The sequence below is a fragment of the Pocillopora verrucosa genome, chromosome 2 (assembly GCF_036669915.1).
Source record: "Pocillopora verrucosa isolate sample1 chromosome 2, ASM3666991v2, whole genome shotgun sequence".
NCBI lineage: Eukaryota > Metazoa > Cnidaria > Anthozoa > Scleractinia > Pocilloporidae > Pocillopora > Pocillopora verrucosa.
The window spans coordinates 4,037,569-4,321,029 of NC_089313.1; the positions used below are offsets into that span (position 1 = coordinate 4,037,569).

The 283,461-nt window shown below is 38.3% G+C and overlaps 23 protein-coding genes, 2 long non-coding RNA genes and 1 pseudogene across 36 annotated transcripts in view; 15 read left to right on the forward strand and 11 right to left on the reverse strand.

The window, feature by feature from the left end:
- LOC131792705 (voltage-dependent calcium channel subunit alpha-2/delta-1) overlaps positions 1-5,220 on the reverse strand; it is a 19,614-nt gene extending 14,394 nt beyond the window's left edge. The window contains exons 1-5 of the mRNA XM_059110122.2: positions 4,539-5,220; positions 3,342-3,499; positions 2,360-2,512; positions 1,478-1,771; positions 1,058-1,186 (exon numbers count right to left, since the gene is read on the reverse strand). Coding sequence (XP_058966105.2) covers positions 1,058-1,186; positions 1,478-1,771; positions 2,360-2,512; positions 3,342-3,499; positions 4,539-4,826 — 1,022 coding nt within the window. The 5' untranslated portion in view covers positions 4,827-5,220. The remainder of the gene's footprint in view (positions 1-1,057; positions 1,187-1,477; positions 1,772-2,359; positions 2,513-3,341; positions 3,500-4,538) is intronic.
- A 1,227-nt stretch (positions 5,221-6,447) lies between these two features.
- On the reverse strand, positions 6,448-12,855 carry LOC131792703 (uncharacterized). The gene is made up of 5 exons (XM_059110120.2): positions 12,702-12,855; positions 10,764-11,681; positions 9,682-9,814; positions 8,510-8,664; positions 6,448-7,835 (listed from the first exon to the last, which is right to left on the reverse strand). The coding sequence occupies exons 1-5, from the start codon at positions 12,820-12,822 to the stop codon at positions 6,757-6,759; spliced, it is 2,406 nt and encodes an 801-aa protein (XP_058966103.2). The 5' UTR covers positions 12,823-12,855; the 3' UTR covers positions 6,448-6,756.
- A 189-nt stretch (positions 12,856-13,044) lies between these two features.
- On the forward strand, positions 13,045-18,060 carry LOC131792685 (syntenin-1). The gene is made up of 8 exons (XM_059110095.2): positions 13,045-13,182; positions 13,632-13,673; positions 14,048-14,170; positions 14,758-15,128; positions 15,238-15,345; positions 15,734-15,797; positions 16,392-16,483; positions 17,252-18,060. Exons 1-8 carry the CDS (start codon positions 13,126-13,128, stop codon positions 17,304-17,306), a joined length of 912 nt encoding a protein of 303 aa, XP_058966078.1. The 5' UTR covers positions 13,045-13,125; the 3' UTR covers positions 17,307-18,060.
- A 10,281-nt stretch (positions 18,061-28,341) lies between these two features.
- On the reverse strand, positions 28,342-38,720 carry LOC131792688 (eukaryotic translation initiation factor 3 subunit E). Its single transcript, XM_059110099.2, has 13 exons — positions 38,620-38,720; positions 38,380-38,439; positions 37,660-37,717; positions 37,035-37,152; positions 36,458-36,500; positions 35,992-36,096; positions 35,114-35,242; positions 34,217-34,341; positions 33,623-33,842; positions 30,874-30,983; positions 30,113-30,215; positions 29,339-29,479; positions 28,342-28,995 (listed from the first exon to the last, which is right to left on the reverse strand). The coding sequence occupies exons 1-13, from the start codon at positions 38,707-38,709 to the stop codon at positions 28,951-28,953; spliced, it is 1,347 nt and encodes a 448-aa protein (XP_058966082.1). The 5' UTR covers positions 38,710-38,720; the 3' UTR covers positions 28,342-28,950.
- A 5,694-nt stretch (positions 38,721-44,414) lies between these two features.
- Positions 44,415-66,026, reverse strand: LOC131792671 (peroxidasin). Its single transcript, XM_059110080.2, has 18 exons — positions 65,734-66,026; positions 58,126-58,197; positions 57,937-58,008; positions 57,757-57,828; positions 57,152-57,223; positions 56,961-57,032; positions 56,193-56,353; positions 55,358-55,639; positions 54,778-55,050; positions 54,204-54,479; positions 53,439-53,708; positions 51,155-52,819; positions 50,516-50,753; positions 49,272-49,480; positions 48,504-48,829; positions 47,518-47,640; positions 46,821-46,914; positions 44,415-46,518 (listed from the first exon to the last, which is right to left on the reverse strand). The coding sequence occupies exons 1-18, from the start codon at positions 65,940-65,942 to the stop codon at positions 46,514-46,516; spliced, it is 4,491 nt and encodes a 1,496-aa protein (XP_058966063.2). The 5' UTR covers positions 65,943-66,026; the 3' UTR covers positions 44,415-46,513.
- A 2,306-nt stretch (positions 66,027-68,332) lies between these two features.
- On the forward strand, positions 68,333-77,242 carry LOC131792725 (uncharacterized). Its single transcript, XM_059110140.2, has 10 exons — positions 68,333-68,398; positions 69,843-69,952; positions 70,604-71,035; positions 71,377-71,403; positions 71,524-71,684; positions 72,354-72,573; positions 73,268-73,380; positions 73,707-73,765; positions 74,422-74,609; positions 75,148-77,242. The coding sequence occupies exons 2-10, from the start codon at positions 69,856-69,858 to the stop codon at positions 76,512-76,514; spliced, it is 2,664 nt and encodes an 887-aa protein (XP_058966123.2). The 5' UTR covers positions 68,333-68,398; positions 69,843-69,855; the 3' UTR covers positions 76,515-77,242.
- A 491-nt stretch (positions 77,243-77,733) lies between these two features.
- On the forward strand, positions 77,734-78,546 carry LOC131792728 (uncharacterized). The gene has a single exon (XM_059110142.2). It carries the CDS (start codon positions 77,839-77,841, stop codon positions 78,505-78,507), a length of 669 nt encoding a protein of 222 aa, XP_058966125.2. The 5' UTR covers positions 77,734-77,838; the 3' UTR covers positions 78,508-78,546.
- A 2,206-nt stretch (positions 78,547-80,752) lies between these two features.
- LOC131792710 (inositol monophosphatase 3-like) lies at positions 80,753-84,473 on the reverse strand. Its single transcript, XM_059110126.2, has 2 exons — positions 84,182-84,473; positions 80,753-82,499 (listed from the first exon to the last, which is right to left on the reverse strand). The coding sequence occupies exons 1-2, from the start codon at positions 84,455-84,457 to the stop codon at positions 81,678-81,680; spliced, it is 1,098 nt and encodes a 365-aa protein (XP_058966109.2). The 5' UTR covers positions 84,458-84,473; the 3' UTR covers positions 80,753-81,677.
- A 170-nt stretch (positions 84,474-84,643) lies between these two features.
- LOC131792689 (disks large-associated protein 5) lies at positions 84,644-94,850 on the forward strand. The gene is made up of 14 exons (XM_059110100.2): positions 84,644-85,009; positions 85,527-85,897; positions 86,679-86,784; positions 86,898-87,683; positions 87,994-88,085; positions 88,813-88,881; positions 88,976-89,083; positions 89,838-89,978; positions 90,346-90,397; positions 90,941-91,677; positions 92,252-92,323; positions 92,971-93,067; positions 93,286-93,825; positions 94,139-94,850. The coding sequence occupies exons 1-14, from the start codon at positions 84,790-84,792 to the stop codon at positions 94,141-94,143; spliced, it is 3,396 nt and encodes a 1,131-aa protein (XP_058966083.2). The 5' UTR covers positions 84,644-84,789; the 3' UTR covers positions 94,144-94,850.
- Positions 94,851-95,332: 482 nt separating this feature from the next.
- LOC131792673 (E3 ubiquitin-protein ligase MIB1) lies at positions 95,333-111,037 on the reverse strand. 2 transcript variants are annotated; one of them, XM_059110083.2, is made up of 23 exons: positions 110,747-111,037; positions 109,000-109,171; positions 108,361-108,467; positions 107,546-107,673; positions 107,346-107,412; positions 106,554-106,687; positions 106,246-106,322; positions 105,403-105,664; positions 104,690-104,743; positions 104,511-104,607; positions 103,560-103,696; positions 102,986-103,093; positions 102,088-102,285; positions 101,549-101,700; positions 100,791-100,923; positions 100,063-100,149; positions 99,324-99,452; positions 98,567-98,748; positions 98,209-98,407; positions 97,713-97,791; positions 97,309-97,395; positions 96,720-96,817; positions 95,333-96,281 (listed from the first exon to the last, which is right to left on the reverse strand). In XM_059110083.2, exons 1-23 carry the CDS (start codon positions 110,943-110,945, stop codon positions 96,141-96,143), a joined length of 3,027 nt encoding a protein of 1,008 aa, XP_058966066.1. In that variant the 5' UTR covers positions 110,946-111,037; the 3' UTR covers positions 95,333-96,140. The 2 variants fall into 2 exon arrangements, with proteins under 2 accessions (XP_058966066.1, XP_058966065.1); XM_059110082.2 differs by having other exon boundaries at positions 98,209-98,410; positions 110,747-111,036.
- Positions 111,038-111,337: 300 nt separating this feature from the next.
- Positions 111,338-120,805, forward strand: LOC131792677 (ankyrin repeat domain-containing protein 66-like). 2 transcript variants are annotated; one of them, XM_059110087.2, is made up of 4 exons: positions 111,338-111,549; positions 113,075-113,247; positions 116,619-116,847; positions 117,716-120,805. In XM_059110087.2, the coding sequence occupies exons 2-4, from the start codon at positions 113,103-113,105 to the stop codon at positions 117,849-117,851; spliced, it is 510 nt and encodes a 169-aa protein (XP_058966070.2). In that variant the 5' UTR covers positions 111,338-111,549; positions 113,075-113,102; the 3' UTR covers positions 117,852-120,805. The 2 variants fall into 2 exon arrangements, with proteins under 2 accessions (XP_058966070.2, XP_066018287.1); XM_066162190.1 differs by lacking the exon at positions 111,338-111,549 and adding an exon at positions 115,067-115,271 and having other exon boundaries at positions 113,123-113,247.
- A 1,106-nt stretch (positions 120,806-121,911) lies between these two features.
- On the forward strand, positions 121,912-124,824 carry LOC131792676 (cytochrome P450 1A1-like). Its single transcript, XM_059110085.2, has one exon. The coding sequence runs from the start codon at positions 122,386-122,388 to the stop codon at positions 123,943-123,945; it is 1,560 nt and encodes a 519-aa protein (XP_058966068.2). The 5' UTR covers positions 121,912-122,385; the 3' UTR covers positions 123,946-124,824.
- Positions 124,825-130,052: 5,228 nt separating this feature from the next.
- LOC131792678 (uncharacterized) lies at positions 130,053-131,518 on the reverse strand. The gene is made up of 2 exons (XR_009340866.2): positions 130,987-131,518; positions 130,053-130,851 (listed from the first exon to the last, which is right to left on the reverse strand). It is a non-coding gene; the product is annotated as an uncharacterized lncRNA (long non-coding RNA).
- A 2,274-nt stretch (positions 131,519-133,792) lies between these two features.
- LOC131792674 (probable ATP-dependent RNA helicase DDX43) lies at positions 133,793-150,758 on the forward strand. Its single transcript, XM_059110084.2, has 24 exons — positions 133,793-133,871; positions 135,589-136,213; positions 137,538-137,593; positions 138,414-138,546; positions 139,621-139,654; positions 140,247-140,329; positions 141,018-141,099; positions 141,680-141,783; positions 142,434-142,489; positions 142,951-143,004; positions 143,647-143,711; positions 143,898-144,008; positions 144,603-144,676; positions 145,470-145,537; positions 145,725-145,825; positions 146,286-146,373; positions 147,029-147,088; positions 147,469-147,536; positions 147,866-147,934; positions 148,291-148,398; positions 148,791-148,865; positions 149,273-149,360; positions 149,679-149,778; positions 150,200-150,758. The coding sequence occupies exons 2-24, from the start codon at positions 135,793-135,795 to the stop codon at positions 150,397-150,399; spliced, it is 2,298 nt and encodes a 765-aa protein (XP_058966067.2). The 5' UTR covers positions 133,793-133,871; positions 135,589-135,792; the 3' UTR covers positions 150,400-150,758.
- A 1,560-nt stretch (positions 150,759-152,318) lies between these two features.
- LOC131792734 (tropomyosin-2-like) lies at positions 152,319-155,474 on the reverse strand. The gene is made up of 2 exons (XM_066162189.1): positions 154,896-155,474; positions 152,319-153,533 (listed from the first exon to the last, which is right to left on the reverse strand). Exons 1-2 carry the CDS (start codon positions 155,319-155,321, stop codon positions 153,213-153,215), a joined length of 747 nt encoding a protein of 248 aa, XP_066018286.1. The 5' UTR covers positions 155,322-155,474; the 3' UTR covers positions 152,319-153,212.
- A 2,101-nt stretch (positions 155,475-157,575) lies between these two features.
- LOC131792724 (tropomyosin-2-like) lies at positions 157,576-161,000 on the reverse strand. The gene is made up of 2 exons (XM_059110139.2): positions 160,447-161,000; positions 157,576-158,198 (listed from the first exon to the last, which is right to left on the reverse strand). Exons 1-2 carry the CDS (start codon positions 160,867-160,869, stop codon positions 157,689-157,691), a joined length of 933 nt encoding a protein of 310 aa, XP_058966122.2. The 5' UTR covers positions 160,870-161,000; the 3' UTR covers positions 157,576-157,688.
- A 3,173-nt stretch (positions 161,001-164,173) lies between these two features.
- Positions 164,174-170,218, forward strand: LOC131792720 (zinc metalloproteinase nas-4-like). Its single transcript, XM_059110135.2, has 10 exons — positions 164,174-164,270; positions 164,437-164,559; positions 164,941-165,058; positions 166,480-166,655; positions 167,151-167,372; positions 167,494-167,538; positions 168,098-168,244; positions 168,868-169,130; positions 169,553-169,640; positions 170,214-170,218. The coding sequence occupies exons 1-10, from the start codon at positions 164,174-164,176 to the stop codon at positions 170,216-170,218; spliced, it is 1,284 nt and encodes a 427-aa protein (XP_058966118.2).
- A 337-nt stretch (positions 170,219-170,555) lies between these two features.
- LOC131792698 (serine protease 33) lies at positions 170,556-189,205 on the reverse strand. Of its 4 annotated transcripts, XM_066162706.1 has the most exons (11): positions 189,062-189,205; positions 188,262-188,334; positions 186,095-186,241; positions 185,192-185,228; positions 176,872-176,988; positions 176,017-176,292; positions 175,384-175,620; positions 174,654-174,839; positions 173,928-174,089; positions 173,155-173,356; positions 170,556-173,067 (listed from the first exon to the last, which is right to left on the reverse strand). In XM_066162706.1, exons 3-11 carry the CDS (start codon positions 186,146-186,148, stop codon positions 172,821-172,823), a joined length of 1,518 nt encoding a protein of 505 aa, XP_066018803.1. In that variant the 5' UTR covers positions 186,149-186,241; positions 188,262-188,334; positions 189,062-189,205; the 3' UTR covers positions 170,556-172,820. The 4 variants fall into 4 exon arrangements, with proteins under 4 accessions (XP_066018803.1, XP_058966096.2, XP_058966095.2 ...); XM_059110113.2 differs by lacking the exons at positions 185,192-185,228; positions 186,095-186,241; XM_059110112.2 differs by lacking the exons at positions 186,095-186,241; positions 188,262-188,334; positions 189,062-189,205 and adding an exon at positions 185,329-185,513.
- A 42-nt stretch (positions 189,206-189,247) lies between these two features.
- On the forward strand, positions 189,248-195,524 carry LOC131792700 (GDP-D-glucose phosphorylase 1). 2 transcript variants are annotated; one of them, XM_059110117.2, is made up of 11 exons: positions 189,248-189,287; positions 189,620-189,806; positions 189,910-190,026; positions 190,558-190,665; positions 191,109-191,249; positions 191,740-191,798; positions 192,936-193,038; positions 193,728-193,831; positions 194,405-194,577; positions 194,925-195,005; positions 195,310-195,524. In XM_059110117.2, exons 2-11 carry the CDS (start codon positions 189,660-189,662, stop codon positions 195,429-195,431), a joined length of 1,155 nt encoding a protein of 384 aa, XP_058966100.2. In that variant the 5' UTR covers positions 189,248-189,287; positions 189,620-189,659; the 3' UTR covers positions 195,432-195,524. The 2 variants fall into 2 exon arrangements, with proteins under 2 accessions (XP_058966100.2, XP_058966098.2); XM_059110115.2 differs by lacking the exon at positions 189,248-189,287 and adding an exon at positions 189,325-189,491.
- Positions 195,525-196,254: 730 nt separating this feature from the next.
- On the forward strand, positions 196,255-204,326 carry LOC131792699 (GDP-D-glucose phosphorylase 1-like). Its single transcript, XM_059110114.2, has 11 exons — positions 196,255-196,453; positions 197,614-197,779; positions 197,925-198,041; positions 199,108-199,215; positions 199,773-199,904; positions 200,750-200,808; positions 201,527-201,629; positions 201,760-201,863; positions 202,579-202,748; positions 203,414-203,494; positions 204,080-204,326. Exons 1-11 carry the CDS (start codon positions 196,410-196,412, stop codon positions 204,199-204,201), a joined length of 1,206 nt encoding a protein of 401 aa, XP_058966097.2. The 5' UTR covers positions 196,255-196,409; the 3' UTR covers positions 204,202-204,326.
- A 4,686-nt stretch (positions 204,327-209,012) lies between these two features.
- LOC131792695 (MAM and LDL-receptor class A domain-containing protein 1) lies at positions 209,013-229,209 on the forward strand. 3 transcript variants are annotated; one of them, XM_066162705.1, is made up of 17 exons: positions 209,013-209,109; positions 214,741-214,956; positions 218,044-218,178; positions 218,723-218,967; positions 219,434-219,584; positions 219,957-220,091; positions 220,215-220,462; positions 220,956-221,076; positions 221,561-221,689; positions 222,501-222,754; positions 223,673-223,838; positions 224,172-224,300; positions 225,377-225,624; positions 226,207-226,339; positions 226,656-226,787; positions 227,448-227,704; positions 228,012-229,209. In XM_066162705.1, the coding sequence occupies exons 2-17, from the start codon at positions 214,794-214,796 to the stop codon at positions 228,144-228,146; spliced, it is 2,781 nt and encodes a 926-aa protein (XP_066018802.1). In that variant the 5' UTR covers positions 209,013-209,109; positions 214,741-214,793; the 3' UTR covers positions 228,147-229,209. The 3 variants fall into 3 exon arrangements, with proteins under 3 accessions (XP_066018802.1, XP_058966092.2, XP_066018801.1); XM_059110109.2 differs by lacking the exon at positions 209,013-209,109 and adding an exon at positions 209,192-209,251; XM_066162704.1 differs by lacking the exon at positions 209,013-209,109 and adding an exon at positions 214,236-214,272.
- An 831-nt stretch (positions 229,210-230,040) lies between these two features.
- LOC131792696 (MAM and LDL-receptor class A domain-containing protein 1) lies at positions 230,041-255,104 on the forward strand. Of its 4 annotated transcripts, none has more exons than XM_059110111.2 (17): positions 230,041-230,497; positions 244,562-244,696; positions 245,212-245,459; positions 246,074-246,200; positions 246,807-246,935; positions 247,339-247,595; positions 247,780-247,894; positions 248,299-248,445; positions 249,174-249,412; positions 249,706-249,868; positions 250,168-250,296; positions 251,068-251,315; positions 251,781-251,913; positions 252,052-252,177; positions 252,811-253,145; positions 254,055-254,199; positions 254,312-255,104. In XM_059110111.2, the coding sequence occupies exons 1-16, from the start codon at positions 230,401-230,403 to the stop codon at positions 254,157-254,159; spliced, it is 2,733 nt and encodes a 910-aa protein (XP_058966094.2). In that variant the 5' UTR covers positions 230,041-230,400; the 3' UTR covers positions 254,160-254,199; positions 254,312-255,104. The 4 variants fall into 4 exon arrangements, with proteins under 4 accessions (XP_058966094.2, XP_066018826.1, XP_066018825.1 ...); XM_066162729.1 differs by lacking the exon at positions 230,041-230,497 and adding an exon at positions 232,683-232,805; XM_066162728.1 differs by lacking the exon at positions 230,041-230,497 and adding an exon at positions 239,094-239,231.
- Positions 255,105-256,988: 1,884 nt separating this feature from the next.
- Positions 256,989-266,341, forward strand: LOC136279118 (uncharacterized). The gene is made up of 3 exons (XR_010716731.1): positions 256,989-257,134; positions 264,522-264,644; positions 265,933-266,341. It is a non-coding gene; the product is annotated as an uncharacterized lncRNA (long non-coding RNA).
- A 342-nt stretch (positions 266,342-266,683) lies between these two features.
- On the reverse strand, positions 266,684-267,370 carry LOC131792719 (uncharacterized; annotated as a pseudogene).
- A 2,453-nt stretch (positions 267,371-269,823) lies between these two features.
- Positions 269,824-272,663, forward strand: LOC131792735 (vitrin-like). The gene is made up of 7 exons (XM_059110146.2): positions 269,824-270,073; positions 270,360-270,383; positions 270,475-270,670; positions 271,134-271,304; positions 271,568-271,767; positions 272,235-272,303; positions 272,570-272,663. Exons 1-7 carry the CDS (start codon positions 269,824-269,826, stop codon positions 272,572-272,574), a joined length of 915 nt encoding a protein of 304 aa, XP_058966129.2. The 3' UTR covers positions 272,575-272,663.
- Positions 272,664-275,408: 2,745 nt separating this feature from the next.
- LOC131792717 (uncharacterized) overlaps positions 275,409-283,461 on the forward strand; it is a 93,015-nt gene continuing 84,962 nt past the window's right edge. The window contains exons 1-11 of the mRNA XM_066162338.1: positions 275,409-275,541; positions 276,034-276,111; positions 276,581-276,850; positions 277,365-277,607; positions 278,534-278,573; positions 278,738-279,210; positions 280,717-280,743; positions 281,119-281,682; positions 282,223-282,291; positions 282,760-282,789; positions 283,288-283,461. The exon at positions 283,288-283,461 is cut by the window's right edge and continues 450 nt beyond it. Coding sequence (XP_066018435.1) covers positions 275,409-275,541; positions 276,034-276,111; positions 276,581-276,850; positions 277,365-277,607; positions 278,534-278,573; positions 278,738-279,210; positions 280,717-280,743; positions 281,119-281,682; positions 282,223-282,291; positions 282,760-282,789; positions 283,288-283,461 — 2,101 coding nt within the window. The remainder of the gene's footprint in view (positions 275,542-276,033; positions 276,112-276,580; positions 276,851-277,364; positions 277,608-278,533; positions 278,574-278,737; positions 279,211-280,716; positions 280,744-281,118; positions 281,683-282,222; positions 282,292-282,759; positions 282,790-283,287) is intronic.

Genomic DNA, 283,461 nt, shown 5'->3' on the forward strand with positions numbered 1-283,461 from the left:
TTCAACTATGCGTCTGGCAAACTACCCATCGTTCCAAATCTGCGCGCAACGTAAAATCACATGCCATGCAAAAGTGTCCATGGAGCTGTGTTAAATTAAACACTGACCGTCGCTAACATGACAGTCGCTTGAAAATCATGGCGCGGAAGGCCTACGAATATCCGTATTTGTCTCAAAAAGCAAATAAAAAAAAAAACAAATAATACACATATTATTTACCAGGCAGGAGCTCCGTACAGGAAAAACCTGTGCACGAGGTCTTAACCCTTTATACCCTAACATCAACATGCACATTCTCCATACTGTTCTCTATATGTTTCCTCTGGTGCTGACAAGGAGAATTTGGTTAGCAATGTAGAGCTTCTTTAGTTGGTGATCAGTTCATTTATTCTCATGACCTTCATATTTGATTCAGGGGTGACATTGTAAGGAGAAATTAGACGCTAGTCACTTTTAGGAGTTAAAAGGTTAAGGACCGAACGGCTTTCTTCGCGGGACACGCTTACGCCAACATGTTCGAAACTAAATATTCCGAGACCGATTCCGAGAGCACCTTAGCGACGTGGAAAGAAATGACAAGGACGCATCCAAACCAGTCGCTAGACACATTAATCTCTCTATGGCATATGGCAGTTTGCAGCCTTTCCCTGCATCTAGGCAGTTCGGAAAGCCGCAAAACTCTAGAGCAAAAATTTATCTTCCAAATTGGCACTCTTAATCGACACGGTATCAACAAGCGCTTCTCATCCAACTTATTTATTCTTGTTTTCCCGTCACCATATTCCAACCAATAGCGTAGCTCCATTTTCTGTTCCATGTTAAACTCTTTACGGTGGCCAATTTCCGTTATCAACTCAGTTGATAACACTAAATTACCCTGCTATACTCTCCCACCCACGAAGCGCCACAGTTTCTTTAGAAACTTACCCCTTTTATTCGAAACTAAACAGGTTAGCTTTCACTACGGTTTTCTATGGACTTGTGCATGGGTCATTTGGAAAGTAAATACTTTGACTGCTTCATTAGTTCTGAAGATCTGAAGCGCCGGCTATCTTACTTGAGTTCACTTGTTCCACCAGCCCTCAGGTTATCAATCTTTTCAATTAAGTCCTTCCGGTGAGAAGTGGACGCCGGTACCAGTCGATTTTGTTGGCAGCTAAGTACTTCTGTCTTGTACTCAAACCACCTGAAAAGACATTGACCTTGAGTGCCTATGCTTCTACAGGCATGTAGGTATTACTCCTTCCTCTTTCAGTATCTTATATTAGTTTACTTCATCTCTCTTCTGGTTGCTATGAATTTTCCTCAAACCAGCCAGGACCAAGATATGCAGAATGCTACTTTAAGATATGCAAAAATTTGTAAAGGGTCTCATGCATAAAAGAGATGCAATCAATACTTCCTCCATCTCACCTACCTCTGCCACCTAATTTTCCACATTTATCAGTTCAGAGAGTTGTTTGAAAAATCTACTCACTTTCCTACTTCATCCCAGTGACTCTCGTGTCCACAGATAACATTGACATAATCTTGTTTAGTCAGGGTGTTCAATACTGTCTTTGCTACTTGTTTGGCCATGTGAAATTTCTTTCCTGCCATGGACAAGCTGCAATCCAGGATAATGACGATGTCCTTAGGGCCTGACGTGGCACCAATATACCACGGCCTCAATCTGGGGTCATAATCTATGTGGAACCCAGCAAAGTTTAAGGACCATTCTCGAGTTGGGTACGTTCTGACGAAGCCCTCTATTGAACCAAAATTCTGCCACCTGCCAAACACAATGCCAGGATATTTTCAAATTTACATGTGGGTTGCAGTAAAAGTAAAAATAACAATAAAATAATTTTAACAAAGAAGTAGATATTTAATAAAATAAGTTGCTGGCAGCTCTGCACAGATTTGAGGGAAGAACCCAAACATCTTTCTTAGACAAATGATATGATAAGATATTTATCACTGAGGGTAACACTAAACTTGTGGCCCTCAATTTCAAACAAATTGGAAACAAACATTATAAATAAACATAAACAAAGCATCTTTCCCTTTACAAAAAAAATAAAACTCTCACAGATTTGGATGTATTGGACCTTTAACCCTTTAACTCCCAAGATCTGATTGTAAATTCTCCCCTCTAGCTGCTTCTCCTTTCCTAGTGAATTAGTCATGGGAATTTGGTGTAGATCAAGACAACAAGTTCTTCCTAATAGGTTTAAGTATTCTTATTACCTGTTTGCTGAATAATTTATTTGCATGGAGGTACATGTCTATCTCTTCTGGTAGTTAAAGGGTTAAGATAGCCTTTTACTGACTTAAATAGCTGTATAGCTAATAGTATAAAACCACACAACAAACACACCTTAATTCTGGATCACTTTTTGAATTTTCCTTAAACACATTATCCAGAAGTGATGACCAAAACACAGCTTCAATCAGCTTGGGGTTCCTTCTGGCAACCTGATCAGATATCTTCACAGAGCTCCTGCTTTTACTCACTTTCTGCTTAAATAACCTACGAGTTAAATGGTTGGTTTAAGATTTAGTTACCAGTAGTAATCTATACTTGAGATTCAATGTTTGAAAAGGATAGGTGACAAATTTATATCCTATTAACCCTTGCCAGTTCTCCAGATTCTTGGTAAAAAGAGGCATCATTTTTAGGGAAGTTTAAGCCACAAAGAAGCAGAGGACTTTCTTCCATTTGGAGTGAAGAAACTTAAGGGGTAAATGTTTGTAAAGAAATGGAATTGGCAGTGCCTTTGAAAAACTATCTACCACTTTCCCTCCCAAGGTTGATCAAATAGGAATTTTTCCTTACAATATCAACAAATTTTAAAATTAATTGGGTGATAAGAAAAAAGAAAAATGTCAAATAGAAATTATGGTTTGATTTAACACCAAACTCTCCAGGCTGAATCACAATTTTTAATTGACAGCTTATGATATGGAAAATTCATATGTACATCTTGGGATTGACAGGGTCAATACAGGTTTCACTGTTCATAAATTTGGGACAAGGAAGCAATGGAATTGAGGAGTGTACTTTGCAGCCTCTATCATAATTTGAATCCTTCAATATCAGCATAAGTACCCAGAAGCTATATTCCTCACAACCTTTGTTTACCATAAAATTAACTTCATTTCAATACTGGCTAACTAACAATAAGTAAATTTCAAGAAATATTAGACCATCCCAAAATAAATTGTGTTGAACAATGCATCTAAAGCTTAGAATGAGCTTTTGAGAGGGAGTACCTAACACTTGATGTGCTTCGCTTCCCAAATATTAAGGGCTTTGCCACTATTGAGGACACACTGGTCAGATTGCAGTAGTTACTTACGTATTGAATTCCAGATCTTTAGGCAGAGTATCTACAAGATCTGAGTCAGAGTAGAATTTGTCACCAAGCTCTTGTAGAGTTGACACCTTTGCCATTTTTTGTAGAGTTTCATTGGTGTAAAATTCATCATGAAGTCTAGCAACTTCTTCTGCAACTTTCTACCATAGTTGAAAATAATTGCAAAGGGAAATTGTTACATTTATAAATTGTTAAGGTTTACAACTTTCTGTTAAGTACATGTTGGTCCATTAAAAACAATTTTGCTTTTTTTTTCCTCAATTTGCATTCTTCCCACAACTAGCCTTTACTCATCAATTTTGTTCCAACATAATGAATGTGCATGTTGAAATACATTTGTTACTAGTAATTTGTTTTGCTGACAATTTGGATTTTTTGATCTTGATCCATCATCTGAAGGATGATCCTCCAAACCAAAAAATATAGATTTTCCAAGCAGGGTTATGCAGGGAATCTACTTTCATATGACAAATGCTGCCCTGTTTGCGCTTTGATTCAAAAACAAAAAACAAAGAGACCCATACATGGGCTGTACTCAGTGGCTTTACTCACTGTACAGCCCCACAAGCTGAAAGCTAAAATAGAAAAGAGGGTCCTACATGAATAATAAAATGCTTAGTGACTAAATTGGTCCAGCTGGGAGAATAAATATTTGGTTCTCACTCATGGAGCATGGACCTTGCTGTACTCTGTCTGTATGTTATGATCTCAAGATGAATAATTTCCTTGTGGGACAACATTTTTTTAAAAGCAGTATTTGTATGTTAAAACTCCTAGACATCAGCCATATTTTTTTTTTTAAGAAAAAAAGAATCCCAAAATTGCCTCAGGCAGCTGTCCGGAGATTTCTATCAATGTACTCAAAATAGCCAGATAAGATAGGTGACCTTTGCATAATTTAAATTAATTAAATTCAGCTAAAAATGGAACAGAAGAGAATTAGCGACGAAAAAATAACAACAGTACGAAAAAATAACGAACCTAACATCAACGCAACGGTAGTCCAAACAAATGTGAAGAACAAAAACAACAATTGTGACAGATTTCAGCATTTTTTGCTGAATATTTCATAATCATAACAGTTGGTTTTGGGAGAGAGCTTCATATGAGCAATTCACTGATCAAGTTTAAATTTTAATCGCGGCCTCAATGCCGCAATAAAAAATTATTCTTACATACCCTGGCCGCATTTTCCTTTTTAACGAAGTAGTTTCCTAGCCGTGATTTCACAGAGTTCACAGTATCGAATCCACTTTTTTCTTCCACTGTGTAATTTGCGTTGTCGTACAACTTCTGTAGCTCACGCGTTTTTAGGCCTTCCTCGGCAAGTTTTAGGAGATAGCTCTCCACTAGCGCAGACCAGTTCTTCACAATATCATTATTTAGACGTTCTCCGACAACAAGCAAAGGTAGTTCGTAGGTAACCGCGAAAAATAATACCAAAACGCTGGTGTAATTGATCCTCATGGTTCTTGAGTTAAAACGCGCGGCATCCGAGATTGGAGGGAGTCCACTTCACCACCGGAAGAATTTCTAAAATGCCCTCATAAAAGGAATTGTTAAAATAAAGCAAGGGTAAAATCCAAAATAAATCCAACGCGATCCTTTTTCGTCAACACAGATGTTCCAAGATTTAAATAATACTGCTCCCAATCGAGCGTAACAGTGAACTGTTGATGTTGCGGGTGATTAACTGTAGAAATAATCTGATTTTGAGACAAAATCTCCCCAGTGATTCTCTTTCAAGACGTGAACTGCGAGAATAATACCACGGAGCGCAGAGGCCAAGGTTAATCAACTCCGCAAGTCCAAAGGAAGGCACAAACACAACCGCCTGAATGTGCAAATATACAAATGTAGATTACTGCGTGACACCTGAAACCAGGGAAGGTCACGAGACCGAAGATAAGCCTCAGAGGTCCCCAGCTGGGAACGAAGGTGGGCAAAGCGAGAGGCCACCTTGATTTTTAAGATGCAGAAATGTTGATCTCGCAAAAATTCTTAACTTTCCTTTATTGTTTTTCAAATTTGATGCCTTGCAAGATAAGTACTGCAATATATAGTTGAAAAACAAATGCAACTGAAATTTTATAACCTCTTGACAAACATCATTTATGAGATACGTTTTCGTTCGTGCCATAAATTCTGCCTTCTGCTCATATGGTCAGTGGCGTAATTCATGCTCATACTACCGAGATAATTCAACTTGGTCACCGAGGTGGACAAAGCAGATATTCTCATTAAAATCCTTGCCTGCAGAACAAGCTTTCCCATTTTTTTCTTTTGTTTGTTTTCAGGGGACCGTGAAATGCAAAGGCGAGAAAGGCATGAGAAGCAGGACACCCGCTCGCCTCACCCTTGCAACCTTTCGCTTGAAAAGTACAAACTCACCAAAAAACATTCGGGAGCCATGATCTTAGGCTCATAACCGAGTTTATGTCGGCAACGAGGGCAGAAAACCTTCTCCTTTCAACACATGGAAGTTTTACGAAGAAAAGAGAGGCGGGAACAGTCGACTTGGTTCTTGGGGACCCCTTCCGTTTCCAGCCCCCGTTGAACGAGAGCGAGAGAGAAAGAGAGGTAGGGAGGGTGGGGAAAGGAGAGCCCCAAGAACGAGAATATGGGGGGGAGAGACATAGGAAACCACCCGTTCGATCAACCAACAGTCTTTGCAATAGGTGAAAAGAAATGACTCGCACACTTTCTGGGCAACGGGTAATTCCACGCTTTGCTCCCGCAATGGGTCACTCGTATGCATGCAGTTATCTAAGAAGCTAAGTTGACCTCAAGCTAGCATATCTATGTAGACACACCAAGGGGAGATGTAGCGACAACAGAAAAAATAGTTATTTATACAGTTGAGTGTTGAGAAAAAAGCAACAGGAGCGAAAATTATATGAGTTTGGGAGAAATTTTGCTAGAACATTCAATTAGTTTTACTTAACGCCTGAGAGGAGCACAAGACACCTCTTCCCCCCACCCGCCCACCCTTTCCACTCGAACATTATGCGGGTCTGGAGGGGTTCAACATGATTGTGCTGGTTCAACTGAAAATCGCTACCGGATATTGCCCCCTCCCCCTCCACCCTGTCCGAAGGATGACGTTCCAAACAAAGACTAAAGTGGATAATTTCAATGCCCTTAATGTCGTTAAATTTGACGAAGCCTAATACAAGAAAATACTCTTTCATGTTACGTGTAACATACATCAATAGTTTTAAGTTACCATTTTACGGGTTGCCATTATTGTTTGTTAGGTACACGAGACGACGTTTGAACTCAAAGAGAGTAAAAAGGGAGTATTTACACAAGGAGAAACAGCAAAAAAAAAACTTTCAGCGATAAAAGCCATAGGAAGAAAAGAAACACTGTTGAATTGTTGAAAAGTCGTGTCAAATTAGACACCTAGTCGTTTCTTAATTCCTATGACTTCTGGCGAATCAGCGGACAGAAGAGTAAGACCACGCCCATAACAGGTGCCCCTATGGATGCACAATTCGACATAGGGCCTCACAACGTCCACCACACTGCAAACAGACCCGCCTTGCTTCAGGATCTGGGAATGCAAGTTATGAAGGATGACATAGTTCCCCTTTCTTGCAAGAAGCCGGGCAACTTCGGCGTAAGCGCCGTAAAGGAACACAGAGATGACATCGCCGTCCTTCGCCGAGCGGTGGTTATCAGGAGGCTCTACCGCGTTGTACTCATCGCCAGTGCACTCTCGGATGTCACAATTAGGATGGGTACCGTCAGTGACAAAGAGTACCACACAGTCCAGGGTACGATGTAATGCAACACCAAGGACCTGGCCGACCAAGTCGAAGTAACAGTCTGGGTTAATTTCCGCAACAGGAATGAAGTTAGTTAGCGGAAAGATGGCCGGATTGCAGTCACACCATTCTATTAGGCACTGGATGGTGTCCGTATCCTCTTTTGATAGCGAGAAGGTAGAGCTTGAGACCCTCGCCATTTCTGCTGTCACTGGTACCTCGCTATCCCGGTCAAAGACAATCGCCGCAAATCCACGGGATGACATCGCTTGAAGCTTTTCCTGGTACTGCGAGATCTTGATGCGGTGCAATCGCACGATATCTCCCACCTTGTGAACGGCAGGCAGGCGACTGATGGTCTGCTGGAAGAAGACACATTCGAGGCCAAAGGTGGAATCAACTACCGTAGGATCCGTTATCATAAGAACAGAGCACATGTCGGTGCCTCGGCACTTCCAGGCCGGTTTGAAAGATTTCACCACTCCATAGATGTTCACAACAGTTTCAGGCTTTAGATTAGCCAAGGTAGTATAACCTTGAGGAACAGTGTAGTCAGCGGCCTCTCTAGAGGACTTCTCCTTGGCACGCTCGCCCTCACGTGGACTGCCAAGTTGGTCACGGGAAGACAACTGGCTGGAAGGTCCAGGAGAAGCTCTCAGTCGCTTGACATCAAGGACTGGGTTAGGAGAAGATCTCTTCACTCCACCTTTGGGTAAGGAAAGAACTCAATTTAAAACCCTTCAACTCCAAAGGGTGACCACAACAGAATCTCTCCTAACAATACCAATACAGTATCAAACAGACAAGTGATGAAATAAAGAAAAGTATCAATTAGGGGATTACTAGTTGGTCCACCACCAAATTCTCCAGACTAACAGCATAAGAATTGTACGGCAGAAAGTAAGGGGAATGACAAATGAGATCTTGAGAGTGAAAGGGTTAAAACCTTTGCTTCTCTTCATAGTTATTATGATTGAGTAACTTTGTAGTCAACATTAGCTACATTAGCTCTTATTTTTCATTTTTAGGGCTGTGTTCCATCACAGCTGTATGCCACAAAAGGCAAAGAGGGAAACTTCTAGAAAAAAGTGAAATGGTTTAATCATTCTGCTTATGAACTTGGAATGAGTCTTGATTCATCAGAGAAGTTTCTTTTGACCCCTAAGAGTGACCAGCATCTAATTTCTCCTTACAATATCACCCCTGAATCACACATTGAGGGCATGAGAATGAAGGAAATGATCACCAACTGAAGAAGCTCTTGATCATCAAACAAATTCTCCTTGTCAGCACCTTAGGAAATGTACAGAGAAGAGTATGGAGAATATGCATACTGATCTTAGGGAGTAAAAGCCACTTCAGTAGGTGTGAGCCACTAACCTTGATCATTAGATCCCTGGTCAGCCAACAGACTTGCCACTGGGGTGTAGTCTTCAGGAATCAAACTCCTTGTACTGGTAGAGAATGTCTCATCTTCATTGATTGCAGCAACATGGTGCAGAATCTCACCAGGAATGCCAGGTCTTCTGTTCAGCCTATAGATAAAAGCTGGCATTAATGGTCATTGTAGATTAAGGCAGTCATCCAAAGAAGTTTACATGGTCAGCATGGAATTTGAATCAGAAAAATAAAGCAAACAATTAAAAAGATCATTTAGGGGATGTACAAGATTATTGGTTTGCTTTGTGAGCCATCATTGCAAAAAGGTGAAACAGGAGTATTACTTTTTTTCCTAAACAAAACACAAGTCCATAGAAGAAACAAGTGACCCCCCCCTCCCCCTCTGTTGCTAATCATAAATTTGTCTCATCACTCTAATGCAGATAGCACTGTTCATTTTCTTTATATGTACAGCTCTATAGTCATTTTTGTTGGGGCATTCTGTTTGTGTATTTTACTTTCATATAGATCCATGTACATTGACATATTCAGAATGTTTATACAAGCCCTCATTTAAACCAACTTTAAGCTGAACTGGTCCTGCCTGTTGAAATTTTTTTCACACTGAATAGATATATAAATAAACACATAGACAATTTGCTGGTACTCATTTGTAGTCTAAACCATTTGTGGTAGCCACTTTTCTCTGCTAAGAGATCATGGGATTTAAGTATCTTTCCAAAGACCAAGATGACCAAAGCTTCAATCATGACTCCTTCAATCAGAGTCCTGCACACTAGCCAAACACCTGTGACATCTCCCATATGAGAGAGAAGGTTAACAAAACTTCCCTAAATTTCATTTAACACATGGCAAGTATTGACTCTTCAAGAATTAACCAAGGTCCAGCCCTCTCAAGACAATTATCTGACTCAACTGAAACAAAATCAATAAGACTGTTAATGAGAACTTAACAAAACACAATGCGCAGTGAGCCTCAATTTGGGGAAAAGTTGGAGGCAGACCATTACCACCAGTTTAGAGAGGGACATTTTCTAAACAAATCATGGTGCATGTCGCAGCAAAATCAATCTGTGGAATCTAACATCAAAAAATTTTTCTTTTTAAGAAACTTTGAAATCCAATTTTAACTAAAAAATCAAACATCTAACCCTTTTGCAGGACTTCTTTGGTTGGCAACAGAATAAGTTGAAGATGATCTTCTACGGGCTGATAAAAAAACCTGATCCTCTTGTTCAAAGTCAGGCATAAGCATATCTTCGTTGGACATTTGCTGTGCCTCATCTATAAAACAAGAGTTACTTCTTTTGTCTAAGTGGAACAAATAATGATCTTTCCATGAATAAGTAATAGAGGAGGTACTTGGTCAAAAGTTTGGCTAAATGGGGGGGGGGAGGGGGGAGTGGGCAGCTACAGTATTTGTAATGACCAATTGTAACTACAACTGTAGAAGTTTGCTGATCAAATCTTCATACACATGTAAATATATAACAATTAAACTATATGTCAGATCCAAAGAGAAACTGTTCACTACATTTTAAAGAGCAATGCTAGGTTGGTTACCTCTTGAACGATTAAAACTATGGTGACAAAGTAGGTGAAACAATGTCATTTGCATTGTTCTTTCTTAGCAGTCTCATATTAAAGGCCTTGTTTTCATTTATCCCTTCTGTGCATTTGAGAATCATTATGTAATAATTATCACACACACTGCTATCAGAGCATTTGTACACAAGGTTAACCCTTTAACTCCCATATCAAATTTGTTATTCTACTTACCATCAACCATACAATTATTATAACGTTAGTTCTGAGAATTCAGTATTGAATCAACTAATTATCCCCAAATTGATATTTTTCTTTATTCTCATCGCTTATCTGGTTGATATTGTATTGATATTGTAAGGAGAAATTCTGTCTTGGTCACTCGTGGAAGTTAAAGGGTTAGTACTCTTTAAAAAGCACAAAGAAAATTCCCTGACCTCTGCAAGGACCTACTTGAAGTTTTCCATGAAAAAGATGCTTCAGGTGTAATGTGAAAATGATCAGTGGAATGAAATTTTTTGCATCTTTCTCAAAATATCAATTTCATTCATTTTTCTATCTTCTGTGACCTTTTTCTCATCTATATACCCCCACTGATCTATTGACCACCAGATAAATGCCTTGCATTGTGCAGGATACCAAGCTACACTGTACAGCTTACAAAAGCAGAGATGCTCAGAGCTGTTACCTGTTTTCTGCTGTGCATTAACCTTATCATTAATCTGGTAGTTCCCTTCAGCAGTGACATCGCTCTCAACAATTGATAGAGCACTAGCTTCTGGAGCCTTCAGTTGCAGCAAATCACTTGGCACTGTGCTTGTTTGAGACTGATCTCTCATTTGCCCAGCCTTCATATCACCCTCACAAATTCTTGTTGATACTCCTGCTGGTGACAACTCAGTGTGAGTACACTGCACATTGGATGGTTGATTTGGACTGCCATTTTGTATGCTGAGGCTTAAATATTCAACACCACCCATCTCATCTTTCTGACTTAAACGTTTTGTCACTTCAGATTTGTCTATTACAACGACAGCATCACTAACTTTCCCCATTACATGTGATTTTGAAGGTGTGACTCCCTTGGGGCCAAGATGAAATTTCCCTTTCCTCTTTTCAAATATCTTTGGTTTGCTTCTCCTTCTACCCTCTTCACCAGTGGATGTCTTCTTTACAATGTAAAACCCTGGCTCTGATGTTTCCTGCACAACAGTTTCTTCTTCATCAGTGTCAGCACTACATGTAAGATTTTTTCCATCTCCTGCATTGTTCACTTGAGTTTTTTCATTACCACTTGCATTATTAACTCTCACATTTCCCTTGTTATTTATCACCCAAATTGATGCCTGAGATTTTTCTCGCCAGGCAATGAGCTGATATAGGTGTTCATCGGTGGGAGAACATTCTACAACAACCTCTGACAAGACCACGCGATCACCCTCTTTAATTCTATCACCTTCATCAGCCAGATCTCCTAACAGGAAAGCATTAATTGTGGCACAAGTTGACCTTAGAGTTCGCTTTTCCAAATCTTCCCGCAAAACAATCTTACACAGCTTGCCATACCTCTCTGAATTTTTTATAGGGAAAACTTGTCCTACAATTCCTGCAAGAAAAAGAAATGATTGTATGATAAGCTGAATTGCATAGTATACACACATTTTGATAGGTTCTTATTAACCTTTTAACTTCCAGATCAAATTTGTAACTCTCTTTACTGTCAACCATACAATTCTCATAACTTTAGTTCAGAGAATTTAGTAATGGATCAATCAATTATCCACAAGTAGATACTTTCTTTATTCTCATCACTTTTCTGGTTGATATTGTATTGATATTGTAAGGAGAAATTCTGTCTTGGTAACTCATGGGAGTTAAAAGGTTAATGATCTATGGGAAGACAGCTACATAGAAGATGTTTCCATTAAAAACATTAATTTTTTTTATTTAGTATACACGAAATAAATTCCATATTTCCACGAGTCAGGATAGAAATAGATTACAAATGATAAGATCATCAGTGACACACTCAGCTCAGTGTGCTTATGTGCCACTTTTTTGTTCTTACCAAATTTTGATGGCGTCTTTGGCTTATAACTGAACAGACACGCAGCAACAAGGAATCTATTTATCAAATAGAGAAATCTTGACTGTGTTCTCGACGGTTGTAAAGCACGCAGGAAGCAGCTGGTGCACGAAAGAAGTGTAGGGAGAAACACTCGACTACGTCTCATGTTTCTCCCACTTCCTATCCGGCTTGCTAGCTCAGTTGGTAAAGCGCTGTACCAGTATCGTAGAGGTCATGGGTTCAAATCCCGTACGGACCTGAATTTTTTACCAAGTAAGTAGTGTTCATAACTACGAGGATCGCTTCCGTATTCAAATTGTTTTGCCTTTTAATTTCGAGTTGGTATTTTTCATAAAGAGAATCTCGAAAATTGCAGTTGCGCGATATGCATTTCATGGGATATGATTGTAGTGTACTGTTTTCCAAAGGCTACTGCACTGATAATAGTTGTTTCCTTTAAGTTTAAAGACGGTCGTTTTCAAAGAAAACCCATCGAGGAAGAAAAAGTAGCAAATTAACATATGATAATAAAACTCGACATCGAAAACTTGCACAAACCTTGGATAAATGAACTTGACAGCAATCCTGGCTCGTTCAGTTCTCCAATGAGCAAGCGTTTTGGCGCGGAATTGCCACGAAAAAGTTTGTAATATCTTCCATTTCCGATTGCGACGGCCATGTTAGTTCACATCGCACATCAAATCAAAAATGGCTTCCTTTTCCCGCCAAATGACGCTATCGAGTCGAAACATCTTCGGAGATGACGAAAGAAGTCGATAATTTAGTGACGTAGCGAAAAATGCCTTATTGAGAAATACGAACGTAAATGTCATGTGATTAAGGATGACGTCAGGGTTCCAAACATAGTCTTGGCTCGTCTTATATGTAGCTAAGTCCGAAAGCCGCCACATTTCAGCTGGAGCGTGGAGCGAACTTCTTTTTATCATCGTAAATTCCCTATTACAAATAAGAATCTTTCAAGATGTCTCTGTATCCGTCTCTAGAAGATATGAAGGTTGATCAGATGGCTCAAGCACAGGTAATTTTAGTTTTAGACGTAAATTCCCGACAAAATTGTACCGGTATGATTTCTGAAATTTGCAAGGCTCTCGAAGGTATTTTAAAGCGATCGACAGTCGTTGGTTTCCTTGATGTGTGGAAGCTTTATTTTGACATTTATACGAATGAACGATAAACCTCAGCCTTCTTAGATGTTATATTACTTCAACAGTCCATCAATCCTATCAAAACTGGCAATTGCTTTGTAACTTTTAGAATCAGTTTTCCTTTCTGAATTTCGACTTCAGAAGGTTTCTTCCCTAGCTCATTGCAAAATAATTTGTCACGTAAAAGACTGCAGGGTAGTCAGCTCCAGTATTTCAGGAGATCTGATGTATTTTCTCGTGCTAGCTTTAAATGAACGATCAGGCAAGTAATATACCTAAGAAACCATGTAATCTTTTTTTTTTCCGTCTTGTTCTCGCACAGGCTCAGCAAGCTCGCCCACAACAGCCTGCGCTTGGTTACCAAGTAAGTGATAACCGATTTTCTTGACATCATCCACAAATTTTTTCACCCATTAGTATATTTAAAGTGCTTATTAAATTCTATAGGTGTAAAAACTCAGCCATACTTGTTTGTATTTTGAAGCTATTCTACATTGAGGTCGCGACACTCGATACTTGATTCAGTGACATCATTGTGAAAAAATTAACACCTTTACATTTTCTTCCTGATTTCTCAAGCTCTCTCTGAGCAATTGATTACTTTTTGAGGGTAGGAGGGGGGTAGGACAAAATACATGGAAAATTACCACAAGAAAGAACCCCTTAGTTATTTATAATTAAAATTATAACAGTTCATAAATACCACTGTTCTTAGGTGTTTTTTTTTTCAATTTACAGGTTCCTGCTTCTGTCCCAGGGGCCAGGCCGGTTGCCCCAACCAGTAGTCTCTATCCCTCTCTTAATGACTACATGGGTCTTGCTGTTTCTGAGGATGCTGTCAGGCAACATGTGCCAGGATATGTAAGTAGAGTGAAATCATACTGTATGCTGGTTGACAAAGGTTTCAATTACAGATAGCTCAGGGCCTGGAGGAGAAGCCCACCACCTGACCCATTCCTTGAAGGCAAAGGTTTCACCCATTTTTTAATCTCTGTCTTTCAACATTTTTGTGATGGGTAACCCTGTCAGGACTTCAGGAGTTAAGCTGATGTGGCCTTAAACCCCTTAAAGTGACTGGCTTCTAATTCCTCTTTACATCATCACACTTGAGTCAAGTACAAAGATGATAAGAATAAAGGAAATGATCACCAATTTTAGAAGATCCTGATTGTCCAACAAATTCTCCCTGTTATTACCTTGAGAAATGTAGAGAGATTAGTATGGAGAATATGAGTACACCAAATTACTTGACCACAGTAAAATAGTGACCCCACTCAAAGCTGAGAGATAAGACGCCCCTCTCCCCCCATAAATTTATTACTGACATAAAGAGAAGAAACAAGATTACATTTGTGTAATAAGTAAAGAGGAGTTACCCATAGTTTCTCACAGTACAAGTTGAAAGGGGAGTTATTGCAGCATTAATTTTGTTTTGTTTTTGTATACAGAGCACAGCTGGTCCACTAGTTCCTAGACCACAAGCAGCTGTTGCCATTCCGCAGACCAGTGGGATGGTTGCCCCAGTAAGTGGAGACAACAATCTGGGCATCCGGCGTGCAGAAATCAAGCAAGGCATCCGTGAGGTGATTCTCTGCAAGGATGGAAGTGGAAAGGTTGGCCTTCGTGTGCGGGCTATCAACAAGGGTGTGTTTGTACAGTATGTACATGCAAACTCTCCTGCTTCCCTGGGAGGGTTAAGATTTGGCGATCAGATTTTACAGATTGATGGTGAAACTTTGGCAGGCTATAGTGGTGACAAGGTGATGAAGATTTTGAAGAATGCATCTGCACAGAGAATTGTGTTTGCTCTTAGAGACAGGTGAGAAGTTCTCTATGATTTTAAAGCCTCCATTTTACACTCTTCTTTATCCTCTTGTGAAATAGAAAAAAACAATGTAATAAAATTGCTTGATATCGTTTTTCCTCAGGCCATTTGAGCGAACAATTGTTATGCAGAAGGATAGTAGTGGCCATGTTGGATTTGTGTTTAAAAATGGTAAAATCACTCAGATTGCCAAGGATACATCTGCAGCAAGGTAAACAACTTGAAATTAAAATTATGGAGCAGTAGTTTGCTACTTTCATGTACTGCAGTAGTCTTTCATTCTCAAATATTGACTTTCACAAATTTCTTCCTGCTTTGGCCTGTTATCACAAGGACATTTAAAATATTTCAGTATTAGGAAAAAGGTGTATTTTTGAAAACAGAGGCTTGTCTATAACTATTCACAACAAAAAAATTTGCTCAAAATGTATTAAGGGTTATTCTTTGAACTGATCATATTCTGGAGAAAATGTTTGGTTACTGGCATTTTGTATTGGGATGCAAGACCTTCTTTCATTCAGAAGTTGAAAATATTTTCATGTATTTGTAATATTCTTTGCTGCTGTATTTCTTTAATGGAAACCCTTATTGTTGTGTAGGAATGGACTGTTGACAGAACACAACCTTGTTGAAGTAAATGGACAAAATGTGGTTGGACTTAAGGTAGGAAAATTTTGTCTTCTAAAGATGCTTTCCTCTGCTAAAAGTGAGGGCACAAGGGTAGTGGCATTGCAACTGCAGTAGTTTAATGCAGGTAGATTGTTGGTGCTTTTGTTGAGATATCTACCCTAGCAGGGACTGAAATCTGGCAGGAGCAATTTCAAACTTGTTCAGAGTAATGCTTGTTCCTTTGTCTGAACTGTAGTAACTTTGCAAGAAACTCAAATATTGTTTCTAACACTTTTGTCTTATTTTTTAAAGAAAGTTTTTGCTTAGTTAGAAATTTTAACTTACATGTATGACCGACCACAGACAAGGATATATGTTGGGTAGATGTTTAAAAAATGGAAACAAACAACCTCATTTCTATCTACATTGTACAATGAAAGCATGAATTTGTTTGAATCATCTGCACTTTTATTGTTGTCAAGCTTTGAAAAAAAAAGTGTAAGTTAGACCTAGTACAACACTTGCTATGCATATAGCTAACAACTACAACAAGTTTCACAAAATGCCCATTATGTGTTTAATAATTCTGTGGTAGTGCACATCCCTAAAATTGTAAGTTAAAATTATTCTCTTTTCTTTATTTTACAGGATAGTGACATCAAAGCAATCCTTGAGAAGGCAGGCCAGACTATCACACTGACAATCATACCAACTTTCATTTTTGAGCATATGGTGAAATGGTAAGATTTTATTTTTTCAAAATTTGACTTTTGTAGGGCAATTCTTAAAGTAAATGTTCCACAGACACAAGCACACAAGCCTTGAGAAAAAGATTATTGCTGTAAATCCAATAAACAATATGTAAAGGCCCACATCAATAGTTTTGAATGCTGCATGTGCTGTATTCCAAAACAACAAAGAATGTACAATGAAAACAATTGTTTGAGGCTGGAGAGTGTTACATTTGCAATCAACAGATGTTGCATGTGATCCTTGTGAAACTTAACATTGTTCCAACATTTATTATTGAATTTTGTCTTCTCCCTTCCCCTACATCTGATTTTCCTTGACAAAATATACTCTCAGTCATGTTGTTAATAGAATTCTTTCAATTTGCTCTCATTTTGGTTGAGCAATTGAAATCCTCGAGTGGTGTTTTTCCTGTGCTCCAGGGAAATTGCCCAATGCAGTGTTGATCTTTGTATGATGAAATTTAACCCTTTCACCCCCAGTAAAGACCAAAACAGAGTTTCTCCTTACAATATCAATACAATCTCAAGTAGACAAGCAATGAGAATATAGAAAAATATCAATTAGAGATTATCATTTGACTCAATACCAAATTCTCCAAACTGAAATTATAAGCAATGTATGGCAGACAGTATGGAGAATTACTATTGAATTACTATTGGATTGTGGGAGTAAAAGGGTCAAAATAAGTGTTCCACAGGCTCCACTGCATGGACAAGATAGTAACACTTACAAATCATTTATTTTCATTTCCACAGTATGGGCGAAGGACTGATGAAGAAAACCATGGACCACAGTATTCCTGACTTGTAAGAAACTTGCACCACATTCCATGAAGGCCTTAAAGCATCTACAAAGTATATAGAGTGGATATATGGGCATTAGTTTTAAGTTAGCTACAGATTAAAAATTTTTAAAAATTAAAAAAAAAAAAAGAGAGAGAAATCTTGTAATGATAGATATTCTTTCATTTGATTGTTACTATTAAAAGTAAAACTGGTTAGAAAAGAGCAAGATTCTTAGTGCAGCAGTTACCATATCTCAAGTGCTAGTGTCATGTGTTGATACACTTGAAGATCTTTGTTTTCATAATTGTTTACATAATATTTTCTCTTCCCTGCCAATCAGTTTGTGGAAATTGATGAAAAACAGTGGCAAGCAAGATGGGAAAAAAAAGGGGGGGATTGAAAAGTTCATTTATTTTTCTCCACTGTCAGTATGTCTTGCACAAACTTAGTGTTTTTTTTTTTGTTTTTTTTTGGGTTTTTTTTTTTTTAAAGTAGATAGCAGAGTTGCATATCAAAGGATCTTACAAATTTACTTAAACATGTAAGCTCCTTGGAACTCTTTTTGTACAACAGAAATAATAAGAAAAGAAGTTTTGATTATGTTCCTCTGGTTGGTAATTCAAGATAGCTTGAGCTCTTGATGTTGCCAGAAGTATTTTAATTAAAAGTATTTGTTATGTCTTTATAACAGTTACCGTCCAATAGTAATTTTGCAAGTCGGTGGTCTCATTCCTATAGAATGTAAATAAAGGTGAACCACAATAATCATGTGATTTGAATTTTGTTGCATATTTTTATAATGTGAATACTTGATTTAGCAGTTATAGTATTTATCCCACCCGGGCTTTTTATTTCACTTTTTGTCCTTCACAAATTTTCGTCAATTAGTGCACTGACAGCTGAAAAACTGAAGGGATGGGTAGGTGGAGTAATATTTGCATTTACAGAATTACTCGCATGAATACCTTATGTGTCCCACCCCCTTTTTATTTCACTTTTTAATCCACAAAGTTTTTTCAATTTATGTGCCAACTGCAGAAAAACTGAAGGGATGGGTAGGTGGAGGGGTGACTGCATTTATGGAATAACTCATGCAAACACTTGACTTATCCCCCACCCTCTTGATTTTGCTTTTTCCACTCCTCAAATCTATGTCAAATGGTTTGTTGATAGTAAAAATACCAAAGGGACGGGAAGGTGGGGAAATAATAGCATCTGCATCATCACTGACTTACTTAAGTGAATACTTGACTCAGTGGCGCGGATAGCAAAAGAACTGAAGGGATGGGTAGGTTGCGGGGTTACTGACGTGAATACTTGAATCAGTGGCCTTCTAGTACCTCCACCCCAACCTATTGATTTCACTTTTCTCTATTCGACAAATTCTTATCAAGTGGTCCGCAGAGAGCGAAAAATGAAGGGACGAGTAGGTGGTAAGATAATTAGCTTCGTAGTTGCTAACTTACTGACTTGAAGACTTGACACAGCGGTCTTCGGGTATCCCCACCCCACACCGCTCTCTTGATTTTTCTCTATGATCCTCCGCAAATTCTTGTCAATTAGTGCGCGGAGAACAAAAAAACTGAAGGGATGGGTAGGTAGGGAGATAACTTCAATCGATCAAACTATACTATTTCAATTACCTTATTCCTAGCATCCCTTTTCCAATCCTTTTTTCATTGAATTAATTTCTTTTTCTTTCTCATTGTATGATAACACCTTCATTCTGTCATAAAAACATTCGAGTTTCCTTTAAATGCCCGTTCATCCAATTTATGAAAATTTATTACAATCTTTTGCCCTATTTAAACTTTTCTCTGGTGGTCTATTGTTAAGGTACACATTGCTCTTGGCACTTGAACCTCAGTTTCCGCATAAATTGGCATCTAAGAGTGAAATTTAGTGGAAGCCACCCCTGGATTGAGCTACATGTAACTCTACTTGTGAGTACCAGAGGCTAGTATCAAAGTTATATAATTACTCCAACTGAGTGAACGTTTTCAACAAAGTTTGCGGGAGAAAATAGTACCTCGTACTTTGGCGCAAGGCTGAATTTAGCAGAGGTAATTTGACGACAACAGCATGGTTTTATGCGAGATATTTTTCGTAGGAACCTTGGCGGCCTTCACGTTACTTCAGGTCTATCTATACAAGAAATTTTGCGTTGGATCTGACCGTACTCTCGGGAACAGCGAGACCACATACCGTGTTCCTGGAGGATACTACTTGGTGAAATTTTATCCGGAGCAAAAGATGTATTAGAGAAGAAAAACGTCGAGTGCTTGTGTTTGCATGAAACTGAAAGGAACTGAACCTGTTGCTTCCTCTGAATCTCAGGAACTCGAAACTGAACAATTGTAAATTTTACTATGGTGTGTTTTAGATATAGAGTATATTTCGCTGGGTTTTAAGAAAGGGAACCTTTCGCATGAGACACTTAGCATAGAGATGGGTTGTAGCCAAACTGGAGTGATTTGCCAAAATCGTCTTTAAGAAACATGTTTTTTTCTAGAAACGGGACTGAAGTGTTTTACATAATCTTGGTTCGTACCCAAGGGCAGTATCTAATGTAAATAAGCCCCTCTATCAGTAACAATATTATTGCACGGTATGTTTAGAGTTTGAAGAGGTGCTGGTTGTTTAAAATAAACATATTGCATAATTGAAGTCGGAGAGACGTAATTTATCTGCTGTATTATACGGAATTAATCATAATTTTTGCTTCCAAATTCTGTTTGTAAAATTGGATTTTCCTTATTTACTTGTACTGCACACCATTTAATAAGAAGAAAATGATAACACCATGTCACGAATATGTTGTTTATTAAAATTGTCACAGCATTTACATCTTGCAAATTTTAAAAAATTGAATTACATTTACTTGCACAAAAAAGAGATTTCTTTATCTTTTTGGAAGTAAGAACGATTGAATTAATTAGAGATAAAGAACCGTCCGACTGGCAAGGTCATTTTTTCATTTTTTGTTATTTCTGAAGGAATTTCAAGTGTTTTGAGATTTACTTGCATGAATGTTAGATAGTTATTGACAGTTTTACGCTGAACACACCCTTTGCCACCTGTTAATCAACAAAATTTTTTTTCTCTCTCTTTGGCAACAATTGAAATTAAAATAAGGTCTATCCTAAGTCTTAGGGCCTTTTTTTTCTCTCTCAAGAAACCATCGACATCTTTGTATCGTTTCAGAAAATCCTGAAAATTAGAATTCCCGAAAATCCCTCATCATTATACATGCATGTCGCAATTTGAAGTGATAAATTGTTATAGAAATAGAACTGCGCTCGTCAATTCGTTTTATTTATCTCGATGCGACCTGAGTTGATATACATGTTGGATCGACACCACAATAAAATCAGCAAGCTGAATAATTCTATGCCGCTAAATTCTCGATCGAGTCGAGTCCTTTGTGAGCCGTAAAGAAAGCTTTTAGCCACTTCAGAAATCAATTATTGATGATTTGTCGAGTGCGACGCACAATTGACACCAGAATTGACGCGGAATGAAAGGGCTAGGAAGATGACAACCAGCCTTGAAAATAAACATTGGAAAACAGAACAATATCGCTTAGTATGAGTGGGACAGAGCAAAGTTAAGTGATGACCGGAACATTGACGATCTTTCTCGCTGCAGTAGCAGTTGGTTTAATTGGAGCATTGGCACTTTTGCAAGCTTATTTCATCGGGCAGTGTTTTCTAGCTGGACAGCCGCAGGAGAATGGATATATAAACGATTGCCTTTAGACGAAAATCTGACGATTTTGCCACCTCGTTTTCAACCTATTTGGACTCAGCCTTCAGAAGTTGCAAGGTGCTCTATGTTGTGCAAGAAAATTTTGGATCTTCAAACTATCACATTAGGAAGAAAATCGCCGTTTATACTTTATTTCAACGGCTCTGAGATGAACAGGGGACTCGCAGTTCATTAAACTATTGGTTCATTTGATATTAAAGACAAGGCAGAAACAAGTATACGAAGTTAGAATTCGTCAGATTTAGGGCAATTCCAACAAAGGAACAGAAACCAAGCCAAGAATCTTAATATTTTGTTGTTCTTCGTACTGACACATTTTCTACGGGAAATATCTCTCTCGGTCTATAGAAACACGTAGAATGCAACTTTCTTTTCTCGATCAGTTTTCTTCTGAATTATTTTATTTTCTACTTTCAACTTTTGGCTTTTATTAAGACGCTTTGTAATGTATTTTATCATACAAGGATTAGTATTTGTAGCATCAGTTAAAAAGCTATGTAACCTTTGATCGGCGAGTAAAAATTGCTAATTAATTCTTCGCGTCGAATGCCTGTTACGGAACACTTTGCTATTAACGCTGCCTGTTCCGGCGCTTTGCCGTCTGTTTCTGGTTTCATTATTAGCATGCTCATCGTGGACTTGAGATGATAGATTACTCTTGCAATCGACTGAATGAAAAATCCCTTAATTCGCTTCCTTGCAGCATTATTGCTAGCCTTATCTTCAAGGATCTGACCCCGAATGATACCGGTCAACAACTGGGAAACTGCAGTATATTCTCCATATTAAAGAAAACAAACATGATCTTGTGACAAATAAGTTCATTTTTTTCATATTTTCTCTGCTATTTCAGTACTATACCGGAAATCTTGTCAGCTGGCTAATAACAAATTCAGAAATAAATGAGTCTCATCGTTTTTCGGATTGGAAAGTTTCTGGATTACCTCTCTGTGGCCCGTCTATAGGTTAAATCAATTAACGAGTACTCAATCAATTCATCATTTTCATCCATAAGTCGGACAGTCTATTGGTCATGTAATCAGTCTGTCATTTAGTTATTGATAGGTAACTAGGTAGGCTAGTAATTCAGTTAGCCAGTCATTTAGTAAATCATTCAGGTAGTCAATAAGTCAGTCTGTCAAAAAGTCAATCAGTCAGCCAATCAGTCAGCCAATCAGTCAGCCAATCAGTCAGCCAATCAGTGAGTTAATCAGTCAAACAATCAGTCAGCCAATCAGTGAGTCAATCAGTCAGCCAATCAGTCAGCCAATCAGTGAGTCAATCAGTCAGCCAATCAGTCAGCCAATCAGTCAGTCAATCAGTGAGTCAATCAGTCAGCCAATCAGTCAGCCAATCAGTCAGCCAATCAGTGAGTCAATCAGTCAGCCAATCAGTGAGTCAATCAGTCAGCCAATCAGTCAAACAATCAGTCAGCCAATCAGTCAGCCAATCAGTGAGTCAATCAGTCAAACAATCAGTCAGCCAATCAGTCAGCCAATCGGTCAGCCAATCAGTGAGTCAATCAGTCAGCCAATCAGTCAAACAATCAGTCAGCCAATCAGTCAGCCAATCAGTGAGTCAATCAGTCAAACAATCAGTCAGCCAATCGGTCAGCCAATCAGTCAGCCAATCAGTCAGCCAATCAGTCAGCCAATCAGTCAGCCAATCAGTGAGTCAATCAGTCAGCCAATCAGTCAGCCAATCAGTCAGCCAATCAGTCAGCCAATCAGTCAGCCAATCAGTCAGTCAATCAGTCAGCCAATCAGTCAGCCAATCAGTCAGCCAATCAGTCAGCCAATCAGTCAGCCAATCAGTCAGCCAATCAGTCAGCCAATCAGTCAGCCAATCAGTCAGCCAATCAGTCAGCCAATCAGTCAAACAATCAGTCAGCCAATCGGTCAGCCAATCAGTCAGCCAATCAGTCAGCCAATCAGTCAGCCAATCAGTGAGTCAATCAGTCAGCCAATCAGTCAAACAATCAGTCAGCCAATCAGTCAGCCAATCAGTCAGCCAATCAGTGAGTCAATCAGTCAAACAATCAGTCAGCCAATCGGTCAGCCAATCAGTCAGCCAATCAGTCAGCCAATCAGTCAGCCAATCAGTCAGCCAATCAGTGAGTCAATCAGTCAGCCAATCAGTCAGCCAATCAGTCAGCCAATCAGTCAGCCAATCAGTCAGCCAATCAGTCAGTCAATCAGTCAGCCAATCAGTCAGCCAATAAGTCAATCAATCAGTCTGTTAGTCAGTCAGTCAGTCAATCAGGAAGTCAATCAATCAGTCGATCAGTCAGTCATGCAGTCAATCGGTCGGTCAATCAGTCAGGAAGTCAATCAATCAGTCTGTTAGTCAGTCAGTCAATCAGGAAGTCAATCAATCAGTCTGTTAGTCAGTCAGTCAGTCAGTCAGTCAGTCAGTCAGGCAGTCAGTCAGGAAGTCAATCAATCAGTCTGTCAGTCAGTCAGTCAGTCAGTCAGGCAGTCAATCAGGAAGTCAATCAATCATTCAGTCAGTCAGTCAGTCAGTCAGTCTATCAGACAGTCAATTGGTCAGTCAATCAGTCAGTCAGTCCGTCTATCTGTCTGTCTGTCAGTCTGTCACTCAGTAAATCAGTTAGTCACTTAGTCTCTCAATCTGTCTGTCTATCTGTCCGCCTGTCTGTCTGTCAGTCAGTAAATTAGCCAGTCAGTCTGTCAGTCAGCCAGTCGGTCAGTCAATCAATCAGTCTGTTTGTCAGTCAGTCAGGCAGTCAGGCAGTCAATCGATCAGCCAGTCGATCAGTCAGTTAATCAGTCAGTCTGTCAGTCAATAAGTCAATACTCAGTCAGTTAGTCAGTACGCCAGTCAGTCTGTCGGTCAGTTGGTCAATTCCTGCCTCCTTAGAGTCTTTTTGCACTTTTAGTTGAAGTAAACCAAGCGTGCCCGTCTTTGGTTGAATGAAATGAATTAACCGTTATGATTTTTAAGGAAAGGAAAACAAACGGGAAATTATATTCAGTTGTTCGTTTGGTTTCGAGTCAATACTACCCTCGATCGGCCATTAAATTGTGCACCGGTAATTAGGTAGGTTAGTAATTCTGTCAGCCAGTCATTTAGCAAATCATTCAGGCAGTCAATCAGTCAGTCAGTCAGTCTGTAAGTCTGTCAGTCAATAAGTCAATACTCAGTCAGTTAGTCAGTACGCCAGTCAGTCAGTTAGTCAGTACGCCAGTCAGTCTGTCGGTCAGTTGGTCAATCAATCAGTCAGTCAGTCCGTCAGTTGGTCAATCAATCAATCAGTCAATCGGTCGGTCAGTCAGCTAGTCAGTAAATTAGTCTTTGTCAGAGCGAATGGAGGAATTATGGCTTGTGAGTGTGTTGATATGCACACACACACACAACCCAAAAATCGTCTAATCGCTCTGACAAAGGACTAACGCTCAAAACAGCTTTGAAACTCTTTACGATAGCCAATTTCCATTTTCAACTCAGGTTGCAAAACCAAAATTATCTTGTTATTACTCCCCGCTGACGCAGCGTCACAGTTTCTTTAGAAACTTACCCCCTTTATTCAGCATGCTAATCAATCGGTCAGTTTGACACACTGTCAGTCAGTCTATCGGTAAGTCATAAAGTCATAAGAGCAACAAACAGCCAAGCTATTGCAAACAGAACATCAAAATTCAAGTCGTTGTTCATTTTATCGTGGTTTTTACCGTTACTTTTAGCTACTATTAAACGGTCTTTGAAATTGAGGATATTTTTCGTAATACCATGTAACATTGAGTTGTACAATCTTGTATTTCGTTTCATTCTTTTAGCACAAACATGAAATACAGAGTTGCTTTACTTTACACGTTTAAAAATTCGTGAGTTTGAGGAACCAGGTTGATTGACATGTGCGAATGCAACTCAGAGCGAATTCAAATGAATTAAACCTTATATCACCGGCTGGCTTTGAGAACTTTCAGCGTGACTGGCTGCTTTGTATTTTAAAGTAAGGACATCTCATCTGATTTCTTGAACAGTATTCCTGAATGATGGCTCGAGTTTTAAGCAGTTGCAAAACATTGATCAAAAATAACCTTGCCGAGGAATATTCCACATTCCAGCCACGAGATAAATGATGAGCACTATGACAGCGAGGGAGGCTTGTTCTAACATGGACTCCAGTTTCACGTATTCCAGATGATCAAAGATTCCAGAACTTTACATCACTTCATTTCTAGCCACGAACCACGGGATCATTGTCTGCTCTAAAGTTTGCCGTTGAAGATAGTCCTGAATACTGAAAATAAATGCAGAGATGGATATACGTCGGGCTGTATGGTAATCATCGTAAGTGCCAAGAAAACTTCTCAAAATACATTATTAAAAATTAATAAGCTTGGTTTTTAATTGATAAGATTTGGCTCGCTTCCTTCGTGAAATTCAATGTGAAAAAATTCAAATAAGTTGAACACAAAGTTAAAATTTAAGCAGATGGCCTAGGAGAACACGGACATTATAAAAATTTCTAAAGAATAAAACGCGGCGATTATGAAATTACCGGTGCACAATTTAATGGCCGATCGAGGGTAGTATTGACTCGAAACCAAACGAACAACTGAATATAATTTCCCGTTTGTTTTCCTTTCCTTAAAAATCATAACGGTTAATTCATTTCATTCAACCAAAGACGGGCACGCTTGGTTCACTTCAACTAAAAGTGCAAAAAGACTCTAAGGAGGCAGGAATAAACTGGAAATGAAAAGGAATAGAGAAGCAGTGGCAGATCTAACCCCGCCCCGCCCCCCCCCCCTCCTTTTTAGGTAAAATAAAAAGAATCGCAAAAGGTAGAAAAGCCGGCAGGGTAAGCGGCAAAAAACCGCCCCCCCCCTTCCTTAGCTCAAGGTCTGGATCCGCCACAGCGAAGGATGCGAAAGATTAACACTGATCACAATATTATGACGAAGTTGAGAGATGTAGCCTAAATGCTCCAAGTTGAATCTACCATCACGTATAGCAGATGAGGCATGAAAGATTTTCCACAAAACTGATGGAAATATCACCTTTAACATCACATGCCCCCAAACAACTAATTAAAAAAGAGTTACACGTTCGTTTCATGCATTCGAGCCAATAAAATTACAAAACTGATGCTAATTCATAAACAAGAAAGATTTGACATTATAATAGTTTTTCATAAATAGATAGCAATCATCTCTCTCCACTTTTACTCGGTTCGCATCATGGTTCAAGAATTGTTTTTTCTTCTTCAAACTGCCTTCATGGTCTGTATGTATTTTTTATGGATGTGCTGTTGTCCCTTCATCACAACGTTTGCTTCATAATGGCAGAGATTCGCCGGCCTCTACGTGCAAGTTTGCGACCAACATCATTGCTTGCCGTCCTACCTTTTACTTGCTTGCAGTTCAGTTAAACTGAATGTATGGGAAACCCATGAAATCATGAGAGTCGTACTTTGGCAAGATTAGATGGGATGGAGTTTACAAAGTACATCCTTACAGATGAACATTTGACTGTATTGAGGAGGGCTTAATTCCAGCAGGTTTTATGAAGAGAAAAAATTGATAAGACTTTTATTAGCAGACTGAAAGCTGAAGGCTTTTATTATTCGAGCAGGAATGCATGTCTAATCGGAGGGAAGCAAATGGCTGTATATTTTTCGCTACATGAGTGAGTTTAACTCTTCTTCGCAAACAGTTTTCAGGATCTTTAGACTGATGCGCGTTACTTGAGGGTAAACAGTTTGTTAAAGGTGAAAAATCTTCGGCTCTCAAGACCTACTGATCATGAAATATTTACCAGAAGAAAACAGGTTTATCTCGCTTTCAACGTCCAAAATATGGCACCTTTCCTAAAAACTGACTTTGACAGCCGCGAGCGTCATGTTAACCATGCAACGATTCTTTGAGTACTGTTCTGACACTCGCGTCACAAACTGACAGCATTTTCCACCCAAAAATAAAGATGGAATCACTGGCTGATGCTTATGGAAAAAAAAAAGACATGAAAAACTAATGGAATGATACCAAAAATTAATAAATAAATAAATAAACGCCGCAACTTTTTCATAAATTACAATACTCGTCGAAACCCAGGCAACGCCACAACCTTGCGCTGCCAAAAATTTGGTTCATAACTTGTCTACAGAGCTTAAAACCTTGATAGTCTGGAAACCAAGAATTTTGCCTTGCTGAGCGGACATTGGGGAAGTTCGACAAGAAGTCTCCGTTCTAATAATGAGTGAAGGAGGAACGAAGACTAAATTCTGAATGGCGCGAGAATGAAAATAAACAGAAGCTACGAGTCGTTCATGGAAGTTTGGGGAACAGTTAAATTCACAGACCACTATTTGCGGGTTGTTTACAAAGTCAATATATTTTATGCGATGAAACAAGAAGCATTTTGTCGGATTATTTGATGCCTCCAGTATTTAAATCATAAACAATGGAGCGCTTTTCAAGCGAGTGCGGCAAAACCACAAAGAAAGTAATCATAAAAGCCAATAAAAAGAAAAATACCCCATACACAAGAACTCTAAGTAAAAGCAAGGAAACTGCCGAAAGCGCGGGAAAGCGCTGGACACCAAGTCGTGCTTGGGTTTTACTTTTGCATCTGATTGGTTGAGAGAGTGGCGCGTGCTTTCTGCATCAATCACAAAACGGAGTAAAGCACCGCATCACAGAACCCTTCAACTCCCATGAGTGACCAAGACAGAATTTCTCCTTAAAATATCAATACCATATCAATCAGATAAGTGATGAGAATAAAGAAAAATGTCAATTTAGGGATAATTAGTTGATCCAATACTAAATTCTCTGAACTAAAATTATAAAAATTGTATGGTTGACAGTAAGGAGAATTACAAATTTGATCAGGGAGTTAAAGGGTTAACGGTGCCAGATCCCTTGCAGATCTCTCGTTGGCTCGCTTTTCTCGAGGCCTAAACCCTTTAACCCCCAGAAATGATTAACATGTAACTTCTCCCTAAAATATCCATACATTTATCCAACAAACAATTAATAAGAATACACAAATTAATCAGGTAATGTTTAGTAGCAAGAGGGGAGAATTTACGATCAGATCTCGGGAGTTAAAGGTTTAACCTTACTCACGGGCAAAAAGAAAGGTAGGTACGTCATGTATGGGCGCATATTATGTCCTAAATACATATTATGTCCTATACTTTACAAAAGAAATGCTAGTGCCGCTGCCCTGGTAAAGAAGGCCTGCTCGCGGGCTCATACTTCAGGCCGTCGGTATCTTTTCGCGTTATTATAATCGGAGCACTTGAAATAAAAGTTACTGCATTTTGGAGCGGAGTCTTTACGTTTATTTCTCTATTTTTCGCTATTATTTCGTTGTGCACCTTGAAAGTGCAAACCAAGATTTACGTTTAGTTCAAGCAGGCTAACCTGTTACTACTTAGAACTGGGTATCTTCTGATACATGTACACCTTGGAAAAGGGGAAGGGAAAATCTCATTGTAAAAGGAAGGGGATGATCTTTTTCTGTCGAGTAAGAGAGCAACCCCTCCCATCCCCTTCCTCACAGCCATTTTTCACAGTTGTTCTTTAGGATATTACCTCCCGATGGGGAGGGGGTGTTGTGTCAAGTAAGTGCTAGGCCCAGACTGCTCTTTTTTAAGGGTCTGCTCAAAAATAGCCCTTGGGCATCCCTGTCCCTCTATCTTCCCTGCCCTCTTCCTTCCCCTCCCCAACCCTTTCCTTTCCCTTAACCCCCCCCGTTTCCCCTGCCCCTTCCCAAGATATACTTTTCAGTTCAGAAGAGCAAGTTAAGTTTTTTGTGCCTGATTGAGATCAGTAAATAATGCTTTGTAATACACTGTATTAAGAGATTACAGTTTGCATGTGATGTACACGTAAACTTGGCACTAAAAAGTGTAAGTGTTAGATTGTTTAGGGCTTGAAGAATCCAGAAGGATCGTATGCATCCCATGGACCCTGAAGAGACAAAAATAAGGAAGAGATTAAGAAGACAAGGAGTGATATCAAAGACATTATCTAATGATTGTATCGACGGAGTAAATTGGATGCGCAGCTGTTTATATTGCAGACAGAGTACATTTAAAACAGAATGGGAGCAGTGGAGCTTTCCTTGTTCACATAAAATTCGTCAGGTTGCACAGAAAAGTAAGGAAAACTGAACAAAAAAAAGAACTGGACAATCATTTGAATGTTGACAAGCGTTCAACCCATGATGAAAAAGAAGCCCCAAACAAACAAAGCTTGTAATACACGCACAGTCAAACAGAAAATATAAATATTTTTTGTACGTGGTTCTTACCCCATCATATCCCGTCTTGTCTACATTGAGTTTCTTTTCAATGTTACGAGCCAGTTCTTGAGTGCGGGACATAATGCCTTTAGTTTTCTCTATTACTTGCTGGTAAACAGAGGGAGCCTGGGTACCCATAACCACATGACCCTGAAATAGAGAAGAAGCTTGTTAAATTGGAGTCCCAATCCACGAGGGGAACTCCAGATCATGAAGATGGCATTAAAGAGTTACATTTCACACCAAATACAGCCTACAGCCTGCGCAAGTGTTTCTTCGCCTGTGGGAAAGTACGAGGCCTTACTCAACATAAACCAGCAAGAGGTCTGCAAAGGGTCTAGCATTGATAATTGATGCCAGACCCCTAGAAACCTCTCCCTGATGCATCTCAAATTTTCCACGAGCAGAGAAACGTGCATCCTGAAGCGCTTATAACAAGTGCCTACCCACACGCTATACAGCCCAGTTTAAAACAGCTTTTTACCCAATATTTTTCATCTGGCACACAAGCTCTGTAGCCCACATTATCAGACTTTATCTCCCATGAAGCAATTAAGGCAATATTTTCTTCGTCTGGGTAACAAACTACTTCTCCAAAGGCTCTGACTCTTTCAACCTACAGTCCACGGTGCTACCAATTAATTGGTCATCACATCTGTCTTGTGAAATATAATTACAACTGAAAACATTGCATACTGGCCTGTCATTCCTTCACACCCCAACATCAGTATGCATAAACTCCATTGCAAATGTACTATGTATGTTAACAGGCCTTAGACATACCAACTTGGAATCAATTTTAGCATCCAATCTTGCATTTCTGATCAGATTAACTATCCACCTTTCTGCTTCTTCTGGAGTCATATTCAACTTTTCAGCAAGCATGCTGTTAGGAGAGGAAAGCAACATGAAATTGTACTATTTGAAAAAATTGCTTTAGCGCAATCACTTGAAGAATATTACAGCAATGCAATCCATTTTGCTGCTTTAAAATCACTGCTTCAAAGGGTGCTTCACGATCATCTCATGGAGTGGTTAATATGATGCAGAAAGATGCTCCTAATTGGAATATAGTAATCACGAAAAAAAGGAAAAAAAAATTCTGATTGCAAGGAAAATTTAACTATCTTGGGGACAATGCTAACCCCCCCATCACTGATGTGACTCTTCATTTCCAAATAGGAAAACTGGAAACAAGATATTCCAAAAATTAAACTTCAAATGGTTTTATTGCACATCTTTTTTTTAGCCCTATTAGGGTGGTGCACGAAAGTTGGAAATCAAAAGTTAATTTGAGAAGTTTGAAAGTACAACTTGCAACTCATCGGCAAATTAATTCCAACCTTGCCTTTTGCATTTTTCAACTTTTGCTTTTTGGATTCTTCTGTGACAGCAATATTGCAATTAGGTTCACATAGATCAGTCTGATAGGGTTATATGAAACTTGATTCACACCTAACCTGCTTTAACAGTTCCATTCACTACTAAATTTGGTCAAACCATAACAGATCAAGAAGATAATCAAGTTTTTCTTTGCTCCAAACCTTATACTGATGCACTGGTGTATTCTGCAAAATGTCTCAAATATAAACAGTCTGGCATTCTCAATGAAGTCATCTAAACAGGCCACAAGGAAGAAGTCATTTAGCAGTACCTGCAGAGCAATCAGAACAGGCAAACCTTGTTTAAGCAGGGATTTAATAATGGCCAGTTACTGGCCATCTTCTGACCTCTCACTACCATCTGTTTAGCCTGCAAACATACTCTTATGTTTGGTTTTGCCCTAAGGCCCCTTTTGGGCACGGCTGTGTATTTCACTGTTGGCAGTTACTTATGAAAAAGAATGTTAACACCTGAGAACTGGCACCAGGCAAACTTCTCCATTACAGTAGCATTATAATACAGCTGTTGAACACAGTACTCTGTGCTGTAACCATTTTAGTTGCCATGACAAATTGAAAACATTTTGGTGGCTCACTTGCAGCAAAAATCACCCATTTGGCAATTAGTAGTTTGTAACAAGCTAAGCAATATTAATTACTTTGTATTGTCTTGTGTGGTCCTGGGTTGAGGAAACACATAGTAACTTCTAGATTTTTATAATAAATATTTGCCACCTTATCCTTGGTTGTCCAAGTACATGTATTGAACCTTAACACTGTTTCGAACTACCCAAACCATCGGCTATAAGCCAAACCATGTTTCTCCTGAAAAAATCTCCCAAAATTTTGTGTCAAATACTGAAAAGATCACTCAGCTTATGGGTGAAGAAATACGGTACATTGTACACAACTCCAAAAACAAATTGCAAGTCATACTGCTCATTTCCAAGACAAACATCATGATCAATGCTATAGATCAGTTGCAAGATCCAGGGGTACAAATGCGTAACATTAGGGAAAAACTAGCAACTTCATAAAATTACCAAAAAATCATCAAAACATAGATTATTCATAAACTTTTATTGTAAGAACTACTTTTTGAGAAAATATTTGATGTTATCTGCGGGGGTTTGAGGTAAGGCAGGGGACACCTTGTCCTTTGCACGTTTTTTTGCCATCCTTGAACTAAAAGCTGGTGTGGTGATGTTGACTTCCGGTTTCGGTTGCGCAAATGATGACTCTTTTCTATTCTGACGAAGTTTTCGAACCCTTTCTCGAGTTTGCTGTCGCTTTTTCTCTTCCCTCTCTTTTTCTCTTTGCTTCAAAACCTTCTTCTTGGTAGCTGATGCAGCATTCCGCTCACGGTTGGCTCTTTTGTCATCAGCCTTTTGTGCAGATGTGCGTGTTTTCACTGCGGCGACTGTCGCGTTTTTTTTCTTGCTTCGAAGCAAGCGCATTCTTTCTCTTGCTTTTTGTGCAAGAACTTCTTTGTTTCTTTCATAGTATTCCCTTTGTTGTTTAAGCTTTTTTTCTTCTTTTTCTTTTCTCCATTGATCAGCAGAATATTTTTTGTTTTCCATTGAATATTTCGCAAGCGAAGCGTGTAAATTCTCGACGGAAGAAGTCACGCTAGGGAAGTCACGTTCTCTAGTAATTTCCAGTCTCAAACGATCGTTTGTTCATGGGTGTATATCAATTAATTGTTGTATACCCCCTCTAGATGTAATGTACAAGGTTGTTGTAAGCGAGGAAGAAGCGAAGTTTAGATGCGAAGATTTCTAAAACTGCCACTATTTTGCGCGTGTAAACTGATACACCAATGCAAACAATACTGTTCCAAGATCGAATATGTTCGCGATTCAAAAAAGACATAAATTTAGATGTTAAATTGAGTTAGATTCGTGAACATTTGGTACCGATAGAAAGTTTAGAATTTGAGAATGACAGATCTGCTAGTTGAAGAGCAATTTCATTTTAAGCGCGGCTATCACAGACCTTTTTGGAGATGAGGATAAATAATTTTAAGGTAAATTTTCTATGCATTTTATGTGTTCGCGATTCAGACTTTTTGGATTTTTTACGCTGTCTTTGAATTAAATGGAATAAAAATTTGTATACAGAAAATAAATCATCTGAGAATTATTGTATGTATTTTTTTAAACTGATTTGAGCTTTTTTTGCGACAAAATCTTGGTGACTATGAAGTATAGTACAATATTGTATAAACAGCGTTACATGTTCGGTCGCCGAGAAAATTGTTTCGTAGCGCGAATATTACAATTCAGTGTTCCAATTTTAACTATTTTATTGAAAAGTCTATGTTTCTAGTGTATTTCTAAGTCAAAATTATTTTGAAATTTTAAATTTTTAAGTAAGAAATTTTTGAATATGTTTGATGCTTTGTCAGATTATGTTACGCGTTACATAAGAATTCGCCTCACTTTTCTGAATACTAAAATCCATAAAAAAATAAATTCTTCCTCTATTACCACGATTTTTGGTTTAATACAAAGAGGTTAACTATATCTAACAGGATATATAAGTTTTAAAGTGTTTTGTTTGAAATATATATTTTTTTGCTCAATATGGTTTTCGTAAACATGCTTTGCCACCCTGGATCGTGCTACTGATCATAATACAAGTATATGGTAAGGCAATTTTGAAAAAAATGCATTCCTATCCTTTTTTTTCCTCTGGCATTCAAAACTATATCTTAATGAAATCTTTGTAATTTAAGGAACCAGACAGCACTTTGAAAAAAGTTCAGCATGGAACCCTGACAGAAAACAAAAATCATTTCCAAGATATGCTTTCTATTTCCATACCAAAGGTAATGAACTACCCTCTTCTACACCACAAAAGGCATACAAAAAGACAGATCTTTTACAACAGTAACAATAGGAACACTCACTGTTTCACATTCTCTTAGCTTCTGCTGAGCCCCATCAAAGTCAAAATTGACATAGAGACATTCCAAAAACTCAGTAATTGGATCCTTGTATGTGTAAGACTCTTGTTGAATGACTTTCACCAGGTCTTTGAGTACTGTTCGTCTGCGCTTGTTAGTGATGACAGCAGTTGTGAGGTATCTTAAAATGTGGGGGCATGTGGTTTGGATTGCATTGAGGTATCTAAATACAAAAAATAAATAGGAGAAAAATTTGAGGAATTTCTTGGAAAACATCAAATTACTAAGAACAGCATGTCCAAGATTTAAGCCTTTTCATCCTAAAATTTATAGTTATTATTGTGTACACTGTAATAAGCACATTCTCCATATTGTTCCATAGACAACACTTCAAAAATGTTTCTGTCTTTGTGACAACCTATATTCTCTACAACACATACTCTCAAGGTTAAATTTGATTGGTTTAGTGACTGAAAAGGCTAACTTCACTATGATAAGAGAGCTGAGGGCTTTTCTGAGAAGGAATACAACAACTTTGCTAGCTTGAAACAGTTTCGTTTGAGATCACAGCAAAGATCTGATGTCTCTCATACTTACTGAGGTTGGTAGAGAAACAAATCAATGATTAGATCTCTTCCTTTAGGATGGTTAAAGAACACAAACAAGCTCCAGTGAATCAACCATGTTCTTTCTTGCAGCAGTTGGAGTGTTCCTGCCTGATTCTGAAGAAGCAATGCAAGACATGTCACCTTGTAAGATAGACTGTATGAAATTATATTGAAGACAAAGAGCTTTCAAGATTAACTATTGATTTTGTGATAGGAGATTTCAATATAATTTTAAACAATGTCATTTCACAAATCTGTATTATATTTTAATTCCACAACACTTTTAGAAAGTGAAATTCAAATTGTAACCCAGACATTTGCAATTGAAGATGACATGAGAATGTCATAACATGTCTTGTAAAAAATGTTATTAAATGCAAATTTTGGAACAAAATTTAAAGGGACACAGGAACAGAAATAGTTTGCTTGACATTTTGAAATTCTCTTAGCTTGCTGCAGCTTTTCAGTAGACAGTAAATTTAACAAAAGAGCAAAATAAACAAATGAATCAGGTGTAAGCCATTTGTCATAATATATAATATTACCATTAAGGCTTGTAAGCTTAGGTTCCATCAGAAGTAGCACAATAAAAAAAAATTAATATAGATGACAGATATACAAAAATAACATGTTGACAGCTATATAATAGTCCGTACTCCAAAGCAGAATATTAAGTGGTTATTGATAATAGATATTTTAAGCTAATTTTCTAAAAGGATGTGAGAGATTGAGAGCCAGAGATCTCAAGAGTAAGAGAATTGAAGCACATTGATCTTGATGCAGAGGAATATGAACCATAATGTTATGTTATACCACTTATTTCAGTGATCTTATGACTCAACTTAAGAGCTCTTTATCAGCCAATTTAGAGAACTGAAATACTCACATTGCTCTCAATGACATCTTTTAACCTGTTCAAATCCTCTAATGCAGTTTCCCAGTTCTGCATGAGGATTTCAGAACCTAGTTTACCCCAAAGAGCATTCAGAGTATTTCTATCATCATTGCCTGGAACCTGTGATGAAAATAAATAGTATTTTATCCCTCCATGACCACAAGTGCTGTGATTGGTCAATTTACCAGGCCAAACTAAATACAATGAGCTAAAGGGGGTAAGTTTCTAAAGAAGCTGTGGTGCTGTGTCAGTAGGAGATAATAACAAGGTAATTTAGTATTATCAACTGGGTTGATAATGGGGTTTACACTCGAAACATCAGCTTTGAAACTCTTTGCGGTGGCCAATTAATGTTATTAACTCAGTTGATAATACTTAATTACCTTGGATATAAAGCTGTTTTTGTTATCAATAAAAATCTCTCCTTAACTAACACAAATTGTTCTTAATTTCCAAGGGCAGACAAAGTTTAAATATATTTTCTCCTTAGTTTGAATAGTATCTTTAAATGTATTAATGATTAATGAATATTTCCAATTTCCTTCTTTTGCTTTTGTTCTTCAGACAAACCCATCAAACACACAGCAGAGACATAATCAATCCATAAAGATAGTAAAATCCTTTTAGCCTTAGTTTCATGCTCCAAACTGTATGGTAAGGATCTTTATCATTCCCCCCTTAATTCATAACCAATCACGAAGTGCATAGGCACATTTTCGAGGAAAAACTGCACCTGCAAATTGGAGCCCAAACCTCAAAATCAGCTTGTTAGAGCTACTGTATTGCCTTGTTAAATTTGATCTCAGGTGTTTTGCTCTGTCAGGGAAATATCTAATAAGGTTTCCACGATAAATTCTGAGATTACTCACCAGCACACGATAAAAGTACAAGTATTCTGCTGCACCAGAGTAGTTTCCACACTCGTATTGAAATTTTGCATATTTGTACAATGTGTCCAACATTTCTGGCTCAATCTGAAAACGAATAAAACAAAAGCTTTTGTAAGTTATGGAACAGCTCATTCTAGTCTTGTATCTGGGGTAAAAGGAAAAAAATCTGACTTGTGTCGGAAAGTAGCCCTAACCTCTTAGAACAATGCAACTTGCATCTAGAAAACCTGAAGTTTTCACCTTAATAAGTTTTTTAAAGCATTGTACCGATGCAACAGAATTTGTACAAAGCACAAAGATAACTGACTTAATCAAAGTCATTGTATAGAATGTATGTCATATAGAACTCTGGGAAGAAAGAGGCATAGACTATGCTCTGGAGTTTAGTCAGTCTCATGAGAGTAATTCTTTTAACTATATATTAATCATTCAAAAATATACAAACCCCGTGGTTCTTTTCCAGGTATTCAAATAGCTGTCGCCCATCTCTGTCAAAGTTGAATGAATAAATAAATCAACAAATTAAAAGTTGCTCATAAAATTATAAGGACTACTCATGGAATGCAAGAATAAATTAAAATTGTGGTGGCCAATGCAGATTTTCTGATCAAATTTGAAGAGTGTTCTGCTAATTTCATTATTTGATATATTATCAAACTAACACTACCTCACCAATACATGACGACTTAGACCCTTTGAAGTGAAGTATACATATGATTATAAATTTTTTTTTTTCAACCAATGTTTTATGGCCAATGAGCTTATTTTCCTATTCTTGCAAACCAGCTTAAAGTAAACTAGTACTACCAATACTATTTGAAAATTTCCAACTTTTGGTTTATCAACGTTGACAGAAAATTCCTGTAAACAGTCAAATTGATAATGAAATTCAATAGTTTATATCACTCATTCAGCCACTATTCTGTATGAGCATTACACCAAGGCTAACCTTGAAATTTAACAGACAAGATTTCAACATTTTAAAAGAAAACAACATTTATATAAGTCTCATTTCATTTTACCTTGTTGTTTGCATCTGATTGTTAAACTCTGGATCCTCAAAACATTTCACAATAGGTTCTGTCTGAGCCTGAAGATATTTCAGTTGTGTGACAACTTCTGTTCTCTTTTGAACAAGCTCTAAGGTGAAAAGTACAACAATAAACATATTAGATACTTTTTTTGGAAATGTGTGTTATTCAAGATGCACAAATGAATTTTAAGAGCCTGAAAACTCAAAGAGATTGTTAGCTGGTGAATGAATTTCTAGAATTTCAATTTAAAAGCATAAATTCTTTTTCTTTTTGTCCCTTTTTACAAGTGTGTTGCAATCATCTATCAATCTATTCCACAAGAGCATGCAAATCCAAACTCCATCATAAAACTAATTCAAACTATTTAATACACTCTAATCCTAAAATTTCAATCAAAAACCAATTAACCAGTTCCCCATAAAGCTAAACCTTATGCTTCGAGCTAAAAATGTTTTGAAAATCACCCACAGCATGACAGTAATTTTTTTAGTACAGAAAATATACACATGTATGCAAAGATTACAGAGTTCAACAACATACATTTCATATTAAATAAGGATTATTTTAAACGCCATTGTTAACAGTCACATGCTATCAAACAATATCAACAAACCTTCTGGAACGTCTTGGTCTGGGTAGAGATTTTTGAACACATCCATGGCAAAATCAACCTGACAATCAAGATAATGAATATCATTAAATATGGACATATATATATGTACTTACAATTTAAATGGCTGGAAACATTTTTCAGAAAGACAATGAGTTTCGGTATGTTGTAGTTTAAAACCATTTAAGGCTAGTATGATCTTTATTTTTCCCCTTCAGTCTTGTAAAATTCTCTTGAGAATGACAGGGAAGTTACAGTGCTATGACTACTTCAGGCATAATAGAATGCACCTACTTCACAATTTCTGAACAGTATAACACGATTCTTTACCAGACTGTTTTCTATAAAACTTAGGATGGTTTTGAACCAAATACACCCAAAATATCTTAAGTCATCTTTATGAAAAACGAATCGGCTTCAAAATTATTTGAAACACTTTTGGATGGAACAGAAGCCCGGTTTGTTAAAGAACACAGATGTTTAGATGTAATTATTCTTTTCATTACAGTAAGCCTCCTAAGTACTCATATGTTATTTAAGCGTCCGTACCATATATTTTGGAACTATCATGCCTTTCAGTAGGATCAGTAAGTTTGAAAAATCAAAATGATTTCAAGAGATACAAATGTTTTGGGACATACATTGTATGCATGTCTTCAATAGGGAGAGCTTCTAGTCAAATAATTTAATTATTTCAGTGTTTTTTTATTCGGATTTTCTTACCATGTTTGTGTTGCTAAGAAGATCTAACTTCCCTTTGAGTAATTCCTTTTCATCGTAAATCTAAGATCCGAGACAAAAGTTATGAGATGAGCAGATTGTTAGCTTAAAATCGTCTAGGAAATAGACTTGTTTTATACATATACGTCGAGTTTTTACTTTGAAAAATATACAGCTATTTCCTAATAACTTCACCATAAAAGTTAACGAATCGATGAAAATACGATATAAATTAAAACTTACCTCTTTGACAGAGAGAAATTCTAACAAGGGAAAAACGAGATGTCGATCTAAAAAAGAGCCCATTCGGGCAGTGAGATCGTGTTCCGCCATTTTGAAAACGTGGTTGTAAGACTAGTTCCCAGTCCTTCACGTTAAAATGAATCGAAGGAAAAGTTGGACAAGAGGACTAAGAGGAAATAGTGATCTTGACTAATAAGTTTTATAAAATAATTCGATTCTCCCAACCTCCCAAGTGTTTACATCAGGCTATGATAACACGGAAACAATTTTACATTTCTTCAATGTCAATTACATGGCTAGCAGAAGGTACTTACCCATGCAGATTTAAGTGCAGACAGTATTCGTTGCTTATGGCTCCGTGTGGCTTATATCCTCGACAAGGCGTGCAATGAAACAATTACGACCTATAAATCGCGCAAGAAACGGCTGGCAGGGAAAGAGAGGGAATGGAGAGGAATTGAAGAGCTAATTTCTCAGATATGAATTCGGGGAAACCCATGATTAGATTCGGTATCATATTTCTGGTGATCTCTTTCATTCTCCACGGAACGTGTTCAATAACGTAACTAACACATGCAGTGAGAGATCTCGTTTTAAGACATTTAAGTAGTTATGATTCGCCAATCGTTAATCTTCATGCGCCTGTGATTGTATCAAAAATAGAACATTAAAGGTTTCTCTCGCAGACCAGGGACTGTATAATAAAAAATGATCACACGGCTGAGGTTGCTTCATGTTTTTAGATGTAATAAAATTTGTGTAAATCAGCCTTTTTTCTATTGATAACCATTTTTTTTCTTGTAACCTACCTAATTTATTCCTAATGTCTTTATTCTAAGGAAATCCAGTTTCAATAAAAATGTATCATTTACAAGATCGAGCCACTACGTGTAGAAATTGTCATTTTTCCATACAGAAAGCTGTCTGTGTGCGACGGTTCCATCAATAGTCTTGCTCAATTGTTTTTATTTTCTAATTGTCCTAAGGAGGTTTTTTTTTATGCATTAAGGGTTTAAGATAGCAATATCTATGATGGGATGGGTGTATGAAATGTCAAAAATAAAACTTGGAACTTTTATTGCGCTCGGGGAGACTCGTGGTACCCTGTTCAAGCCACTTGGTTAGAGGAGACGAGCTAAACCATGAACATCCCATTTTTATCACCCTGCCTTGCCCTTTAGAGGGCAAACTTAGCCGCTGAGCCCGCCATATCTTGGTATTGAGCCTAAAGAATTTTTTTTTCCAAAGAATTTGACTAAATTTTTTAGGTATTCGCCTGGCAATAAGCTAAGCTCTCGTCGGTGCTGTCACACGTCAGTGGCGAGCAGGCGAACAATATAAGAGCGCGAGAGCTCTGCAAGGGTACTGGAACAAAAATGACCCTTCGCCGAGCTCTTGCACGCTCGCTTCGCTAACCGGCCCGAGTCTCGCTGGCCTCGTTACCTGTGTCACAGCGCAAATTAGCGCGCGCTAACAAGCTGTGAACCTACCAGAATTAAAAAAAAAAAGTTTCTGACAGTAAGGTGTCGGGATGTCGAAATATGCCCTTGTTTAGGGTAGGGGATGGGGTTGGAAAAGGAATATAATCAAGGGCATTTTTCAACCGGCCAGATCTCTGGTTTGTCTTCATTCACCGAGAACCTGGCACACTCAGCCACTTTTGACAAATTGGCAGAACATGTAAACAATTTTTTTTAAATATATGAAGACTACACGTTTTGTATTATCAAAATCTCCCTTGCGTGACTCGATCAGCTCATCAGTAAGGCACGCAACAAAATAACTTTCGCATTCCGAAGCAATACAAACTCTCAAAAACAGCTAAAATTTTCAAGACAATAATGATATTGACTTTCTTATTCTATAATGAATGTTTATACTCCAACCATTGCTAGCTCATCAATATTTGTGGGTGTCTAATATGATGTAATCTAATGGTTAAGTAATGTCTATTTCGGCGCTTACTAATCCAAACTAAATTTAGAACTGCATCGTCACGGTAAAATGATTGCGCAAGCGCCGTAGAAGAAAGATATAAAACTGAGGATTTTTTGCAAGATTTTCATTTGAGAATTCAACCGGATTTTAAAGTTATCAAGACTGCTGCGAAGAGGATTTGGATATTACTTGAAAGAAGTAACGATGGTTGTCGTTTTCAGCAAAGAGAAACCACAGCACTGCGGAAACTGCAACGAGCAATTGGAGTCCATTTGCTTCCGATGTTTAGAGTGCGGAGAAATTGTCTCATGTCCAAAATGCAATCCAAGAGGTTGTCGTGAAGATGAGGATCCACCTTCAAGGCCGTGGGATCATCTTCCTTGTTCAAGGGGCAGTTTCGCTAACCGAGGAAGAAGCTGTGAGGCATTACATGTTTCTTTTCCGAGAGGTGGTTTTTCTTCTCGAGGTTTCATGGCTCGACCAAATTTTCCCCCTACAGGTCCATTTCCTGGAGGAAATCGAGGCTTTGGATTCGGTCCTCGAGGATTCGGCGGGTTTCGTGCTTGTTTTCTTGCTAGTTGCCCGTTTCCACCGTCGTTTCGACCTGTCTCAGAACAAGGAGGTGTTGATGATTTCCCAGAAATGCATGACTGTAGTTTTGGTCCCTTTCCTGTTCGGGGCCACCCGCGTTTCCCTCGAGGGTTCCAGGGAAGGGGAGGAGTTTGTGGGCGTGGCGGGTTCTCACGAGGTCGAGGGGGTATGAGGCCATCTTTGAAATGTAATGAGTGTGAGTGCAATCACATGAGCATTTTTCCTGAAATAGTGAAGGAAAATGATGTGAATTTGAGGGAGGGTGCTAGTGTTGTTGATGGGGCTGAAGGAAACATACCTGATAATGGGAGGGAGATAAACAGGCAAAATATTGATGATGTCATTGGTGGAATCGATCCAAAGCCAGTGGATAAGAACCTTGAGGGGTAAACAGGAAGACTAAATGAACAAATCTATCTTTGGATGTCACCAGAACATGAGAACATATAATCAATATAATACATCATAAGCTTGTTTATGAGATCATGTTGCTTTAATTAAAGTAGTGTCAGTAGTAGTTATTATGATAACTTGTAAGATCATGAAAACATGAGGACATGTATTCTTAGTGTGATAAATTATGAAATAAATGTTGATGTTCATGTAAATATCCTGAGTCCAACTATCTTTTGGTTCAGAACATAACATAAGTCTGAAAATGTTTCTCACTTTTTGACCTGGTGCCTAAATAAATCCTTGTCGGTGACAACATTTTGGGGACTCAATTGTAAGTGCTCAGCATTGCTACTTGAATTTTAAGCTATTGGTTAGATGGATTGAAATGAGAAGAACTGAAGCATGTTTAGTTTATGATCCATGAAATATGGTTCAAATATCTTGAATATCAGACAGAACTTTACAATCTTTCCTGCCAAAAGGATGGTTTCAACTCAAAGTTACTGTTAATATGATAAGAAGTTATGTTTTCAGTACCTCAAAAGATGTCTGATTTATGATGAAATTCCCCCTTTGCTCCAACATTTCTTTTACTGTTGCACATAAATTGCATCAGTCTTTAAACACTCAAAACCATATATGCAGTCTCCTCAGAATTGATCCTTGACCTTTTGTGAAATCATTACATTGTATTACTTCTGTTGAAACCTTTCTTAAACGTTTAACTCCCATGATTGACCAAGACAGAATTTCACCTTATAATATCAATAAATTATTAGGCAGACAAGTGATGAGAATTAAGAAAAATATCAATTGTGGGATTACTGATTAATCCGATACCAAATTCTCCATACAAACTTAATGAGAATCATTTGGCAGACAGTAAGGAGAATTACTAATGAGATCTCAGGAGTTTAGGGGTTACATGACAAACCATCTGGTAGGTAGGTTACCATGCTTGCATTATATGACATGATAGGTGATAAAATCTTATTTTATCCCTGAACTTTAGAAATTCTCCTCTGTACCAATTTATAGAAATCACTTGAGTGATTATCGAGTAAAAACTTTTTAATTTCTCTTGCATCTTGAATAGTCCAACCTTTACATCATAACCAAAGACCTCTCTTTTCTAAAAATAACTTTGGACTCCATATTTTTACATAATATTATCTGTCTTTGTAACTCTGTAACCGTAGATAGAAAATTATTTCCAACTTCTGTAATCTTTTTGTAACCTACAAATCTGGTGAGCATACAGCACATTCATTACAGTCGTGCAGCCTGACTTGCAGCCTGACTGGCAACTCACAAAGGCACATGTACTGTGCTTACTGGAGTAAGAGCTGTGGTGCTAATTCAATTTTGTTGGCATCTCAAATAATGCACTTTTTCTGAGGGCAGCACTGATTTGAGTGTGGTGCTTATTCAAAAACTGGATACAACAAAGTTCTACTTTAATTCAAGGATAATAGTGAGAGACTTCTTTTCATTAATTTCATTGACCCTATGGCTTTGTTGGCAGCTCTTATTCAAAAGTTGGGGGAGAGGGGTGGGTTAAAACTCTTTTGATGTAATGATACATTATATCACCTAGTGTGCATAATGAAATATCAAATCTCTAACACTCAAGATATCCAATAGTTTATGTAATATTGAAGCTTTTGAAGGAATTCTTTAAATTAATGCCCAATCCAGGCCACACCACATATTCTCTTTTCTGTCCCAATTGCAGCATTCATTTGGGATCTGTGCTTTTTCATGCATGCCTGTAATGTTTTGCCATCATCTTTTAGTCCAACTGACATTGTTAAAAACACTAAACTTCTGGCCACTACAAATAACAAGCCAAAAGCTGGATAATACCCTCCTCTCTAACTAAATTATAATCCTAAAATTTTTTCATTTCAGAAAAATATTTTGTGGTTATTGAAGAAACAATGAATTTCCCACTGGCAATGATTTAAACTACTGCTTGAATATTTTTAACTACAATTATGGGTATTTTTTTTAAGCAACTTTTCTTATTTGACAAATACAATTGTATTACTTGCTGTGAGAAAGAACTCTCTTTTGAATTAAAGGTGTAAAATTTTGCACATGGATTTGCCTATTTATTGTGGATTTATGGTTTACCCAGTTCAAAGTGCATAGCATTATGATTTACTGTTATTTCAGTACATAAAGTTTTCGAATTGTTAGACCAGAGTATTCCTTTTAGCTCTCTGAAGAAAGGATATTAGGAAGTTGCTTCTAATCTTGAGAGCAAGACCAGCAATGATACCAAAGAACTTAGTAGACTAGTAATTCATTGCATGTTTCTTGTGATCAGACTGGTCACCTTGGTTGCAGTAGTCATGCTACTGAGCATATTTTTGAATGATAAGGTTAATAATAATGAAGAATGGAATGATGTAGGAATTAAATCTGGTCATTTTTTCTGGACTTTGCTTTTCAAAACTGCTTTAGGCCACTACCCAACCTCCCCTTGTTCAACTCCTCTCTGGCTTCCCAACCTCTTAGATAACGCATAACACTCTGAATATAGGACTGCTAAGGATCTGGGTGCAACAGGCAAAAGAAACCAGAGGTCCCCCCCATCTCCCTTGCTTGAGAATATTTATTTTGCTTCTTTAGAATCGTGGGTAATACCGAATGACCCTAAGTTCCCTCCTATTTTGAAACGGGTTTTTTTTTATTTCTTTAGGGTCGTGGATAATACAGAACCCATCAATTGCAAACTTAACAACTAGTAAAGGAAAACAAAGCCTATTGTGTATTCTACACCAACCCTTCGTTTGATTCCTTAAAATAAAGATTATTTCTAAACCAAAAGCTTCCCTGTGTAAAGTAAAGACCACGCCTCGTCATGAGATTAAAAATTTTACTGATGTTCAAACATTATCCAAATTTCTACAATAATACAGCTCTACAAGAATAGCAAAGCTGGCGCAAGCTGAAGCAGAGCACTTAGTCCAAGTTCTATTAAAGGGAAAATGAACTATTGATCGACAAACTTTTTAAATAGGACTTTTTTAATCAATGGTTCGTTGTCTTTCTCTAAACCCTTTAACTCCCAAGATCTGATTCCTAATTCTCCCCTCTAGCTGCTATTAATACCTTTCCTTGTAAATTGATTACGAGAATTTGGTGTTAGCTTAAGATAACAATTTATACCTGATAAGTTTGAGTATTCTCATGACCGATTTGATGGATAAAGTATGGAGAGTATAGAAAGAAGAGACGTGTTAATCACTTTTGGGAGTGAAAGGGTCAAGAGCAAAAGAAGCGGTCGACTCCGATGTCTGGCGCTTACGCGAACAAAAACAACCCGTAACATGAAGTAGAGGTTTTGGAGCAGTTGAAAACAAACGTTAATAATTTTCCAACCAAACACTGCGTGAAACGTTTGAAACACTCGGCATGAGATGTAGTAAACCCTGCGTGGACATGAGGTCCGTATTGGGAGAAAACTGTGCCCGAAGTGTTTGATATGGTATCAAGTAGAAGGTTTTTCCCTGTACAGACCTGTAACATACCTATCTGTTTTCTAAGTTTCCCCTCAGTTTGGAAAATCATATAGAAAGCTTTCCTTTCACTCGAAATATAGAAGAGGTAAGACGAGCTAGAAATGTGTAACGTATCTCGGGTGAAAGAGCAATGCAAGACGAATATGACAGAATAGATGATCCCTTAGTGTAGCCTGCGGGTCAGTGGAGACCAGCGCCACGCGAGCGGGTACAAGAGCGGGGCGAGTGTGAGTGGTAAGCGAGTTACGCGCGAGGGGAGGTGCTACTTTGCTCGTCGCGCCTGTGGAGCCCGCTCGCGCTAACCTCCGCTGGCCTGAAAAAAACAAGAAATGACAACTGTGTTGCAGGATAAGTTAACTCTGGTGGAACTTGAAATTATTGGTATCCAGTTTTTTAACAACAACCTGCTGGCAGGCTCTCGATAGGTGCTGCGGCACAATTGTCGAGGAACGGCTCGAGACGCGCACCTCTCCCGCTCTACTCGAGGTTACCGCTTTTCCTGCAGCGCTAATGAGAGCCTGCTTTTATGCCGGCAAGGCTGTGTTCATAGAGCGGTCCTCCCGCCGTGCTAATCACTGCCTGGTCGTATACTTGAAAGACTGTGTTTATAATCTTTCTCTTCAATGCGTCTCGGACGCAGATGACTTTGATGTAAGTCCATAAGAATACAGTCAACAGTTATTCAACGAAGCAAATGTGAAACGTGCAGGAAATCTACTAAACTACAAAGCAGAGAGGTGAATATCCACCATTTAACCGAACAGAGAGAAATAATTGTTTTGATAAATACCACAAGATAACTAAAGAAGTAATTTCTATCGGTCAATATAAGGAAGCATGATTGCAAATTTAACTCTTGACGAGCGGTTTTGTCTTTTCGGAGATGGATAGTACTTGACAATCACTTCCCAGCTGGGCAATCAGTGCACGCAATAAGCACTGTTACCCTGGGCTGCATATATAGCGAAGGGAGAAAAAGCCGTAAATCTCGACTGAAATCTCATTGATTCAAGAAAGAAATGACAAAACAGAAAAAAGAATTTGGAAACATGATTATCATTTCTTAACTATTCACCTCACAAAAAACTTATGGCAAAAATTTACAAAATGCAATTGACTTTTAAAGCGCATGATCTAGAAAAAAATCATCCTCATTTTTACCAAACAGCATCGCAATTTATGTTATCTATCCCATAAAAGCTCCTAAGATATAGTATCCATACAGAAGAAAAATCTCTGCCCGAGGCACTGCAGCATATTGCAAGCAAGAAATGAATCTCATGTTAAAATACACGCCTGAGGTCTCCGTGGTCGCTTTAAGTTACATAAGTCTCACTTAGAATCTTTCCTTGACTGCTATAAGAGACCAGGTAGTTTCCATGGTAACCGCATAAGTGACAGCTGATGCACCGTGGTACTTGACAAGCAAAGCCACCATTTTACTCTGTGCAAATAAAGAATTATTTAATGCTGTAATTTCGGAATAAGATTGTACAAATAGATCACACTCTATCTGCGTTTTTGCCTACAGTTCGTCCGGACGCAAATTATTTTAAACACACAGTCACTTGTTCATTTTTTTTCAGTCTCAGAAAAAACTCTTAAATATTAAATTCCTCTAACGCAGCGTGAAAGCAGTGTCAGCACCTTAGAAAATGTATAAAGAGCAGTATGGAGAATATGCATACTGATGTTATGGTGTAAGGGATTAAAAGAAGAAAACTCAACCTCTTTTTTCCAACTTACCTAAACAACGCGGGCAGCATTCATTATCATCCTGGTAATATTCCTTACATGAAACCTCTTTGCATATTATTTCATTACACTGAACTTCTCCGTCCTGCAAAAAAAGGGTTCTTTTGTTATCCCCATTTGATCACCGCAGGCAGTATTCCTTAGCATAGTGGCACTGTGGGGACAACAGTTACTCCCAGTACTTAATGAACCAAAGGGAGGGGGTGGAATGGGGTGGTAGGGGAAGGCGGAAGGGGGGAGGGGTAGAAGGGGGAGGGTCGAAAGGGGGGAGGAGTTGGCAGAGGCGGGAGCGGCAGGGAGGAGGTGGTACATCACAAATTTTTACAAGGAGAGCCCCTGTTCCCAAATCTAATCCCTCCTGGTTACCATCATGGATACATTTTTAATAACACTTCACTCGAAGATTTCATTCGCATCGATCCACGCGAGGCCATGCAATATCATCTACATGTCATTCTAAATAACATGTTATTAAGGTAGATTAGTACCTAATATGAATGAAGTACAAATGACCAATGGTAGAAAGGTTTAATACGGACTGCAAATCACAACATAGGAGTCATCGATCAGGCGAACATTTTCAAAATGTACAGCAATACCAGCAGAACAGAAGGGGAGAAAGGTCTTCTGCATTAGACAAAGAAGTGGTTACACTTGATTTTAGGATTTTGAAAACAAAGTCACTTACTTTGCATGAACAATGGGTACAAATATCTTTCTGCCACGTTTCACCCTCTTGACGAGCACTGCCTTGAACAACTCCACAACTTCTTGTTTCTTTCGTTTTTGCTTTTTCTTTTGTTTCTCCAACCTGTTTAAAGAATTAGCATATCAGTTTGATTGTGAGCTGTAGAAAGCATTCACCTGCCTAGCCCCAGTCTGCGCGGCCATTCATTTAAGTTCGACTTTCGAGCGGATCATGCAAATTAAAGGTAAGAGCTCGAGTTAAAATGCAATCCCGAGAACGTTCTTATGCCAGCCGTATTCCAAAATCGTCACGTAAATTGCCCTGTCGTCGAGTGTCGCATTTATGTTATTCGTATTTCCTTTGTTATTCGTGTTTCCTGTTATTCGTTTGTTCTATGTCATTTCCAATCTTGTAATTAGTTGTTCCGTTTTTAATGCGTTATGTTCGTAATACTATGTATACTGGCAATGACGTATAAGTAGAAGGGCTCGATCAAGTCGTCAAAAAAATTAAACTTCTCTTAAATTCATAGCTGGTGAGTTGGTTACATAAGCTACCTTCATACAAATTCTATTACAAGTAAAATGAGCAGTATATTAAGTATAAAATAGGAAAACAATATTCAATATTCATGCTTCACCCAAAGGTCTGAGGTTCGATTCCTCATGGGAATCCAAATTTTTTCTTTGTTCCACGCTCGTGACAACAGGATAAAACATCTCAATCAATGCTTCCGATATCTTAGACCAATTGGATTAAAAAGTTACATAATTTTGATGAATCATTAAGTTTAGAACTAAATCAAAGACAATAGCCACAGCGTTTCCACATGTTTACGGGTCAAACAAGAGACGAAATCTTGGTTCAATTTATGACTGAGCGCACGCGTCTTTCATGCATTTTACAAGCGTATAATACGTATAATACTTTTCCAAATATGGCGCTTGAAACTAGCTTTAACACGACTTCTCAGGATAGGCACTCGCCTGTTTTTGTAGACTTTTAAATGCGTCTTCTAATGTGGTCAAAGTGTTAGCCATTTTTGCTACTGTATTTTCAAGAAGTTGAACTCTTTTATTCAAACTCAAAATGTTTTCTTCCGAGGTAAACTCAATTACTCCTTCTTTTTCGTCCTCGGTTGGCGATGTAACAAGCTTCTCTCCTTCTTCCAAGTTCGGATCATTATTTTCTTCCTCTTCCTCGTGTTCTTGATTTTCTGTTTCTGAGAAATATTCCTCCACTGATCGCTTAAACAAACGTCCCTGAATATGATTACTGAACGTAGGGGTGTTGTCTGGGGTGGAGCAGTGACCTGAAGACAGGAATACGTAATTAGCAGGACTTCGAATCAAGTTGGCGATATTGCCAGACACAACCCTGTTCTAATACCACACACTACTTACATTATTTCTGTATTTGACAAAGTATTGCATTTGACAAAGTACTGTTTTAAGGAACAGTGCAGTTTCGTGAAAGCAAGTAATGTAGGTTAGCCAGTGCCCCTGGCATGCTTGTATGTTAGATAATAATGTTAGTGCTGCGAATTGTGTAATTTGTGGTAGTAGATCTTGAAAAATGAATAAGATAAAAATACAGAACTCTTTGCAACACCAAGGGGATGATTTGTAGTGGCATGGGAACAATTGCAGAGAGGTAGTATATCAGATCACGTTAAGTTCCCCAAGAAAAAAAATAGGATTGAAAAACAACGACTCGTATATGAAGTTACATTACTTAAGTGACTTGATACAAACCATGCTCGCAATATTTCCACATGCGGAGATCCATGCGGGGAATGGAAGAACACGACACATATCCCTCGGGGTAGGTGGCGCGGAGAAATACGTCCCTCTGAACCCGGTCAATCGCATCCCCGTTGTCACACAACACGCTGGCCAACGACGTTTGTTTGATTTGAATCAACTGAGAATGATCAAAAGTGGATGGGCTTTCATACCAGAATCTAAAGGAGGAATGAAGACGTTAGCACTTCTTAGTTTTCTGAGGGGAGTTCAGAGTCTTTTTCTAGATTACACTATATCGGTGGAAGGGAGCCACGTAGCAATATCCTGCGTCCTAAACAAAAGTCTTTGAGTGACATGAAAAATTGAAATAACAAACTTCAAAGAGATGATATTGTAGAAAGAAGGAGCAGGATGGCTACGAATGGCGAGGGTTGACACGGATTCCAAATGACAAGCTCAAAAGATCCAGGCAATTTTATTTAGACAGGTAAAATGTGACAGAGCGCCTTCTAATGTATGAGGATAAAGGGATTTTCCTCATGAAATAAAAACAGAAAAGGAGTCAAAAGGTCTCTTCTGCATGAATTATAGTTAGATTCCATAGTGTGAGATTCCTGTTGGCTTGATAGAAACCGAGAGAGAAATTAAGTTTAAGTATGGCTTTCTCCCGGCCATTCGCTTTCAAATTGATTTTAAAAGAATTCAACGTTTAACTACCAAGATCTTTGGTATCAATCCCAAATACTTCTTATAATACAAGATTGGAGAAATTGGAGTTTAATCATACAAAACCCATGCGTTGATATTTTTTAAATTTTCAATCCTAAGCAAAAAGTTCTTTTTGGTCACTCCTCGAAGTGAAAGGGTCAAACCATTGAAGAATTTTTGCTGTGTCCTAGAGATCTTATTTAAAGGTTCTCTTCCATTAAGACTAAGCTGCTAGCAGTCAAACAATCTAAAAAAACAATCCAAAGTATTCCATCAGTCTAACAATCAGCTGGACAATTCTAAACTTCAATATCAGACACGCAAACTTGGATCCCTCAAGCAGCTACTCAACGAATCTTTACAGTTCGAATCATTCAGTCAGTTTATCGCTATCTTGGATAAACCTCGTAACAAGCAACTGTTCGGGAAAGGAGTCTGCGCAGAGCACCTCAAAAACAACCCATAATCATTCGGCCATCGGACATTTTGTCCTGGAACATTCGCGTCAACAGGAAGAACGGAAAGTAATTCTAATCAGTTCTTACCTATCTCCAGCTCTCGTTCGTCTAAACTGTTCAGCAATGATACAAGTAAATGTTGGTCCAACGAGGGCACCAGGTGCCAATTCCTCCAGGAGTCCTCCCACCCACAAGTCGATGTTTGATGGATGTTGATACAGTTCTTTCAACTTGGCGCGAATATCGCTATCCACAATCTCGTTTTTAAGATCATCAAACGTTTCTACCACGGAAAGATTGCAAAGACCACGCCAACTATTGTATCCTGCAAGAAACACGTAAACAATATATTTTCTTTTTACAGATTATTCCGGCATATATATAGGATAAACTATATACAGGGAAATAATCTTTACTAAGCAGTCCATTTGTCGCCTTTTTTATATGAGAAATTTCATCAAAGTTATTTACACATCTTAAGAGTTTGTGAGGGTGAAGCTTGACGAAATATTTAGACGAACCAATAAACGTCCTGTGAAACTTGAGCAGCGCATTCATAAACCGAGTTATCAAGCAACCTTGGTTGCATGCTTTACTGCTAAGCTAAAGAGACCACGTACCAGCTTTATCTGACACGTACCCTGCATACTCCGCATCACAATAATCGACATTTCAATTGACGATGGTAAGGTGAGGCAGGTTTACAAATAATTTCATCTCGCATACCTGGTAACGCATGATCCCGTCCTCTCTGTATGTTGAGCGCACCAAGATCGAGGGCCACCTCATGAGCCATTTCAAAGAGCCTCTCTGTGAGCTCCGAATTTATAAGCTGATGTTTGTCATCTCGACTCTTGGCGGCCCTTCCAAAGAGCCCACGCAAAATTGGGTCTACTCCACCCTCGGTGACCAGCCGATAGGGTGAGAAGAACGCTTTGTGTAGAGGAATATTTCCTTGCTCGATTGGTTGAAAAGAAGAGTTGAGACGGAAGAGTATCGGATTGATTAGTCCGTGACCAAACCTAAAGGCTGCTGTTGCAAAAGCGTTAACGATCCCTGCATCAATATTTGGTTCGTATCCATTGTAGGTCCCCATGAGAGCCATTCCTTGAGGGCCAAGAATCTTAGGGAGCCATTCGGTGTAGGAAATATGTTGCATCTCGGCCCCTACTATTTTGCGTGCCTCGTGGTACACTTTATCCCCATCCCAGTGGGGATTCAAGTCTCCTAGCTCCTGCGCAATGCGGTTGTGTTCGCGCACCCATATTGTGTGCATCGACAGCAGACCGAGCTGTTCGTTGGCGCGGAAATCTCCCGCAAGGAAACACGGGACAGGACTGTCATCGGATTGAAGACATTCAATAGGAGTGTCACGGTTAAAGGGCAGCAAGGGTTTTCCACTGCCGATGCTGGAGTTTGATTTAAGAAGTCCTCTGCTCTCTAAATCTCGTAAGTTCATCACCTCCTCTTTTGATGAGCCATAAACATTTGATGCGTCGATGTACGAGGTGATTTGGTTCATCTGTTCCCGGGGAGTGACAGCACTGAAAAACACGGACGTCATCCCCGTGCCACAAACTGCACTCGAACGAGTAAAAGGCAGACATTTATGCCCATTATTATTGATGCGTTTGTCGTTGTCCGGGATTGCGATAGGAAAACATGGTGGCTGATTATCACAAAACCCGTAATTTTTTGTGCAGTCGAGACCATCGCTGAACCTGAGCGTGCTTAAGCTACTCACAATAAAATCGATATCGTGATCGAGGAATTGCCCCCACTGCATCAACATGTGAGTGAACTTTTCATCTTCGCTGACTTCTTTAGATGACACCAGTTCTGTAGATACAAGACGCGCGCTCGGGCGCCCCTCCGTGTCCTGCCAACCCACCGGCGTGTTATAACCATTTTCGTAAACGGGACTTAGCAGACGTTTAAAAGGTGTCAGTGAGGCTCCCCACATGGAATGCTGTAGATTGTTGCATGTACCATCGATCGTGCGGTACTTGAGGTGGAAGCACATGTCGGAGCAGTTGTTGATTCGGCGATGAGCACTACATCCTGACAAGTTGGCGATAACACTGACGTGCTGCGGAGACAACAGATGAAAGAAATTGTACTTCTCGTTGCTAATGTTTACCCTATCCATTTCTTTGACGTGCTCGTGGACAAGCTGGATCGTGCGTTCGAAGATTTCGGCAGATTTTGCGATCTGTTGTGCCGCAGGAGACGGAAAGCGAAACAAAGCGAGAAGATCACTGGGTTTCCTTGGTTGTGAAGAAGAAAACAGCATTTTTATGCTGGCGTTTATTGCTCTGTTAACGTTTTCCCTGGCTATACCAATTGTTCGGTTGATAACATCAATGCCGATACGGTTTTCATCCGAGGGAACTGAAAGGCAAGATTCCTCGTTCGTTTTAATGCTATTTCTAACACTAACATAATTTAAGACTACCATGTTCTACAACGTGCTTCCTTAACCATGTGTGAAATTCACGGGAATAAGGCATGCATATCGAGGAAGCGGCGGATTTTTCGATGGCTGGAGGCATCCTAGTGAGGTAAATCTTTACTATCTTGTAAACATATACAGTAACGCCTGCCCCCCTCACCCCCCTTTCCCTCAGTTTAAATTAGATCTGTGTCTTCAGCAATAGCAAAAAACATTCAGGAAGTATTAACGTTTCGTTTACGGTAAATTGAACAATTCATGAAGGAGCTATACCATCTCTTTCTGGGGAATCGCTCCTTTTAAAACGCAGCAAATTTTTTTTATTTTTGTTTCACTTTCATTGTACTTTGACAAAAACAGACGGCCATTGTGCTTGATGCTTTCCGGGAGGAAAAATGCCAAATAGAAAGTAAAAATGGCAAAACTGACCGACGTTATCTAGTCAGATAATATCCTGTCATGATGATTGTACAGAGAAAATAGAATTTTGTCACTGCAAAATTCCTAGAAATAATAAATGCACGATTAAATGGGAGTGAAAGTCAAGATAAATCTTACTCTGTACAGTTAGCGTCATCTGCGCAGACGCGGCCCCAATGCTGTTGCGTGCTGCGCATTCGTAGCGCCCTTCATCAGTCTTTCCAACATCCCGGATGCTTAAGGTCCCGGATTTGCTCACAGAGTACCTGTTCGCTTCTGTGATGTGTACATTGTTTTTGATCCATGTTATTATTGGCTTAGGGGCGCCATAAGCTGAACAGCGAATTTCAACTGTGCGACCAGCGGTCACAATGATGTCTGTGGGGGATTCCACAATGGAGGGAGGAACTAAAAAGAAAGTGATGTAAAAACAAAATAAAAAGAGAAGAAAAGAGTTACTATTAACCCTTTCACTCCCAAGATCTAATCAGTAATTCTCCTTACTGTCTGCCATACTATTCTTATGATGTTAGTTCAGAGAATTTGGTATTGGATCAACTAATAATCCCTTAATTAACATATTCTTCTCTATTCTCATCACCTGCCTGCTTGATATTATATTGATATTGTAAGGAGAAATTCTGTCTTGGTCACTTATGGGAGTGAAAGGGTTAACATCACATGTATTAGTGACGAACAAGTCTCAGGCTCTGAATGTTTGCTGTTGGCGTGCACTTGAACTTAAACAACTTCTGCCTGGTCTCCAACTTCAAAACAACAATGGCTACGAGGAATTCAGTAGCTTCTAGAGTTAATTCCCAGGGATTTCCCTTGGATATATAAAGGATATCCCCGCTCCACTGCCTCCCGCTAATTAATCGTAACTGAAGTCATTCGTCTAACCTCGAGGTTTCACCGTCAGAAATGCTCTCGCCAGTCTCACTCCGATGATATTAATTGCTTGGCATTCATACTGTCCCTGGTCACTACGTGACGCAAACAATATTCGTAAAGTCCCGGATGGCAGGACAACATGACGGTCTGGTGACGGAAGTCGGTCGCCATCTTTGGTCCAGGCGATAGCTGGTACTGGGTAACCGCTGACTCGGCAATTTAATTCCGTCGTACTTCCCTCTAATACTTCAGTATTTTCGGGTCTTGTAGTAAATTTTGGTTGAGCTAAATGAATGGTAAAAATTAAAGAAAAAACGCGTTGTAAAAATATTTTCGGGATCTGTTTTCTCAAGTATCGTACACGCTGCTTCAGCTGATCACTTAACAGCCAGCAGCAAAAACGAACGGAACAAAAAAGGTGCGCACAACTGCGTTTTGTTTTTTCGCTATTTGGAAAGCAAGCAATCGCCTTCGGCACCTAATTTATAAATCGTTCTCATTCTATTCTAAGATCCTGTGCTGGTTTTTAAAGTTGCAAAGCCGATAGAAAGAGGGTTTTTTTTTCTAAGATGTCTCTTATTACCCGTCACAGTCAATCTGGTCGTCGCTGCCACGGCTCCGGCCCTGTTGGATGCGCGACATCTGTACATCCCATGATCAACGACGCGCACTTCCGGAATGTACAAATCCCCGGATGGCAAGACTTTATAATGATGAATAAAGGCCAGCGGTGTTCCATCTTTAGTCCATTCGATAACAGGCTTAGGGTTACCGCGGGCGCGGCAAGTGAAAGTCACTGGGTTGCCTTCAATAGATTCTACCTTGGAACGGGGGTACTGGACGAGAAACGGTGGAGCTAGGATTTAACACGACAAGTTGTCAGCTCAGATAGCAGCTGCAGAATAATTATACAAAGCTTTTAGATTTAATATGGAGAAAATCCACTTATCAATGGCTTAGAGAAGGTTTTCGAAAGGAATACCCCATGAAAAATAAAGGGGTGTCTTTCACAAGGAAACCGAAAAGGGAATGTTCTGCTACGGTGAATTAGCAGAAAGTCAATTTTAGCCGGAAAGAGGGTGAAATGGTATTCACACCAACCCTTATAAATCATATGCGACCTCTTACATATTAATATACTGACACAGAGTATCATTTTGTACCTTCAACTCCATGATAATTTAGTGCTGCCTTACTGACGATCTCCCCAGCAGAATTTTCTGCCACGCACTCATAATTTCCTTCATCGTCAAACTTAGGATCAAAAATACTTAGCGCGCCGCTCTCGCTCATAACATGACGTGTGTCCGGCTTTAGGGGCTTGCCGTTTTTCCGCCATGATATAGTCGGTGTTGGGTTGCCTGTGGCAAGGCATCTGAACAGCACCTGACGATCTCGCACTGAGACTTCTATGTTGGCTGGCGTTTTTACAAACGATGGTGGTACTGGGGATGGAAACAACAGATCAACATTAATAGCTGATACCACTGCCCACTGTATGGACGAATACCTTTTTTTAAGGAAGTATAATTCATAAAACGTTCAAAGACATAACTCTTGTTGATATCAAAGTAATGTTTCCTTTTTCCCTTGTTTGCTAAAGTTCCAGTTGTCCAGAAATTTGGTCCCGCGTTTGCTGGGAAACGTCCGTATTATCGAATGAAGCCTGAAGTTTCTATGAAACTCTCATATCCAAGAATTGCGAAACGATCGTTGATTCTGCGAAAAAGCCAGCGTAGTGAGGAGTAGTGAAAACGTGGCGAGTAAACTGTTTGAAAGCAAGCTTGGCGTCATACTCAGAAACTCGTTTTTTTTTCCTGAGAAACTCAACAATTTCTTCCACTCCTTCTCCACAAAAAATATTGATTATAAGATGGGGAGTCAAAATAGACAATTGCCTTCCGTGAGCCCAGTTAGGCTTGTAGGTAATTCATTAGAGGAAAAAATAATTTAAAACCCTTGCAAAATCGTAGGGGGAAGTACACCAGACTAACTCACTGCAGTTGACGTCTTCTGGAGTAAGACGCACTAAAGCTGTCCCTCTTAGGTGGGGTGGTTCACCACAAGTAGCCGCTGTCTCCGTATTTGGTGTCTTCTTCAGCAGCTGAGAAAGCCATAGGACATCACAGGTACAGTTCAGTGGGTTAGAATCGAGTCGGCTGTGGTTAACAACAACTATACCTTAGCTTAAGAATTTAGTGCTTTCAACTTCATCTCTTTTTCGAGAAGTCTTGCGCCTATGCGGGTAACGGAGGATTTTTAGTTTGGAATTCTAATTCGTAATTCCAAAAAAAATTACCCAAGATCGAATTGGATGGCGTTGAACCAACTCCAAAGATCATAACGTAAATCCATGAGAACCTCGTGGTTTGTGGGTAACTCTAAGTTTTATGAACATAGTGGTGACCGGTCAAGTTGTCCGAAAGGCACTACGACCGAAGTTATAAACTAGAGTTATATCGACCAAGGGTTTTTAGTCATGTTGGCCGAAACCCAGCATTTTGTCGCCCGAGATCTTAATTTGAGTAAACGGGAGAAACACGGTGAGCTGCTTATGAGATCAGGCCTAACTGTTCTTCACTTCAACCTCTCTGCATCAAGCAGGAAATGACCTGTAACACTTAACACTGCTAACTAACAAAGGCTTACAGATAGCGATGTAAATCCATGGGAACTTCCTGATTCTTGGGCAAGTCCAAGTTTTATGATCACGAGAAGAGTACTCTATGATTTTTAGCAGAAAGTGACCGAGACATCCAAACTTACAGTCTTCTTAATGACTCCAGATTTTTAAACAATCCCCTTGGAACAGATCTTAGGCGGTTGTGATGAAGATACCTGAAAAGCAACATGAGTTATTTTACATCAGCCATGAAAGCATTATTGAGATCAACCCAGGAGAACTAAACAAAAAGAAAACAAACTTTAAACGTCTGATTTTCGAAGCTTGAACTTACAATCGTTCAAGAGCGGTAAGGTCATTGAATGTGAATGCGGGAATGTCTTCTATTTCGTTCAGGTGTAGGTATCTGCAAAAGGTAAACATTTTTATTTCATTAAAATTGGATAAAACATTAAGGAAACGAAGAGGCGTTTTCAAAGAGAGTGAAGGCGTATCTTTCAAGCAAGCATTTCATTCAACGTTACTTTTAATGAACGTGGACTTGTAGTTTTGAAGTCATACTTGGTAATTTTGAAAGCTTTTTTGGCAATTTTCAATATCTAAGAAGGCTTATTTAAAATGACCCCTTATTTCAGGGAGGGGGGGGGGTGTAACTGATGCAGTTTTACTGAGGCAGTTTGAAATTATCTTTAAAAAGCATGTAGACTGACTTAATCAAATGTTTCACAAAATGCGCTCGGTACCCTGCAACTGTAAGATAATGCATTCATCCCTATTTAAAACCCTTGCATGTAAAAAAAAAAAAAATTGATCTAAATATGAGCCCTCCTAAGGAAACAGCATTTCGATATCTTCAGTCACGGAAAGGTTATTTGTAACCCTAGAGACCTAAATGCTCTAAACAAGAAGAGTTCTGGGTTTGTTTTTCCCTTTACTTACAACTGCTCAAGAGAACGGAGGCCACTGAATGCATTCTCGTGTATCCGTTTAAGCTTATTATTGAACAAATATCTGCAAAAAATCATTAAATACAGTTGTGGATATACTTGCAGTAAGATAGTGATGCGTGAATTATTTCAAGCTTACTGGATGATGATATCAAAAACTTTGGCTACTTACAGATATTTGAGTGATACTAGTTCTGTAAAGGCCTCTGGCTCAATAATTTGAATGTTATTACCGCTAAGGAATCTGTCGGAAGTTAAAAACAGACGTTATAAGTACGTTACACACTGCACTGTAAATGTAACAACAACAAAAACAAGTCAAATTAAAATGATCAAAATACTGAACGATAAAATTACTCACAGTGTGGTGAGGTATCGCAGCTGTGCCAGGTCCCCATTACTGATTACTGATATATTGTTAAATCTCAAATCCCTAACAAAAAGAGAAATATATACATACTTATAAAAGAACAATAAAATGAGAAACAGTTATGAAAACAGAAGGGTTGTTTTTTAGAGAATGCATTGAGCAAAGTAGTTTTGTTTCGACAGAGCACTGGCAACCGCAAAACTTTGCTCAGGTTCAGTAAAAAAGCCCTATCCACACCTTCCCCCCCCCCCCCACCCCTCCCACGTTTTAACTGAAGCATGTCTGGCACGTGAGACTGGTGTTTCGCTTGGAGAAATTCAAAAGCAGTGACTTCTTTTAAAGACAATTTTTAAAGAAATATTATGTCACTTATAATAAACAAACCTGTGGCTTAACCACCAAAAAAAAAATCTCACGATCCATTTTATTATTCTCCCTGCCACTAGCTGAATATTTTACTCTTATAGTTGAAAGAATCTGATGTCATATTTAGACGTGACCCAAATCTACTTGCGCGCGCTCGTAAGGGTAAAATTTAGGCACAGTCTTCGAACGCTTTTCGCATTTGAAACTTCATACGCATTACAAATTTTCCATACCAAAGGCAAGCAGAAAAAAATTGAAAGGCACCTTAGAGTGTATCACTTCCATACAGTGTTTTACATAAATAAAAACTATGCGCTTCTTATTGGCTGAAAACGAGTGCAAAGTTGTTACACTAGTGCAAAACACAAATAGCACGCGCACGCTTTCAAAATTTCGTCTGTTTTGACTTTCTGCGATGCTTTTTCCTGTACATTATCACCAAGAAATAACATGATTTCTCTTGCAATTTGGTGTGAATAAGCACTTTTAAATGTTCAAAGACAACGAATTTTGCTTTTCTTTGAATAATTACTCGTGCTTATTAACACCAAATTGGACTCGAAATTATGTTATTACTTATACTTTCAAGTAGAAGCCTTCAAGTAAAAAACTTGCACTCATGCATCCACCTTAGAACTTCGTCCACGATTAATTGCAAAGGGATATTTGTGTCAGGCACTCCTGGGTGTTTGAGTATTATTAAGGGTCTAAGAAACTTAATCTTTTGGACTTCGGCCCAACCAGATAACTGGCAGAAGATATAACCTAAAATCCTACACACAACTAAAAAAATTAAAAAAAACGTGTTTTGGTCTACGTGATTCGAGAAGGTTTAAGAAACAATCGTGGGTGTCTATCAAAAACAACTGATACACAAGGTTAAGAAAAGCCACTGGAAAAAGAACTTGAAGACTCGTTTTTCCTCCTTTCGAAAAATAAATGAGACACAGGCGACAAGTAGAGTTTCAAGTGGTAGCCACGCAAAATAATACCTTTTTGGACTTTATAAGCGTGCCGCCTACATATCATCAATAGACACGTGCCTGTGATTTTAATTCGTTACAAAAAAAAAAATGATATGAACTTTGATTTCTGATACCTTAACCTGCACATATCAAACGTACCGCTTGAAAGAAATACAACAGCAATGAGATTACGTTAAGCGAACGGAAGCTTGAAATTCTGCCAGATCCATTTGAAATTTTGTCTTCTTGGGCAAGTCTTGCGTGCTTGATGCCCTAAGCATGCTTTGTCTTAAAGAAAAGATTAACAAGTGACTTCTCTAAACATTTTTGCAATATCTTGAAGGAAACAGGTAATGTGAATAGACAAGTTTATGAGCTTGGAGATGTTCTCTTGATCTGATCAAACACCCAATACTCTCATGCAATTTCTGAGAAATTGTATGGCAACCAGAAAGGAGTGTTTCTAAACAGGTACCTGAAGTGAAAAGCGAGTTTGGTTGTTTTCAGTCTCCAATTTTTTCACCAACCTGTGAAATGTCTCAACACTAAAAAAAAACCAGTTCAGCTAAATTTCTGCTCAACCCTTCAACTTCCAAGAGTGATTAGCAAGCAACTTCTCCATGCAATTCCAATAACTTATCTTGTAAATAGGTTACGAGAACAGAGAAGCTTATCATCCAGAGGGTGTTATTTTGGAATAAGACCAGATTCTCCTGTCTAACTTACGAGGAAAGGTAAAGTAGTAAGTATGGATAATTATCCATTTGAACTTGGGAGTTACAAGGTTAAAAATTTCTATAAAGAAGAAGAGCTAAGACAGAATAATTTTAAGGTGCAACTCATTTACACAGTTGATGACAAACAGCACTAAGTATCACAAAGCTAAATTCGTCCGCCTTGCCCAAATAAGACATCAATGGAAGTAATCCGAAAGATTAGCTTTTTAATGCTCTTAGTTTATCCGCGTTTAAATCTGTATGAGCTAATAATGTTCTCTTTGGTTTATTTTAGAACCTAGCATGATCGATCGATCGATAATGAAATCTTCCAAATAACACGCTCTGTTAGATACAGTGTATTTTGTTTCAGTTTGGATGTAGAATGTCTAAAGCTTTCATTTATGGCAGAAAACAACAGACTTTTCATTGTTTAAGATTAAAACGATGTGTAAAATAAATTAAAGTTAAAGCTTGAATGGAAAATTTTTCTCACTGAATATTGTAGATGTTTTAATTACACAATAGAGAGCTTATGCAACAAGGCAGACGGCAAAAATTTGAACCGCTTACCGCCTGCTTCGGCTGACGCATACTTAAGTAAAGATAACTGGGGTAACTGTGAAGAGAAAAAAATATTCCACTTTCCTCCGAATATATTTAAGTATAGGAGAAAATTTAGGTCAAATTAGGACTCATTTTTTCCCTCTGACGTCGCCAAATTCGTCCAAACCACCCTAAGCCAAAAAGTTGTCTACATGTTACATAAACCCCATTTTTTAAAATAAATCTTCGAGCTTTAAGAGATAAAAGTTGTATTGAGACAGTCATTGTTAATCTTCTTAATTCCATAGCTTAGTGAAATGTCTCTGAAGTAGTATAATCCTCTTTCTCTTAATCTGAAGCCTAAGCGATTATTTGCATGGGTGGTGAGTTCACCAACTACTCGTTTTGGTTGACCTTTCCTGCAGTAAATTTGCATGGGTACGTAAGTCTGGAAATTTGGATTTTTAAAAATAAATTTGACTAAATCACTCTACAACAGGCGTGAGAAATGTGCGACATGCCCTTAGAGAAATTGCTTAGTTAACCTCACAGCTTAAAAGGTTAAACCACAGGCTTGCACGGAAGAACATTGAATTCATATTATCGCATCGAAAAACCGCCCATGAAGAGATTTTGAGGGATTTTTTTAATCTCCTAAAATACTTCTTTTGTTTTTGGTTTTATTCTGAGTCAGTTTTCACTGGTTTTTAGCTTCCACGCTAGTTAGAACCTTTTACTGCTCATTACACTGTAATTTCCTTGCAATTTAAGATGGCTGGTGAATAAAGGCTGTTTAGTAATAGTAGTAATCTTTGGCATCCTCATTAAAGAGGAGTAGTAATCTTTGGCATCTTCAATAAAGATTACTACTGCTACTAAACAACCTTTATTCACCATCCATCTTAAATTGCAAGGAAATTACAGTGCCATAAGCAGTAAAAGATACTAACTAGCGTGGAAGCTGTTTAGCGAAACAACATCGACAGCTATTTAAAAATTCAGATTCCAAGACATGTTTGGACAACAATCAAGATGAACTGAGCATGAAATAAAGCTGCGATGTTATATCATTCAGCTACTCCAATGCGGGCATTCTCTTCATGTAATAACTAGGTTGAGTTTAATTAACCTTTTGACACCTAAGAGTGACTGGTATCCAATGTCTTACAATATCACCGCTGAATCACACATGAAGTTCACGAGAATTGTACAGCAAATGATCACCAACTAAAAAAGCTCTTGATTGTTAAACAAATTCTCCATGTCAACACATTAGGAAATGGTTGGAGAACAGTATAGGGGATATGTATGCTGATTTTAAGTGAGTAAAGGGTCATAGTATACTTAAGAATTGGTCGCACTTAAGTTTCACACCAAGAGGAAAAATAACGTTTTTTCAACCAACTTGGGGTATTTTAAAAAACAATAGCCACCACGGGCTGCTCACTTCAACTGTCTGCATTTGATACTGTTACGGTTGCCACAATGACCGCAAATTCTAATAAAACTGAAACTGTTAGATGTTCACTCACGCATACCGTGATACTAAAACCGCCGAGACCCCTAGAACCTGAAAGAGATCCTACAAACTTGTTATAATATGGATGGAGAGAAATAGTAATAATAATAATAATAATAATAATAATAATAATAATAATAATAATAACTTGGTGCTCCTTTACGAGCGATTGAATGGTCACCTAATGAAAGGGTTAGCAGGACGTTCAAAAGCTTTTAAATTACTGTAATGATTCGATTTAGCGCTTATTCACATTTGGTACCTCAAGGGAGGATGTTTATTCGAAACAGGGCGCTTATTAGGGACAGGGCGCTTATTCCCTTTTTTTGAAACACAGCAAAAAGTAATAAATAAGTATTTGATGTTTATTTGTAAAGGAACAAGAAGACTGGAAAGTGGATTTGTTGTCCTTGGATCCTTCCTGACTAGGACGATCAAGCAATCATCGCAAAATTTCAAAATTTTTCGATGAGATCACTCGTTTGAAGGAACTGTGCTCTCACATGGACATAAAAGATAATAGTTGAGAGACTATGAGGAAGACCACTGTTTTTGTAATGAGGCCACAGTTAATCTCAATGTCTAAACACTCTAACAATCCGTTTTTCGGTATAGGGGTGCTTGTTGGAATTTAGGTGCTTACTCAGTAAGGGCGCTTATCAGAATAGGGGTACTTATTAACAAAAAACAGAATCGAGGTGGGCACTTACCGGAGAGGGGGCGCTTATTGGAACAAGGGCGCTAAATCGAATCATTATGGTAACTGTTTTATTTTCAATACACATCCTTTCTACGCATAATTTACACCAGTGCGTAACGCACGCACATCGTGGCTGAAGCCCGCGAGTAAGCGTGTTTCACAACATCTTCTCTTAAAAGTCATGGTGATCTTCTTTACTAAAATAATAAGTGTTATTTACCATCAGAAAATAGGTGAGGAAGATGACATATGGAGGAAAAAGTCGGATAGTTAATGATCCACTACCTCAAAAAAAGTTGCCAGCCAGCTCAACAAAGGCTGGGAATCGGCTATTTTGAGGATCGGCTGCGTCGAGCACTTCTGATTGTTTACAAGATCAAGCAATTGAAAATCACGTAATTTGAAAGTTGTGGGTCCCGATGATAATCTAGTTTTTGTATTATAGTGATAACTTTTCCGGTTGTTTAAGTTGAATCACACTCACCCAGAAAAGAACTCACAGAATCACTGGCATGTAAGTGAAATCAAAACACAGAGGACCAAACTTGTTATTTTAATTTTCGAATGTCCAGCTCATGGCTTTAGAAAAAAGCCAAGTTTAGAAATAATTCAGGAAAGTATAGCCCATTACGTAGGTAAGGAGTGAGGCCAAATTGCAAGATGGTTTCAAGATGATTTTTCCTGTTGTATACCAATCTCGACATTGATCCCTTAAACCGCATTAAGAATATACGTGTGTGCGTGCGGTTTTTTTTTCTTACAGCACTTTGACCATTCCAACCGAGTCACATTCAATATATCTTAGCCTATCTTCAACTATGATGATAGGATTCAATCACAAGCCACGAAATCCCTTACATTTTTGTGGTTCAAGGCGGGAATTGACCAGCCCATCCCAATTGATGTTTAGAAAAAGAGAAGTGATTAATTTAAAACATAGTTTTGTCGATCGCAGGAAGTTGATAAGAAAACGGGAAAAGATTCAAATTCAACAAACGTCAAACATGGTCGGAACGTTTATTAAAGCGCGTGTTGTTAACGACTGATGAATGTTGAACTAGACATTGTAATTACTTCTAAATGACCGGCTGAGAATATATGAAAATCATCTATGTGAACTACGGATTAATTGATGAATACGCGAGTTATCTTTGCAGTAATCATGAACACTACTTAAGTAGTCGTGAAAATAAAACCTAAAGCCAGTTGCTTGTATTGATGACGAGAAATGTTCTTTGACGCGACCAAAAGTTCTTTTAAGTTCATGATTTTTCATTTGTTGACTAAGTCCTGTAAGTGTTTTCCGCCTGTACCTTCTGACACAATTTTGTTCATAGAAGAGAGGAAATCGAAGCAGATTTAGTAATTTATGTGGAACTTTACTTTAATCGGCAAAACAAGCGAATTAAGTAGAGCAAGTAGCAGCGTCTTTTAGTTAAAGCATAGAGAGAACTAAAAAAATTCTATCTTCGATAAAATCGATTATCTTCTTTTCCGGTGAAAATTCCTCATAATTTGTACACCCAGCTGAAAACAGCAATCTTACTGGTAGCATCTTTTACAGTAGTGACACTGAATAACTTTCGATCTGAACATCAGCTTGATAAAACTTCTGAACTTCTCAAGTCTCACATCCAACACAGCACACCACTGAAATGCGTTTCAAAAAGAGCAAATTGTCGCAGCACTGTAGTGACAAATTGTTCTGGTATGAGAAATTGGGCGTTGAATGCTAAAAATCGCTTCTTCATTTTTGAAGGGCCTGTAATCGGAGCTCTTGACTTAAATATCAATTTGTAACATAAAATACTCGTTTCTAAGGTCTTCGAAAACTCGTAATGAGAAAATAGAAAAGTGGCTGTCTGACCATACGCCATTGAAATACTTTGCAATGAACTCAATGGGTGACATGTCACGAAATAGGAAGTGTTGTTTTCTTTCATTTCAAGATGGAACAAACAAGTTTTCACAAAACGTTTAATAACTCGCATATTTTGTGAACTGATGGGTCCAAAAATGCGTTTTTTGCGGAAAAATCTCCAGCATTATTCGACGTGGAACGTAAGAGAACTGTCACGAAATCCTTGCGATAACAGTAGTAGATCTTTTGATGAAAAAACTAATTTAATCTCGTGAAAAAATCTAATGGTTAAAAGTGTAGATTAATTAGTTTGAAGTCAAGCCTAAGTGGCCATGTAATAAAATCGTCAACATTTCAATTTAGAAAGATTTGATCAAACCAAAATGTCTCTAATGGCGTCAAAATTATTTGAGATGCCACTCTCAAATGTCAGAAGGTTGTCTAGAGTGAATTGACCATGGCGGGCAGATGTTTGTGTTCATGCTAAGCCGTTATGTTATTAAAAATCTGTAAAATAAACTTTTCTCGTGTGCCTTATTGCGATACACATCCCGGCGCCGTTCGGGCGCAATTTCACTCAAACAATGGGATATGGCACACCGATGGATTGTTTCCACTTTGAATCGCCGTCATCATAGCGACCGCAAATTTTAACGGGATTATACGATCGCAAGCCCACAATTCGGCAATAATTTGGAGTTTTAAGGAACAAATGTAAAGCATGGTTGATCATCTATCGCATTTGGAAAGAACCCAAGTTTAGTCGGTATTTTAACTCACTCACGATACAAGAGATTCATGTTGTACTTAAATCCTCCCAAAGCCTTCTAAACAAATATCCAATATGACACCGAGTCGAACAGTGAGTTCATTGTGTATGCGAACAGCTCGCACGCGTTTGTAAAGACAATTACAGCGCTACTTACAACACAACAGTCGAAGCTGGAACATTTGGTATTCTTGACAAAGAATGGTGGTTGCAGCGCACAGTTGGTCCGGCATGCGTCCGGTAACATAGACAATTCTCTGGGCATGTAAAGCCACTCCTGGCCAAACAAAGCAGAAGAGCAGCAACGAAAAGTACGCGCCAGAAAGAGGACATTGAACGAGAGAAATCTACAATCAACGTCGACATTTCTCTGGCGCTTGCAACAACATGAAAATTTGTAACCCAAAAGTAGACTAACGTGTACTGATCGGAAGTGTCAGTGAAGCATGCTGTTTTTCTGAGGGTCGAGTTACGTTTCACGTTTCATCTGCGTTTTTCCTGCCCTACCTCTCAAATGACAAATCCTTCGATTGTTTACGCTGACATGGCAAGCGGATGTCCTGTCTTGTGCTGCACGATCCACCGACCGGTACTTTGATACAGATCATTCGCCTATTGTTTCCTCAACAATGACCTTGGATTTTGGAGCCAAAGATCGCCAAGATAACAGACATGACGTATGGCGTTAGAAAATGAGAATGACATTTTTACAAACTGACCCGAAAATTAACCGAAGTAAATCCCGAGATCAGTCGCAAATGCACGAAATCAAGAGGGCAGAATCGTCGGAAGGACTCATACAAGTCGCACGCACAGTCTCCTGTCGTAACTCAAAACGGTTCAATTTATTTTCTCTTCCTTCGTAGCCTGCATAATGACTTTGAAATGATTTTAGGCTAAAAATGATATGCGGGATTATGAAATTCAGGCTGGAGCGCAAGGGACAGCTTATTTGATATAAGCATATCGAATATTTTGTAAAAGGATATCCTCCCAGAACCCTCGGGACCAGAGCGAGTATCTACCTCAGAAGTGAAGTTAAATCCGTTTTTGAAAACTTTCAAAAGATGGGCTCCTAAGTGACTTAGACCGAATGTCTGTATACGCAGGAGATGTCTCGTGAGTGAGTTCCGCGTCCCGAAAGTAACACTGGAATAATGATTCAGTAAAAGGGAGGATCTGCTGAAGCAACCTCAAGAAAGCGCTATGACTCTTAGATCAAGAAGATTCTAGTGTGATTTACCACTGCTTTTCCGTCAAAACGTCAACAAAGTAACAAGGTTTGACGAGACTACCATGACAAGTGCTTCAGCTTCTGTACTAAAAAAATCTGTGTTTTGTGACTTTCCCCAGTGAAATTTTCTCCTCTCCCCCCCACCCACCCCTCCCATCCCACGAACGAAAACCCTACTTCATTGAAATGATTCCTTCCGGTTATAAGTTCACTATTTGCATCTCGCTAATGAGCCCCTTCGAATTCTTTTCATCATTGCCTTGATAAGACTCAGTGATGACAGTGCCCAGAGAAGAACCAGGAGAGGATGTCTCAGTACTGAAAGATTATTAGTTGTCTTGTCAAATACGTTAGCAAGTGGAAAGTGCTCTATTAACTAACCGGCTGCGAGGTAGAACTGATTGAAGCACAGGATGCCCAAGCTCTCCATAAGAGGATAATATTATAAAGCTTTGTATGGGAGTGTAGGTTCCGCTCTGTAACTCCGCTAATAATAAAAGAAATAAACTCTAACTTCATATAGCATCATAATATTTGTTTAAGCTGAGCTCTCATCCCATTACTGCCTGCCCTGAAGTAGTCATGGTATTCTTGGTCAAACCAAGAGATTACAATTTCATGGCAGTAAACGCTGTAGCAGCTTGGAAGTGGTACATTATACCAGAGGCTTTTGTGATCCAAGACAGTAGTACTTAGTGCAGACAGAAGTGGGATGAAAGCTCGACTAGAACTCATCGAAATGGCCCGAAATTGCTACCAGAGAACAAAAATAACACTAACGACACTATATGACAGTTAATTGGTTAGATAGTCTATTTGCTTCATTATTTACGGATTTACAGAGTGGAGACTAAACTCCCATAAAAAGCTATATAATATTGTCTTCTCATGGAGAGCTTGTGCTCCCTGTTATCGAAGTCTGATCTTATTGTCTCCTCAGTTCCATCTACAATTAGACTTAGAGTTTGAGTTTTGTGTTTTTTCTTCTTCAGGTAATGAAATATGGTTTTGTTACCTTCTCAATGCAGTTTGTTCGGTAACGTTGTGCGTTTCCCGCTTATAATCCGTCTACAGATACAAACCACCAAGGATACCAGCTCCTTACAAGAAATAACAGTGCACTGGAAGCTTCTTAACCATGCAGACCCGAGGCTAAATGATAGCGAAGAAAAAAATTGGGGTGAAGCAAAAATTTTAAGACGAACGACAACTGGTCAGCTGTCAATTTTAGTTCACTTTCCAGCCTTTCATGACCAAAACTTTAAAAATGGTTTCAATTTGATTAAATAAAAGCCAGTTATTTTCTCGGCTAAAAGACTGAGGTTTGATCTAAATTGGCGCAATCAAAGCTAAGTGTCAAAACATGTAATGTGCTATTTGATGTAGCAATACTTGTCAAGTGAATCGTGGAGGGACAATAAACAGGTATCACGCTGACCAATTGAGTCCCGTTTTTTTTTTGTCGAACTTCCGTTGCTTTTGCTCATAAATTATCAAACACTTAAGGACTACAGGTTTCTCAGTTCCGTCTACAGGTCTTCAAAAAGTTTTGATTCACGCCGGGATATCAGAGAGCTGACTGGCGGAGGTAAGTCTTATTTAGAAAACACTTTTCGACAAAACGAAGATATTGATAGACAACTTTTTGTTTACATTGTCTGACAGATAGCAATAAATTTACGTACCTTGAACGCTTTATTGTTCCTCTGTGGGAAGATGTTTTTATTGACAAGGCTGCCACTCGCAATCAAGTTAACTATGAGGTTATAATTGGTGCATTTTGGGTGCGGTTCATGCAGCTAGGATCTTTGGTTTCTGTTTCGAGATTGTATATGCTTCGAAACTTTAGTCCAACATGACATTTTATCTTCTTCTTCGTGGTTTTTTTTATTATAAAAGTAGAAAAACTTACCTGTTTTGAGTAACTGGTGACGGACAAATGAGAACCGACAGGGACATATTATTTTGATGTCAATGGAAAAGCGAAGGCGGACGGAAACGTATTCAAATCAAATCTCAAAACTCATTTTAATTGTTCAGTTCAAAATTAAAAGTTATGTGACGACGAGATCTGTAGTCGAAGTCTGCCTAACTAGCCGCTGATACTATTAATAGATAAGGAAAGGTCCTAATAGAAAGATTGTGATAAGATTAATTCTGCTCCCCTTACAGTTATGACTAAGTGAACAATATTGTTAAGTGACATTCATATGCACAATAAGGTTTTCAGAATTACTGTCAGCTTTAGTTTTTTCATCGAAAAGGAAATAATGAAGATAAATTTATATAACTGCAAGCGTTGAAGCACCAGCAACTAAGGTGTTTGCCTAATGACTTATTTGATCTGGTACCTCCCCTTTCCCGTGAGGGTATTGCATGGTTGATCGGTTAGAGTTAGCTTCCTGTTTTACGAGTGAAGTGAAGTGTCCCGTTTTCCCGGATCCATCGACGATTGCCCAAGCATGGAGTAACGTGGAATATTTTGCCACCCCTCCACGACGGTGGCACGCTCTACGCTCTCCTCCACCTTCCCTTCCCTTCAGGCTTCCTTAGATTCCTTGCAAATTTTCTGAGACTCATTTAAAATCGTAAATAAATTATTGAGGCCTTGTTTCACTCACTTCTCATTCAAGACCCGGTCAGAGCCCGAACCCATACCTCTCGCAGTTACGTTCAGCGCACTAACCATTAGACCACCGCTTTGGTGGCAGTATTATCAGTTGTCAGAAAAGCGGATGAGAAAAATCACTGAGGCAAACTTCAAATCTTGTGCAAAACCTCACTTTAAACCCACTCAAAGCAATAATATTAATAGAAATTGCTTCCATTGTTCACCGTTTCTTTTAAGAAAGTAATGATTAAGAACCGCATTCTCTACGCTCTGTCCATATTCATTTCGAGTCAACTTACTCGCGTACAGTCAGTTCAAAACTTTATGCTTAGATGTCATTGCATATGAAAATCCTGAAACTATGGTTGATAACGAGAAAACCATAACGTTAACTCCTAATCGTTTCACTTTTTAACGATAGAGAATTGTCAGCCATGTTTCTCCGAACGTGTTTTGGAACTGTGTTTTTGTTCGTGGTGACCATCAAAGCTGCCCCCTCTCCCATCCCCGAAGACCTTCAGAAGCCGTCAGGTAATGTGAGGATGTCTTTTGAAGTTCCAAGCCACTATTCCAATAGTCATTATTTCAGAAAGCAACCCACACCCGCTTCTGAAAGATATTTTTACTAATTCGAAATTTTAATAGACGAAAGACCTTTGGGGTAAGGCTGTGTAATTTTCACCCCCACACAGACAACGATTGATACCCCTCCATTACCCCTAAAATAATGCGATCCCCCAAAAGTCTCCATTCTCAGTCGATGAATTATGACTGATTCCATAGATGAGTTTTACCCAATTAGTTACTTAATCACTTTTGTTTCAACGTCTGACCCATCGGCTTCTTGGAGCGAAACCAATTAATGGATTAAATCAGTGGATTTTGGAATAACGGAGGGTCAAATTGTATCATGACGCTTCTCGCAGATGCAGCTTTACCTTATCTGAGTACGTAACTGTAATTGTAAAAAAAGGAATTGGACGTACTGAAAAAGAAGGTCTGCTATTTTTTTTTTCGACCAGTATTGTTAGAAAGAGACAAGACATCTAACTGGACACAATGTCCTTCTCGCTCCAAATTTCGATTAAACCAACTGACCGCAAAATATCGTCGTTCATAAGGAAGATATTGTTAATTTTTCGGTTAAACCAACAAATCAAATTTATTCATTTTCCTTCACAGGGGTTGAAGAATTCTTAGAAAAGGAATTACAGTTGATGAACAAATATCGTTTGATGCACGCTGCCGCTCCTCTCCAGCTCTCACTCGACCTGACTAACAAGGCCGAGTTATGGGCAACTCAATTGGCCAATCAGGACAAGGAAAAGATTGACGTCAACTCCAAATATGGTCAGAACATTTTCTCGACCAAAGACGAGAAAGACGTCGCAACTAAAAGCGTGCAGTCGTGGTATAATCAAATTAGATTCTATGATTTTCACAGCGCAAAGGAATCTCTGAAATCCTCTTATTTTACCCAGCTTGTCTGGGTTGGGTCTCAGGAAGTCGGCATTGGAAAGGCGAAAAGTTCAACCGGTGAAACCTACATTGTGGCCTTGTTCAACCCTCCTGGTAACAAAGGAAACTTCCTGCATAATGTGCTCCCAGTGACAGGTTTGTTTGTCAAAAAAAAGCTGTTAAAAAAAGGCACATATTACCATCATCATTTACATCATCATGGCACATAACCACCATATCAACATTATTATCCAAATAGTATGAAGGAAGTTTGTCACCGAGGACCTAGCATTACGATCTAGCTAGCCTGCCACGAGTCTCCAACAGTTCAGTGATAGAGCATCCCAAGTACTAATCGGAAGATCGAAGGTTTTACTCCGAGTTGGGAGCACTCGGAGTTCCTTTTGTCTGAGCATACTTGTGTCGTTCACTGAATAACATCTTTCTTCATGATATAGCACGATAACTATACTTTTCCAAATTTTTTTCTTTTTCAGGAAGTGGTGTTGGAAAGCAAGGACTATGTAAGATTGTTTTTATTTTGACACTCCTTGCCACAATTGGTAATGATAACCATCCCAGTGCAATAACCTGACAAATCTCTGAGTTCTTACAATTTATCAAGCTGATTTGAATTTTTACAGCAAAGTGCCCCAATGGATATAAACTGTACAACAACATTTGCTACAAATACTTCCCCGGTCCAGTGAACTGGGTTCAAGCCTCGGAGAAATGCGCTGCGGACTTTGCCACTCTTGCATCGATTGGGAGTCAGGCTGAGGATATTTTCGTGAGAACTGTTTTGGTAAGGATGACTACAGAAGCAAACAACATTAAAAATCAGGGAAATTATCATTCATAGTCATCGGGTCTGACTGCACTGGAAAAACTTTTTTCTCGCCAGCCTTTTTTCAAGCCTTCACAGCATAATGGAGGTTTACAGGCCTGCATAAGAGATTTCAATAAATGGCTAATTTTTAAATCGATATTCGTTCAATATCTTTCACTTAGAAAAACTAGGAAGATTAATTAAAATGTCCCAGAGTTTCTCCGAACATTTTTTATAACATTCGGTTGAGTGAAAATATGGGATGAATATTAGCAGCGTTTTCACTGCCTGAAATCACGATCCTCTGCTCGCGCTGATAGGCCTGGCCGTGCAGATGCCACCTTTAAAACGGTGATCATTTCAGCATTAAGAAGAAAATATTCTAAAAAAAAAACTTTAACGGTGAGGAGGTATCCCAAGACAATAGTGATAGTGTGTGCTTGCGCACAAAATTAGGTGACAAATGGGAATAGAGCACCCATGACACACGTACATGCCATGGACCTATTTTCCCCTGTTTTCGCTTACACCACACACCAGTGAATCTGTCATAGAGGAACGTGGTTGAAGATACTTCCCGAGTTCCTGTTCAAAACAAAAGATATGAGTGGATGAGCGTAACATTTTTTTTTATCTCTCTTACAGACTTCAGCTGGTGTCTCAGATGCCTGGATCGGGGTGAGCGATTTGACGAACGATGGAGTCCTGTCATGGCTGGATGGAAGCCCACCTCACTTTATGAATTGGGATTTCTACCAGAAGAACTTTCCTGGAAAAAAGTGTGGGGTCATATTTACCAACTTTAACTGGAAGTATAAGGCTTGCGATGGATCGCGAGGATTCGTTTGCAAGCGACCGCTGAGAGGTCAGTGAAACCACATCCTCCCCTTCCATCCTCCCCTTTCCCTTCCATCCTCCCCTTCCATGATGGGAGGAAGAGGAGGTAGCATTGAAAGAGCAAATAAGGATAGAACAAATGACGTATTTTCTTAGATTACATTATGCGTGTGCTCACATTTTAGATGGACGTTTACTGATTGGTAATAAACGGTGTAATTGACGATGATTAAAACGAAATTATCGTACTACATCGATCCTTGATGTAGCAAAGGTTCTCAGGGCAGACCATCTACTGCGGGCCAGTGGGTCAGTCTTGCAAGAAGTCGGTCAGTCAATCAGTCAGTCAATCATTCTTTTTATCTGCCCGTCAGTCAGTCTGTCAGTCATTTCATCAGTCAGTCAGACATTCGCTCAGTCCATAAGTAATGCGGTCGATCATTCATTCCATCAAGATTAATATCTCTTCAGCCAACCAGGGCAATAATTAATTTATCTTTCTTCCAACGTTGAGTTGTCGTAAATAGATGATTGCCATATTTTGAAATTCATATAGCTGACGCATATATGTACCTTACGGATTATACCTGCAGTAGATTTGACAGGCCACATCGATATAAACTTAAACGTCGCCAAAGAAAAAGTCACGGATGAAGAGATAAGCAGGAATTTGTTTTGTCATAAGCTTGTTCCTTACTTACCAGCCACACCCTTTATTTCAGGCATAACCGAATACTTAGTGATTCTTCGTTACCAAAACAAGTTGTGGACCGACAACCTTTACGTCCCGGGAACTCCCAGGTACCAAGCTCTCAGCAGACATATCCAAGAAGCGGTAAGCGACAGAATAATTTCGCAATGCTTTTTTTTTTAATCGATAGAGCTACCTTAAGTGACCATTAAAAACATTATCCGGATAACCCATTACGCCACAGTGTCTGGCGACTATTCCCTTCTCTTCGTCTTTATCCCATTAAATCGATCAACGTCCATTCTCTTAAAATGTCAGTAATAATGTAACACACGTGAACTGATGAAAGAAGCAGATGTAAAAATTAAAATCCATCCAATAAGTGATCAGGCTTAGTAGCCCGGCCAGGTAGGATATCTTTGGTGTGATAGAGCCGACCTTGTTTCTAAACATTTTCGTTTGATCGACAGCTTCTAGATGTATACGGTGACTTTGATTGGTTTGAACAAGTCACGGTGGATCACTTCAGGTAAGACTGGAACGATACAAGTTGTGGGAGCCACGTGATGCTTTCATTGTGAAGATCTTTTGCATAACAAGCCACAACATAGAAATACCTCAATTTTTGTTAAATCCGAAGTAACAGAAAAATACGAATCTTGGTTAGCAATAAATCAATAGTTGGTTCCCACAAACATAACTAGGAGTGGCAAATAGCCGAATTCGAAAATCGGCGAGACCCCAAGAATTCCTTATTATCACTGTAGCTATACTCAAATGAGTGCAAGGTACTTTTAATTGCATGGAAATGTTGTCTACCAGTTGTTAGCCCTTTCTCGAATTCATTTTGCGATGTATCAGCTTCTACATCGCAATGTTTTCAAATTTCAGCGATCATACACAGACTTCTGTCATCCACAACGATAACTCTAAGCTGGGCTAACCTAGAACGAAGAGTATCGGCTTTACGAACAAATCCCTGAGTCTGACTTCGCAACACATCCCAAGAGCTGAAACTGTTTCAAAATCAGTCAAAAAGTTTGCGATACATACAATTCGTTAAGGTACCATTCGCCATTCCCAATGCCATTTCTAGTTAATTCCAATAGCTCCTACTCCTTCTTTACATTTTGTCAATCAGCTGGAACCTTCAATTCTCACTCACAATTCTACTTTTTCATATAGCAAAGGGGATGAAGACAAAATCCTGGCATACTTCAAACTACGCTTCACTCCTGATGACACCTCCCCAGCTGATCCGATCCAGTTTCTCCGAGACTCTATTCAGGGAAATGGCGCCTCAAAAAGAAGTGTCATCACCGGAACTCTTCATGGGGAAAAAGTTCAGCTTGTTAACGCTACTTTGATTGTGGGTGAGTGTTCAGAAAAGGAAAAAAACACCAAGTGCAGGTGTACAATGAAATGAATACCTCTTGCACTGTGATTGGACGTTTTGTATGATCTATTGGAATACAGATGCATGATGCCATGCGGTTCGTTTCTCGTTTCGTTGTTACCACATTTTGAATTTACGCCACTTTTCAAGTGAAACTGCAACACGGAATCTACCGGATAAATAGAATGCGGCGAGGGTCAAAAGGCCACGCAATCAGCTGTTCCATTTGCCAATGCGTGTTTGACGCGCACCCTCTTTTGAGCCCCACAGTCCGTTGAGCTTTACTCGCTCGCGTCAAGTTGAGTCCCATTTCGCTTTCACCAGTGTGGCAAAGGTTATCAGCAATTTATTATTTTTAGAAACCTTGGGTAAATTAAATGGAAAATCATCAAGTTTACGAACTGTTCCCTTGTCTAGTTAAATGTATACAGAGATATTTGTTCTTTGTTTCTTCGGAGGGTGGAATGTCTGTCTTAATTAAAAACTAATGCTCCTATTGAATTTGTTTCCTGCAGTGGACCAGACTCCAGAGACATGTCCCAGTTATTGCATGAGTTCGCAATGCATGCCGGCCGCCTGTAGCCCATGGTGCTGTGATTCATTTGGCCAGCAGTTTTTCCAAAGCTCTTATGGAGCACCACAACAACCTGGTTACAACATGGTTGGTTCTCCAGCAGGCCAAATACAAGGTTATCCCCCACCAAACCCCTTTTCAGCCCCTCAGCAAGCCCAGTTTCAGTACCGACCTCAACCACAGCCCGCTTACCCGATCCTTCCGCGGCAACAGCCATATCAGTACCCAATTTCACCCCCTCAATACCCATTACCACCTCAACCGCAGCCGTACCAATATCCAGTTCCACCTCGGCCACAACAACGCCAATACCAACCACAAACTCCCATCCGGTCCCCTTACCCAGTCCCTCTACGACCGCAAACGTATCCTTTCCCAATCCCTGTGCAACCACAACAGATTCGTTACCAGGTTCCGCAAAGACCAGCCACACTTCCATCGCCACAGTTCTTAATTCTACCGCGTCAACCACAACCCCAACACCAAGCACCACAGCCATACCAGGCTATCCCAAGGCCAGCGTATCCGCAGCCCTGGCCTGTTTTTCCGCAGCCTCAGCAGATGATTCAGCAGCCTCCACCACAGTTCTTGCAAATGGGCCAAAATACAAAGGAGAAGCAGAAGCCACAAGCTGGTCAAGGGAAGTCACCGGTACAACTACAAGGGGTGGTCACCTCGTACCCCTTCCAGCAGCCATACCAGCCCGTGCCAAATCCTCCGATGCCTTTCTACCAGCCAACCTTCCAGCAATACTATCAACCCACAGTTGCGGCTTCCAAGCCACGTTCACAAAGTAAAGAGAAGGGGAAGGAGTCAGAGAAGGAATCTGAGAGCGGCAAAGAAAAGTCTCACGAGAAACCTCCGCCAGTCACTATACCACAGCCAACCTATCCTTATTTTGGATATCCTCCACAGTCTTCCTACCCTTACTATTCCACTCCCATGCCATCAACTCAGACACCTTGGAAGATAAGAATCTACAGACCTGCCTTAACTATTCCCCGTTCATCGCCTCTTCCCCTGATTAACACGGGATATCCGATTCCAAATATGCAGCAACCAGCCTATCAGTCATACCCTGTTCCCCCTCCGCAGTATCGGCTACCACCCGCTGGTCTACAGCCCGCATCTCCAGGGCTTCGACCTTTAGAACAAAGACCATTGTATCCACAAGTCAGCCCTCCTCAACTAGGTTATCCGATGCAACCACCCTTGCCAGTCAGTCCCTATCGGCCGCCCTTTCCTTACCCCAACCCGTATCCCGGCGTACAAATCCCGCAAACAGCTCCTGTACGGGGGCGTAAGTGATGAACTTGGCTTCTAAAAAAAAGTTTGAAAACTGATAATGGATTATTTCTCAGGGAATGAAATATGAAACGTTGTCATATTCAAGATATATGCTTCAAATTTGTACAAAGAGCTTAAGAAGTTTCAACTAGGGAATAACTTATTGATATTAATCAATACATTATGTCATAGCTCAGATGACGCAGTTTTGATTGATTCTGAGACACAGGTGGAGTCTCCCAAAACGGTACATCCTCATTGCTGAAGCAAGTTCGGGTGACTTTCTTCTTTTCTCCTTATGAAGGGTTTAGCTTAGCTAAGCAACTTAAATCTCTTCCCGGAAGAAATTCAAGATGAAAAACTGCCATCAATTTCGCCTGTAAATAAATATTTACTGTACATGGGACACATTTGCATGCCGGTTATAATAGCTAAGAATTATTGCGGTAAAAAAAGATCGTTATGTAAATATAATGATCTGTATCGTATTGTCTTCAGCCAGGGCGATAGCAAAGCTTTAATTGTTACTGTTGATGTCGTTTTTCTCTCTTTTTTTTTTTTTATTGGAGTACTGTCTTAGTGGCCGATGCCTAATTCATGTTCAGTATAAACAAAGATCCATTTCATTTGAATTTGCCGCTTCATTGTGTTCGATTCCTCAAGGTCATATTCCTTGTTTCTTCAAATAAGCGCCCAGATGCTTATTTAAAATTTCGGTTGAGAGAAGGGTGCGGCCCTTATTGGAAGCAGAGCGCTTAATAGTCGGGGGGGGGGGAGGGAGGGGGGCGATTATTATTCTCATGCGCTGATTCCGTTGTAGTTTAAACAAAAATGTTTGAATAAAGTGACAATGGAAACATGCTGTCCTTAAATCTCTAATATTTAAAAAAATGAGGGAGGAGTGGAGGTGCTTACTCGAGAGGGGCGCTTGTTTGGCATATTATGGTTTAGGGGGTGGGAGGAAGCTTATTAGAGCGTGGGCGCTTTTTGAATCTCTTGTGCAACTGGACGACTTGTGACATAAAGACTGATAAATCTGTGAGATAGAGCAGTTTCCTCAACATTGCAATGCTTAAAACACATATTTTATGAAAGATTCCAAAGGTTTTCTTTCCTCTCTTTTCAGTGCTTTGTCCAAAGCCTTCCCCCCCCCCCCCCAAGAGAAAATTAACTAGCATGCACTGCGGACTTTATGCATTTAATGTCCTAAACTAAAAACCAGTCTCTCCGATTACGCAATCAAAAAGATGGCGACTGTGTTGCACCACGTGGCGACATAACAGTTGGCTCATATTTGCCACTTCTTACCGTTTCACCATTCATCATTGCACGAGGAGATTTTGGTATGGAAGTGTCAGATACAAGCGACTCAAACTGCGTGAAAAATCGAAAATTTGCTAGTTCTGATACAGTACACAGTGATTGGAAAAAGTCGAAAATGTTAAGTCCTGTTGCCTTAGACTGTGAGATGGTTGGCGTTGGTGGCGAGAAGACGAGTGCTTTAGCTCGGTGTAGCGTTGTTAACTACGACGGTGACGTTCTTTACGACGTTCATGTCAAACCTGATAAACCTATTACAGACTATAGAACACAGTGGAGCGGAATACGACCCATAGACATGGACAATGCGATCTCCTTCCGATTGGCAAGGAAAAGAGTCAAAAGATTAATAAAGAAGCGTAAACTCGTGGGACATGCGTTACAGTTCGATCTGAAAGTTCTAAAGCTTAAACATCCTTCGGATCTTGTCAGAGACACTTCAAAGCACATACCGTTACGAGCCTTGGCCGGTTTTCCGCGAAATTCTACGCCATCTTTAAAACGACTTACCAGACAGTTGTTGAAGTGGGACATTCAGGTGAACGAACATTGTTCCGTGGAAGATGCTAGAGCTGCTATGCTGTTGTATAGGAAGTGTGAGGTTCAGTGGGAAAAGGACATTAAAGGCAAAGGCGGTCAGTCTTATTTGGAAGATGCTTACTGGCCAAACTGGACAGAAGCTGCAAATTCATAAAAATTTCTTGTGATTTAAAATAAAAAATTTCAAAGGTCATGTCAGATCTTCAATAGTAGTGCATCTAACAATTTTCGGCGGACAGTGGGGATCCTGTGCATATACAAGGCATCTTAAGTCCAAATCCCCTTTTAGGGTTTGAAAAATAAGTGAAATCTGTTAAAATTATTTTACCTTGGGCAAACAATATCTCTTTAAACAAGTGTCTACCTCAAATTAATAAATGGGGTAACTTTCTAGAGGAACTGTGGTGCTGTGTTGGTGGCATGTTACAACATAATTTGGTTAACCAACTGGGTTGTTGATGCAAATTGAACATGGCAGAGAGTTTCTACAGATGCTTTTTGCTCTGATGAAGGTCTAATGCTCAATATGTCAGCTTTAGAAGCTCTCAATTGTAGCCAATATACATCATCAGCCTAGTTGATGAAACCAAATTACCCTAACAATAGCTGTGTTCCTGCTGTTGGTATTTCTTAGTTAAGTGTATACGAGGATGTGGTCAGGTCCCATTCTTCCTCGCAAAAAAATCAAACATTCATAGAATGTCAATTGTCTGTCACTAATATTGGTACAATCTTTTGGAGCAACACTTTTGAAGACACCTGAAAGATAAAGCAATGGATCAAAACTGTAACAAAATTTCCAAACATGAGTGGTTATCACCAACCTGATTTGAGCACTAACAGGACAGTGCATGCATCATGCTTGTAGTTGGACAGTGTACTGTACTGTAATAAGACAGTTAAAGTGACAATCAATAAGTCATGCTTGTGTAAGTGTGCATCATGCAGTTTCTTAAATTTTGTCATTGTTTTGATTAATTGGTAACAGGACTTGGTGTTGTCCAATTCAGTCAGTAATTATAAAAGTGATTGACAAATCAGATTCCTAGTTTGTGGTTGTCCAATTTTGTTAATCACTTGTATGATTACCAACGGAATCTGACTCCACCCAGTTGTATTACCATTATAACTTGCCTAACCTGTAGTGTTAGTTGTTCATTTGGGAAAAGCCAGCTTACTCCCAAATAGGTGACTTTCTACCATAGAATTTTGTGTGCATTCATGGAAGATTGCAAAATGTGTTAAATGAAGGACATGATCTCAGTCATTGTGGGGAATTTGAAAGCATTGAGGAAGGGTTACTGGTAGGTCAAGTACCCAATTAAAAATATAAAGATCTTTGCACAATGACAAAGCCAGCATTCTTACTACATGGGCTGTTGTGATAATGAGCTGTTTGTGCACAGTTTGAGCTTCATTTGACTAAATATTCAACATCAGTTGCCAATTTGGAAACCTTCACTTGACAGTCAGATATACAAAGTGGTGTATGCTCAGGTTACTTATTGTTAAGATCAGAAGATAGATTTTGATAAACATTTTTTCCTAATAGTGTCTTTTGAAAAAAATCCTTCTTAAACTTTCCCAAGAGCAACATGGTGAAAATATGTTTTGTGTTACTTCACATAGAGTTTACAACACTACCATCTTTAGAAAAAAAGATGCATCACTATAAAGCATGAACGTGGGTTATTATACCCAAAAAAGAAACAAAATTCACAGTTATGGAAATATGGATCTAACTCATTCCTGAAACAAGTTTGCAAAATGCTGTAATGAAGGGTCATTAACTCAAAGGTCTTTTCAATTAAAAAAAAAACCAGAAAGAATAATCTTTAAAAACAAAATATACCCATGAGTAAAATCTAATTTGATGATCAAGAGAGTTGTATACACTAGTGCAAAGATTTTCCCCATTGACGACTTTGAATACACATAAAACCATATAGGTGAAGTGCAGATTAAGAATTGAATTTGAAAGCAATCTTTCACAGTAATGAACACACTAATTATGCAGTGGTGAAAATAAGGGCTTAAAAAAATTCAGGCCTGTATGGGATTTGAACCCATGAAATCCCAAGCAGGGCCTCATTTTTTTCCCTATGCATGACAGGTATGCTCCATTACAATACAGTAAGTCATATTTCACAGTTAAGAAAATATTCATAGTAGTAACTACACATGCATGTGTGAAGGGTTCACAATTTATGGACTTATGATAATTCTGAGGACTTCCATAAATGTAAGTTGTATGTTGTGGCCTCTGGCAAATATGAAGACCATCGCTGTGAGAATAAGAGTGTCATGTTTGATTGTATCTGTGATTTATTTGAGAGCTAGAGGTGAAGGGCCTGTGATGGAGTGTTTTAAAGTAACTGGCACAGCATCTTTGGTATATTCCATGTATAAAATTTTAATTTATTTGTTATTATCCCAAATATATATTACTTCAGTCTGCTCAGTTTTTGCAAGACTAATTAAATACCTAATTAAAACATGAATGAGTAAAAGCATTTGGGATAGAGTTACTTGTAATTTATGTGATTTCCCTTTTTCTCAAAAAATGAGTTATGATTGCTTCATAGAGGTCATGTGACCCTCACCAGAAATACAACTTAAATATTACTACTACAAAAGCCAAAGTGTGATTGTAATAAAAGTTTAGGCATCAACCCTTTAACTCCCAAAATCTGATTGCTATTTCTCCCCTCTAGGTGCGACACATCTCCTTGTTAATTAGTTATGAGAATTTTGGTGTTAGATCAAGATAATGACTTCTACCAGACAAGTTTGAGTTTTCTCATTACCTGTTAGCTGTATGATATGTGAAAATTATAGGGAGAAGTTACATGTTCTGGACGTTTATGAGTTATGTCTCATAATTGTACTTTGAATACAATGTTAATTACCACTTAAATAACAAGTAAAGCTTGTATTTTGAAAATGCTTTGTGTACAAAAGTGACATCCCTGCCACAGATTTGTTTCACTCGCAGCAGAGATAACATTTGCATAGTATGACTAAATGTACTGCAGATAAAAAAGTATGATGCAGGTTTTTTCCCAAAAATTTCAAACAATTTACATTGATGCTAAAGAATCTAATGTAAACCATTTTTTCCCTTTCTTTATGTTGCTCCACAACATACATGTAAAAACCCCAAGCATTGAAGATTTTCCTCTTCAAATGATTCCCTGACAGGATGCTGTCAACTAATTTAGGTGCCTCTTGGAATTATGCATGCATTGAATTTCAAAATACATGTCTTTTTTCTTTTTTTTTGCACACAGGTATAGGAGGCAATAAATTATAAACAACTTTGAATTAATGTATTGTTTTGACATTTGACTTTAACTTGTGTGCAAGCTTCTCTTGATACTCAGCATGATTATGTAATGCAGCGACAAGTCCTTTCTCATTAGCTGGTTTAAAACCATCACCATAATTAATTTCTTCATTATCTAATGTAGTCATCTTTCCTCCAAGTGTTCTCAACAAGGCATCCCCAGAGCAGATGTCCCATTTTTTGATTAGCGTAACATGAACATAACAATTGGCTTTATCTTCAAAGAGTGACAACACCTTATACCCTGCTCCTCCAGCTGGTATCACCATGGATTGTGGACCAAATGCTGACCGAACAGTAGCATTGACTTTACCGGCGTGAGACCTTGAAACAATGACCTTTGGCATTTGCAATGCAGAATCTTTTTCAGGTGGCACATTTATATTACCTGAGGATCCATGGCCAACCCAAGCCCAATATGTCTCCTGAAGAAAAGGTTTATGAATTATTCCTGCCACAGGTTTTCCATTGACAACAATACAAATCATCGTAGTTACATAGTGAACAAGATTTTCTGTATATTCTTGTGTGGCATCTAGCGGGTCTATCCATACAAGAAGGCTACCAGCAGATACAACCTCATCCTCCTTGTTATAGAGTTTGCCGTCAAGCTTAATTGTAGAGATATCAGGAGCTTTAACATCTTTTAAATCAACTTCACCGTGGTCATGTTCTTCAGACACCACATTTAACCTAGGAAATTCTTTTTTAAAGCCATAATACATGGCTCTATGAGACAACATGTCTCCCTGTGTTACTGGATTGTTGGCTCCTTCAAGAGTCTTTCCCTTGCTTTCTTCCTGTAAATCAAGGGAAAAGGATCAACCACAAATAGAAAAATTTCAAAAGAGAGGTACCAATAATTGTTTGAATTTTTAGCAGCGCTCAAGATGGCAAGACTATCCAGCAGTTTTGGCCGGCTTCCTGCTCCTGTTGACAGCTCTGAATCAATAGATTGTATTAGGAAACTTTTAAGGCTGGTTATTTACACAATTTCTAACCCAAAGCATGGCTTCATGGAATCAGTGGGCCTCAGGCTTTCTTTATGAGGGGTTAATTTAATTAAGTTAATGTCCTTCCAAAATTTATTCTTTGGCCCTTTTAACACTGTTCACAAAAATAAATGTTCATATGAAAGATTCAGCTAAATTGAGGATTGTTTAGGACACAGTTTTGTCAAACAACAGCTAAACTTTCTTTAAACAACTGATCCTTAAAGTTTTCTGAGACCTGGGATAGCTCAACCTTAACCTTTCCAAGTATTGAGCTCAGATATCTACTTGAGTCAACCCAAAATAATTAAGTTTGATGCCTACTTCAGACAAATAACATAATTTGTCCGACTCGTCCTTTAGAGTGAGAACAAAATTGTGGAATGCAAAATCAAATTACTCTAATTTCATGTTTCGTGTCTGGCAAAAAAAAAAAGTTTGATATTTGAATGGTAGATGTTTGAGTGTCAAACTTCCCATGTGTAAATAGCTAAGACAAACCCAAATTAGACACACCTAGTTGCACTAACTCATCAAAAGAGGAAAAAATAGAGCCAAATTTGAATTTATTAGCATATAGTTTACAGAATTAACATGTAATTATTATTAATTTTTTTAATTTTTGGAATCGCTTGAAATTATCAAACATCTGATTCTCTCAAGAAGTTTGAAACAACTTTTTTTTCATAGAAATTCTCTGAAAAATTGTTCCGCTAGCAGGCATAAGGCCAGAGGGCAGTTTTAATCATAAGCAAGTATAATTAAATATTTCCTTTTTGGCTTTTTAATTTGCTTTTATAATATTATTACAACGTTATTGCAATTAAGTGCAGGTCCAACCAAATTCATTCAAAAACTGATCTTTTTATGTGCTCAACTAAAGGATTAAGGCTTAATACGGTTGAGCACATGAAAATTTTTACCACTAAACTAGGCTTATAATAATTTTTAAAAATTATACCGAATGTAGTTAAAATTTTATCCTTCCGATATTGCCGGTGGAGAAAATCAGTTCGTAGAAGTAATTCATGTTCAATACAGTCTAAAATAACTACTTTAAATTAACTTCGGTATAATGAATTGCAATTGCTGTGACGCTCGTAAGCTCACAAACTCGAAGTATACATGTAAATTACCAATACCTCCACGTTGTCAGTTGTCAGAAACTCACTGTAAATGCCACATCACATTTATGCATATTTTATTAAAATTTCGGTCTACTCACATTTGTTTAAACAATTTTAGATGTTACTAATAATTCTTAACATCCAGAAATGACACTAAAAGAGAACAGGGATATCTGTGCACGTGCATGTGTTAGTCAGCTTTTTTACGATCATTAAAATTGAGCCTTCCGGCTACCTTATCTAAAACAAATAATCTTTATAAATATTCACACCTGTAAGTGGTAATTGATTGCTGTATGGGTATAGAGTTTGTTGCTTTAAGAGACTCAAAGATATCAAGGATATGTCTGCTCTTATGCTTACCCCTAAATCTTCGCCTTTGCGGATTTTCCGAACGATATTCCCCCCTTTCTCGGCAAGATAAATTGCAGTTCTGATCAGTCTCTCCATCGATACTGTGTCTTCGCCCTCAAAGTACCTCTGAGAGAACTCCCCACTTCCGCCATCTGTGGATAAGTAATAGATTATTGCGACGAAAACAAGTCCTAGAACAACTATTCCGATAGGAGACAGCTTTATTCGAGCAGCTCCCATCGTGGTAAAGAATGGAGAAGATTTGAAACTCTCGTCCACAAACATGAATGCTTTGTCTCTAATTTCAATTATAACCTCGATCTCATGGTAGATTAACCTCAACCTCGAGAGGGCTTGAGCTGTTAGCACATGGTACTTTCACGTGATATCAAATCGTCAATGTGATTGGTCAATATTTGTGAAATTGACGAATGGGAGTTCAAAACTGAAGAAGTGAAACGTTGGAACGAATTTCGAACTAGGTGATCTATCATTCGTATGCCGTCTAGTCATTTTTTACGAGTTTAAAGCAGAAATTATCGTTTATTTGCCAAGAAAGCTATTGATCTCTTGTCATATTTGTAAAATAACTAGTTCTATTTTAAGTTAGTCGGACTATGGAAGATATAGCCAGGAAGAAATTTACATACGATCATGTATCTTCGTACAAGGCTCGCGGAAAAGTCAGAGCTTCAGATCGTAATTTTCGAGCTCAGCGTGCAAGTGAAAAACGTCACCTCTCCAGGATGGATGCAATCTCCAAACGAAGGAGAATGCCTCTATCTCCACTGGCTGATGAAAACGTGGTTGACAAGTGTACGAAAGCGGGAGAAAACGGTAAACATATAATTGTTGTGGAATTTGAATGAGCTCACAACTGAGATTATTGATATCACACAGAAGAAATATTTGCTGAAGTTCATCATAGTAACTGGTAAAGTAGTTGATATTTTAAAATTTAATGATAGCAATCCTGTTGCCTATCAATCTTTCAATCAGTCCAGTTGGAAATGATGCGAGGAGACCATTGAAAATTTCAAGGATGTGTGATAGATTACATCTATCAAAATACACACACGAAACCAACTGAAATTAAACTCCACCCCTTACAAATTTACCCACATTAGTGATTCTCCCTACTGTCTACTATACAATTCTTATGATGTTAGTTTGAAGAATTTGGTTTTTGATCAACTAATAATCCCCTTATTGCTTTTTTTCTTCATTCACATCACATCTTCTTGATGATGTATAGATGTTGTAACGTGAAATTCTGCCCAAGTCACGCATGGGAGTTTAAGGTCACCCTCTGTAATTGAGGCATTAGTTGCAACATATAATTTTCCTCTTTAAGTTGATGAGCTTCAAGATGAAACTTCAAAACCACAGCTTAGCAGAAGAGAGCAGCTAATCAAGTGGCAAGAGGAGCGAAAACAAAAGAAAGCTTCTGAATCACAGAAAAGGAAATCTTTTGTTGTGCGTCACGTCAAACACCAAGAAGATGCTACTCTTTATTCCATCAGTTCTGGGAAGAAAGTGAACAGAGGGGTTACTCAACCAGTTAAACCTGACTCCAAGCCTGCTGCAAACAAATCCGACAAACAGGTCCCTAGGGCATCAGCTAGGATTGCCAAAAAGGAGTCAAGTAAAGCAGCTAATTACAAAAGTAATATGAAGGTGGATCCCAAATCTAAAGATGCAAATAATGATAAGCTAAAGGAGAAGGTTAGTTACTGCATAAGATGTAACAGGGTAATTTGGCTTTATCAACTGAGTTGATAATGTAAATTGGTCACCGTAAAGAGTTTCAAAGCTGACAGTTTGAGTGCAAGCCCTTTGTCAGACTGAATAGAGCACACACACACAATCCTCATTCCTCCATTCACTCTGACAAAGGGCTAACACCCAAAACATCAGCTTTGAATTTCTTTGTAATGGCCAATTTACATTATCAACTTAGTTGATAATGCCAAATTACCTTTCTATACCCTCCCACTGACGTAGCACCACAGTTTCTTAAGAAACTTACCCCTCTATTCTACCGCATGGTATAGTTTTGTTTTGAATATTCATGTGGCACAGGGCTGGAATTTAACAGAAGCTACATGATGTAGGTGCCACAGGCCACAAACTTAAGACCTTAGCGCCCTTGTTTTTTGAGACTAGAGATTTCAGGCTTAATGAGGGGTTACAGAAAAAAAAGTACCGAGTGAGTAGATTCTTGTCTAAACTCATATGTGGTAGTCTAGGTAAATTTGTTCCAAGAGTTGGTTTTGAACTCCATGTGCATGATTGTTTGTATACAGAGGATTACATGTTGCGTGATATTCATAGGGTCTGAAAAAATGGGTGAGATCAACTTCTGCTGACTGACAATTCAGTTGGCAGAAGACCATCAATGTTAACTGTTTCACTCTTTGTATGTGTGTGAAATTTGAACATTTTTTTGTGATCAAGCTTTCACTAGTAATATACTGTATTCCTCCTGTGGTTGTACTTGTATCAGGCTAAATTTAGCTCCGACAAGACTGGCAGGGTCACAAGGCAAAGTGTTCAAATGAAATCATCTTCAACTGGCAAAAATGTTGCAGTCTCTCAGTCCAGCAAGAAAGGTAAGTAAATGTAGAATTGATTTTGAATTTCTTACCCTTGGAATCACCTGAAAAAAAGATCCATTTTTCTTTTACAAATGATATAAATTTATTTTATTTCATTTCTGGCACAGGAGAGCCAAAAAACCAAGTGAAAACAAGATCTCAAGCCAAGAAACTTCAAGAAAAATCAACGAGAAGTGTTAAGGATACCCAACAAGTTCCACTTGAAGAAACAACTCAGGAGTTTACAAAAATTGATTTACCAGCTCTGGAGAACATAAAGAATACTGTTTCATTTGGTAGAGGTAGCTCGGAAGGTGTGGATAGGAATGCAAAAAAGCCAGGACCAGATTTGGGGCCACCATCTCTTGCTCCCAAAGATTTTCAGTTCACTGCTCCAAGTGGCATCAACACCTTCACATACTTATCAAAAACATTCACGTTTCAGCCACTTAGCCCAAAGAGTGCTGCAGAATTTATATTTCCAACATCAGCGTCTTCTTTTTTTAGTCCCAACAAGGAGAAATCTACTGAAGAAATGCAGACAGAGAGCAAAGCTTGGGAAGACCCTGTGGCACTTTGTCATATGAATAGTACACTAGATGAAAAAGAGAATACTGAACAACAGATGGCTGATTATGAAACTGAGAAATGTGAGGGATCTGGAAGTCAAGAAGGTACAGGTAGTAATGTAGATGAGAAAAAGGACACAGCATCTCGTCCAACAGATGCCAAAATTTCATCCAGCCGAGGACAGTCTTCATTAGTTGAAGAAACAGATGATGGCAGCGATCTTGACACAAAACATGATGCAGCATACTTTAGGAATCTTGTAGCAAAGGAGACTGACAGGTTGAATGAAATCTGTGCAAAATGGGAGAGGATTAATGCTGATGAACAAAGCCTCAGTGAAGAAGGTATGGCTTAGAATGTTTTACAGTCTCTTTAAGGTTTATTTCAAAACCAGTTGGTGATTCTCTGAAAATAAGTTCACTGAATGTTCCTTGGTTTACCTACATTTGTATGTATTTAATGGTGGTATAAAAAGTTTGGTAAATAAAACTGTCACAAAAAAAATGTATCTTAATGCTTAGAAAAAGGGATGAAAATATCTACACCATTTGTTCATGCTTCATGGGAACGTGACAAAATGGCTGTTATGACTTAAATATCTTAAATATCAGGAAAAAAGTTGCATTTTAGATCAAGCTTTTTCATTTTCTTCAGTGACTGGGCAAATAAGGACAGTAATTGGCCAAGCCCAGCTGTTAATTGATCAGAGGTTCCATCAGTTTTCAGGCCTCATAGTTCTGAGTGAGGTAAGTTTATTAGTTTATACCCCCTCATTTACACCGTATCAGAACAAGGTTCCTCTACTCTTTAACTCCCATGATCTGATTGTTATTCTCCTCTCCAGCTGCTACACATTTCCTTGTAAATTAGTGATGAGAATTTGGAGCTAGATCAAGATAGAAACTTGACTTGATTAATTTGAGTATTCTTATTGCCAGTTTTCTGGATAATGTGTGGATTTTGTAGGGAGAATTTACATGTTAAGCTTTTCTGGGAGTTAAAGGGTTAAGACATGCCACAAATTAATTTTTTTGTCTTTGTGGCTCAATGGTAGAGCATCGAGGCATGGAATCCGAAGGTCTGAGGTTGGATTCCTCATGGAAACTCAGAATTTTTTCTTTGTCCCATGCTTGTGATAAGATAAAAAACATCTTTCTCTAAATTAAACCTTATTTGAACTCATGGGTTGTGCTTTAGAAACTTTTTCATTTTTAAAACACATCTTACACTTGTCTCCTACAGTGAAGTGTTCAAGGGAAATTTTGACAGCATATGTTCCCCTTATACACACTGGATGTGCCTGCCTTCAATGCAGATGCCATCATTGTGATTTAGGGTTAGGGTTGGATTTACAAACCCCACTTCATCATTCACAACACATGTTAAACTTATGTATGTACAAAGTAGGTACTATATGTAATTTCTAGCTTGTAAAAAGTTAAGTTTAAACGCCAAACTTTTGTTTTTGTGTAGGACAAAAATGCCGAAAAGCAAGCCACTGCCTCTGACCTTCAAGGTTTCTGGGAAATGATTTATTTTCAGGTAGAGAAATGAATCTGAATTAACTTTTCATTTCTAAATACTGTTTGTGAGAGAACATATTTGATGTTTTTCTGCTTCCTTGTTAACCTTTCAGGTTGAAGATGTGAATGCTAAGTTTGATGCACTGGAGAAGTTAAAGGAAAACAACTGGAAAGAAGAAGAAAAGAAGACAAAGAAATCCTTGAAGAAGACTAAAGCAAAGGTAGATTTTTATACCCAGGTAGCACGTATGAAAATTTAAGTTTTCTTGTGCTATAAGGGTCATTTACTTGTAAAGAATTGTTGTATAAAGGTGGTGCAATGTTTGATATTTGATGTCCTAGTTGTAGGCACTCTTTACGTGCATAATTGTGCACATGAAAAAAATATGTGCTCCTGATTGGATGAAAAATAGTGCATTTTTTGTGGAACACCAGGGCAAAGTTGTAAACATGAGTGCAAATCACAAAAATAACATGTAAGGTGTCAAAATTCTGTCTGTCTTGACTTCCTGTGATGTTTTTCCAGTTAAATTATTCATAAGTAATTGCATGATTTCAGGCACAATTTGATGTAAATAAGCGCAAGTAAATTTTACAAAGACTACAAATTGCACTCCCCCATGGGTATGCAATTTTGTTGTCTTCGAAAATTTCCTTGTGTTTATTTACATTACCCATACTAACTGCACTTACAGGCCAGTTAGGGTGACCTCTAACATCAGAATTCAGTATGGAAGTTCTCCACTCTGTTCTCTCTATTTTCCTTTGGTATTTGCAAGGAGAATTTGTCTTACCATCAAGAGCTTCTTGGGTTGGTAACCATTCCCTTTATTCTTTTGACCTAATTGTGTGATTCAGGGATGATAGTTATACTGTTTAGAGGAATAAGATGCTTATCATCTCTAGGGATTAATAAAGTATTTGCTCTTTGGAATTATGTTTTCGGGTGACATTAATTTTGATTTGGCACCTTAGAAACCATCCGAAAATGCTGACGCTAAACTTAACAACAAAGCGGCTGCTGCAAGAAACAGAATTCAAGAAATGAGATTGGCAATGAAGGCAAAGATGGCTGAAGAAAAAGAGAAGTTGAGAGCCGAAAAAAGACATCATCAGGTAAGTGTTTTGTTTTCTTTGTGTTTCTGCATATATATGGCTATCATTAAGGAACAACAAACAGAGGTTCCTCGCGCGAGAAACGCGACGGATTCCCACGCGTGTGCGTACTTGCCTAAAGCGAATGACGAGAAGCATTTTCTCAGAGGAACTGCGCCAAATAAAGTAACCAACTCCTGTTACAGACTGAGATGGAAAGTCTGAGGGAGAAAATTGATTGAGGTTGCGTCTGATGGCAAACAGCAACATAATGAATCCTTATTTCAGTCAATTCCATCCAAAACGGCTGTATTTGAAGTCGCATTTTTTCCGGTCTCATTCTGCTTGTCAAATTGTCAGCTTTGCTTTTATTTTCATCCAATCTCAGGAAGAGGCTTTCGTTACTATTCTAACACCTGTGAAAAAGTGTAAGAAAAACGGTAAGTTGCTTGACGTAGACAAATATCTCTCTTTTACGTTTTATAACTTTGCAAGTGGATTCAACCTTGCACACGTCAGGTGATCTTAGCCCAAACTTATCCTGGTTTCAGCTTCATGCGAACAACCCAGAAAAGCGCTGAACGCCAGATGGCATACTGGTCTCCGATTGGTTTAAAACCCTTGCGTTTTCTAAGTCACTCCTCCTTCTAAGCATACGTTAGCTTCTTTCCCAGGGTCTTCTTTCGCCCTTCAAGAAGAAAAGAGAGAGGGTCCTGGTCCTTACCCTGACACCTGACTGGAAATCCCTTAGGGACAAGCTTGAGAATGAGTGTTTGAGGGAAGGGGAGCCACCGTTGAGAATGATTGTCTTACCCAAGTACTCAACGCACCGGCCAGAGTTAAGCGCGCCCACTATCCAGTTTCAACCATGATAGTTGATGACCAAAAGAATACTTCACTGGCAATTTGAATTGACAAATGTCTTATTGTTTGGCGTGCACTTTAAATTTTTTGTGTCTTGACCCTATTCAAATGTGTTGCAGATGGAAGCGAGGAGGTAGTATTGACACCAGTGCGCCGATCCATTCGTAAGACGCCACAGTTACGTGTTATGGCTGGTAACAGCACACCCGTGATAGTGACCACACCTATGATTATCAGTGAAGACAGTCCAGGGTTAAGACTTACTCCAGACAATGGCATTCAAGTCAGCGAAATGGTTGTTACAGGAAGTAGAATGAAACTTGAAGAACCAAACCAGGAAGACGTGTGTGAAATGGAAAGCAAACAAGAAGAAGGTAAAATTCATTGCGAACTCGAACAAGTGAAACTAGAAGTTTTGAAATCTGCTCGTAAGACTACAGAGGACAAACCTCGAAAGGCTTTGGGAAAAGTCACCTTTCAATCGCCTGGTCAAGAAAACACGCCTGTATATGCAGCTCACGAAGGAGGTAGTACTTCGATAGAGACCGCTGTTGAAGATAATCCAGACCTAATCGAGAGCAAAGCCAAGAGGTCAACTCCGCGCTGTTTCTCGGCGCGTAAATGCCGCAGTCGCTCAGGAACACCCTATTACCAGCAGAGGCCTCGACGAAGAGTTTCTACTGTCGACGAGAATGTTACACACGGGACAGAAAGTGCAGAATGTAGCTCATCAGAATCTGACGCCGAAGCCAAACCTAAAGAGCAGTGCCCTGGGTCGGGATTGAGAAGGTCATTGCGAAGGACACCCTCTAAATACCGAGATTCGGTGCCTTTGGAGGCCGAAGCTGTAGGAAAGGTAAGGCTTTAAGTTTTATATATCAGCAATTTTCGATCGGGTATCAAATTTGATCTGGGATAGCTTTGTTTTTGCTTTACTTTGTCATGTGATTGGTCCAACAAAACTGGCGCCATCCTCTCAACCAATTAGATTCAGAACTACTTACAATCGTCACGTGGGTGTATGCAGGTGTGTGGTGTGATGAAATTGTCTTTTGTTAAACGACACGCAGCCAAAATGCGCTCTTAAAGCAGTAACACGGGTATGTGGCGGAGAAAGCAAGCATTGCTCAAGGGTGTAAACAGTTAATCAACTGGAACCATAAGTATAACAGGATATCCTTCAGGAGGAATCCACTAGCTTCACATAATTCGACAAAAAAATTTAGATTACTTTCACTGCGTATTCCTATTGAGCGACTTCATGGTGAGTTCATGCTAAGGTTAATTTGTGTCAATTATCGCAAGGATTAATTAATCTGAAGAAAGAGTCGTAATTCCGTCGAACAGAATTTGCTTTTTATTTCCTTACCTTTTAAGTGGTGATATTTTAGAATCCTTACATGTTTCATGTTTTCCCTATTTCTGAGCAGACTCCGGAACAAATTTCCGTGAAACTGTTCCAAGCAACGGAGGAGCCTTCTACATGTGACTTGCCCAAAAATGTGAGTTGGCCAGAAATTATGATTCATTACTATTCAAATAGAGAACTTAGATCTTCGTGGTAAAAAAAAAAAAAAAAAAAAAAAAACCAAGACTGCTTAGAAACAGGAGAGTATATTGTCACTGTGCGGAGGCCATTCTGTAACGAAGGTTTTTGAACTTTCGGCAGAATAGCGCATTCCTTATAATAAACGTTTTCGCTGGTTTACTCATGATTTCTTTGCTCCTATAAGATCTAAGTGCTTGCCAATTATTTTCGTGTGATTTGTATTTATTTATTTCGTTTTGTTCTCTTTTTCATACCTCGTTTGTGTTTTTTGTTAAGTTTGTTAGCGTTTTTCTTCGTCAGCTACACCTTCCCGCACGTTTCTCATATCGCATGTTATTTCGCAGTCCTCTTGTATTTAAAGCCAGTTTCTTTAGCGCATAATCACTTTACAAATCAGTTTACTTGGCATTGTTGTATGTTTTAGAAGTCGACTTTGCAGTTTTTAGTTTCAACCTACCAATATTGCTGCAATCTAATAAACAGTATTATGGAGTTGGAAAGATATCGCCTCTTTCTCTTTTTGTGTAAAGAACCTTCGCTTTAGCCACTTATTAGAGAAGGGTTATGGTAAATTCTAAAAAATGTGATCTCGATCCAAAGGGTCAAGAACCAGATGCATTCTGTAGATATCTATGCCCTTCCTCGTCGGATGAAGAAGACTGCCAGAAGAAACCTGTGGACTCAGTGCCTGTGGATGGTAAGTTGGGGGCCATTGGTTGATTGTTGACCAATAAGATTGTAAGATAAATTACACTTCCAGTTGTAGAAGGAGCGAAAGCGCGATCGGAGGGAAGCAAGAACGGGCAGCAGTCACTGTCAATGTTCTGAGGCTAAAAGTAAAACTGTATTGTAATTAAGTCTCAGTCTGCAAAATAAGCTTCCTACTTGGTTTATTTTGTATATGTTATTTTTTAGAGATCGTGTTTGATAACAAGGACCCCAAATTGGAAGGCACCGCTGTCGGCGCAGATGTCAACATCACTCCGCCAGACGAACCCGGCACCTTTCTCAAGCCTTCAATCACTAAAAGTGAACCCAAGACAGGCAGGACACCCATACACATCCTCAGGTATCTCTCAGACATGGACACACCATCTCCAAACTCCCGCCAAATTACTCCCATGCCGAAGACCACGATATATGTATCTCCCTCTAAGAACAGCAAGACTCCTGCACTTGGAGACAGCTTAGGGATGATGTCACCGGAACACGTGGTGCGACGATTTCCTGCCAATAATGATGGTTCGCCGCTCGTTACGCTGGCCGCAGGGGCTGGAAAAGAAGGCTCACGCGCCGTGACGCCATGCGGTCAGTTGGCTGTGTTTAGTCTTGACTCTCCAGGTAAGAGTGAGAAGAGACGAGACTCCGTCTTCTTTGCTTCCGTGTCGACCTCTGTGGCCGGGGCTGTGGATAACCTGATGTCCTTCTCGCCAGTTGTAGAGTCAAATGAATCAGGTACGTGTTGTCTCATATCAATAAGTTTCTGTTTGTCTGTTTGTCTGCTTTTTTGTGGGAAATTAAAGACCGAAACATTTATTTCGGACCAACAGATTTCCTCTTTTCTGTCCCTCACTGTGATTTGACCGGTTCGCCCAAACAGGTCTAATTTATGCATCAAGTTTGCCAAATTTTTCCATTGGAGCGGTTGGTCTTACCGGTAACTCCTGTGCAACAATGTAGATTTCTAAAGAAATTTAATGGCTTATTCTGCTGGTTCTGATTTTAGTAAGCACCGTAACCTTCACATTATTTTCCTTTTCATTTCCAGATTAATGGACTCTTCCAAATTTGTGATACTTATGCGAGCAGAATCACCTCGTAGTGAGATACTTCACTCATGGAAGTAATTTTCCGATTGTGATGCAATTTTTTCGCACTAGAACAGTTACAAAAATAGTTTTGAGATTAATTATCTGATCTAAGTGTTCTAAATTTTTGAAAAAAAGCAGCCGTCGCAAAGACTTTTCAGGAAGACAAACAATCCAAGAAGGCAGACAATCGGAAGACCGCTCCGTTTGTACTTTTACATTTGTGACATAATATATATTTTTGAGATATACATTCAATTCGAGAGTAGTTCTTTATAACTTTTGGGCGGTTGAACTGTCCTTTTACAAGTGATTTACTTTATTTTGGGAACAAAATGTGATGGCAATTGGAACGCTTCGACAGAAAATATTTCTCAAAATCCTTTCTTCGAACTGTTGATTCCACTTGTTCTGATGATAAGGTTTTACTTGGTGTAAATATGGCGCCTTGTCATTTGAAGCGAACCTTAATTTTGCTCTACAATTGAGTGGAACATCTTTATTTTTACCTTCACCGTTAAGCGTGTAAATAATAAACATTTATAGGATTTTGTTGGGTCTGCCTATTTTTGATGCTATTGTCATCAAGGCTTTCAGATGACGTCAGGGACCTTTATTGTAACAACGCATGTGCAGAACCGTGAATGCGCTTTCTAACCGTGATTAAATATAAAATTGCTAGATTAAAGGGAGTTTACACCAATTTTTCCTCCACTTCATCAGACAGCGATAAATTGTTCATTGCGTAGCTGCATTCACGACTTAAAAACGCAGGTGGGGAAGTGACTCTACGCTGAAGCTTAACCCGGTTTCGATATGTCAAGAAACCAGCAACTCCTTCTAGATGTAGATCTGATTCGATGCAAGGGATTCTGGCTCGAAAATCAATCTGCATATCGAGATGCCAAAGCAGAGCTCGGGGGGATACCCTCTCCCCTAGCATGCAGTGAAAGCGTCTTATTAGAGCGAGGTAGTGTTCCAAAGTTTGATTCAGGGTTGGGAAAGGCGAGTAAGTTTTATTTCCATAAATCTTCTTTTGACCGTCGTTCGCCTCCTTTGATTCAAAATGTTTTCCTCTCCTTACCCCTCTGCCGCTGTAAAAGTCATTGCCGCGTTTCTTTAGGAGCTTGCAACCAGACGTAAGCCCGTCGCTATATCGTTTCCTTGAATTTATTTGGTTAGGTTTCATTTTCGCGCCAAGGTCGATGGGCTGTCAAATTTTAACCCCAGTGCCAAAATTGGTTAACCTTTCCCCAGATCTTCCACAACGCAGACAAAATAAGTTGCAAGTCAGCAATAAAATTTGACGAACCTCTTCCCCAAACAAGTAAATAAATACAGTAAGTAAACCAATCGTTCACAACGAAAAAATAACAACCCATGGCCCAATCAAATCAAACTAGGTATCGTGCACCGCCTCCCAAATGCGCACGCAATATTTGAAGCAGCGTGGGAGAAAAGAGTAGCGTTTGTGAAGTTTCAGAAATTGTCACAACCCCTGCGTTTCGGAACCACTGCTTCTTCAACAGCTAGGTTTTGAATTGATTGTTTGTACTCTTTTAATACGCTCGGGGTCCTTTTTCACCGCTTGAGTCGGCTGCGACTGCTCTTCCTCGATAGCTTCTCCGTAGTCTATCGAGCGCATTTAACAGCCATTTGAGCAAACTGATCGTGTCTGCTATTACGTTGCAAATAGTAACAATATTTTTTTTATGATCTCTAATTTCCGTACATATTCAGATTCTTAAGGCTTAAGCGAGACTAATCAAAGAAAAAAGCGAAAGATAAAGATCCTGTTTGTTGCCGTGATTCACGACGGTGACTTCCTTTTCCATGGCATAAACATGGTGCTCCTAATTTTCTGAAGTCCAAGCACGTCTATACTGTATTCCTCCCGCAGAAAATTGTCAGACTCGCTTTTCCAAAAAAATCCGTTACGAGTTTCTTTAAAATGTTTTGCTATCAAAACAGAAGAATTCTTCTTTCCACAGTCTTTCGACACATTGGACATTCTTGCATTCGGTCTCCACACAGTTGACATGCGCCGTGACCACATAAGAATATAAGGTTTTTCTTTCGATCCATGCAAACAGGACACAGCGTCTTAGGAGAAAAATAATTAAATAGATAAATAAATTAAAAAACAAGCAGCGATTAGAATTTACATGCGTAGATTTACCAGAAATATGCGAAACAAACAAGACGCAGTCAATCTCTTTTCTGGAGCTTTCGTTATCCATGTTCTGCGCAAAAGATGTCGGAAGCTCCGGAAAAACCAAAATGTTTCTAACAACTGAATGACTGGCAGAACAGACAGCATGCAAATACAAAAGAAAACAAGCGTCTGCGCAAACTTTTAACGGTTTGAATCAGAACCTTGAGACCAATGCTGCTGACCAAAAGGATCGCGCTTCTAGGAGAGATTGATTCGCAACCCGTACCAAGCGCGGGAAAAGTCACGTGGGTCAGATCACGCGCCTGATCGAAGTTATATTCATCTATGTGATTGGCTGAAAATCGAAGCAGAAAATTACAAATCACCTGTTCTTTCATGTCTTGGAGTTGTTGCTGCAATTGAGTGAATTCTTGTTGATTAATCTCAGGTTTACCACTTGATTTTGTTTGTGTCGCGGGTGCGGCTACAGTAAAACAAAAAAGAACACAGTTAAGAAAAAAGAACATTTGTAAGATCATCCTATAGAGAAGAAGCGCAGATGGTCAATATTGAGAAAGCGGAAAAAATGGTCAAAAGAATGGGAGGATCGAGGGACACATAAAAAGGAAAATATTTTCATGATAAGACATTGAGGAATCTAAAACCAGAGACCGACACTAAACAGAACTTAAGTTTTAAATTTTTGTAGCATCTTTTGACCGGACATACCAGCCTTTTCCAGCTACCTGGAAGGTGATCCTAATCACGCAAGTATTACGACCTTAGCAAGATTCATCTCCCATGTAAATTCTGATTTAACGTTTTACGGGTCTCTGTCTTTCGATTTTCAATGGATAACACAACGCTTAGATCACCAGTTTGACCCAACGTGTTCTCCCTGGATTATCGAACACAGTGGTTTACTTTGCACAACACCCTACAAAGATGAACAGCAAACTGAACAACTGTACCAACCTTTTCCACCACAGCACACAATAAACGGTATAGACTCTTCGATTTGGTTTCGGCATTGCACACATTTCTTCATCAATACAGCACAATCTAAAGAAACAATTACACTGCATCAAAACGAGCAGCTTCAAATACCTACGTCTTTTGTCCACTCGGTTAAAAACTTGGCGTATGAAAGGATCCCTAAAATAGCATTAGGGGTACACCTTTTATAAAATGTTACCGGAAAGGTTAGTTGCACATTAAGCTTTCTAGAGTCTTTCTGCGCAGGACTCGGGACAATATTGCCCCTACAGAGAAGGAAATACGATATATAACCATTTTAAGCCTTAACGACAAGAAGAGACAAACATTCCAATGTAAAAAAAAATTATTATAATGAATAATAATAATAAAATAATACTCACTTTCACAGGCCACCATGTGTCCACAGGGTTTAAACAGTGCTCTTGCAACCTTTTCTGAACAGACGAGACACTCTTCGATCTAAAATAACACGGCAAGTAACAAAGTATTACAAGAGCACGGGAAAGTCCTGGGACGCTTTTCGCTTGAGTATCGTAAGACCAAATCTAAGTAATCACCACGGCCAACCAGAATACACAAAGAATAGCAAATGAGAACTTAAAGTAGAAAAAAACTAAGCAAACTGCCTAAAGCGTGGGAAAACGCGGGTTTCTCAGACGCAGTAGGTATCACTGTTGGATCTGATTGGTCGAGAGGATGACTCGTGATTTGTAGACCATTCACATAGCCAATAAAACAAACCCAATCTTCAATTCCTGATTACCACCATTTTTCTCTCAGTCACGTACAAGTAGCGCCACGTCATTGCGTGACATCGACGGCATTCTCTCAGTGCAACGCTAGTGTGACAAACCAGACAGCGAAGTTTGTAGATACCTTAGTTCTTGACTGGACAGTCTCCTTACACATAAGACACTTCTTCACACGCGGAGAACACAGCGAACAAGTAGCCACGTGACCACACGGCCCGAACAGCATGTCACGCTTCATGTCTGAACACACCATACATTCGTCTAGTCCTTCGTTCTCATCGACGTCCGCCAGTATGGTAGCGTTTGCATTGTTCTTTTGATTGCTACTGTTAAAAATGATGATAGATAAAAGAATGAAAAACGACTTTGTCTAAGAAATGACTCGTTCCCTTGAAAAAAAACCAACAAAAAACCAAGTTCCCATTCTTTAGGTGTTTGTTTCATTAGACCACTCATGCTCCATATTTTGGTTCCGTTCTTACCTGGACCGTTCTTTATGACATTTAGCCAAAGCTTTGCAGAGATGAGGATCAGGACAGAGATCCAAAGGAGTTTGTCCCTTTTTGTTCTTTACATTCAGATCGGCTCCATTAGCGGCCAGGAAGAGGGCGATTGATGCACTGCTCTTTTTATCGGCACCTTGTGTTCCCAAACCCATAAGAAGCTAGAAATGGAAAAGAAAGAATTACTTCCATCACACGATGTACAAATACAGTGGTACATGTCGAACATCTATTTATTAGAAGTAACGCCTCCTCGTCTACTTCCCCCGAAAGGCCACATGGTCAGCTCCGAATCGGCAAATTTTCCAAATACCACCGATGGATCTAATCATTCCATACAAAACCTGAGAAGCTAATAAATAATTTGCTCTCGTTAACTTTCGCACAAACTTCGTGCTCGCCGAAAAGAATCAAGAAAAGATCACTTGACCTCAAAAAAAAATATAAATTTCCTTTCCCATATTTAGGAATATTCCTCCAGTATCACTGTGTTAGTAATTCAAATCAGCCTTTTTGACCTTCCCATACTAAAAAAGCACCGTGGTGATTGCTGAAGATGCTTTAACAGCCTGTTTCATGGGCAAGATGAGACAAGACTGCTATGCAACGTTGAACCCTATCTAAAAATAAATTGAAGAAATTCAAAAAAGATAGAACTTTTGGAAAGAGCGTTCAGATGCTTTGAACAAGCATTCTTTGAGGTCCTCCATGTAGCAGGAAAAATTACACGTGTTACCTTGCCGACATCTTGCATATCCTGTAGCTGTCGTAGTTGTGACAGCGTGTGGTGTCTGAGAGACTCATGGAGGGGAGTGTCGCCGTCCTTGTCTTGGACATCCAACTTGGCACTTTCACGTACAAGAAGCTATCGTAAACAAAAGGCGTCGTACAAATTAACCTGGCTTCTCGGTTACGTTGAAGTTGTAGGGAAATCCACACAAAAAGGTGAGTTATGAACTGTCAGAGTACCAAATATGGAACAGCAAAGATTGGCCAATAAACGAAATAAGTAATAGTTTGACGCGCAGGTGATCTAACAATCAACAAAAGACCTTCGCGAGTAAGATGCGACGAGAGAAATTACAGAAAAGAAGCATGAAAAATTTTCAACAAGTCATTGGAGACTGAGGGAAAATGCAGTTGTACTGGTCTATATCGTAAAATACATAAATTTGTACATGATACGGCAACATGACGAAGTTAATGAATTAACACTGACTCTTCTCATTGCAAACCAAAAGTCTACTGGTCGATATGATCCCCATTATTAGTTGAGTGACACTAACATAACCTTATTTTCAAACCACTGACTACAACCAAATAAAAAAGAACAAATACATATAAACAGATGGCCTACTGTACGTTAGTTTCGTCCACTTGTTCTGGCCTTTTTCTCTCTCCTTCGATTTCCGTTTTAAAGAGAAAAGACAATACTTAACTCAACTGCGATAAGTTTACTTTTATTTCGTACTTACTCTGACAATCTGCGTATGCTGCCTTTCCACAGCCAAGTGGAGCGGCGTTTGAAGGTTCGTATTCTGAATATCTTTGTTTGCTTTTGCCTACAAACATAAAGAAAGGAAAATAGACTTAACCTTTGCTAAATATTTGGTACTTGTGAATGCCAGGAAACACCCAACGCCGAGTAATACTTACTTAAACCGTTGACCCGTGAGAGTGATTAGCATTTAATTTCTCCTTACAGTACCACCCCTGAATCACATATTAGAGTCACGAGAATAGAAATAAATTATCGCCAACTCAAGAACCTCTTGATTGTTAAACAAATTCTCCTTGTACTTGTAAGTACCATAGGAAATGTACGCCTCTCTCTCACAGATTTTCGTACCACAGGTCACTGTAGCAAGTTATATAGCACTAGCCCTCAGGGCTGAAGAACCCTAGTCGAGGAAAGTGCGGTTAGGAATATCGGCCTGCTTATGGTGCCTGTTACCGTTAAACAACCTAATTCGTCAAAAACTAAGCACAACAGGTAATTGTAAACAGTTGTATATCTAAACAAAGAGAGAAAAAATCTGACTCCCCACGAGGATATCGAATCCCACGCCTTTAGATGCTCACTTACTGAGCTACAGTGACCAATGACAGGCATTCTGTATACTGCGGGGATCAGCAATTCCTATAGCTTAGTGTTAGTAAATCGAGGACTATTTTAAATCAAGAAAATATAAACCGAACGAACCTGTTTGACAAGCAGCTCAGCGACTTCCACGTGATTGTTGAGTGCGGCCAGATGAAGAGCCGTGTACCCATCATCCTTCTTCTCATTGACAATCCAAGGACGTGGGAGCTTGGTAAGGAGGATACGCATTGCACTACAAACATTTAAAATTAAGAATAAACACGAGGAACACATAACAAGTAGATTCATTTTAAGTTGTCCCAGGATCTTCTGCAGGAAGAGGTTTGTAGCTGAGATAATGCGGTTTAAACTGTAAAGTTCGTCGTCTAATGTCGATCGTCTTTGTACTTCTCAGGTATTTAATCCTTTAATCCCCAACATCTGCTTGATAATTCTCCCCTCCAGCTCCTACACATTTCTTTACAAATTAATTACGAGAATTTGGTGTTAGATCAAGATGACAACTTCCACCCTACAAGTTTGAGTGTTTTCATTGCTAGCATTTTACAGCAAGCAGAGTGTTCTCTGTTTGCTGTGTAATGTACGGTATGCATATTATAGGGAGAAGTAGCATGTTAAACACTTCTGGGAGCTACGCGGTTAAATAAACATCACATGTCTTATCGTAGGGGTACTCTCCCTTGTGGTCAAAATTTTCGTTTTTGTACGTCGAGAAAGCCCGAGACATGTTGAATTTACCTTGGGCACGCCACGACTTTCCCGTGCTTGCCCCCCGCCTCCCCACTTCACGTTCTCATTGGTTAATCGCACTAGCTGCTACGCAGCGATTGGCTCGAGAAAAAGCCATTTCAGTTTACCTTGGGTTCCCACGTAGGGCAGCATGGTGCAGAGCATTGAAGCCATTATTATTAGCCACTGTCACGTCAGCGTTAGCTTCTAAAAGCATCGTGACCATATCGTCACGCTTTTTAGAGATGGCATCGTGTAACGGCGTGTCTCCTTCGGTATCCTAACGTTGAAGAAAATTTAAAAGTTTCAGAAAAAGCTGGCTTATTAGATACTATAGATAATTTAATTTAAATTGAACAATAAAATGAAACTCCATGCCAACAATTAGTGTTTGACAGAAATATTTTTTAACTTAAAAAGAAGAGTAATTCACGTTACCTGAGAGACGCTTCAAATTTCAGAGTTCTAAACGCGTTTTACACTGGAATTAAGTTACAGTCGCTTTATCAAGATCACAATTTGTCACCACAAAAAGATTTAACAGTTCCGTTTCACTATCTACTTCCATTTTACTTCTATCAACAACTACGCTAAGTAATTAATTGTTTTACCAAGGGCTTTGAATACTATGGCTCATGTAACATGAGAACATCAAAACTTCCTTCACCTGCAGGCTGGGGTGACACTCTAAAGCAAGAAGACTCTTCACCACCCCTGTGTGTCCTTTATTGACAGCCACATGCAGGGGTGACTGACGGCGTTTATTTCGCGCGTTCATGTCACTTCCGGCACGGACCAGCTGCTCCACGACTGCCGCCTCATCTCCAAACGCCGCGTGGTGGATTGCACGGTCACCATCTTTGTCCTGACATTGACAAGAAAAATCATTTAACCCTTTAACTCCCATGAGTAGCCAAGACAGAATTTCCCCTTACAATATCTAAACAATATCAAACAGAAAAGTGTAAAGAATGAAGAAAAATATCAATAATGGAACAAGTAATTGATCTAATACCAATTCTCCCAGGTATCATCATAAGAATCAAACGGCAGACAGTAAGGAGAATTACTAGTGAGATCTTGGGAGTAAAAGGTTTAACCCTTTACTCCCAGGCATCCACATTTATATTCTCCATACTGTTCTCTATACATTTCCTACGGTACTGACAAGGAGAATTTGTTTACCAATCAAGAGCTCCTCAAGCCGGCGATCATTTCCTTTATTCTCATGACCTTAATGCTTGATTCAGCAGGATAATTTTGGGAGAAAATAGATGCTAGTCATTTTCAGGGGCCGAAGGGTTCACCATTAAGTAATAAAAGGGATGGTTATCGCAATAATTTAGATATCAAATCTTCTTTAGACAACAACAGAGCTGACGTTACAGAAAGTTGTTTTTCTCGTCTTCTTCTCATGAATAAATAAAAGAAAGAGATGGTGAAGTTTAAGCTCGATAATCGTTTTCTCCTCTTGACGAAAAACATCTCAGTGTTAATGATCTCTCTTACTCTGTCTACTCACACGAAACTTGACATTAATTCAGATACATTTACATTGAATTTACCTCGGCCTCCAGGTCAACATCAAATCTTATGAGAACTCTGACTGTATCCTCGTGACCATTCTGACTAGCAGCTTGGAGTGCTGTGTGCCCAGCAAATACGCCATTAACCTGATCATAAGCCACAAAGAGGGCATTACACAATAATGGCAAGATCAACATCAAATATCTTATGAGAGAAGAAAAACAAGACCCAACAGACAAGTGGCCGAGAAATTAGAAAACAAACAGCTATGAGATATTGCCTTTGCGTGCTAACCTTCTCATGTCCGTACCCTTTTTAAATTTAAAAGTCCTTAGATCTAATCAACAAAGAAATTTAAGTGAATACGAAAGCGATCTTCGCATTAATGAAGACTACTATAGCAGTAGTGAAAATATGGCCTGAAAAAAAAATAAGGCCTATACAGGATTTAAACCTATGACCACAGTGATACCGGTGCAGTGCTCTACCAACTGAGCTAAAAAGCCAACTGAGAGCTGATTACTGTTGGTTCCAAATAAGCCCGTGAAGCCCTCTGCCCTCCAGTCACCCAAGATCAACCATTTGATATTGGAAAATTTAAAAGGTTCTTACATTGGCATCCTCTTTGAGCAGAAGCTCTTCAACTCTTTGAGAGTCCCCATTGGCGGCAGCCTTGACTAGTTCCTCTACCGCATCGCCTGGTACATGTGTCTCAAACAGCTTCTTCAAAAGGGCTGATAACCTCTCAGCTACAAGATGAAGAGCATTTTAAACCCTAAGTGCCATGAACATTGATCACGCACAGTTATCTCCAAACTTGCATAACAGCCAACAATTTCTGGAGTTGATTTACATTCTAGTCAACCTTATACATCCTTTATCATACCCTATAGAGCAGTTTTCAATTGAAATGAAAACCAAAGTAATCATAAACACCAATCATAACAACGGTTTACGTCATCATTAGACAATGAGCACTCAAAGTAAGAATATGCAAATTACTAGTGAGGTAGGAAATGACAAAGCGACCAGGAAATGACAAAGGGATTGGTTTAAATTTTTGTTTTGCCTCTGATTGGTTTGGAGGATGGTGCAAGTTCTTTGGACCAATCACAGAGTAATGCAAAGCCAAAGCAATCCCGGATGACACTCAATTGCAATTTACTCTGCCTTTTAGCAAAAATTAGAATTAAAATTTTGGTTTCTCTTTCTCCTTTAGATAACTTTTGTTACAGAAGTGTAAATTTATGTGTTAGGAAATTAGGCTTGGGTTCCTATCCATAAAAAGGCATTTTTGCAGATCACAAGAAAAGACACACGTTACCACTAACACATGCAATGAGCCCTTTCACTACCACGAGCAACCAAGACAGAATTTCTCCTCACAATTTCATTACAATATCAAGCAGACAAGTGATGAGAATAAAGAAAAATATCAATTGGGAGATTAACAAGTTGATCCAATACCAAATTCTCTGAATTAACATCATAAGCAATGTATGGCAAACAGTTAGGAGAATCAGAGAATTACTACTGAGATCTTGGGGGTGAAAGAGTTAATACCTCCAGCTGATGCCCCCAGGGAAGAAGAGTCAGTTGTGGATGCCACTTTCGTGACAAGTATTGGATTATAGGTCCACGATGTTCCACAGATCTCTACCTACAAAACAACAAAAAACACAGTTCAATAAAAATATTTATGCTGGTAGCTAAAACCTTTCTGCTGCCTAACAGTAACTAACCTTCAGGTCATTGTCATGGTAAATCTGCTGCACTCTGCCAACCTTGCCAAGAGTCTGGAATGTGAAAAAGAGAGATTCAGTATGATTAATTAAATGTCGCTTGAGTTTGTCTAATATCACCAAACAATGCAAGATGCCCCTCACCAATCAAAATACAAATGACAATTTTACCAATATTAATGAACCAAGTCACAAATGGAAGTTAGGTGCCCAAGGGGTCTAGGGGGCTGCAACTCCAGTCGCACCCCTAGGTACTAGAACACCCAACTGGCCTGCACCAAGCCCCATGAGTACCCATCACACTAGAGCCAAATGACTCAGTGGAGGAAATGTAAGTATATAAATGAATCAAAAAATGAAACAAATAAATAGACATAAGCCTGCAGCTGGGGTTGGGGGGATGCAGAGATCAGCTATTCTCAAGGACAACAATGCCACGCTATAGAAAAGCGAACACAGTGCTAGCACATGGTAAAACAACACATGCACTGGGGTATACTGCTGAACAAGGACAGCCCCAGTGCCCCAACAACCACAGTACTGCTGCGAATGCTACAGAATGCAACAAACACAGCATGAAAGCTGACAGCTGGCCAAGACACAAACCAAACACCTGAAAACAATATTGACCATGGATATTTGCTCCAAGTTGTTAACTATGTTAATTCCATTTATTAATATATTAAAAAGTTGTGAGAGTAACAATAACTCACAGGTAGCATTGCCTCTGCCCACTCGCCATGTCCTCTCTGTAACATCTTAACCTTGTCAACATCACTGCTTATCTGCACCAAGTCACCAACAACAAACTGAGAGGATGACCCTGCTCCTGTTGTGGTGGCACCAGACCCTAACACTGCACTGGGTCCAGAAGCAGTGGGAGATGAAGGTGTAGTGGTAGAGAGAGATATTGTACTGTCTAAAGTCTCAGAGGTACTGATCACTTTGGTCAAAATTGCTGGGTTAAATGTCCATCTACAAAATAAGTTGTAAAAAGTCTGTCATTGCATGACAGAAACAATGGAACAAGGGACGGTTCATATTATGTTTACAGCATTTTCCAAATTCATCACCAAAATTCTGCCGTCCTTTTACTTCCTAATCATGTAAATCACATTTCTTACACTAAATTGTGATTACAAGCTATCTTTCTGAGACAAAAAACCTCCTTGTAAAATAAATCACCTTTTCCTTCACTCCGATTAAAAGTCATCATGATGGCAATTATAAAAACTTTAATGTATAAAATAACTGAAAAACTACAGACACCTTAATCAGTCAAAAATCTATTGCTAATTTTACCCATAGAAATTGAGGGTTACTTTCTATAAGCAGTTAATAATTCTGGCCACACTTTCTATGGGTTTCCTGGCATAATAACCCACTTGGGATGTTGGGAGAACATTTAAAAGGTTCCCCACAACATCTGGTAAACTGATAGAAATTGTGGTCTATTGCTGAACAATCAAATTTCAAACTGATTCAACAACAGTTGCTTTTCATTTTGCACTGTAGTTCACACAATCTTTTATCCAGTGATAAAAAAAGTGTTTTACCTGTTGCCTGTAGGATATAAGACCATAATATCATGATCCTCATCAATTCCAACCACTGTTCCTGGAGTTGTGAGAGTCTGCCAAAAAATGCAAGAAAGGGAACTAAGGAGAAATACACCAACACATCATACCCTGGCATGACATTCATTTATTTATCAATCATCACTGTCCATCTAGTCCAATAAATATAACTGCAAAGCATACATCCATGCTTAAGTGTGCAAAGTGTAGATTACCATTAAAACTATTCTTGAACTGACTGTAGACTAAAATAGAGAAATTTTTCAGGATTGAACTTTTCCCATTACCTCATACATTCCATCTGTCCAGCCTCCATGCCCATGCTGCAATGATTGCACAATCTCAAGATCCAAGTCAACAGTGACTTGATCTCCAATCTGTAATCCCTGACCTGTCGCACGACTTGCTGGTCTGGTATCACCTGAGTACAATGATAGAGATCGATAAACAGGCTGACTCACACAATATGATTTGTGGACCTCATTTTTCACTGGAACCTACATCATGTCTCACCAAAGGCCAGTTCATGATATTGACAAGAAATTTTCTTCAAGATTCTTTTCTGACTTCATACTAAACCCTTGCAGTAACAGATTTCCTTGATTTGGACCAACTGAGAATAACTCAGGCATTTGGCCCTCTATATCAATTCACAGTGTTTGCTCACTATCCAGAAATATCTTTTACCACCAAACTGCAAGGAAAAACTTAAAAAAAAGAGAGGGGTATAAGGGGAGAGTTTTGACCCAGTCTGGACCAGAATCCCATTCAGTGGTAGAAGATTTACACTCACTGTATGAACTGCCTAGCTCATATGTTAGATTTTTTAAAAATATATAAAATAAAACCCTTAACCCTTTAACTCCTAAGAGTGATTGGCATCTAATTTCTCCTTATAATGTCACCCATGAACCAAACATTAAGGTCATAAGAATAAAGGAAATGATCAACTACTAAAGAACTCTTGACTGTTAAACAAATTCTCCTGTTCAGAACCTTAAGACATGTATAGAGAGCAGTATGGAGAATATGCATACTGATGATAGGATGTAAAGGGTTCATAATTCAGACAGAAATACCTAATAATGGCAGGTGATCCCTGTAAAATGTTCCTCCTTTGGCATCACTTATTACTTTGAGGTCAGCCTGGAGAGGGAGAAATGAAATCACTGTTGAAAGGGTGCTGACAGCTAGTTTACATGAAATAAAGTAGTAGCACTTTGTTACAACTAAGGAATTAGCAAACCAGTGCACATTTAAATTACATCAAATTACATACCATGCCTTCAAATCCAAGTCTGTACAAATTCTTTGCTCCATTGTCCCATAAGATGTAAGCAGCACTGCGAGGGCTCGACGTACTCCAATCTTGGACTTCTGTTACTTTTCCACGGCGACCAGGACCACCTAGATAAGGAAAGCACATTTCACATCAGTTAAGAGTACATGTAGTGGGACAATACACTTTAACCCTTTAACTCCCAAGATCTGATTGTTAATTCTCCCCTCTAGCTGCTGCATATTTCCTTGTAAATTAGTTACGAGAATTTGGTGTTAGATCAAGAAAACAACTTCTACCAGACACATTTGAGTATTCTCATTACTTGTTTCCTGGATACTACATGGATATTGTAGGGGGAAGTTACTTGTTAATCACTTCTAGGGGTTAAGGGGTTAATACATAGTTTTGGGAGAGTTAAGGTGGTATTTAATGTACCCTTGATTCTTCCAATGGATATTTATGGTTCTCAAGACAAAATCCCCAAGTGGCATTAGTTCTGGCTAAAACATACTTTTCTTGCTGGGATTTTTTTGGTTCAAAGGCCTACATTACCCTACCACTTGCCTCAGCAGAAACTGATATCGTTTCTAAGTTTCCTCAACTGAACAATATGCTTAGCTTTTTGCATTTATACAGTCAAGCACCCTGAAATCCTATGTGTTAATCTAACAAAGGAGACTTCAGTAGTAGTTGTACACCAGGTTAGGTTTAGCCTGTGCATTAATTTGTATCATAGCATTCTTTGAATTGGCCTATACACTTATGTACTCTTGCATACAACGGTTGACAGTTACACACATAAAATTTTTTACCGTCTTGATCTTCCCACTGCCAATCAACTCCACGAACAACCCTAGCACCTGGAAATATCCCTCTGGCAGTTATTTTTTTGCTTTTTCTCCTTGCTTCACAAAGTACTCTAGGAATAAGCATAGAGAGACAATAACATCAATTACCTGGGCTTTCTGCGATGATTAAGCGCAAAAGAAATCTGGATTGTATTTGTTTCACTTTCAACTATTGCATAATATGTTCACTTTGTGTTCTCATGACAAGTATCTCCTTGTATTATGTTCTTTTCAACAAGTTAGCTGTAGGGATACACTTGGTTTTGGTTTTATAACATCAGACAAAAAGCAAACTTACAAAAACCAGCTTAACATGAAATCACCTCTTTAAGAAGTTTTTTACATGCATGTGCTTGATAATTTACCTGATGTAGTTTAAAATGAACTTCAGATCACCAAGATTTCAAACTAATTTGAATTACTTTTATTAATTTGTCTTTGTTCCACTTACAATGCTATTGTGATTGTCTTGGAACAGAGAAAATTTCAAATTGAACCAGGAGGAAATCAGTATAAGTGCAATAACAAAAATTTTTACCTATACTACTATACTACCAACAGACTTAAAGTTTGAAAATTATCCAAGACAACATGACATCGTACCTCTCCGAATTAGGTCCACAAACCCGGTAGAACTGATGCCGCAAGTGATGTTTGTCTCCATGGTAACACACACTACACAAGTCATAGTTTTGACAGTCAGCACATTTCCACCTCATCCCATATATAGGTTGCATGCGACAGCCTTCGCACATACTGCCTTCATGTTTTATACCTGAAACAAAAATTTGACTGTCTGAACCATTCAACACCTATCATACATGTCACAGAAAACTATAATTATAGCAAAATTCTCAAACATGACTCATTATCAGCAGATTGATTCTTGCTCCAACAGGACCATGAATGTATTATGCTTGTAACTCAACATTGACATAGGACAGTCTATATGAGAGATCAAGAATTGCGAGATTGGAGTGCACCATTTATTCTCTATGTTATAAAGCTTGTAACTCAACATTGACATAGGACAGTCTACACAAGAGATCAAGAATTGCGAGATTGGAGTGCACCATTTATGCTCTATGTTATAAATAAACATTCTGATGTGAAAAGATGCACCCTGTTAAACTATCAGGTTCAGTATCTTCTGGGAAAAAGTCTACTGCAAGGCTATCAACAAAGGGTTAGAATGTATAAAACCTGTCAGGGCTGAGTTCACTATATGTTAAAGGTGAAGATATTGATTGCTGTCACAAGACACTTGTCTGTGCATTACACTGCTATGGGTGATTTCTCCAACACTTCAAAAGCTAGTTACAGCCCTGAACTGCCATGTATTTATTTAGGAAGAAGTTTGAATAATCAACATTTCCCTCCTTAACTTTTATTATAGTTTTGATTGATTGTTAACATGACTTCATGTCATCCTATTGTCTGAAACTCATGCAAGTTTGTGACTGTCAAATCAGAAAATTGCTCCAAAGGTCATACAATTGTTATAATCCCTCACATGATTACTGCTAAACTCCCTCCTTTTCCCATTCTGAAAATACAACCAAACATGATTTGGTTCCTTCCTTTTTCCCTGAGCCATTATACTGCCTTGTGAAATTTACTCTTTGAGTTGTTGGGCATTTAATTACATTTTTTGTTTTTATCACACTACCACGCTAGAATTTCCCAGGTGAAAGGATAAATAAATTTTGTAAGGTTGTCACCTAAGTCTGGCTAAGAGGTTATGCTTTAAGTCTGTCCTACACTTGTGATAGAAGTACTTTCTCTATGACGACAATTTTGTTTGAATGAGCCAATACTTTAAAAATTAGAAGTTAGACACCTCTTTTCAAACAGACGGGGAACTTCAGGGATATTTCGAGCTGTAAAATTTTGACATAAATGGAATAAAGCAGATTAACGCTTTAATATGAATTACAGTGGAAACCTGACACAAATCTGGAAATAAAACAAAAAAACTCCCAAACGTGCTGTAGATACTAAACGCCGACAGGAACGCTTTCACAAAAAGAGGTGGGAAGTTTAACTAATAGAATATGAGAGAGAAAACAGCTGGACCATTCTTAAACACTTCATAATAAAAGGATAGCAGAGCTAACAAAAAAACTTCAACCCTAATGAAAGGATGACAACATTTATCTAGCAGTCCATGATCGGATTAGCCAAGATATGTAGCGAAAGCCGGTTCCAAAAAATCAGTTTGCGACTTGTGAATGAAAATGAAAATAAAATGATATCACGATTGCAATAATTTAACGAGAATTTTACATTTATTTCCACTAAAGTTTAATGTAGTTGGAGTTTACCACCATGTATAAAATCGAAAACTTACCAGTTGGGCTACTGTCTAGAATTCTCAAGTCATAAATGCCTGAACATCGATAATTCGCGGCGGTCCCGTTGTCCCAAACAACCACAACTTCTTGGTTACTTTCAAAGTTTCGCACCGTTCCGACATGACCTTCGCCTCCATCTTGTTTTCCCCATCTCCAGTCGGGTCCTCTTACAACTCTATAGCCTACGTATTCCATTTAACGCTCGTAAATACCGAATATGCGAGGTAAAATGGCCACATGAATCAGTCATCTTCCTTACGAATTGTTCTTGTAATATTGTGCGTGTTTTTGGTACCCAGTACTTCATCGGTCAACCTCGATTTCGTGAAACTTCCTGTGGACCTGAAGGCCTTTATTTACAACCAGGCTAACTTACAACATTTTAATTTTGATAGCGAAGAATCTAAACCTGGCTAAACAAAACTTTCTCTAGACTTCCCGGGGATGTATTGTTTCACTTTTGTTGTATACGAGGAAAGGAGACATAACAAAGGAAATGAGAAACTAGCAGGAAGAACCCAAAAAGTTTCGTCAATGTGGGAGGCTAAATTTTATTATTGGATTGACATCTGCATGATCAATTCAAACGAGGGGGATTGGAAAATAATCTAAACGATAACAACATTCCATACGTTCCAGTTTTCTTTGCGTCTGGCAACTCGGTGTAAAACCTTTGATCAGTTGGCACGGACACTTCTCAGACAATGAAGTTCTTTCGCTTTTAGACGGGCAGCAATCTGTTCATCTTCAACGATAAGAGGTCATCATAAATTTAACATTGGTCACGACATTCTTTCAGGTACGAAATTTGCTCTGAAAATCATGTTTACGTTCAAGTCCTTGCGTTTTTTATGAGGCCTGAAAATCGGGACAAATTTTGTTATCTGTTCCTACAGCAAGTCTTGTCCTCGTGATTCTTACGGGAAATTTTAGTTTGGTTTCGAGATAAAAAGGATGTGACTTTTCTTGTTTCATGCCGGTTGGATGCGAAGTATGCTTAACTTGATGAGCGCGATCAGACAACTGCGATCTTCGATTACCGCTCGTAAACTGTACCCTGCTTTCTTTCACAAATACAGCTAAATATTAGGGGGAAAAGGGAGAGAGAGGAGTCGAGTTCTGAATAACTGTTCTACCCAGCTCTTCAGGAATGTTATGAAGAAGAAGAAACGATCATAGATCAAAGAGTCAGACGAAAAGTAACAGCTAAGGAAGTTCAGACCGATGTGATTGGGGGAAATGCCTCAGTAGTGTCGGATTCGAGTTATTATTGTATTGCAAATGCAACTTAGACGTGTTAACTCTCTACTTCGTGGTGGATTTTTGTCGAACTGTTCCCAAGGAACAAGTAATTAAAAGCTTTTGTATAATTAGCGCATAGCGAGCTCTGAATAGATTTAATTAGTCCCTATTAGCCAGCGCATTGTGTAGGTCGTAAAACAAAGATTAACTTTTTGCTCGGATATGCTTTGATTTTAATGGCGTTTATAAAATTATTTTTGGATGCCATTGCTGAACGTGAGTAGATTTTAATTTCCCTAGTGATCTTTAGTCTGATGTGGTCGTATTTCTTTGAAGCGGTCGGGAGTTATTGTTAAGATTCAATGAAATATCACGCTAACTAGAAATTATTTCCTTCCATAATTATTCAAGCGAATTGAATCGGCTCGGTGAAGCGAGGGACTGGACACACAATACTGTATGCTATATGCTATGGTCAAACAAAATATCATTAAGCAATCTTCCGACCTAATAAATAATTTACAACACACCTCAGAGTTCGGTAGATATTTATTTCCTTCCGGCACATTCTGCGTAAAATTCAGAGTTCCTTGTGGTTTAAGAAGTTCTTTACACAATGTGGCGAGAACACTCGAAAAGTTTGAAAACCACTCTACTACGACTCGTAGTTTAAAAACTTTCTTCGTGTTCTCCCAACATTCCGCGTGGGTTATTACACCGGTAAATTGATAGAAAGTGCGGTATATTGCTTAAATCGTCGCAGAATTGTGCAGTACTTGTCCTTGACGTGTGTTAGCCGCATTTAACGCAGAATAGTTGAGGGGGGGGGGAGATATTTTTACGTCCGCAAAACGCGACAGTAGTGCGAACAGCAATCGCTAGAATCGATGCTTGACACAGGAGGTAGGGGGTTATAAGGATATTGATTTATTGTCTAGATAAGAGAGAGAGTGGGACGCTAGTGGCAAAAAGAGAAGCGAGTTGATGGGGCGGGGGTTGAACAGCCCCATCCCATAAAATCCTAGATGACAGTTTTTGATTTTAGTGTAATTTACTGCTTAAATTTCCTTTAATCTCCGCAGGCTGTTCAGTGCTCTCAAATAAGAAGGTATGACTGAGTTAGTTCTCCATGAAGCGGCTGTCAATGGCGACTACCAGCAGCTTGAGAGCATGTTAATGATCCACCGAATAGATGTCAATTATAAAGATGAAGACTTTGGCGATCGTACAGCGCTCCACTGGGCGGCCTCCAAAGGTGAGAGACGTTGTTTGACCCTTAAATTCCCAGGAATGACCTAATTGGAATTTTTCCTCAGAATATCGCTACGTAGACATTTTCAAGGATACAGGTGAGGAGGAGAATGAAAAAGATCACTTGATTAAAACCAGATTCTCGGAACTCAATTAAGGAGAACTGTACTCTAATTGGTGGGGAGATTTGTATCCTTGATCACCCAGATCTTGAGAATGAAAGGGTTGAAGATTTTTTTCGCTTGTGAAATAACTGTTTACTCAGGGTCGTCAGTGGTGCTTTAGAGACCAATTTCCTCGCCTCTGTTTGTTCCGAGATACCCCAGGGGCAAGAGATAATTCAGTCAGCATAAGGCGATACCGTGGTGCACTGCTCATCCGTTCTGCGCGTGATCGCGCGCGCTCTTAATTTCGCAACGAGGTAGTCTGTTATCGAAATCACCTTAACGAGCTCCTCGTGAGAAAATCGTATATCACCTTCAATTATTGAATGCTGACGTTCTTTCATCCCACAAGATGGAGAACAGACCGAAAGTTTTTTTCTTTCAAAGTATTCTTAAACCAATGTAAATACACTGTATAAAAACGGCGTTTTTTCACGGTCGTGAGGTAGCCCGATATTGCACGGATTCACTTGGAAAACTTAACCTCTGACAAAGGATGCGATTCTTTCACTCAGCGAAAATGTGTTGTGAAATATCCGCATGAGATTACGTCATGTTTTTTTGCCAAGAAAACATTCAAAAGTCTGTATTTTTTTCCAATCGAGTAGGAATTTTTGGCCTGCAATAAAATTGACATGGATACGTCCTCGCCGCGCAGCCTGGGAACGATGCAAATTCTAACTCGAATTAACAACAAAACAACCTGTTCTCTCAGAATCGCACGTCCATCCCTGGATCTATCACTGCTGCTGATGTAAAAGAAAGGCCCTAACGACACGACGGACGAAGATACAAGGACCATATTTACCTACTGTTTTGCTCCTCCGTCAACAAAGCCGACCAAGATATTTTAGAATCCGCCAGTTTTAATAGTCCTCTTTTCAGCGGTTACTGGTTATAGTATCAGTCAAAATAATTTCCAGTTGAATGTTGAAAATCATTAGTTTTGCCTTTCGATATGTTATACTCTAGAAATCTTTTAGCCAGTAGCTACTTGATCAATCGCAATTTTCGGTTTTGTGGGTTTACTCTGAGTACTCGTTAGCTCTTGGTTTTGCCCTCAATAACTGTAATTAACAATGCTCTGTCAAAAGAAGCGCTCTACTAATTTACGTAGTGTTATGATACTGCCCTTTAGCTTTATGAGTTTAAACATCTGTTCACTGAGAACAAAATGTCTCTCTCTTGTGATATGCAAAGTGGATTCTCTCAGCATATTTTTAAAGTCATCGCAGAACTTATCCATGTGTGATCTGCGAGAAAATTATATCTGGGATGAATGCAAGTTAACTTTTCGGCCTTACATAACTGGCGTGGATTTTCCAGCAGTTCCCTGTGGGACTAAGATCCATCAAATTTTTTATTAGATGTTCAGTTTACAAACAAGAACTCAAGCAAAACTACTTAACCAGTAGCTGTCATTATGTATATTGTCCTTAGAGAGTTCGCCGCCATTATGATCTAAATCTCAAAATCATCAATCATTGTTTCCCTTCACGTACCTTTAACAATAGCACTCTTGAAATCAAACCAATTTTTTTCATTGCGTCACTTGTTGCTCCATTAGATGTAAATTCAAATTGTTTATTCCCGAGTAACTTCAATGCTTACAAAATTTACTGAAACTTTATCGTTCGAGTGTTGTTCTTCGTCACGAAGGGCATGACAAATCAGGAAAAACCGCCGACCAAACAGGTTTTTAACAGCAGCAGCCACGACTTGCTTTTACACGAGACGTGCGCCCTGGGAGACGACACAAAACTCGAAGAATTGGGTAGCTTTATAAGAGGTGGAAAAATCGACGTGAATTCGAGAGATGAGGAATGGGGCAACAGAGCTGCTCTTCACTGGGCGGCACACAGAGGTAGAAATTGTTATGACTACCTTAAAATTAGTATTGGGTTCACACCCTTATGGTTCTTTCTAGCGTTTGCTCAAGACAAGGTGTTCGCGCAATGATAACAAGCTCAATATTTTGTTATGCTTCAGCGTCAAACTTATGGGCCATAAACGTCTTCATTAGTTCAACTGTTTTTGAGTCCTTCGTCCTGTTCACCCCTGTTTTGGTTTTTGGTCTAAAAGAGAATTGATTGCAAGTTGATGAGAAAGACCTCTCGCAGCGTTCAGCTCGTTACAGTTTTTGGTCAAATGTGTTTAATTTCCGTCTGATACGGCTGGTTTGAGACGAAAGGCTCACTGCACGGCAAGTGTGAAAATATTGAAACCGGAACTCAAGTTGGTCTCTTGAACTAAGGTCCGCTAAACAAGGTGTCCCTATTACCAGATAAAACACGCTTGAACCAGAAATTAATCCATTAAAATTGTTTCATCTTGAAAAGTCCTATTAATACTCAACCTGTTTGGCCCATGTTACCTTTAAACCGAAGCAAAATATGTCCACTGAGTTCATGGGTTTTTATATGATGTTACAAATTGGGTTAACAATGATCTCTTCGTCGAGTGATTTTCGCTCAATATTTCAAGTCGACCTACAGCACTGCTTGATTCACTAAAGAAATCTTTAAAATCCGAACAAAGAAATATCAAACTCTTACCGAATGGGTCTTTACAGGGATCAGAATTCCGAGACTGAAATTTGAAACATGCCGAGGGACAACTTCTTTGCTGGGTCTTTGTTCACCCTCCCGGCTGGCAAGGTTGACTAAGGAGTTAACCTCCAGAACGCGCAATCTCTCTTAAGTTCTGAAAAAACGGTATCAAACGCCTCTGATACACTGGTAATTTAGATATATAATGACAGCGCGCTGACTTTTTAATTCGGCAGAACATAGAGAATTGCGCACCTCGCGATATTTAAGTTTTACGGTATGATACTGAACAGTAACTTAAACAATCTCAGATATAGAGAGCATCAAAATGCTTACACGACAACAATACATACCTTTTCTTTCTGTGTAAATCTACGGGCGCTCTGCAAACTGATTGGCTACGTAACTCACTATCTATTCCATGACAAGGAGTGAAGAGAGTGAGAAGCCTGGCAGTATGCAATTCTAAACAAAATATAATGAAAAAATTAGCCTGCCTAATTGTGTAGTTTTGAACGACTGAAACGACGAAAACAGTTCGGTTATTTGCCCTTGATCTCTATGCGTGACAGTGCATCTGGGCTTCGCCCTCCGATTGAAATCTCGAGCTCATAATCTCGTTGTTAAATATATGTTTTATTGTACTTTCTTTTTTTATGCAGGGCACGCCAAGTGTGTGAAACTTCTTTTGGAATACGGCGCTGATCCTGCCGCTCGTATGGTGGGAGGCTGGACACCAGCTCACTGCGCGGCGGAGACTGGACGCTCAAATGTACTCAAGATCTTAATCGAACACCAGGCCCCTGTCATGATTGCGGATAACTCGGGGGACACGCCCAAAAGGGTAGCGGAAATATACGGACATACGGCTTGTATTGAACTTCTCGAAAGGTAAGACTTGCTCTGAGCGAGTTGGGCTTGAACGATGTGTTGTTAATCAAAACTGGCACGAATCTTTATTTACTTCACCTTGCCGAGTTCAGGGTGTTGTCTTCTACTGCCCACGGAGCCTAAATATAAATTCGAATTGTTAGGAGACGATCATTCACGAATGTCTTTTGCTGGCTGGTTTGTGAAGGTCTCTAATCATAAAAATTACAATTTCCTCGATTGTGATTGGTTTAGAAAACTATTATCGGACAGTTTATTATCAGACAGTTCAATAAGCCAATCACATTCAAAGTTGTAGTTTAAATCAACCAATCACAACCATGAAACAATTTAAGCCTCCTTTTGTCAGTCTTTTAATGCCAGTTTTCCTTTTCTATCCTAACTTGGCTATGATTAATTGGTAATAAGACTTCTTGTTTTCCAATTCGGTCTGTAATCATACTGTGTAATCATACTCGTGACTCCCGCTACGTGGTCGTCCGATTTTGTTATTACTCGTACGTCCTATTACCATTACCTGTAAGAAAATAGTATTAGCACTATTCCATGGTCTAACTTTACTCCATTACCTGTGTACCTAAATGTGGTAGCACTCAATTGCAATTTTTTTCCGTTTATCGCACTATTCACCAATTTTCTGCGTTTGGATCCCTAAGTACTTCGTTTGCCTCGATTTTCCGGCGTCTTAACAACAACTACTTGCACATTTTACTGCTTTTGGCACCCTTCATGTGCACTTTTTTCGTGTATTTATTTGCCACGTCTTTTTCCTGTACTTCAAGTCGCTTCATGCCTTGATAAGCTTAGGCAGCCTTGGCCTCTTAGCTGTTGTGTAATTCTTGATGATTTTCCTTATTATTTCTTACAGCGCTGAAGATTCCTCTGTCCAAAAACAGCTTCTTATTAGAGACAAGTTCCGCTCCAACACAAGAAAAGTTTCACGCATTGTGGCTGAGAAAGGCTTGGAGGGTCTTCAAGGAAAAGTGACAGATGTACCCAGCTAAGTTGTTGGTGCTATGTCGGTTTGTGACGAATCTCCTGAATTCACGATAAGTAGGTGATAAAGACCTTATCGCAAAAGGCGTCATGGGATACTACGCGATATCTTACGCGCGAGTCACGTGCACATCACGTGCGCATCACGCGCGAATTAGGGCGACTTTAAACGGAATAATAATCGCACCGATGCAAAAACTCGAGGATGTGTAAGAAGGTGGACTCAATTCAAGTTTAGAATTTTACTATCTTGTCGTGGACGTCCGGGAAAGTTGGATCTGTATCCTTGACATTTGTTCAACCGACCTTTAAAAGGGGTTGTTTTGATTAGATAGGTCGATAATTTCACATGTATTGTAAGTGTTCCTTGATGGGTACTCGAACTCTAAGTTTGTGCCCAGTCTCACTCTTTGTCAATCTTTATTCACAGTCCAGTTCCTGTTGTTAAATTGAAATTCTGATAATCATTTTTAGCCGAGGGTAGACGGATTTCCCTCAAAAAAAAAAAAAAAAAGAACAAGCAAAACAACAACAAAATGATCATAGTCTTATGACGAAGATTTCCTACCTTTAGAAAATCTGTTATCTCTTGATCTGCTACGATCAGTGTATAAACAGCGAAATTTCCATAGACTGGAGAATGCTGTGGCGACAGGAGTCACAGGAGAGTGTTAATATACCGATTTCGTTTTACCAATCGCCACTCTTCCTTCTCTTTGGGGTTTCGCGCTTATATTAAGCTTTGATCTGCTGGATCGCGAATGGTAGAGTTCAACTCTATCGCATCCTACTTGTATTTTGACTTATTATTTCCAAACCACCATTGCCTTCCTTTGCATATCGGTGGCAATTTTGACAAGATATTGTTAATTGTTGGTGCACGATTCACACCAGTCTCGGCGTCTATTAGGAGAAAAGAAAGGGTCAACTAAGCCATAGGTCAAGATTTGGTTCACCCTTTAACCCCTAAAAGTGACCGGCTTCTTATTTCTCCTTACAGTTTCACCCTTAAATCAAATTTAAAGGCTATGAGAACGAAGGAAATAATCACCATTTCAAGAAGCTTCTGATTGTCAAATCAATTCTCCTTTATTCAGTACCTTATAAAATGCAGAGTTAGCAGTGTGAGGAATATAAATACTAATCTTATGATAGAAAGGATTAAGTCTGTTGCTCGAATTAAGTTACTAAGTCTGACAGTTGAGTTAACCAAACGTATGCCACGTAGGTGGTATGGGAAAGACGATAAGACTAAAATGAAATATCAGAGCTTTACTAAAACGTCGAATTTATCTAATATACGATCATTTTTGTCTCTCGCATTTTGAAAGGCCAGATTGTCTTGATATCGATGGTAAAACGTTTTGTCTTTTAATCCTTTCTGACAATTGTCTAAATTCTAAGTCTTTCTTTGACAGGTAGTAAATTAGCCACATTTAACTTCGGATTTTTATGTCAACAAAACTGGCATCCTCGCTGACCTCTGAATACTTTAAAGCGCTTAGATTTGCATCTTAGTTCATTTGATGGATAAGGGTCGTGTCACGCTCCCTAATGAGTACTGAAACAACACGGCAATCGCGAATTGAAATTATAACTTCTTTTTTTTCAATTTTAGCGGGAGAGGCCCCTATGAAAGCGCGTGAATTCATTTGTTGTGACGAAGGGGTAATGTTCGAAACGTCAGTTACAGTGACCAATTTACATTATCAAGTCTGTGATAGATCAAAACCATCTTGTAATGCCCCCACTGAGGGGCGCCACAGCCTCTTTAGAAACTAACCCCCTCCGCGCAAACAGTAAAGAAGGTCGACTGAGAAGGTTAAATGTGAAATTGTATACAGTTATCTTTATCTGGTCAAAGAATGGACCCAGTGACTATGCTAATTTTGGTCATGTCCATAACTCGTGTGTGGTGAAGATGGAATGACTACCCCTACTCTTAGCCCCAAATAGAATTTCACTTTCAAGTTTGGAATGTTGGTGACAAAATCATAAAAGAGTACTTTTTTATGTGGTTTAAGTGAAATATCTTATATAACCTCCCCGACTTTTCTTCGCAGTGCAGCTTATACTTGTTGGACAAGACTTTCCATTCACGTGTCGCGACAGTGGCGCACTATTTCATGCTAAATGTTAACCTGTAGACCCCATGAAGGCATCCTGCTTTGTAACAGATGAAATAAGTTGAATTTTAAGTGATCTCTAGGGACTGTTAAAAGGCGAAGTTCAAGCCTGCACTTCTCGCATGCCAGAGGCATTTGCATGGACCGATGCCCTTATTTGGCGGCAAGGACAGGTGAAATAGCTATGATAACATCATTTTTATTAATATTATTTTCAGTAAACTTCTTGTGGCCCTTTTATCGGTTCATAATTGGAAATATTGTTCTTTTCCGTTCACACAAACTCCTCTGACTCGATATTAGATTTTGAGCGCATGTTACGTCGATGGAGACAAAGCAATTTACTGTATTTCGAAACCGGGCGTCACGCGGGCGTCGTCGGATGGGTTGTAAGGGAGCACGTGCTTTGCAGTTTTGACAGTTTAGTCATGGATACTTGACCTGGCGGTTCCTTTGAAACTTCTTTCGGGGGGTCGACAATTTCCGTGTCTTTTTCCTATCAGGCAAATTTATTCAATGATGACGTCCTTGTTCAGCTTGTCATTGCGTTGTTATTTCTAGCTCGAAGTACGTTTCCACTATTAATCTGTCGTTTACTCTCGAAAAGATTGGGTAAACACAAACTGCGCTAATTTAAGACCGTCCAGAGGTTGATGTTTATGGATGGCAGCTATTGATGCTTGAATGGGCTAATTGAACTGCAGCGCTAACCTGCAGGAAACTTGATTGATACTGTAACACCTGTATAGAACGAAAATTTAATCAATCATTGCACCATTGCAAGAACATTGCTTCTTCCATAGAATCGTTATAGCTAATTGTTCTCGTGTTTTGAATGTGTTTACAAAAAAATGAGATTTAATCATCGTTATGTCTTGATCTTTAGCGTTCCATCACTGGGATTGGCCAACCGTAATGTCTATTCAAACAATCTTTCAGACTGTTTAATTCATTCAAACAAAACATGAACGAAGTCGCGCACCAAGTGTAGCCCTCTGCTAAAAGGCCTTCTTGTGCGCTTCTTTACTGATTGAAGCACTTCCTTGGGCCATTTACGAGAGGATTATCAACAAATGACGCGCGGTTCTTGAAGAGTTTCACATCCTCGATTCTTGGAACTTGTAGACAGGTCAAAATGCCGCCTCGAAGAAAAGGCACGCAAGCCATACGCAAAAGCGTTATGGTACACATCGATCAGTCCGCATGCGATCTCATCCACAAACCCGTACAAAGCGCACGTGAATAGTTACATGTATTTGGTGGTTAAAAACCACAATTTAATCGCAGTAACGACCCGCCATTTCTCCCAGATCATGCTACTTTGATTGCTTATCAATGATATCCTGCCAGAGCCAAATGAATCGATTGATATTTGGAATTATTGGAATGGATCCAGAGGAATAGATGTCCCGGGTTTCTGCGGGTGATGGAAAGTGGAATTTTGTCTGCAAATAGGATCTCAAGAGTATTAAACTTATGTCTATTTTATTTTAGTCGCAAAAATAAATGTGGTAACCGAATAACTAATGCATTTTTCGCATCAGTAAGGACACCGAAAAAGAAGTCAGCCATGACCCTGTTGGATTGCGCTGTCTGACCCGGTCATAATTAAAACGGAAAGAGTTACATTCTCAGAAACTGTACTCTGTTAAAAATTCCTGCTATGTTTAAAAGTGAAGAAATTGCTAACAGAACATTTTCAGAGCGGCTGACACGTTTTGTCGTGAAACTAATACAGAAATGGCTGAGTGATCATTGATCCGTCTTTCTCAAAGAATAGGCTATTAACGAGTAAGCATCGACAAATCGGCTTTTGCTGATTACATTATCTTGTGGAAGCTTGAAAATAATAATCGAGACCTTTTGATTGTGATCCATTGAATTTTAAATGTTAGTTTTTGCAATTGGGAGTTCCTAGTTTGTCACCCTCAAGACAAAGATTAGTCAATGAGAGCTTTTATTTTCGTTGAACATGTTAACTTGCACAGTAAAAGGGTCTCGGTCACGTATTCGAGTTGAATACTTCCTCGACACGTTCCTAAGAATCTGCTGTCTGATCCACGGTTCCCGATACCTGTTCCTGTTTTTAAGTGCAGACTGCTTTTTGACCCGTGCTTTGTCCGGAATCTGTTTGTCATAATCATTGAAGCGAGTCAACCTTGAACCCAACGGGAAAAACAAAGAGTGTAGTAGCATCAAGTTTGTTTGTCCGTCACCTCCCACTGAAATCAGCTCACAAACAGCTATAAAACGCCTTGCGTGCCCGTAACCAGAACCTCTCGAGCACCGCTTGAAACGCGCAACTCTCTGCTCGATATTTCGCGTACCTAGTGACTCGTGGTACGCATATTGAGGAACAACGATCACTTTGATTCGATTTTAGCGAACATTGAAGAAACAGAGATCAATTATCAATATGTACTGGGGAGACCTCGCAGATAAGTTGGCGGAGCATTCCATTGTGATTATTTTCCTTGCTCTCGTGGTTGTTTTGCTGTTTTTAAGACACACCAGACTGTCAGTCAAGAGAAAACCACCCGGTCCTTGGAGTCTACCGGTGATTGGCAATATATTTCTCTTCGGATCAGCTCCTCACAAGAACGTCACAAGGCTCGCTAAACAGTACGGAAGAGTCTTCGCTATGAAACTTGGTAGCAGAGAGGTCGTGATTCTCAATGACATCAAGACAGTTAAGGAGGCTCTTCTCAAGAATGGCACCGACTTCTCATCTCGCCCTCCATTGCACAGTTTTATATCGTCCAGCCGAGGTGATAGAACAGTTGCATGGCCCGTGTTTGGTCCAAAGTACGCCAACAACAAGCGAGCGACGGAATTGGCCATGCGAGCTATCCTTGTAAATGACAAGTACCTCTCCAAAATAGTCCTTAGAGAGACGCACGTGTTAATCGAGAGTCTCCTAAACTCGGACGAGGGCCGGTTCGATCCTTCTTACCTGTTAAAATTCTTTGCCTGTAGTTTGCAGTTTTGTTTGTTTTTCGGGGACAAGTTACGCGACGCTTACGTCAAGAAGGCTCAATTCATGATGGACGGTTCAACAGATTTTATAGAAAATAGTGCCGTGGGTAACAGCGTAGATTTCATGCCGTGGATGAAAGTGGTGTTCAAGAAACAAGTGGAAAAACTTGACGCATCCATCGCAGAACTTACCACATTTGTCAAGAAAATTTTTTTCCTCCTGAAGAGTGATTCCAGCCTGAACAACTTAGACGAGTCACTTTCCAGGATGCCCACTACCTTCGTCGAGGCATTGACAAAAGTAGTGAACGACAGAGATGCATTAGATTTTGGAAACGAACGTTTCAGTAAAGACTCCTTGGAGGGAATTTCAAGACACTTTGACGATGAAACTTTGATTAATATAACAGCTGACTGTTTCGGCGGGGGATACGAAAAATTATCCACCGCCCTCCGTTGGGCTGTGGCTTACCTCGTGTCCCATCCCGACGTGCAAACGGAATTGCAGGATGAGCTTAGACGCGTGAAAGGTTCTACGCCCTTGACGCTCCACGACAGAAACAGCTTTCCACTTTTAGAGGCAACAGTTCTTGAGATCTTGCGAATGAGCAGCTTTCTTCCATTCGCTTTGCCCCACTGCACAACCCAGGATACCAGTGTGGCTGGATACCCATTACCAAAGGGAACCATTGTCTTTATTAACCTGTGGGCCTGTTCCCGTGATCCACAGTACTTTGAAGACCCCAACACGTTCAATCCATACCGTTTCTTGGATGAAACTAAACAGAACATTGTACGATCACCGTGTTTCTTGGCGTTTTCAGCAGGGGACAGAAAATGCCCCGGAGAAAGCTATGCTAAGTCAGTTATGTTCCTGGTGTTGGGCACCATATTGCAAAACCTTAAACTTCGCAATGGAACCGAAGATCCCATCGAAGACAAGTTCGGGCTGACCATTCGTCCAAAGGCGTACAAGATTCGCGTTGAAGCGATTCAGTGAATATGGAGTAAGGAACTTTCAAGGAATGAAAGGTATACAGCTTGACATGAAGGCTAAATGACTGTCAGAGTGTGAACTGATGATTTGACATCGATTCATTGATAGTGATACAAAGGACCAAGTAAGTCTTGATTCTTCAGGTTAAGATAGTGAAAGACGTTTTCTCCTTAATTAGGCATGACCAAACAAACCGCTGCTGATCTTAAGCTCTGTGAAGTGCACTGCAAGATTGTTAGTTCAGACTTTTTTAACCATTTTCCTACTTTCATGTTTTTCTTATATGTAGATATAGAACTTAAAACGGACTGCACCTTTGAGTGTAGTGACATAAAAAAAAAACAACACGCGTCTGTTTGCGTTGGTGAACACTTAATTTTTAGCGCATCATTGATGTCACGTAATGGCAAACTTTGGCCGCTCGGGCGTATTTTTAAATCAGTTTCGCTTCTAAATTTTAAAATACGACATCGGCTTTTATATTCATTATCACAGGGGCATAAGCTCTTCAATTAGTTTCATAGTTTCTATGAGCTAATGGAGAGAGCGTGCTTTACTGAAGTTGGACGACGAAGCTTTATCACTAAGCGGAGATAACCTTGTGGAAATATCAGATTGACAACGGTTAACTAATCCCACAGACCCAGAAGCACTATATTTGTAATACCTATGACGTCTATGTATAATTTTTACTGGAAAATATGGCAACATCTGTGCTAGTCTTGTTCCAGCCTTGTGCTAGAAATTATGCGAACGAGAGGTGCTTCTATGAGACAACAAAATGATGAAATATTAGGCAGTTCGGCCTTATCAAATCTAAATGTCAACTTAAAGATATTTAATTATTGAAAAATAACGAAAAATATACTTTTTTATATTTTATTTAGTTTGTTCTTGAGCATTGTACACCCAAAGCGGAGGTTTTCTTTACGGTTTCCCAGATTCCAATAACAGCCAGTTGAACTGTGCTCGAAATTTGGGTCTAAATGAAGATACCGCCATCGACTTTGCCCATTTGTCTTTCACGCGTGGAAATAATTCAGTTTGCAGAGTTCGCATGATGATGCAAGTCTTTCATACACAATTGCCACCGTACTGGAAATCTAAAGCAAACAGGCATTTGTTTCATAGATTAAACTTTGACTTTTACAAATGCCGGGTTTCCATCTTTCAACTCTCGACTCGAGAATTCTATGTGGTGAAGTTGATTGTTTGGCACAAATCTCCAAACTAAATGATGTTGTATTCCATGATCATATTATTGTTTGACATCGATGGCCCCTTGATTTAATTCTTGCAGCATTACTCACAGTTTGCAGACTTATCAACACCCAATTAAGCTAGAGGCCAATGCCAAAGGCACGCTCTACTAGGCGGCAAAGCACGTGGACAGTCTATTGAATATCTTACGCAAGGGATGTCGGTATTTGTTTCTTCGTCTGTTCTTCTACCTCTTGTTATTATCAAGCTCTTGGTGTCTGAGAAATTTTCGATTCCTCTTCATTAAATCATTCTGGGAGAAAATGCAAGCCGGTCGTGACACTTCATTTATTAAGGAAATAATAACATCTAATTAGATTATTCGAAATGTTTAAATTTAGTTCAACCAGCACTTGCAACTTAAATTAGATGGTAAACTCTCAGGAGAAGTGATTGCTTTTGCTAGGAACTCTGATTCCTTTACCTTTAATTTCGACAGATTTTCAGTGGAGTTAATGCGATTCCTTAGGATTATTTCAATCTTCTGAAATCCACTTTAAAAATAGGGACCTTTTATAGCCAGTTATTTGGCGGTCAAAACTGTTTCCTCGACTACAATGCAGAATTAGTAGAACATGTGACGTCGTACTGTACTGAACAGGTGAAAAAATATTGCTTCGAATGCATCGACAATCGTTCGTGATATTAACTATAATGGAGACTATCCACACTAAGATTCTATTGAGGTAAAATTCAGCAGTCGACCAAACCACCTGGGTCTATGCAACCTTAGAACTTGTTTGTTATTAGTCAGGGTTACGGATTTTCCACGGCGGCCAAGGCCACGGAAGCTTTTGATTTTGTTTTTTAACAAAACGATGCTTTAAATAAACAGTCTAAGTTGGATTAATAAGGCAACGGACGGCAGAGCTTTTGTATCGTGTGTTTAATTCGTTTACCGCTGTTTCTGTGCTGCAGCTGCGCCTTGCGGAGCAATTTTTTTAAACATTCCTGGAGAAAAAATTATCTTTCAATTTTCATTGTAAGAGTTTCGGGTATTTCATGATTCGTTTTTAGCTTCTTCTCCGATGAGGTTGAAATAAGTACCTATAAGTATTATGTTACCTTTTTTAGGTAGGTAAACATCACGTTTAGCCCCCATGCAATGTGATGTTTGGGAATAAAGTTGTACCAAACGTTTTCTTAAGAATTCAATACGTTAGAGGAATCCAACTTGAATCTTTTAAAAGAACTTCCATTTCATCCCACGGAAAACTTCTATTTCTTTTGCGATCTCATAATTATAGCAACAACTAAGTGTCCATTGACTAAAGGGCGAGTAAAAACACATTAGGAATATTTTTTCGATGTTTAATCTCTCTCGGCAAACACTTATTGCAAACATTTATTTCACGGCAGCTTACGTCAATAGTCCGGTTCAAATGACTTTGGCCTTGGCCTTTTCATTTGCATTTAAATACCTCTAAAATCTACTACTCCAGGGCTTTCCGCTCTTTTCAAAAAAATTAATTGTCCTTTTATATTACGCACGCCTAAACAGGAAACTGACGAAGTTCATTGTCCCAAAGCCGACTTCTTCACTTCGTTTGTTAAGCAATCTCTTGTAAACTGACAAAGCGTTCAAATATCACGAGTTATCTGCACTTTATTAAGGAGGGACAAAATAGATATAATAAAAATAAAAACAAAAACAAAAAAACAGTAAGAATTTCGTTTTTGGGTAAGAGAGTAACTAGTGTTTGAGGAGAACAAAAGGAACCTACGTAAGAAACTTAACTGTGTAACTTCTTATACGGTTGTTCTCAACTGACCTTGGAATGCAGCTTTGCAAAGCATTACACATTCTTTCCTTACGTAGGAGGTAAAAACAGAATGTCTGAGACAATTCACGGAATTCACAAATCTCAAAGGTTGTGGGAAAATCTTGCAAGAGTAATTAAGAGACTTGTTTTGTCTGGTTGCGTAAGAAAATACAAAGAACACATTATGGTAAGGTAAAACCTGAGTCTTTTAACAGACGTTAAGAAAACACGTAACTGTAGCGGTGTTTTCGTAATGACTCATGAAACTGGGATTATATTCCTACTAATATGACACACCAGTAACAATTTAATTATAGTGTTGACACGTGCAAAGTTTTGGAACCTTTCTGGATCTTAAATTTGACCCCTTTATTTTGGGACGTTACGTGTTGTTTTGCAGAGTTATATGACGCTTTGCAAATGTTTTCTTTAAAAGTTCATGGTTTACGCGACTCCCCAAGAGGCAGCACTTGTAACAATGTAGCTTATTTGTTTAGGGTTGTTTGAGATCTTTAACAGAAAACATGCAGATTTTGTAAAGAGAAAAAAGAAATTTAAATTTTCTGGCCTTAAATTTTCTCCATTTGGTTTGGGAGGGGGGTGTTTCTATTTTCTATTTGTGTCCAAATTAAGTTCTACCGTTTCAGATTAAAAGGATGTGATATGCATCTTACGTGATAGTCCGCGATGACATTGGCCTTGACAATTCCATGCGGAGCTCCGCCTCTGTCGCGCCACATGAGACATTTGACAACCGAAGCGGAAGACCGCTTCTTAACTCTTCCTTAAGTCTCAAACCCGACCTGGGTTACCAAATGCGGTAAGCTTTGCAGTACAGCTTATGTAAGTTATGTTCGTGATTGAACAGTTTTGCATCACATACGATTACTCTACTCTACTGTTTTTACTAAAATGCAAACATTGACTACTTTGAAAAGATTGATCAGTTAATGAGGCGTACTTTTCCCTTCAACGCGCAGTGTCACGATTTTGGAGTCAGTACAACGTGCAACGATGTAGCACGACAGTCAGTACACAATCGGCTATTCTATGTAAGAAAAACCTTAAAAAATTGGTTAGACCTTCCATCAACATGAAAGAAACAAGATTTATGTATCAACAGGCGTCCGTGTAAATATTTTCCAAAGTGCACATGCATATGCTGATGTTACTCTCTGAGACGCCTTTACCATATATGGGATCCAATTGACCTTGGAGGTAAAGGAACCCACAGAGCTGGGTCAAAGCTCTGATCTTTTTTCACGGGAAAGAAAATAAGTTCCGCTAAATGATTCTCTACTTGACACAAATCCTTTGGAAGAATGAAGTGCATCTCAAATTTCCTCAGCTCCGGTCATGCGAAGGGGGAAAGCATCTCTCTATTCGTGCGATTTCGCCTCGTTCAAGGTCAATCATTCTTGTGGACAGTTACTCGATTTCGTGTCTTATAATATTTATTTACCCTTATCCACCTAACCCAATTATCTGCACTTAGCTTAGGAGGTGCTAAATGAACTAACCGAAACCCAACTTCACACTTGAGAATGCGATTATTCTCCATTCCTGTAGAGATTTTGTGGTCGCGCAAAGTGTTTGCCTTCTTTGTCTTAGGGCACTCCTTTTCGTGACTGATGGTGCCTTTATCCTTTTCTGGATAATTGAATTATCATCTTTAACAAAGTGCTAATCAACAGGCCAGAGGTGAAATTCTCACGAAAATCAAGCACCATTTCCCATCCGACTGTTTTTCTTCTTTCAATTTTTTACAGACTGTTAATACACAAACCTCAGCTCGTTTCGTGACGCACACACTGCGTTATCTGAGTAAATACCTGGATCAAAGGTGCCGTGATAACTCGTAAAGTTTTACAGTCTTTGTCAACACGAAAACAATTTTTTTTCTTTTTCACGCGAGCGAGTTTTCCTAGTAAAGCTGTCCTTGAACACCCAGGAGAAACTTTGCAAGAATATTATCTAATCGGTAATAAGAATTTAGGGTAAAACTTTATAATTGCGCAGGGTATTTGATAGGCCAAGACATACTCATGTGGATGTTTTAAAGTATGAATCTCTGGTGCATATCTGCCTTGTTAATCTCTTTCGAAATCTCGGATAAAATGTTTCAAGGAAAAAATCACTGCGGAATTAAAAATCATTATTATTGTAACGTGGAGTTAACCAGTTATTCCCTAACATGACCTGAAATAAAATTTAAGGAGATAAAATTTTACTCAGGAAAACTCCTGAGTGAAAAAAAATTCGAGTCGGACCAACTATAGCTTGGTGGTCTTCTTAGCCTGATCATATGGAGTTGGATTTAGATGTTAGCTCTAAAATACTGCGATAAAAATATTTGGCTCTAAGTCAGTGATCACCAAAGTGAAAAAGAACTATTTAAATGCTTGAAATGATTTTCTTAACATAACATCAGATCCGAAGAAGTGATGGTGAAGTCACATTGAGCCACGGTTGAGGGCTTCTTCGTGTGTATCTGGATCACATATATACGGATAACTTTTACAAAGCATTTCCCTGCTGGAAACTCTTATATCCTGAATTTTGTTATTAACAATATATTCAAGAAGTGCCCTTGACATTCAGAAAATTGCTGAGGTGAAGCACATCTAGGAACGGAAATTAATTAAATGCATAGAACTCTCGAGAAGCCAGGAAAATCAGTAAAAATAACAGATTGAGTGACCGAAATGAGAGTGATAGGTCAAGCTGGTTGTACAATAGTTGTCAAGTTCTTGAATTAGCAGGTAATGTTCTTCGTGCCGGTGTTTTCACACCGACACGAAGCTAGTTTTCCGGGAGCAGAACCAATGCTTGAGCGAAAATAGCTCATAAATTAGTAATTCTTAGTCATTCTTTTACCCTCCTAAGCTCCGCAAATATAAAGTGATTGGCGAGCCAGCTAACATTGTATGTAAACGTTGATAAACACGTCTACCATTTTGTGTTAAGCAATTATCATAACTGCATTTAAACCGTCTTGGGGACATTTAAGCATAAAAACCTCGTATTTCCTCCAGTAGTGAGAGAGACCAGGTCTAATTGGATGAACTTTAAAATCAACTGGACCCGTTTGAAAAACAAGAGAGTTTATTTACACAAGCACTGATCATTCCCGTGTCTTTATTAATTGTTGTTCAACTCCTAACATGCCTATTTTTAGCCATGCAACAACGGTGTCTCCAAGGTCAATTACCTGACTATCCGTACTGAGCTTCAGCAAGCTTAGTCCAATTTTTTAGCGGGTTATTTTTCTCTGTTTAATCCTAGTGAATATATCAAATGCCGTCACTGTGAAGTTGTTCCAGAGGTGTTGGCTTCTATTCAAGGTGTGGTTTACACCAAAAACATGTCGTGCCAAGGTCGCGTGAGCGGGGCGTTTCTTTGTACAAAGAACAGTATTCGTGAGTGTCAGGCGTCGGCCCAAAATGCTTCGTATTCGGAAGTTTCCTTGCAATGATCCTTTCAAACAAATTTTACCAATACAACTAACTAGTCTCAACAGATATCTCCGTAGGATCGGTGACCTCGGCTGGATGGAAATGATGCTCAAAAGTTGGAATTCGGTTGTTGTGGCTTGAATTTCCTCTTTTTGCAACTAAATCTCACTCTGTAAGGAAGACACCATCCTTGGTTGGAGAGGCAAATGCACTTAAAGCCGACCTTCTTTAAGACACTTCATCCGTCAGCTTGCTTGCATATTTTGGCATGAAGCATGCGACAAATTATAATGACACAAGAGACGGAAATGCATAGCGAACACTTCATTTATCTCTTAAAAGACGATATCCTCTCTAGATCTAATAGCATATTTGTCAGCGTATCCCTTGACCGCTAAAATACTTTCAGGGGTTTTCACTGCTGGAGAATACTGTAAACAGGAACAATATAAACACGTTAATGATATGGACTGTTTGTAACTGAAGAACTTTAAAGAGCTGAATGTAAGTGAAAGTGAAAGTGTCGGCTCGTTTTGAAGTAAATTTGGACACGATAACCTTCTTACCTTTCTTCGATATTTCGCTGGTGCCAATTCATACCCCTGGGTGAAGAGAGGTGCCGTAAATTTAAAACTTCTGAGTAAAGAACGCAACAGAATGTCCTTGCTTGGTCTCGAATCCAGACCTCTCGACTAATTTTTCAGCTCGATGACACACCGAAAAGTCATAGCGTCTCCTATGGAAACTATCAGGGTAATATTGAACAAACACCATTTTTTACTGAGTGCTTTAGAAATTTGATTGATTGCATTTCTTTGCATTAAAAACTTGATTAAATTCATCATAGTACAAATTTTACGATTTCCTTTTCCATAATGAGACCTTTGCCCTGATTTTCTCCTATGAAATTCATTAAGTAATTACTCGAAATGTTCTGCAAGATTTGATGTTGGGAGTATTACAAATCTTTGGGTTCGCACACAGGTCAGTAACTTGAATCTAGGAGCAAGTCAGAAACTTGAAACATTCCTGTGTTTAAGTAACATCAGCGTCATACAGACTTTGCAATGACAGCTGGGTTTTAGCAGAGGTGTAACCACAAAGTGGCTCTCACTCTACTGACTTTAGCGTTGAATTGGAATTTGACGTAGTGGTTTTGAGGAGACGAAAACTGGAAAACTCTGGAAAAATAAAAAACCTTCGAAGCAATGGGAATATACTAAATAAATAACTCAGTCTACAAGTAACGGAGAAGTGAGCAAAGTATCATTTTCTATCCGGCTGAAAACACGAGATCTGATTCAACCCAATCGATCATTTTCCTAAGATTGTCAGCCTTCTTTACCATATGTTACTCATAAGGATGCAATATTGCCTCATCATCATGACTACTCCGTACAGCCGACTCATTATGAGCGAATCATGTTGCGGAAACGCAAACTTACGCATTTTGCTAAATATTGATCGTTTTGATTATTTCCTGACTTGGAAATTTTTCTTTATATTTGTTTTTCTTTAGTTTCCTTTACGTGCAACGATGTAGCACGACGCATTGACCTTTACGTGAAGACAATTCCACTTTTTTTTCCCTTTTTGTTGTAAAAACCGCAACAAATATTTTTAGCTATAAACAGAAATACGAAACTGCTGGAAAGCGTCTTAACTTATCTCTAAAACAAAAATTCTCGACAGTACGTGGGGATGACCTTTCAAGTTGTGAGTTATATAATACTGGTTCATCGGATTGTTCCTAACCGGCCTACGTGACAACTAGAGTGATCTGATTTTTCCCTCTGGGATTTCTTTTAAACATACCTGTATACATATTTAGCAATTTTTAGATAGAGAGGATCGAGAGCATAGGCTATCAGAAGTCAACACATTTCCCGTCTTTTTTTTATTAAATTAAAGCTATTTCCTGATGAGCTTTGTTCCTACCATGATGTTTGTGTAGAAGCTACGTCATACTTAATTTGAGGTTGTTCAGAATTTCAGCCTGACTCTCATGTTCCTCCAGCATTTGAATACTGTCATAACTCATCTGTAGTCATCCTTATTTCCTTGTCTTATTTTTATCTTTCGTTATTTTTCTGTCTTATTAAACTTTAACTTCAAATTTTCTTTCAATTCAAATAAAAGCATAATTTTGTGTGACTTTTAATGAGCTGGAATTGATGCTTTTAGCTGTAGATTCGTAAACTTTAAACTCGTACCATCTTTAGCTGATCAAAGTGACATTTCTATAATTGTCCTAGGTGCGAAGGTGGCAATTAATTTTTATCTCTGGGATAGAAAGGCCTTGATGACTATGACAAATGCAACACGAGTTATTTTTCACGTCAATAACTGCCATAAATTGATTGCGAATTCAGATTAGACGAATTCTCCGCGACATCGTTTCGCCACAATCCTTGATTTTTCGTACTAGTGCATGTTCTCTTCTCTGTAAACGACTTTAAAGCCTTAGTTATTTAAGTAGATGTGAGCATTCTCATTGAAAGTAATGCGGTAATCTGAAACGTTCCAGTTTTGATCCGGAGAGCAATTTTAGGAAATAATTGCGGCCTTTCCATAGTTCAACGAAGCCATGTGAAATTAGTAAGATTAAACGCATCAAACACATTACAGGTGCAACGATCTCAGCTTAAAAACAAAGCTACATTCTAAAAATTTACCAATAGTAAGGTTTTCTGGGCTGAATAGTTTTATCAGTACTTTGTTCTTGTGTTGCTTCACGTATCGTTGAATTAGGCCTTAAACGTGCTTGATCGCAAATAAACGTTTATGAATATTCAAAGAAAGATTATCTTTTTGTCGTTTTTTTAATTTGTTGTTTCTAATAAAAGATCCATGCGGTTTTTGTGTAAGTTTTCTACCTCTTTAGGGTCACGTATCGCTTGCTAAAACGTGCCAAGCTAGAAATCGGTGGAATTCAGTTTGGCTCCCGTATGAGGCTTGTATATCGGAATTTCTGGGTCCAAACCGGTTCCCGCAGAACAAGTTACAACTATTACCGGGCTCAAAACTTACCATCCATCTAATTTCTGTCAACAAACATTACGCTATCGACATTGCTGATCCTGGCAGTAGGCAGGACGCGTGTCATGGCTCAGTGGTAGAGCATCGGAGCGCGGAACGCAAAGGTCTGAGGTTCGATTCCTCACGGGGACTCAGAATTTTTTTTCTTTGTCCCACGCTCGTGACAAGACGAAAAAACATCCCTCTTTATTATTTAATTTTCCCGAATTTTCATAGCTCTGGCGCAGATGTTTACCCAACACTCCCTTAATAGCTATACAATAAACCTGCACGAGTTTCGAAAATCTGTATAATCCCTTGTTTTTATTAGAATTTATTTTTTGTAGATGCAGGTGGGGTTTTGGAAGAGTTCAGCTTCTCCATGTCTTTCGTTGACGACCTGGTTATCTACCACAATTCACGGGTCTATGACGTAAGTACAAAAGCGGAAATGCTAACTCATCGTCCCATAGCACGCAATATATTTTTCAACGAATAAACAGCAATAACCCCCTTCACTTGCGTAATATCTCTAAGGAATAGATCTGGTCGAGAAACAAAAAAAAATTGGATGAAAAAAATCCGCTTTTATCCGTCTAAACTTGATCCATTAACTATAATAGTCATAATAACCCAAGAACATTTATCAAACCTCCCAGGAGGTTGCACGAGTATTGCCAAAATAGTGTAACCTGACTACAACAATTCTTAATGTCCTTGCGTGCCGTGAAACTATTTTTTTCCTTAGATCTTGTATCCAAAAGTCGCGTTTGCAAGCTTTTATAGAGTGCCAAAGGAAAATCACCGGGTTATTTGGACGTGACCCATTTCACCTTGACCTTGGTCTTGTAAGTGGAATTACCGCCTCTTTATTTACAGAAGAACTTTGGGGCAGGGATTTAATTGAAGTTTGGTGGAATAATCCCACTAAACTCATGTTACTTGTTATCGTTTATTCTTAACACTTTCCCTCTCTGCACCCTGTTCCTATTTTCCAGTGATCCATCTCCTCTGCTACAATTCTTGATATCCTCATTGTAAAATATCAATTTACGAAAAAAGGGCTAGAGTCCAAACTCCGCCGGAAAATATGTATTAAACTTATTAAATGAACCACAACATCTGGCTGAAATTAAAACTCCAAAACTTCTTAAAATCACAAACAAAGAGGTATTAAATTTACGCGAACGAAAGTCTAAAAACAATTATTTAAACTCATTGAAAAAAAACAAGCAAAATAAGCGAAAAGTGTCCACGTCAGTTTTGCAATGTCAAGGTAAGAGTTCTTTGACGTGATTTGCTAATTTGTAAAATCACGCGCGCCACGCGTAAATATGAGGACAATGCAAAGTGGGGACAGGAATTAAGAAGAGAAAAATTGTAATTTGAAATTTAAAAACGAAATAGAATTTCTACACCCATTATCATTTTTTTTCTTCGGCTTTTCCAGTTTTTGGTAAATCCTAGTAGATCTTCATTAATCACCTTTCTTTTATTTCTTGGCGTAGACGCCTTTTATCCCATACGCTTCGCACGAGTACTTAAGTGGGACTAAAATTAGACAAAAGTAAGTGTAATCGTGATGTTATAGGCTACATGTTACAGAAAAATGTGGGCACTGTTTGTTTGGGTTTGTCGAAAGAGGACCACGCCCCTACTTAGTTCTTGCTTGGCTCTTCTTGCGCACGCGTACATGCGTGGCATGCTGGAGTAAAAGAGATGGGAACCGGAGGCAAGGCGCAAGTCTCTTTTCCCCTGTTGTTCTAACAGTTTTTCTCTTCGATCTCCTATCTTTCCTCCGGGGGGGGGGGGGGGGGAGAGAGGGGAGGGGAGAAGATACTGCTCAGGGCCCAACTGATAAAGGGCGGATAACGCCATCCAACTGATAAATTGCTATCTAGCGGATAAGTGATTACAAAACGTACTGCGCTATACACCGGTATCGGATGGATAGCGTTATCAAAGCTTCGAACAACCGGGGCTATCGAAAGGAAATGTCCCGTTATAAAAACTTGCCACAATGAAACAGGATGTGATGTCAAAATCGTTACACCATACATTTAGTTCAGAGTAAATTATGAGGAAACAATTTTTGTCTCCTCTTTACTATGGTCAAAGGAGACAAGATCATAACGTATTTTCGTCAGCAGGGTTACATATCGCATTCAGGAGAACTCTCTTGGACGTGCGACAGAAGGGGATGTTTAGGACTGGGCCTTGTCTATCCCATGAACCCGTGCGACAATACAAACAGTCATGGCGGCTCCGCGGTTAGCGCAACAGTGTCCTTCAACAATACTTTCAGGCTAGATATTCTCCTTCTGCAGCTCCAATAAACATATGCTTCTGCGAAAATGAGCGACTGGGAAGAAGACGCAGACGATTCCAGGAGCACTCCTCAGAATGTGTATAATCCACCTAGCGGGAGAGGATGGCACAATTCCTATGTCGAGAACGTCGAGGAAAATTTTTCTGATGGTAGGCGACCCGGCTTTGGACGAGGGAAGGCAAATCGATTTGGAAATGCAAGAGAAGAGTACTCAAGCCCAGGAAAGAGGAATGATTATTCCGAACGTGGGAGCTTTAGAGGTTTCAGTGGAGGAGAAAGCGGGTTTGGTGGCAAACAATTCGCACGTGGGGGTCGCTCGTGGAGAGGCAGCCGCGAAGATGATGGCTGGCAAGATAGGAGAAACAGGGATTATTCTCGAGGAAATGAGCGTGAAAGAAATAGTACTGAGATTATGGTGCCCTCAGATGATGTGCGCTATATCATTGGTAAGGAAATGAAACGTGGATTAATCTTGTATTTTAGCTCGTTGTATCTCCAAAGACATATACACCTTTGACTTTGTGCACACTCCACATAAATAATTGCTAAGGTTTTTACTTATGGAGTTCGAATTTTGTCATAGAATCGGACAAAGTGAGGTCCTGTGAACATTTCAATAAAAAGCCGCTAAAAAATGCAAGGATTAGTTAGCACTCTCCATATGGAGCTGACAAACAGTTGAAGCTCCAGATTAAGATTCCGACATCCTTGGGTGGGGGGGGGGGAGGAGAAGGAGGGTCTGTTGCTGAAATAAAACCCCCCTCCTGCATTTTACCATTGCACTTAAAGTCAACTGCTCTTCTTTTATGTTAAGTACATGCTGGGGTTAAGCATCAATTTAAAGCTTCAACATCCCCACACACACCCCCCCCCCCACCTTTGTGCCAGAACTGGGGGGAGTGGGGAATTTGAACCAGGATACACTTGTTCTAAAGGAAAGAGTTCAGATTTTCAGAGGAAAAGGTCTGTAAGAAAGTCAATGTTGCTGATCTTGGCTTTTACAAAAAATTAACCATTATATCCAAACCTTGGGGCAGGGCATTCACACACAATTCTGGGCCAGAGGGAAAAGAATTTGAACAAACCAATCTGCAAAATTTCAAATGCAAGGGGGGTTACTGAGGGGTTGTGGGAGAGGTGAGATGTTGAGACTTTGATTGACGTATTAACTACTATAGAATATACAGGAATTTTATTTCAACTTTCAATGAGCGTGTCTGGCAATATCATTATTTATTTGTTTGTATTTAGAGGGCTGGGGTGGGAAGCCTTCTTGTCTTCCCTCACAACATGCATGTTTACTGCTGCTTAAATACCTGCTAGTTGACCACCTCAGTTATGCACAAGGGAAGCTCTGAGGTTTTAATCTCCATAGGTTAACCCTTTTACTTCCAGAAATGTTTAACATTGATCTTCTCCCTATAAAATCCATATTTTATTCAGCAAACAGGTTAAGAGAATGCTCAAACTTATCAGGTAGAAGTTTTTATCTTTATCTAACACCAAATTCTTGCAACTAATTTATGAAGAAATGTGTAGCAGCTAGAGGGGAGAATTAACAATTTGATCTTTTGGAGTGGTATGTTTCATCAGGGTTTTTATCTTCCCCTTGCTTACAAATATAGCAAAGTTCCCGCTTCTTTCTTTATTTAATGATAAATCGTATAATTTACTACCTCTTCTATTATGTTTGCTTTTGATAGTTATTAAACTTACTTTGGGTTAAGTTACCATTAAAAATATTGATTGATTGATTTATTTCCTTATCAGGCAAAGGTGGCCAAAAGATAAGAGAAATTCAGAGTGAAAGTGGAGCTTACATTAAGGTGTGTAAAAAGGTAGTAACAGTTGAAAGAATGATTGGATATAAGCTCAAAGTGAGTTGTGATATACTGTTATTTTCTCTTTCCAAATTTTCCCTGTATATTCATGCAAAACACAAGAAGAACTTGATGATGAGTGAAAAGTCACTTAAGGCCTTTGACTTCTTACAGCGACCAGCAATGTCACCCTTGAATCATACATTGCCTAGCAACAAACAATGCGTAGTACTTAGCTAGTAACTATACATATTTTAATCCCATTAGATACTTATATTTTTATATCGTGTACATATGTTTGTGATTAGTTTTAACATTTGCCTATTTATATATTTCTCTGTGAAATACGCATGACTGCGATGTATTTGTGAATAAACAGTCTATCTATCTATCTATATATCTATCTACCACATTCAGGTCGCAAGAAGAAAGGAAATGATCACCAACTTAAGAAGCTCTTAATTGTTAAACAAGTTCTCCTTGTCTGCACCTTAGAAAATGTATAGAGAACAGTTTGGAGAATATGCATAGTGATATTATTGTTAAAGGGTTAAGGCCTTATTCCACTGTTTTTTTTCCAGTAAGTCACCTGAAAGTCTGCTACCAAATCGTAGACAATTGCCACAGCTATGTCAAGGGTGACGTCAACCCAAAAACTTTAATTTCTCTAAAATATTTGAAATATGGTCTTGACTTATTTTCAGAGGAAAATAAGTCGAGTTCTCTAGTTTTAGAACTGTGAAACATAGTTTTCAATGTTGTAATGAAAACTGGATGTTCTTGTCCATTTCTCTGCGCTGAATACTATCAATTATTTCAATGGCAGGTGAAAAAGGATGATGCTACTTATTCAGAGACCCCAGTAGAAATTTCTGGCAGTGAAGACCAAATTAAAAAAGCTAAAGAAATGATTGAACAGATTATTGGTCCTGATTCATCAGTAACAAACAACATGGGAGGTATGACCAGCTCTCAATATCATTAAATGAATGAGCTCTACTCAACAAATATATTCCGTGTTGACTGTAAATATATGAAAATCTTATATGTGAACTGTGGTTGTACAAAATGAATTGGAAAATGATCTTCACAGTAATGAACACTACTTGAGCAGTAGTAACAAAAAAGGCTGAAACAAATTTAGGCCTGTACAGGATTTGAACCCATGACCTCTGCGATACCAGTGCAGTGCTCTACCAACTGAGCTAACAAGCCAACTGGGAGCTGGTCACTTTGTTGCTATGTATCTCTTCAGTGATAGATCACATTTGATGTCAAGGTATTGTTACAGCAAGAACAAGAACAAGAATATGTTCTTACCACATGTGGATGCATGCTATGATCTATTAATTTAATGTAAAGACTCAGAGTAACATAGAATCTATTTGCAGTATATATACCTTAAAAACCCGCAGATAAGCCGCATCTTTTCTCCAAAAATCGTTGCTAGAAATTGTGGGTGCTGCTTATCTGCAGGAACATTTGAAAAAGGTGTCATGAATGTAGATGCCAATGTCTGTCACATCTGATCTAATGCCTGGGTTACTAAGCTTCGAATGTTCTGCTCACATTTTTGTTGTAATTCAAAAATCTATGGAAAAACTGTGTTGAATGAAGAAATTCCTGTCAACAAATACCAGAAAAAGATCAATCGTATGTCAAAGTTGGTAGGAACAATGTCCATTATATTGAAGTGCTAAAATTGTGGGTAAGACTTTGAAGTATTTTCCATTGCAATGTAAATAGTAAGTTTACGTTTGATGAACAGTGAATGAAGAAGACTTCTCGAGACTCAACTTTGGATTTCTTTTGATTTCGTTCAAAAATCTTTTTTCCCAAAATTTGAGCTGCTAAATTAAGAGTGCGGCTTATCTGTAGGTGTGGCTTATCTGCGGGTTTTTACGGTAATAGGAAAGACAAATGTCATTGATGGTGATGGCTACATGGGCCTCTGGGTTTGAGTACAGACATATCTTTTGACCTTTTCATGTCACTGTCAGTAATAATATGTTTTATCTGTCTTAATTATTCAGGTCTATCCATTCAAAATGGTACTTCAGATGAAAGGTTTGTTTTTAACATTAAAAGCTTTATCTCAGCAATAAGATGGTTTTTTGTATTTTTTTGATCACTCTTGAAATTTTTGCATCACCTCTTGTGCGTACTGATTTGCCCTATGAGCACCATGGATTAATAATGGTAATTGAACTGAGTAGAGTGCATTGTGATCTGAAATCATACAAGTGATTTCAAAGTTGAACAAGCATGCAGCGCTGGTTCAATTATTACATCCATTGTGAATAGCAAAATTCAGCTGCTCAAATACAGGATTTTTGTAGTTGTTGAATTGAAATATTTTATTGATTTAGTGCTGAGCTGGTTTATAAAACTTGAAAATTGTGTTTCATTTTCCTCTAATTTGATTGGTTTATGTGAACAAACCTTGAAATGTGATTGGTTGTTGTGTTTTAATAGAGGTTTTTGATAGGCTGAGACAAAGATGTGATTTGGAGCAAAAATGGTGCAATTTGTGAATAAGTTGCACCAATGTGAGCCAATCAGATTGCAAGGATCACTATCAATTTCAAAATGTATGTAATAAAGCTTGAAACAGAAACCTTCTGCATCCCTGAAAATTGCCTTGCATCTCTATCTTCAGTTCCCAACCGGTTAAGCCCAAACGTATTCCTTGGGCAAAGCTTCGTTCAGAACAGGAAGAAAAGGAAGCTGCAAGATGGGCAGGTATCATACTAAATTTAACCTTGTTGACTAGTGCTGATCCTCGCTCCTTGAATGGCATGTACTGTTAGTAATTTAATATTTAATGTACTTCCTCTTCTTACGCAAGGTCAAGGTCAGTTCTGTAAGTTTTGGAAATCCTTTTTTCAATCAGATTTATGGCCTTGGCCTAAAAGATATGCCTCTGTAACTTGCAATACAGACTGAGAAAATGGAGTCAATGAGATTTGTAGAAGCTACAAATATTTTATCTCTGGGTTCAAACATGGGAAATATTTTAGTTCAAACAAGCTTTTGAAATCAGCAGGCTGTACAGTGAAATATGGCCCCCTAAAGTGGCAAATCATAGTGCACTTACTAACTGAGATATACAATTACTTATTGTTTCATGAATTATTATTGAAGAAATCTTGCTTGCAGAAAACATACCTTTCTTATCAATTAGAAAGTCTATGCAAAGGAATACAAGAATTACAATAAACAAAGTCTATTTGTTGCCCAGTAATCATTTTTAAAATTGTTATAATTTTTCTGTTTCTCAAATTTATTTTTTATCAAGCTCTATTCACATATAATGAAACATATGCTGCACCTTGGTGAATGGTTAGGTTTTATATCCATGCCTCTTCATCACCATTTTAATATCTTGATTGATTTTAAGTTTTATACTGTTGTATTGTTTGATATTCAGATTTACCACCCATCAAGAAAGTATTTTACAGAGAGCAGCCATCGATTACAAACATGGCTGATGAAGAAGTGGAGAAATTTAGGTAAGAATGTGTGGAGTTTATCAAACTGTCTGTGGAAAAGCAAGCTGTCATAATGGTAACATAAAATTTTTGTAAGCTGTTAACTCTTTACTTCCAAGAGTGACTGGTTTTCATTTTTGCTATACATTATCACTACTAAATCAAACGTTTAGATCATGAGAATATAGGTAAAGATCAGCAACTAATTTAAAGAATCTCTTAGTTGTTAAAAAGACTCTCCTTGTCAATACTATAGGAAATTTAGAGAGAACAGTATGGAGAATATGCTTAATGGTCTGAGGGTGTAAAGGGGTCTAACAGGATTACTTCCTTAACTGGCACTGATGTACAAAATTGAACTGTACTTGAAATCTCAAGAGACTTGCTTTACATTTACATGTACATGTATCAGCTTTACTGGTTGATCAACCTCTTTAAGTGATATCTTTGCTGCATGTGATGTACAGGTGATGGAGCTATCACGGTTATATTTCAGGCCTTAAATATCTTCAACACAGTAGGCCTCTATCCCTACTTGGTCTTAAACGGTTTGTAAGAATTATATTATTAAACAAATAACTATTCTTTCCTCACCTTTTAGATTGGATAATAATAGAATCATGGTAGAAAATTATGGGGAATCCATTCAGGACCGTAGTATTCCAAACCCTGTTACAACATTTGCCGAAGCTTATGCTGATTATCGTGAGTTATCTCATTGTATGCCTTTTTTCAAATTTGACAATGTGATGATTGTGCTCCATAGTGTGGAAGGATAAAAGGTTACTTTAGCTCTACAACCATTTCTAAATTTATGAATTGAATTAAATCTAGTGGTATTAAAAGAATCCACAAAGATGCAAAGAATGTCAAGAAAATTGAATTACATTTAGATTTGAGTTAATTCTATCTGTTTGATGTATTTTTGTCAGGTTTTCATGTATAGGGATGTTATAAAATTCTGATATCAATATGAATATTTTGCACAAATCTGCTTTGAGAACTTGTAAATTGGAAGAGCTTGTGTAAGGACTTAACCCTTTAACTCCCAGAAGTGATTAACATGTAACCTCTCCCTATAATATCCATACATTATCCAGCAAACAGGTAATGAGAATACTCCAGCTTATCAAGTAGAAGTTTTTAACTTGATCAAACACCAAATTCTTGTAACTATCCTACAAGGAATTGTCTAGCAGCCAGAGAGGAGAATTAAGAATTAGATCCTGGGAGTTAAAGGGTTAAGACCCTGAAGCAAATGAGGATTTTTTACAGGAAAAAGCAAACTTACTATTGATTCATTCTCCTTTTACCAAACTAAAGGTGTTTTTGATTTCAATTTGTTTTTGTTACAGCTGAAATCATGGAAGAAATGAAGAAAGCAGGATTTGTCAGACCATCACCTATTCAGGTATTTTAAATACTGTTTCGGCACTACTTGTCTCAGGTCAAATTATCCATGTGATAAGCTTGTATTAGATCATAATTATGCATTTTTAATAACAGCTGGGTAGCAACTACAATGTAGATTTAACTGCTTGTATATGTAATTCGCTGACTTCCTGCTTGTAGCCTAAATACGAGTATAATATTTTCCTATTCATCATATTTACTAATAATGTCTGACTCTGAGGAATAATAAAGAAAGCATTAATTGAAGTAAACCTTATTAAAATGTTGGAAAATGTAACTGTAAGAGTCTAGAACTTCAAACTTCTTAAGGGAACCTAGACGTTTTTTGTGAAATAAAGACAATCCAAGCCTTTAAAAACTAATCAATTGCCATTCTAAACTACCCATTTGTACCATGTTTTATTGCAACCACTGAAAATATGCATGTGGAGTTTTGGATTTTTTTTTCTTTTTGAACAGTGCCAGTCCTGGCCAGTAATCATGTCAGGGATGGACTTGATAGGGATTGCTCAGGTGAGCCAAAAGTCTACTCCTTATTTGTTAAGCCCTTTCAGCCCATGGCTCATTAGTGATTGCAGCTAGATCAAGTTTTATGGTGCCTGTCCTAGATAGGATTAAAGTCTGTTGTTGCTGACAGGAACCTTTTTCATGTTATAAACTGTTTCCTACACATATTTTAAAACAAATTATAATTATGTTTGAGTTGCAATACAACAAGTATGTGTTCTGAGTTAACCTGTTAACTCCCAGAAATGATTAACATGTAACCTCTCCCTATAATATTATACTTTTTCAAGCAAAAAAGGTAAAAATACTCAATACTTAAGCTGAAGTTGTTTTCTTGACCTACTGTAACTCCAAATTCTCAACTAATTTACAAAGAAATGTGTAGTGGCACAGCTAGAAGTTAGGGAGAATTAACAATCAGATTGAGGGAGTTGCAGGGTTTTCAGATTCATGTGTGGCACATGCAAGAGCTTTGGAACTCCACCTAGGACCAGGCCATGAAAACTTTTTTTAAAGCTGCAAAATAGTATGGAAGCAAATTTGAACTGCCAACTTATATTACTGTATTTTTTAGTTCTCTGTTTCTTTGTTTGTTTCTCCTGTGGCACAACTGTTTATAAATCTGTTTGACTTTGTTTTCATCAACAGACAGGTACAGGAAAGACATTGGCCTTTCTGCTTCCTGCTTTCCTTCATATTGATGGACAAGAAACGTAAATAAACAGCTTTGTAAATATAGGCAGAATATACTGTAGGTTACTTGAGGCCAACATCTACTATTGTCATGGCGAAACTGACTGATTAATTAAGAACCAAATTTATAAGCTTCTACAATACAGATTACTATAACTATTTGTCACTGTTGCAAGGAACTTATGGTGTTTTTTTGTTTATTTCAGGCCTCGTAATGAAAGAGGTGGTCCTACTGTATTAGTTCTTTCCCCCACACGAGAACTTGCTTTGCAAATTGAAGCAGAAGTTAAGAAATTTCATTACAGGGGAATAAAAAGGTTGGCAGATTTTTTTCCCATTTTAAAGTTTCAAGAAATAAAGTATTTTTCCCTTGGAATGTTAAATTTGGCCACATTTACTCCAAGTAAACAGTGTAGATCACAATAATTTCATATACTTGTTCAATATGTATATCTTGCTGTACTCAGGAGGTTTGTCAAATATTATAATTTAGTTTTATCATCAGAGTTGATGATGCAATTTAGAGTTTCTAAGAGTTTCTAAGCTGATGTTTCAAGCATTAGCCCTTTGTCAGAGTGAATGGAATGGGTGCTAACACTCAAAATGCAGAACCAGAGCTTTTTTAGAAACTTACCCCCTATCGGCTTATTCATTTGTTTAATATGGACCTAGTATGTTTCTTAGCTCACCCATAGTTTCTCTGTAACTCACTGGTAGAGTATTGAACCATGCAATATGAAGCTCTAGAGCTCGATTCCTTGTGGAGGACTCTGATTATTTACTCCAGAGAGGGTGGAGTGAAGAGGTAGCCTGACACTGTACCTGCTCATTTTTCAGTCTTTAGCATGTATTTTTGTTTTGTTTGTTTGTTTTTTTTCTTGAGTCATGCAAACTTAAATTGTTTTTGATAGTGTCTGTGTTTATGGAGGTGGAAGCAGAAAAGGACAGATTCAAGTGGTTCAGAAAGGAGTTGAGATTGTTATAGGTACTGATATCAATTTTATTGCCTTGATATCCTGTGGCCACATTAAGTCTTTTTCCCTTTAGGAGATATGGTGGACTCATGGTAAGCGTGCTGGACTACAGTATGTGTCCAGAGGCCTGTGTATGATACCTGGCTGGGTCAACATGTTCTGTTCTTAAGTTTACTTTGCTCTCACAACACCTGTTTCCAATCAGGAGTATAAATGGATATGGGCAAACTGTCACGAAGCCAGATGGAATGCATGCTAGTATCCTTAGATGGTGTTGTAATCCATTTAGGAGTAAAGTGTTGATGAATTAAAATCTCCAACACCCTTTCCACAATTAGTTTGAATTCCCATCCCTTGGGCTAAGTTGTGGTCAAATGCCCTGTCCATAAGCCAGATTTGATGGTCAATTTTTTTTATAAAAGGCAAGATCAGTGACGGTGACTTTTTTGCAGACCTTTTCTTCTGAGCCATTTGTTCACTTAAGGAAACTCTTTACCTTAAAAAAACTCCATATTAAAAGGAGAAACGTGTATACAGCTGGAAAGACTTGATAGTTCCCATTCAAATATCTCACCCCACACAGGCAAGGTTTAAATTTCACAATTGACAGTCCAATGCCTATGGGTTGCTCGGGGGAGGCTGAATTTAATTCTCTTTTATGTGTGTTTAGAGCACAATTATCAAATTCTGTATGTAGCTGCATTTTGTATTATCACTTGCAGTTCAAGAATATTTTCTCTTAGCTAATGTGATTTTGTTAATTTGTAGATCAATATGAAAACATTGTTTTTCTCTATTAATCAGCTACTCCTGGTCGATTGAATGATTTGCTTATGAATGAAATAATGGATGTCAGAAGTGTCACCTATCTGGTAAGTTTTTTTTTTAATGAAATGTATGATTTATACATTAATAAAAGTTACAAGAGTTGCACTCTTAGAGATTGCTCGGTAGACGATGGAAAGTTCTGATCTGGTTTAGTAGACGGCACTTTTCACAGTTTCCGTTTTCACTCCCAGCTGTATATTTAAGTCACAAATAATATCTTTGATGTTGAAGGTGCTTGATGAGGCAGACCGTATGCTTGATATGGGATTTGAACCAGAAATCAGGAAAATTTTACTTGATATCAGACCGGACAGGCAAACAATTATGACAAGGTACATGTGCATATACCCACACATGGTTTTCCTCTTGAGCACAAAGTAGACTTGAAGGAAGGCTTGAATGCCAGTCAATATATTTGGTACTTACATGTGTATACTATATAATTATTTGACTTCAACAAGCATAAGTACACATCACTGTTATAACAGACTTGAACTCTGTGGCAGTATTAAAAGTGTATTGCAGTTTTCATGTGTATCATAATTATTGAGGTTTTGCTGTCTTGTAGTTTGTTTTATTTATTTTAGACATTTTTTTTGTCTCTTCATTTATTTATTTATTTATTTGTTTGTTTATGTTTAGGATATCACAATTTCCTCTTTTCAGAGGAGAAGAGAGACTACAGAGAGAACATTTTTTTGCATAGGATGATTTCTTGTTTTCTCTTTTCTTGTCTTGTATGTATTTAATGTTCCTGTGAGGAGATTGTAATGTTGATCACTTCTGTTATAGTGCAACTTGGCCAAAAAGTGTCCAGAGAATGGCTGATCAGTACATGAAGGATCCCATGAGGGTGTTTGTGGGATCACTGGATTTGAATGTAAGCACAGCATGCTAGAGAAAGGCCTTGTGATGTTATCGTTATTTGAACACAATGAAGGTCCGCAGCTTTTATTTACCCTTTACACCCTAACATCAGCATACATATTCTCCTGACTCTTCTCTATACTTTCCTTTGGTACTGATAAGGAGAATTTGTTTATCAATCAAAGCTCTTAGGTTTGTGATCATTTCCTTTATTCTCATGATGTTACTGAAGGATTCAGCAGTACTACTGTAATGAGAAATTACATGCTGGTCACTCTCTGGGTTTAAATGGTTAAATTTTTAGCGACTCAGTTGCGATGTTAATTCAACCCTTTAAGAGTGACCAGCATCTGATTTCTCCTCTCGCTACCATTCCTGAATCACACTTTAAAGTCACGAGAATAAAGATCATGATCACCAACTGAAAAAGTTCTAGATTTTTTAAACAAATTCTCCTTATCCGTATCTTCGAAAATTTATAGCGAATAGTTAGGAGAATGTGCATACTGACATTAGGTTGTATAAAAGGGTTAAAAACCCTCGCATTTCTTGAAAAAAATCGACAACGAGGAAATGTGAAAAGTAGCTAAGAAAAATTTTCAAAATAATCACTCCTACGAAAAAATTGTTTTGTGCTCTGCCCTGACTTTGCAAATTTGTGTTTTTAGGCTTGTCACAATGTTACGCAGCTTGTTGAGGTTTTGGATCCAGCTGAAAAGAAAGAAAGGGTTTGTACCAGTCTTAATCTCTCTTGTTTTCTGAAAAAAGTAAGTGTCGTTAAGATAAATTACGTGAACTTTGTACAAGGTGAACTCTACTTTAGTTTATGCCTTGGCATTGAATATTGATATAGATGTGTGAACATGTTGACGGTTGATAGTTGGCTGCGATAGAGAGAGCAGTGTCATCATCATAGATTCCGTCTTCATCGTCATCGTCACTGAAATTCCTCTCTTCCTTCATCATCTTAATATCCGTGATATTGGACAAGATTTTGAAACCGAAACAATCTTGATAATCTTGTCTCCCCCCTATAAACACGATAGACATGAAAGCAACGTTTATAGACTTTAAAATAATGTTATTGCGTTCTCTCATGTCTTCGCAGACGCTTCACTTTATCTCGCAAATGACTGAGAGTGACAAAGTGCTGATTTTCGTGGGCAAGAAAATAAAGTAAGTTTTGCTCAAAAATTGTCTAATTGAACAGTTAGATAACAAAAAGATACAGGGGGCATGTTTCTAAAGAAACTGTGGTGCTGCGCTCGATAACAAGTACTTGTGGCACTACACGTTTCGGCTTTTTTAAAACTTTCACAGTTTCATTTTCTTGACCTCTTGGTAAGACCCGATAATACCAGGAGATGTGTCGTTATTACTGATGCATTAGTGATCAGGTGAAATTCTAAAGTGAGGTACATGAAGTAATGTTAATAATTTTTTTAGAGGTTTGTAACTTCAAAGCGGACTCCTACCCGTGTCTATTATATTAATTGTTTTTATAGAGCCGATGACATTGCGAGTGACTTTATGTTGTCTGGAATTCAAGGAGTACAGTGCATACATGGGGACAGGTAAGACAGTGGCTACCAGCATAAATATAACTTCTCTTTACTTGTGCTACATGTTTTGTAAACTTTTATGGTAAGAATTTTTCAGTACTACTTTGTCAGCATAAGGAGCCTTTTTGTAACCCTGTCTGAGTCGCTCATTGCATGCAGATCTCAACTTACACGAAGAACCGCGGCCCTTAAATTTTGTGCGTTGATCTCACTTGTAATTGAGAGAACTGAGTTTGCTCATGTGTTAAATGCTTCTTTCCTAAACCTGTTTGTCTATGGTTAGCCTCCAATATACAAGCCTGTGTATAGTGTTCTGTTGTTAAACCACTATCAAGGTAGTCACTTTTACAGTTGTGACAATGTTACAGGGAACAAATCGATCGCGAGCAAGCACTAGATGATTTTAAGACAGGCGTGGCGAAAATCCTCATCGCAACCGACGTAGCTTCCAGGGGATTGGACATTCGTGGTGTCACGTGAGTTCTATTCAGTTTGACATCAAAGGGTGTCGCGAGGGATTGGAAGGGAAAAAAATGGGAAGAATGTGGGAGATAAAAGATGTGGGACTGGAACGGGAAAAGCCCGCCCTTGTCTTGACCTCCCTACTATGCTACTTTCACTCCCTGTTGTACACCCTCAGGGGTAGGGACAAGGGCAAATGAGGGGATTCGAGCCACGAACCATTTGTTTTATAGAATTGGACACCACAAGCAGAAAATGAACATTGTTGCGAAAGGGAATTTTGTTGGAGCCGGTTACTAAGATTTTTAGGCGTTTTTATTTTGTTTTTGTTGGTAGTTTGTTTCATTTATAGTGCAAAAAATGATGAGAATTTATCTTAACGGTTGTGCGATTTTTTTCCTAACAGATGTGTGCTAAATTTTGACTTCCCACGAAACATCGAGGACTACGTTCATCGTATTGGCCGCACAGGAAGGGCAGGGTGAGTGAAGGTGTATCATGCACAGTCACACCAACAAATATCTTTTTTATTCTCTGATTTTGTTTGAGAATTAAGAGTATCATGGAATTATCTGAGAGGTTTGTTTTGTTAAGCGCTACAAGAAATCGAAATTTTAAAGAATGTATCCTTTAATTCAAAGAGTTATTTAGAAAATTCATGTGATAAACATGTGATAAAGATTATGAACTTGGGAGGGCGTCATGATGTTAGAATCCAAATTTTCCGAACGAAGTTTTTAGGGAAATGTTCAACAACAAGGGAGAAGAAATAAAATTCAACCCTGATCCTTATGGGCAGCATGTCTCGATCATTCATTGATCATTCACTCGATCATTGAAAACTGAAACAAATTTGCATTTAGTCCGCGAATTTTTTGCTTCTTGTAGTAAGAAAGGCACTTCGCTTACTTTTGTGACTCGAGAGGACTGGAGAATGGCTCACAAACTCATTAGTATCATGGTGGAAGCCAATCAGGTAATCGATGTCAATTTTCCTCACAAATGTCAATTCCAATATTTCAAAGTGCGCATGAAACAAAATCCTTTGTTATAAATGCAGTTACGCCATGTTTTGCTGCAGATTTTGGCAGCAGTAAATAAAACAGCAACAACAACAACAACAACAAACACAACAACTGTAATAAAATCATAAAATAACCTCCCTCACCAAGACCCCTTCCAAATGTACCGCGGAACAACTTTTGTAGACATTTACCAATTTAGTAATTTTAACTTGTTTAATAAACACCAAAACCTGATTTTCCCCTTTCGACCAATCTTACATTGATCATAGGAAGTTCCCGATGAATTAGCGGACATGGCGCAACGCTATGAAGAATTCCGTGAACGCAATGGTTACAACGACAGGGGGGAGAGAGGTAGTGGAGGAAGAGGTACACACTTATTAATTCATGAGGAAACCACTCAGTTTTACGTTTGAAGTTCTAGCTAGCGAACACCCAAAAGAGATTGAAAAATGCTTCTCGTTGCTAGATTTGTCCGTCTGTGGTTAGAGCCGGTTAACGAACTTTAGGGTTTTTTATCGGGATCTTTTCAAGTTGGGTTAAGTTCAGGCCCATGCCTCATAGCCAGATTTTGTCTCTCCAGCGAGAGCAGATACTTTTTAATGAGACGCTGTCGTGTGGGTGGATGTGACATGATCGAAACGAGAAGGGATTTAAAAACCAAACAGGGTTGTTTTGAGCCACAAAAAAAAATGGTCATTTTTACCTACTATCAACCTCATGTGGGATTGCATTGTATATCAACCTTGGTGTCAAGCAATAACCTGAATCTTCTTCCTCTCTTTCACAGGCGGTGACGGTTGTTACAATTGTGGCGGGAGTGGCCACTTTGCCCGGGAATGTCCCGAGGGAGGGGGTGAGAGACGAGAAAGAGGACGAGGGGGCGGTGGTGGAGGAAGGGGAGGGCGGGGAGGGCGGGGAGGGCGGGGAGGGCGGGGTCGAAGAGGAAACCGCGACGATTATTGGGAGCAGGGATACGGATTTCGGTGAGGGGTGTATGCCTAACGAGACACACCCAAAGTTCCCCTCATGGTGAAATGGAACGAGGTCACCGCACTGGATAAAAGATGACGATTGTAATTTGGAGGTATGCTTCCACCCTCCCCCTTGGTGTGGTCAGTGAAATGGCGAAAAGACGTCAATGGTTTGTCACAGTGCAAAAATTATTTTGTGGTGTGAATGCTCAAAAAATCTCGAGCCAAAACCTTCATTGCCTCGTTTGCAGTCCTCCGCAGATTTTGCATCGTTCCATCCTTGAGTTCCGGTTTTGAGGCTTTCCGCCTCATACTGCAAATTTTGTACCGTTTAACAGAGTTGAAAATTACTTTACATTGAGATAATTGCTATTTTTCCAGCCTTTTTACCATCAGAATCTAGTCTCCTTTTTTCTTATCAACATTTATGTAATTTTGAATTTGTTATGAAAACAAGAAGAGTAAGAACACTTTTGACCTCTTTTTTTTCCAATATTGCTGAGTTCATATTAACGTTCGTGCTGATTCGAGTGTTCGATTATTACAGACTTTGCGCAGTCGTAATGGGTGATAAAGAAGTGACCAAGACAGAATTTACAATATCAATACAATATCGAGCAGACAATTCACGAGAATACAGAAAAATATCAATTAGGGGATTATTAGTTGATCCAAATACTCCAAACTAACATCACAGAACTGTATGGAAGACAGTAAGGAGAATTACTAATGAGATCTTGGAAGTTAAAGGGTTAAGACTAAACTGTGATACGAATTTGATGGTTATATGGAACGAATAAGGGCTCAAGGGAAGACCTCGTTGGCACCTGCTGATGTGGTAATTTTCACTTGTGACTCTACGGATATATATATATATATATATATATATTTAAAGTAGCTGGAAATATGTTATTTGTTGGATGTCGAGATCAGTGAAATTTTGAGTGTGATAAAGAGACATTTTGGTAAACTAATGGATGATCAGTTGGGTGAGAGAAGATAAGTTTGCCCCGTTCAACTGCGGAGAATACTTTTGGGGTAATTTTGTTTGAGAAAACTGTTCACTTGCTGTTTATTTATATAACCATCTCCCGAGCAAGGCTTGATTTTGCCACTATTTTTCCACGCTGTAAAATTAAGTGCTATCGTTGGCCTGTGATGGTTATTGTTATTTTAGACAGGTTCAATTTGGTGAGAAACAGCCTCAAGAGGGATCTTGTTTTAATTGTACACTGTAATTATAGGATTATATAGGATTTATGAGGGTTTGTAATATTATCTAAGGAGAGAGACTTAATCAGATTTTTTTATATAAAAGATATTTGAAATTGATAAAAATGACTATTTGCTTTACGGTTGAGGTAAAATAATTTCGTAAAGATAAAAATGGGCTGTACTTACTTAAATGTCCGTTTGATTAGTTTCCATGAACATAACCCCAAAAACAAAGCTTAAAAAATCACGACTTGAGCAATGCGCGGTTGCCCTCTGGCCCTCTACACCTTAACACCAGTGTGCAAGCTCTCCGTACTGTTCTTTCAAATATTTCCTAGGGTCCTCTCAAGGAGAAATTGTCTAACAATCAGGAACGTCTCGAGTTCGCAACATTTCTTTACTCTAATGACTTTAATTTTTGATTCAGGGGTGATACCATTGGGGAGAAATTCGATGTGCTATATTATGGAAGAGAGCTTAGATTTACGAGGCTTGAGATTCACTGTGAAACCTTATCAATTTTTTTTTAAATTGAAACTTCCCACAGAAACTTTGAATCATACTTTCAACTGTGGCAGATAACGCTTCCAACCAACGCGCTAGGGTTTATGACTTCGCGCACGTTAGACCCATGAGAAAAAGTCGCCCCATCTCTCTTAAATGCTACAATTATTACACCGGAGAGAGACTTCAACGGTAACATCTGCGCATTCTAGTTAAAAAGTGTGCTTTAATTATCGTAACAGAAGTGGAAAGGGAAATTCTTGCCGTTGTGTAGTGCGATGTCCAGCTGGTATGGCAGGACCGTACGAAATTTCTTTGGAGTGCATTTATCAAGGAATGATGCGGAGACACTGGCGCTTTTCAAAATCGGCGTTGACAAATGTCCATTTTTAGTTGAAAGACAACAGGTTCCGCGGAAGGCCGCTGACATGTACGACCAGTCATGTGACCTGGCCGGTCGGGTTGCTCTCGGGGATAACGTGAGTGTGAATTTGACAAGCGGCATGCTTGGAGGAAAGTTACACTCGTAAAGAAGTGCAATTGCCAGTTTCAGCTTTCTCTTCAAGTCTGCACCGAACGAAAAAATTTGAAATGATGCGATTTTACTCCTGAACTTTAGACAGCATAATTAACCATCGCGATTACTGGGCATTGTGTTAGCATTAGTCTGAGTATTTTTAAGTATTTGGGAGAGTCTTAGTGAATTGAATCATACTTTTTTTCTTCGAGTTTTCAAAAAATATTTCCACGCAAGCACAGTTTTTTATCAAAACGTTTACCATTATATTAGGAACAGCTCTCCAGTAACATGACTTTTTGCTTCTTGAGCCTACTGCTATGTTTACTGTCTGGACAGCAGGCTTAAAAATGAAAGGCATTTTATGTAGTATACTCTACATGTCCCGGACTTTTCCGGAATATTTCAACACAATCCGCGTTTTTCTCTGAAAGCATCACTCTTTGGGAAGTGAGATTACTCTGAATACGTAATCCTCACTTCGACTGGTAACTTCAGCATCTAAAGTGCATTAATTTTAAATTTTCTCTGCGTCTAAATCTGACTTTGCAGCATACATGTACCCTTGTTGTACGATTTTGTTATGAATATCATCAGAAATCGTCTGTTAAGTCATCAAGGCTGTCTATCTCTGCTTGTGTCTTTTGGATCTTTTTCCTCTCTTCCTGAATCTCGGCTTTAATCCTGTCTCGGTAGAGTGTTAAATTATTGACTTGTCGCTTTTTTTCCTCCGCTTCTGAGGCTTTGGTGTGCAGTTCTTGTGTGAGGAAGGTCAGCTTTTTTTCGCTTTCGTCTTCCCTTTCGTAAGCTCCCTCTTCCCTTTCCTTAAGTCCGTCCATTTGGCTCCTCGCTAGCTGAATACATTCTTGCAGTTTTTCAGCTTTCTCCAAAGCGTCGCCTTCTCTTCTGAACACCTGCAAAGGTCAAGGAAAGCAGGTGATTGCCAAAGAGAGTTAAAAGCAATACAATAATCATTGGAGGATCTTGGAGGAGGGACTCAGCAAGGCAAGCGACAAAAAAACCGCCTCCCCCCCCCCCCCCCGCCTCCTTAGCTCAAGGTCTGGATCCGCCACTGATGACGAATGGAAGAGACCTGTTCCTAAACACCCGGAAAGCAAATTTTTCATCAAGAAACGTGCCTCATTCATCAGATCACGAATGTCCTGCATAATATTTAGCGAGGTAGATGGTCGAGACAGAACACGCGAGCGTCAATGAGTGCTAAGTTCAAAATGCATTCATTTGCTTGTGTGTTTTATGCTTATGAATCTTATCCAGGATAAACTAATTATATACGCAATTGTTTCATGCTGACGTCAGTCCCAAAAACTGATGTCAGCAAAATTTCCGCACAGCCCCATCCTACATTATGCATTTAGTTCTTGGATAGAGAAAACAATACATTTCCATTGGGAAAACAGATTTGTTTTACAATAGTATGGGGCTGTCGGAAGTTTTACCCCGATGTCTTTCTTTGGATCAGTTAGGTTTGAAAAATTTTGCTTACGGAGCCGAGAAATATGCGGGTAGTCGTTGTATGTGAAATAGTTCCGGTATAGTCCAATGTCGCAATATCTCGTGGAGTTTTTCCTAAATGCTATATTCGTTTTGATGCCGGCAGCAACTGTCTCAATTGTACAAATAGTGCTTCAGTAACACTGAATTTCCCTTGTTCAGATCGGAGTGAGTTGCCAAAACAGGGCAAAGAAGTTGGCAAGACATAAAAAGTGTATTGCTTGCAAAATTTGTTTATAACAGTCGAGATAAGTTTCACTTCCCGCAGAGAAAGAACGAAGCTGTGATCGTGGGAATGCAACGGAAATTATTTCTAAGTCGTACGTTTAAAAGCGTCTGAAAGAAAAACGATAGGAAGAGTCGAAAAACCGAGTAAAGAGCCCTCACTTAGTTATCTATTTATTCGGTTCGGTAAATCTAAAAACATTAGTTCCCTCGGAGCGAAGAAATGACGCGTGAAAAAAAACATTTTGTCGGACATGACTCGCTGTGGGAGGGTTTCGTGAAATCATTTGCATGTAATCTTAAAGGAGCACGTCATTTCTTTGTGAAGTACTTAACTATCAGATGAGGCAATTCTCTTGGGTGCCAGCATTGCCTCTTTTGTCTACAAGAACGGCTGGTTTTGGCAATACTAAGCACTGAATTACTCAAATAAAAGCTTAACACTGCTAGTTAAGTCATTGTTTCTATTCAACATGTAAAGCCGAAACAGTTTCGTAGCGGTAACCAAGCTTGGGCGCGTTGTGATAAACTCTTACCTTTTCAAGTTCACTCTCTAACTGTTCAAGGCGTAGCGTTGATTCTTTGTTCTCCGATTCCTTTTTGTCAGCGATGTTGCTAATCTTCTGTAACTGCTTCTCCAAGCTGTTTAACTTCTCGTCCCCATCCAGTTCAATATTTTCAAGGGTCTTTACAAGTTCGCTTTCGACCTTGTCTTTATCCTCAAGGTCTTCCAGCTTTTTGAGCTTTTTCTTCAGCTCGTTGTTCCTCTCCGCCAAACTTGCTTTGGCAAGTTCAATTTTCCTCTTGCATGAGTCGCGGTCCAATTCGAGCTCATCTGCCTTTCTTTTCGCCTCTTTGAGCACGTCCAAAGCGTTGTCTGCTCTATCATCTGCAACGTCGATCTTGTCTCTGATTTCTTGAAAACGGTCACGAATTTTGTTTTTCGCGTTATTGGTATACATTTCAAATGGGGTATTTTCAAATCGATACGTCCAAAACTATACGACTCCTCGAAAAATCAGTCTTATGGATACTAACTTGCGCGCTCAAGATGTAGCGGAGTGTTTAAAAGCAATCGAGTTTTAACAAGAATGTTAAATATTCAAATACGGCAGAAGTGGATATTGTGAACTTACATGAGCAGTCAAGTACTACTCATTTTTATGTAAATATTGTGATTTTTCTGAAAGCATATTGGCGCCGTTCGGTCTAATATGGCATAGAAATTATACTGTTGATCCCGTGTAAATTCTCAAGGTATACTTCCTTATTGTTCTTGTGATGCACGTTAAAAGAATTTGGTTCTTTATCAGATTTGGCGTCTACTGCATCGATAAAAAAATTCTCATTAACTCAAAGAGTACTTTGTACGGACACATCAGAGAGAAATAGCATTATAATCGTCGTTCAGGCTCATTTAACACCGGATAGACGCGATTTGGTTCAGTGCTTGTGGCTTTATATTTTCGTTTTATTTTCAATGACTTCTTTTGTGTTGCGAAAGATATTAAAAGAATACGAACAATCGTAGCCGAAAAATGTCATTAAAAGGACTGTTGTTTTGTATTTAGTTAAAGATATTAGCAGATTAGCACAGTTTGCCATTGAGCAAAAAATTTTTATTCCGAATTGTAGAACTCCGTAGAGGCACGTTTTCTATCGTGATGGAAAAGGGCGTAACATTAATAGGGACAGGAACTGACGTGTGAATCCCATAGCATTCCTGGATGATCTCATTGCCCAGCTATGAATGAACTTTCAAGCATCTAAAGACTCTGTATATTCTCAGTTACGAAACCATTTCATCTGCGGGCTTCACGGTTGAGCAGCCATTTTGAATAAATTTTGCTTTGATAACTGATTAACGAGTCGCAAGGAGACCGACCAGACTGTCGAATTTAACCTTTTAACTCTCATAATTGATTAAAATTTAACTTCTCCCTATAATATTCATACAATATCCAGCAAACAGGTAGTGAGAATACTCAAAATAACCAGGTGCAAGATATTACCTAGATCGAACACCAAAATCTCATAACCAAGTTACAAGGAAATGTGTAGCAGCTAGAAGGGAGAATTAACAATCAGATCTTGGGAGTTAAAGGGTTTAAGGTGAAGATTTTTTCTTCGAGAATTTCCCCGTATTTTCGCAAAAAAATTCCCTTAATGGCGGTTGTAGTTTTGGACTGGCTAGATGGTTGTTGTCATAAACAAAAGGTCACGACAAAATTTTTTTTTGTGGTCAACCAGTTGGTAATCAAATGATTGGTGTCTTTGCCTGAAAAGATAATCGTCAGGTCCGCGATTGAAAAGCAATGATTACGCCATTAAAGATAAAGAGAGTAATTGTAGTGTAATACAATTAAGATGGAAATGATTGAATTCTGAAAACTGAGATCTCGTGATTTTTGTTCACCCAACACATCACGCAATGTTGTTGACGATATATGAGGTTACTGATTCATTTAACAGACGAGCTTAGGGGGAGGTTACGTTCGTTTGAAGCAAAATTACTGAACAATGCTTGGAAATAAGACCTAAGGCACTGAGCTATTGGTTACGAAAAACTTTAGCTGAAAATGTTGGATAAGGCCTCATCAAATTGATGGAGAGAATGAATTTGATCTGTATCAAGGGTTCAAGTTGAACGATGAAACAGATACGGCCGTCTTGCGTGTTGATAGCAAAAATACTGCACAAATTTCATCGTTTAAGACTCACTTCCGAGTTGAAAGAGGGAGATTTCTGTCAGATGTAGAAAATAAGTGACTTAACAGAATGGTACCGGGAAATTGAGAAAACTTTCCCCTTTAGCAACACTAATTTTGTCGAAATTTTTTAAGTGACAGTGAGAGGCTGCAAAATAATTATTAAATGCCCAAGATAAAGTAATTAGTTTCCCCTTTCCAAGATAAGATCGGTTTTGGAAATATTTAGAGGGATTCTAGTCTTTCTACCGAAGAAGTGATAGATTCCTAATTAATGGCTTAATAACGTGGGATACAAATGGCAATTTTAGCTTAAATTCTTCCTCAGGGAATTCGTTTTCGATAGCTGTTCTCCTGAAACGGAAAATTCTGGAGTGATTATCGTTATAAGTTTTTGCTTAAAGATTCGCTGTTACAGCTGCCACACGATAATGCCATTACAGAAGGTTAAAATTTAACATGGGTAGCTTCTTGCATTACACAATAACGAGACCTATTGCTCACTGAATTGAATAAATCAATAACTCTAAATTTATTGACAAAGTCAACAGATGGCATACGTTTCTCACGGCTAAGATTTCCTTTAACTTACAGTTTTCAAATTAAGTGCTAGTGTTCATATCAGTCGTCGTCTTCCTCCTCCTCTTCGTCGTCGTCGTCGTGGTCATCGTACCGCTTTCTCTCTTCATTTCTCGCTCTTTCATCGTCATCTTCTCCTGGTTCCTCATCGGGCTCTTGACAGACATTTGTTTCTCTAGTCGTTGGCACCGCTGCTTTCTTCCCCGCTTTGACGTCATCTTCATCGTCGCTTAAGTCTCCTCCAACCAACATCTCCATATCTTCCATCTCCTTTCTCACTTCCTCGACCTTACCGTTCCAATCGCGTATTTCTGTCGTCATCTGATCGATTACTCGCTCTAATGGGGGGATTTTCCTTTCGTGATCTTCAGCTGCGGCCAGCATTTCTTTTAGTTGTTCCTTCAGGAAGCTCACCTTGTCCTCGTTAAACTGCTCACGCTCGCTGGCGTCTTCATCTCTCTGCTCCAGGTCTCGCAAATTTTCTCCGGCTTGGGTGACACGGTCAGTCAAGGAATCGATCTTTTCTAAAGCGGCACCCTCGCGTTCCTGAGCCTGTGAAACACCAATGCAACATAGAAACAAACGCATTTAGCATTTAGGGTACCTCATTGTCCTTAGACGGATGCATTAACGGGTTTTGCTATCTTTATTTTGGCTTTCTCGAGAATTATTGGCAAGAAGACACGAATCTAGGGCAGACAAGTTCACACACAAACATTTATTAAGATTGGCGAATTGTGAGAAATCCTGGAATTAATCATAGACAGACTGGCCAACAGTTTGGCCTCTACTTTTCGGGACGCAACCACGCTCTCGTCTCTTCTGGTAAAATGCATATGTTATATAAATCTCGGCTATCTTCTCTGAATAAAAATGATCGACAATAATATGTTTTTTATCTATACTTCTTTAACATTCATTACCTTTAAAATTATTTGCCGCTTTGCCCAGCTGTTCAAAGGGCAGATAACGCTATCCAATAGGTAAATCGCTATCCAGAGGCCCTCTGATTAAAGTGTAAACAAAACTTACTGCCCCATCCTCTGGACAGTGATTTATCCAGTGGATAGCGTTATCCATCCTTCGACTGAACAACTGAGGCCAGGAGATTTCAATGAAAGAATACTTTTCCATCATAACTTATTTTAAGTTCGTTCCATGGCTATTTCAGGCGGAGGACTCGGCTATATTTACCCTCAGAGTCGAGTTCTAATTGATAGGAATTGAAAGTATTTGAATTTCGATCATTTTATTGCTGCAGCTGCATGGAACTGCTTAAGACTAATCAGCTCGTATTAGCACAGAAAGTTCGGATCATCTATTTATCGGTTTGGATCTTTGGTATTCGGTACATCTGTGAAAGAGCCAACGAGCATCACTTTTACGATTTATTGAGAGGATAAGAGGCGAGGTTTAATCTGATCTCATTGAGAATTATCTGAAGAGATTATTTTCCAAAGCGCAAGACATAAATGACTCGTAGTGATAAATGGCACGTAATTTAGGCGAAAAAGAATTGACATATCTGAAGTTCTATTTTGAGCGTTACAGTAGACCAAACAATTCTGCAATTCTATCTGAAGTATAATGGCGCTTTTCTTTGTTGAGAGATCATGTCAATGTCTTTCTCGCGACCTCGATTTGTTTTTGGATATATTCGTTTTCTGTTTTGAAAGTGTAAGGTTTAACTTTCAGATGCGGCCCAATTGTTGTGGTTGTAATTATCCGCATGGTTTGATTAATCCTATTGTCTGACTTTTTCGGCTCACAGATTAAAGAAATTTCCGCAAATATTGTCACGTCATTTCACCAGTCACCAGTCAATCACATCCATTACAAAGAGGGGAAGATAGATCGGAGAAGAGTGGAAAGCGGGGGGGGGGGAGGGGGAGGGGGAGGGGGGGTCAGACATAAAAAAAAAATTTCGCTTCTAAATGTCAGCCAGCTGTTTGCAGAGCTGTTCATTTTGTGGATTAGAACGCAATATTATTGAAACAAAAACGCCGGAAAAACTGAAATTGATACATTGATGGATTGTCCTAATTTAAATCTGACCCTTTATCTACAAAAATAATTAGTACTCAACGATAAGTATACCATGTCTACTATGTCTCCGCGTCCCTTTCATGATAGTTCATGGAAATATTACGTATACAGTGAACCGAGCAAATGTAGATTGGATGTACTTGATTTCGAGTGTACAAACACAAGCTTTCAAATCGGCTGCAACACATAGTGTTTCATGTAATCGAAGCCCTCGAGTTATTCCGCTTCAGTGACACAAAAACAATAGCTCTGTTTACTTCGACCCTTGCACTAAAGCTTGTTTACTTTTCGATCGACCAAAAGAAGGCTCCTCGACGCAATTCAGCTTTTCTTTTTAGAGATAATGCCTAATAAATTTTTCAGTTCTTTGGACGCTAGAAAATAGAAAATTGAAAAGTCGTTACCGTGATAAAAATCAGCCATCTGGCATATTTTCATTCGGATGTGAAGGTATCAAAGTATCTATTACCGTAGATTCCTATCCACATAACTTATGAGCTTTCGAGATCACTGATTAGTTCACCAATTGGTCGTTGCGATAAGCAACTGAAAGATTTAACTACATCGTGTGCTTTATCTTTCATCAGTCGGCGCTAATTTTTGTACAAAATACAGAAAGAATTCAATTTTGAAAATATTTTTCTCTTTTTAAGCTGACGGAACGGTAAGTTTCTTCGGTAACGTAATTCAACGACGATAAACAACCATGCTTTGTAGAGCAGTTTACAATTTTATAGTAAAAGCTGGCTCATACCTTTTGAATCTCGTTCTCTAACTGGCCAAGTTTTTGCCTCAGTTCCGTATTTTGTAGTTCCAGTTGCTCCGCTTTTTGACTCGTCTCGGTCAAATCCGTCTCCAATTCGTGCATCCTTTCATCCTCGCCGATCTCGACGTTCTCAAGCTCGCGAACAACTTCGTTCTCCTTCTCGTACTTTTCCTCTAATTGGCCACTTTTCATTTTTCTCTCCTCTAGTAGTGCATTTTTCTCATCCAGCTCTTTCGTGAGGAGCTGAATTCGCTTTTTCATCGAGTCAATGTCGGTTTCATTCTGGCCCAATGTCGCCTCTACCTCTTTGCATTCCTCTTTGGCGTCGTGTTCCCTATTTTCAGCATCTTCAATTTTGTCTTTCATCTTTTGCATTCTCTCACGAACCTTAAGCAAAACTTCGCTCGACATTTTGAATAAATTCTTGATGAGCTCTGTCAACTTCTTCAGCAACGCGATATAAGTAAAGGAGGGGAGAGATGTTAAGGTGGTACCCCGTTTAAAGGTTGTGTCGAACGACCGTAGGTTCTCCTGGTTTATTTCGTCAAAGCGCGCAAATATTCCAAGAATGCTTCTGGGCGAGTCTTAAGTGGTCGGGAAAAGATAATTAAGGGGAACGAAACACAAAAATGAAAAGCTTCTTGTGACCCATTAACCTATTGTTAAATGGCATTGTATCGTATGACAAGTTTGTTCGAAATTTTTAGCATTTTGTCTAGTGAGCTTGTAGCTCAGTGCTGAAGGATTGAAACCTAAATTTCAGTTCAAAATGACTTGACAATATTTGTATCTGTTACTTAGAGCTTTGCTGAATATCGTATACAATTTAAACTTTTTGTTTAGACGCTCTTGAATGATACAAAATAATTATCCGCATTTTAAGTTACTAAATAAAAGCGAATTTAGCAATCGCATTTTAAGTATAATCGGGAAGGGGTGGGAAAGGTACAATTTGCTTTACATAACATTATTAACAATCTAATTGTCATTTCTTGCATGGTTGAGGTAAGTCTTCGGTCTACGCATATGGGTGTCTCTAACCAGCTCTGGCAGCTTATAACCTACTCTATAAGACTGATAATCTGGATTTGAAGGAACTAGGTGTTTAGCACCCAACCCTTCATAAGAGTTCCTTCGCTCGATTATCCCCTCCCTCTCCCATTCCGTCGGAAATTTACACCACATCCTGAAAAGCTCCTGCTACTCGCCTGTTTTCATTTGAAGTCACGGGGAAATGAAAAGTTTTGTGACGTTCAACACATGACAGTCATGTGAGGGCTTCATCTGCTATCATTGTTCGTATATTTCGGTTTACCTTTATTACATCAATGATAATCTCGACTACTGTGCTAAATCGATATAATCAAAAGTTGATTTGTTATGACTGGGGCAATAAATCACCATTATTTACATGCCTAGAATTGTACTATTTCCCATTGTGTGGATTCCTTCGCCGCATTCCACAACCGGAAGACAGGAAACGAAAGCATTCAGAGGAAAAACTCCAACAAATCGTCTTATTTTGGGTATGTTTCTGAAGCTAGCCCAAATATGGACAAACGATGGAACGATCTATTTCAATTTTGACATGCAGTCCAAGTTTGAAGACTACAAGCGAGGAGGTCATCATAAAGGATTTTTTTCTACTTCGCACTTCCATGTATAGAGAAAAGAGCAACTCTCTGTGTTTGCTCTTTAATTTCAGGGTCATATTCTAGATTAATCAGATGATAGCCCCGTTAAGTGACATCTTCAATATGGAAAGATGGCTCCAATCGATTAATCCTTCTGCCGGAGAAGGTCAATAGTCGTTTCTATGATTTCATAACACCATGCTTCTGAAGACTACAAAGCCGCCTCCAATGACAAGGATGTATATTCAACTTATTTTCAGGTTCCGGTCAAAATATTGGGTTGGGAAATTCCAGAATAAAATACAATTATGAACCTCGCTACTCTTTTAAAATCTTATCAAGCGCTCATCTGTTAATTGATGTCTCTCTACTTTGCGTCTAATCAAATATCCATTTGATGGCCGTCATTGAAATTGCTTAAAATTATTACTTCCACACCTACACTGGAATGTTTTTAACCACATAACACGGAATTGATAATAGAACTTTCTGGAAATTTATACAGACGAATTCCAGGGTTGTGTTTACGTCCTTTTACGGTAACAAACCACAGTGCTGAAGCGTATACTGCGGAGGTCTTAAAAATGCCTTGAAGGTCTGGATGGGGTTAACCCTTTACATCCTAATATCAGCATACATATTCTCCATAATGTTCTTCATAAATTTCCTAGGTGTTGACAAAGAGAATTTGTATAACAATCCACAGCAGTGATCATTTCCTCAATTCTTGTGACGTTAATGTTTTACTCAGGGGTGAAATCGTAAGGAGAAATTAGATGCTGGTCATTCTTAGGTGTTACTGAGTTAACTGTTAGCTGTAAAGCGGACAAAAAGTGGTGCCGTTAGGCGTTAAAAAATTGACAAATTTTAACCGTTAGTCGTAAAAAAGGTTAACAGAAATAATTTTCCTTTCTATAATTTCTCATTTCTGTCAATTTGGGCTAACTTAAGCCTTATAATGGCCAAACTTTTAATCGTTAGCCGTAAAAGCCATCACCCTCATTGAGACTCTATATCTTTGTAAGGGGTCATCTAGGCCCCAGTCTTTAGACGTGAAGTATCAAGTCACGGTTTCCTATTGATACCACTGTCTTCCTCTTTTTTGATGTTCCCAAAATCTGCCTCACAAAACACTGTTATTGCTCTCAGGAATGATATTCAACATTTTGGAGAAGAAGTTCTGGAATTCTTTTACGTTTGCTATTTTTCTGTTACTCGACACGCAGCTTGATGGCCGGACTGATCGAGTCCAACTTGGATAGTCTATGACTCAAGCGTTTCATTTAATTGCACACTGAGTACGATTTGAGAAAATTAACCTTCACTTTTACTTTGTGGAAACAGGATGCGCTTTAAGTAATAACCTCTCATTTGTGACAACTTTCAGTTTTTGCTGAAGGGGTTTTTTTGTAAAAAATCAATTTACGAGAAAAGAGACTAGAGTCCGAACTCCGTAGAAAATATGTATTAAACTTTTTCCATGAACCACAACATCTGGCTAAAATAAAAACTCCGAAACTTCTTAAATTTGCAAGCAAAGGGGTAACGAATTTAAGCGAACGGAAGCTCAAAAACAACATGCTAAAAATCCGTGAAAATAAACTAAAAGTATGCGACTAAATGTCCACGTCAGTTTTCCAATGTCAAGGTTAGAGTTCTTTGACGTGATTGGCCAATTTGTGAAATCACGTGCGCCGCGCGTGAATACAAAGAGAATACGACGGGGGGAGAGGAAGAGGAAAATTGTTATTTGAAATTTAAAAGCGAAAGAGATTTCTACAGTTTTCCCCGTTACCTAAAAAATTCTTTTTCATGACCATGTTAAGTATCAGCCTGATTTTTCAGAACAAATTATCCAAAATCTCCGTGAGTCAAGCTAAAAAAGAGCATTTCGATTTCGCCCGCTAACCTTATGTACGCGCGCAGAACTTGAGATCGAAATGCAAAATTATTTACATTTGTGACGTAACAAACTTCATTACTAGTTACAATTGTAAGGTAGATAATTTGAGATGATAGATTGTGACACAGTCTCGAGCAGAAACTGCCATGTGTGAAACAAAGAGCATAAATAGGTCAACATGAAAATTAATTATTCAATTTTAGTTCTTTGCCTTTTGGGATGTTATGTGAAATTGCAATCAGTTGCAGCTGTTGACTCCTCATTAGAAATAGAAGGTATGACAGTTATCTGTTGCAAAACTCCAAGAAAAATGCGTTAACTAAACTTTCATTCCGTTCCTTTCTTAGTTAAATGATCATACAGTACATGAATGTGTATTTAACATTTTAATAGCGAAGAGTGGTCGGAACTCTGTTCACGAACAAGAGACAATGGTTACAGTTGAATTAGAAGATTCCCCAAAGATAAATGGTGTCAGGAATAGATCTAAACGAAACTTCGTCGCGTTCAAACGCCATCGGTGGTACTCGAAAACAATCCCATACATCTTGGACAAATCTTTAGGTAAGGATCATATCTAAGAATCAGATTTGTTGATAAGAACAAAAAGAATGTTCAGTCAGAAATATTAGGCTTATGCTAAGTAACTTTTGAAAACACATTTGAACATGAGGTAACGTAGAAACTTTCATTCTGCCTTCGCCTGGGTTCCAAGCTGATCAATCTTACCAGAAACGTATGACTGGTAGGTTACAAACCAAATGAGTGAGTCTCAGAAGGCCACAGTCGGCTTACACATGCATCGAGTTAATTTATCTTTCAAACGTTGTTTAAGAAATTAATGTAACAACTTCAAAATGTTCTGCAAAATACTTTAATTTGTAAATTATTTGAATACTAAGCTCAACCATATCATGAAGGGTAAAAAATCTCGCTTTGTTTTAGGATCATCAGGGAAACAAGCCTTCAGAGAAGCCGTCAAGGAGTTTCGGGGAAAGACTTGTCTCAGATTCACTCCCTACACAAATGAGAAAGATTACCTTTGGGTTTATCGAGGATCAGGGTGAGTTAAAGGATGTAAAAAGTTCATTTATGAAAAAAGAGGCTAAAGTCTAAACTCCGTAGAAAATATGTATTAAACTTGTTAAGTGAACCACAACATTTAGCTAAAATAAAAACTCCGAAACTTCATAAACTTGCCAGCAAAGGGGTAACGAACGAACGAAAGCTCAAAAACAATTGACTAAAACTCCGCGAAAACAAACAAAAGTATGTCCACGTCAGTTTTTCAATGTCAAGGTTAGAGTTCTTTGACATGATTGGTTAATTTGTGAGATCACGCGCACCGCGCGTGAATAAAAAACGAATACAAAGGGGGGAGAGGGAGGGAAAAATTGTTACTTGAATTTTAAAAACGAAAGAGATTTTCTATAAAGGGAACGAATGGGGTAATGCCACTCATTTTTCCGTGAGGATTGATTAATAACACATACGATCTCACTACCTTGTGGAAGTTCCACCCAAAGACGCCAACCTTATAAAGCACACTAACTGTCGAAGACGCACCAGTACACGTTTCCTACTGATCACCTTTTTAATAATCTAGAAAAACAAATCTCTGCAATCACATCTGCCGGTCAACTAACGGGCTGAACATATAAAACGACACTTTTCTCTAACAAAGAAAGATCCTAATCACGAGTTTCTGGTTGCTTATTCAAGTGTTTCTGGTCTCTTAATGCAACGCAACAACAACGAAATGATTGTCTACAGTTTTCGAAACCAATTATAAATTTTTGGTTGAAGCATACTAATGTAAATTTGGCAAAAAATTGAATTGAGGCGATTTTTTAATATCAATCATTTAAAAGCAGTCTGTGGTAACGTTAATTAACATTTTATCTATGATCTCCATGACAAGATGGTTCATCACTACCAATTGACCCCTTCTCGCCAATAAGAAGGAAGGTGTTCTTCATCTGACTCAGCTATTAAGATATTATTTAGACTAGTAGTAATCGGAGATTAAGGAAATGCGTTCGGCATTTCAAAGGGGAAATATTGTTTTTTGGTTATTGGGATAGATGAATATGCCTATGGTATATTGTCAAATAAAGGGTGAACAACCACGTCCTCGAACGTCCGACAAACTGCGATGCACGAGGCAGCATCCTTTGCGCAACGAAATTGTGACGTCATTCAAAATGGCGCTGAAAAGATGAACGGCCGGCCGATCGAACGAAAAAACACGGGTCAGCTTTCGCTTGCGTGCACAGGACACCTACGCGATCACATGTAGCCCAGGAGATTAGGAAGCGTTCTTCCTTCGTCGAACGCAACTATTGTATCAGGAATATTTCTCTCGATTGTTTCTCTCTCCCTCGGCGAAAATGGGTGAATTGCACCCTCCATCTGTAGTCGCAGAGATTGGCGATAGCACTGCTATTACCTTTAGTGTTTTGAAAATATCTATCTATGGTATAGATGCTCCTCCGTTACTGGGAGATCTGGCGGCAACCAAACTATGTCTCTTGGAGAGGGTTGCCATAGAAAGGGTGTTGTCATCCACGAGCTGCTGCATGCACTGGGTATGACGCACGAACATTGCAGAGCCGACAGAAACGAGTTCATCAGGATCAACATGGAAAATATCAAGAAAGGTAAGCATCTTTGATCCAATGAAAGACCGAGTCAGTGTACTGAGATTGCAGTAGAAGAGGCGCTTTTGTCCCCTTTATTTACGTTGTATACCAGAGATTAGTCAAACCTTTTTAAGGGGAGTTTTTAAAGTTCTTCTCCGTTGAACCTGTATCTGTTGAGTCAATATCTGGATTTAACTGGATTTTAACAGGATGTGGCTTTTCTTATTTTGATGTGACAAGCCCTTTTGCTTGTACGCGTCAGTATTTATTCAGAGAGCGATTAATGCTGCCACAATAGTAGTCATATAATGATGATTTCATTTTTACTTTAGCTCAGGTTGAGTGTGTCGAATTCGAATTAAATCTGTTATAGATCTAACGCCTTACTGAGGCTACTAAATCTGGTTAGGGGCCCATGACAACAATGAGAAATAATCAGGCAGTTGTCTAAAGGAAATATTTCACCACATAATAACAAAGTCTTGCCCATACGCTGTTATGATTTTCCTTTAGATGCCAGGATTGAGTACCGGGTATGGAGAGGTTTCGTTACTAAAGAGCCTTACGACTATGGATCCATAATGCACTATGGGTTCAACTTCTTCAGCATCGATCCCAAGAAACCAACCATTGTCAAGTTAATGCCTGGTGGTAAGCAGATGGGCCAAAGAAAAGGATTCTCAGATCTTGATTTGAGAAAAATCAACAGGTTCTACAACTGTTTGAATTACATTAGTAAGTATATTTTTGAAAAATAAACGGATTATATGGCAGAGTTCCTTGAATAAATGTCTGAAAGTTGTCTATTTTTGCTTCTTTTGTTTTGTTTCGTTTCCTTATTCAATTATTTTTCCAGAATCAATTCCAGCGCCCGAAAAGGAAGTTTTCAAGATAGTGTCAGGTAAGGGGTTTCAGGGAAACAATCACAACATGAATTTATTTCAATGCCATCTCGTTAGATAAAAAACACCACCACCTGGCAAAATCTAGCCAGCAAGTAGCAATTAAGCCAATTTCGGGCTGGAATGTTTTTTATTACTCCTGGTCTTACTGGTCTCTGGGGATAAGCTCCGGCAGTTATGGACAACTTGGCTCCGAAGGCATGACCTTTCTGCATAAGGCATTACCCTCCTATATACCGGACGCCGGGTTTAACTATCAAGACTTCATAAATTTTGGCACATTTACGCAAACTTTCTATTTCCCTTGCCTCTTGCTAAAAGTAGGCTAACTTTCCTCAATTCTTAGCTTGCTGGCTCGTGAAGGTTTTGAGAGGCAAAAATGAGTTACGAATTCTCGTGAGGAATGGAGAGGGAAAACTTAAGAAAGATTTCCCCACTCGCAGTTTCGCGTTTTTGCTTCAACTTCGTCGCCTTCTCAAAACCACCTATAGAACCACGTGTTAGCTGGGTCTTTTTCAATGTTTCTCTTTACACCGATCCTTTTAACTTTACATGTAGGAGACTGTGACTTTGAGCGAGGATTTTGTAATTGGGAAAACTGGATCAACAAAGAACAAGATCAATTTGATTGGAAGATAGGGACAGCTGTGATCAAAACGTGTCCCGGGACAAACCTGCAACACCCTTCTAATCCGTTCGTTACTGGTAAGATAATTCGCACAGCTTGCCTTTGATCTTAATGCATGTATCTTTATGTCAAAAATAACAAAAACTGACATGTCGAATTAGCGTGTCAATGATGTTACCACGTCCGATCACAATTTTTTTTATTTTTTTGTTGTGGGAAAGACCATATTTGCCTTGATCACACATTTGAATTAGAATACTGCGCATGGCACCTGATAATTATATTCCATACGTATAGGCTACACTTCCACCAATAAAGTCGTGATTGTGTTAAATATTATGTAGTTTTTATTGATAAACAAGCATCCCCGAGTAGGTTTGGTCAGAAGTGATCATACCGATTACATCACCTAAGGCATAGTTTTTCACCCGAGATTATTCCACTGTTGCAAGTAACGAATGACGAAAAGTAAACGAAAGCCTTCCTCTGTGGCTGTCGCGTTTGTGTTTTGGATAAAGGGGGACAAGTTTCTAAAGAAACTATGGTGCTGCGTCAGTGGGGGATGTTACTAATAACTTTGGTTTTATCAACTGGGTTGATGGAGAGTTTCTAGAACTGACTTTTAGAGCTAAGAGGGATTTAAACTTCGTGTTTAGACCATCGATCTCTTCGTTTTTAAACAAGTTAATTCTCTTTCAAGGAAGTTTCATCTTCTTCGATAAACCGCTACGCAAACCCGCCGAGTACATGAGCAGCGGCGTGCTTTCTAGTGAAGGATTCTTCACAGGACTGAACTGCCTAAGTTTCCACTATTGCATGCAATCAGGTGGATATCTGCGAGTGTTTACAAAGGAGGCCGAGTCAAAAGAGAAGAACCCGTATGTTTTGATCTGGGAAGAGATGGGTCTGCAAGGAAACAGACTGGACAAGATGGAGAAAACGATTTCAGGCAATATGATCAAGGTTGAATTTTCTTTCTATAAGTTCGTCACTTTATTACTTTACTTCCTAAAGCCTGGTTCTGATTCTTCGTTGCAAAATGTAACCAAATGAAGATATAACTGCGAGCTTTTCAGGAGCGCTCTTGTAAAAAGGTAGTGCATGACTTAAATTAGCATCTTGACAATCATCTCTGAACTTTCTCTTTTTGAGATGTTTAGGCTTTTTTATGAAAAATAAACCTCATGAATATGCAAAGCTATAACAGCTATGCTATGGTTAAATAAGCTTGGTCTTTGAATGATAGAAAGGAAACATGAAAAACCTGAGTTTCTCTAAGAGGACTCAAGCATTTGAAAGAGCGATGAATGAATCCTAGAGGGGCTCAGACAAAATGCTTATCTTAGTGACGTGTTTGTCGCTCAGCTACTTTTATATTTTTACAGATTTATATCGAAGGAATAAAAAGCCCTAATCAAGATGGATTTGTCGCCGTTGATGACATTAGCGTCAATCAGGGAAAGGCTTGTGTTGGTAAGTGCTTTCTAAAGAAGCTGAGACAACATACCCATCTATCAAATAATTTAGCACCGTGGCTTAGTTGTATTGGGGGATGCTTCAAAAAGAAAACAAATAAAAAACAGAAGAAATGAACCAGGGAAACAAACAAACAAAACGATTTATCGAATAGAGAAGCGATCCTCGCAGTTATGGACACTACTGAACTAGTAGTGAAAATAAGGCCTGAAAAAACGGCATTTGAGCCCATGACCTCTGCGATACCGGTTCAGATTGAGAGCATGCAAAACGACTTATATTTATAGAGTTAGGTAGGTGATTGTAAGTCTATCGGGAAGCTCAGCTTGCAACGTTTAAGTGGCAAACGATATAGTTTAAGTATCTTGTTCATTTTCCTTACTTAGAATGATATCTCCCATTGGAAACAGGTCACACGGTACTCAGGGCTGCGAATGTTACAAGTCGTCCACGTTTAAAAACGAAAGATCAATTTAAGCGGAAATTTCAGTCCACAGTAGATCAAGGAAACGATGGAAAAGAGTCAGAACCTATGAATTTTCCATAATCTTTCTCTCGTGTACTTTTTAGGGTAATCTCGATCCGGCCTTTCTGGGTAATTCTTTCGAAAGACTGAATAGCATCGAGGTACTAATCTGCAGATGGGATGACTGATATAGATGTGGCTTTATGAAGCGTTTGTGGTGCTTTGAAAGTGATGACATTTCATATCTATTTCATCTTTTAAAAATGAATTTCTCGTCCATTATAGGAAGGTTAAGCCGCTGGAAAAATCCATCGAGCCATCTCCGTTTTTTACAATGGTACACGGCTGGGGAAAAAAAGCATGTAGCTAAAGCATGCAAACGAACAAAAAAACAAAACTGAGATAACGACGTTAACAACCTTTTTTTTTTGAGAAAAAATGTTGAGTATGTTTATTAGTTCCATATAATCAAAGCTCCGTAGTTTCATAATCAATGAATTGCGTTAAGTCTGGTTATTTTATATCTGTCATAAACATCAAGACCGTAGTTAAGCATGTGTTACCAAAGAGAACGAATGTAAGGAGAGTTCGGGGACAGGTACAAAAATTACCAACGGAAAGACACCGTTCCCAGCAGGGTCTAATTTCAAAACTCTCCCTTTTGCGAATTCTTGCTACTTTGCCTCAGAGGAGAAATCTATCATAATCGTCACTTCCGTGATGTTTGCTAATTATTGTTTACCCAACTCCACCTGACTGAAATAAGAATAATATACATTTATCGTTCCTCAAAAATGTTCACATTTGATTAAAGATGTTTCTTATTTTCAGCAAAGTCACAAAGTTACTCATAGGATATTCCAGCACACGCGTTCGTTTCATTTCCTGACCATATTTCCGTTGCATCATGGCCTTCCAAAACAAGCATTAGAGACACTGTATCTCTCTACACATGATAAAAAATAGTCTGGTACGACATTTCTTCAAGTACTTTCAGGGGTGCACCTCTACCCTAAGCACCAGTCTTTCAAATTATCAAATGGCTACAGAACGACGTATATCTCGGAAGTAAACAACCTCCTGTCGAAACTGATTCAATCTAAAATATATATTGTACATCTTTCATCGTGTGTTGTTTTTTTAAGCACACATTACAAATTGCCCATCATATGATTTGAGTTATTTTTCAAAAGAATGCCATAAAACCAACTGCAAATGTGCTTTACAAACTCGTGATGATACAAGCATCACCGAGAAACATTCTTAACCCAATTTGCTACTATCACAGAAGCTGAGCATAATGTTGAAACACAGTGTCTGGCTGTTCTTAAGAAAAGGGAAACAAGCGAGGTTTGCAATTTTGTGCACCCAAGATAACAATAAATCTTAGAAGGACGGCGACATAAAGTCTTTATGTTAAAAATAATAATAATAATTAAAAAAAATTAATAACCGTGAACTAAATGACTGACAAAACTCATTCATGCTGCTAATAAAATTAGGACATGAAAAGTAAGAGTTTTAAAAATGCTTCGTAAACAAGACTTTTCAACATTACCAAAGCTGCAATTGATTTGCCTCAAATGACAGGTGGACCCTTTTTGTTCCGTCTTCCTTTCTTTTCCTATTGTTTTTCATTTCATTTCATTTCATTCTTTATGTTTTAAGCTCCGGGTACGGTACGCTACTTTATCATTCCAAGTAAACTGAGCTGTCCACCACCCCCCCCCCCCCCGCATACTTTTTTCTTCCTTTCATAAGCGGCTGTCGATGAAATTGGATGTCTTGATTCCTAACTGCATTCGTGTTTGTTCAATTTCCCCATCAAAAATGGTTTCATGTCCCTTGAATACCTGAGTAGCCTAAACACTTGTTTATCATGAAGGCCTTTACCTGAGTGACATACGTCTTTCATACGATCTACTTTCCTGATAGGAAGATAAACACCGGGGGATTTCAGAGAAGCATCTTTAAAAGTTGTACGATTTAGATCATGCTAAAGAGATCTTGCTGATAGCAAGATCCTTTCAACCAGATCATACATCTTTTTTCTTAACTCATGGCAGATCTGTTACAACTGTGTTAACAAAGATATATTACACAGGGATAACACTAAATTTACGCAGGCTTCACGTTATAAAGTATGGCTTGCTTAACAGTCATATTTGATATGAATACGTTATATTATAATATGAAAAAAAGTGATCTGTGTACTCTTAAATTTTGTCAATAACTTGATATTTGATATCCATTTTTACTACCAAACACTAACCTTCTGTTAGCCACCTTGGTTCTAGAGAGCCTGCATTTACTTCTTATGGAGCTTTCTTGGTCATGTTAAATATAATTCGATATTTACATGCATTTTCTGTCTTTACGTTCAACTGCATGCGCTTACCAAACAGCTCTCAGGGCATCTGCCCCTCCTAACTCTCAGCAATAATTTTAAGACCGGCCAATGCTATATTTATGAATTTCGTTTTACATTTCATGAAATGATCCGTTGAAAAGATATGTGAATATCGGAACAATTTACGCAGGGTTTTCCAAAATGTAAAATTAATCAAGAAAACTATCCGAGTTTTATTTTTTACTTAAGCGAGTAATCCGATTTTCATTTTCAACGTTTGCTTTACAATTAGCCCATTTCAGGTGGCGTACATCAGCCCTGCACGATGTTGTTTAGCAAAAAAGAAAAACCTCGCACTTATTCATCTGTCAGTCTTCAAATTTGCCTCCATCCACCGAGTATACTCGTTCACATTCGTGTAAACACCATATTTGTACGGCAACGCACACCTCTCTCCCCAGCTCACTATGCCTGCAAGCATCCAGGTGCCGTCCCCGCTCGGATCTGGACAGGCCAGCGGTCCCCCGCTATCGTAAGAGCATGCGTCAGTGCCACCTTCCTTGAATCCGGCACACAGGAAGTTTCCTCCCACTGCTCCGTTGTACGAACTAGAAACACAAGAAACAGCTATCACAAGCTTCTACATTGGTCATTTACTACTTAAAGTTTGACATGCTTTTTCGACCATTACTAACCGGGGAGAATTGCAGCCTTCTTTTCCCACCAAATCAACCCACGCCTCTCTCAGCACCGGCGAGGAACTTCCTTGCCAATAAGTGTGTCCCCAGCCAGTAACAATGCAGCGTTTACCCGCTTGGAAGTAGTTGAAACTCTCTGGCAGGCAGATCTTACTAACATGGCTGCCGAACTTCAGTGAACCAGCCATACGCACTAGCGCTGGAGAAAAGCACATAAACACCAGATATAACCCAATCCCTCTTTTATATATGACCAATTCACACTTAACATGTTTGTTTGTTTTTGTTTGTTTTTCCAAAGAAAATAGAAGACAAACAAAGCGCTCAAATTATCATGATCATAAAACACCGACAGAGTTTTTAACTTCTGGATGACACCGTCTTAAGCAACTTCCTCGTGAGAAACAGCAATGGATTGGTTGCATTGTTTTTGTGCTATTCCCTTACTCGAGTTTGCAGCAACAGAAAATTTCATTTAGCAAAAAAGAAATAGCCCATCTTCTAATCAAATAAATCTTCACACAACGTAATATGGATGAAACATAACGTGAATCAAAATTTCAACTACTGAAGATTCCCTCTTACGCGCTTACTCATTTTCAGGAATGTAATGTAGAAATAAAATAATTGACCTGACAAACGAAAGAAACAGTAGTATATCCACGAGTTCACCGCAGTGTGATTTGATCAGGTCTATTCGTGCCTTAAGTACAGTAAGTACTTTAGTAAGATCCGTCCCTTAGTAAGAAAAAGAGACCCCGTAGCCTTACCGATATCGTTGTCACCGGGGTGGGAGGAATTACTTGGCTTATAGTTTGGGTGAATTAGTATTTGTTTGACGTCAAGCTTTTGTTCTTTCCCTTCCTCTCTGTGAAGTGAATGTTCACCAATGTGCACCTCCCAGTCTGAGGGTTTCTTTGATGTTTGTTCATCTAAGATTCAAACCACATAAGTTCTTGGTAAGTGCACATAAAATGGACTGATGAACTGATAGCCTGTGAACATTTTGCATCCATTTTTTTTGGTCCAGTTTTATCGACCTCAACATAATAAAAAGCATAATTTAGATTAACCCGTACTAAATTACAGTGGTTTACAATTGCAACAGGTTCCCCCCTTCCTGTGCACATTCCCTCATTTCAGAAACTTGAAACTCAGTTTTTGTAAGAAACCTCTCTTTGACTAACTTAAATACCTTTTCTCGCATTACGTTCATTTTTCTTTTCTAAAGCGGTGGGAGGGGAAGGAAATGCTCTTAAGCTCTTATTCCTTGTAAAATGTACCACATAAACAATAATAGCAAAACTCACTGAAACATTGAGTGTTGTAAGGACCACTTTTGTAGTCATTGTAGGCCGTTTTATTGAATATAGTTGATGTTCTTTAGTGTAAGTTTACTCGGATCTTAGGAATACCTGTAACTATTACACGAGTTTATGCGGATATAGATATTTGTACTAATGACGATGGGGATGAGTTAGAATTATTCAACTTACTAAAGCAATGTGCAGCGGTCACGACCCAAGATGGTTTTATGATGGTTGCTCCGCAGGTAAGCTTGGTGCGATTAAAGAACAGAGCAGACATCCACGGCCAGGAGTTAGGAACGCTTTCTTGTCCTCCCACAATCCTTCGGGAGCGAGGATTGTACAAACCCCAACGTTTTCCACAATCACGAGTAACTGAAAAGAGTCGAAATGTTTCTCAAGGTAAAACTTAAGAAGACGTTCTGATTTATTCCCAGTTGCAAAGGAGCTCTGCTACAGAGTTTAGGGTGAAGTGAAATTGTTTGTTAAATGTCAAGAAACAATTTCAAAGCTGTTTCTTTCAAGTCTTCGTTTCTCATTTTTCTCAGTAAAGTACGAGGGAGACATCGAGCCGGAATCACGGAAATCGGCAGACCTTTTCTACCTCGCATGCTTAATGCTCTAAAGATCTTCAAAACAAAGTAGCAAAGCCACCACTTTTAAGAAAAAGTCAAAATAGCCTTCCTCCCAACGGAGAGATTAAAGAGGAGCAGGAAATTCTGTGTTCATACAGACGGCGAGGAAGAAACCGGAAGAGGTCTCTCCTAGGGCGAAGTTAGGGCCAAAGCACGGGACAGGGTGCGGCAGTGGTAAGTTTGTTTTTTGCCTTGTGTCCCAACCCAGAGCAAAAGTTGAACAAAAAAAATCAGCAAAATAGAGCAAATTATCCTCATTTCAGACAGAAGACCGGTTATCTAACCTGTTGAAGTTCTACACTTCGGTTTTCCTCCTCCTCTGATCCTGGTCCCTTGAATCTGTTTTCCTAGCCGGTCCACGCACCAACAGGCTTTTGTTTTCCTGTTACATTGCAGAACTCTAAAGTGGCCGTTTGATTTGCACTTTGGCACGAATACTCCAGGGTTGTTCTTTCTTTTCCTCAACCTGCGTTCACGCATTCGCTGGCAGCGGGTTTTTCCCTTTTTGGTGGGATTTTCGTCTGTAGAAAAAGGTTTTTAAAACATGTCAGCCTGTATTACGGAAATCGAAATAACATTTTTGGATTTCATACTATAATAATGGTGGAGATGTGAACGTTGCTGCGACACTACAAGACGAGCAATGGGATACCACATTCATAATTAAGTCACTAATCAGGATCTATGAGGCAATGTTCTTTTAGGAACAAGCGTGCCTTTCGTGAAGAAAATCCACGTGCTAATTCTATGTCGTGTAGTAAATTATAATGTGGAGGTTCACCGTGAAAAGAGATGTTGGAATCACCAATTCTACTCCTTCCCATCTTGGTGAAATTCGTTTTTGCCTCAGGAAAGTTATTAATAGTAAATGAGAAATCAAAACTAAAAACATCATCGAAAAAGAATGAATAAATTACCCATTTCGTCCTCTTCCAGGTTTGGGTATTGCCGGACGTTTCTGGGTTTTCTTTTCCACGCCTGAGGTTGATGACGTTCAGAGTTAGAGGAAAACTTAATGGTGACATCGGTTTCTTGAAACTTTTCTCCTTGTGCATTAACTCTCCAGCATTTCAGTGGCGTTGTAGTTGTGCACTGGATTTCCCTGAAGCTTCCGTCCGGATTGCACGCTGGCGAAAAGCCACGTCTCATCAGCGCTGCCTCGATTTTTTGTAACTGACATGTCGTGTAGTTCACTACGAGAAGAAATAACTTATATATCATGTTTCATAGTGAATGATCCAAAGCCATAATGTATTACCAACAGCAATTGTGAAGGAAGATTGCCGCTTCACTGCTTACTTTAGCAAAGAATACTCAGCAAAGGCCATTTCACAAAAATTATGTAAAAGTGGAGTTGCGCCCAAAAACTATAAAATTTTCTGAAATACTTTCTTTCTCAGTTCATTTTCGCGATTAATAAAAACCGCTCTGGATAATTCTCCTGGTTCAGAAACTGGCATGCCTCTTTTAGGAAAAAAGGATTTTTCAAGGAAAAGTTTGCCATATATTTTCACCTGATAAAGTCAAAACATTTTAGGAGCAAATCGTTAAAAGTGTTGGAGAAGTTATGGGTTCGCCAATTTGTTGTCGTTTCAAATCTTCGCGCGTTTAGAATCATACAAAGAATATTTCATCGCCAACTTTTTTTTTTTTTTCCAATTTTCGAAAGGACTTCTCACCAATTCTCGCTCACTCGCTCGCTTTTTCTCATCGCTCTCGATTGACCGAGGACCCGGCAGAAACTCATAACACAGGTATAAATTAGTCCTTACCACAAGTTTGCCGGCAGCCGGTTTTACAACAGTATTGCCATCTTTCACACTGAGCATTCAGTAAACAGTCGATTTTACATCTTCCTGCTGACGGATGAACTGAGTTTGGACAGTGGTCTGGGAAATGAGAAGAAGGACTTTCATTCTCTTTTATTAGGAAAAGTTAGTTGGGCTGTTGCAATGGCCACGTTGAACCTCTCCTCTGAGGGAATTAAGTTCGTCCCCAGGACGCCATAGAAAGACTCAACGTGACGCTTACCGCAGGCAACCTAAGCTAAAATGTTAGTGTAAAGCTATAGCTTGAACCTGGGGTGCCTGTATTCACATTCTGTACAAAGAGAACTTCCAGTACCGATCCACATAATCAAAACTTTATTTTAAAATAACTGCAAATATCAACATTTGGAGAAAATGACGTGACCAGTGACAACATTGTGACGGCAATCTTTTTTACATCAGTTCTACACGAAAGTGTCTTCTTGCCCAAACGAGAAAAAAAAACTATGAACAGATTTGGAGTAATATCTATCATCAAGATAACAAACAAAAGAATGGTTGGAGCGATTCGGTCGTCAGTGCACAAGCTTTGCTTTTCTTTTTGCGTGACAGGTATTCGCTAATACAAACAAGTACTTTAGCCTTCGTGTAATTTACGTCAGGAGTGGTCAATTAAGCTCCTTTAAACATTTATGCCGGTTGTTCGCTCGTAATACGGTCATTATATAATGTCATTCATTTTTAAATTACTTTAGTAGCTCTAGACATCTACACGCAATTATTTGAAACTAAAATTCGTACAGTCTTCGATACTTAGAGGTCTGATAAACATATCGTTGAAAATGTTAACCATGAAAGAAGTCAAAGAACAGGCTTAAAATGTGCTTTTTCACCCAATGGTTTGTCTATATATGCCTGGCTGGTTTCCCAATTTGTATCAACAGACATGGATCTTGAAGTCAATCTTTGATGATCGTTATTCATCTGACGTCATCCTCTTTCGTAAGGACACTGCAATTATATACAAACTATCATAACCACCGACCCTTACTGAAGCTCTCAAAGCAGAACAATTGAAAAGGCGTCAAATTGACGTTACTTCAAGTGAGAAAAGTCATTTCAGACGCTTAAACATCGAAGAACACTGCAAAAGGAATTTTCTTTCACAAAAAAGGAATGCAATGCTTTATTTCATCCACAAAAACGCTTATGAGTACTTAAATGACAACAGTAACCGCTATTACAATATCGTCAAAGCCATGCCTTCTCATTTGTCTTTGATCACGAAATTCTACTGATCAGCCCACCACACATATGGATTAAGAAAAAACAATATATAATTATATCAAACGTCGCTTTAATATAGTAATTTATAGTCTGTCATTAGTTTCGGCGGCAAAATCAACATTCAATACAGAACAAAAATCGTTCCTAAAGCTATTTTAAGAAAACAATAACGTTTCAGTAAAATTTTTTCAATGACCTATATTATCTTCCAGAAAAACAAATGCAAACGACCTATGAACTTCCGACGGAAGTCTTTTCTCAAAATTTTACCTCAGGAAAACAAAAATGTCTTTGATATATAAAAAAAAGGATAAAAAGTCTCGCTCAAAAACCATTTTAGAAAACTGACATCAAGTGCACTTAACGGAAAGCTATGTCAAAACAACTGAATGCTTTTAACGGGTAACAGCCTATTTCCTGCGGGCTTAAACGACGTCAGAAGTAGTGAAAAGCTTGAACAGCGTATACGAAGGTGGCACGCGTTTTCATAGAAACTACTATACGAATGTGTAATTAGCATGTGTTTCGTAGACTAATTGTATTGATAATTTAGCTCGATTTTTTTTCATGCGTAGGAGCTCGTTATAAGAAGCTATATTTCCGATCAACAAACAAGTGATCATTTTGATTCAAAAACATCTCACAAATGACCGGTATTTCGGTGTAAAAGTGGTAAATGCCTTGTCATTATGAACTACAGTCTTGAAATAAAATGGGCACTCACAAATTGACAATAACGAAACCAGACACTTAATAAAGTATCAAAAACCACTTCCATCAAATATACTGGCGCAGGAGTCTCTGTTAAGGCTTGATGATGAAAGGATGGTTCAAATATCTACTGTGGCACACGTAATTACAGCTACTAAACAGAAAAATGTGATGCGGTAAATAAAAAAATTTACTACAAACACGGAATTTGGATCAACACCGGCTTGATGTTAAATGGTTTCTCCGTGCGACAGTAAAAACCAATTTTGATGGTATCGAGAATTTCAGTCATACCTACATTACCGTTTCTAGATAAAAAACGTACAGAGGATACTAAACAAGGAGAAAGCGATTTTCATGAGGGATTCTTAAAAAAGAACTTCAATCATATGAGAAAACCAAAAATGGCGATTCGCGTCTGCTACAATTTTCTTTTTCTGTTTCAGCAGATTTGAATGAAGATTTATATAAATCGATGCGAGTCTCCACCCGCTTGAGAATACGATGATGGGCTAGAGAAAGTCGTATTGATTATGTCAGACGATATTTGTCTTTTGCTTTAATTAAACGACTTTGAATTAATTGAATTCTATAAATTCTCTTGATTGATCCTAAAAAGTGTACAACTGATCAGTTTGACCGACTCAGCACTCGTTCATTTTTTCTGGCGTGCCGGCTGTCAGGTATACCAGCTCAAACAGGCTTTAATACTGTTTGCACACATACAATGGATATGAACCTTACCTCGTCATTACCTCAAACACACGTTATTCACTTAAAGATGAAGTTTGAACTTTGGAAATAAAACTGCAAATAGTTTTAAAATTTCTCTATCTGCTCTCACATTTCCTAAGTCCAAGTGACCTTTCTCTCGTTCTCTCTCTAAGGCTGTGTTCTCTTACACAGCGCTAATCTTTTTTTAGTACCATTTGCTATTCGCTAATAGTTATCTCAAGTAGTTCTTCTCAAGACTAAAATTTCCAAAGACATTCCTAAGACTACAAAAGGCACATCATTAGTACTGCAGGTTTGGAATTCTTGTCACGACTAATTCTTGTCCGCCCAAAGTGTGGACACTTGGACCAAGTAGTGGTATACATATTTCGTGCATTTCTACCAACGAGCAAAATAATAGTATATGCCATGCCACGAAGACATACAAGTGAAAACGTTTACTTATTTAAACATTATTCTTGGATAACTTTCCCCGTAAATGTGGCGCAAATGAAATAACCAAAAAGTTAATACGCTGGGAATGAAAATAAAATACAGTTGGCTGACAAAGAGAAAGCAACTCGCAAATATCGACGTTTGGAAGCTAAAACGAGCGGGAAAGAACGTCAGAAAAAATTCGTCAGAAAAAAAACGAAATTCGAAACCTATTTGATCGTTAATTATCGGAGCCATCAATAAACGACGAAACAGAGACCACTTAGAAATATTTATAGCTGCTCTTTCATTTAATTTACGCAAAAACACCGCACAATGAAGTATTTACACAGCATGGCATCTAATATAATTTCCTGATGAGCCGACTAGCCACGTTAATATTGAACAGAACTTGATTGAGTCGTAAGGTGTAATCAATATGTTTCGAAATATCCTGCAATTATTAACAAGTTTTTGTTTATAAGCAATTCCCGTTGCTACAAATTAATATCATATCGGGCTACATCATTTCTGTTTTGAGCCGCGATGAATAATCATTTTAAGCACTTTGGTGAATAGTACTGCTTTTTTTCTTCTTTTCTTTTTTTCCACCATTTATTGGCACAACGGAATTCAGTATAAAATTCACCCTCCCAATAAATATACGCGTCAGATTTTAAACTCAAGTTCCAAAACAAATGTTTCTATCTGATGTTCTTGCCATGTAAATTTTGTCTGTTGATTCATTTTTTTATACCGAACTTGAACTTGGAAGCAATTAACTTCAGTCAGACAAGTGTTTTTATTTCTACGTCAATCGCCTTTCATTTCTTGCTACTAATTCTAATTGTGGGAAACCAAGGCGTCCCTACCCTTTGTCCAGTGAAATACTATAATCAAGAGCTAGTTTTACCCGCATAAACCATAATAGTGGTACGTTTCAAATACTATAATCAAGAGCTAGTTTTACCCGCGTAAACCATAAAAAAACACAAAACTTCTAAAACGAAATAAAGAAAACACAAGTTTGGGCCGACAAAATTCTATCCAACGGCTGAACACTGTCAGTTTTGGAAATACATACAGTTTAGCTTGTTAAATATTAGTATTTTCGGCTGCTAGCAGAAAGAGCAAAATAAATTATCTTAGCAATTTGCGTACACCATTTTTAACCTTCATAAAGATGCTCTTTGAGAGTAATGTTAACTAAAATTTTCATACAGCTTTCAAACAAGACAACCCAATATTTTGGTACAACAAAGACGCCTTTCAAGTTGTTTTGTAGAACGTAACTTTTATTTGTTACTTGTCACTTAATTGTTGTTTGTCTCGTCGCCAACCGGGATTTTAAAATTCTACTCACGTGCGCGAAGTAATTAGTTTCAGGCCATTACACTTTGGGCTGTCTGAGTCATAAGCTGCACGCGAAGGCATGGCGGGCACAAAATCTACTGCATGATTTATACTGAACATATTGGAAGCAATGTCTTGAATTTTCTGCCAAATAGTTGCAAAATAAAGGGATGAAACTGTAATGATCACGCATTAGAGGTGTTAATTGGCTCATCGTGTAGAGAGCTCATGGCCATTTCCATTGACCGACTACCGTTTAATTTAGGTCGTTAGATCCTCAAATTGTGCCTTTCCTAAGGAAACTATAACAAAAAGTTCCCTGACCTGTTAAAGAGCACTTTCAATTTGACATGCAGCGATTAATTTTAAGAATAATTACTTGAGCAACGGAACACTTAGCATCTTTAGTTCGAGAAGCCAAAATTGTGTCTTTTGTCTTGTAAATGTTGCAACACAGAATTCTAGAATTGACGGGTCATTCATTTTGACCTGAGGTGTTGAAAACGTAATGTCTTGAAGGTGTCATAGATTTTGTTACAAATCACAACGGTCCCAAATCTTCTTTTGGCGTTTATTGATCATTTTTGGTTGATAACCAATGCTTAGACCTCGACGTTTGCCCTGAATATCCAGAGGCTGGTTGCTTGCAATGCACTTGAAATTTTTATAGCTGGACGCAAGCCAGGAAAATGTGCTCGGTTATTTGACGTTGAGACTGGGAAAAAATCCGCGCAGAATGAATTTAAAACGCCAACAAGGTCCGAGACTACCTCCGTTTGGCCTCACCTAGCTTTTACTACTTCCCAACAGAAACGCTCTTTAGTTGTACATGTACGATCGTTCTTAGTAAAAAAAAAACAAAAAACAAAAAAAAAACAGTAGTCATAAAAGACAACATTTTTTACTTCGCAATATTTCACTCGGCCGGGAAGTTTATCCGTAGGACTCGACTACTCCCCTTAAAAAAAAAAAAACTTTAATTTTCATTTCGTATACGTTGTGCATTTGGTTCAGTATTTCAACATTTAAAAAAGATTAGCCCAACCGAGTTTTTTCGCAAGTCGAATGTAGCTAATTAGTCCGGCACATGTACAGAAAGCTATAACACTACTGGAGCGGCCATGAATAATTGAAACTTTTTCAGAATATAGTTACATAACGGCGGGAGACTGCAAGCACGTACTAGATGCGATAAGAAATACCACCAAACCTCAGTCTGCCATAACTAGGTTATAAAGGGTGTCTGTGATTCTTTATTTTTTTATCTTTTACATTTTTTTTAAATTTTAATATCGTACTATCGCGCACGAACAAGAACTGAGCATGGAAAACGTTACAAGTTTGAATAGCACTGACTATACATGTGTCAGTATGCCTTCTGATGACAGGGCCAATTCCCAATCGCTATGTGGCAAAACTAGGCACGTTTAGCTGGTGTCGTTTTAATTATCAAACCATATCGTTGATTTACTTTTCAACTGTAATACTATATATAACACATGCCTGATAAGATATAGTTCTGATTAGGTTGTTTCTTTCACACGAATCTAAGAAAGTTCTAAACTCCTGCGCGAAATGAATCCAGCATTTATCTCGGCTGCCTCAGGATAATACGCGAATTTTGGCCCAATTTGTATCAAACGGGTAAAACTGGTTCTCGGCAACAAAATACTAAGACATACATACTTTCATTCAGATCTTCACATTTTAGTCTTTTGTTGAAATAAGTCTTGGGATTATCAGAAGACAGATAAGGATCGATATTGTATTCAGGAGAAAAATATCATCGCAATGAAGACGATTGTATCATGTCGTTTCCGAGAGGATTTTGAAGAATCTCCTTAAGAGGAGGAGATGAAATTAACTGCAGATTTTGCGTTAAGATTCTTACATTTTTTGGATACTCTTGAGAGTTTCATTCTCTTCTTAAATTTTTTTGGTGTTGTCAGTGAGTTAAAAAAGTTTCTGGAAAAATTCGTATCTTGTGCACCTACGCATTGTAATAAAGGAAATGTTTTATCGTCGACTTCCGCGGGAAGGAGAGATTTTTGTCGCATTGCTCTGCTCGGAAGCCACAGCAATTACTAAATTTGACAGAAATTTGTCAATTTGGATCGTGTTCGCCATTCTTGAAATTTGTTATCAAATGATTCTTGAGCAATATTTAGCACATAGCACAGAGTGAAACTAATCGAAAACAGAGTAACGACGGAGAGACGCAATTTCTACTCTCTTTGAGTGAGCCTTTATCATCAAACGTCCTAAGCACTTCTGAAATTCAAATTGCGTAAAAAGGAAACTGCTACAGGGTGTGCAGATACTCAACTAGTTTCAGTTGTTCTGACTGAGGTGTTGACGAGATTTTTGAGATATCCGGTTTCCTTAAGTAATTCGTTTCGCATCAATGCCATTACAGATTTCCTGGAGGGAGTTTTTTAGGCAATCAAATGTATTGGCCTGCGTAACTCGAATTAACACTCGTTGTAACCTACTCCAAAAACAGCCAACGCAAAATCACGGTTAAGCTACAATATACGTTAACTACCATGGGAGAGATATCATTTTAGAGAAGTGCACGAAAATATAAAATTAACAAGGTACGCAGAGTCTTTAGAGCCATTTACTGAGGGCAATATGGGGCCTCGTGTGATGAGAACATGCAGTTCGGAAAATAAAATTTCCATTTAAAAACTATAGCAATTAAATCTGCTCGAGCAGGAGTTTTAAATTTTTGATTTCATAAAAAAACGTAATGTTCAACACTGAGTAATGGAGCGTGAATTGGACTTGAGAGAAGTCATTCGCAAGTTAAACACATCGAAATATTCCGGTCTGGCTCGCGTGTATGTTTGTTTTTCTTCAGAACAAATCCAAGGAAACGAAACTTTGCGGGAAACATGCATAGTTGCATGTAAAGGCAAAAAACTTCTTGTTTTCTCACCGAAGTCTATTTTATCTTTGAATTCACTTGTTCTGTTGTCACCAAAAACAAAAGATTTTCAGTGGTTATTTCATTCGAAAGTTGACGATCTGTCGCGTGTACTCAGCGCGTTATAATCGATTCAATTCAGCTCGAGGCAAATTACGGCACTGCGTAATTAAAAATGAAGGAAAATACTGGAGCATTCAAGTGACAAATAGCATTCAATGAAATGAAATGAGGCAAGGGGTCTAAAGCATTGGCAAACATCATGTGCTAACAATATATTCCAAACACTACTTGAAACACGCACAGTAACGACAGAAACACTTCACACAAAGGAGCACCAGTTAGCAAATAATTTGCACAAGAAATTTCTTTGTGAATAAAATTTCACATGAAACGTCTTATAGCCAAAGGGAATAAGAAAGCGCCCAAACAAAGTAATGGATTTTATTTTTTTTACCCTTTTCCAAGTATGACGAATTTGATATCGTACCCACAACACTATATGAATGAAATAGTGTTCCTGAGAAGTTTACGCTGGCTTAGGCACAAAAAGACAGAGGTTTTACAAATGGCAGACGGTATATAAGTTAAGTGAACCATTTAACCTGAAAGTAAATAGTTCCTTGCTATCGTGAGCCACTTCAAAGTGAGTCAACGCTTGTAAATGAAATCTTGACAAATGTAAACATAAGTTGTAAGACCTACTTGCACTGTTGCGCTAAAGTCTAAAGAAGCGTTTTAGTCCGAAATGAACAGACCATAAATGGTCTGGTCTTAACGCCGAAGTTGAATTGTCTTGCGAAATGACACGTCATGCTCTCAATCGTTGTACGCTGTAATTATATATGATTACAAAAGTTACACGGTTGAAACAAGGGTTTCTTTTGCACTTACCCACACCGCAGACAATGATGACCAAAAAGAAAAGGCTCTGTTGATTTTTTATGAAATAAACATCATCGTTAAAATATCTTTAATCATCTTTCCAAAGTAACAATGTCTGACAGGCGTGAGACTAAGGAAAAACTCACCTGAAGAAGCACATAAATCATTCTACAGCAGACCTGCATTTTTGCAACAGAAATTCTCAGTGTGTAGTCACTAGTGATATTGCTTCTGCGCGTTGATTGTTTTAACGTAAAATTAGCTACCAACTCGTTGGACACGAATCTGATGAGCTCTTTTTAGCCTGCAGTTCCGATTGACTGAGCGGACTTGCAAGTTACAGAAGAATAAACGCTGAGAGAGCATATTTATACACTATAAATAGCCATTATAGATGAATTTCTTTGCAGCCAATGAGATGGCATCCTTTCCCTTTAAGCAGGTGTATTTGATATATTCCAATTAATTACTGCACTTTGAGATCTAATTTATCTCTCCAGTAAATATTAATCAGTCCAGAAACATGTCGAATATTTTTACGTCTGGATTCTTCACGTCGCAGGACATTACAAGACATTTTTAAAAGCCGCATGTGGTAGTTTTGAGTTAACACCGGGCGATGAGGAGTTTTTAAGTGTCATTTGGCTCATTTGTATAAGTTATGTAAAATGTATCATTGAGACACCAGCTACAGCAATAAAATTGTCCTTATCACTGACAGCGCTATATTAATAACTCAATCGAGACAGGGCGTGTGCGCGTATATTTCGCGTGTACGAATACTCTTGTGAGTGGGCACAACATACACTTCTGAGTGAATTTACAACTTTCCACAGCCGGACGTCACTTGAAAATTGTTTTATACGCTCTGCGTGAGTTAAAGCAAAAATTCTTTTATAGAGGCAGCCATACCTTTTCAACAGACCTGGTAAATGTGGTCAAACACACTGGCGCTATCCGGCGCATTTATTATCCAATTCTTTTGGGAGTCGCCGCACAAAATCGTTTGTCTCAATTGAACAACACACAAACGGTTCATCAGACAGGCAGGCCACAAATCTAAAATGAGCGAACCACATTTTCTTCATTAGAGTTCGGCTTTAAATAAAGACTTGAGAATATTCACATGGCATTCATCCAATGTATTTACATTTTCATACACCGCGATCCAGGCCAAAATAATGACTTATTCAGAAGCGGTTTATATACTATCACTCCAAAGGAGTTTCTTCTTCGCTTAAAATGTTCGGTTTTGTTATTTCGCCAAAAAATACGTTAGAGAACGGGAATTGTTTCAATGTTGCGACACTCCCAATTCGCTCTTTCTGTAAGATTTCTTTTGTCTAAGGCAGGTTGCCGCAGTAAAATAAATCGTATCATTGGATATATTTTGCTTGGCATCATGCCCGCTGAGCTACACAAACTTAATGGTTCTGGTGTTTAACAATTACGTGGTTCGTCTTTATCTAAAACCTTGTCGATCAAGACCGACAGCAATTATTCTCGTTGAACAAATGTTCAACATGAAAAAGTTAATTTTTTTATCACGGAGAAATCTCGTTTTCTTTTCTTTTTTTCTTTCGTCTTTTCTACTGAAAGTTTTTTAACAAATATCCGTCCTGGTATAGCATTAGAATGCAACATCTCAGTTTATTTTTTCTTCTTTTTGTAAATCAAATAGTTCAATTTTGAATTTTTAGTTCTGGTTAGTTTCCTTTCGGCTTTCCTTGGACATACATAACCGAATATCATTTTCAATTGATTTCGAAACCATAACTAAACTCGCCAAAAAGAATATTCAATTTTTGTTTGCACATAAGAAAAAGCTTTCCTTGTATCAATATTCCCCGTAATTGGAATCTTGGAAGTAATAACACTTAAGTGCCTGTTATAAAACGTGACCGATGAAAATTTTCATACCGGAGAATTTACTGTAGAGATTATCCCTTTCTGCTTTTTTATGCTATTATTGTGATTCTTATGATTTTCATTATCTTTATTATCACGTATTAGTAGCAAAACTGAAATGAAAGAATTGCGAGGTCGGCTCGAAGAGGCGAAAATTAGTGGCCATTCCAGTCTTGACTGGAAAGTCACGCAACGCTCCATTCATTGCGTTACATCATAGAAGGTTGTAAAGGAGACTGCGGCCATCTTAAAGCAGCTAATTGAAAACCATGGTCAAAAGTAATATTTACCAAATATTAAGTGAATAGGGGAAAAGAATAAACTAGATTCAGAACAAATGTAATTAGACTAGACTCTCGTATCTTTTTTTTTTTTTTTTTTTCAATTTTGATATATTTATGTATACGCAAGTGATCGGCGAAGTGCAATATGAGCGGTGTAGTCAGTAGCATGACGCCGTCTCGTCGGATGGCTAACGAGTTACTTTAGGCAATGAAACTTGTATTAAGTGAAAACCCACGGGAACCTTGCTCTGGCCTGTTTCATGCAGACTGTGATAATTACAACTTAATACAGGGTATTCGTTCGACACAAAGTGTTTGCTAAGTACAAAGTCTCCGCCTTAGACATGTTCCTCTAAATTTTCCGATGATTATTCCGTCACATTTTCGGTCTCTTATTGAGTCTGACTTACATGGATCTTGAACTGACCATTTATTTAAGTGAACTGTCTTAAGCATTTTTTGCTCTGTTAGGCGCTATAGCGCATTTCTATGAAGAAATTCTCTACTGCAAATATAGTTTAAAACAAATTGGTTGTAAAAGGCTTGGGTCAATTTTAGCAGGCGGCATTTCCCACACACAGCTTTGCCGCTCATCGCACACAAAACCGCCAGCTACAAAAGCTACTGACTCAATTACCGCCGCACAACTTTTGATAACGTGAACTACACTCAGCTTTTTAAAATATTTAAGTTTCTTAATATACCTCTTAAGGAGTCAGCTTAATACAAGTTTTGGCCACTTAAGGGCTCAATTTAAGTGTCTGCGTCCATCCATGGGAGCTATTCGATGAATGCAAGTTCATTTTATAATAAACATAGGAAGAAAAGGTTAGGATCTTGGCTAATATCGGCCTAATACAGGGTGTTTGCCTAAATACATGGCTCACCTGAAACAGATTTGACTGTTCGAGATAACCTCGTGCGCCTCTTGGTTTTACAACATCAAGCATGCGTGAAGTGCTTGACACAGTAGCAGAGGAAGAAATAATAAAAACAAAACCTTCTAAAATTATTTTTGCAAAATTTGAGCTTTAAGACAAACCAAATAACTACATATATATTGTATAATATCACACAGTGATACAAAGCATGCTAACCACATAAACCGGCTAGCTTTCTGCAAAAAGCAAAATGGAGTTGACCCCATTAAACGACACTTCGGAATCCGGACTAATGTCGGAATCTTAGAAGGGATCACGAGTATCTCAGCCATTCCGATCGAGCATTTTTTATCCAGGCTATCTACTGTCTCCCAGTCTCCCCCCTTCGTGCACCCTTCCTATTTCGTTTGCGGTGTTTGGACGCTGTTAAGGTTTGAACAGCAAAGCTGGGTTAAGCTTTGGGGACTGCTTGTGGTTTTATGTGCACTTTGAAGCATTGAATTGTCGCACGTTCACCACTCGTTTGAGCGGCTCCGCCACCCAACGTGCGCTTTAAAGCGCTCACAAACCGCCGACCACGCAAACAGCAATCTTATTTTAAAGACGTCCTAAAATTTCCCCTGATACGAGCTTACAAATAAATGTTGACGCGCCGCCAACCGATGTTGAGCGTAAAAAGTTACTCAATGAACGATCAGTTGAACACCACATACTCTACTGGGAGATATTTTCTCTATATGCAATCGAAACAACCAGTTTAGTTCAGGTTCAATAAAATCCACTAACTATATTTAGTTTTGATCTACCTTCTTGCGGTCGCTGAAGCTTATGCTGTCTCAAGGGTTTTCCGTTATCTCGACCACTTCTTTGACGATTATCCGCCTCACAAAAAGTTCACAAACGGTCAACCTATGTATCGCACATAAGGTGACTTTTCGTCCTGACAGGAAAAGTTGTGTCAAATTTACAATGCCTCAACAAGAGCTTTGTAACCGCGCACAGGTGGGTAAAATGGCGGCAGCCTAAATGAAGGTACTTGTGAATGAAACATTCTCACAATTTTCGTGAACTTGTTCGCTTTCCGACGTGTATTATGCTGTTTGATTAAAATCAAAAGAGAATAACCCAAGATCTCCAATTTTTTTTACCTGAATTGTCTTGAAATATTGAAAAACATCTTCATTGAAGATACTGTACTGAAGTGTGCAGTCTGTTTAATCTGCATCTGAAGAATAGGTAAAGCTGTAAAGCCATATATGAAAGACAAGTGACCGTAGCTTCGTTGGCATGCCAAGCTGAAATGTTTTTTCCAAAGCATTAGGCTTTGAGAAATTCAATTAAACACAGTATTTTTTTTGTTTCAGTTCCGAGCATGCGGACATCGAAACATCATTGTAAAATGCGATGAAAGCTCTACAAAGTCGAATCTTGTTCAGTATGTCGACCCCTAAGATGATTTTGACAGACAAAAAGTACTTCTATACAGCAGAGGATTTCCATTGGTTCAAACTGTGGTCGGGTACCGGGAAGGAGGCTTTAGAGCTGAGCAAGGTGAAGTTTACACTCATAGTTGATTTGTTGTTACTTGTCCTAATTAGAAATTGAAATTCGATAATGTATTTTCTCAAGTATGAGTTGTGATTGTTTACTGTAGTTTGATAAAGAGCTTCAGGAATGCTGGGATGCTGCATTAGAGGCTGGTTCATTTGCTTACAAACTGCATCATGTGGAAGGCAGAATTGTACCTGGTAAATATGGAGTATTTGTCCAGGTAAACACTCTACCGGATACATTTTCTACTAATTTATGAAAAACAGCATACTGTAGGGAAAGCACCTCTTAATGTATTCACTCCCAAGATCCCAATAGTCATTCTCACTATCCATCACACAGCTTGTATAATTTGAGTGATGAGAATTGATGTTGGATCAGATAATAATCCCTTACAATATTTTCTTCCTTCTAATCACTTGTTTGCGTAATATCATATTGTAAAGAGAAATTGCCTTGATCACTCTCAGGAGTGAAAGGCTGAAAATGTATTGTAATTTCTTTCCCTGATAATAATTTTTAATTTTCAAATTCAAAATGAAAATAAGCAGGGTAAATTCTCATTGTTGTCAAATATGATCATGTTCCAATAGTAGATAGTTGTATTGTCAAGTAACAGTTTGGATAAGTGAATACATGTTCATGTACATACTACAAAGCTTTTATTTAAGAACTAGAACATCTCTGAAGGAAGGATTGTTGGAGAGAGATTTTAACTGGTAGTAATGTAAGGTTATATTTGCTCTTTTAGTTGAATGAGATGAGATTTAACAAGAGAAGAAAACCTGAAACAATAAACAGTATCTCTCAACCTTTTAATCACGACAAATTCAACTTCACAAAAGTACACAGAAAAGAGGTAAATGTGTACTTTATTGTATACCTATAAAAGCATATGTATAGGTAACATGATTTTGAGTGCAATTTGAAATTAATAGACACAAGTAAACTTTTTGAAGACAACAAAATTGAATGAGCCTGAAGTGTGAGTGCAATTTTTAATCTTTGAAAATTTTGCAGGTGCTTATGTACACCAAATTGCAGGAGATTTCAAATTGTTACTTAAGTTGTTAATAATTTACATGAAAAAGCATCTTAGAAAATCAAGACAGACAAAATGTTGACAGTGGGAACTATTTGTAATTTGGACTTGTGAACCAAGTTTGCACTTGTGTTACATGATAGATGCGCTCATTTTCAGCCAATCAGACATGCATAATTTTTTTTATGTTTATTATTATATAAGGTAACCGTTTGGCAACTTAGTGTTGAATCCTAAATTGTAATTTTATATACATGTAGGTATTGTTTGCACTTTGTCCAGAGGACTTTCCAAGAGAAACTACAACAGAAGATGAACAACATCTTATGATAATAAATGTGAGTCCTATGGAGTATGGTCATTGTCTGTTGATCCCAAGTGTCTGGTCGTGTCTACCACAGGTATTGTACTATAAATTCTGCTGATCTGGAATTTTTTTGTTGTGGTTTGAGAACTTTTATGTGAATGAGACTTTTGTCTCTGGTCAGATAATGTTGGTAAATAAAAGAAATACTGTAAATTAAAGAAAATAATGTGGTTGTTCACTAAATCTCTTTTTGGTAATAAAGGATGAATATCAAGTACTGCAGCATATGTGGAAAGTACATGTGCATAATCTTTTGACATTGTATTGCCTATAGAAAATGTACCTGGAGGGAGTGTATACTGGATTTGATCTGTGCATTAATGAGCCTTTCAGCTGGTATTGAGTTAAGCAGTAGGGAGATTGGACAGAGTGATAAACAATGTAACATCAGTAGCCTCCTTGCACTATTTTCATTTCTTTTTATCAGCATTGCTCAGGTGTCAGCGGTTTTAATGCACCATTTGATTGCTGTCTAGCCAATCATTATTTTTCTGTATGATGATCCAAATTTTTCGTAAACACAGGTGCTCACTGAGGATGCATTGCTACTTGCTCTTGAGATATCCATGCTTAGTAATCACAGGTACATGGAATTTGATTCACTTTACACACATCTTCTAGTAAAATTGTATTAGTTTTTGCAATAGGGAGTTTAAGAAACAATGATGGTGACACTCTGGACAATGTCTGTTAAAAAAATGAACTTATATTTTACTTATGAATCTCATGATACAGTCATTTAGTTTGTTTCTCACAGTCAAAACTATTTGGAAACTGAATACAGAACACAGCATTAACTTAGAAATAGAAATTCAAATAATAGCCCTTGTTGTCCACATTCTCCTGACAACACAAATTTTGAACATTTCACGTTGCTGTTTTGCAGAGGAGGCAAAGAAATTTACGAAGATTTATAATGCACATGCACAGCCATTGCTCTGCTCTTTAAGATTTTTGTTTAGTGATGTTCCCATAGCTGTTGCCATCATGGTTTTCTGTAACTCCTTTATACCTCATTCTTCCCTTGTGCTTTTTAACACTTTACTGTCGCTAGTAGAGAGCAAGATCAAATCCATCTCATTGAGATTAAGTTGTAAGAGAGGAATGCCTACATGTACAGTGTAGGAGTGAGAAAATGTAGAAAGAAAGACAGTACTTGTGTTTCTGCTGTGTTGACCTTAATACAGGAGCACATGTAGGTTGTTTCATAGCTCAGTTGTGTTGTCACTCCACTTTGTTCACTCCACTTTGTGCCTGGGAACCCCTCCCCCCCCCCACTAACTCTCTGTATGTTTCACAATGAAATAACTTTTTGTGCTCTCATGATTGAATTGTCATCTTTTCATTTACCTACAAAGTTGCTGAGATTCCATGCTTCAATGATCTTCCCTTAGCACATCGTGTGCAGAAGGACTGGAACTAGTTTGAGCTCTCCCTGCGTTTACATACACTCAGGCTCCAAGTTCTGTTTTTCAAAAAGTCGCCTTTTGGTGACCTTCAATTGTAGAAAAATCACCAATTAGTGACCTGTGTCAAAATTTTAGTTGCCAATTATATTTTTCACTCACCATGGTGTACAAAATGCTCACAGCTTGGAGCACAGATACTCTGTAGAAACAAAAGCATTTGGCAAAGATAAAAACGAAACTTGCACTTAATTGTATCTATACTTTGCAGTTCATTGATTCAGTCTCATTGCATAAATTTGTCTTCATTGCAGAGGATTTCATGTTGGATTTAACAGTCTGTGTGCACATGCATCAGTAAATCATTTACATTTCCATACCTGGTACAGTGAACACCCATCCTATCTTGAAACAGCTGTAAGTCAATATAGCACTATAACAGTATAACTTATCAACGGAAAAAAAAAGACACTCCTGTGAGAGACATTTTGGCTTGATGGGAAGAAACAGGACTACAGATTAGGAGTCTGGGTCGAGTTTTGTAATATTTGTGTTTTTGCGCGAGTCTGGGCCTAAGTCCCTCTCTCCAACCTCTGTGTTTGTTGGAGAGCATTTCGATTGAAGGTCGGAAAACCAAGAACAGCCAATCAGAGGAATGGAAAATATATCAAGAAGCCAATGAGCTCGCAATTTAAAAACAAATAAGCAGCTCGAAGCGCGGGAAAGCATTTAGTTTAACAGGTGGAAAATAATTATTTTATTATTCTCTCGTCTCGTTAAACTTTTTTTACTATCTCGAGATAGTTCCCCCAAGTGTCTGGGTCATTTCAAGAAGTCTCGCTGACCAAGTAGTTGTACCGCGTAATTGGTTGCTTCTCTTTCTCAGAACTTGTACGCGTTCTAAGGAGGGCTTCTTCTAAAAAGAGAGATTTTTTTAGGGGTGTTGCATGTAGGTTATAGGACTCTCGTTCAGTTTTAATACGTAATCATTAACAATTACTTCTGATAATTTTTCCCTCTAATTTTGACCTATATTTAGTACCTGTTTACAAAAATATCGCTAGGAGTATTAGTTTTGATCATGATGGTTTTGTTGTGGTAAACAGGATGTCAGCCTTGTTTGCGGAAACGTTTTCGAAGTCAAGGATTACCCAACAACGGCGTTCGTCTTTGAGCTGGCCCCAGGGACTGATGTGGGCCTTGTTGCACGGTAAATAATTGAAGATGACGAACATATAACGCTGTTTGAGCAAAGAAATCACTTGTAGATTGGTTTCCAGTCACGATTGATGCATATCTCTAAACGAAAAGTAACTACTTGAAATCAAATTTCGGTTAGAGCAGCATTCTCCCGTCGAAATATCTTGCGAGATAATTTTTATCGATTAAGTTCACAATGACTGGAAAACAAAAGTCTAAAATGCTGAGTATAGCCGCTGTATTACTGAGTGTTATAGCGGGAGCTTACGATACACTGTTGTATCAAACAATTTGTCCGTGCATGAATGACGGTTCCCGACTTCAACTAGTAAAATGATTGGCTGGCTCACGATGTGGTCAGTCTACAAGTCTTTTTGCTCCAACGGATGTAGATTTCACCAAACGAGATGTTCCTAACTGGTTATAAGTCTGAAATGTACCAATCGTGGATAAACAACTTTGTGGCGAAACAACTCGGATATTCACTTTGAATTCCGTGTAAATGCACAGATGAATATTACAAGGGACTGTTTAATTTCCAGATTTTTACACTTTTCACTGTTATCTTAATTCGAACCCACAGCACAATACACAAAGTTTCGTCATATTTTATTCAAGAGGAGGTTGCACATAACCTGCACATAATTCGAGGCGCAAGATGCCGTCCTAGCAATCAAAGGAATGGAATTACGCAAGGCGACCGCGATGTGTGTTCAGTTCTCAGAGTATTCCTCTGGCCAAGGAACCCTGTCCATGGTGAGACAAGTCTCGAAGATGTGACATTAATATTATTATAAAAAAAGAAAGGTAGTGAAACTTTAAGTTGGGCCCATTCAAGTGACGTTACTTTATATTATTGTCAAGTTAAACTAATTTTGCTGGTCAAAATGGTTCTAACTCTGTTGTTTGTTGCGAACCCCTAGTATAAAACCTTTCATGTAAACGCCATTTGGTTATGCATAAAAGTTGATTAAGGCATCAATGTGTCGCAAACCACCCATTAAAATTTATATGAAAAGCTTTGAGCGGTTTTTGTATCTAAGTGTTTTCAAATTTCTGGCTTCCCAACTTTCTTTAGTTAATTGTTGATATTTCTTTACCAGGTGCAAAGGAATTGAGTTCTTACGAGTCTGAAAAGCGACCCATCGCTGTCTACGAGTTTGCTGGTTCTTTGGCAATAGAAAGTAACGAATTCAATTTGTACATGCACAATTAATGCAATTATATTTTGGGGCATGTATTTTTCAGCCGAATTGCTACCAGGCAACACAACGTACAGTGTTGCTTCTGATTTTACCTAATGAGGCGCGGGAAAATTAACGCGGGTAACCAAGTTGCGATTGATTTTAAATTTTTATTTTTTAATCTGATTGGGTAGAAAGTAACACGAGTTCTCGGGGACAATTACAGAACGAACTAAAACAAAACTAGAACAATCCTGTCACACAAACTTGTTCTTAACTGATATCTTATTATTTCCTTTTCCAGCAAGGAAAACCTACGAATCATTTACCGAAGAGAAGTTTGTGGAATACATGGCACGAGCAACTTTACCAGAGGAAGAGTTTATCAGGCACAGAGAGGCGATACGAGAATTATTGCACACATAGTGGCTTAATCATTGTTTGCTGATTGTTAAAATTAAATCTTGGGGCTTGTTAATTCTATCTGTATAATTGTAAATAATAAAATGACTTATTTTATTATCCAGAAAAAACAACGACTTTTCAATGACTTACTGGGTATTATAGCTTGTGCGGTCGGCACACGAAGGGTGGAATTTCGAGGGTGAAGCCCAATCATTCAAGATGATAACAGGGTAATTTAGTATCATCAACTGAGTTGATAACGTAAATTGGCCATCGTGAAGAGTTTTTAAGCTGACATTTCGAGCGTTAGCCCTTCGTCAGAGCGAATGAAACGCTTAACGGTGGCCAAATTTCGTCATCAATTCAGTTGGTAATACTAAATTACCCTGTAATACTCTCCCACCGACGAAGCAGTACAGTTTCTTTAGAAACTTACCCCCTTTACTCATTCAAGATGATATTGAATTCCCAAGCAATATCTATTTAAGCTTACGAGCAGACTGCAATTATTAGCGCTTTGGCACGGGCGTTCTTTCGCCCGCGAGAAAGTATGGGGCCTAATCAGCTAACACGCTTTACGCTCGCTTCGTCCTTGGCGCTCAAATTTAATCAACTTTCTCCTTTTCTTCCTCCACAGGCAAACCACACTATGTGTTCGTGGTTACTAATAGTTTTCATGAGACGAACAGAATCTATGAGGGTTTTGAGTAAAGTTCTGATAATTGCCGATCTGACTGTCATCTTGGTCTGAATATCTCAGTAATATTAAATGAAGTGTTAATCGACGCATTCTTGGTATTTTTTTCGTCTTCATGGGCCGTTTGAAGCGTCTTTTTACGAAATTACTTTTAGCTGGAGGCCGTTTCTGCTCCAAACGGTTACTTCGTTTTGTGCGACACCCGATTTTGCTCAACATTCATGAATTAGTAAACAAACCAGTTTGGCCTTAGGAACCAGGCAATGTAGCCAAGAATATTATCGATATTTGCATTCGAATTTATGAGAAACTATGCGGTGAAACGAATTGTTGATGTAGTTAAAAGGTAAGTAGATTTCTCTTCTTACCTCGCCAGGGTATTTACTTTCATCCTGTCTGGTTTTGATAGGGTTGCATTGCCTCACGATTCACTTGTAAGACTTCGAAAAGTTGTACAGTTTCCTATTCTATAACTTGTGCCCTTGATTTCGACGTGGACTTTAAACCATAACAATTTGATACGTGTTCAGTATTACATAATATCGATCGCCGGCAAGTTTTAAATTAAATAAATTTGATCTAAGATACAGAAAATTTGCCTATTTCAACCAAATATTCTCCTTGCGTGAGGATTAATACAGGTGTGACAATGAATTTTTTTTTATTTAAATCAAGTTTCTTTGTGAAGTACGTTGAGTTATAGCACATTTAGGCTTACAGCTGTGCATTCTGTAGTATGATTTTCAATTGGTACGATGAATGAAACAATGAATTCTCATTGTCTAACTGGGTTCGAAGAGAAAATTATGAAAAACTGGTCAGTTTGGGTTAGATATAACGGTGGGTGAAAATATGTGAATTGGTGTTATGTTGTACCCAGGTTGATTTGATTTTAAGCAATCAATTGTCTAATGTTTCACATCTGGTTCTTTGGTGCAATATATTCCTTCCAAAATATGTGTTTTATTAACACTCTCTCTCTCCTAAGATCTCATTAGTAATTATCCTTACTGCCTGCTTTACAATTATTGTAATGTTAGCTTTGAGAATTTGGTTTTGGACCAACAAATCATCTCCTACTTGATATTTGTCTTTATTCTCATCACTTGTCTGCTGGATATCGTACTGATATTGTAAGTAGAAGTTATGTCCTGGTCACTTGTGGGTATTAAGCAAAAGGAGGCAAATCACCAAAGGAAGTTTATAAATCAATCATTTATTCTACTGTTTTCAAAGAATGCACAACAAAAAAGTGCAAGCACAAGTCTAGCCTTACAATTGGGCAGCCATAGCAAATAAACATGCACATGAATAATGTGGACATAGAAAATTAACTTGATGTCATACTGTAAGATACGAAAAAAAAATGTAGTGCTTTTAAAATCTCCTGAAATTTCATCAGGTTTTAGTCAGGAGTTAGGATTCTTACTATTGTTATTATTTTTCTAGACTTTCCTTCAATCAACTTGGCAAATATTGAGTTTATAACTTTTATTGATATTCTAGAAGAACTGTACTGTGCTGTAGAGCTGTGAATCCAAACTTTATGTCTGTATCAAGTACTCAGGTTTGTTCATCAGAACAACAATTCAGTTACATTGAAAAGGACTTCCACTGGCCTTGCCGTAATCATAATTGTGACGAAATACTAAATGAGCCCACAATAAGCGAGGTAAGGTCATATAAAAAATTATACATGTGTTTGCCAAACTGTTAGGGCCCATCTACCATGTGATAGAGATCTCCATATGTAGTTCATTTCTCTAGTTATGTTCAACTTGATAGAGCTTGCATTGAGTTGTTAGTTGGTTTTCTAGTTTGATGAGGAGCTACAAAAAAGCTGGAATGCGGCTGTGAATGCAGGTTATTTTACCTACAAATTGGATCATACAGAAGGAAGGATTGCACTTGGAAAATATCATTTGTATATCCAGGTATTTCAACAGATGAATGCAATTACTACTAGAATACATATACATGATTTTATTTCCAAACAGGGCAAACTGAAATACTGGTATCTGCCTCTGTTAGCAAAAAGTTTTGAGTTCTGGATTTCAAAAGAGTGCTTCAGCAGTAGAATGTACTGACAAGTAACAGTGATCATATGTTCAGTATGCTCTTAACCCTTTAACTCCTAGAAGTGACTAACATGTAACTTCTCAATATAATTATACCGATACATTATCCAGCAAGCAGGTAATAAGAATATTCAAACTTATCAGGTTAAAGACTTTGTTATCTTGATCTAACACCAAATTCTTGCAGCTATTTTACAAGGAAATGTGTAGCAGCTAGAGGGGAGAATTAACAATCAAATCCTTAGGAGTTAAAGGGTTAAGCAAAATTTTCAGTGCCCTGTTTGAAAATTTTAAAGAATGTAAGTGTTAGAAGAGGTGTTATCCCTTTTACTCCCATGAGTGACCAAGACAGAATTTCTCCTTACAATATCAATACAATATCAACCAGATAAGTGATGAGAATAAAGAAAAACATCAATTTGGGGATAATAAGTTGACCCATTACTAAATTCTCAGAACTAATATTATAAGAATTGTTTGGTTGACAGTAAGGAGAATTATAAATTTGATCTGGGTGCTAAAGGGTTAACTGTAATTGTGTGATAATAAACCAACAGAAAAAAATGATGTGTAGGTATGGTTTGACAAAAAAAAGATGTTTGCTAATGTGACAGTAAGTTCTGAAGCCAAACATTATGAAGACCATTTGCAGAAAAAATGTCTTTTTTACACTTGAACTTCATTCTTTTTTTTTTTTATACATATACATGCTCATAGCTATTAGCAATTACAGAAGTCTCCTACTCTCGTAGGCAATGAAAAATTTTCCTATGTTTCAAAGATCATGTTTTATAGATTAATGTCTACAATGCACACTTATTTTCACAATTATTCTTCTTTTAGGCTTTGTTTTCTCTCAAAATGTAAACATTTACTTTTTTCATGTATGTTGTAAGTTGGGTCCTTTCTCTTGCATTTGTAGTTAAATGAGCTGCGATTCTCAAAACGAAGGAAGCCAGATCCAATCAACAAGGTGTCTCAGCCATTTGATCCATCAAAATTCAACTTCACCAAAGTACAACAGAAAGAGGTAATAAGTGGGAGGGCAGCCCTCATGCAAACTGACTAACCCTAACCCTAACCCTGGTGCTTTTCATGTGCTCTGCTCATGGCTATAGTACATGTAGTTCAGAAATGATTACTTCCGAGCTGCTGAAGAGACAAAAATTGTGTGTCTAGAGTTTACATTTTAAATTCTGACCATTTTTAGGTATATTGACAGAAATAAACTAATCTTTTAGTTTCCGTGTTATAAATGAATATACTGATTGAGTTACTTACCTTAGTGTAAGTGAATGTGGTGGATAACTACCCTCACTTTGGTGAATAATTTCAAACTATCATGGAAAAATGCAATCCAATATATGCTTTATTAGACATGGCTGAACAGTGCTGTCTAAAGATTCATGTATAACATGCCTCTTCATGTATAAACAGTACTGCCAGTGAAACTGATACAATACAATGAAGAGCAGTATTTGCTTCAAATATGAAGCATGCTTGCAGCCAATGAGAATTGAGATTTGATACCAATATCTTTTTAAAATATTCTTGAACCAACACATGCTTTGTATATTATCATTTAAGGTGATGTTTGAACTTATTCCAAAGCATAGGAGTACAGTGACAAGTGATCAACATGTTTTGATAATAAACAATAGTCCTATTGAATATGGCCACTCCCTTTTGGTGCCGAGCATAAATTCTTGTCTTCCTCAGGTATTTGCTTTAAATGATTTTTTAATGAATTTTTGTTTGTTCATCTCCCTCTGCCCTTGTGGGCAGATTATTGGAGAGATTTATTTCAAATTCATAATACACTCAATTGCAAAAAGCGTGACTGTAACCGCAGACGCGGTTACAGCCACGTTTACACAAATTACAAACAAAAATGATTACAAACGAAGCGAAACGGAAAAATACTCACATGGCAGGTAGTGGCTAACTGCAACAGCGAATAACTTTTAAGTTAAAGAAGACTTTTGGACAGAGAAATGCGCCAAGCGCGACGTTAGATAAACTGACTTTAAAGAAGTGATTCTGCGTAAAAGAAAGTGGCTTTAAATACAAGAGGACTGCGAAGTTACGTGCGATGTGAAAAACGCGCAAAATGGTGTAACTGACGAAGAAAAACGATAACAAGCTTAACAAAAATCACTAACAGGAGGTATGAAAAAAAATAGGTCGGACGAATTAAATAAGTACAAAATTATACAAAACAATTAATAATCGCTTTAGATCTTATTGTGACGCCTTAAGAAAGCATGACTCATGAACGATTAGACCCGACGGCTTTATGGGAAATGTTTGCACTAAAACATAATCGAGTGGTAGCCCTTCGTGAGAACAAAAATCGCTCTTGATTCAGGGATTCGCCCTAACAAAGGGCTAACGCTTTAAGTGTCAGCTAAAGATTCTCTTTACTGTGGCCAATTTACATTATCAACTCAGTTAATAAAACCAAAAATTATCTTGTAACACACCAACCGACGCAGCACAACAGTTTCTTTAAAGCCCAACCCCACTTGATGTAACTAACACAGCACCTTATTATTGACCTCTAGATATTAACTGAAGAGGCACTATTACTTAGTATGGAGACGGCCATGTTGAGTAGTCACAGGTATTAATCCATGTTTATATTCGTTTGTATTTACATGTATGATGCTGTAGTTAATTTAAAGTTAAAACAGCCTAGGTTATACTATTAAGCCTTAAAGGGTAATTTAGCATTATCAACTGAGTTGATAACGTAAATTGGCTTCATTCGCTCTGACGAAGGGCTAACGCTCGAGACGTCAGCTTTGAAACTCTTTGTAATGGATCAACTTATTATCCCCAAATTGATGTTTTTTTTATTCTCATCACTTATCTGGTTGTTATTGTATGGATATTGTAAGGAGAAATTCTGTCTCGGTCACTCATGGGAGTTTAAGGCTTAACTTGGCTTATTTATCCCGTCATGTAAACTTGCAAGTGATTCTAATGCATGATACCAAAGCGTAGCATTTATTAACCTGTAATCTGGCGTTTCGCCTTTTTAAGGGGAGAAAAATAGTCTTGCAGGGCATGAGTCCGCGGCTTCCCTAAAAGAGGAATGCCTGGTGGCTCTTGCACTTCAATTTCTAGGATTGCAATGTTCATACCTTTGGATACAAGAAGACGATTTAGTTAACTTTGTGACAACATATTGTGACTCTGACATACATGTCGTTTGAAAACTCGTTGTTCTTAAGACATCGCCTCTCTTGATGAAAGCTTAATATCTACTCCTTAAATATAGAATTGAACAACGACACAAGTAAATGGGGTGAATTCCTTTCTATATCTATTTCTTTCAGAGGACTCCGGGTGGGTTTCAACAGCTTGTGCGCATATTCATCCGTGAATCATCTACATTTCCATATTTGGTACAGTGAACACCCTTCCTATCTTGAGACAGTGGTAAGTTTGTCTGTCAGACTTTGTATATTTATTTGTCTTGGTAACGCTCCAACGTTTTTACTCGACTTCAAAGTTTTCAAATGGACGACATTTACTTACCTATGAGTATTATTCTCTTCCAAATTATTAGGATGTGATACCTCTCTGTAAAGATGTGTTTGAAGTTAGAGACTATGCAACAAATACGCTTGTCTTTGAGCTGGGACCACAATCTGATGTTAGTTTGTTAGCAAGGTAAGGAAAATTACCAACTAACAAATCAAACCAGCAAACAGGCGAACAAACAAACAAACAGGTGGCCACTCAACGGGTAACACCGTAGACAGCGGTTCATGGAGTTTAATATTAATCTCAACGATACCGACAAAGGTGAACTCACATATGTTTGGTTTTGGCTAAAATACGTGTTCACGATATCGAAAGTCGCACAGACTGAACAATTTGGTACATAACTCGATGGAGGGCACGGCATCTGAGTTTAAAAGCAGGATGTCTTTTAACTCTTTGATCTCTAAGAGTGACTAGCATTTAATTTCTCCTTACAATATCACCATTGGATCAAACATTTAGGTCAGGAGAATAGAGGAAATGACCAGTAAAGGATTTAAACAACAGCCATGATAGATCTCGACAAATTTCCGAAAATGTATTCGTTATATGCCTCGTTAGGGTAACTTGGTAAGAAAAAGACTTATGCATAGTTTCAGCTTGAATGGATATTCTCGTTTAGTGAGAAATTACCGTCTATTGGTTGAAAGGCATCCTGCTTTTAAACTCAGAGGCCGTGCCCTCTATCGAGTCACGTAGCATTTTAACGCAGAAAATATTCTCGGAAAACTGTTTAAGTAACGGGTATTGGAAGAAGGACCAAGTGGAGTGATTTTGCTCTGAAAGGTCTTTCCCTATGAGGTGGTCTTTTTTTTTTATGCCTTTCTTTTTGTCTGTCCAGGAAAATACATCAAGTATCGTCATATTTCGTGGAAAACGAAGTAGCGCACACCTTCCTTATTCTACGGGGAAGTAAATGCAGCCAAAGGACTCAAAATGGCGAGTTTGTTAATGGAGAAAACAGCCATCCTGTGATCAGAGTCTTCCTTTGGCCTCGAAGCCCAGTCAGCGGTGAGTAATTTGCATGAATGTGCAGTGAAGATCGGATCCACTGATTCACGCTTGCCTGAGCTAATTTTGGTGGTTTCTGGAGCATAATGAACTAGGAGAACTGCTTCACTTCTAGCAAAGGTATCCAATTCATGGCGTTCAACCCCATCGCTTTTGTGTTAGGTCTGCTAAAAGATCTGTAGCCCATTTACACCCATGCGTTGAGAGAAGGCCTTTAAAGAGTCAGGGTTTACTGCTTTGTAGTTCGGTCCCTTTTAGTAACGTTTCCCTGCAGCACGAACCATTAAAATTAGCTGTTGTGAATACGTGGGACCAAGGTAACTCTAGTGTTGTAGTCGATAAAAACGTGTACCAATGTTTAGGCACCCTCTGAATTTTCTGGAATGTGTTCTCTTTGCTTGTTTGTTCTTTCTTTTTGTTCTTTGTTTTCTCCCGAAAAATTCTCTCAGTGCTGACTTCCAGGCTACCACGTCCCACACGCCTCGAGATAAGCCCGTACAACTCTTGAGTGTGAGCCATTGCTCCTTGCAACTACTAAATACCCATCTCTAAATACAAGTTTTGCCTCGTTTTTGATCTCTTTCTTTCTCTAGGCCTGTTTACTGTATGCGAATTTTTTTTGTGTTTGTTCCATGCGTTTACCTGTTTGGTGTGTGTGATTATAGGTAGCCAGGTGAAGAGTTCTTATGATGCGGACGAACGACCCACTGCTGCCTTTGAATTTTCTGGATTCGTTTCAGTAGAGAGTAAGTTCAGATATTTTTTTTCTGTACTTTTTGAAACATAATAGCAAACTCTAAGTCACACCAGACTGCTTGAATTATTCACCTGTACAAAACGATGCAAAGCTTGAAAACGAGGACTGAGTTGAATTTCAGAAGAAACCCATAGCCCGTTTGCAAAATGTATCAACATGAACAAGAAAGACTCCCTCTAGAACACAAAGTTTAGCCTTGCTGGTAAATTTCGATTGAAAACTCATGTGAAAGGGCAATTCCTGTCTTACTAAAAAGTGGTGTGTATGAGGTCCTGTTTCACAGCTAAGAAACATTCCTGTTAGGACTCACAGAAAAAAGAACTGGAAAGGAAAAAGGGAAAGGCCAAACAAATTAAGTATAAAACCGCTAAATATTACTTTGCACGTCTTTTTTCAAAATAATTTTGTTTGGTTTCAAGTTTTAACGAGCTACACTCTATTTACGAACGGTCCTAGCATTGAACTCAATAACAGCATCCAATTTTGTACCAAAAGCTTCAAAAGTATTTTATAAACTCACCTGAAAGAGGAGGTATGTAGCTATTGTAAAGGCAGCTATTTTTTTTCCTTATAGCGAGAGAGACCTACGATCTATTCACTGAAGAACTCTTCTGTAAATACATGAAAGGTGCGACGTTACCAGAAGAGGAGTTTACGAGGCACAGAGAGATAATACGAGAATTATTGAATAAGTAGACGCGTCTTTTAACCGACGTAGTGAGTTATAAGACTGCAATTCTAATTGCTTGGTTCTTGCATTTTACATTTTACATTTTAGCTATTCTCTGATACACCGAAAATGCTCCATCATTAAACCCCCCCCCCCCAAAAAAAAAACAAACAAACAAACAAAAACAAACAAAACAAACAAAAATTCGAAGTTTGGACAGTTCAGTGTGGCAATATGTTGCTCCGTATTTTTGCCCTGTACTACAGAACACTGTGGCATATTTTGTGCGTTCTCATTACCTTATTTGGTAAAATGACGTGGTGAAATAGTAAATTTGGTGATTAATAGGATGCCAAGAGTAGCTCCTACACATTTCTTGGACTTCCGCTTTAAATCGCAAAACTAGACGCGTCTTTTAACCGACGTAGTCAGTTATAAGACTGCAATTCTAATTGCTTGGTTCTTGCATTTTACATTTTACATTTTAGCTTTTCTCTGATACACCGAAAATGCTCCATCATTAAACCCCCCCCCCAAAAAAAAAAAAAACAAACAAAAACAAACAAAACAAACAAAAATTCGAAGTTTGGACAGTTCAGTGTGGCTATTTGTTCCTCCGTATTTTTGCCCTGTACTATAGAACACTGTGGCATTTTTGTGCGTTCTCATTACCTTATTTGATAAAATGACGTGGTGAAATAGTAAATTTGGTGATTAGTAGAGTGCCAAGAGTAGCTCCTACACATTTCTTGGACTTCCGCTTTAAATCGCAAAACTATAAAACTCGTCAAAAAGTTCGAAACTCCGAACATTACGTCCTTGGTAAAATTAACAAAGCTACATGAGCCCGGCTATATGATTAAATGGAAGTCATCTTTGTGAAACGAATGTGGTAAGAACTGGTTTTTTCAAGAAAGACGATTTTTTTGGAGGGAAGGGGCCTTGTCTTTGTTCCTGGGGTCCCCATTACGCACTAAAGCGTAATGTTGTTGTTACGATATCCTTTGGTCCTTCAAGCCCGGGCTGTAAGCTATGAAGGAGACTGCACCTACTTCCTCCGCCTCTTTGATCCCCGTCTTCCCCAGGTGTATGTATGATTTTGCGTAGAGTATAAATTTTCATCATTATGGTCTCAATCTAGGGGAACCACAAAAAAAAACGGATTTTTCTTTTCAATTCAAAATGAGTCTAAGTTAAAAGGGACGAAACCAAAATGTATCATTTGTCAGAATATGGAGAACACCGAGAAGTATCCTCACCCCGCTTTTCCCCTCCTTCCCCCCCTCCGGCCCCATGTGACTATTATCATTCGCTATTATATCAAAAGGCCAAGTAACGCACGTATTTTGGTTGGTTTCCACTCATGAACTGTTGAAGGACAGACTTTTAAATGACGTCACCATCAACAATATTTTGCTTCGCTGTCGTATCATCTAAACCGAAAGGTTCCACTTTATCGAGTGTCTGTTCAGAAACAGATCACAGCAGACGTCAAAATGTGGTTAGAACATCAGTCACGCACTCAGCTGTGCTGCGTGTGCCACTTTTTTTTTATTTGCCATTCTTTGACCTCATCTGTGTTCTGTTACTGAACAGAAGCACGGCAACATGGAATCTATTTGTTTACCCTTTAGCCCTTAAGAGTGACTAGCGTCTAATTTCTCCTTACTATATCATCCCTGTATCAAACATGAAAGTCACGAGAATAGAGGAGATGATCACCAACTAAAGCAGCTCTCGATTGTTTAACAAATTCTCCTTGTCAGCCTCTTTAGAGATGTACGGAGGACAGTATGGAGAATGTGCATAATGATCCTAAGGTGTAAAAGGTTAAGTAAAGAAGGAAACTATGAAAAGTTAGAATTACATGTATTTACATACTGCCATCTTATTATCGTCTGACATGGAACATCAGTCTAAACTCTAACTCTTGAAATCTTCTGGAACATTGGTAGAGCAAAGACCGTTTCTAGACATTTTCTTCTAAAGAGCTTCTTGGTATGTATGGGTGATCTTACCCATGTGAACGTGCGCCTTTGTGACACGGATTTTCGCTACTCCATTCTACATTCTCCAAGCCTTCACGACGCTTTGTTCTTAATTTAGATTTCGATAGATTTGAAACGTTGCAGCTTTAATGTTCAAACAAAAACGTTCTCAACACCGATCAGAGGTTACATTGTTGCCAGTTCTTAATCAGTCATCAGATATAATACCCCTGGTCAGTGTCATTACAGGAACATGTGTACTAATCTTTACTCATTCAGTAGGAAAGTAATTGTAACAAATTTAGCAGATTCCACGGTGATTAACCCAACCCATGCACGTGCACTGATAAATTTTGCATTTCAAAAGGGATTGTCATCAACAGCTATTTGCCCCTTTGATCTTATAAGCTTGCTGCAGATATCAGCATAAGGAAAATTGCACGTCAAACGTGCCCAGGAGTTGTGCGAGACGAAAGCACGTGCCACATCCGCATGGATACGAAGGCACTGAAAAACAATCTTACTAGACATGCAGCATCGATAAAATGGAAAACTCCGCTGCTGGGTTATTTCATGTCTCTTTTTTCCTCTGTCCCATGATTGAGACTAGACGGACAACATGTTATTTACTGGACGATCGAACTTAAAATTGACCTTCTTTTTTCACTCACTTCACTTACTAAAGCTTTCGACTTGGCTGATTCAAGTGGCATGCAGAAAACTTTCCATATATGAACTTAGCGTGCACTGGAGTGCAAAATCTGAATATCAGGCCCCGTCTACTGTATTGGAAAGAAGGTTCTGAACAAATTCAATTCAATGGGATGGTAATAAACCAAATCCATTTGCGTGCCTTTATAAGTTTTACATTCAAATGGATTGTCATCGAAAGCTGTTGCCTCTTTGCAATTGATAACCCTTTGATCTTGAAGCCTCGGGCAGAAACTGAGAAGAATTGAAGAGATCATGGTTTATCATCAAACGTGCCTTGAGTGAGAAGTAAAGGAAACCCACTTGCCGTTATCGCACGTGCGTTCTTTATCAATACGGCTTGACTCTAATACGATATCAGGTATGGATTTAGCATGCTTTGTTTTACAGCAGAAGTCAAAAATAGCATACTTTGGCATGAAATAAGGTCAGGATGTGGAGAACCTAACGGCACATCCCTTGCACGCATTCCCAAAGAGTGACCCCTTTCTCGGTCCCAAAGGGACTCGATTTCACCAGCGTTCCATGTGTAAAACAGAAAAGCTGAAAAAGTGACAAATTCTTTTTCGTTACCGATATATATCTATCGTCTGACTTGGAGCGAAAGGAATTAAGTTGTCAGGTTACTTAATCTTTAACTTGATAAATCAGTCTAACCTCTTCAACTCTTGGAATATTCTGGAACATCTGAGGTGCAAGAAACGTTTCCGGACATATGCTTAGAAAAGGCCTCTTGGAAAGTATGCATGTTTAAATGTCTTGAACAAATTAGTTGAAAATATACTTTAGTGACATGGATTCCTACTATTCCATTCTCAATTCCCACAAAACTTCAAAGCACTATGTTCTCAACTTGGTTTGGAAAAGTTACAGTTTTCATGTTCGACAAAAGACGTTTTCATCACCGATCAGAAGTATCAGTGTGACTAATTCTTGCGGTGTTAAATATGATACCCTTTGTCAGCGCTAGTAAAGGAACATGTACTGATCTTTTGCGTCGTGCTAACTTGTTCTTGTATTTCCAACGTGAGTCGATGCACACCCCATCTGTGATAAATTAAGTTAGTGCCGCAGTGATCTACTAAACCCGTGCACGTGCACTGATAAGTTTCGCATGTTAAAAAATTGTCATCAACAGCTGTTTGCCCCTTTGATCTCTACGAGGCATCCTCCAGATATTAAATTGAGGAGAAAGGCACGATAAACGTGCCTAAGGTTTACGCAAGACGAACGCACGTGGAAGTATACCTCACGGTTGGAAACGTAACTAAGGCTAAGGAAGCAAAATTTCTTGCCACCATCGAGGCCAAACAGATTATTTGTTTCTTTATTCGACTCCGAACCCAAAATTGACCATCCAAGCAGTATACAGAAGGCTTGAAACATTATGAGCGCGGAATCCGAATCTCTGAGGTTCAATTCCTCAAAGGTACTCAGAACGTTTTCCTTGGCCCATCCTCGAGACAAGACAAAAAGACAACTTTCCTCATGACGATTTTCATCAGTGAATGATCGAACTTCGATCGACCATTGCCCTTTATCTATTCACATATACAATGCTTCCGACAGCGCCGATCCTAGCAGTTTGCAGGAAGCTTGTCACTTTCGAACCTAGCATACTCCGGGCACACTATCGAGTTCTCCTTATAATGGTTGGAAGGAATCATTGCGCTATATTTGAAGATCAGGCCCTCCTCTATTGCCTTTGAGAAAGTCTCATATCCAACTAGGGATGGCGATGAACCAAACCCACCCACGTGCAGTGAGAAGTTTTTATTTAAAATAATTCTCATAAAAATATCTTTGCCCTTTTAATCCTAAAGTCTCGGGCAGATAATAAGGAGAAGTGAAAAAAAAGAAAAAAGAAAAAAAAAAAAAAGGCACGTTCAACGTGCCAAGGATAAGACACAAGGTAAACGCACGTGTCGGTACCGCATGGACGTTCTTTATCGGTCACCCTCGACTTTGATGCCAGCAGGTCTGTAAAGGGTATGGATTTATGATGCTTCGTCTTAAAATGGGAGTGGAAAGTGATATACTTTGGTCTGAAATAGGATCAGGATTTGGAGATCCCTTTCAGCAATTTCTGAAGAGTGCTTACCCCCTTTCCTTGCCTTTGAGGACTCACGCTCACCAATGTTCATATACCATGTGAAAACCAAAAGCATAAAAGGTTACCTCTACATATTTATCGCTACCGATATGATGTCTTTATCTTCAAACTTGGAACGAAAGGTATTTTGTTGTTACGTTACGTAATTCTTTAACTTGACTGATAAATCAGTCTAACCTCTGCAACTCTTGAAATCTTCTGAGACATCCATTGAGTAAAGACCGTTTCCAGACATTTTCGAGGAAAGGGCACCAGTTTTGGAACGTATGTATATATTTACATATAAGAGTGAATCGAGGATATAGTTGATTTTAGGTGTAGGCACTCGCGGCATCTCGGTGACATAGATTCTCCCTTTTCCCCATTTTCCGTCCTCCAAAATTTCGGAGCGCTGTGTTCTTAACTTATTTTAGAACGATTAATGTTCAGATGTTCGAAAGCCAATGTTCTCAACGCCGACCAAAAATATTAGTTTTACTGCTTCTTACTTCGTCAGAGTTACAGCAGAGGCACAGAAAATGCACGCAGTTCTCTTTTGTGTGCTGAATTGTCATTGAATTATTACGTATAACAACGTGCATCCGAGCTGAAGCTAGTCAGTTTAGTGTGATAACGTTAACAAAACCCATGTTCGTACACTGATAAGGTTTGCATTTAAAAAGATTGTCATCTACAGCTGTTTCTCACTTTGATCTAAGCTTCATGAAGATGTTCACTTCAAGAATGGCACGTTAAACGTGCCCAAAATTAGATGCAAGAAGAACGCACGTGCCGTTACCTCAGGACTGCAAACGTTTTCGATACCAAAACAGCAAACGCCCTTACTTGAAACTGGCAACAACCATGCAATGTAACCTCTACTGCTGGAATGATTCAAATCATGTTTTCTTTACTCCATGCACGATCGTGATTGTACGTTGCTAGTCTGTTCAGTGCAATTACTTTAACAAAACCCATGCACGTGCACTGATAAGGTTTGTGTTTGAAAAGATTGACGTCTGCAGCCGTTTCCCCCTTTGATCTAAGCTTCATAAGGATATTAGCCTCAAGAAATGGCGCGTTAAACGTGCCTAAAATTAGATGCAAGAAGAATGCGTGTGCTGTTAACTCAGGACTGCAAACGCTCTTCATACCAAAACGGCAAACGCCCTTACTAAACTGGCAACAACCATGCAATAAAAACCTCTACTGCTGGAATGATTTAAATCATGTTTTCTCTGTTCCATGCACGATCGTGGCTGTAAGAATGACATTTTTTTTTTTAGGATGATTGACCTCAAAATTTACCATCCCTTTTTCGCACAAGATACTTTTGGCAGTGATGTTGGGTCATGAAATCACATTGGCTATGGCTGCATCCCTACGTCATACCATTTTGAGTTGTGCGTGAATCGAGGAGAAATCAGCGAAAAAGATAGTACTGATTGCCGAATAATGATGATGATTACCAAATAACGTTCGTCAGAACAACAAAAGGGGCGTTGCATGTTGAAGCAATTTACACTTGAAATATCATATGGCAAAATAGAGCGATAGCAATTAACTGAACCAGTCGACGTGCACTGATCAGTTTGCATTTGAAAGTGCTTTCATCAACAGCTAATTGCCGCTTTGATGTTCGAATTTTTTTTAACAAAATGGCACGTTCAATTTGAGCAGGACTAGATACAAGTCGAATGCCGCTGCCGTCACCACATGGCTTTAAATGCAATTGACCACAGTTACCATCAACTCGTTACTGGTTTTTTTTTTAATTCCTTTTTTCCCCATTTTATTTCATTTTTAAGTTTCTGTTCAATGGAAGTGAGGACAAAGTCACGCTCGGAATAAAATTTGACCAAATAAACAGATGCCTCTTTACAATTGGCACTTTATCTCTAGACGTAGAGAATCCAATAATTAAATTTATATACGGATTTGCAACAAAATCAATCTGCATCCAGGAGAGCATTGCTAACAACACCCACATATAATTCAGTAAAGCACAGACACCTTCCCTTCATTTTGCTTTGTTTTGTTTTGTTTTGTTTTTCTTATTACAATAATCTCTTTACAGAACAATTATTACGTTGTTGGTACATAGTACGATAATGGATGTTTATGGGAAAAGGGTTGCATTTGGAAACCTTACAACGTTTGAGATACGTGTGAAAAATAGCTAACCTCGCTCCAGTTCTGTGTTTCTTTGTCTCCTATATGTGTTTAAGTTATTGGATTCATAACGATTAAAGTAATTTTAAGTCTTCCGTTTTTTTCCTCCATAAATATATTTTAAGTTAAAAGTCGGGCATTTAATTCCTCCTCTAGATGCAGAATGAACGAAGCTGCGATTGGAAAAAAGATCATTTTCCGTCTCAAGCCTTTCGCGGCTTCGCCACTCTTCGTGTTAGCGAAAACAAAAGCGCCAGTCAGTTTCGGAGAGGAAGTTGGGATTTTCGCTTTTTATCTTTTTTAATTAGTATCGGGTCTCGGTTTGAGCACCGGAAATCGGTTTTGCGGTTTTTCTCTTTTTCGGCCGTAGGGTTTTGGAAAAATTTCTAGGGCTTTTTCGTAATTGGTATCCGGATATGATTTTTGGTATTTCCCTTCTGGTTTCCGATTTCTGTTTGGAAATTAATCACCTTTACCACAAACACGTGCCATTACTCTGCTGCCAAGAGATCGGAAAATATTTTTCAATGAGCCTCATAACGTCTCTCAACGCATTTTTCAAAGAAGTGTTGTATGCAGTTTTCGCTTTCGATAAAAATTTCCGGCGGTTTTTCGGTTCTATATGTTTTTTTAAATTTTATTTTTCGCTATTTTCGACTAAGTCCCGAAGTTGGCGGCATATCTGGGGAGCACGACTTGATCGTACAGAGTCTATAAGCTTTATTCACCACGTCAAACTTGAAAAGCGAAGACTTACGTCTATATATAACAAATCCGCATGTTGTGTGACAGAACTATGTATTAGGATATGCAAGATGAGCCTCGAGAAGAGTATTACTATTATCTTTCCCATACTATGCTCAGTTCTTGAGGAGTAAGGTCTTAAAGTTTACCAGCTTCCTTATTCCTTTTGCTTACACAAGGAATAATACGATGTTTTCAGAGCATGGAATCCGAAGGTTTGGGGTTCAATTCCTTATGGGGGAGTCAAATTGTTTTCTTGTCCCACGCAAAGCGATTATAATTTTTGCTCACGATCGTGACAAGTCATCTGACATCTTTGTCTTCTGCAGGAGAAATTTGAACCCATGATATCAGGAACCGAAATTTATTTATTAGTAATTGCTAAAAGTACCTTTCTAAGAAATACATTTAACCTCATTTCGTCAGTACAAGATACAAAAAGTATGATGTACTAAAAAAATTTTCATACTAACAATGTCAACTAATCTGTCAACCATTAAGATCCAAGACAAATTGATCGTCAACCTTCAAAGTCTTCCCCAGCCCCGCCACCATTATACCCTCTTGTATAGCTACGGCAAAAATTGACCCTAAAACCGTCATTTTCTCTTGACCCTTTTTAAAACTCTCAAGATTCGATTACTAATTTTCTTTTCTAATTTCCTTACATTTTCCTATGAAATTAGACGGAAAATTTGGTGCGTTGTCTAGGCAAAGCTCTCCGGCTGATGTTCATGTCTGAGTTCCATTAATTGTTGGTAGAATAATTTATTTGAATTATGTTCACTTCTGCAAGTGTCAAAGTAACCATTTAAAAACGCAACTGAAGCATCAGCTTCGTGGTCCAATGCGTAATGAAGATCCTTAACTCTCTTAAAGACAAAGAAAACTTTAAAAAAGGAAGAAAATGTCAGTTGCAAATCAAGATACCTAAAATAAACCGAAAAATCGAGATTAATAGTATGAGGTAATTACCTCATTATGCTCCAATGGGATTTGTTTAAAAAAACAAACATTTTAATTGAATTTACGATAAATTTATAGGATGAATTGGTTTCGAAATTAGTCGATAATTTCTGAGATGGTTAACCATCTTGCATAGAGTTGCCTCCAACAACACGACGCTAGACCGCGCGGTTAAGCAGAGTACAACGGAAATGCAAAGGTAACCCAATTGCCCATTTTTTTTTTTGTGACCTGGAGCGGAACATTATATTTCTTACAGCGAAAGGGTCGACTTTCCCGTAGAGTTTCTCAATTTTTTTTAATTTTCTGATTGTTTCTGTCTGCGAAACTGCTGTCAGACGTTATTACATTTGAGGCTTAAAATCTGTTTGTGTATTCAAAGATGCTACTTAGATTTTAGCTAACCAGTAAGTTCCCGTGATAACTTCCCTAAATCCCAAAATTGGCTTATGGTCAAGAATGAATACTGAGTCTTTCACAAAATCGTATCTTACAAAATACTGGAAAGTGTTTTTTTTAAGAAGAAGAAGAAGAAGAAGTGCACAACTGGTTCTCTGAAGAATAAAATAATTGATAAAATCGTTTTACTCAATAGACGGCTCTATATCAATAGGAGAAGTTATCTTGTCTGTATTCAAGATGATGAGAACGTGGCTAGAGTAGCTTATTGTACCAAACAAGATGCTTTTTTGGCGTCGTGTGAATCTAAAATGACTTAAGCCAGGTTATGCACCTCGTTGATTGAAAAGAAGAGGATTAAGCATTACAATAACTTCACTTCCGGCTGAGAAATGATGTACAAGTAACTGTTGTTATTCTTTCGTGCAGCGCAGTATGATCGGTGAGGCGGGCGTTCGGATAACAAATTGCTACTACCGAGATGGTCCAATGTTATGTCGCGCCCCATATCAAAATACTGCTTATTATAAACTATATGCACTTAATTAGTGATAGACAAGGTTAACGTCTAATGCATGTTACCTGACACGATAATAATCTGATAAGGATCGCTAAGTCACGTTTTTTATCTCTTGAACAAAAACAAGACAAAAAAAATATTTGAAGATAAAAAAGAAAAAAATAACATAAAAGAAGAATCTAGCATGAGTAGGTCAAGACAATTGCGCTTATCTTAGGCTCCTTGCAAACTTGATTTAATAATGAAATGATCACAATGAACGGAGCAACAAAATCTACCAGCGTTGGTGGGTTAATTCCTTTTCGATGATGATCCAAACTTCTTAACATTTTGTCGATTTGCCAGTCTTATTTCTATTTTAGCCCTTTCGGGAGGGCATTCCATACATTTTAAGAAAGAGTATGACGTAAATAGAGAGAGCCTTAAGACCTTCGACCTGTTAATCGCCAGAATTGACCAAAGAGGAATTCTTCTTTCCATTGTCGATACAATTTCGAGCAGAAAGGTTAAAGAAAAATAGGAACTACACGACAACGTTTGATGTAACACGAAATTCTCAGAGCTAAAATTTTAGATTTTGTTTAACAAACAGAGCGGAGAATTGATATTAAATATTGGGGATTGGGAAAGGGTTAAAAATATAACTGCATGGTTTGCCGAATTCTCACGCGCGCATACAGCACGTGGCACAACTTGAAAAGCGGCATTTGTTGAAGGATTTGAATTGATTTATTAGTATTTGGGCAGCAGACGTCTCGGGTTAAATAAACACCTCACAGAGAGGGAATAAGTTAACCTGAATATAATCTGTAGGCTTTTGCAGTGCTCCAGTTTGATGATTGAAACTCCTAGCCGTGACACCGCCTACTGCTTATCAATCACTCTTAATCTACATTCCAGACCATACTCTTGTATTTATGTTTTCGCAAGAGGAGAATCTGAGGAAAGGATTATCAATTGTTGACATTTACAGAGGAAGCGTTTCGCAGAGAGATCCTGGTCAGTGAGTTAGACGCAGCGTTCAACATGAAGGTCTCGACCTACAAGACGATATTCTTCGCGATTGCCTTCACTCTTCTGGCAAATAATGGTGTTTTTGGCTTCAGAATCTCCACAGAAAGCAAAAATACGACGAACCCTTCCAATGAAACGACGCCAATCCACAAGATGCACAGAGAAGCAATTTTAGGTAAAGTAGCATGGTCAAGTTTTGTGATAGAACTGACGTCCCTAGAAATGCCATGTATTTTTGATGTATTAACGGAAAAGTTAACGCATTTATTTCTTTACTTGTTCCTTTTAGAGGCCCTTAACGTTGATACGTTATATGCTACAAAATGTCGCAAGCAATCACTAATAGCGTCACGGGATTAAGATAATTTTCATAATGCGCACAGTATGTTTTAAGTACAAACGGCTTCAAATCCTTCTGTTCTACGAATCTTTATTACAAAACCCAATTTACCACAAATAGCTGTATGAAGAAGTAACTTTTTAAGAAATCTCCGCAAATCGATACCTTGTTTTCTTTAAGACAACTCTGTCAATTTTACGCACTCGAACACTAAGACTTCTGCCATGACTATCATCGGTCAATCTTTCGTTTGATGTATTATGAAGAACAAATGACTCACTAACACCGTACACATTACGAAAACAGCAAAATATCAATATATGAAGAAAGTGAATGCAATTTGTCTTACTGCTGGGGCACTTAAGACCTTCCGGCTTCCTTGATGGTTAAAAGAACTCCTCGTGTGAACAAACACATGTCCGGTTTAGTTTACAATAAATGTGAGACATAATTGATCTTCCGTTAAAAGGTAAAAACCACGTAACGCGAGTGAATTTTAGCATCGAATTCCATGAAAGATGGATTGTAGACGTGTGGTAGGGAGCTTATGGCCAATCTTAGATAGCGGCCTGGACCAGCTCTTGCCTTTTCTAAAAGCGACTCTCAGAATTTTTATCGAACGATTCTATTGACCAAAATTTTAAAGCTTTCTAGAGAATTTGTAATTGAAAACTTTAAATAAATAAAATGGCGCACAGGAACTAGTCTATTGAAGATGAGAGCGTGAGAAATATCTCACGCGAATTGGCGTGATTAAAAACAATTTACCCACGGAAAGGAAGATTATCGTGTTTGGTCAGTAGTTAGGCGTTTTCGTCAATAATTTCGTTTTCAGTTGGTGGTGTTAAGTTTTGCAGTCAATTTTCATAATGACACTTTTTGTTTAAGTCTAACCTTTATCCAACAAATTTAACTTAAACTCTCTTGGTTCACATAAAATATTAAGTTCAGCTAGCCGTTCTGGATCTATTTAGTATTACAACGGCATCATCAGATAAAACCCAAAGATTATTTCAACGGGATTTGTATTATTTCAGGAGGGAAATAGTTAAGCCAAAACAGGCCAACGGCCAAAAAAAAAAAGGATGCATTTGGAGAAATCATTACATTTGTCATAAGTGAAAGGCAGGGAGCCACATCAGAATTCCCATCTTTTTTGGCCAATTGGCGGTAATTGCACCACAAAGAGTGTTACATGTTTTATGTGATATGTGGCTTTAAGATTGTACCCATAACATATTTTATGACGACAGACCGAGCTGTGTTCGGAACCTTAAGGACGCGCGAGCTCGTAACTTGAGTTGAGGATAATTTTTTACACCTCTTTAAGTCCTCCATAATAATTATTTTACCATCAAAAAGGAGATTTTAACACCTTGTTAATCAGTACTGCATATGTGTGTATGTGTTTGAAATACGTTTCCTGAGAGTACGACAGTGTAATTACGTAAATACCGCTACCAAAGTACAATGTTTACAACTCATGCTGTTCGCTGCAAAACCTTTCTATCTAAAGCAGATGTTAGCCGCATTGTAACATTTCCCTAAGCTTTTAGTCGTTTAAGCTCGGAACACGTCAAATAGGTTTTGGGTTACTTTTAATTAGTAACAAACATAAAAGTATTTACAATAACCCTCGTGCATAGCTTTCCTCAGCATTTCATCACAGGCAGAAATCATTTAGAAAAAAATGTTAATGGCATTTTTTGTTGGCACACCGTAGAAAAGAACATTGAAACTAAACCGTAAATCGACTTAAACTAATGATTCGTTTATGTCAAAATGATTTTCTGAAAGAGGAGTGTTTTTCAAATCGCAACTTTGTAAAGTCATTATTAAATCAGTTGTAAGATTTTCAGTACTTTATGTCCCAAGGACGGTTTAACAATCAGTTTTCTTAACATTGGCAACTTTCCCTAAAGTACTTATATTCTGATTCAAGTGACCCGAGCGGTCAAGAATTTGGCCTGGCACATTTCTCCAGATTTGTTGATTAAGAGCACTTAGTTAAAAAATTGTCAAAATTATTTTATTTTTAAAGTTTAGGTGTAACAACCTTTCAGCTTCATGTCTACTAAATTGTTTTTAAATCAAGCCAATTTGCGCTCTCACGCTCGCATCTTCAATAGACTAGTTCCTGTGAGCCATTTAGTTTATTTAAAGTTTTCAATTACAAACTCTTTAAAAAGCTTTCAAATTTTGGTCAATAGAATCTTTCGATAAAAATTGTGAGTTTCAGGGAAAGGTATAATGTCGTTTTAACATATGGATCATTGTGTTTTATGTTTTCAACGGCCTCTTCATTTCTCCTCGGATCCTTAAGAATTCCTCCTTACAGTATTACAGCTGAATCAAACACCAAGATTACGAGAGGGGAAGAAATTCTCGCCGAAGAAGGAAGCTCTTGATTGTTAAGCAAATTCCTCTACATACGTATGGTCTGATGTTATTATTTTTGACTTTTTGCGACATCCTGTAAGTTTAACAAAAGTATAAACGTGAACTGCTTTAACCTTTTAACTCCCATGAGTGACCAAGACAGAATTTCTCTTTACAATATCAATGCAATATCAAGCAGACAAGTGATGAGAATAAATATTAATTAGGGGATTATTGGTTGATCCAATACCAAATTCTCAAAACTAACATTACAAGAACTATGTGGCAGACAGTAAGGAGAATTACCAATGAGATCTTGGGAATGAAAGGTTTAAAAAGAGAATTTAAAGGAGTAAATCATCGGCCCTTTTATTGGGTTGATACATGTTGTTTATCATGCTTTAACGTACTTCAAATAACAGCACAGAAGTAAAGATAAATCAAAACAGAGAATGCTTAGGGACAGCAAAGACTAATTGGATTATGAATGATACTCGAACCATAAATTAATTCTTTATTTTTTTCTCATTGACTTTGCAAAAGATGGAGGATGTGATTTTGACTTGGATTTTTGTAACTGGACGAATGAAACAAGTGGAGATGACTTTGATTGGATTCGGCTGAAATCGAGAACACCAAGTAGCAATACCGGACCTAGGAAAGATCGCTCTGGAGAAGGTAGGACTCTGCAATCATCACTCATGGAGATATTGGATGGCTTTTTCTTACGTGTCGTTGGCGAAAAACCAAACTAATTGCAACAACCCATCAATGCAAAGGAAAATAACACAAAGAGCCGATGATAACACAAGTAGGGTATTTCAAAAGCGCGGGAAAACGCGAGGCAATAAAGTTTTTATGTTAGTTCTCTTATCCCAAAATGTATGAAGAGTAAGTTTTATAAGTACTTTTTTCTGCATTTTTCGTATCTTTTTATCCAAGATCACCCTTACATCAGCCATCCCCAATCATAAACTTTTGCACTTCTCGCTGAACCGACTTTGAATTTCTCAATTTTTTTTCAAAGTACGGCTTGCCTCGCGTGATTTAACTAACATCTGTTTCCTGTTCTCTTTAAAAGTTGGTATGATTCTGCCATTGCTGTTGTGTTTTTGTGAAATTTTATCCGCCCATACATTTTCTCTATATAGTGCTTTTACGTCAAGTTCCACCTGAACGTAGTTTCGTCATAAAACTAACCCGTAAGACTTTTGTGTCCCAGGCTTCTATATCTACGCCGAGGCGTCATGGCCGAGGAAAGCTGGTGAGACTGCTCGTCTCCTTGGAGGTCCGTTTTCCGGTATAATGTGCATGCGTTTTTTCTACCACATGTATGGAAGACACATAGCAGATCTACAAATCTACCTAAAGGAGGATGGGATGGAGAATTTTGTCTGGGGCCGATATAAAAACCAAGGAAATACCTGGAGGTACAGCAACGTCACAGTCTTCGGCAACAATTACACAGTAAGAGAAAATGAAACAGTTTATACTTGTATGTGCGGAACATCTGACTGATGTGCTGAGTGTTTTTTTCAGCAAGAGTCGTTGAAACAACTTAGGCCTTAGGGGAAGTTATGATTGATAACCAGGAATGTCTTTTTTATCGGGTGAGGCCATGTTTCGTGCTCTTGTCTCCAAAGATTGCTACGTCACAGGTAGCTTACGTACCAGTCTTTTCAGTTTCCTCCTATTCGAGCACGAAAAGCGTAAGCTTGTGGGCATGGAACGGAGAGGGGGGGGGGGGGGAGGAGGGAGTGGTCGCGTTACGTCTTAAAAAGAAAGAAGGAAGAGCCTTTCTTTGCTTTAGCTCATGATATTTCCAGTTATGCTGAAAGGAAACTGAAAACATTGCAGGTCATGGGAGAAGTTTACAGTGTTCTTTCAAGTCAATCTCTGGCTTCTAGACTGATCATAAATTATTTTCCCGCAGATTATATTTGCTGCCAGAGTGGGCAAGTCCTATCAGGGTGATATTGCCTTGGATGAAATAACGTTTGTCAATGGAACTTGTGATGGAAAGGAACTTAATTATTTGCCTCGCAACTTGACGGTGCACTCAGATATGAAAAGAGGAGAGACAGGTATTGTATTTGATTATTATCAGCTACTGGCCAGCGGGTAACTGACTGAGTTTCTACTAAAAAATGACAGTTAGACTAACTGATCGGCTGACTGACTTACAGAAGACCACCCACTTATTTACTCACCTATGTGAGTTACCAACTGCCTAACTGACTAACTGACTGGGTGTTGGACCAACTAACTGACTAACTGACTGATTGACCACTTGACTGACGAAAAGACACTACGTGCGAACCACGTACTGACACTCCGATATACAACGGATAGATTTTATGATTGACTAAATCACTGAATATAGCGGAGTTGGCTTGGGTGACTCAATGTCATTCTGAATGGGTGTTTAACGTTTATTCGTACGTAATTGTATTTAGGGACGTGCGACTTTGATGGTGGGTTTTGTGAATGGATCAATCTGCCCCTTGGTGATGAATTCGACTGGACTTTAAACAGTGGAGCTACAGGAACAGTAGACACTGGTCCAGAGAAAGATCACACCGGATACGATGGTGAATTGGTTTCATATTTTATTGTATCATTAAGAATTCTACGAAGACTTTAGCCTGCTTAGTGTGACCACATGATCGTTGAATCGCATATCTAATCCAAACTTATAATTTGTTTGTCATCAGGCGCATATATATTTATTGAGGGGTCTGCACCCCAGAGATATGGAGACAGGGCGCTGCTGATGGGCCCACGCATTTGCGGAAGAATGTGCCTTCAGTTCTTTTACAGCATGTATGGGGATCGCATGGGCAAGCTGAGTGTTTACAAGAGAGAAGGTGTGCGTAGTGACGATCTTTTGTGGACTATGTCGGGACATCAGGGACCAGATTGGCACGAGGCTTTAGTTGATATCGGAGGAGCTTGTTACCAGGTGCTCTAATATTTTGTTATCCTCTAAGATAAGAAGTTCTTGCCAGCGAGGTAGAGAAATTCAGTCTTTGAATTCAGAAGGCTTAAAAATTTTTCACATATCATTGAGTTGGAACTTCGGCTCCCTAAGCTGTAAGACAGTGCTAAGAAGTTCGATTGAGAAAGGAACGCAAATTAGTGATTCACATTGGCACACGTGAATCGTACGCAATATACTCGCGTGTTCTGCTTGTTCACGCGCGTGTCGCTTGTGTTCTCTTCCAGTGACAATAGCGCGGGCCAAACCGACTGAAATAGATGAGTAGCTTCAGAAAGCAACCTGTGAAGTCATCGAACTTCACTGAAATATCTATAGGTAAACTTTACCGAAAACATTTAGTCCGAGTAAAGAATATCTTACGCGAAAGCGTAAACATTGGTTAGGTTAGATTATAGGCGATAGAAATCGTGGCTAACCTCTAGTACTAACATGATCCTTCAAATTTAAATTGCAGATTATTATTGAAGGCGTTGTGGGTCCTTCTTATCTTTCTGATCTTGCTGTGGACGACATTTTCTTTAGCAAAGGAACCTGTTGTCAGTTGAAACAAGATTCATTCGATGCTGGGTTGATTGGTGAGTCAAAGCAAACCGAACAAACAGCAAAAAAGTAACATAACTGTTCATCTTGCGTGGAACGCTATCGGAATTTATTTGCGTGTGTTGTTAATCAACATGTGTATCGTGATCGGATTTTCCAGGATCGTGCACCTTAGAAAAGGCAATGTCACAGATACGATTAAAAGCAGAAACTTCGTTTAATTAACGGAACAAATGATGGAGCCCTGCTCGATTTTGCGTCAAAAATATTCACCTAACTCATTTAATTAGTTGGCCCGATAGTTTGCGCGTGAAAGGCCGGTCTTGAGCCTGATCCTTTAGTCTTGGGAAAGACACCGAGTTCTCATTTTACCTCTATACCCTCGGGAGTATACGCAAGTACTGGCGAGGCCTTAGCTCAGACATCTGAACGTTTGATTCAACCTAATCGTAATAGACCTTAGATCCTTGTTGCCTTGTGCGCTCAAAACATACGGAAATTATACCGTCATTTCCCCAGGTAACTGCACATTTGATGAAGGATTGTGTAAATGGATAAATGATCCCAATGATGACTTTGATTGGCAGCTGATAGAGGGAGGGACTCCAAGCGAAGAAACAGGTCCAACTGCTGGTTATGAAGGAGAAGGTTAGATGCCTTGGTATTGTGACCCCGTAACGTCTTCATATTGACATTAAAATCATGCATGTCTTTTTGAGTGCTTAGGAACTTTGTGCTAATAAACGGGAATCTAACAAACCCTCTGAGACCATACAAGAAGGAGTACACTTCTTACTTGGCTTGTCAAATGGACCGAAAAAATTCAAGTTGAGATAGCATCTAATGGCATATAGTTAGGGGAGGTTACTATAAATAAGTTGGCCAAAGGAGTTGCCTTCGGTCCCGAGTTAATGTAAAGCTGCTTAATCCTGGATTAGATAAGAGTTGACACAGCGCCCTACATAATTTGCTCGATCAAATTATCCGCGAAGGATTATCATCTTATCTGCATAAAGATGGGCAGCTTTAAAGGTTTAAATGACTCTGAAAACTTTATTTTAGGGTGCGCTCGTATCTTTGTAGTTGTACCAATTTTGTCCTTTATGGCACCAGATTTGTTTCGTCTTATTTCTTAAACGAGCAGTTTTCTAGATTTTATTATTTTTGTTTAGATTATTATTAAGCAAATTCATTAAATTATACTATAATTTTTTTACTTCATTTGCCTAGTTTTGTGACTTCGTTCACTTGAAAATTATTCTGGTTACTGTAAGAGGCTGAGGGTGATTTTGAAAAAGGAAAAATGAAATTGAAAAAAGGGGAAAGGCAAATGAAAGGCGTGCTGCGCAACGAACCCTTAAAACGGCAGTGAATGAGATTAAAAGATAACTAAAACTTACCTCTTTCACAGCACATCATTTTTTACCCTTTGTTTTACATTATATTTTCTTCCTCAAAGGTCAGTACCTTTATGTGGAATCATCAGAGCCCAGACGATTCGCTGACAGAGCAATCCTGACCAGCGGTTTATTGAAGGGCCTTCAGTGCATGCGCTTTAGATATTATATGTTTGGTCAAGATATGGGTTCGCTCTCTGTTTATCGTGTGGGCGACGGAATAATGAGGGGCCGGTTATGGCGTCGCTATGGAAACCAAGGTGACAAGTGGCACGAAGCACGAATAACTCTTCCTTGTAACTCAACGTCGTATATGGTAAGGTCTTGAACTTTTGCACACAGAGTTAACTTCTTAAACAAATTTATTTCATGTTGCCATGCATCGGTTCAGTAATAGGTCACAGATGACCTTAAGAGGCGGCAGAACAAGAATGTGGCACATGAGTGTGTCACTGATGTTCCTATCGCCTTTTGACGTCGTCCGTGATGTATTACCGAACAGACCCACGGCAACCTAAAACCTATGTTTTACATAGCAAAAAAGGCAAAAAAAAATGCGACGTCTTCAATGCGTCTCTCCTCTGATAGATCATAGGATGGAACCAACCAAAATGCATATATAATTAACACTCTTCACCAAAGCGGAGGTAAATAACCACCACTTTCTCCGACGCTGAGGTGAATAGTTTTGTTTCATTATATACCTCAAAAAAAGAAAAAAATTATTTCTTTCAATATACCAAAAAATGGTCGGAAATTAAACTCTTGACGCGCGATTTTGTCTCTGCGACCTCCCGGAGGTGATTAGTTCTTGCTTTTTACCTCCGAACTAACCAATCAGAAGAGCGAAGAGCTCTGTTTACTTGTGTGATATATACAAATTCATGTTGTTTACATCATTATTTACATCAACCATTCACATCACAGTATTGAAGCCAACCAATCTTGTCTGTCCCTTGTCATCATAGAAACGACGCCAAAAGTTGTTTCTTTTCATTTGCTTTGTTTCTTGATCGTTGACATCCATGCCCCTTGTATTTTCCTCAGCGCTGTTTGAAGGGTGAAGCCTTCTTTGAATAACCTGATATGTTTGATCCTCAATGTGTAGCAATGAGGATTACGAGAAAACGATAATACTTACTAATTTACTGTCACATACGCTTTAGTAAGTAAAGGCAGAAACCTAAACGAATAATCTTAGCTCACAGTTGTCAAATAAATGAAATTCTTTTAGATACAAATCGAAGCGGTTATTGGTGTATGGAGAAGTGACATAGCCATTGACAAAATCGAGTTCACGAAAGGTGCTTGTCCTCCATTCCAACGTGCTATCACTGCTGCTACAACGTCAACGACGTCCGCAACTACACCGACCCTTCCGGCACATTTATTGGTTGAAAGTAAGGAAAAATCTCTCTTTATTTTTTTAAAATGCAACCTTTCATAATATTACGTCAGTTTCTTTCTTACTTACTTACCTACTTATTCACTTATTCATACATACGACCCCAACTTGATGCCCCAAATTTGGGTTGTTGTTGAATGTTTTTTGTGTGTGCTAGTAAACTTCAATTGATTTTCTATCCGCTCCATATCAACACACATTAGCTTGAGGTAAATACGAAGAGAAGTGTCAGGATATAGTTGAAACTGATCTTGCGCCACCTCAAGGATAAAAGCAACAAAGAAGTGAAAAATGTCTTATTTTACTCAACTGACTTTTGCTTTGCCAGATGATTGTTCATTCAAGGGACATTTCTGTTCCTGGATAAACGATAACAACGATGACTTTGATTGGCTGATAAACAGTGGGGATACGATGACTCAGAACACTGGGCCCACTTCCGATGCGGACGGAGATGGTGAGTACGAAATATTTTTCCTCTGTGGCGAAAGAGCGCTTCGTAGATTTCCAAAAAAAATTACCTAGGCTTAGGTTCATGTTGAAGTGTTATATGAGGACTGACTTTATGACTGGGCTTTTCACTGTTACCAAATTTGAAACCAAAGTGGCTTGACAATTTTAATCAAATGATCAGATTCCAGAACTACTCGTGATGCAACAGACTCCCATCAGTTCGCCTCAATGGTGCCCACTCCTAGCTATTCCCGAGGTACAGGGGCGATGTGAGGGCTGAGTTTTTCTCCAGGAATAGAACCTTAAGACCCGGCTTCCTCCTTGCAAACCATCAGACTAAGTCATCAAATACCTTTTTCGCAAAATCATGTCGGGCTCAGCAGAGCTGAATAACATACGTCACAGGTGTGCGGTCAATAACGCGAGCTCAAGCGTACGAGGTTTAAAATTAAACAAAATTTGCAGGTAAAAAAGGGGCTGGCGTTTAAAACCAAGAAATTTTGATGTCACTGAAGGTATTTTCCTATTTCAAGTGTTTGTAAGGAGAAAATTAATTTTTGAAAATAATTAGGAGGTGTACAAAGTTTTTGGAGTGTAAAAAATAGTGGCAGACGTTATTCAGCTCTGTCGTCAGGCTCCATAATTTGTTGCCTGGTTCTACGTTAAGACAATTTCTCAGCTTTAACCCTTGACCTCCAAGAGTGACTAGCATCTAATTTCTCCTTACATCATCACCCCTGAATCACACATTAACGTCATGAGAATAAATGAAAGGATCGCCGTCTGAAGAAGCTCTTGACTGTTGGACATCCTCGTCGGCATCCTAGGAAATACACAGACAAAAGTGTGGAGGATATGCAGACCGATGTTAGGGTGTAAAGAATTAAAGAGCTTTCATACCAATGGAAGATCAAACGCTCTCCTTTTGCCCAATATCCCTGTCTCCATGCATATCCTTCTTCTTACTGTTGTCACCTTCAGTATCATTGCTATTATAATTGTCGTCTGCTTTGTCATTGGCTTTGTCGTTGTCATCATTATCATCATTATTCTTATTTCAATTTTCTTATTATATCGAAGGTTGGTATATTTATCTAGAAGCCTCTCTGCAAAAAAGTGGTGAAAAGGCCAAGCTGCTAAGCGGATACATGGCTGGAACCCAATGCGTACAGTTCAAGTACCACATGTTGGGGTCTGGAATCGGTACTCTTAGGGTTTATCAAATCAAAAGAAAAGACTCCACACCGAGAGTGGTTTGGTACCGAGTCGGAGACCAAGGGGAAGACTGGAAGAATGCACAATTTAATTTGTTCGGGAGATTTTATAGGGTAAGTTTAAGATGTCTAGGAGATGTCTTTCACTGAAGTCAAGTGTATGGGTGTATGGGTATATAACTGATCTCTTGATTGTAGAAAGCGCCGCTTGTCTTTCCGACCAGATGGAAACGATCACGATTTGTATTTCCGGATTAGGCTAACAGTTATGTTCCAGAAGATTCTAAATTGTCAGACTTTTACCGAAACTGTCAAAGCACATTCCAAATGTTTAAAGTAAATTAAAAGGTGACACCTTTTATGGAAATTACGGATCAGACAAGTGCTCAAATAAATTTGAAGACAGATTATCTTCTTAACTTGTCGAGGCCACTATAGATTGTAAGACCAAACATCCACTGGAACAGGAAAATCCTGGATCTTTGAGGTTTTTTCTGAAAAGGGTGACGTTAAGTTTTACCACATTTAACAGTACCTCTGATTAACCTTTGTTATTTCCTTCCTTGAATTGATTGCAAGTGTCAATGGAAATTTAAATGAAACCTTTTAGCCATGTCTCCTTCCTGTGTCTTCTAGCACATGCATAGTTCAATCCCCTTTCGGGGACCTAAGCCTGTTCTGTTTGTTTCTCTGCAGGTTTTCATTGAGGGTGTACGAGGTTCAACTTTCGAAGGGGACATAGCAGTGGACTCTATAACATTTACACCAGGGAGATGCGTGGTAAGAGTCAGTGAAGAAGAAATCCAAGCGGACAGCCATCTAGCATTAGGTGAGAACTCTGCGTTGCATACCAAGGTGTTACCTAGATTGACTTAAACTTGGATTGACGGATCGAGGTTTGTTTCATTCTTAAATAGGAAAAAAAAACGTCTACTCGGTAGCTATGTTCCTACCTCACCGCGAGAGAAAATCGAAAATTTTCAAACCAGCATAAACAGCTGACCAAAAAGAAACAAAAAGTGACATTTCAAGCCATCTAGAAACAGTCGGAGCACAATCGGAAATTTGACCTCCCGGAAAGAGGTTCTCTTTCTGTAAGTACAGCAAAAAGGTTTGAAAAAAGTGTCGGTTATTCTTTTCCCCAGGAGTGTGTTCCTTCGACTCAGGTTTTTGCCAGTGGAGAAACGAGGGAAATGAGGACCAGTTTGATTGGTCAATCACTGAGGGTGAGACACCCTCGAAGGGCACTGGGCCACTAACTGGATTTGGCGGATCAGGTAATTTTGGCGCACTTGATATTTCTATGGTAATAATGTGCATGAAAAAATTACGCGCTTCTGATTGGTTTAAAACGAGTGCATTCTCATGTAACACGATTGCAAAGCTCTAACACGAGAGCAAATTATAAATAGCGCGCGCGCACACACTTTCAAAATTTCGTCTGTCTTGACTTTCTGCGATATTTTTTCATGTACATTATTAAAAAGTAATGACATGATTTCTCTTGCAATTTGGTGTGATAAGCACCCGTTCATTTTTTTGAGACTAAAAAATTGCTCTTGCCCTGCGGGCTCGTTTAATTTTGTTGTCTTTGAAAAATTAATCGTGCTTATTTCCACCAAATTGTACTCGAAATCATGTTATTACCTATACAAAAACCGATGCAAATTTGTAACCCTTAACTCTCACGAGTACCAAGACGGAATTTCTCTCTAAAATATCATAAAAAACTCAAGTAGACAAGTTATGAAAATAAAAAATATCACCAATTGAATAGGAGATTGTATGGCAATTAAGGAGTAGAGAGAATTATAAATGATTTCTTGAGAGTGAAGGGGTTTAGTCATCGATTCGGCTTTGTGAATTCTTTAAATCCTCACCTAAAACTCGAGGAAAAGACTCCAACTTAAAGTATATTTGCGTTTTATTAATGCTAGGAAAGTACGCTTTTATCGAGTCCTCCTCTCCTCGAAGGGCTGGCGACAAAGCCATGTTGACAATATATGGTTCTGGAGAGGACCGCTGTCTGCTCTTTGCTTACCACATGTCAGGCAAAGATATAGACAGCCTGTCTGTGTATAAACAGGAGCTGGGAAAAGGAATCCTACCTGCCTTGCTATGGAACAGTAATGGAAACCAGGGAGACGACTGGAAAAAAGCTAAAATTGGTATTAAAGGAGGTAGCCAATATAAGGTAAGATGCAAGTTACAAATATCTCCGTCATTAATTTGAGCGTACGAATTGGCTATAGCAAAACGCTGAAATTTAGAGTATAATTAAAAACTGATGGCAGCAAGTTGAAATGAAACGTTTCGGCCACATTTTTGGGTCAAAATCAGCTTTCTTCATTTCACAGCGCAATGTTTAGTAGGCTACACTTGGCTGACGCGCGTCTCAGATAAATTTTTTTTTTCAGAGAAAATGAATTCTCCGAATCCGTTGTGATTTCCTTTGATTTTCGCTTTTACTAATTCCTAATTCCAACTTCCTTCCCATTCAGTTAATCATCGAAGCTGTAAGGGGTCGAAACTTTCGAGGCGACATTGCGATCGACGAGGTTGGCTTTAACAAGGGCTTCTGTGGAAAGCAAGTACGAATGGTGAAAGCAGGGAATAAATCGGGAAACAGCAAATAACAATTATGCGATCCGCGCCGATGAGAAAGAACTTCTTCTGACCAACTGTCCCATCACAAATGACTTCAGAACAAAGCATTGCTGACAGTTTGATTACCTACATTTTGCATTATTAATATATATACGGTATTCCGCTCGTGTTGTGGATGATTTTGAAGGTGTTCTATTATTGTTTTGAGATATTTATTTGTTTGTTGTTGCTTTTTTTAATTCAATTTTTGTAGTTCTTCTGGTTGATCGTTTCTTGTTACTGTTGTTGTTTCGTAAAAGGCAAAATTTTTCGAAGGACAACTTCAATGCTCAATTTCTACGATTACTTAGCTTCGCAAGTGTAAAGTGCGCTGCCTTTTGAGCCGTATTAAGCAATGCAAAATAAACTGTCACTTCCTGCTCGGATGACGGATTACAATTTACAATGGCGACATAGCACTACTATTTGCCTGTATAAAGTGGTAAAAGGTTTTTAGAAACTTTTAGAAATTTTCTAGAAACTAACAGTGGTTTTATTCAATCAAGAGAGATCCTGAGTCAAAATTATTTAGCAATTTAGTTAAGACCAGATATATTGTTTGATGAGCGGCTGGTGAGCTTCTCTTGTTCAACAGCTGATTCTCGCGTTACATTGTGTGACGTTACCTATTGAAGCGTGACACATGGCACTGCAGACGAACTCTTGGCTGAAAATTTATTGTTTTAATGATTAAATTTCGTTTATCCTGAAGTTATCACTTCTTGGATTGAAATCGGTAGGAATTTGAAATACTCTTTATTCAAAATTCCTTATATCAGCTGAAGATGTCGCAGCAAATGAAATAGAAGTTGCACAAGACAGATTCTACGACCTCTTTATGAGGAGTCTATGAATAATACATTTGTAAAGAAAGAAATATCGAAATTGGCTAATTTTTTATTTCCTTTTGTTCTTCAGTAAGTAGAACAATTTTAAATAATTTACAGAAAAGAAACTTCAAAGGTGCCTCTACTTAACATCTTTTAAGATGCATTCATAGGTTCCAAAAATCATGCGATGCATGACCATTAAAGTAATAAAATATGCCTCCTGTCGAGTAATTTTTTTTTTTTTTAACGATGTTCAATGCAAACAGCGTGCCAATTTGGGGATGGTCTTTGACTCGTGCTGTGTGAGATAAGATTAACGATTCAGATAGAGGAAGGAGACATAGCTAAAGGGCTTGATATCAATTTTCAGTGATCCTTCCAATTAATTTTAGGAATGAAATTGCAAAGGTTAATCAAAGGTAGGGATAAAAGTTATAAAAATTAAAATCACCCTACTCTCAAAAAACTTGAAAGACTCAGGATTTTCCTGTTTCAATGGATGTTTGATGTTGCATTCTGTAGTGGCTTCGAAAAGTTAAGATGATAATCTGTCCTCGAATTAATTTGAGCACTTGTCTGATCCGTAATTACCTTAAAAGGTAATCACCTTTTTATTTACTTTAAACAAGGAATGCGCTTTGACATTTTCGGTAAAAGTCCGACAATTTAGAATCTTCTAGAGCATAACTGTTAGCCCAATCCGGAAATACAAATCGTAATCGTTTACATCTGGTCGGCAAGAGAAGCGGCGCTTTCTTCAGTCAAGAGGATCAGTTATATTAATTGCTTTTTGGAGACTCGCACACTTAACCTTAGTGAAGGAAGAATTGCAGACAAATCAATAGCAAATGAGGTTATTTGTCCCGTGTTACGTCCATTTTTTTTTTATTTCCGTCCATTTATCGTCCATTTTACCCGAAGAACAAGAATCTATATGTTAGAAATAATATTTGGTGCAATCAGTGCACAAAGGGCAAATAGAAGTTAACGATCAAAGGGACCAAATTACTGACAAGGGAAATTATTTTAAAAAATGACAAGCAAAATGTGGTTTGGCCTTGAAGATTGCCTATAAGTTAATAATTAACCAAATTATCAGTTCCATCAGCTAACGGGCTGTTGTTTATCAATACCCCTCGATGCCTAACTCAGCTTTAAGAAATGGGGTATTTCTCGTTGAACTGTTCTTGAAAACAGTCTTTGACCAAAAATGATAAAATGTAAAGAGTCGTGCAGGTGCGCTTTCACCCCTACAACTTATGTCAACACCAGGAAACTGAACGGATCAGTTGTAACAGCGAAGAAGATTCTAGAACTATTTTGCTAAGGTATTTAATAACGTGGAGACAATGTATTTTCAACATGAGAACACACTGATTTAGGTCGTTCACTTCAGCTTAGGGAGGAAATCGACATGATGTATCAGTTTTGTTTCCTTATCATAACGATGCAAATTTTTTGGAGTGCAGCATTGCCCGTTCAGCAACGTAAAACCCTGACTGGAAAAGAGGGTGAGTTAAATTAAGTTTTGTTCTATTACAATTATTCCAGAAGAGTTTGTCATGGACTTCTATAAGCAGCGTTCGGCCACACTTCTTATGTAGAGTGGAAGAAAAACTTTAGAGTGCTCACAAACATTGTAGAGAACAAACAGAAAACTCTGGAGTTACCTCATTTAAGGAAGAGTGTTGTGGAAAGCTTTGAAAACTTGATGTAGTTTAAAAGGATGTGCTTGCGCGGTACGAAACGGTATTGTGAAGTGGTGTAAAAGGTTTAGTTAAGTGAGTGAAAAAACTGTGTATATTGTCATAACTAAAAGGAGGAAGAAAGAGAGAGGTTTTTAATATGCCTAAAAAACTAGGGAATAAAAGCTAAAAAAGAAGTGAAGATTTAGTTTAGAGAGAACATTTTAGGAAAATGAGAGTAGATTTTTTATCAATTCAGTTGATCAAAGTAGTTTGGGGAAGGGAAGACATATGATTGAAAGATAAGTCAGCTTCAGGCATTTCGTATGTAAGAACAGGAGAACATCCTCACAATGATACCCTCCACTCATTCTTCGTAATTCTTGTCGTTCTGCATCGTGTGCCCCAGAATGGAGACATCAACAGAAAAAGGGTCATCCCAACTTCTTTTATTCTACCTGGTCTCCCCTAGATCTTATTCCTACCGATTCTTCTTCTCCAGTTAGATACTGATAAACAAGCCACCCTTGCGCACAAAAGCTTCCATAGTTAACACCCTCTAGAAACTTCCTCGTGTAAATATTTTTAGATCAGATTTCACCGTGGGTCAGCTGGAAAACTTTTTAACTGGAGTGAATAAACAGACGGTAAACCTTAACCGTGGCTAATGTTTGGTCCTTGGATAGAAAAAAAAAACCGATTGCATGTTCATAACTATTTAAAGGGAGTGTAGTAAAAGCCAAAAGTCATCTATATGACGTGAACGACTACCCTTATTTAGTTCATCTCTTCAGCCACTTTGATAAAGCGTTTGGAAATATTTTTAGCATGACTCAGAAAGATTTCAGTTCGCATCCTTCAGCTAAAAACAAGGCTTTTTATTAATGTATGAGATCCAAGGAAACACGTAACATTCAGTTAGCATGTCTAGGAATGATTGCTGCACATTTTCAAGGTGAATGAACTGAAACAGGCATCCCCTTGACTCTTGTGAGCACCACCCACATACTTGTGGTTTTACTCTGTCAGTTATCTCGACGAATTTCAAGCTACGGAAAATCTTTCAACTTACGGTGGAAAAATTGATTAATTAGGTTAAGAACGATTAGCAATGCTACCATTTGATAATGATCTCTCTGCTTATGTCTAGCTATGCTACACAGAGCACTCTGGGATGAACGTATTTTCGTGTATTGCCTTCTTGTGGAATCTCTGCCTCGTCAGGTTTTCAATTCGATTTCTTTAGTCGCAACGTAAACTAAATAATCTCTCAATTTCTTGCGAAATTCCTTGCATAGATGTCATCTGGTGACGGCCATTCTGATATGCTCTCCTCAAATGTAAGATATACAATCAATTATAGCCGTAGGCAAAAGTATTGCGGGAAATATCATATTATGATATTTGGAACTTGAGTGTTAAGTGGCTCATCATCTAGACACTTAAGATGTTTACACTTAATTAAATTATTCATCTTAAGAATATTCTAGAGCGTAACAGTCAGCTTTAACCCGAATTAAGCATACTATCCTGTTCACTTTTTAGGAAGAGAGAACAATCACACATTTTCTTAAACTTTTGATTAGGCGAGACAAGAACAAGAGCCATTGTCACAGCTGTGGCGATTTTAGAAGGATAGTAACTTTCCCGCACTTAATATTTATCTTTCTATCTGCAGTTTTTTAACGCGTCTTAGATTAAAATTCAATTTTCTCAACATAATCTCTATGGATTACACCCATATGACTCTGGCAGGTTAACCAGATCCATTAAGGTTTTTTTTTATTAAATTTCGCGACCCACAGGCAGGTATTTTCTCCTTCTCAAATCGCGAATGAATGAAAGATGCTAGTATTTAGTGTAAGAATGATGGCACATTTTCAAACTCGCCTATACATCGTCGTCGTGGGGAGATCAAATTTCTTTCTTTGGCTCTCTCAACTGACAAATGAAATTTTCTTTTATTTCTTCAACTACTGAGCTTAAAAGTTCTCCCGTGACGCTTTCGACACTGCTGATCCCAGCAGTCTGCAGGACGTGTGTCATTCGTGAACTCAGCAATTTCCCAGCTCAACCTTAAGAGTCCCTGTGGCTTAATGGTAGAGCATCGGAGCGCGAAACGTGAAGGTCTGAGGTTCGTGAGATTCTTAGTTGAAGACTCTTCGTCGTTGATGTTACTGTTGTTTTATTCGTGATACAAAGTAACGGCTTTGAATTTGATAGACACACTCATGTGCTGATGAAACATTTCAAATCGAGTGATTGTTCAAATCAACCGCACTCCTTGATCTCCTCGTGTTCTGAAAGGGACATTTATTTGCATACCCTAACAGACGTTCGCAATATTTTAAAGGGATGCCCCTCAATCGATTATTTTTAATTGGAGCTTAATCCAGTGTTCAATGGGATGGCTATATATATATGTCAGGCCAGGTGAGAAAACAAGAACCCTTTATTTAAATTTTGTCTGATAGCCATCTAAAGCTTGATAAGTTTGTGAATACCCAAACAATATGATTTTAAAATATCTTATGTTATTACCAGATTAACGAATTTCAGCATCTTGGTAAGATTAAGTTGTCATATGAATTAAACAGCTCATAAATTGAATGTTTGTAGAATAAACCAGCTAAGTGAAAGTCCTATATGCAATTGTCGAAACAACTGGACATTTTACTTTCATTACTGAGTTCGCTTACTTCAATTAATCTGTTAGTTCTTAGGGAAACTGAAAATCAATGGACCTTAAAATAGCAAGAGATCGAGTCAAGACTGTTTTTAATCAACAAATGTGATCCATTCCCCTTTGTCTAACAGAGATCGATGGATGATATTTTCTTTCAAAAGAGACTAGCCTCTTGGTATATTGGCGCCAGATTGTCAAACAACAGTTCTCAAATGCAAAATGCAATCCATATGTCACTTTGTTCATATTGTAATTCGAAAAAGATGAAATTCTACCGACCATATTGACCACGTACCCTCTTTCAACCGCACTGGCTTGTTTTAGGTATAGTTTGGAAAAATCTACCCACAGCATTTATCCGCTGCTTGTAGTCAGGACACTATTAACACTTCATCTAATCAAAACGTGTTTTAGGGAACCTCCTGCAGATGTACAAACAAAACGCAGTCAGTAAATCTGGATTTATTTATTTTTTAATTACAACTAAAATGCATCTTTAAAAACCCCTTTTTATGTGCTAGAAAAGGAGAATTAAAGTGTTTGAAAAATCACAACTTCAGTTTACACGTATAACTTTGACGATTCAATGGGGAAAGTTTGTTTGGTAACAAGACCACTTTCTCTGAAAGTATTCCGTCGATCAGAAGGTCATCTAATGGTATTTGGTCTTCGTGATGTATGCCTCTCCTTACTGAAAAAAATAGTATTTAATTGATCTGCAGTTTATTTTCTTTGGTATTTAACAATTTTGGTAACTCATTGTCCGGCCTTAGTTTAATTCATTTCTTTTCGTTTTTGTCCGTGCGAGACAAGTTTGGAGTCTCATGAGACTACTTTACTCTTCTTGCAAGTACATAAAATTTACGAACTTTCTAGAATGCATGAACAATTCTGAAGGTGTAGCTTTCAAACGTTCAGTTATTAGGGACACGACAGATCCTTTCCTGTGCTGCTTGTAAGGGTTAGGATCATAGAAACAAATGACTACTTGCTTTTCTGGACTGACAGTAGTGTACTTTGCACTTGCCAACCCTTTTGCTATGATTGTGAGACTCGTGGTTTAAAAGCTTATGTTATATTTGTTCTGATAAGTAGTTTCAGACAGGGACACATACGGCATGATTAAAGAGTACTGTGCAAGCAATCAGTGTATGATTACAACCGACGGAAAAGAAACCTTTTTTGTTCTCGCTTGTCTTTTAGTAACAAGATTAACAAATTAAATAGAAGTAAATCCTTATCCTTCTTCGTCCAAGTTCTCAAATGAACGAAAGTCGGAGTCCTCGAGGCTCCGCCTTTAGCAGGCTGACATTCTGGAAAGGTCTCAGGCTTAAACATTACAAGGCAGTAATTGATTCATTTTTGGGAGGGGACATTTTCTTAACCCGTCCCCTCCCCCCTGTTCTCGGGTTCCTCCTTCCCCCACACGCGATCCCGAAACGGACTGGGTACTTTTCCTGAGCTCAAAAAACACTCCAATTTTTTATCCGTTGTAGCTTCGAACTTTAAACAGTTTGAAGGAATTTAACAAACCGTTAGTATATTGCCTGGGGCGGTGGTTGACTTTTCAACCGTGAACGACCTGGCGAGGATTTCTCTTATCTTTCCGTAAGCCACTTTTGTCGATGATTGGGCCGATAAATTTCTGGGCTTGCGTGCGGGTAAATAGTGTAAATAATGCCGTGATGACATGTTTCTTTTCTTGTGTGATATGAAGATGACACGTGTGCTTGATTATCTCTAAAAGTTGATTTCCCAAGTTATCTTTTGCAAGCAAACAAACGGACCCAAAGTAAAGATAAGACACTTAGCGGTGGAGAATTGGTATAACCTTGATTAAACTCAAGCGCAGATGCATTGAAAGTACCTAGAAGAATTAAACTGTCATAATATCTTTTCATCGAGCAACAGATGCAAGGTGCAAGTTCCATCGCATGCTGATGGCCTTTGTCGGACCATCATGACATTACCAAAGTCTGTACAGGGTACTTAAAAGATTTTGCCTGCGGCACCTTCGGAAATTTTCTTTGATAGCGATGACATAAAGCACCGCTTTGTTTTCAAAACACATTTCCAGAAGCTCATATTCAGTCATTGAGGAGAAGAATTTTTAGTCAACACCAAAGTTTTTTTTAAAAAAAAAAGTGGCCCTCGTGGTGAGATTTATCATACTATGAGATTTCCGGATCATAACGCAAAGAAGATTACGGTTCAAGTCGATCGCCAGCTAGAATTGCTCACTGGCGTGGAAAACATTTCGCAAAAACAGGGAAATTGTTCAAAACTGAATGATATGCAGATAAGATGTGCTTTTTCGTTTACCAAAAAAGTCAACCAAGTTCAAGCTAACAAAGTTCCAAGCAAATTTAAACTCAAATATTTTTGTCAGCGTTTGCCATGGAATATAGGCGACGTTTTGGGAAAACGTCAGTTAAAAAATAAATTTGTATTTATTCTCGTATTTTCGCTAATGATAAACTCGATGCGTTTACTCTCCTGAACAATGCTACATGTTCTCTGCGGCAGAACATGTGATTACAGTGTTTAATTTGAAGTAGAAACGTGGATAGTTTGCACACGCTCGGCAGTTTCGCTTAGTTCTCGTAGGCTTCGCCGTCGTGGTTCCTTCTGTCGGTGCATTTATGACGGCAGACACCCGCGGAAGATGCCATCGTCTGTACTTACTCGCTTATGGTAACCAATACGATTTTTGGTCAATATTAAAATTGCCTATTCTGAGACTCGTGACTTATATTTTTCATTTGATAAGGCTGGAAATGTTTATGCTCAATCATATCTTCGTTTATCTTGACAAACACAAATTATTAGTCGATGAAATTGTGATAAGAATACGATTGAGCTTCCATGATGGAAAGTTTCCAGATGACTTTGAGACGATGTCGACAAAACCTGGTATCGTTTCCCTGTCTTCGGGTAGAAAAATAAAAAAACCCAACAAAGGTAATTAGAACAAAACAACATACAGAAACAAGAGCCAGAACAGTAACAACACCAAAGACAAGGCTAGGAAAAGGTGTATTAAGTCACCTAGAGTACTTAATTGCATGGGATTGAAGGATGGAGCAATTTTTCGGAGAGCATGTTCAGTTCACCTTGGTGTAAAGGATTCATGCTTAAGAAGAACCAGCTCGGTGTTATTGTTTTCATTACCGAACATGAAGAATGTTGATAGACATTTTTATTTGTGAGGTCAATTTTTTCAACGAGCCTTTGGCCGCGGTTTTTAGACAAACGGTGAACCTTGAGACATCTTTCCAATTCGGTTATTAGGTTATCTGTAAGATATTTGACACGAATCGCACAGATGGACATTAATATGAATATCCTCGCTAAAATAAAGATGTTTATGACGCAGTTTTGTTAAACAGTTGATACATTTTTCCTTAAATTGTGCAGGAATACTGAACTTTACTTTGTTTCGTGCCTTTTTCATTTTTAAATCCGTTTCATCAAAGAGGGTCACGCATGCAAACAATTTCACCCTGGTTTAACATATTTTTCTAGTTTCCTTTATTTTTTTTTGGCTTGTTTATTTTTTGAGAAATCTCGAGAATCTTATAATTGACTATTTTGGTCGGAAAACGACGTGTGACCACTGGGGCCTAGACACGCTTACTGGAGATTAAAAACAGTAGGAGAACCATTGACTACCGTGCACCATGACGGAGGTCGTTTATTCTTCATTTCGTTGTCACGTGGTGGCCTTGATTTCGCAGTGGTACATGTCTGAAACAATGTCGAGGTCATCTTTGAATCAGAAGAAGCGAATGCCATCTAAAATCTTCGTTCTCCCTCAGATCCTTCTGTCCTAAGACAATCAGTTTGGGGGACGTAATGAGTCTGCCTAAATCCTCTGTTTTTGTCGATGATTTGGTGTTGATATTGTTTTGATTTTTATTTGTTTGTTTCTTCTGTTTGAATTTCTTCTGATTTGTTATTGTTTGGTTGTTTTTGAAGTGTATATTAAGAATTAGCAATTAACTACCACTTTGCTTTGGGACAAGTCCTCCGCTTTTTTCCGATGGTTCCCGTTGTTTCCAATTTAGTGGCATGGCAGTTTTATGTGCTCTATAACTTGCCTTTTTATATGTTTATAAGACAGCAATGAAAAATTGCTGTCTTTTAGGTACGAACTAGACGGAAATTATAATTCATATGTGTGTCTACGTGACCGATTAATCCTGACCACAAATCAAGGAGCTCCTGTTGGCACGCCTAATCTGCCTTTTAAAACTTGTTTATCTAATACACGTTTGAAGACTTATGGATGAAAGCCAGAAAGTTGAAATTTCCAATTGTGTGACCAAAAATCATGTGATCTGGCTCAGTTTTCTGTGAGTACCAAATTCATTGTCCAATTCGTGAGTAAACTAAACTAATCAATAATTTACACTTTAAAGATTTAAAATTCGAGAAGCGTTTCTTATTTAGAGATCGTTCGAATGTACCTTTGTGGAAGCGTATTACCGAAGAATTCATTCCTTTTTTGATTAATCCCTTCTTGAAACGACCTTTCCGTCTCGACAGCTACGACTGTAAGGGATAACTCTCAAAAAAACCAATCAATGATGTTAAATGACTGTGAATATATGAAAATCATATATGTGAACTGCTCGATTGGTAGAGCACTACAGCGGTATCGCAGAGGTCATGGGTTCAAATCCCGTACAGACCTGAATTTTTTTCAGGCCTTATTTTCACTACTGCTTAAGTAGTGTTCATCAATGATGTTAGTCTTCTGCTAGAGATAAACTAAGCTTACTTCTCATCCTCTAAATTGCCGTCATTTTTCATAGCAGTAGGAAAATTATTATGCCTGCCCTTGGGCCACATGGTGACCAGATTTACGATAGCTCTTAATTTATTCTTTTCACCACCAGAACAGCAGTTAATCTATAAATGTTTAGAAACTCTCTTCGATGGCCAATTTACATTTATCTATCAACTCAGTTGATGAAACCAAGTTTTTTTTTATTGCATGGGAATGGTCGTGCACCATTATGTGGACAAAGAAAATGTGCTTAATATTATCTTCCTGGTTTTCAAGAATCTTTGAGCTAACAAAATAAGTTAGCGATGATTTTTTCAATTTAAACCTTAAAGGTTCTCAGAAAAAGTAATTTGAAAAATACAAAAAAACATGTGAAGAACTGAAGAATGTAGACAATAATGGATCATTTGATAGCGGCGGCCACTTTTATTTTAAACGATATTAATTGTTTCTAATGTAATGAGTTTTCAATATTTTCGAGATATTCAGGATTAGTTCAGCAGCTACTCAAAATTCCTCACTCGAGGAATTTATACCTTCAAAAATCCAGCCTTGTTAATTCGTCATTTACAATTTGTGATCATTTTTTAGTGCCTAGAAGGCTTTCCTCGTGTTTTTCCAACTTAACAAACCTTTTTCTAAGTTTTAAGTTTTGGTGAGATACCCAAAAGTGCACTTCGTCAACATGGCGTTTAGCAGCGAATCATCTCCCATTTCATAGTCCCGCAAGGCTGGCGGACATATCATCAGACCCTACTGATAGCAGAGCGGTTTTACTGAGTGTGTCTTTCAACTGAAGCTATCCTTTAAATAACCTCCATACCAATATCAGTTTAGAGCTATTAAGTAATGACATTGTTCTTAATGCTTTGAATACCGTAGACAAGGCATTTTCCTATATATATAGATGGTTACAGGTGATTTCATGAAAACAGACAGGTTCACTTCGTTGTCAGGTCAAGATCTACAAATCTCCTAGCCTTTGAAAATGCTTGGCAGAAAATTAAACCTCTGTTTAGCGATTTCATTTTCGGCTCTTATCAGCCAAGGGTTATGTCTGCTTTCTCTTAATGCGACAGAAGGTAAGATCTTTCTTTCAATTGAGATTTTTCCCTAAGGCTTCATAACAAAGTCAACCCAAACTTTATCTTTCTTGATTGGGATGTTCTGATGATGAAGGAATGCGGCAGATTTAAAAAGGTTCATTCTCAGTATCATTTCAACTTGCCAGCAAGAACGTAGGTGTTAGAAGAGCAGTATTTGTGATAAATCACAGCAACGTATTGGCTATGCTTTTCACCACAAGGTTTAAAAAAAAGGAAGTCACTTCATACACATGACAGACGAATAACAAGAAATTTAATGGATTGAAGATATGAGTCAATTAGCTTGCTTAACACAAAAAAAAACAAAACAAAACAAAAAAACAATGCTGCTGTAGTAACTATAAACGACATTCTGGGTAATGATGGATTTTGTTCCAGTTGAGGTTTCGCTTATACAAAGATGCAGTTATTTTCGCTTGTTTCTTTTGCCTTTTTTCCGTTCCCCTTTTATCATTTTTTTATTTTCATTTGTTTTGGTCGGTTTGGAAAGATGCCGAAAGGGGGGAATGACTTTTTCTTGAACTAATCAGTTCGTGTTTACAATAATTGATTTACATTAATCAAAATTATTTTGTCACAGAAAAATAACTCCACTTCATGTTTAAAATAAGTAAAATAATCCTTTATTTTTTTAAAAGTTAGCAAGCAGATTATATTATATCATATTCGGTGAGCTGATTTCTCTTGGCGTTGCAACTCTAAGGCGTCGTAAAAAGTTTCAACTTTCCAGACTATTCCTATCACAAAGCGATGCAGCAGCCCTCACCACAAGCAATCGAAAAAACTCCTGTTGTTGTTTACTCATTTGAATTGAGTTATTTGTCAACACTCGTAACTGGATATGTCCACGGAAAGTTAAAATAAATAGTGATAATTCCCTAAGTAGCATAAGTATGTTGCATAGTCTAGTTCAACGCTAGGTCATCGCCCCCTAAGAGATGTTGACTTCCTATGAATGTAACAATGTACCGTTTTTCACCTAACTGAAAAAAAAGGCAAACAAACAGTGGTAGACATTTTCCAGAATACTTTCATTGCTCTCATGATTCTCTTCGTGATTTTAAACAACAGTCATGAATTATTGAACAGTTATCATCTGCAGTTTGTTTCAGTAAAATGTTTTTAATTTGTAACCATAGTCATAATCATTTGAAGCTTTTTCGCAGTACTGCTTCAATCACCAATTACAAGTCTGAGAAATATGATTTCAACCATTCTTAGGTCAGTATTAGTTATTTTCATGATTTTAACAAGCACAACATGCGAGGTCTTATTGCTGAGTCCTTAGGCCAATTGAACGTGCTTCTTCTGTATCAGTCACGTTTTTACCTTGACAACAGTGCGCCCTTTTCCTGCAGCAACAATTTCATGCAGGCTTGTTAAAAGAGCCACTTTTTCTCCCTTTAGCCTGGGGCAATCTTTCCACCTGCAGTTGGAATAACATATGAGTTAAACAAGAACACATGTTCGATGTAATAAATTGCACGTGCACGTGTACTGAAGGCCAATCTTGTTTCACCTTTTGACCTGAGGCAAAACAGACGCGTCAAACAACCAATTCAACACTAAGGGATAACTTAAAAGCAGCTTTATGATTATAAAAAAATGTGCTTTGTGATGAAAATTAAGTCGTACAGTTAGGAAAGTAGAATATTGACTCTTAAAACCCTTTTTAATCTACAAAATTTAGCAGAGTGATTGTTATGGAAAGCTGCGTAGAAATTACTGAAGATTTATTTTGGCAAAGGCTCAATTTTTCCATAGATTCGTAAACACCTTGGAGACCTTGCAGCCTAAAAGTTTAAATTTCTTGGTAAACAATTTGCCAGAATTGACACATTATCCCATTTTTTCCAGTATATTATAATATCTTTTCCCAGTACAAGAAGCGTCTGTACTCGTCTTTTTACCTTTTTAAGGTAAAATCATGAAAAACCAGAGATTAGCGGCTTTAATTGTTGAACACTTTTTTTTAAATTTAGTGCATATCAGAAGTTAAATCCGTCCATTTTGAGGAGGATAAATTTACAAATTAAGCATTTAGAACCACATTTTTTTGTTATAAACATTCTGTGAAGCGAATGAAGTAACACATGTTTTGAAAAAAAATTGTCGCCAAAATCTAGACTAATTTTTCGATTCACGATGAAAGGGACATGTAAGATTATTTGGACTGATGCACATTCAAGAAGCTCCAAGGTAATGCATGCAGTTGAGTTTATATGGAACCTCTGTGGTATACCTTAATTGGAATCATTATGTACTTATTAAGATCGCTTTCATCCGCTCACTGTAGGAAAAAATGGGAGGCTATTAAAAAAACATGTGCGGTTCATCCTTCTTAAGGCTTTATTTGAGTTTCCTTATCCTTGTCGAGACGTACCTCTGCAATATCTACAATATCTGCCTTACAGATAACAAATATGTCGAGGAATAACTCTTCCACTTAACACAACACCCATACAAATAAGCTATCGAAATCTTAGCTAATTCTTACTTAACTTACCGTTGCAGTAATTTTAACAAGCGCATCTTCTTTTAATTTTATTAATTAACAAACGGTTTGTCTATAAAGTAAACTCGTTTATTATACATATGTAAATGATTTGACAGCAAATGAACAAGTAACGCTTGATTCTTCATGCATTGCACAAAAATCATTTTAAGAAAAAATACCTTGGCTGTCAGGATCGTTGTAGCCCAGAACTTTCAGAGCGTTTTTCAAATTCCACAACCATATGGATTTGAGTCAAGCACTTACAGGAAAAAGAGCAATTTGGTGTACAGTTTCTGCAAGTTTTCTGAGAATGCGAAGGTCAACCTTGGACAAATCATTATGCAACTTTATTTTTTACTCCTTTTCAATTCAATGATTTCTCTTGCAGTTAAAATTGTGTAGGAAGGTTCCTCTTATGATGCAAAATATGTATTAGCCTATTTTTGTTTTCAATTATAGTCGCTTTAAGTCTTTTGTTTGAATCAAAATGGACTCACACTGACATTTCGAGTATCTTTCAACAGTATTGCTCAACAACATTAGGAAGGTAATACTCTTCAAACTGTGTCGGTCTCTGATTTCAAATACCACCACATAGATTTAAGACACAGACAGTTCGCGAAGTTTATTTTATCACCATCTCCAGTTGATAGCTGAAGCCTGAAGAGAGAAACATTACACAAACAACGATGAGAAGTCTTGCCTTTTCTCATCTGGCAATATGCTTGTGGTCAGTAGCTCTTCTGCCAAGTGTCTTTTGTGCTCCCAACCAGTTGTTGAACACTGAATTCACAGGTTTGTTTTGGTTTTAATTCCTTCTTTAAATTATCATTCCTGTGCCGAATTAAACTTTTAATCGAGAGAACAAATTCAAGAAAAAGTTTTAAGCGGTGAAGCCGTTTTTCAAACAAATTAACACATGAAATTGTTACCAATTGAAAAGATAGGTAGTTTTTTTACGAAAAAAAATGCATGTAAAGTGTTCTCAGTAGAGCCTTCTTTAATACGATTAATAACTGGCAAAAATAAGCAGATCTCGCTTGAAAAATTTATCAGCACGCAAATAACATAGATACTTCAATTTATTTGATAGGGAAATTGCAGTTCATTTAGACGGTTTTAACGGCAATTTTAGGGTATTTTTTTGCGAACTCAGTGCGGAAGTCTAAAATCTTATATAGCTAACCAAAGAACGGTGATCCGGCATCGTAGGTTAATCCTTCCATATCGCTTTCTATTTGTTCGATATCGCTTTCTATTAATTTCGCAGCTTAATCGAGAGACATCTTTGGAAAACATTGGTCATCGTAAAATAAAGCGTCTTTATTTGCTGTTTTCTCTCGTTTTTCACCCAGTAGGAGCATTCAACAAGTGCCTCTTAATTGACGTGTTGCATCGAGTTTAAGCAAGAGAGTCATATGGTTCGCAGACGTTCGCTTAAGAGAAATGTAAATGATCATGTCTTTAATTTAGTAACCACCATCTTTATCAAGAGTGATGAAACAATTTTCCAACCTGATAGTTTTCTCTGAAACCACGCGGTTTTTACGTTGTTACCTTCACCAAAATCTTGATTTTTACCGTTGAATTCCTTAACTTCCTGATTCTTCTCATTCTACCGACGTTGGAGAAAAAAACGATCTTCATCTTCCTCATTTCGTTCTTTACCGTTATCCATACTTATTTAATCAAGTTCTGATCGGCTGTTACCAATGACAAAGGCAAAACGTTTGCGGCGACTGAGTGGACATGAGGAAAAGATAAATCTGATCTTGCGCTTGAACAGATAAATTTCCATCCGAAAATAAGTAGGTTATTCTCGTTACTGTTGTTTTTGGTGTGATTAAAAAGCGATTAGGGATATTATTCGAAAAATTCCTTGCTGATCCCAGCAAGGTAAGCATTTCTAGCATTTGAAAGTAATTTTTATTTTTTTCCTCCTGATATAAGGTATATTTTTCACGCATCCTTCCTCAAGGAACAAAAGATTGCATCTCCTGAAACTCCATCAATTTTCGGAGTGTTGATTTCAAAGTCCTATTGATATTGCCCAAGGATTCCGACTGCTACCGACGGCTAAACGATAATTAATGTATTGCTATATATTTTATCTGATAAAGATAGATGTTACTTCTCGGATTAAGACAAAAATATCTTTGAATGTAAGCGTGCGAAATAACTGTTGTTCTGTTAACTTAATACGCAATGCACAATTCGAAAATCTTTCATAGAAGTGCTGTTCTTTCCGACTTATCAAATCGGCTGTGCATGGACGTTTTCACTGTACTTACAGTTAAACAAGTAGTATACTCTACTTTCACTGACCAGGAACACCTTAGCCTAGCACAAAAAGTATTTATTTGAAGTAAAGGGGGCAAATAAAAAAGCGAAAGCCGACAATGCGCGTAATTCTCGCTTTAGAGGTTTGCTGCGAACTCCATGGCAGACTCGAAAACTTTTGACTAAGTGTCACTCGGACTTTTTACTGTATTCCTGCTAAATCGATCAGTTAAGATATAAGTTTTGTAAGGATTCAAAAGTAAGTTTTATTTTCGTCCCACAAGACAATTAGAAATGCCAACAGTAAACTGCTGTTTATATTACTAACTTACTTGGGTCTCGTTGCAGCCTAATGATGCTAGTTTGTACTTTGGACTTCGAGAGATCGAGATAGGCTAGGTTCCCTTTTTAAAATGTCGGAGAAAATTTCCCAGAACCCTATCAGTTGCTTCTCGTAGTTGGAGACTAGGAAAACGTGATCCACTAATTCATAAAATTTTTGACGAATTTCCCTTGGATATTGCTTTAGGAAACTGCAACTTTGATTCCGAGTCATTCTGCAAATGGCTCCAAGTGAAAGGCGATACCTTCAACTGGCGGCTGCAAAGAGGCTCTACTCCAAGCGGGGGAACTGGGCCAAGAAGAGATCATACTGGAAATAATGGTAAACGTAGTCTTTATACGTATCAAATCAGGCAAACGATTAATAAGTACGAAGTACTGCAAATGGTAAAAAACCCAATGTATCGAATTTTCGACTGGGGCTTTTGAAGCTATCACAAACCTTTCATTTCATCATCCAGTTCTTGATCAGAAAGTCAAAAGATGGGTGGTTGACCGGCGACCAGGTGGTTTAAATTTTCTTTGTATTTAGTAAAGAAGGTGGTTAAAATGTTGTCTGAAAAAAAAGCTGGAAAATGAGTTTATTTCCTTTGATTCTACGTTTGATAATTTTCCTTTTTGTAAACTGCTACTCCTCATTTTCTCGGGCTTCAAGAATTTGTTAATGTTCCTCTCCTCGAAAAAATCTGAGTGTTCCCGAAGTGATAGGAATGAACAATGGTCTGAGAACTTTACGGCCTTTGACCCAGTGAATGTGTGATTTCCCAGGGTAAAAAGCAAAATAAAGGAACCTGAGTTAGTGTTTGAGTCTCCGTCCTTTTTTCCATATCATGACAGGTCACTACGCGTACATCGAGGCCTCGTCTCCCCGAAGCAAAGGGGATAAGGCACGTCTCATCAACGGTCCTTTCAGTGACGTACTCTGTCTTCACTTCTCGTACAGCATGGTGGGAAGTTCAATAGGAGAATTGAACATTTACCATGTTCTCCATGGTATGGAACTGGCAGTGTGGTCTAAGGCGGGACCGCAGGCTTATAAAGAATGGCACTCTGACAACGCAACTTTGTATGGAAAAAACTACTATGTGAGTCTTTTGAATGTCAACCTTTGCTCGGGCTTTCTTTGAGAGAGTTTTGCAATGACAAAGTATAGAAAAGGAAAAGAAATTGTTTTAGTTTTTTAAGTGTAAAAACTGTAGCACTGGACAAAAAACATTACATGTTAAATCTACATCTCAAATCAAGTTATCCCACGTTTCCAATTTATCAAAACATTACGTGGCTGACGGGTTAAAAAAGAATTGTTATTTACACTCCTATGAGAACTACTTACGCCATATTGCACGCTATCATCAGTTTCTCACATCTCAGAAGACGTTAGCGTCTGCCTATTATTCAAATCGGAATTGGACGTGACAATTAGCGCAGACTCACATAAAGTGGTCGGCCTTTTATTTTCGATTTTTCCTCTACCTTTGCGAGTTCATGCTATAAATATTCCTGAAACAAAAATTAATGCCACGTTTTGATCAGGAATAGTTAAAATCATGAAAGAACTCTCCACAAGTTTTTAATTCATTATTTCAGTTTCCATCGCTGATTCAGACACTCCTCACAAGAGAAGAGTGGGTAAATAGAGAATAATTAGAAAGCTAGGGAAAGCTTGCACTTAATTAACTCTCCTGCTGAATATTTTCAGGTGATAATCGAAGGTGTCGTTGGAAAGAGTTACACCGGCGATATTGGTATTGATGACATTTACTTTACAAAGGGTTCTTGTCGCGGTGAAAAGTTAGCATTTCTAGACAACTCGACTAATTCAGGAGGTAAAGTATTGTGACACTGTCTATAAGAAGTCTTTGGGCCACATAAAATCCAGTAACCGATTGGTAACTCTTCCACCAAAGTGGTGAACATTTTCGCTTTTCAAGGTTGTTAAGGCAATTTCTAGTAGGCTCCTAAATTTGCATATTGTTACCGCTGTCTGTTTCTACTGTTTGCTGAATAATATTCCTAAACTGGGAAACGGGAAAAGTTTAGCGACTCAATTTCCCGACTTGCATCCATCTAAAGTTATGGCTTTGCTGTTGCGTTTCGAAGTTATTAACGTTTCTTTAAAGACGCCGAACATTTAGGGAAGAGACTTACTGCAAACAAATAAACAAACAAACAAACAAACAGAAAACTAGACCAAACAGGAAAAAGAAAGGAATTCGTTAAAACTCCTGCTCACTCGCCTACGTTCTTCCTATGTGTCGACTGAGCACATTTTTTGTCCTCTGGTCACAGATAAAATTAATAATGCGTTTTGTTTTTAGATCGCCAAAAATCGATTTTAACATTTTTGCTGGACAGATATAAGTATATTTAAAACACAGCGTGTAATTCAAATTGATAATATATCTTTTATCAACAACTTTTTCTGCCTCAAGGAAAATGCTCCTTTGACATGGGATTGTGTGATTGGGCAAACGACTTGACTAACAGTAATGTTAGCCCATGGATGCTGAGTACTAACCGAAGAGGGGGAGAAAAGAAATCTGATCATGGAAAGAATCTAGGTATGCTGCAAAGACATGGAACAATTTGTAACTAAGTCAGTCAACTCGAAAGAGATCTCAGTCGTTTCACCGCTTAAAATGAGAAATACGCATGATGATGTAAAGACTGTGTCAATTAAACTGAGAAAGATTGCCTTGTATATCCCTTAAATAATAACGGTTACGCTCGATTTCAATTCTTTTTCAATTCCTTTTTACCTTTTCAAGCCGTTTCACTCTGACTCATAGATTTAATGCATGCCTGAAGGAGACTTTTCGTTATTAGTTGTCTGCTTTGCCTTAGCCAGACAACGACGGTGAAAATGGAAGCCATCACTCTGTTCAACTTTTAGTTCATGTGACTATATGTGGAAGAATATTCTTTACCATTAAACCGCTCTTTTTTTCTTAAATTTTTGAGCAGGTGGCAGATATGTTTACGCAATGAAATCGGGAAGAAAACCGTCTAAATATCGAATGGTGTCTCCAAAACTATGCGGTACAAAGTGCGTTGAGCTTTTTTACTTCACCAATAAATTCGATAAAAGCGAGCTCAGATTGTCTGCCAGAAAAGACGAAGGAGAGGATCGTGTGTGGTTCGAGCCTGGGCTTGGAAAGAAAACGGACGACTGGACAAGGGCTGTGGTTGAAATAAAAGCAGAAGAAGAAACATGTTTTAAGGTAATAATTCATTCATTCTGGATGATACGACACATCTTCCGCCTTTCTGTTTCCCCTCAAACACGCATAAAAAAATCCATAAAGCAGAAATGAGTCGTAGATAAAATTGAACCTGTGAGCTGATAAACAAAAATAGTAAGAATTATTTATTAATAAAAATGCTATACTTGAACATTTTACACAGCTTGTGTTCGAGGCTCGTCTCCACGAAACAACATCATCAGTGGGCTTAGATGACCTCTTCATAGCGAATGGAACGTGTTGTGCGTTGATCAGCACTCCCGAGGATACCGCGAAAGGTAATTCTCGCAACAGAGCAAAAACAGTGCTGGGAAGAATCAGTTTTGCTTTAAATCCCTCTGTGACTGGTCCGTGGACTAGGGCCACCCTGTAAAGCAATCAGTTTTAAAAAGGGAAGAAATTGTCACTCAGTCAATGCTCCCGTATTCCGCACAGATTACTAGGCAGATAACTTGGTTTTGCTTGGGGTTCTCCAATGTCGTGATCGGGCGAAAATTACCATATTTAGACTCAATCGAAGTTCACTCTAGCTTTATCTTGACTTTATGGACCCTGAACCTCATATATTCTTCGGCTGTGTAGAAACTTGACTCGAAATGCACACGCCCTTCTTATAAAAAGGAATTGGCTCTTTAAATGAAAAATTATATTAGTTATTAATCAGTCTTCTTCCGCACTTTAGCAAACTGTGATTTTGACGAAGGCACCTTTTGCAACTGGAGGCAATCCATGAAATCATCTTTCTCTTGGAGCATTGGAAGTGGCGAGACTAGCAGTGGAAAGACAAGTGGCGGACTAACAGGGCCTAAAGCTGATGCTTCAGGCAATGGTAAGCAGCTGAAAATAACTAGAACACAACTATCTGTTCCCCGATGATCGCAAGTATCTCAACCTTAATTTTTAGGAATATTTAATACTCCAAGGAGTGATATGTAGAATAATATAGGGGCGCACGTAGATATGGAATTTCTCTTCGAGTGTTTAACTCGATAGCTCACGAGTGAGAGCAGCGAACGAGTGAGATGTCGAGTTGAACACGAGAAGAGAAATTCCATATCTACAAGCAACCATGTATTATTTTGTTTATCATATAAAGAAAACAGCCCTTCACAGGAAAGAAAAGCCGACTTCATAAATGAATGAAAATAAATGAATCGGCAATCCTCGAATAACAATCGTAGAGAGCGTTGGCGCTGACTCTTAAAGATAGAAAAATGCGTTGAATCATGATTACAAAAACAACAATGGTCGTAATTTTCGATTTCCAAAATTCTCATGTAGACTTTGTCCTTATCGACAGAAGAAGTCTTTCAGGTAAACGGCCAAAATCGGCCAGTGGCAAATCTTTCGATATCGTATTTTTTCACGCGTGTTGTTACGGCTTTTCTCAGGGCCGGAAATCCTTGTATAACACCGTGGTTTATGTGATAAAAGATAATGTTAAAGAGTGAATTCTTCTTGAAAATTATCAAGTATTCTTTGAAGTAGTTTGCACGCTCCTTTCATTTTGTTTCTGTCGTTCTAAAGGCCATGTCTAATAACCACTTTACCTCCTAGGGAAATACGCTTTTATTGAAGCTTCTGAGCCTCAGATGAACGGTGATAAAGCTATACTGATCAGTAACATGATGGAAGGCCAACAATGTATGCGTTTCAAGTACCACATGCACGGGGAAGATGTCGGGTCCTTATCGATTTACAGGCGAGGATTCCTTATATGGAAGAAAACTGGTAACCATGGAAACGAATGGCTGAATGGCCAGGTTGACCTTGATTGTAAAATACCGAAATACCAGGTAAGTCTTGAGATGAAAAAGTATTTATGTCGTCTTCCCAAATGTTTGAAATTTAGCCAAATCTTAAATGACTAGAGGAAAAAAAAAATGAGAAGAGAAGGTGAGACATTCGGAAGGTTCACTTAAAACACTAGACTCGATCAGAATTGTTTTCAGTTTTAAACGTTTGCACCGACGGTTTGTTTTCTTTCGAGAAATAATATTTCCCCTCTTTTATCGATAAAGTCAATCTGTGCGCTTTCATCGGGCAAACATATTTCTGTAGCCCAAACCATTTTTTCCTGTTTACGCAGGTAGAAATAGAGGCGACTGTTGTTGGATGGCGAGGTGATATTGCAATTGACGAACTCCAGTTTATCCCGGGAGGCTGTCCCCTACAAGCCCTAACTACCACTGCAGCGCCGCGTGATACTACACCAACTACACCAGAATCATTACCTGTACCACCACCTTTCAGTAAGAACCAGTTGCATATAAATAAGAATAATTTTGAATCGAGTGTCGGGAGTAATCTGGCACCACTTTAGTCTTGCGTCAATGCGCTCAGTACATAAGTATTTGGTAAAGAAAACCACGCACCATCTTTTCAACCAATCATTAACAATAGAGGGAGTAAGTTTTTAAAGAAACTGTGGTGCTGCGTCGGTGGGAGAGTGAAAATTTGCTTTTCCTCCTTAGCATCTTTTTTCATTGGCGTTGTAAGATACTGTACCTCGTTTCAATGGTCTAATGTTGTCTTTACACGTTTACCACAGGTAGTTGTACATTTGATAACAATTTCTGTGATTGGACGAATGTGTTTGACGATGACGGAGAATGGCATCTTGCTAATGGTAACACCCCTTCAGAAGGAACAGGGCCTAAATACGATAGCGATGGAAATGGTAAAAAAATTGCTCGTTCCTCATTAACACATAAAAAAAAAAGTAAATTGCATTTTACCTGTGGATAACAAGTCAAGAGTTGATTCTCACAACTGAACTGCAATGGAAGCAATTGCATTCTCTCAGACAAATTTCTTCCTGACCATTAGGGAAACAAGTCCAAATAGAAGCCTTCTTCCTTTGGGTTTTGTACCAGTGACTGAATTTTTAATCATGAATAAAGCACTGTTATATTATTGTTTTCTAAAATAAAAAACTTTGCCCTGAACTTAAAGTGCTATAAAAAAAATTTTAAAGATTAGGATCCATGTAAAAATTGCAGGAAACTATAACAATCATCTTAACCATTTCAATCTCTGAAGCGTCCAAAATGGAAGTTCTCCTCACAATATTAATACATTTTCGAGCAGAAAGGTGGGTTGAAGATTGGACTACATCTAAAGGGGTATTTCTCAAACTTTTGGTTTTCAGAGCTCAAATTATATAAACTGCATGGCAGAACTTTCGGAGAATTGATCAGTAGATCTGAGAGTGAAAGTATCTTAACCCTTTCGTTCCAAAGATCTCATCAGTAATTCTCTCCACTGTCTGCCGTACAATTTTTATGACTTTAGTTCGGAGAATTTAGTAATGGATCAACTAATTATGCCCTAATTATATTTTCTTTATTCTCATCACTTGTGTACTTTATATTGTAAGGATATTGTGAGGGTTAAGTGACTAATTCAAAAGTAAAGAGGTTCAGTTAATGGTTATATCTCTCTTACTTAGAATATTACATCCACATGGAAGCCTCGAATCTGCTTAAAGGGCAAAGGATCCGTCTGGAGAGTCAAGAATTTTTTTCTCCAATGTGCTTGCATTTCCACTACCATATGTACGGCAAAGACATTAATGAGCTGCGACTGGAGCATCGAAATCTTAAAGATAATTCAACTAAAGTCATTTGGTCCATAACAGGACAACAGGAAGACTTTTGGCACTTTGCTTCACAAAATTTCAGCGGGGAACATTACACGGTAATTTAACAGAGGATGCTTTATTACTCGAAACTAACGTAAAAACCAAATTATTATGGGGCACCTTGAGGGCTGAAGGCAAAAGATAGCCTTGCAACCAAGGTAACGTTTTCTTTTTTGTCTGTTTGTTTGTTAGAACTGCGAATCCAGATAGCATTTACTGGTTCAAATCAATCCATGCGAACCGTGACAGACGTTCATCATTCATTTCATACCGGCACGAGAAAACAAATAATCGGAATTGGAAAAAGAAAACAAAAACAAACAGAAAAAACTACTAAAACAACAAACAAATGAAGCCAAAGAATCTGTGCGCTTCTCTCCAGATAATAAACGTATGGAAAACATATTTTTAAAGACTAAAACGTCGACCTAAATACGAACGGTGATGCGGGCAGATCTGATAAAGTTACGCAATCCTTATAGCAAAGCCTATTTAAAATGGCTGCAACTCTTTTTATTTAGGTGTCTTTTGTTGGTATTCGGGGTGATTCATATCTTGGCGACATTTCAATTGATGAGATTAGTGTTGGCGAGCTTGAGGAATGCCATTTGGGAGTCATCCCTAGTGGGGATCAGATAACGAACCCAAAAGAAGGTGAGTACATACTAGAACTGTATGCTGTTTCATGATTTGTCATGGAAGATAATTCATTTGAACTGACCTTAGTGGAAAGTCTTGCAAGTTTTTCGTGCTTTAAGTTTGTTACTGACTATTATGTTACCTTACCCTTAGGAAATTGTGACTTCGAGGATCAGTTCTGCAAATGGATGAACATGAAGGAAGACACATTTGATTGGACGAGCCAGACGGGTAAAACTCCATCTTCTCAGACCGGCCCATCTCGAGATCATACATCAGGTATAGTAAATTATAAGATTACCTTTCTATTTATGACTAAGATGAGTAATAATTCTATTTCTTTGTTTATCCTTTCCCGTTATCTTTACCGTCACTATCAACTCGTCGCCCTCGTCTTTACCGCCAGACACTATAATCACCTCTTCTCTTCAATATCAGACTCGTTCTTGAATGAAGGAAGACCTTCACGGGCCTTATTTTCTTTGAGTCATAGGCTACTTCTTCTCTTTGCCATGTCCTTCACGGTTCTAAATTTTCGAAACTGAAACGTCACTCTAGCGCCACAGCCTTTATCCTACATCTAGACTAGCCTTAGGGATGTTTCTGAACCATCTTGACCTGTCTGAACCCTCTGTAAAAATCTTTTTGATGGATTTTACAGCGGAGTATTTCCATTTCATTTTGAGGCAAAAGACATTCTCCAAAGGAAAATTTGACAATTAAGAGCGCAGAGATTTCGGCTTAAGGTAGCTCTAAATTCTGAAGAAAAATTATGCAACCAGAGAACACTTTTTACACCAAAGTCTGGATTATGATCCTGGTTGCTCTTCAATTTCGTGGACAACAGTAAAACGCAAGCCATATACTTGCAATCTTCTTCCATACTTAAGTCTGAAATACTTTAATTTGTAGGCAAAGGTGGAAAAGGAAAGTACATCTATATTGAGACATCCAGTCCCAGGAAGGCGAAAGATAAAGCCATGCTTCTTGTCAAACTTGAAGGTCGATCTTTCTGTATGCGTTTCTGGTACCACATGTATGGTGCAACTATTGGTTCGCTGGAAGTTATGCGGATTGTCAAGCAAGAAAAGGACGATCAAAAGCCAAGTGCAAAGGATTTTAACGAGAAAGAGCACAGAGAGTGGATCGCCAATCAAAAGAATACTTTGTCTAGAGATAAGTGGATGCAAGCGGAAGTTGACCTCGTTGTGCGACGATCCGTGCGCAAGGGACCAACCGTTAACTGGGTAAGTTGCGTTCATGGTGAGCTAAGTGAGAATCAAAATGCGCGTCTTCCATGAGTTAACTTAATTTGTGAGTTCTGCTTTGGGGACCTAAAATTTTTTTTTCACCTGGTGGAAGGGGGGAAGGTGAGGGGAGGGGGGGCGCAAGATCGGGGGAATCTGGTGGTGTTACGTTGAAATTTACCTGATTCCCCACCCCCCCTTTCCATAAATAATGGTAAAAGAACCGAGTGGAGTCCAATTTGGTCTGTAATCATACGATCCGATTTGTTTATCACGAGTATAATGACCGACAGAATTGGACGACAAGAAATCCTGTTTCCAATTAATCATAACCATTTCAATTTCCGAATAACCATATACACTTAGAACAAATATCTCCAGTGTAGACAATGTCTTTAGCTAAATATTCCTCCATTTTTGAAATTGCCTTGTTTCTCTTTGGATAAGTGGTTGTTGCTATGGTTATTGCGATCAATTCTGTGATTGGTGGATTTAGCTGGGTAGACAGCCAACTGTCCGATTACACTGTCCAATTACAACTGTACAGAATGATTAGTAAAAAATGAAGCAGCTGATGCACCAATCACATTTGAGGAAATTGTAACGGCTATGATTAGGCTTTATAAAATAATTCTAAAAAGTACGCGCGCTCTGATTGGCCATATCACATCAGGCTATGTAAACACGGAAACCATTTTACATTTCTTCACTGTAATACTTTTATAAGCCCCTCATTGGCAGTTAATTAGCTTTATTCCCCTCTATATACTCTTTTTTCGACGACTGATCCCAAAAACGCACTTCAAGAGAGGAGTAACACCTTCCTTTGCCCAGTTACGTCAGGTGTTCCTTGTCGGTCCTAAAGCCTGAAAAAATACGCAATAACGTTTCGTCTCTTCTCAAAACCAGATCGCAATTGTGGGAACAGTTGGTAGGTCATACACTGGAGACATCGCAGTTGATGACATTCAATTCTCAGGAGGACGTTGCTCTGAACGAAAAGAAGCACAGTGAAACTGTCAACGCAAGTGTGGTTTATTGCGGTTTTTTCGAGGTAATAAACATTGAAAACTTTATCACTTAAACGAAATATGCATACTCTGAGGATTTTTTAATTTCGCTCTTCTTTTTGATTAACCTCGATTTTATTTCATATTGCGTTTCAGGAAATCGTCGTTTATCATAGGAAGTGAGAATGACATTTAATCCTAAACTAAACCCTATATTTTACATTGTAGTTGAAGGCGAATTTATAGATGTGCAACGAACTTAGTTTGGTTCACTTATGATCGCCAAGCTATAGAAGAAAATAAAAAAATCGCATATGTCATTTTTGCATTGCCTATCTAAACGAATTCCTTGTATCAGATATTCTCTAAAAATCAATATTTCATGTTTACCTTGAAAATCCAAATAGCTCACTACAAATGTATTTCAAAGTTTCTTGTACACATCTCCATCTCACGGCCAGGATTATACCTGTCCAGTTACATCAAAAAGGGTGTCAAACAGTCATGCGATGACTCCTTACTCAAAATTTCTCTAAGACTCGGACGCGTAGGATCTGAAATAAAACTGTGGAATAAAAGTAGTCTAGTTTAAAGAAATGACAAAAAAAAATCCGAAGAATTACAGAAAAAGTTCACCAGCAGATCGATCGATTACAGATCAAATCTCGTCGGCATGTTTAAAAGAACTTCTTTTGTATCCAAATAAGGATATCATATCCTATTCCGAGCCGTACAAAAATCGTTTAGGGAAATCTTACGCGTTTTCAATTTTTCCTTCCTTTATCCTTTACAATTTACGTCGAATTCTTTTTGAAAGGAACAAAGAGGCACGATTTAGATCGAGTCACACACTTTTGGGGAGCTTACGTGTATCACAAATAGGGTGTAATCTTGTATATAGGTGCTTAGTAAGTGCATGAAAGACCATAAAGTTGCTTGTGAGAAAACACATGGTTTGTTTGCGCCTCTTTATTTAAATGAGTGAGATTTAAACCACACACTTTCTTGATTAATTTTAATAATCCTTAGGTACCTCTGATAAGGCAAGCTCATAAGAATTCGAAGTACCATTGTTCTGAGTCTTCATTAGAAAACATTACGTGTGTGATTTTACTTAAAGGGAGCCCATTAAGTGACGGAGAAAATTGCAAACAATGATAATTTGGTTAAATACGGAATTCAAAGGAATCCTTTTAGGTTGAAAATGTTAAACTTTGAGAGCATATAAAGGAGTCATTAGCAAACAAATAGCTGGCACCGAAAACAAAAAACAAACAAAGTATAGTAAAATTTTGGGGTTTGAGTCGCACTGCACATGTGTTTCGTGTTGTTCTGCGTTGTAATAAAAACACCCAACAAGCCATGTTGGAGGCAATTCTATTTAGCAGTAAAATCATTGCTTCTTTAATTAAGTATATGTCCAAATGAGGAAAGCTGTCAACAAATAACATATCGTAACAACATGTAAATACATATACATACATCTGACAGGGTTACACACCAGGAGAAAATGATCCATTCCATGAGCTGAATTTGGTTAAGTCAACAATCGGACCAAGTGACTCATCCAGCCGCACTTGATCCCAATTTCTGGGCCTCGAAGAGATTGAGGGCATTTCTATTCCACCTGAGTGCGATGCTAGCCCATAGTTACTTACCCCTAGCATTTTGCCATGAAATTCCGACAGCAGTTTTGCTGTATATAATGTTTAAAATAATCATCATCAATGTTCACCTATCTAAGGATATGTTTTATACAACGGAAAACTTGATGTAGGCAAAACAGACAAATGATCACCACATTGAATATCGTGGTTTTGGTCTCCCGTACTCTCTCCCGTCCCATCCCTCCTCTTTGTTGGTGTTGATACATTTGATTGCCCTTTTCCCTCTTCATAAGCAATACTACACATATTAACGACAATTCTTTACAATTGTCTTTACAATTTATCGAATATACAGAGTTAAAGAACGGTACACTTTGAATCCCTTTTGGCAAGATAAGCTTGGTAACTCTTAACTATAAGTTTATTTGTTTCGCCTTTAAGAAGATAGCTCAGTACATGCTTTCAATAGCCAGCATATTCCGTAATACAAAATGAAAAGCAATCAAACTTGGATTGCTTTTGAAAATTGAATCTAAAGAAATTGGAGAAAAAAAATTGTGCCATTTGCAACAATTACGAGAATAAGAAATTCATATCTGTCATTTTTTCCTTCCAATTACTATCTTATCTCACTGTCGCTATTGATTCAACTGCCTTCAGTCAAACAGTATATCAGTTTATTTTTTTTCAGTGCCACTTTTACTTCCTCCATAACACGGAAACAATAATTCTTGGTTTACAGAATTAATATCATGAAGGCCTAAATTTCTTTTCACCAAATCTCGATATTTATCGCAAAGGCTATGAAATTATTTTAGTCTGATTAATTTCCTCGATTATCAAGCAATATCTTTTAATTTTAGGATACGTTTATTTTAATGAGATCTCAAAGGATAAAAAATGGTGGTGTAACTGTCATATATCATTCTCATTTTCGAAAACCTTTTGAAATCCAAGTTTCTTAAATATAAAGGCAGACGAGAATTGTATCCGTTAAGTTCCAACCAAACAGTGTTTTTTTTTTCCCTTTTGTTAATTTAGCTCGAGAAAAGAATGAACTCGTCCAGGATTTGTGAAGCATTCAGTTTTTTTTCTGTTTACAATACGAAATGAAGCCTCCCGCACTAACTTATAAAACATTCGCTAACATTGATTGAGTGGCAAAGCTTCGCGGAAGCGTCCAAGATCCATTTTTTCCGGTAAAGTAATTAAAACTAGTAATATTTCATTTGTCGCTTTTAACGCTCAAAGTTTATAAATAACTTGCGTTATTACAATCACACGTTTGAGACGCTATATAACTAGCCTACAGCTCGCGAAAAAGGGTAAATTAATACGTCTTCGCTCTATCTCACTCCTGACCTCTCGAAAGGTAAGTGTTAAAGCAAGTTTGTTAGAAGTGTACGAACGGAGAGTTGATACGCGTAGTCTTTATGAAGCGAGTTAACTTTCACATAAACAAGCTTTTAGAAGTGTGCTTTAACCAACGATAGAATCAGTTAGTTCAGCTAAGAAGTGTTTTATCGCAGCGTTATTAATTTAATTCACAATGGGATTTGATGGTCAGAATGAAAAAACGAAAATCTTTAAATTTTTCATAAAATAACTGTCATATATATATTCACCTCATCTCTGTGGCTCTAGGCCACAAAGATGAGGTGAAAAAATTATTAATAACAGCTCAAATTGGAGGATAATGAAAAAATAACAAAAAAGAAGAAGAAAAGAAAAATTACAAGTTATTTTATTTGGTCATAATCTATATCCAAATATTTTTTTTTAAGGTCTTGATATTACCATGACATTTTATTTTGCATAATACGTATCAGGCAAAAATATCTTGTACTAAGGTTAAATAACGAAAAGCTCAAAGAAAGTAAAGAGCTTAATTTTTTCACTGAATAATGCTCCTTTGAAAAATTTTCAAATTTCTCTTCTTACACCATAATCCTATGGCTGTAATATGCCAGTCATAATATTAATGATTGACAAATTGCAGCAAGGTACACTGCTATGACGCGATAAGACGTATTTGATTCATAAAATTGGCTATCACTTCTTGGACGAAGTGTAAATTTGGTATAAGCCTTGGAGAGTCATCTGAACCCTGGAGCACCTTTTTTATGCTATTTTGATTCATACTATTAATATGAGCCACGCAGGCTAAGCTATTACACATTTCGATATTTGTTTTCTTTGCCAAAATAGATGTTGCAAGTACTTCGATTGACAGTTCTTCGCTGTGTGAAAATATATAGATGTTCATGTGAAGATATCTCAGAATCACCGAAACCTAAGAAGGAGCCGTAAAATTGTGTGCTGTTAACTATACATGTATATGTAATTTAGCTCAGCTAAAAAAAGACAAAACAGCGGATGTTTTAGGACTAAGTTTACGCAGAGAAAAATTTTAAATTACCATTAAAATGTATCCAAAACCATATGGCGGCCTGTTTACATTTTGGTTGTCTGGAGCTGAACTTTTTCATAAATCCATCTTTTTCGGTAAAACAAAGACAAGTAAACGAACGAGTCAAGGATTATTTCTCCATTGCTTATATTGAATTTCTACTAAACGCCGCGATTTTAAACGATGTATACCGTTTCACGATGTCAATTTGATCCAGGAACTAGTACAATTGATTCATATCAGTGGTCCTTTGCCAATGAATGTAATTGCTTAGAATATATGTGAAATTTGTGGTGAAAATTTGTTTGAATATTGTGGGAAATTTCATTTCCACAATTCATTAATTTCTTCGAATATATGTGATGATGAAATGCAAATGACTTTTTTCAAGTGTATCTCCTGAGTGAACTGAGTGAGCCATCTAACGACAGAGAGGTAGAACTGCGTGAATACACTCCTCTCTTTGCTACTTTATCCTTATACTTTTAATCGTTATACAGTAAGGTACATACCGGCTCTGTGATTGGTGAGAGCCAATGATGTATCAAAGATCATTCGGAGCGTGGCACGGCTCACGTCGTACAAAAGTTGTTGTCCTTGCTTCGTCCAACATGGTGAACAGTTTTTAATTGTTTATAATACTTTGGCAGATTTAAAGGGCATGTAAACCCAAAAAACGTTCATTTTCTTTTCACATAGATGTTTAGTAAATATATCAAGTACACCAAAGGTACCATTCGTTTATTCTCAAAAGTCCATTTTCACTTTGTAAAAGCTCTTCCAAATTCGAAACATTCGCCATCTTGAATGGCGCCATCTTTCCTGTGACGTCACGGGTGGACCCTCCAAAGTCTCGTTTTATAATCGCGTGAGGCACGAAGGAGTCTTTTCTACAGCCGTTGTTTGCTGGTCTCGTCATGATTTTTTTACTTACATTTTGCTTCAATATATTCAATTTTTTCGTAATGGTAAAGCGTTGTGTCGTCCAGTTTTGTACTGATTCAAACAAAACTGGGCATACAATGCAAATATTTCCAAATGACGCAAATTTGAAGCGACAATTTGTGAAATTTGTTCAAGTGAAATAGCCGATTTCGTCGAGCCGTTCGAACGTTCTGTTGTTTGTAGCAGTCATTTTTCTTCCTGATGCTGTACCGACGATTCAGGCCTCACCAGAAGCAAATTATTCGGAAGTATAAAAACGACCCATACAGTCGGCAGACGACGAGGATTCGAAAGTGGCCGACCGAACTGAGAAAGAAGTTGAGCTCTTCAAAAGTTAGAGGTCAACAGAGAAAGAACAAAATCGATTTACACGAAAACGTTTCGTTAATTAAACAACAAAAGCTATTGGTTCTCTAAAAACATCTTTTTTCTCATTTAATGAAAGATTATAGGGAAGCCAGTTGTTCGGGAGCCAGCGCTGAGCCCGTAAAAGACACTGACATGTCTGAACCTTCGCCTGAATTCGAAACACGTATCAAAGAAAGAGAATTCGTTGATATCAGTGTGTAATAACGTGATCCGGAATTTTGTCGGTTCGATACAAAGAATTCTATGCAGGATCCCATAATCAACCCTTATGTTCTATAAGAAAATCCAAGCCAGCCCCGCTTGGTGCTTCCTTTGAGAAACCCTGCAGAGAAACAGCAGAAGAATTTGTGTCACGGTTTTCACAGCAGTGAAAATACATTCAAAGGTCAGTAGGACAAAATTCATCATTTTGAGTACAACTTAAAAGATCCTGATTTCAGCTTGCAAAACTATCTTTTCAATATTTCAAATCGAAGCAAACACAAACAGGGTGGGATAATTATGAAGGCCACAAAAGGAAATGTACATGATACAACTTGTTTATCGATGGAAATGCTTCTGAGATGAAGGATATTGTTTACCGCACAAGATAGCACAGCGACCCTAAAGTGTTTGCCGAGATATCCCCAACACCAACGAACAAGCTATCTGTAGGCAATTTAGCGAAATTTCCTGCCAGGAAAGAAGCGAAAAACAACTAGCTCTAGTACTGTATTATTAAATCAATGGCAGAAACAACTCAAGTAAATCGATCTCAAAATGTAACAAAACAGATGAAACAGAAAATATTAGCTTAGTCGTTTCCGGTGTGATTATCTGTGCTTTGCTGCTGCCTGTACGCGTAATTGGCCGTCTCCAGCACCCAGAAATCAAGGCAAATTGACTGAAAACCTGGATGCTCAGTGATACAACTTATCTGGGTTTCAGGCCATTTTGCCACAATTGCCCGATTTCCGTACAACAATCACTTTCATGAGTTGTCGGCATTGGTTGACAAGTTCCACACTCGCACCTTTGATAATTTTATATAAAACACTCTCAGAAGCTCAAGTTTAAAAAAATTCGTTGGATTCCTTTTGATTGTACCCTCGCTTTATTGCATTTTCATGTTAAATACAAATAAATCACAAAGTAAATTAAATACCAGTCTGAGTTTCCGAGACGGTCGCATCGCTGTCGACATGTTCTGTACTGTCTTCGTGCGGATCGCTTCGGTGAACCCTACGCGGCTCATATTGTTAAGGACGTGGCCCAGACTCTCCTGAAGATTCTGGATTATCCCCAGCGCTGTCATTTACTAAGCTTAAGACATTCGAGTCGTTATCTTCTGAAAAAACATCTTCAGAACTACCGCTACTTACACGAACTCCCATACCAGTTCTACTGGGGAATATGTGTTGCGCAATATTTTGGTTCCACCGCTTACGTCACGACTTCTCGCTATTGTTTTTACCGGAAATGGAATTTCAGTTGAAAATGCCGATTTTCTCCTAAAATAAGTCGAATTGGACAAAACTAATTTCAAATTCGTTTTCTACGCCACTTTTTACATAGTATAAGAAAAACATGTATTTTTGGGTTTACATGCCCTTTAAGGCTTGATGTGAGAAAATCAGTGACACCACATCTTGATAATAACGTATGACAATTAAGAGACCATCGGCTGAATGAAATTTTCATTTTCATAATATAAAGTCCCCCAGCCTCTCTATCAATAACCACGTCGAAAACGATAGGCCTATAGAGGCCACTTAGAAAATCTTTAAGTCAACGATAGCTTTCATCGGCATAAGAAGTGATCATCTGTACAAATTAATTTACTTCTCCGCCTAATTTCGTTAATTCATAACTGCTCGATCCCCATTTTAATTTTAGGCAGGCCCTAAAGCAATTTTAAGACAGGTATAACCTGATCCAAGAACTTTGAGTGATATGAAAAATCTTAATGAAATATAATCAAATGCATAGTATGTCCCACTTATACTAGGAAATGTCACGTCGTGAGGCATCAAGAATGCACAATTAGAATGTTATTAAAAAAAAATTTTAGTGGAAAAAAACCGTTAAAAACACAAAACTAATGTGCTTTGTTCTTATAAAGGGTTGATCTAAATATGCGAAACAAAACAAAATCCTCAAACTAGAATATTGTGAAAACTCGAGCTCGGCAATTTGTGCTTTTTTTTGACACTCGGTGTTATTGAAAACGGACGTTTGAGCGCTGAAGCGAACTTCGCGCAGAAAAAAAATTATTTTGCAATATTTGAAAAAACCGAGGCGGTTTCGATTACTTTTACACAAGGAAAGATTCCTGGGATCATCGATTTTTCGACCCGAAACGCACCGGATCGCTCTGAGAGAGACAGCGTCTGGATACACTGGATAGCGATGAACCCGTTAGATAGATAGCGTTATCGGCCCTCTGAACAACTGGATCCTGGTAGACAATACTGCATTATACATATGAAAACAAAAGCAATGTCACGGAAACGGATGACTTACACCCACACAAAGACCAAACATTTGTTTCAAGCCTTTCTGTTCACTAAACGATGATCATTTAATAACCACCCCCAAGGATGCTCCATAGCAAATTCTAGTTTTTTCCATATTTCGTTTCCTGTGAGACTGACCGAGACGGAAATTGGAATTTCGGCAATGATATCATTTAGTCATCATTTTAACTGGTTGTGACTTTGTAAACAGTCACCTCGCGACCTGCAATTTCAATTTTTTTTTTGTTTTTTTGTGGGACATTGACTAGTTTTGCAGTTTAAAATTTCCAACCTCTGTATCTCAAAAATACCATGACTCCATAACAAAACATTAAAGGAGCACACAGGACTGTGAAATCTTATTGGCTAACATCTGATCATGAGATGTATGAGATGTTGCATGATCTTACGTACGTATAGTTCTAAAATGCGGAAACACCTGGGTGACAGGCCTGCGCGCAAAAAAAAGGTATGTGACCGCATAAGGAAGGCTTATCATGAACGGGGTGACGTTCGAGTGGGTCGTAGTTGAATTACTTGCGTCCCTGTTTCTGTTGTACAACTCAGTGAACTTTTAACCTCTCTGATAAACATCATAATGAAGTGTGAACGTGTCATCATCTCACGCCCACAAATCAATATGTTAACAGCAGCGACAAAGAACTGAGGTTGTATTAAAAATACCGCTAGTTTCTGATTTTATTCGAGTAACTTCGAAAGTCATAAGAAACTCTATCATAAGAAACTCTATCGATTAAGAACCGACTGGCTCGACCTATGGCGGTCATTAAACTCTTTATAGCTTACTATGGTATGTAAGCCTTAAAATAAATTTGATCGAGCCGTAAGCAACCAAGAAGGATCAAGGGCACTCTGTGATCATTCGATCTTCTTAGGACCAAAAAAAACATTATGTTTGAAAATAATTCTCTCTGTGATACTGATATTGACAAAAGGGCTGTTCTCACTTGCGAAGAGAATGCCGCATTTTAAAATTTAGGTTGCCATTTATTCAGAACTTGATGATTATTAAAGATACTTAAAGTGGCGACTGTACCATAGACCAATATTGGAAAGTCCAAACAAACTTGCGTAAATCAATTTTTAAAAAGGATTACGAAAAACAACTTTCATAATAGGCTAGGGAATGACAAACTCTAAATAACAATATCTGATATTTTGGATTGTCACTTTCCCTTATTTTTATGGATGTTTGGTAATAATTTGCAGTTTGGTCACGAGGATATGGAATATTATAAAGGCTTGTTGTCCACATTCAGTTGAAGAGATTATACAATCATTTGCATTAGAGGTGGAGGATGAGGGAACCTCGTTCAAGTCAATAAATTCGATTACAGCCAGACACATGCTGTCTAGCTGCGTCGCAAATTTTAAGAACACTTCAGCTGACACTTGAAAAAGTTAACATGTAACAATGACCAAGCACGAAATTTCATCCTCTTACCAAAGTCAATATTAAAATATTCGATCGTGTTGCATGTTACAGCAAAGGTACAACGTGCTATTTCGAACAAAAATATTTTCCTTTACAAATGTGGTTTATTTTACTAGGTTTTCATGTTTCATTCGTCTTATAAATGGCAAACTAGACTACAACTAAATGTAAATGCAAATAATTTATTTATTGATAGGTATTCACTAGAAGTATTAACTTCGATTCGTCTATCAGGAAAATTAAACTACACAAATGCAAAGACGTTGGGAGGTTACATTAACTAAATTGAGAACACCACTAGACTTGCACGTCTAATTGATATAGGTCCAAGCCCGAAAGGTAAACTTAAATTGGTTTCCTGCTTTTCATTCTTGCCATGTCATAGAAATAATTTTGAATTATTCTCACAAATTATAGCCGCATGTTGAGTTTCCCAGGCTGATATTGACGAATCACCTTTTCAAAAATGAAACTATATCGTTATAATTGACCTGCCTGATGATCGATTTCACAAGGGATGGTGAAATACGTGTCAATTTTAATTGATTTGAAGGTTGCCAAAGTTTTCTTAATGCCTTCTTCCCTCTCCTTTACACACTTTTATGAAATTTTTCTCTCATTTTTTCTTCTTAAGCTTGGTAAGATATCACCGAAAGGTACTCACTCATCGCTGGTCAAATTTGCATTAAACTGTTGGAAGAAAGTAAAAACATCATAACAAACTCACATTGAAAATATTGGTCATTGTAACCTAATAATGCTGCCTTTACAAAAATCGCTTCCTTTGAGACACACTTGAGTCTATTTTCGGCCTCATTTCATTGTTTTGACTTTCTTTGACGCACTTTCCGATCATGTTTCCTTTCACCTCAAACTTGCGGTTTCGTGCGCATTCAATTTTCTAGTGTTAACCGGGGAAGGAATTGTTCTTTTGACTGACAGCAAGATTTAGATTAAGAGAACAAAGGAGCTTAGTTAAAATGAAATATAATGAGCTACTGCTTCTATCGTAAGTTCTATTGGATGTGTGCTTCATACTCATTTCGTCTCTGAATTTTTCTGTTCTCGTGGTGGATGTTTGCAGTTTTCTACATCATCGTTCAGCCAAATCATGGCAAGGAAAATGATAGTGATTGTCTGCCTCCTTTTGGCTTTTTCAATCGAAGAACTGATGGCGAGGAACATGTTCAGAGATTACAGCGAAATGGTAAGTACTGCAAACGCTAGAATGTTTTTGGTAACCGTCTCGAGTTTATTCCGTGGAAGCTTTAGTCACAAAGATTTAAGAAAAAAAAGGCTCATTTCTCTGTTAAAAATTGCGGTTCTTTCTTTCTGAAATGAAACATTTTAACTTTGCGAATGTAAACGATGGGACGGAAAACATAATACCAAACATTAATTATTTGGAAAATTAGGCGAAAGATTTTCTCAGCAGCTAAAGAATGAATTTATTGGACTTGTAAATTTATGTAACCGGGTCGAGCTAATACAGGGAACAACTACAAACTGCGAAGTAGTCAAAAATAGTACAGACAACTTAAGATCAGGAACTAAAAGTAAGTGTTAGCTGCATGAACGATACTCACTGGACTAGACTTAGACTTATAGGTGACTGGATCCCAGCAAGTCTTCTTACAGCTCAAACAAACTAATTCGGGAATAGAACAGGCATTAGGGCTGATGCTTCTGCCTTTAGGCAATTTCCGCACAAAAGCACCAAGCTTAGCATGTTCGAGGGATTGATAGCGTTTTTCATCAGATTAGAGCATTACGTTTTGTTAACGCTAATCCGCTGGATAACGATTATGCGTAGGATCGTTGGATCTTTCTCGAATCATTAAATTTTCTGTTTCATCACCACTTCAAACGGGTGTTTCACATCCTGTGAAACACCCGTTTTATGCGTGTTTTTCTTCAAGTTTCGCCCTTTCCGCGTGTCCTGCTTGGCCTTCATTGTGTTTCATCGCCAATTCTAGTTGTTAAAACATTTCCTCCTAGCTCTAAACTTTTCTCATTTTCAATTGCGAACGAGAATCATGTGGTTTTCTGCAAAATAAGTTTTATCACAGACTTACAAACTTCAAACGCACTGTCGTCTCTGCTCGAAGCGGGACAAAATACAATGCATTCAAAATGAGTTGTGGCTAAGGTAAGTATCGGCTAGGATATTGCCAAAATACTTAGAAGCACGTGTAATCGAACGGATCTTGTGGCTGAGACGAAAAAACAGTTCCGACTTTCTCAACAACAAAAAACATTTCGACATTTCACCGGTATGCAGTGCGAAGAGCTAATGTTGAGTTAGGAATTCTCCAAATGTTTTAAATAATTGCTCTGCCAGTTTCATATTTTCACATACCCTGAGGTTTCGTACTTCTACGCTACATTTTCAATAGTCATATCAGTGTTTTCTCTTTAACTGGCAGAGCAGTGATAGCCACCATGGAATCTTTACAAACTTCACTCAAATCAATTCTTCCTTCTCTATGTTTCAGCGCAAGTTTGCCAAGCGAGCTTCTGGATGTGACTTGCTGGGAACGCCTTGTGCGCTCTGTGATCCGGGTGATCTGTGTGAGGGCAAACGGCTGGCCTGCTATGGTGACGTGTGTGGCATGGCTTTTTCTAGTTCATACAAAAAGAAACGAAGTGTTCCACTTACTAGGGACATCGAGCAAACTGGTTACCTTACTCAGTAACCTGGCCAAACAGAGGACCTTAACTGTAACGTCACTCAAACAGTATCTGCGTACGTATTCGGGCCTGAATATTAAGCAAACTGATAAAACCGATAATTCATTGTAAGCGCTATTTATGCATTTTGTATTTATGATAAAGGTATGCAAATGTACGTCTCAAATTTCTTAGTATCAGTAAAGAAATAAAGGAAAGTAAAGTCCTCTCAAAGTTAGTATGTCTACTATTTCCGATAGACCAGAGAATACCTTCATAAGGACTTCCTCAAGTATGACGCCCAAAAAAATAATATGCAGCGTCAATTTGGTTTTATTCCAGTTAAGTGCTTATTTAAACAATAGGACACACCCTCCATTGGTTTCCGGCGTAACAGACCACGCAAAATGTTACAAGAACGCGAGGAGAGGTTTCAATGGCCACTGAACTGAATGGCGTGTTTGCTCATATCTTTATTTGGTCATGCATATAAAACGTGAAGCAATTTCCATAACTTCTGGACAATTCTCACTTCTCAAAAAAATTTCTGATCAAAGGGACAAAAAAAAAACAATTCTAAAGCTCGTCGCGTGGCCGGTTCTTACTGATTTTCCCCTTAAAAAGTCTTTGAAAAGATCTACACTTCCATTTTGCACTGTTGATTTGTTCGGGCAGTAGAGCCACGTCATAAACTTGCATGCATGATATACGACCACGAAAGTTAAGTTCATCCTCAATACTCACTCCCATTCTTACAGAATAATTATTGTCCAACGTAATATCGCCAATAAATCTAACATCCTCTAGTTTTCCATTCATCCATAAACTTGTCCGTCCAGTATTCTGACGTTAAATTGCATCGACGAAATTCTACTTGTTTGGTTTGTTGTGCGAGCTTTCCATAACGAGTAATTTATATGCTCCTTTTTTCCTACGAGCAACAAAACAGATAAAAAGTTTCCCAGGTCCAATCATTCAGAAGGCCACGCCCCATCCATCAGTTCTGTAGCCCAATATTAGTCCTCGATGAATTGGTAAAATCCACACCAGTAAAGAGAAGGAAGTATTTGTCTCCAATTTTCCGTCGTTTGGGAACTTGATGTAGCTGTTCGGAGTTCCCAATAACGAAAGAGAATTTTCGCTCTTATTAAAAGGTCCAGGGGCAGGGACAACATTGTTAAGTATTCCAGGTATATTTCCACCAATCACATCTCTCGCTTGATATTTGGCACTGAGTGGGTAAAGAGCAATCGGCTCAGGAAAAGGTGAACAGTTGAAGAAAGGGCATTTATTTCAACACTATAACAGAACCTCCCCTATCCGTTTTGCGTCTAAAATTTGTTCCTAAGCGACCACAGCAAGAAAGGAACATATAGATTTGCATTATTTCAGCCATAATTAATATTATTAATAATATATTTGAGAAGTTATTGAATTGTGCTAGTTGGGTTTTTCCACATCGATCTTTTCTGGGCAGCATGGGATTGTAGAATGGTTTTTTTTACTGTTATTGTCTTTACCCAATGTGGTAAGGGGGCTCCTCGGTAGTATGGCGGTGAGTGTCTCCGCCTGTCACGGGGGAAATCGGGGTTCGATTCCCCGCCGGGAGAAGTATAAAGTAAATCTTTTTTGAAATTTATACATACATTTTGATTCGAATGATAGTGTTGATTGAACACAGTAACAGCATGGACCCACAGATAGTCAGAAATATTCTGAGATAATTTATAGCAGAGCTCGCAGAGCATAGCCCCATAATTATACAAAACAGTAGTAACCCATTTTCCGAAAAAATTTGGATGTACGACCGTACGACCGTACGAACGTATGACCGTACAAGGTGCCACTTTTAACATGCGTGGTCAACTGTACCGCGGGTACGCCAACGCCACGGCTTTGTCCAGTAGTCCAGTGGTCAGTGCACTGGGCTCCGAGTCGGACAACCCGGGTTCTAGTCCTGGCCGGGGCAAGTCGTTGAGACGTGCGAGCGAGCTTGGCTAAGTCTATATATTATTCACATAATATCATACAAGAGCCAGAACATTTTGAAGAATGAGCACTGGTATATTAAAATTTAAACTTATTTAAAACCGCCACAGTTGATAAACCTAGAAGAGGAAGAGGCAAAAATATGTTTTATAGCACCGTTTACTCTGGTCGCAACTGCCCTAAACGAAAAGGAGAAGAAAAATGCGCCCGTGACCCTCAGATTTTAAGTCTGATGCTTTGCCGACTGAGCTGACTAGGTTCACAGACACAAATGGCGGAATGACCGGTACCAATTCCATTCTTTTTTAATTTTCCGAAAGTTTGCTGGAAGCTATAGTTGTTTAATCACCGAAACTTTGTCTCCAAAAACCTTTAAAACGCTGTGTATGGCCTTGACCTTCGATAAAGAACGCTTGTGAACAGTTTGAAACCTCAGTCAATAATTAACATTATAGATTCAAAACAATGCAGGCTCGGACAATAACCTGTTCTAATGGCAAGTTAGTTATACATAACATGTCGGATTTGAATGGATACAAACCTGATAAGGACACGAGTTATGATGAAATTTAAATTAAAATTTGTTTATTATGAAATCGACACGCGTCATGGAAAGAAATGGTGTAATTACAGGGAAGAATCTTGTAAACATAGGCTACTTTTCTTTTCATTTCGAACTAATCATCCACGAACTTCATAAAATTTTTAACTCAGACCTCCTAATCCCCTTGTTAAGAATGATAAATGAGTGTACCCTGCAGTTAGCCTTTATATAATTTTATTAGGTGAATATAAGAGCGATCTTCGCACTAATGAATGTTACTTAAGCAGCGGTGGAAATAAGGCCTGAAAAAAGTCCCGTACAGGACTGAATTTTTTTTCAGGCCCTATTTGTTAAAGTGGTGTTCATTACTGCGAAGATCACTCTCACATTCACTTCTTCATCCACAGTAATCATAGATTACTTTCGTATATTCACAGTCATGATTTTTTATTAGTTAGCTAAAAAACCATTCTAACTGTGGCCCGCCTTTTGTTAGTGGCAAAGAAAGCTGTAAGAAAGTAATACTAGCAAGATTCAAAACAACAGGAATCAAAAAATAACTTGTCAAATGTTTCAAACTTATACCCCCAATGAATGAACTGGCTTTCCATAACAGCAACACCTATGTTGCCGGTTATCATATTTGTGCTTCATAAACGTTGAGTTATACCTGCAGTGTCAACTCTAGACGTAAATTGTTGGTCTGCAATTTTTTTTTTCGGGCAAAACTGTTGAATTCTGAATAAACCGACGTAAGTCAGAACCGATCGGGGTCAGTGGGAAAAGGTCAAATCCAAAGAAAAAGTTTTTTTTTTTTTTACTTTATTTTGAAATAGTCTCCACAATCGCGAACTGAGAGTATCAAACACTTCAACAATTGTTCCACATTTTTTTTTCTCGTTTAGCATTTCGATCTTGTGAACATGGCTGACCTGTTAAGTGCCGTACCAAACTTTAAAATTCAATTAAAATTGTTTATCATAATTTGACGGGTGTATTAAGCCTTTAGGAGCAATCGTTGGTTTAGAAATGTCAAAACAGCTTATTTAGGCTGGTTGCGAACCGGCGGTTTATTGTATCATAGCGTGGTCAGTGGAAAATTGTAGGCAGGGCTAAACAAAAAAATAGAACGTTCTGAATTTCGAGTACTATCTCGAGAAATTTTTAATCATCTTAGAGGACCATGTTAACTTATTTGCACCTCGCGATTCTGCTTCTATTTAGAGCTATTTCCGGTTACAGCTTTGGAAAGGCGAAAACGTATGAAAAGCGGAACCATTATTTCCTCAATGGTTCCTCGCAGAGCTCTGACAGTGTTCAAGGCGAAGTGACTCAATATTTGAAAAAGCATCCTCGGGATTCAAGACTGATCAAACATAACTACTTCTTCCTTGATGGTCAGCCTGCAAAGCCTCCTGGGTGTCTGCCATGCCGTAAGTCTTGGCCTTTTTGTATTGTATGACGCTTTCCACAGTCCCATTTAGTCTGGTAAAGGATGGTTTCGTAGCCTCTTTAGTTAGTAGTGAACTACTAATCGACAGACCGACTGATTGAACGCTGACTAGCCTCGGCATCTGACTGACCGACCTACCGACATATGGATCGGTCGACTCCACGACGGTCTGTCTGTCTGTCTGATCGATTGACTGACTGGCTGATTGATCGATTAATCGATTAATTGATCGATTGATTAATTAATGCGATATTTTTCATTTGCAGCATTGCTGAGAAAGCCTGGTCCATGTAAGTAGAAATAGCTTGTTATTAAGTTATTATTAAAGCTTATTTGACTTAAATCGCTTCTCACGCTGTGCCGATACAATTCTTTTTGCAGTTTGTTATGCTCACATGGACTTAGGATTTGTGATTGAGGCATCGGCCAGCGTGGAAAAACACGGAAAAGGAAACTTCAAAAAGATTCTCGACTTTGTAGAAATTACAATCAGGAAATTTTCAATTTCAAGACGAAAGACACGAGTTGGCGTGGTCACATACGGCGTCAAAACTGATCTGGTTTTTGATTTTGAAAGGTGTTCCCTTGTTTTCTTCTCTGCTTGATAAATGTACATGACTTTTATCCGTTCTTTAGCTCATATTTTCATTTAGGCTATCTTGATAATTACTGCTCAAATGTAATGCAAAAATCGCAATTGAAAGATGACCCTTGAGTTATCACTAAGATAACATTCATACAAATTATGGCCAGAAGTGAAAATGGGTGAAGAGATGTCCAAATGTGAACTTAAATATTGTTAATGATTGTTGATAACGAGGGAACTCAGTTGCCTCAAATGTCCGTCCGATGCCAGACTAGACTACCCCAGAATCCTTAAGTGAATCTACTGGAAAATCTATCCTTCCTTCCTCTACTAAGGCTTCCTAAACTCTGAGTATAAATAAAAAGATCGTCCCTTAAACTTTCAAAGGTTTTTTGATTTCATCATTTCGCTCTATGATTATGGTAAACTTTACTTTTTCCCGCTTTTCTTTCAGCGAGCAGAAGAAATCTGTTTTGGTTCATGCACTGAGAAAAGCCTCTACACAAAAATTAACAAGTTCAAATACTGGTTATGCACTTAGTATGGCAGATTACTATTTGTTCAACAAGAAATGCAACTCCCGCAAGGAAATCCCTAAAGTTCTTATTGTTATTACGGATGGAAGGTATCATATCAGTTTTTTTGTTCTGGACTACACATCTGGTTTTATTTTCACTACTGCTAAAGTAGTGTTAATTACTGCGAAGATCGCTTCCATATTCCCTGTTCACACTAGTTTAGTAAGCCTGTAATTTTCAAATTTTTTAAACTGTTCTCAACTTGAAAAAGCTTGAAAAAATTTTTTATCACGACCATAAGTGAGGTCTGAAATTCCGTGCTTGCATCTTGAAAGACGAAACACTAAAAGAAAACATTATGACACCACAGGTCAACTGACGACGTCACCCAACCTGCATACAAAATCAAACAATGTGGTGTACGAATCTACGGCGTGGGAGTTGGATACCACTTTAGTATCAAACAACTAGAAGCAATGTCCTCTAGGCCTGTCGGTGAAAATGTTTTCATTGGTCCGTTTAACAAGTTACAGTATATCAGAGATGATCTGGTGAAAAGTGTGTGCTATGGTGAGTGGCAAAAACACCGGATACTTAAGCCTTTCACTTCAAAGATCTGGAACTTAATCCTCCTAATCACCATATATCCCTTTGTTGGCCATTCAGGACAATTTGACAAAGTGAAATATCCCTAATTGTAAGGAGACGTTGAAAGCTGATCGGTTCTTTGGGTTGAGAGTCAATAGAATTGCAGAAACACGCATGTTTTAGCGACTCCTTGAGCTGTGAATTAAAAAAAGGGTTATGTTTAACACGACACCTTTTAAATGTATTTTCTTACATAAACTTCTTAAAGCTGTTCTTTTTTTTTGTTCCACTGTATTCCTTTTCGATAAAAGTACTTGATGAAGATGAAAGAAAGACTTTATGGTCACACGTACACTTGATGTCATCTGGTGAAGTGAAGTGTTTTCACCCTTCCAATTTTCAATCTTTAATTTCTTAGCTTATTTCTATCTCCTCCTTCATTTTTAAAGGTGTTGGTGGTTTCTTAAAGAAACCTGGACACAAACAGTGCCTCTGCAACAAGGGAAGGAAAAAGCCCAGTGAGTAACCATATATTAACTAAATGAAATTCCAAGAGAAGTAAGTGAATTCTTAGTCGGATCAGTTACGTAACTTTCGTTTGGGTTTGATTTTAAAATTTACCTGGTTGTCGCCGATCATGTTCCTCATTTATACAATTAAGAATTAACATCTGATCGATATCTTTGTTCGATTGATCATTTTTCGTGACAATACGTTTACGTTTTTTTGTCAAAATTGTTTTGGTATATACTTAAATAATTTTGACTTTTTTTCAATTTCACAGTTTGAAACTCCAGTCAGGTAAAATCAAAGGATGATGGTGGCCCTAATGATTCGTAAAGCTCCGTTATTCAAATGAAGATGATAGCATTTTTCCGACACCCAAAGTTGTAATAAAAGTAAAATAATTACGTTTAATTTGGCGCTTTTTATTTATCGTGTTTTACCTATTAAAACAAAGTTAAAACGAAAGATGAATATGTGAACAGAAGATGAGCTGAGATAATGTTATGAGCGATCTACGATTATAGAAAGTCCCCTGCATAACTTCTCCATAGCTTTTCACTTCGTCATGCAAGAGCGAGGAAATTACAGGCGTATAAATATTCCTACAAACGACGCATACAGTCCAATTGAACGAACAGCTGCGAGAATGATGCATACACTGTCGTTTTCGCGCTCAAAACAAACAGCTGTTCACCAGTCTCGTTGCTATATAGAATTTGAGACAAATAAGGCAGCATGCTCGGCTTTATTAAAGTGGTTTATCATGAAACTCAAGTTACAAAATGACGTAGTGGGTGGTTGGAAGTGAATATAATTTTCGAGCTTTTATCATAGGCTTCAAGTCTCTTAGTGGAGACTTGAAAAAAAAAAAAAGACATGTGGACGTCATATTCAACAGCATCATACGCATTCCGCTAGAGGGTGCATCGCGAGATGAAGACTCTTTAAATTGTTTTAGTGTAGCCTATAAGCCGTTATCAATCGATTCATGATGATAATATAAGGCAGTATGGTGATATTAAATGGGTCTTTAAAAGTCAAGAGTCTGACTGCCTGGTCTTCTTTAAACTTTTAACCAATTAAAATACATAAATTGAATTCTTAGAGCTGTACTGAAATTATGAGAAATGCAAATTGAGGAATATGTGCCTCATTTAACACGAGTCATAGCAATTTTCTACCCTCAGAAACAGGGAATTTTCAGCAGAGAGCCCATGATCCACGGTTAAGTGCGTTTGAATAACGAGACATCTTTCGATTGAATACTACGATCTTGTTTAGGCGATAACTGAATCAGAAGATTCTCGAATATTCTTCCAGGAGGGGGCCAAAATTGCTCTCTTTCTTTTTACTGATAAAGAGACTTAAGACATTTCAAACGGTTACCCGCCCTTCACTCTAAACGTGTCTGCTTGTTTACGCTCACAAACACCATAACATGGGGAACAAAAGAACAAACAGTTACACCTAAGAAAACCATCGCTGACGCAAAGATGGCAGCTTGCAATTGTTTTAAGCGAGAATTTTTCACCTTCTGTGTTGATTGTTATTTTGTAGCTTTCGTAAAAATATGGATCACCACGTTTGCAAACGTTTATTTTTCTTTTCGCAAAAAAGAAAAAAATAAATAGTTTGTTTGGACTAAACTTAGCTGGTTGTTTATCATAACCGACCTTTCGTGAGATAGTTTTGAGCAAGTACCAGGTACTGCGCGCTTAGTAGATATTGAGCGATAAATTGTGAAAAACCGCTCTTTCATAAATAAGAAGGAGGACGTCTCCTTTGTTTATACGAAATTGCTTTTTTTTTTCTCTCTCTTCCCCAGAGAGATGGATTAGGATTACGAACGGTAAGCAGTTGAGACGAGGTGAGTTTGCTTGATCTTCTGATCCTTGAGACACTAGAAATGAAAGATTCCAATAACTAAAAAGGTTTGGTTCACGAATTTCATGCAAATGTTTAGCTTTAGTTAAGATGTCCGCTGGATGCGGATATCTTCCATGAAATTTTAGAGTGACTAGACAACATTTTTATTCTCATGGTGACTAATCATAGAGATGCTTCTCCAGTTCACATCGCTTAAGAGTTTATCTTTTATTCGCACGCTCAAAGGGGAAAAAGGTTAATCTTACGATTTTGTATTAGTCGAGTTTTTAAAAATTAATCGAATGGTAATAAAATCAAAGGCTACCCTATAAAGTAATTCGATTGAAAGTAGCAATTAAGAACTGAGGATAACAAATAGGTTTCAGCGACAATTTCGTCTTGTTTTCTTCCTATCGATTTTGAGTAACATCTTAATAAGATTCTTTTAACAACTTTATTGTTTTTGATAATTATATTCAGTTGCAAACTTCACTCGTTACAAGTAAGAAGTTTACTTCCACCCAAAAGCTTATTTCAATTTTTCTGAAATCTGATCAAAAGAATGAAGTTTTGATAATTCAGTTAATTTTATACCACTGATTAGGATTTGCGATATTTAGCAAAAGAGCATTCAATGATCTTCTATGTTACTTGCTGAGGTCCAAGTTATTTTTGTTGTTTCAATTTAAATCCAACCGCTTAAATTAGTGAAATAGAGAATTCTAGTTCTTGACCTGAAATAATTTTTAAAATAACCGTCTTACGGAAATATTCGCTGCTTGGTCATTGTGGGAAAACTATCATCTTTTTCAATTTTTACTTTAAATTCAAATGTAGCTAAGGCTATCGCAACCATGACCAGACTAAGATTTATCAAAGCTGGCCTATTCGCAGACAAAACACTATTTTTTATAACATTCTTTTCATACGAAGTCACTTAAATCGACCTAACTATTAATCCATGCTTCACAGAAAAGCATGGTAACTTTCTGGAGGCTACTGACCCTTAAAACCAGCATTTCAGTCAGAAGAAAGTTTGAAAAAAATTTACAACAAACAAGTCATACTTTAACGAAGGGGAGAAGTGTTCTCTTATTCTTGATGACCGTACTTCCAGATCAACCAAGCTTTTCTAAGCTTTTTTAACAGAATCAAAAAGTTGTTCTCTGGTTTAATAAATGAATACGGAAATCTGCTGTATTATTGCATTATTTGAAAAGATCCTGCCAAATATTTACCGACAGGCGAGGATGCTCAGCTCTTCGCTGTTAAGAGCTATCCTGTTCCTGCTAGTTGCTAGCCATGTGCCTGCCAAGAAAAATAACACATCTACCTTAAATCAAGAAAGGAAAAATGTAACGAATGAAAAACGTCAAAATATAGGTAAGTACACCACCTATAAACCCACCCATAAGCTTTTGGTAAACACCTAACACTGAGCAAATGCCTTTTCACAGTTTTTTATTTTGGCTTTTTTAAAAAATTGACCGTGAGTGATGCCAAAGGTGTAATTAAAAGCAGATACATTGTAAACCTATGAATTCATATACTTTCATTTTGAGCATATTTCATTTTCCCTCAGTGATAGGTTACTGTAATTGGTTTCTTTACCTTGCGTATTGTAAAGCATTTTATACATGACCCTCTGTCTCAGAAACGAAAAGTAATCTCATCTACACTTTGACTGTAATAAACTGATTAACTGATAGATTGATTGATTGAAAGATACATTGATAACTTCAGCAGAACGTTGCATCACCCAAGAAATGTAGTTACGTAACAAAATCGACACTCTTTGCATAAAACATACTGTAATGGTGTTAATTTCCATATAGTTGTTACTATGCTGCGTTAACGATATAGTTCTTGTTACAGCTTATAGTTATCCAAATGTTGCAATTCCCTATGGCGCGGATGGTCTCCCTTGCTGTCCAATCAACACTTTTTGTACAGGTGTGCTTTGTTTTGTTTTGTTTTTTTTTTTTTGCCTAAAAATGAAAACTATTCCCTTAAGTTACTGTTCCTCATCGAATTATGCATCTTCCTGACAAATAAACGAAGCAGCTCTGATAACTAAATGACATTTAATGTTAACTGTGTAACTTTATGAGTACCTGTATGTGTGAGCGCGAGATAAATTACGCCGCCTATACGGCGTAATTTGTTTATGAACCTTATAAGCATACAAATCGATGAACGACTTTCTGTTGAGGGTTACACATACCGTCTACGATTATGGGCCAAGTAACTTGAACACTTAGTTATTACTTCCATCTCAAGAATTTCTTTTGGACCAAATCGGATGCAAATTGCCTCAAATTTCCCTTATTTACTCAGAGTTTTCCTTGACTCTCACTTATGACATATGCTCAACATACTTCCTTATTCCTTAAGATAACTGACATACTTTATTTTTCCGCAGACAAACCGCCCTGTCCGCCAAGGGAGATGCCGGAGATATCCAACGCCCCTCAGCTGGATGCAGGGCTATCATTCAACATGGTACCAGGTGGTATTCAGGAGCCAACAGCCCCACCTCAACCAGCGTCAGTGTTATCTGTTCCATTTCAGGATCAACTAGCAAAGCCAACACAGCCGCAAATTCCACTGCATGCTAAACACTCTAAGAAAGATAAGGAAAAGCTGGAATTACAACCCAACAGAGATCAAGTGTATCACATCAGAGGAAGAAGTAAGAGCACATGGATGTTGTTATTGCTGTGCATGTTGTTAAGGTTTTCGACGTAATGTTTCTATTCAAGATATCTGCGATTTGTAACACGTTTTTTGGTTGGCCGAAAATTAAAACAGACTTGCCAAAATTGTACCTGTTTGAAAAAACCATTTCATTTGTGCTGTTCGAATTTTAACAGTACTTCTGAGCTGATCAAGAAAATAGTGTGGCCTAAAAGAGATACAGGGCAGCAAACACTCGTTGCTTGTTCAAAAAACAACCGGGTCCAAACTTGCACGAGACGCAGAAAAGATAACTGTACAACTCTAAACACAAACACATACACAAACAATTAAACACAATACCAACAAAGAAACTGAGACTTAATGCACCGAAAATAAAATTAGCAGAATTTGATACACAACTATGTGTTGCGTGACAGCTCGTAAAAGCTTTCCGTCGTCGAAAAAATAAGGATAAAAATTTTCTTATCATTTGTTCCTCTATTGATTTGCTTCATTTCGTAACCCAGGTTTTAAAAGTCTCGGTTGCTGGAAGGATACCTGGGACAGGGCTATTCCCTTAATGGAAAAGAAACATGCCATGCTGTTTGAACCTGACTACAAAAAGAGAACCAACGCGCTCATGAAATGTGCCGAGGCTGCACTGGACAACAGCTTTATCATTTTCTCTCTTCAAAATGGAGGGCAGTGTTTCTCTGGCAAAGATGCTGATAAGACGTTTATGAAATATGGTGTCAGTGATTCCTGCAAAGGTGAGGATAAAATTTTGCTACCAAGATAAATAAGGTAATCTGCAATTATGATAGATGCAACAAAATACCAAATTAAATCAAGATCAATTCAAATTGATTTATCTCATTCAGACCAGACTCTCATCGCCCAGCAATGCGGCAATTCAGTTATAACAGAAGAATATCAACTGATACTCTCTTGGCCATAAATCTCAGATGACATCAAGCGACTGTTCAAACCTCAAAATCATGGCACACGAGCTAAACCTATGACATTTTGACGTAAAAATGAACAGAAAGAGGGGAAAGGAGGGAGAAAAAGTACAAAATTGCCTACGAGCCCTACTTTGTTAGAGGACAGTTTTTTTTTCTTTTTTTTTTTGTCGTCAACAATATTTCTGCCTTGGCTTATCTTTATTTTCCTACTAGACAGATCCTTAAAACTCTTCTAAGGCCTTGGCTTAGCAAATATAAGACCTCAGCCGAGCGTCTGTTCTCAAATAGATCAGAAACAAAGACCGATACCAAAACGTGCATTATTAGGTAATCTGTATACCATCAGAAATCCACTGAATAAACGCTTATGCTAGTTGATCGAAGTGTAGATAAAACTTAATTCCCTTGTCGTCGCTTTACTTTCATTGTTGTTTTTATTACTCCAAGAGAAAATATTGGGGGTCTTTTTAATTTCTGTTGATTTCTCTTATAATTATTAATATTATTGTTTTTATTATTATTATTATTATTATTATTATTAGTATTATTATTATTATTATTATTATTGCTATTGTCTCCATTATAAGTCTTTTTCGTTTTGTTTTTTTTTCCCTGCTGTTTGCAGATGGCATTTAACATTCATTTCTTGATGATCACTTGTCACAAGTCTTGGTCGGTCTGCCTCTGTTGTTTTCGCTAATTAGTAAACTTCTTCATTTTTCTTCCTTTAGCTGATGGAGAAGGAGGGCCTTGGGGTAATGAAGTTTACCAGTGAGTATTTTTTCCATAAAGATATCCTCACTTGTCAGTACTAACAAGGTTAGGGAGGGATTAAAAAGAAAACGTGTTAAAGCACAAAGAAAAGTCATGTTTTTTTTTTTTTATGCTACTCTTTGGATCTCGTCGATTTACAAAAATTCTTCTTGTTGCGATAGGTATTTGAATACCAACACTTCCATTCCTAAGAAGAGCGACGAAACAGAGGGCGGTATTTCTAAGGAAAGCATCGCTCAAGCAAATCCTACTCCCACAGCACCTCCGACAGCTGCAGTTACACAAGCGGTGCATCTAACGACTTCACCCACTGCGCACAAAGCTGAAGTGAACGATTCCTCAGAGATCAACCCCTGGGCGGAGCGGTCGAAAGAATCCATCGACAGCGCGAGAAAACCAGACTTGAAGCCTTTTAAAGATGAAGTAGAAGAAGACGCCGTTGTAGCAGAGAACGAAGCAGACAAGCAAGCTTTGCTGAAAGAAATTCCAGCAGCGAACAAAACAGAAGCAGCTGTCGACGAAGAGAGTAACGATGCCATAGATGAGGACATTCCCTCTCAAACAGAAGTTTTCAACGTAAGCCCGCCGAGACCGAAACTTGTTACGCCGTTCAGAGGAAGATGCCCAGTTTGCCGTGAGTACTGAAGCACCTGCGAGCACACCCTTGTTATTAGCGCTTGGGCACGAGTGTTTCTTTGCCTTAGGGAAAGAATGGGGCCTTCGGAAAAAAAGAGCCAGCAGAAGTTTCTGCAAAGGGCTAGCGGGAGAAAAAACGTTCGTTCTGCCATACTGCGCTAACAATAGGGGCTTGCTAACTTATTTAAGATCTATAAGTAAATGTGGTAAACTACAAGAGGAACAATTATGTGCCGTGAGTGAAGGATGATTTTTCGTTTTTCTGTTAAATTAGATTCAATAGTGGCAGATCATTTGGCAAGAATTTCTTTCATGATGTCAGTTTTTGTTTTATCCTTCTTTCGATATTTTAATTTATGAAATAACCCAGCAGAAGCAAACGATGCCTAGGATTACACGGTATACTATATGTCACATACATAGTATACGTTTCGTGCGTAACGGCTGACTGTCACGCTCGTGTCGCGCATTTTTTGCCTCTTCTGCTCTGTAAACAACAATGTTCCTAAGTTTATCGACGATACGATCAACCGTTTTGTTTCGACCCAAATTTATCTCAGTATTCAAGATGTATTCTTCAAGAATAGCTCTGAAAAACTGCAGGTATTTTCGTTTGTTCATGTCGATGTTGTTGACATTGCGGATCGATTGAGCTTGTGTAACCTTTGTGAATCGTTTATTCAAGTTGTTTGATTGAATTATCTGATGGTCCGCTCGATACTTCCTTGAAATGAAATTAATATGCCATTTATTATATAGGAAATCTGGTATCTGAAGGAGCGATTTTGTAAGATTATTGTGAAATTAGAATTGTTCACAATGGCGACTCGTTTGTTTCTGAACTGCCGTGCTGTGTTGTCGCGCACGTTCTAAGCATATTATTACAATTTTGGGGTTTTCATGAATTAGCTTATGCTTCAAAGTCATGTACTACAGGTTATCGAAAGTCAAACGACTAAGACCCCGTGTTTTTTTATATATATATTTTTAATTACACTCGTTTGTCTCTCTCTCTCTCTTAAGCAAATATAGTTACGACCTTCAGTAACGCAATCTTTCAGTGTTTGTTACGCATGACGGATTAGCTTTAAAAATTTTTCCACACCGGTTTGAACGAAGTATGATAGCTTTGCTTTGTAGAAAGAAGTTAAACCTGTACATGTATTATCATTTGAATCACTGTAGATGATATGTATACTGTTATTTCTAATCCAGATTGACACCCATGTCACGAAAAGTATGAGAGAGAACGTTAGATTGCAGTTTACATTTTAACCACCGTGTTAATATCATTAGTTTTTTTTCCAACCTTCTCGCGTGTGTAGTGAAATGAGAAAATATAGCAAAGTCTATAATATAGGCCATTCAGCTCCAGAGGTATGAATAGCTTACGGATGTAATGAACATTGCCACAATATGTCAAGTCGTCTGTAATGATCATGCTCCTTAGTCTTGCACTGAATCCGACTCTCACCAAGTACTATTAAACTCTATTTTCTTTCAGCAACCTTAAAGCCAACAGCGCCAATGAGTAAGTAAAATTGTATCATTGTTATATCTTAGCTGACGACTCCCCCTCCCCTCCTCTCCCAAATGTAACTCATTGTAAAGTTCAGCCTGGTTTATATCACTTGTTTTTACTAATATTATTTGTATCCACATATTTTTCCATACCTGGGCAAGATCCCTTAAATTATTTTAAGATTTAATTACTAAAAAATATATATCCCTCAAAGACCCAAACTTTGTTCCTCGTTGGCAACGAAATTGAAGTTCAACAAATTATTAATTAGAAGTGGTCACATTTTATTTGAAAACGGTAGATGAATAAGCCCTAGTTTATCATTACATTTTCTCTGCCAATATGCATCAAACAATTTTATTGCTCTTTTTTCTGTTCCAACAGCATGCAGAACTGCCATAGATCTTGCATTTTTGATCGACGGCTCAGCAAGCGTGGAACGTTATGGCATCGGAAACTTCCGACGGTTGATCGACTTCGTCCGTAATGTTATCCTCGGTTTTTCAGTCTCCCGAACAAACACGCGCGTGGGAGCCATCGTGTTTGGTACCAAGCCGTATAAGCTTTTCGGCTTTAACAGCTACACAAACAACGGCGCTATCTTCAACAGGCTTAACAAGGGGGTCCATTACCCCAAATCAGGGAGTCGTATTGGTAGGGCTTTATTGATGGCGCAAAACCAGATGTTCCGTAAGAACACCAGACGTTCAAGGACCACTAAGGTAGTAGTGGTCATAACCGATGGAAGTTCAATGGATGACGTTGCAGGACCTTCAAACGCTTTAAAGGCCCGTGGTGTAAGGATTTATTGTCTAGGGGTGGGACGGTACATTAATGGTCGTCAGTTAGACATTATGGCTTCTCCTCCACGGAGGAATCACATCTTTACTGCGGACTGGACTCATTTGGGAATCGTAGTTAACGAACTCAGGAACGCAATTTGCTTAGGTGCGTAACTTTTTCTTTTTTTTAAATAAAATGAAATCGTATTATTTCGAATCCTTGGTACTTCAATTCCCTCTCCTAAGTTTTTACGGACTTGGATCTATGACTGTGAATATCTACAATTTCACACAGGATATGAAAATCTTTTAAATACAAAGAAATGGGAAATGAAATGATCTAAAATTGATATTAATTTCCATAGCACTTACTCGAGGTTATGTGGGTGTATAGGTGATTTTTGTGAGAAGCAGCCATTTAAGCGAAAAATCTGAACACAGAAAAGGTGTACTTTAATATGTGACTGTATCGGGCGATTTATGTAAGAAGCAGCCATTTTAACCAAAAATCTGACCACGAAAAAGTTTACTTTATTATGTCGTTTCTCTCACCTCATTCCTAGTCCACCTCGCTGCTTATCCTTAAAAATGACAACCGCTGTGGCTTGACATACTCCAAGTTATCAACCTTGTTTAAACATGCGATAGGAAGTGACTTTTAGTTTTAGTTCACGCAAGCAATCCAACTCGTCTTATTTATTTTCAGGCACTGGTGGAAATCTTTTACCAGCGAAGCATCGTGTCTGCCTCTGTCCCATCACCAGACCCCCAATAAGTAAGTGGTAACTTTAATATTTAAAATTTCGAGTGCCGCAAGTAATCCGGGCTTTTTCAATCTTTGGTTTACCACTCCGTGATTGGTATAGAAAATCCAGGCACTCTGTCGACCAACAGATGCACACTCGTCGCTCGTCACTCGATCACAGATTTTCCTGCGCCGCAGGAAGTTTGTTCGTTTTTTACTCTGAATCCTCACGGACGCCTTATGATAGTAATCGTGGTTCTGTTTACTCGTTATGATTTTTTTTAAACCATTTGAAAACAGAGGCTGGGCCGCTCGATTTTTAGCCCATTCACAAAAATAATGTTGCGGCATACCGCAATATTGGTTTTTGAAATTAAAGTGGACTGGACTCAAAACACAAGAAAATGCAGAAAAGCGACGAGTTAGTCATGTGTATGGTGAAAGTGTAGTTTTGTGTTAAAGTGACCCGTTCTCGTACCATCTTTCTTTTGCTTTCAGAACCGACTACAAAGCCAACTAAAAGAACACGTAAGTGTAGTTTTTCCGGTAATGGAAACTCATTGTTAAAGATTTAAATGAGATGCGCGGGAAAATACATTATGTAACGGTATCTAAACCAAGGGACGCGATCTACAAACGCTATATAATTAAGTGTTAGTTAAGTTGTTTTGTCGCCCATAGTTTATAAAAATCTTTAAACAAATCTTGTACCTATAAGTCAGGAACTACATTCACGTTCATGCGATTCCCATTACTAATCAAAGAATTTTAATTCGTAAGGCTTACAGCTTGCAAACGCACTGACATTTTAAATGCATTCCTTTCGACATTACCCCAGTTCTTTCAGGTCAGGAAATGTCTTGCTCCTTATAGCACACGAGAATCTTTAATATAGTAACTATGAAATTTACGGCAAAAGGGCCTCTTCATGATGTATACCATGCAACAAAAATAAACTGTTCATTTTAATAATTATGCTACGATTGTATAATGTTTTTATTTATCGAATTTGTTTCAAATTTTCAGGGTTCCCCCGTATCGTTGCGTTTTACCCACTCAGTAGAAAAACAAGAGGTAAAGACATCAGCTCTAGCCAGAACCCCGAGGGAAAGTTACACAACGTACGTCCCGCACCTGGCCCTGATGGGCTGCCTGATGGTTCCTATTATTTCTACGGAAGAAAAACCAGTTATATAGATT

Coding starts and splice junctions, on each gene's coding strand:
- LOC131792688 (XM_059110099.2), bottom strand. CDS start 38,709: ATGGCGGAACACGATCTCACTGCCCGAATGGGCTCTTTTTTAGATCGA. Junction 36,097..36,457: donor ACCTGGAAAAGAACCACGGG/GTTTGTATATTT, acceptor ATTCGTTTTCAG/ATTGAGCCAGAAATGTTGGA. Junction 30,216..30,873: donor CACCAGTGCATCAGTATAAG/GTTTGGAGCAAA, acceptor CTCTCCTAACAG/CATGCTTGCTGAAAAGTTGA.
- LOC131792725 (XM_059110140.2), top strand. CDS start 69,856: ATGTTTCTCCGAACGTGTTTTGGAACTGTGTTTTTGTTCGTGGTGACC. Junction 71,685..72,353: donor TTTTCGTGAGAACTGTTTTG/GTAAGGATGACT, acceptor TCTCTCTTACAG/ACTTCAGCTGGTGTCTCAGA. Junction 73,766..74,421: donor GTCACGGTGGATCACTTCAG/GTAAGACTGGAA, acceptor TTTTTCATATAG/CAAAGGGGATGAAGACAAAA.
- LOC131792710 (XM_059110126.2), bottom strand. CDS start 84,457: ATGTTTGTGGACGAGAGTTTCAAATCTTCTCCATTCTTTACCACGATG. Junction 82,500..84,181: donor GCAAAGGCGAAGATTTAGGG/GTAAGCATAAGA, acceptor CTTGATTTACAG/GAAGAAAGCAAGGGAAAGAC.
- LOC131792728 (XM_059110142.2), top strand. CDS start 77,839: ATGGAAGTGTCAGATACAAGCGACTCAAACTGCGTGAAAAATCGAAAA.
- LOC131792673 (XM_059110082.2), bottom strand. CDS start 110,945: ATGGAATACGTAGGCTATAGAGTTGTAAGAGGACCCGACTGGAGATGG. Junction 106,688..107,345: donor GGATCACCTGCCATTATTAG/GTATTTCTGTCT, acceptor CATTGTACTCAG/GTGATACCAGACCAGCAAGT. Junction 99,453..100,062: donor AGCATACGCAGATTGTCAGA/GTAAGTACGAAA, acceptor TGTTTACGATAG/CTTCTTGTACGTGAAAGTGC.
- LOC131792689 (XM_059110100.2), top strand. CDS start 84,790: ATGGAAGATATAGCCAGGAAGAAATTTACATACGATCATGTATCTTCG. Junction 89,084..89,837: donor TGAAGAAGACTAAAGCAAAG/GTAGATTTTTAT, acceptor TTGGCACCTTAG/AAACCATCCGAAAATGCTGA. Junction 93,068..93,285: donor GGACTCAGTGCCTGTGGATG/GTAAGTTGGGGG, acceptor GTTATTTTTTAG/AGATCGTGTTTGATAACAAG.
- LOC131792677 (XM_066162190.1), top strand. CDS start 113,185: ATGTCAATTATAAAGATGAAGACTTTGGCGATCGTACAGCGCTCCACT. Junction 113,248..115,066: donor CCACTGGGCGGCCTCCAAAG/GTGAGAGACGTT, acceptor TTCGTCACGAAG/GGCATGACAAATCAGGAAAA. Junction 115,272..116,618: donor TCACTGGGCGGCACACAGAG/GTAGAAATTGTT, acceptor TTTTTTATGCAG/GGCACGCCAAGTGTGTGAAA.
- LOC131792700 (XM_059110117.2), top strand. CDS start 189,660: ATGAAAGCTCTACAAAGTCGAATCTTGTTCAGTATGTCGACCCCTAAG. Junction 189,807..189,909: donor AGGCTTTAGAGCTGAGCAAG/GTGAAGTTTACA, acceptor TGTTTACTGTAG/TTTGATAAAGAGCTTCAGGA. Junction 191,250..191,739: donor TCTGGTCGTGTCTACCACAG/GTATTGTACTAT, acceptor TCGTAAACACAG/GTGCTCACTGAGGATGCATT.
- LOC131792699 (XM_059110114.2), top strand. CDS start 196,410: ATGAGAAACTATGCGGTGAAACGAATTGTTGATGTAGTTAAAAG. Junction 198,042..199,107: donor AATATCATTTGTATATCCAG/GTATTTCAACAG, acceptor TTGCATTTGTAG/TTAAATGAGCTGCGATTCTC. Junction 203,495..204,079: donor TGGATTCGTTTCAGTAGAGA/GTAAGTTCAGAT, acceptor TTTTCCTTATAG/CGAGAGAGACCTACGATCTA.
- LOC131792734 (XM_066162189.1), bottom strand. CDS start 155,321: ATGTATACCAATAACGCGAAAAACAAAATTCGTGACCGTTTTCAAGAA. Junction 153,534..154,895: donor TAGAGAGTGAACTTGAAAAG/GTAAGAGTTTAT, acceptor TGACCTTTGCAG/GTGTTCAGAAGAGAAGGCGA.
- LOC131792724 (XM_059110139.2), bottom strand. CDS start 160,869: ATGTCGAGCGAAGTTTTGCTTAAGGTTCGTGAGAGAATGCAAAAGATG. Junction 158,199..160,446: donor TAGAGAACGAGATTCAAAAG/GTATGAGCCAGC, acceptor GGTGTTTCACAG/GCTCAGGAACGCGAGGGTGC.
- LOC131792695 (XM_066162705.1), top strand. CDS start 214,794: ATGAAGGTCTCGACCTACAAGACGATATTCTTCGCGATTGCCTTCACT. Junction 221,690..222,500: donor TGCTGGTTATGAAGGAGAAG/GTTAGATGCCTT, acceptor TCTTCCTCAAAG/GTCAGTACCTTTATGTGGAA. Junction 226,340..226,655: donor GGACAGCCATCTAGCATTAG/GTGAGAACTCTG, acceptor TCTTTTCCCCAG/GAGTGTGTTCCTTCGACTCA.
- LOC131792674 (XM_059110084.2), top strand. CDS start 135,793: ATGAGCGACTGGGAAGAAGACGCAGACGATTCCAGGAGCACTCCTCAG. Junction 138,547..139,620: donor AGTAACAAACAACATGGGAG/GTATGACCAGCT, acceptor TTAATTATTCAG/GTCTATCCATTCAAAATGGT. Junction 145,826..146,285: donor AGGCAAACAATTATGACAAG/GTACATGTGCAT, acceptor CTTCTGTTATAG/TGCAACTTGGCCAAAAAGTG.
- LOC131792720 (XM_059110135.2), top strand. CDS start 164,174: ATGAAAATTAATTATTCAATTTTAGTTCTTTGCCTTTTGGGATGTTAT. Junction 165,059..166,479: donor TGGGTTTATCGAGGATCAGG/GTGAGTTAAAGG, acceptor TCTATGGTATAG/ATGCTCCTCCGTTACTGGGA. Junction 167,539..168,097: donor AGTTTTCAAGATAGTGTCAG/GTAAGGGGTTTC, acceptor CTTTACATGTAG/GAGACTGTGACTTTGAGCGA.
- LOC131792685 (XM_059110095.2), top strand. CDS start 13,126: ATGTCTCTGTATCCGTCTCTAGAAGATATGAAGGTTGATCAGATGGCT. Junction 15,798..16,391: donor AAAATGTGGTTGGACTTAAG/GTAGGAAAATTT, acceptor TTTATTTTACAG/GATAGTGACATCAAAGCAAT. Junction 16,484..17,251: donor TTTGAGCATATGGTGAAATG/GTAAGATTTTAT, acceptor TCATTTCCACAG/TATGGGCGAAGGACTGATGA.
- LOC131792698 (XM_066162706.1), bottom strand. CDS start 186,148: ATGCGCCGGATAGCGCCAGTGTGTTTGACCACATTTACCAGGTCTGTT. Junction 174,840..175,383: donor GAAGTGTAGAACTTCAACAG/GTTAGATAACCG, acceptor GACTCTTTTCAG/TTACTCGTGATTGTGGAAAA. Junction 173,357..173,927: donor CCCCGGTGACAACGATATCG/GTAAGGCTACGG, acceptor GCTTTTCTCCAG/CGCTAGTGCGTATGGCTGGT.
- LOC131792676 (XM_059110085.2), top strand. CDS start 122,386: ATGTACTGGGGAGACCTCGCAGATAAGTTGGCGGAGCATTCCATTGTG.
- LOC131792671 (XM_059110080.2), bottom strand. CDS start 65,942: ATGTCGACGTTGATTGTAGATTTCTCTCGTTCAATGTCCTCTTTCTGG. Junction 50,754..51,154: donor ACGGGATCATGCGTTACCAG/GTATGCGAGATG, acceptor TGTTTCTTGCAG/GATACAATAGTTGGCGTGGT. Junction 48,830..49,271: donor GTGGAAATATTGCGAGCATG/GTTTGTATCAAG, acceptor TCCTGTCTTCAG/GTCACTGCTCCACCCCAGAC.
- LOC131792703 (XM_059110120.2), bottom strand. CDS start 12,822: ATGGCCGTCGCAATCGGAAATGGAAGATATTACAAACTTTTTCGTGGC. Junction 9,815..10,763: donor TAATGCACAGCAGAAAACAG/GTAACAGCTCTG, acceptor CTTGTTTTATAG/ATGAGGCACAGCAAATGTCC. Junction 7,836..8,509: donor CCAGGGATCTAATGATCAAG/GTTAGTGGCTCA, acceptor CCTTACCCAAAG/GTGGAGTGAAGAGATCTTCT.
- LOC131792696 (XM_059110110.2), top strand. CDS start 242,442: ATGAGAAGTCTTGCCTTTTCTCATCTGGCAATATGCTTGTGGTCAGTA. Junction 245,460..246,073: donor TGTATGGAAAAAACTACTAT/GTGAGTCTTTTG, acceptor GAATATTTTCAG/GTGATAATCGAAGGTGTCGT. Junction 251,914..252,051: donor GATAACGAACCCAAAAGAAG/GTGAGTACATAC, acceptor CCTTACCCTTAG/GAAATTGTGACTTCGAGGAT.
- LOC131792735 (XM_059110146.2), top strand. CDS start 269,824: ATGTTAACTTATTTGCACCTCGCGATTCTGCTTCTATTTAGAGCTATT. Junction 270,074..270,359: donor TCCTGGGTGTCTGCCATGCC/GTAAGTCTTGGC, acceptor TTTCATTTGCAG/CATTGCTGAGAAAGCCTGGT. Junction 271,768..272,234: donor GGTGAAAAGTGTGTGCTATG/GTGAGTGGCAAA, acceptor TCATTTTTAAAG/GTGTTGGTGGTTTCTTAAAG.